Raw genomic sequence first — 288358 nt, forward strand, 5'->3', positions numbered from 1 at the left:
TTGTAGTCGCCTGCTCTTAAAAAACTGTAGAAGCAAGCAAACAAACTGATGAAATTAATTTGCTCCAGCACCAAACTTTGATTTGTCTCCTCTTGAAAGAGCGTGTTTATTAACGCATCTTTCTTGGTCCATTTATTTCCGACAGAAATTCTCACTAGATGATTGGTAATGTCCTCAACCTTATAATCAGTTATCATTTTCCATTGATGCTGTATAATTCCATGTCTTTACCCAAAAGTAAAAAGTCATGTATTGTCGCTATAGATATAGCACGTTATGAAAACCTTATAAATAGTACATTCTGAAGTCTTGAATCTCATTTCTGCTTTGTGTTTCTTTGTTTTGCTGTCCTCTTAAACGTTCTTGTTGTAACAATCATTACAAACTATGGGGTCGGGGAGGAACCTGACGCGCAAACTCCCAATACTTGATCATTGAGTACGCACACCATTTAATACTAACATTGAGTGCAACCAAAATGCAAGCACACTCGCAGGCACGTGTTCATATAAACGCGGGAAAAAGCCACTACTATAAGCGTTATAGTAGAGAAACGTGGTCTCTACTCTTCTTCCAGGTGAGTTGACAATTTCTTTTTTCACAGTCGTGTGTGCACAACGGCAGACATTGATCGACACGTTAAAAGATACTCTTTCTGTTTGACAGTTATTAGAGGTATGTTTACACGGCCGCGTTGTGATTGACCAAACTCAGTCAGCATTCAATGAACACAGTCCGAACAATAATTGAAAGCCATTTTGAGTTTGCCACATCACACGCGTACCACACACGGCTTCGGTTCGTCCGCGTCTCAAACACGGTATCGACTCGCAGTGACAGTTTACTCGGACAAATTGCACATACCTATCAGTGATCTGATGCTTTTGTTGGGATGTCAAAGTAGTCGAAATAAACTTGACTCACTGAGATAAACTACAGGTAAGCATTGATGAGTGTGTGTTTCATACCTTGCATTTGTTCATTGAAACGGGTTTAATATAGTTGAACGAAAGTTGTTCGTATGAAGAAAGTCTGATCTAACGCAAACGTTAACAACAAACAAATTGAATTGCATTGCCTGTGTTCTTGAAAGTGTCGTGGCCGAGCGGTTAAAAGCAGCAAATTCAAACTCTGACGTTTTTGATCAGCAGAGTGTGGGTTCGAGTCCCCCGCAGACGTGACACTTGTGTCCACAGGAACGACCATTGCGCCATCCTTCGGATGGGACGTAAAGCCGTTTGCGTGTGTGTTGTGTATGCATGTAAACGAATCCAGTACACTTATCGAAAGGAGAAGGGGTTCGCCCGGTGTTCCTGGCTCTGGCTGCTGTATGCGCTTTAGCACCTTGTAAACCATACGTAATTGGGTCTCATAATTCATAACATCAGTAACCTATCTTTCTGTAGTAAAAAAAACGTACTAAGCGCCTCGATTACCTTGTTGGTAGATACGTGCGCTATTTAAGACTTAGATAGCATTCCTCTCGTTGCACTATAATGTGTGCCAGTAGTTTACCGATCGTCTATTAGTAAAATGTATTATCAATCTCTCCTAGGAATGATAGAATTATAACGCTCACGTAAATTACGTTTGCAGTGTTTTTGTCCTGTCCTTTTATTTTATACTTGCGTATTAAGCCTCATGTTGTATACTCTATGCTGAACGTAGTAATCTAAAGAGATGTAGATTTTAGATTTGTTATGATCAAGGCACACTGATGGAACTTCTCATCATGTGAACATCCGGGTCTCATTCCACAACAGGATTCAGTTTAGGAGTTACCATTATTGCCATGGTGATTTGTGTTGTGACGTCACACTTTGCTTAGCCAATACATTGATACGCATCTTAAGATCAATCTTAGCTCTCCAGAGGCATCGACCCCAGGCATTTAAAGAAAATATTTTCATTTCACAATAATAGGGTATATAGCCACGGTCAAAAAATGTATTAATTTTTCATACTTCCATTTGGTGGACTTTTTCCCTACCTTATTATTTATTATTTTTTGAGTATATAGTGAAATATGCCTGAGGCCGCGTACCATTACACATCATAAATAGAGAAATGTTTTCTGTAGATTGATAGAGGTTGTCTTCAATGTGTAAATTGAGATAAGAATTGGTTAACCCATTACCTTCAAATAAGAGTGTTTCTAAACATATTCAATTTACGAAAATAAGCAATATTTCGCCAGTTCCAATTTCAAAATCGACCACATTGTTTAAATGAGACATTGGTATTCTGGACAATAAGAGAAAAAAGGGGAAAACATTGCTGGAAATAATAATTTATTATTTGCCGTATTTCCAAATATTTCTCCATTTTCCAAATTTCATACAGTGCCCCCACCTCCGATTTTAATGAAGCTACGATTAATGTTAATTTTACCAAAGTCTATGGTATTAGAAGAACAAAATGACAATAAATGATTTTTTTTGCAAAATTGTTTATTTTGATATAGCCAAAAAAATAAATAAATAAATAAATAAATAAATAAACAAATAAACAAACCAAAACATAACAAGAAATGTCATAAATTAATTTCTATTAACCCCTATTACCCCTAGCCATAACAAGCTATCTTTACAAGGATATTATATACGAAGGAATTATTCCCCGAAACATAAACAATACCTTTAAATATACAATCATTTAAAAATAAAATTACTGGCCGTAGTAATGTTCATTTGCCCCGAATGCCGTGAAAGTAAAATCGTCTGTATTCACAGATGCCTTGTTGATTTTAGTTTTACAAAAATAAACGAACTGGTATGTAGATCGATATTTTCGACCTCATGTATGTTTTCGCTTGGTACCAGCTGCAAATATTGGTGACGATTTGAAAATAAATTTAGCATGTCTTTCAGTTCATAATCACATCAGTTATATGCCGGCAGCCATTTGTTTTAATGTTGTTTGCCAGACAGCGATAGAAAAGTGCCCAGTAACTTCACTTGGCATTTAAAAAAAATGTATCCGGGAACGTTTTTATAATAATTTGTTTAAGTATTTTGTGTGTATTTATTTTGTGTTATCGTCGTTTATGGGAATCAATCATTTATAATGTAACTTCAAAATAACCGGTTCACTTGTTGTTGTGGGTCTATAGACTTATCTATACGATAAGCCATACCCGTAAACTGTTACGATAATGATAAAATTGCTGTTTTTGTTTAAAAAAATGTTTTACAGTGACTCGGGAAGATCTAGAACATGAATGTTTATGCCATATGCATGTATTGTGCGTTGGCCTATACTGTCATAAATTCCTATCAAGAATAATTGCTTTATCGGAAATATAGGCTCTACTTGTAGTTTGCGAAGGCAGGAATAAACTGACTTGAAAGCCTATGGGTTTTTGTACTCGTTAAACAACGTAATAACACGTCATTATCGGCGCCGGTACACGTTATATACCCAATGTTGAACTGAAAACTTGAATCTAAAACAAGACATCAAATTGATTCTCAGTACCAAACACCGAACCAGTGGCATTTCGTAACCAGGTAACCGCTGCTTGTAATGAGTGCTACCCAATTGAATGATGGGATGCAGCGATACTGTCTTTCCTCTAAAAATCCCCCTTTATAATATTCAATTGTGACCTAAAGTCGTATCTAATTTGATTGATATCGAAGCTGTGCTTGCTCCCTCAGGGTACATTTTCCCAATATCCTCATTCTATGTTTCTGGAATAAATTAAGAGTAGGTATTATTGTGTGCGTCCTGTATGTATATACTGCTGACCTGGGTATAGCGTCCATCAAATTTAATTAACGTCATGTCCATAGGCCTTAGCCAACTGTAATGTTGCTATCACAACGTGATGTGTAGTAAAGCCACAATTAGTTTTGACATTCAAGATGATTGTTAATTTATTCATTATGAATATTAACATATTATTTATGATGATTATTAATAAATTCAGTTGACGTACTGTTAAAGACAAACAAATGTATGTTATAAGTTGGTACAATTTCAAAATATTCCGTCATGAATATTCATACGGTAGGTCTACAAACTGTCCTCGGTTGGATGACAAGTGGTAGACGACAGAGTGAGATGTGTGAGCCGGAAACCAGACCAATCACATTGTAATTAACGAACCCTCTTCCACTAGGATGAACACCTTCTGTGACCTTTTCATTATTGATCCCAACTAGTGCTTTTAATTATATACTACAAAACCCAGAAGCACCATAACTGTATCTGTGTATACACCACAACTTTGTAGCTGAGGTGAGGTAATAATGTAAAAGTTCATTGCGTGGACTGTTGGGTGAAAGTTTTAGAAAAGTGGATTTTGCGTTGAAGGTGGTCTTAACTTATGGAAAGATAAGTAGGATTTGATTCTTTGCATGGTGGAAAAACGATAACAGAAAGGTTTGCGATAACACCTTCTAATAACTATCTAACTGAATTGGGTGGTTCTGAAAAGAACCGATTGGTTTCAACTAGACGTTTTGATGTTTATGCTCTGATCGTCTTCTGGAGAGAGCAACATGCAGCATCAGAATCCAGCTATCTCCAGAAGACGATCAGAGCATTCTGATCGAAACGTCGAGTTGCAACCTATCGGTTCTTTTCAGAACCACCCAGCGACTCCAACGGCTACAAAACTGGGCTGCTAAACTTGTCTGTCGTGCCCCAAAGCATGACTACGCCACACCATACCTACAAGATCTTCACTGGCTGCCGATTAGGGAGAGGATAACCTTCAAGATCTTGGTTTATGTGTATAAATGCCTTAACAACACAGCTCCTGGCTATTTATCCTCTTGCCTGTCTCTCCATCGGCCTGGGCGCTCAAGTCTACGCTCAGCATCCGACACTACTCGCCTCATGGTACCTAACTCAATCAAGCTTCTTAAGTCGGCCTCAAGTCGCACATTCTCACATTTTGCTCCACACACCTGGAATGCACTCTCCCCCTCAATCAGGAAATCCGACTCTCTTCGAACATTTAAGAAGTGTATCAAACATTCTCTATATCCTATCTAATGCGCTGCGTTCTTGACGTAGTGGCGCTATATAAATGCCCGATATGTATGTATGTATGTATGTATGTAAATCAGTAAAAAATAGTCAATACATGGTGTTCCTGCAAACCTTTCCATACCATGGAAACAAGGTGTTTCTTCCAGATGAACATGTAAGCCATCAACGAGTAGCCTTATTAACTGCAACGATAGCTTAAATCGTTTTGAAATCAGCAATATTATCCTTGACAAATATGCCATTTCTGTATCTTTTGCAACGGGCACACGAACAATCTTTTCTATATCTTCACCGTCGTACCTGTACATAGCTACATAGACCGACCTCTCTAGTTCTGCTGATAAAATGAATTTAATTAGTCAGGGCCCAATAGCATAGCTGCTTTAGCACAAAAGAGAATGTTTACAAAAGAAGAGATACCATCCCAAAAACAATCAACATTGTCGTTATTTCTGTGCTAGCCTTGTAAGCATAGAATGCCTAGTAACGCGGAGTACGCACGCGCAGAAGCCAAAATTCACCGATAGCCCGTGAAATACGCTTGCCGTAAGCACAGAATTTCCTGCTTTTCTTAAGCGCCGATTCTGTGCTTACGGTAAGCAGACCAATGAAATTGGGCCCTGGGCCCAACTTCATGGCTCTGGCCCAATTTCAATGGTCTGCTTACCGTAAGCACAGAATCGGCGCTTACGGAAGCAGGGAATTCTGTGCTTACGGCAAGCGTATTTCACGGTTTAGCGGCGAACTTTGGCTTCTGCGCGTGCGTACTCCGCGTTACTAGGCATTCTACGCTTTTAAGGCTAGCGCAGAAACTCGGCGCTTGCTAAGCGGGGAATCGTGATCGTAAGCGCATAGTTCGGCGGTAAACAGAGCCATGAAATTGGGCCCAGGTCTTTGACAATTACCAAAGGTGTCAATTGTCTTTAATTATTTTTTAATGACATTTTAATCCGGCCTTGCTTATGTATTCGAAATAAGTGTTATTACATAATACAATGATAGACAAAGCACCAAAGCAACAGTTCAAACGTGACTGTTTAATTGATTCACGGAATTAATGATGATCACACAGTCTCAAAGAGCTGGTGAGTTTGATTCATGTCTCAGGACTAGATTGTTGGAGTTGTTTTTACTCATACTCTTCAAACAATCATCTACATGGTTTTTCATGGACGGGCGGTAGCGAATCTGCCTCATCCCAAGTGATCGAGATAATAAAAAAGCAAAAACGAATGATTTGATAAATTAAAGTGCCCCCTTAAACCAAGTCGTTGTCTCCGCTTGCCCCTCCCCCTCGTTTAACAGTAGATCCAGTATAACCGTGATTTTGCCACAACGCTCAGCTTGGTTTTACCCAATAAGGATTCACGCTGTCATGGCTGTAGCCGCCCATCGTAAACCCGAGAAGAGACGAGTGTGACAAAAAGATCAGTGAGTAAGAGCTAGGGAGTAAAAGCCATTAGTCCAAACCCACGTATCATCAGGTTGCGAATTACAAGCCCAAAATCCCTCATCCTAAGTCTCCAATTCAATTGGGATTGCATACAAGCAGTTCCTTAAAGGTTAAAGGTGAAGAAAGCGCCACTGGCCGTGCTCCTGCGCACCGAATCCTCAAAGCAATCTGAAGAATCTAAAAGTGACAATGTATGTTGTTTTTTAAGCCCTTCTATATTCATCTAGGTCAGGGACTCAATATTGGCGTGAATGATGTCAAAACATTATCCTCCAAGGTACACGAAATTCTCAAATCATGAGCGTTTCAAGACATTCACAGCGCATGCGTAAGACTTAATGAATGAGCAGCCGAAATTACAAATGTACATGAGAAACTGAAGGAGTTAAAGGAATTTGTTGCCTTGGATCGGAAGAGTTGGTCTATAAAAAGCGTTTTGTAACCGTTTTCTATAAAATGCATATGATTGGAACGAAGTTTTAAAAGTAGAATACAATGATCCACACAAATTTGCCTCGAAATTGCGTGGTTTTCCTTTTACTGTGCGAACTAACACGGTCGGCCATTTATGGGAGTCAAACATTAATTTGACTCCCATAAATGGCCGACCGTGTTAGTCGACGAGATACAAGGAAAACCGTGCAATTTCGAGGCAGGTTTGTGTGGATCATTGTATTCTACTTTTACAACATCTTTCTACCCATGTTTTTTTTATAACAAACGCTTTTCAAAGACCAACTCGACCGATCCAAGACAACGTGTTCCTTTATATCAGAATATGCAGAGTTTTTTCTTCAAAATAAATAACGAAAAAGAATGAAGATAATGTAAAACAAAGTAGTTGTTAATGGCTGGAAATTTAAACGCTATAATAGGCTCAAGAGCAAGATTCTAGGGGCGAAACGTCAGCCATTTTCCATGTTTCGCCTCTTTTGGTTGGTAAAGCAGTTTATAACATGCAGAAAACGCTAATTCTATTTTCTCATTAATTTAATGTTATGTATGGTGGAGTGTAGGTGTCGTCCTCGATGTAAATACAGTTAATAGATCAGAGAATATAAAAAGAATCCTCACTAATTTCATGTGGTTTCTTGGAACGAACCAACAAGTCTTAAATTAAATCAGGGTCAGTCTTAGAAAGTGGACAGACTGCGAAAGTTTCATTTTTAGGCGGTCAATAAACTTGTCCACTCTCGATCTGCGGAGTTGCTTCTCATCAGCCCAGCGCACGCACCTGACGCGCAATGGTCCATGGTATTAGAGCACGCACTATATATTATGCCCCAGAGCGCAAGACTAGCTGTACTCAGTCTTTCGCGTCTTTATGTCAAACGGTCGGTGGAGATTGCAAAGTCGACGGAACCTTTTTCCCCGGTGTTTCCACGGAGTAGTGATTGTGTGCTTCGCTATGAAGTGTATCGGGACTACTGTACAATCATCGGAACTGGACTAATGTATTACGATTTACGAATGATGAATACAAACGGAATGTAAATTTGTTGTACTCAAGCAAACTCCTATACAATTGTAAGTACACGTTCTCTTACATAAGTAGGCAACATAGCTGCATCGGGTAGGCCTAAGATGTTTTGTTATAAGCAAATGCACAGGGGTATACAACAGACTACGTACAACACTTTTCTAAAGATGGATGTTTTTTATAATTCTCAATTTGTTATTAACTGGTTAACTTCCTTTATTTCATTTCATTTCATTGTGATTAATATGTTTTTACTAATTACTTTACTTTTTACATTCAAACAATTCAACTCGATATTTTGACTATATTTTACAGGATCGGTTGAGCTGACAAATCAGTCGCAAACAGTGTATATTTTTTGTGTGATCAAGCATATTATAGGCCCTACATGAAATAACAAACCTGTGAACATTTGGGCTTACGCGTAATCCGTTGTGCTAGTCAGGAGACAATAGTGAAAACAATGCATGATTTCCAGCAATGGCCGCCATGTAAAACACTTTGTCCATTATTTTGGTTGAAGTCAGCTGTTGCGTTTTCAGGTTTTGAAAACACATTTTCTCGAAAACGATTTCATTAAAACGTGGTTCTAGTATAAGGATTCGTATATACATTATTTGTGCAGATCATGCGAGCTGTTAGTGCAAACGATTTGTGGGTTTTCTAGTCAAATTCACACGAGTCGTTATGATTGGTAAAGATAAAATCAGCATTGTTTATTTTAAGTCGGTGATGATATTTTTTTCTTTTTCATGTTTCCCTCTGAAATCAATTTATATCCAAAACTGTATCGGAAAGTGACCCTTAAATCAACGCAACTGCTGACTTTGGTTTTAAGGACAAAGTGTTGTACATGCTAAAATTTGTGCATGGTTTTTCACTTTTTCTCCTGACTTGCACAACGAACTGAGCCAAAATTCACACAGGTTTGTTATTTCTCACATTATGGTTGAATCACACAAAACATGAACACTTTCTTCGACTAGGCCTACTTTGTCATCATACTAATCCGGAATAATTATAAAAACCTTTATACAGCCAACGTGAAAAGACTGTTCATCTCGGTGTTTGGTTAATACAAATAACGGGGTTTCTGCTGTTACGGTTCGCCATTACACAAAACGAAAGTACGAGAAAAATACTGCGTTCGTCGACTACTACGACATTATGAACCCAGTGAGTAAAACATTTCGATTAATTACAAATGACAAGTCGTATGGCATCGCGTTATGAGCAGTCGTTTAACGTTGTTATAACGTTGTTACTAATTGAATACACGAACGAGCGGGGGCTCAAGCTTGGCTACTGTAGTAATCTATGATGATGATACACACACACACGGGGCCATTAAGCCCTGTTGATAGTATGGGTTACCATGGTACTGTGGGGGCAATTGTTTGGATGGCGATTTTGTTATGGAATTAAAGATGACGGCGGACCGGTGGTAAAGATATTTAATATGGGGAAGTATATACATACAGGCAATCAACTGAACGGAATACGGCGTTTAGAACTCACTTTGGCTTGAAGGCAAACTGAACTGTTGCTTTTTAATTTTGTTTGTTCGGGAATCATCGGCTCTGACAAACATGTGATGCTGATTCGGGTTCTTTAATCTTCCTGATCCGGACAGTCCTCTCAATCTATGTTTTTGTATAATAATATTCAAATTTACAAACGTAATAGTCCTGTATTTCAAAATAAATAAATAAAAACTTTCTGAACAGGCGACTTCGCATTCTAAACATATCCCACATGTTTTATGCCGCAATTCTTTTTAAACAGACACACGTCTTATCACATTAAGTATTAATTACCGAAATAAGACAAGAGATCCAACATGCAGGCCCTGAAGTCTTCTTCAAACCTTTCAGCGCCTTTACCTTTGTGTGTATGCAGTCTCTGGTGGCGAGAACTATAGTGACTTTATCTTTCATCCGACACTCACATAGAAATTGTCGTGCAGTTCTTGGGAGTTTTGTCCTGTTTACAGCCAGTGGCGTATCTAGACATGCTCTATACTCCCCTGCCCCCTGCCCCTGTTTACAGCCAGTGGCGTATCTAGACATGCTCTATACTCCCCTGCCCCCTGCCCCTGTTTACAGCCAGTGGCGTATCTAGACATGTTCTATACTCCACTGCCCCCTGCCCCTGTTTACAGCCAGTGGCGTATCTAGACATGTTCTATACTCCACTGCCCCCTGCCCCTGTTTACAGCCAGTGGCGTATCTAGACATGCTCTATACTCCCCTGCCCCCTGCCCCTGTTTACAGCCAGTGGCGTATCTAGACATGTTCTATACTCCCCTGCCCCCTGCCCCTGTTTACAGCCAGTGGCGTATCTAGACATGCTCTATACTCCCCTGCCCCCTGCCCCTGTTTACAGCCAGTGGCGTATCTAGACATGCTCTATATACTCCCCTGCCCCCCTGCCCCTGTTTACAGCCAGTGGCGTATCTAGACATGCTCTATATTCCCCTGCCCCCTGCCCCTGTTTACAGCCAGTGGCGTATCTAGACATGCTCTATATACTCCCCTGCCCCCTGCCCCTGTTTACAGCCAGTGGCGTATCTAGACATGCTCTATATACTCCCCTGCCCCCTGCCCCTGTTTACAGCCAGTGGCGTATCTAGACATGCTCTATATACTCCCCTGCCCCCTGCCCCTGTTTACAGCCAGTGGCGTATCTAGACATGCTATATATACTCCCCTGCCCCCCTGCCCCTGTTTACAGCCAGTGGCGTATCTAGACATGTTCTATACTCCACTGCCCCCTGCCCCTGTTTACAGCCAGTGGCGTATCTAGACATGCTCTATATACTCCCCTGCCCCCTGCCCCTGTTTACAGCCAGTGGCGTATCTAGACATGCTCTATATACTCCCCTGCCCCCCTGCCCCTGTTTACAGCCAGTGGCGTATCTAGACATGCTCTATACTCCCCTGCCCCCTGCCCCTGTTCCCCAACCCCCTGATTAGGTATTACACCCACAATGTTACGGATTTTGTAATGGTTGTATTTGACAAGTTTAAAGGAACGTTACAGAATTGGTACGAAACACAAATCACGAAGAACTCTTTAAATAAACCTAACATGGTCCAATGATTTTCATCCCTTTAGATAGTTCTGTCTGAAATGGCATAACATTTGATGAGAAGTAGTCGAATTTCGCGTTTGGAGTTTATCACTCAGTGAGCATTTTATCCATTTTTGTTTTTTGCATCGATGTAACGCAAATTGTGTTATCGGTTTTTCACTATTTTCTCATGACCCAGATCGCCGACCGATTTCAAATTTCTACAGGTTTGTCAGTTTATGTATAAGGTGGACTTATAACAATATATTTAGTGCTTAGCAACTGTTTTAATAGCCAAAAAAAATTCCGCAATGTTCCTTTAAAAGTCTAATGTCAATGCTTGATGTTGTGCGATCTGTACAAATTATCATTATTTGTCTTTTTCAAATTATAGACAATTTGTTTTTTGTCCATGTCTAAACTATTCATTATACAAACCCTGCGTTTTGCACATCGATCGACAGTACATTATGAGGTTAGGGGGGGGGGTGGTTCGGACCTTCTCGACGCAAATCTCACTCACCACTACTTCAACCACAACTGTTTTCCACGAAGAGAAACGTCAGTAACGAAAAACTTTCCCTATCGTATTGTGGTTGTATGTGTACTCGAGTACCGTAGTTCGTGTAAACCCCTACTTTTGTTTGTTTGATGGTTTATCCAATGAAACTCATACTTCATGCTTTTATTCATCTTTTTTATCTCGCTGAGATAAGTGTTATACGAATTTTTAATTCATATTGGTGTAACGTCGCAGGATACCATGACGAAGTGAAATATTGACTATTCCATTTCACGCGGTGAATTATGAAGCCGAGTGAAAGAAAGACTACGACAATGCACGAACGAACAATATCTGGGTTTTTTTTAACTCACACATAAGCCTAGATCCTTGTCACTTGATTTTTGTATACCAAGGCACGAACATAATAATAAAACCACTCTCATTTATAAACGTTATTGGCGACCCATTCAAAAGAGATTAACTTAAAACTATTGTTACTATATCATCAATAAATCTCTCTTTTTCTCGTCGTAGTTTACGATCTAAGAGCCGTTTTTTTTAAGCAAAATATTCGTCAATCTGTTAGAAATAATTTGTAACTTCTACACAAAGACCTTGCATTTGGAAATCTTAGTCATTTTTTTTTTAATCTAGACGTAAAACATGTTTTAAATAAAAATGCTCTTAATATTTGAGTTTCTGTTGATGTTAAAGGGATATGCTTTGATAATGACCCAAACAAATAAAATTGTTCATAATATAAGTCCTAATTGTTTTGAAAATGGTAGTAACCATTAGGAGAAATGATTTCGTCTGAACTAAAACCCGCTGATGAATGAAAGCATATCAAATAATTGTAATCCCCAAAACTCACCTCAGGTCAAGTTTTGGGGATTTCAATTTCATTGGTGTCCTTTTGTGAATGCTTCAGCAACGATTCGACGTTCTTAATGGTGAAAATAATGGTTTTGTGCACTGTATCAGCCGGAAAAATACCCCCCCCCCAAAAAAAAAGGGTTCCCTACTGTTCATTCAAAAGAGAAAACAAAATGAGCTGTTGCAATCTGCTTATCAACCGAATGGACCTATGGTGTCGATGCAAAACAAAAGTCAATTGCCTGACGTTTCGACCCATCTTCATCGAAGAAGCACGCACAAGAAGCGTTTCTATGATGGCCGTATTGATCCACATTCAAAACCCAAATGATAGATAAACCTGCAGGACATCATTCACCATAATCACTCCATTTCTGACATGATTGTACTGGACATTGGAACCACATGCACTATTCGTCTTGGTAGGGAGAAACTGTGGATGAGGCGCCTCAAGACCTCTAAATAGTGTCTGGCTATACCGGTTATTTTTGTTTCATCAATTTAATTATGCACCCAGCAAGAGATGTTGTGACGAATAACTCTCCTAATAGTCGTATGTGTTTTGCACAGTGTTGCTGATGATGGGGTTGTCACATGAAAGAGCACAGACTTTGTCACGAGGCGTCGTCACGTTCGTTATGGAATGACGTAACAGACCAGTTTACGTTACTATAAAGTATGGGTCTCTAGGACAGAATTGAAGAATAATTTGCACAGATACCTCAGACCAAAAGTGAGCAGTGCTCACCCAAGCATAAAGTATTTTCGGACTTTTTGGCGTTATATAAAAGTCGAGTCCATAAGCTACCCATACATATAAACCTTTTCCCCCAGAATCATATATTTTTTTATTCGGCAGCCATTTAAAAAGTGTATCGTTTTTTTTTTGAGACACACAGTAATAAAGTACACTCAGGTTGTTTCAGACAGGTGGAAATTACATCGATTGAATATTTGGTGTTTGAGCAGTGACCAGACTTTCCGGTATGAAAGCTTCAATTCACGTCTATTTCACAGTTTTTAACCGATAAGGTCTCCAGGCATGACATTTTGCTCTTTCCTTTTAGTAAAGGGCACATCGATGCAGGAATGTACAAGTATGCACTGTGGGACATTTCAAGTGGAAATCAGGGCTGATCTTACAGCTCAGACGAGACTGCCTTGGATGAAGTTTATTAGATTAGGTTCACGATCCGATTATTGATTCGTTCGGGCGCCATTAGATGTTACAGTTTTCTTAAAACCTCATGAATCACACACAATTCTTATTCAGACGGAACTGCGCTCCACCAATAGAGGTTTCGCCTTGTGATTCACCAAGCATTAAAACGCTATCGAGAGTTGTCATCATTCGTCACATGTAAATTCAAATACAAAAGCCATCTCCATCAAATATCACTTTTTATTATGTGTTATTTAAGAATGCTGCAGATCCTGACACCTTGTTTGTAATAATCCCATCATCGACAGTTTAATTTATTCCATTTACGCTAATGGAACTGTATTAGTCGCGTGCAGCGGTCATAACTAAAACAAAATAGTGTCATGCATATATGTTTAAGTACTAATTACTTTTCTTGATCTGCTTACAGATGGTAAGCTGAAAGTGTGATACAGCACTCAATATGACAATGGCGCTGTCAGCACATGTGTGGAATACTAGACCTGTGTGCCCCGTAACATCGCAGTTAAACAGTTTATTGAACGAGCTCGTCAAGACAAGATTGGTCGGCACGATGTATTGATCTACTGACGAGCAACGAATGAGCTTTCATCGGTCATCATTTTCAAGCTCATCAATTTACTTCAAGTTTGGTGAGTTGAGCTTTGACGAGATCTCAGCCTGAAAGCATGGCTGATCCCACCGCTGCCACTACTGACAACATGACTGCTCTAGATGGCGACGTGTCGTACGTGTATCCCGTGCCATATGTCGTCATACTCTCGATTGTTTTGGTAACGGAAATGATAGCCGGTATCCTCAGCAACACGGCAGTTCTATTCAGTTACCATGTAAACAGGAAGTTTATCCGCTCTGTCAGTGATGTCTTCATAATCAACATGAATATTGTTGACATCATCATCTGTGTAGTCTCCATCCCAGCCACGCTGGTGGCAGTCCTGTCTTATCCGGGGATACCTCTCTTTTGCTTCTTCCACGAGGCAACCGTGTCATTTGCCGGTGTCGCGTCCGCGGTCAACGTCGTCGTCATATCAATCGATCGTTACGATAAGATATCTCACCCGCTCGTCAGGCGATTCAACATGAGGAACGTTCGCTGGATCCTGCCGATCACCTGGGTGTTGTCCCTCCTGGGATTCTGTTCTCCGTTCATCGGGATCAACCTAAACAAGTTCAAAGAAGTACAGAACCTCTTTAATGTAGAGCAACACTTGTGTTTCCACTGGTTCTTCAGATCAAGAGACAACCATTTCTATGAGTTGTACTACATTCCCATATTCTTTGTGGCGACTATTGTAATGATCCGTGCATACTATGGAATTATAAGGATAACACGTGTTAAGACCATCCACACGGCCTTGGTGAAAGCCACCGTTACTGTTAAATTGCAGGACAACAGACGGGTGATAGCTGCAGCGAATAACCTGAGAGATCCAGAGAAACGGGTGTCTCGAACCACAACCATAATCATTCTGACGTTTATTATATGCTGGGGACCTCATGCTCTCATCAGTATTGTCATACTGGCCAGGGGATATGCAAATAGTGGTGATGTGGCCGTGGAAATGGTAGAGAGGTGGTTGGTAGCCCTTGGTTACACCACCACGCTAATGCATCCTATACTCTACGTATTCATGAGACGCAATTTCAGGCGCGCTTTCTTCAACAGTTGGATAGCGCGTTGTCTGGCCAGGCAGGGTGTGTTCAGGGCAAACACTCCTTCTCAAAGCCACGACCGTACGCCGAGGGTGGTGGGTCACAGACAGACAGAAAGAAGACAATCACAGACGAGGAGATTCAGTAGGCCGGTTAATAAAGTCCAAGTCGAGTCGAATGTGCCGCAGACTTCTGGCATAAAAGTAACAGCTCGCACTCACGTTACCACAGACGAGGAACGTGTCGAGAAAAAGCCGATGTTGAAAAGAGGGGAGGACGCTTTACTGCTCAGAGCAGATGACGTGGAAAACAATGAGCCAATCATAGACATGTGTAATGACGTCACGGGAACGCCTGCGACTGTAAAGGAGTCTGACGATTCCGTTTTTGTTTTCAGGGAAGAAGACGTTAAACTAAGGCTAAGTGGTATGATTGCTGGTAAAACACAAAGTAACAATAATCTACCGAGTGTGGATTAATACCTGAACATTGCTTGTTCTGAGTCAAGGTTTGCTGTTTAGAATCGGGCTCCGTTTCGATTTGTATACACGCATTTTCGGCGTGAGACATTATATTTTTATCAATCTCTAAAATACCCCAAATCTATTTACCGTAAAAATTTACCCTTTGGAGCACTATGTGCGTACTTCTGACGATTTTATAACTCTCAGTAAAATAATAAGTTTTTTTTTTTTGCAAACTGACTGGTTATTGTGATTATTTCAATTGCATTACTCTTGCTCATTAGCAAGGGGAGACTATATTATGTAGCTGTAAAGGTCACTGCTTGTAGTTAAATCACTAAATCACGAGAGTAGTGGTAGACTTTAAACAAGGCGCGCATTGCATGCTTGGTGATGTTGGTGAACTTTGCCACTTTGCGTTGAGTGTTACGTGCGCCTTGACTAAAGGTTACCGTACTGTAAATACTACAAATTCTTTAATTTTAGGTGCCAAAAATAGTGAATGGCCTGACGTTTGACTAAGCATAGAAATACATGACGAGGGTCGACACGTCAGGCCAGTTACTAATTAGATGGCAACAATTTCCAACAGATTATTGTATTTTCTCAATTACAATTTTAGTCTCTACTAATAGGTGCCTTTATGCGGCCGCAAAAACACGTCTGATATCTAAAGTTCATTTTTAATTAGGTGTAGGACGTTGCAGACACCCTTTGATCAGACTGTCATCTCAAGTTGCTATGTCGTATAACGATTAAACAAATTGTCAAGTTCAGTGGCAAACTTCATTGTATGCAAACTTCCCTATATAATAGGGAGGTTTCGCATGCGAACGGATACGGTTAGTGAGAAGGATAAGTCATCATTATGACGTCATACGCCACTCGCTATATCTGCTATACGTCGTGCAGACGACACTGATATCCTGCTTGCTATACGCAGGTTACGGATAGCTAAACGTATGTGTATGCGTATCCTTTCGCCTGCGAAACCTCCCTATGCAGTGTCATTCCTAACTTAAGGGTGTTTATATAGTTTTTCTTTCAGTGAAAGACAGATCTAAGTATTTTTTTATAATTATATTTAAGGAATTTCGTAAGATAATAATTTGTGGTTTGCCTGTCTTTTTGTGGATTGGGTGTGGGTACGAGGTAAATAGGAAGTTACCTAACATGACGCCAGATCAAGCTCTGTGCCTAAATTCATAGAGCTACTTAAGCACATAAAGCAGCCAAGCACAACAAACTTATGCTTACTAAAATAAGGATACCAGCTAAGACTACCGTCGTGTCACATGTACAATTTATGATCAGGTTCTTGCTAATTTCGGCTAAGTAGAAGATTTTTAAACAAAATTGCCTGCTTAACACTGGACACTATTGGTAAATTTTAAAGAACAGTCTTATTGGTGTATCTCAACATATGCATAAAATAACAAACCTGTGAAAATTTGAGCTCAATTGGTCGTCGAAGTTGCGAGATAATAATGAAAGAAAAAACACCCTTGTGACACGAAGTTGTGTCCTTTCAGATGCTTGATTTCGAGACCTCAAATTCTAAATCTGAGGTCTCGAAATCATATACGTATAAAATTACTTCTTTCTCAAAAAACTACATTACTTCAGAGGGAGCCGTTTCTCACAAAGTTTTATACTATCAACAGCTCGCCATTAATCGGTACCAAGAAAGGTTTTATGCTAATAGTTATTTTGAGTAATTACCAATAGTGTCCACTGCCTTCAAGCAGCTCTATGAAATTGGGCCCTTGACTGAACTCGCTTAAGCGGAGCCCTTGATTGGAGCTTACTGACGAACGAATGCAGCCTAAACTTGGCCTATAGAGCCGGTACCCGCCAGAGCCAGAGCCGCAGACTTGAGAAGCATCTAGGCCTATAAGTCGCGCTTAACACTGGTGCATATAATGGCTAACTCTGAATGAAGAGTCTAAGTCTGCTTATAGGCGTAGCTCAAGCCGCATCATGAAGTCATATGTGTTTTAATGGTAGAATGGAAAGGTTTGAGGTAACACCATGTAATTACTCTCTTTAAATGAGTTGGGGGTGGTTCTGAAAAGAACCGCTGGTTTCAACTCGACGTTTCGATCAGTATGCTCTGATCGTCTTCTGGAAAAAGTAAGAAATATACTGTAGGCCTATATGCTTGGTAATGCAGTGGAAAAAAAAAAGACCTTGGAAATTATTTTCGAGAAGCCTACTTTAAACAAGCTATAGGTTTCAGGCCTACCAATTGTCCTGAGTGAAACTTCCCCGTCTGAATTTCAAACAAACTCGAGAAACTTACCCTCTTCTCCAAGTTTTTAATTTCGACTTGGCAGATACGAACGAAATGTAACCCTGACCAATCGTTAATAACATTATCGGTACCGGTCCCCCAGTGCAAGTCTCTCGCGTATTCAGTCGGTCCCAACCATATGGTTTTACCTGTGCGAGATCACATTTCACCAATCACTTTAGTTTAAAGTAGCTTATGGCTATTTAAAAATTATATTTTATTGTTGGGAAAGTGAAATGTATCCGCGAAATAATATGAAAGTAAACCTTATGTAACAAATTTACATGGACCATTTCCCGATATACTTGTGTATAAACAAATTAGGCATATTGCCCAGAACTGATGTTCATGTATCAATAAACCTATATGGCCGCTTACGAACACGCTTCTTGAAATGCATATAGTTGGAAAGATGTTTTAAAAGTACAATATAATGATCCACAGAAACATGTCTCAATGCGTGGTTTTCCTTTTACTTTACGAACTAACACGGTCGGCCATTTTGTTGAGTCAAAAACTTGACTCCTCAAAATGGCATGCCGTAGTTCACGACGTATAGGGAAAACCGTGCAATTCCGAGGCATATTTGAGTGGATAATCATATTCTACTTTTAAAACATCTTTCCAACTATTTGCATTTTATAACAAACCGTTTCGAACGCTTTTCTTAAAGACCAACTCGACCAATCCAAGGCAATGTGTCCCTTTAAGCTTGCAGTAATTTATAAAATCGTGCGCTTTCCTTACAGGGCTTCAATAGGTGGACCGGACGGAGCCTAGCCCAAACTAATTCCGTGGTTCCGAAAAGGGTCTAAATGGCTCACAGAGTCAAGCCTTATGTTTCTAAAACATAGCATCCTCTTCCCAATTTAAGTTTGTTTCAGGGTTAAGTTTTTACTAAACAAACATTAAAACTGTATTTATAACAAAATGGGTTTTGTGTTTTAGGAATTTTATATTTTTAAAGAATTTTGTTTAAAGGGAAGGTACACGTTTGGTGATTACTCAACACAAATACTAACTTAAAAACTTACCTGGTAACGAGCAATGAACAGCTGTGGACAGTAAAACATTGTGAGAAACGGCTCCCTCTGAAGTAGTATAGATTTTGAGAAAGAGGTAAGTTCTCACTAAAACGTTGCACACAAATTCGTCAAACAAGGGTGTTTAATCTTTCATCATTTTCTCGCAACTTCGATGACCAGTTGAGCCCAAATTTGCACTGCCTGTTATTTTATGCTTATAATGTGATACACCCAGTGAGAAAACTGGTCTTTGGCAATTACCAAACGTGTACAGTGCTTTTAAATTGAAATTTAAAAGAATATTTGGTTTCATAGAAAATGTTGTCTTCGTTTGGGTTGTTGCTCGTTTTTCTATAGACCTGCATAGTCCATTGGTTAGGCACTGTGACGTTATTCCATCAAATGATTAAAAAAAATTCAAGTTTGGTTTTATATTTAAAGGCATTTATCATTAACTATAGAGGGTATGGATATCCGGAAAAAAAAAAATATTGAGTCATGTATACTCAATAATTGGCAACTGGCAACTTGTTCAATAACTGTGGACTTTGACATGCGTGCGTTATTGTTTACCTTGCCAATAATTGTTGAGTTAATTTACAAACAAAACAAACACACCAATATTATCTTGCCCCAGTCCTTTTTAATAAAGGCAATTTTAAAAACAACCAAAATAGGCAAGCCAAGAGCGCTCAATATCTTATACGTTCCATTTCATAAGTGACACACTGTCCATATGGAAACTCTCAAATTGAATCTGCATTTTCATCTTGATTCTTTGCAATGTTGACGGGGGTTGCAGGAAGGGAATTGACAGTTCTTGCAAACGTTTACTTTCTATTTGAAATTACATTACACAATGCATTGGTTTTTGGGGATGTTTGTTTACCAAGCCTATATACTACATAAGTATATTTACGAGTCCGTAAGTATGTATAATATTATTATTGTGGATACATCGGAAGTGCTTGATGAGCAATCTTTATCATCTTTATTACAATTAATGAAATCTGGGCCGGAAAATCGTACTTCCAATTATTTTTTGATAAAATGTTGGACCAAATTTGATCTTGTATGGCTTTCCTGTTTCCAAAATTTGTACAGAATAAAATATGTCTTAATAAATAAGCATAATGTTGCCATCTGCAGGTTTTGATTTTAAAACCTACAAAGTTATTTGTTGTGCTTTGCTTCAGCATCTTCTCCGTATTTAAGGGTTTGAATAATAATAAAATGTTAAATTGTCACTTGTTTAGTTGCTGCCAATTGAACGCATATAAAGAGTATCTCAAACCTAAAAACAAATCGTCATTTGACAAATTCCTTCAATATCAGTTGCTGTTATATACTTTTGAGAGGGCAAATGGTTTTCAATTATGGCACATTTGATATTAATTACCAAAAATAAGTATTATTCATTGCTGCTCAGTGCAGTATGTGACTGCAGTTTTGAATATACCACTGTAGAACAGACGGGGCCTGCACTTCAAAATCTCCCGCGGTAAATCGACCCGGATTATGGGTCCCATGGGAACTGACCCTTTTTCTGGGTCAGGCTGACCGTGGAAATGGTTGAAATTAATCCAGAATCAAAGTCATTTTGACACAGATGCCGGGTCATCGAACCCAGAAATGAATCGGGCCCAGCATGGGATCCGGAAGGGTTTAGAGTGTGCAGAACAAATTCCATAAAGGCACTGGAAACCTTTGGTAATTGTCTAAGACCAGTCTTCTCACTTGGTGAAAATTTCAACTCATTTGGTCGTCGAAGTTGCGAGATAATAATGTAAGAAAAACACCATAGTCGCAAAAGATGTGTGCTTTCAGATGCTTGATTTCGAGACCTTACCTGAGGTCTCGCATTCAATCAAAAAAATTAGTGATAAATTACTTCTTTCTCGAAAACTACGTTTAGACTTCAGAGGGAGCCGTTTCTCACAATGTTTTAAACTATCAACAGCTTTCCATTGCTCGTTACCAATTCATTTTTATGCTAATAATTATTTTGAGTGATTACCAATAGTGTCCAGTGCCTTTAAGACAAATGATATACTCTAAAACGCCCGGGTTAGAGTTAAACTCGATTCACTGTCCCATGAGGCCTCACTCATTGCTGGGTCTAGCCCCTGAACTTTGCTTTAACAATCGGGGATTTAGACTCAAGGTTGACACATTTGCGGGTCAGCCTGACAGAGAGTCTGTATTATTCTGACCCATTATGGGTCAAGCTCCCGTCATAATCCGGGTTAAATTTGACCCGGAAATGTAGGACTACAGCATTGGACCATAGATGCAGTTCCTCAGAAATGCCTGAAAAATGTGTACTAAAGACACTGGACCCTATTGGTAATTACTCAAAATAGTTATTATCATAAAACCTTTCTTGATTACGAGTAATGGGGAGAGTTTGATAGTATATAACATTGTGAGAAACAGCTCCCTCTGAAGTGACGTAGTTTTCGAGAAAGAGGTAATTTTCCTCGAATTTGATTTCGAGACCTCAGATTTAGAATTTGAGGTCTCAAAATCAAGCATCTGAAAGCACACAATTTCGTGTGACCATGGTGCGACACGTCTGTTTTTTCTTTCATTAAGATCTTGCAACTTCGACGACCGATTGAGCTCAAATTTTCACAGGTTTGTTTTTTTATGCATAGGTTGAGATACACCAACAGTGAAGACTAGTCTTTGATAATAGTGTCCATGTCTTTAAGTTACAGTTGCCTTAAAAGTACGATCAGGCAAAAGATGGAGTTCCGCTGCCTTACAATATCTAAACACTTTAGTCATTTTAATGACAACCTTCCGTATTCTCAGCGGACCACTCACGTATTGCTCCATGGTCACACTAACAGTTGAGTTGATGTCAATGTGATTAATATCACGTGGAGTCTTTCAACTTCAACGGTTTGCTTTTATATAAAAAAATGACACATAGCTTTCCCAACGATAATGAAACACAGTTTGGAAGATAACATCTCATCAATACACGCTAGAAACGGGAATATATAAGTGAAATTGCCGGTAAATTGATTCACTAAAAGTGATGTTTGTTGGTTCAACCTCGTTCCCTGGGCAGTATTTGTTTTTGAACATCGACGTTGTGGGAGCCCTGTGTCATAGGGAATGTGTTACCACAAAATTGTACACAGAAACACGATTCCTATTTACATCGGGTAAAAGATCTTGCCTGCTTTCTCTGTACATATGCCAAAACACAGGATTCGAACTGCCTCTGGCTACCGGGCAATCTCGGTAGTCTAGTTGGTAAGACACTGCTCTAGAATTGCAAGGGTCGTGGGTTCGAATCTCACCCGAGTAATATGTCTGTGATATTTGTTCACAGGACTCGGGAAAGTACTGAGTATACAGTGCTAACACACATCGGTGTCTGGGTAAAACCCCTAATTAATATTCTGTCCATCTTGTTCTTTCTTCTTGTTGTGTCCGAACTACCAGCACTGATCCGCCTGATCGGAGGGCAGTTGCCCCCCCCCCCCCCAACCACAAGGTTTGAAGTTTATTAAACGAATTACATGCACGAGGTTCGCTCTCAATGTGAGAGCTGAGACACGCTTTTTAGGTAGTTTAAATCAATTTCTCAAAAAGAATATTATACAAATTGCATTTCAATATTGATGAGATCTACGTCGCTCGCATGACGGTGTCTCAAACCATATGTGATGGTATTTTACTTATAATTATTTAAATGCAGACGAATTGAAAGAAGTAATCTCTGCAGTTTCTATTCGACCCTCTCCGTTAAACCGGACGTCTTGGTAATTCACTCTCCACCCACAAATCCACAAGGACTTGTTAGCGAAGTCACCGGCCTTTGGGAAGAAGTTGCGTTGCCAAACGAGTGTTATTCACCTTTTGGAAAGCATCTGCTAATAGGAAAGTTCACTGTAGTAACGACGTGTGTGTTAAGTGAAGCTGAAGGGAAAACATCATTGGTTTTAAAAATACAATTATCATTCCTTTGTATGATTGTGTATGAGCATGAATGTGATGCCACCATGCATGCTCGTAGATACTGTGAACCCTTCAGACTAGCTTGGGTTGTGTTAATTGTAAAGGTAAGGGATTTGCTTGTGGTTAGAGTCAGCTTTTAGGTTTGATCGGGAAAATATTTACTTCATTTACTTGTTAGTGCACATAAACAACCTTTCTTCAAACAAGTATTGTGTTGTTATCCACAATCGTTGGTAAAGTTAACACTGTGTCGGTGTTTAATAGTGTTTTCTAAATATAAAGAGAACCAAGTTAACAACGTGTTTCCAGTGTAATCATTAGAGACACTCGACACCTTTGGTGATTGTCAAAGGCCAGTCTTTTCACGTGTGTCTCAACTTATGCATAACATAACAAACCGGTGAAAATTTGAGCTGAATTGGTCGCCTTGAAGTATGCGAGACAACAATGAAAGAAAAAACACCCTTGTCACACCAAGTTGTGTGCTTTCAGATGCTAATCTTATTATGATGTCTCGAAATCAAATTCGTGGAAAATTACTTCTTTCTTGAAAACTGTGTTACTTCAGAGGGAGGCGTTTATCACAATGTTTTATACTATAAACAGCTACCCATCACTGCACTCGTTACCAGTTAAGGTTTTATGCCAAATTTGAGTAATTACCAATAGTGTCCACTGCCTTTAACGATACATTAGAATGCAACATAAACTAAAGCAAGGTTGAGGTTTATGAAAAGGCATATTTGGGTTGGGCAATTAGTGTTGAGTTGTGGTTATGGCCTCAAATGTTATTACACGGGGTTTTCCCTGAGAGGGAATGACGAATGTCTTGTCTAAATTTGTGAATTCGCAGTGAATTATGTTTTGGCTTATCCAAATACACATTATTTGAAGGATTATACATAGTGCGAATGTAATATTATTAAACATCATCTGAACTATTTTCGACAAATGACAAAACACCAATGTTTGCGAGGGTATGCAAATATCAGGGAATTCAGAATTTAGCCCAGAAATGCACAATAAAACAAACTCAGAATAATCGTGCTCCAGAAAAAAAGAAAATTGTACCATCCCGCCGTCCCCTTCATCGACAGTGGACACTATTGGTAATTACTCAAAATAATTATTAGCATGAAACCTTTCTTGGTGACGAGTAATGGGGAGAGGTTGATGTTATAAAACATTGTGAGAAACGGCACCCTCTCAAGTGCCATAGTTTTCGAGAAAGAAGTAATTTTCTACGAATTTGATTTCGAGACCTCAGATTTAGAACTTGAGGTCTCGAAATCAACCATCTAAACGCACACAACCTCGTGTGACAAGGGTGTTTTTGTTTCTTTCATTATTATCTCGCAAGCTCGATGACCGATTGAGCTCAATTTTTCACGGGTTTGTTATTTTATGCATATGTTGAGATACACCAACTGTCAAGGCTAGTCTTTGACCATTATTACAAAGAGTGTCCACTGCCTTTAAGTGGAAATGAAATTGCCATTGTATATACGTTTCCTCGAGTAACCTGTACATCAAAATCTCACCTCTTTTTATGTTTTGTCTTTTATTCCTTTAAATGGAAATAGCCCTCTATCTCTGTTTCTTTACGTTAGTTTTCTTTGCCGTACCGTATGATCGGAAATAGGGCGAGGTAATAACACTCAAATAGGCATCTTGCTGTCACCAAAACGCACTCACTCGATCAAGATGCAACGGTATTTTATCCGTCGTTGTCATCTCTAGAATTTGCAAAGCCCGTTGTCATGGAAACTTATGCAATCCATCCACAGTCTCAGCATAATCAGACATGTACATGCATTTGGTGTAGGTAGGAGAAGACACTTGTGGCTGACACACGGGGTCAAGTGTTGAGGCATCGCTTTGAGACATCACTGAAACGAAATAACCAGAAGACGAGCAAGTTGTTTATGCACTCGAACGTTTTGCACTCTTAAAAACAATCATTTTATGTTATTGCTTGTTTTGGGCCTGGCAATTCACCGATAATTTGTATGCATTTTGCTACTTTGCAAATTGTGAGCAATTATAAAAAGATAACACAAAGTCTCGCGAGAGCTGTCTATAACGTGAAATCTGACAAAATGCTCATGTCAAGTTAATAGCTTGAATAATCAAATTTTAATTATTTTAGGAAATAGCTAAACAAAAATTACCAAATATGAAGATTTTAAACTGTAATTTTGTTTTAATCAGACTTTAATTGTCTCAATTGGCTCGTATTTTTATGAAGACTGAGGAATATTAAAACATAAAAAGGAAAACAAAAGGGTCACCATTAAGACGGGGTGAAGACTGAGGACATTTAAAACATAAGAAGGAAAACAAAGGGTCACCATTAAGACGGGGTGCTCCACAAGGAATATTGTGTACAAAGTATATGGACGACAAGGGAAAGAACAAAGATGTCCCCAACGGGATGTAAACAATAGGATGGTGTGTTTTTACTGATTGGCAGTGGTCCTTCCATTATACGCAATCTATATAACCCATTGTCACCGTATATGAAATTGGAACCTCGTTTTAAATGGATACGTTGCCTTGGATCGGACGAGTTGGTCTATAAAAAGCGTCTGTAACCGCTTGTTATAAAATGCAAATGGTTAGAAAGATGTTTTAAAAGTAGAATATAATGATCCACACAAATTTGCCTCGAAATTGCGTGGTTTTCCTTTTACTTTGCGAACTAGTAACACGGTCGGCCATTTGTGGGAGTCAAAGATTTGACTCCAATAAATGGCCGACTGTGTTAGTCGACGAGGTAAAAAGAAAACCGTGCAATTTCAAGGCATATTTGTGTAGATCATTGTATTCTACTTTTACAACATATTTCTGCCCAATGCATTTTATAACAAACGGTTACAAACGCTTTTCAAAGACCAACTCAACCGATCCAAGACAACGTGTTCCTTTAATGCAAAGATGCAATACATTTTGGAAGTTTCCTCGGTGCCCCGGTGAAACATTTCGAGTCATGATATGGCGGCAAGAGGGAAATTTACAAACGACTCTGACCGGCGGCTTATACGGCATTAAATTAAATGAGGACGAGGTTGAATAAACACTGTCATCGAAATAATGCATTTTTCTTGAAGCTATATTTAAAGGGCTAAATGAAATTGGGAAGGCACAAGCAAATTCATATTTTGCTCGCTGACACCGAAAGTGAATTAAATAATGGTTCCCGACCGCAGCGTGTTCAGAGCGAGGCCAGGTGAGAAACCTTCTCCCCAGCAAGGCGCTCTGATTCATCCTGAAGGGCAGTGATAATGGATGACAGTTTTTCTTTAAATTCTTGTTTGCCATTCTCCTTTTATCCTGATGAGAATTCCTTCAAGGAGATCTCCCGAATGCAGGAGGTCAAAACGTTGACCTGCCACTGAATGGAGTTCAGCCAACAACCATAGCCGTAGACAACTGTAATAGCCGTAGACAACTGGCATGCTGTCATAGCTTAGCCAACTGTATAGCCGTAGCCAACTGTCCTAGCGTAGCCCATAGCCGTAGCCAACTACCAAAGCTTAGCCAGCAGCCGTAGACGCGGCAAACTCTTATAGCCGTGGCCAACTGTTATAGCTATAGCCAGCTGTATTCATAGCTTAGCCAACTGCCATAGCCGTAGCCAACTGCCATAGGTTAGCTAACTGTCATAACCGTAGCCAACTGTTTAAGCTTAGCCAGATGTCACAGCCGTAGCCATTTGTTATAGCTTAGCCAGATGTCACAGCTGTAGCCAATATAGCATAGCCAACTGCCATAACCGTAGCCAACTGTTATAGCTTAGCCAGATGTCATAGCCGTAGCCAACTGTTTTAGCTTAGCCAGATGTCACAGCTGTAGCCAAAAATATAGCTTAGCCAACTGCCATAACCGTAGCCAACTGTTATAGCTTAGCCAGATGTCACAGCCGTGGCCAACTGTTATAGCTTAGCCAGGTGTCACAGCCGTAGCCAACCGCCATAGCTTAGCTAGCTGTCTTAGCCGTAGCCAACTGTCATAGCTTAGCCAACTGCCATAGCCGTGGCCAACTGTTTTAGCTTAGCCAGATGTCATAGTAGCCAAAACTGTCAAAGCTTATAGCCAGCTGCCATTGCCGTAGCGAATTGGAAAGACGTCTGTCCACGATATTTTTCCTGGACATGATATTTTATCTTGGAAAGACGTCTTTCCATGATCTTGTCTTGGAAAGACGTCTTTCCCTGATATTATATTTCGGAAAGACGCCTTCGTACGATATTTTATCTTAGAAAGACGTCTTTCCACGATATTTTATCTTAGAAAGACGTCTTTCCACGATATTTTATCTTGGAAAGACGTCTTTCCATGATCATGTCTTGGAAAGACGTCTTTCCCTGACATCTTATCTTGGAAAGACGTCTTTCCACGATCTTATCATATAGAAAGACGTCTGTCCTTGATATGTTATCTCGGAAAGACGTCTTTCCCTGACGTTTAATCTTGGAAAGACGTCTTTCCATGATATTTTATCTTGCTGGAAAGACGTCTTTCCATGATCTTGTCTTGGAAAGACGTCTTTCCATGATCTTATATTGGAAAGACGTCTTTCTACGAAAGCTTCAAGTGACCATCCGCGTTTCCGAGTTTCTGAGATAGTTATTTCGGAAAGACATGTTTCCCTAATAATAAGACGTCTTTCCGTGACATTTTATCTTGGAAAGACGTATTTCCCTGATATCTTATCTTGGAAAGACATCTTTCTCTGATAATTATATTATCTTAGAAAGACGTCTTTCCCTGATATCTTATCTCGGAAAGACGTCTTTCCCTGATATATTATCTCGGAAAAACGTTCTTCCCTGATACATTATCTTGGAAAGACGTCTTTCCCTGATACCTTATCTTGGAAAGACGTTCTTCCCTGATACATTATCTTGGAAAGACGTCTTTCCTTGATATCTTATCTCGGAAAGATGTCTTTCCCTGACATATTGTCTTGGAAAGACATCTTTCCCTGATATCTTATCTCGGCAAGACGTCTTTCCGAGTAACAGTTTGAAGGCACGCCATCAGGCTCCTGGATTTACAGGACCCCAACCCCCTCCCACACACATCCACATCCACAGCTTTATCATTAATACCCCCCCCCCCTCCCATTATGCAATAACCTATGTTGGTGGTTACGTTACCCCCAGCTCATCTCTGTGGTATTTTTCAGCAGTTATACAAAAAACATCCACAGACTGCCCCCACGGAGCCCCAACTCCGACTAATAATAATAAATAATAAATCGGAAGAGCTAATAATAATAATAATAATAAGACTTGTAATGCGCACATATCCACCCTGCTGGGTGTTCAAGGCGCAGACTAAGAGCATTAACTTCCTGCAGGCAGGTGTGATTCCGTAATATAACAACGATCTTGCAATAAAGATATCCGAAGGACAGTCCCATTTCAACTAAGCCAATTTTTTGCGAAAGCACGTCCGTGTGTGCGATGGCATTGCGTTTTAAGGATCACCGTCCTTCCCGCCCATTTACGAGTGATACAGATTAACCACAGTCTCACACTTCAGCCGCTACTGATAACTTCGTCCGTTAACCTTATTTCTCACAATAAATCCTGCATTGACAATTGTAAGGGACAGGTCACAACTTCAGCCCCGAGGAAACGAACCTAAACAATTGCAACGATCATTGCAGTGCAAGGCTGCAGACTTGCTCAGGTTGTCTGGGAAGCGTTTCATCACAAGATTCTCCGAACTTCAGCGGAAACTATTATAAGATTTGTTTTATTTCACCTTGGGCCTGTAGCTCCTTCATTTTGGTTGGGTCAATTTGAATAGTTCACCAGCTGAGCGATGATCAGTGATGCACGTATATATGACAAGAACATATCGACCGTTGCTTTTAAAGACAGTGGCCACTATACCAGTCTTCTCACTTGGTGTATCTCAACATTATGCATAAAATAACAAACCTGTGAAAATTTCAGCTCGATTGGTCGTCGGAGTTGCGATATAACTATGAAAGAAAAAAACCACCATTGTCACACAAAGTTATGTGCTTTCAGATGCTTGATTTCGAGACCTAAAATTCTAAACTTGAGGTCTCGAAATCAAATTCGTGGAAAATTACTTCTTTCTCGAAAGCTACGTCACTTCAGAGGGAGCCGTTTCTCATACTATCAACCTCTCCCCATTACTCGTTACCAAGTAAGGTTTTATGCTGACAATTATTTTGAGTAATTACTAATAGTGTCCATATAGGGTATTAATTTGTGTAAAAATCATAATAGGCCTACAGTGTTGTAATATAACGAGCAGGATGTCATTTACAAATGGGAAATGACACGGTAGTGGTCCCCGGTAAAAAGCATTGTTGTCTTTATCTATCTCGTGCGTATCTCTATGAAAATGTACACTGATAATGGCAGGGCAAATTGAAAACGAAAATTACAATTACTGATGCAAGAGTTGGACCGACAGGTTGAGTGTCTCATAATCAAGCGAGGTGGATTCTTTGTTTGAATAAGGGGTTAATTAAATCCATTGTTTGAGCCATCATTAAAGTGGTGTGATGCATTTTTGTAGCTACTGCGTGTGTGTGCCGGGGTGTTGACTCTATACACTCAGAAAAAGAATGGTAAAAAAAAGTTATGTTAAATGTGTTAAGTGAAAAAATACTTAACATAAGTAAAAATTAATGAAAAATTTAAACAAAATGTTTGTGTAAATAAAAAACTACTCAAATAGTTAGTAAAACTAATAGTTTACATAACTTAGCAACTTTAAACACATATTATGCAAATTTTACTGAACTGGTTGTAAAAGTTTACATGGTGTTTAGTAAACCACGATATTTTACTCAAGTATTGTGCAAAATACGCAGCGTGTGACTTGTCTGCTGGGGTCGCGCTCTGCAGTACCACAGTGTAACCACACACAACGTAACGAAATGGATCTCATGAAAAAAAAACCTTCTTGAGTGGAACTTCCCTCATTTAGTTGAGACGTTTGAAGGTAAGTACTATAACATATTTCTGTATTGATGTTATTATCTGTAGTGATAGACTATACACGACTCGTTAGCACGAGTTAGCACAGATAGAGGGACAGTTGAACGTCATATTTTGACTGACAACACTTTTGAACAGTGACTTGAATATCACAAATACATACGTAGGTCTGATCAATGGTCCCCGTATTGTGCACATAGTACACGTACAGCATGCATCGTTGAAGACCATTGTACACATGTACATCGCCACTGTGTTAAAGCACCACCACTGCATACAGCCACGGTGCATCAGGCCAATGATTGGGCTAACTTTAATCTCTCATTTGTTCAGAAGAACAATCAAATAACTTTTCAACATTTTGTCTTTACAAGATACTGACAAATGATACAACTGACTTAAAATGCAAATTCTGGGAGAGGGGAATCGCACAAACACATCTACCCTTTGTTTATTTTAACCTGTTAAAGGAATTATTCAAGAAATCTCACCCCCCCCCCCCACACAAAAAAAAAGGACGAAAGAAAAAGAACAAAAAGAAAAATCAGATAAAGATCAAGAAAAATCAAAGTTTTCAGGTAGCCTACTGTTATGTGGGATTGCATATATAGCACCAAAATTATCTCTCCTCCTGGGATCCTATCACCTTATTCCAGAACTGCAAGTCTCCATCATTGAACCTTTTGTTGATTTGTTTATTTTTTAAGCCCCTATGTATTTGTTTATTTATTTTATTTTATTTCAATTTGTATTTGTACTTTTTTAAATTTATGTGCATGTACATCATGTACAAATTGTATTGCACATACATTGCAGTACTGGAACGTTGTCTCTATTGATCTATAAGTGTTGTAATATGATAATTAAACCACTATTGATATAAAATAATGGTTTAATCTGACATTGTGTGTACCCCATCCTTAAGACAATCAGATTAAATCATTATTTTACAGCAAAATTGGTTTAATTGTAATATTACAATACTTTAAGTTCATTACAGACAATATACACGTGTCATACAATTTGTACTGCACCCCCATTGAAATTTAACCTATTGTGTTTAATATTATTCCCCTTTATGCAGGAAAACACAAGTTTGGACCAGTATTTGAAAGACATCAACAGGGACACCAGATCGCAACCATGCTGATATTAGGTGGGTCTGCACTGGCTCCACAGCAAGTGTTCGTAATTTTTGAGCAAATGCATTTGAACAGTCATCCCTTGTGAAAGCACTGGATGTGTGTTTCAAAACACATTTTGTCTTCGACTTGAGCTACCAGGAGGAGTGTTCTGGCGTTTGGGAGTTCATTGAATTGGTTGTGTTTGAATACAAATTTGAATTTGACCTTTGAGTTCCTATTTAAACTGTAAGGTTGTTCCATAAATCCAAACTATCACAACTATCACATCTCTTATGATTTTGATACGTATTTGCAAACATTTTGTGCAAGAACTTTCACTGCACCACCCGAGTTTCTGAAAACCAATTTTTCAAGATTCTTGCAGTAAATAACTGGAATCGTAGTTCAATTTTTAAAAGATAGCTTAATATTTATGCAAAATTTTTTACCCTTTCGGTAATGTTTGTATAAAAGTACAAGCTCCCATTGGGAACAATAATCGGCTCTCGAATATTTTTTTGGAAGGATAAAATGGACACAATAGCTTTTCAAGGCTTTAATCTGACTCAATGCTCAAACTAATTAAATGCGAAGGCGTTAGTTTTCGACAATATCAATATTAATGATGAATAAATACAGTTTCCTTTGTGTTTACTAATTGGTATGAGCTAAATTATTTCATCGTCATTAGCTTCGATGAAATAATTTAGCTCATACTAATTAGTAAGCACAAAGGAAACTGTATTTATTCATCATTAATGATTGATGATATTGTCGAAAACTAACGCCTTCGCATTTAATTAGTATGAGCATTGAGCCAGATAAAAGCCTTGAAAAGCTATTGTGTCCATTTTATCCTTACAAAAAAATATTTGAGAGCTGATTATTGTTCCCAATGGGAGCTTGTACTTTTATACAAACATTACCAAAAGGGTAAAAAATTGTGCATAAATATTAAGCTATCTGTTAAAAATTGAACTACGATTCCAGTTGTTTACTGCAAGAATCTTGAAAAATTGGTTTTCAGAAACTCGGGTGGTGCAGTGAAAGTTCTTGCACAAAATGTTTGCAAATACGTATCAAAATCATAAGAGATGTGATAGTTGTGATAGTTTGGATTTATGGAACAACCTTACAGTTTAAATAGGAACTCAAAGGTCAAATTCAAATTTGTATTCAATACCCTTCCAGTTTTTGTCAAATTTGTCAAAATGTCAAATTCAACACCGTTTTGATTGCTTAGCGACAATTAGGATAAACCAATAATTCCCCATACAAATTGTTCAAACCCAAAATTGAATTTGACCTTGGAGTTCTTCTTTAAGCTGTGTTAGCCTGGAAGTATTTATTCTGACCTTGCCAATTAATGTAATTTGACCATTCCAGAAGCATTGTAGTTAAAGAAGTTCTTGCACAAATTGTTTGCAATAAAGTATCAAAATCATAAGAGATGTGATAGTTGTGATAGTTTTGATTTATGGAACAACCTTACAGTTTAAACTGTGTTAGCCTGGAAGTATTTATTCTGACCTTGCCAATTAGGTAGATTTTTTGTAATTTTTTAAATTCACTGAAATTGTTGACTGATTATGAAACATACAGAAAACCCCATTTTGCACATGTGATGTTTTGGATTGTTAATATTATTACCATTAAATTTTTATTAAAAAGTTGTTATCTTGAAATTCATGTTGTAGTCGCCAAGTCTCAGTATTTATGATGTGTCCATTTATTACAGCCCTAAACTCCATGAAATAACACTTTGCTAGTATTCAACACAAGCATTGTGTATATTATTACCAGTTTTAAAGGCACACAGTTTACATTAAAAATCGGTAAAATCTATACTTCAAAATTGAGTAATTATTTTACATGAGTGGATTTATACCCAGCAATTCAGTAAAAAAAAATACCCAATATTGATGTAAAGTTTAACACAACTATTTACATTGTAAAGCGGTAAAGTCTTACGTCACAATTAAGTAATATTTTACATGAGTGGGTTTACCCAACAATTCAGTAAAGAAAACTACCCAATATTTATGTAAACTTTTACACAGCTATTAAGCAATATATTACCCAACGCCTGTTGGGTAAAGTTTTACCTAATAGTTATGGTGTTCGCCCACTACATCTAAAACAGGTAATATTTAACACAAGTTGTGTAATCTTTCCTCTGTGTGTACCTATATTAGTGGGATAGGCTACTCAATGCGGGGGAATTAGTCTCGGGATTCATCTTTGACAGAATTCGTACTCATAGATTTTTAACATTGAGACAGCTCGAATTAAAGGCAGTGGACACTATTGGTAATTACTGAAAATAATTATAACATAAAAAATACTTGGTAACAAGCAATGGAGAGCTGTTGGTAATATTAAACATTGAGAGAAACAGCTCCCTCTGAATTTACGTAGTTTTCGAGAAAGAAGTACATTTCCAGTAAACCAATATTTGAACTTGATTTCGAAACCTCAGAATTAGATTTTGAGGTCCCGAATTCAAGCATCTGATGAAAAGGGTGTTTTTCGTCTAATACTATCTCTCAACTCGACGACCAATTGGACACTTTTGGTAATAATAATTGTCAAAGACCAGTCTTCTCACTTGGTGTATCTAAAAATGCACAAAACAATAATTAAATTTTGAACTAAATTGGTCGTCATAAAGATATTTAAAGACACTGGACACTGTTGGTAATTGTCAAAGACCAGTCTCCCCACTTGGTGTAGGCCTATCTCAACATCTACATCAAATAACAAACCTGTCAAAATTTGAGCTCTGCCAATCGGTCGTCGAAGTTGCGAGATATTAATGAAAGAAAAAACACCCTTGTTATACGAAGATGTGTGCTTTCTGATGTTTGATTTCGAGACCCCATAATAATTCTAAATTTGAGGTCTCGAAATCGAATTCGTGGAAAATTACTTCTTTCTCGAAACTATACATTACTTCAGAAGGAGCCGTTTCTCACATTGTTTTATACTACCAACCTCTCCCCATTACTTGTCACCAAGAAATGTTTCATGCTAATAATTATTTTGAGTAATTACCAATAGTGTCCACTGTCGATGAAGGGGACGGCGGGATGGTACAATTTTCTTTTTTATTGGAGCACGATTATTCTGAGTTTGTTTTATTGTGCATTTCTGGGCTAAATTCTGAATTCCCTGATATTTGCATACCCTCGCAAACATTGGTATTTTGTCATTTGTCGAAAATAGTTCAGATGATGTTTAATAATATTACATTCGTACTATGTATAATCCTTCAAATAATGTGTATAAAGCTGCTTAGCATTTTAATTTATTCCTCCTCGATAAAAACAGTACCAACCAAATTTTCATTTGTTGCATATTGCGTGTTAGTGTTTTTCAATTGTGTTTCCTACTAAATCCTGAAAATCACGTGGACATTTTGGTTGGTAATCCTGTTTTTATTAAGGAAAAAGTTTCATGTTTCAGCAAATTTTTGTGCTTAGCAGCTCTATGAAATTGGGCCCTGGTTTGATCAAGCGACTTCGTCCTCTGTCCCACACATGGGCTAAAACGAGGATTAGATGCAGAGGGCGCCATGGGCAGAAGAAGTGTGTTGTTCCACAAAATCTGTGGATTCCAGTTTGTGTTATACAAATAATTATTGACTGCTTCGAGTGATATGACTACGACTCCCGAGGTGATCCCCGGAGCGTTATAAAATGGAACGTTCCGGGGATCACCGAGGGAGTCGTAGTTTTAACTATATCACGAGTTAAAGCAGTCAATAATTTGTTTTATAACACGCCCAACATACTATTAATTTTATCATCTTCGTACACGTAACGTTCCTACGCGCGTTTCAGATACACAGATGCACAACTGATTGGGTTCCAGTGGGTAAAAAGACGTCTGGATACTGCACGCCGTGTGATAGTCGTCGGACTATCACACGGCAACCGATGCACTATCACACGGACGCCGTCTAGGAAAATTACACTATTTAGAGGGAAAACTCCCTCGAAGGTGTGAAACAGGAAAAATCCTCCCCCCCCCCAAAAAAAAAAAAAAAACAAAAAAACACCAAACAAACGCTGAACTAGAGTGCAAACTCCTTTTGATATTGAATCGGCCTCCTTCAACCCAAGTTAGTTTCCCAGAAGACAGAATCTCTCAGGGCAGAACCTCCGAGGGAGCAATTAAATTTCTACCTAGCCTCATTGAGGGACAGAATCTTCGGGAACAGATTTTCCTAGGACACACTGTGACTCGGGGAACCCTTAATAATATTGAGCAAATGATACAAGTTCAAGAGAGTCAATTTTGATAATGATGTTTCCCTTTGAACTGCAGCTGCAAGAGTTCTAAATTCTTATAGTATTTTTGAATTTTAGTATTTTGCACTGTGTACGCAGTTTGTTTAGAGGGGTGCACCCATTGTTTTGTTGACGGGTGCTCTTTTACGGTCATCGACCTTATCACAAACGTGGAACGATCGTGCATGTTGGTTTAGCTAGCGATTTTTCTAGTGCCTGCCAATTAATATATTTTTGAACCTATAGCAGTCTTGGTATCTCCACTACAGGAGGGTTGCACCTCCTCTAGATGTTACCTCCATTAAATTTATTGTGTACCTTATTTATTACTCTTTATTTTTTATTTTTTTTTACTTTTATAACTTTTGAGATTTTATGTATGTTTCAAGTTAAACCAATCATACAAACGAACAAGCAAACAAACCCCCCCCCCCCCCCAACACGTTCAACAGTTTGCGCTTGCGTATTGGGTTTTTGCGAAAAATATGTCATTATGAACAGCACGCCCTCAAGAGCTAGTTTCCTCTCATTTTCGAGTTTTTATTGTGTATCGGTACATGTGTGAGTCGACAAAATGAAGGATATTTCGGGATTTGTAAACGAGCAACAGAGGCAAAGTAGCCCAGAAATCGCTACAGAATGGACGGAAATGGAAGAAATGTACAACAAAAAGTAAGTTTGTAAATGATGGTCATTGTTGCTGGTTTTTGGAGATGATTTTGTAAACATTTCGAAAGGGCTGCCGTCTGCGTCTGGGTCGTGAGTCAGCAAACCAGCCATTGTGTGTTGCGGCGCATGTTGCCTAGATTCCGGACAGTTAAATCACCAACAAATTATCATAACCTTCAAACCAAGCAAGCTTGTCCAGAGTATTTGTCATTGTTTAAAAGTGCTAAAATTCTATCAATTGTGTTGTTATTTTGGCATTTTTGCTGGCTTTCTTTATAATTATAAAGTTTATATAAATAATATAGATTAGATTTATAGTAGGCCGGTCAACCACTCACACAAACAAAACCTGGATACGGACTATCGGCAACACAGATAGCCGTTTTAGAATTGCTGTAATTTTGTTGTTGTTTGAGCTCTGCCAATCGGTCGTCGAAGTTGCGAGATATTAATGAAAGAAAAAACACCCTTGTTATACGAAGATGTGTGCTTTCTGATGTTTGATTTCGAGACCCCATAATAATTCTAAATCTGAGGTCTCGAAATCGAATTCGTGGAAAATTACTTCTTTCTCGAAACTATACATTACTTCAGAAGGAGCCGTTTCTCACATTGTTTTATACTACCAACCTCTCCCCATTACTTGTCACCAAGAAATGTTTCATGCTAATAATTATTTTGAGTAATTACCAATAGTGTCCACTGTCGATGAAGGGGACGGCGGGATGGTACAATTTTCTTTTTTATTGGAGCACGATTATTCTGAGTTTGTTTTATTGTGCATTTCTGGGCTAAATTCTGAATTCCCTGATATTTGCATACCCTCGCAAACATTGGTATTTTGTCATTTGTCGAAAATAGTTCAGATGATGTTTAATAATATTACATTCGCACTATGTATAATCCTTCAAATAATGTGTATAAAGCTGCTTAGCATTTTAATTTATTCCTCCTTGATAAAAACAGTACCAACCAAATTTTCATTTGTTGCATATTGCGTGTTAGTGTTTTTCAATTGTGTTTCCTACTAAATCCTGAAAATCACGTGGACATTTTGGTTGGTAATCCTGTTTTTATTAAGGAAAAAGTTTCATGTTTCAGCAAATTTTTGTGCTTGGCAGCTCTATGAAATTGGGCCCTGGTTTGATCAAGCGACTTCGTCCTCTGTCCCACACATGGGCTAAAACGAGGATTAGATGCAGAGGGCGCCATGGGCAGAAGAAGTGTGTTGTTCCACAAAATCTGTGGATTCCAGTTTGTGTTATACAAATAATTATTGACTGCTTCGAGTGATATGACTACGACTCCCGAGGTGATCCCCGGAGCGTTATAAAATGGAACGTTCCGGGGATCACCGAGGGAGTCGTAGTTTTAACTATATCACGAGTTAAAGCAGTCAATAATTTGTTTTATAACACGCCCAACATACTATTAATTTTATCATCTTCGTACACGTAACGTTCCTACGCGCGTTTCAGATACACAGATGCACAACTGATTGGGTTCCAGTGGGTAAAAAGACGTCTGGATACTGCACGCCGTGTGATAGTCGTCGGACTATCACACGGCAACCGATGCACTATCACACGGACGCCGTCTAGGAAAATTACACTATTTAGAGGGAAAACTCCCTCGAAGGTGTGAAACAGGAAAAATCCTCCCCCCCCCCAAAAAAAAAAAAAAAAAAAAAAAACACCAAACAAACGCTGAACTAGAGTGCAAACTCCTTTTGATATTGAATCGGCCTCCTTCAACCCAAGTTAGTTTCCCAGAAGACAGAATCTCTCAGGGCAGAACCTCCGAGGGAGCAATTAAATTTCTACCTAGCCTCATTGAGGGACAGAATCTTCGGGAACAGATTTTCCTAGGACACACTGTGACTCGGGGAACCCTTAATAATATTGAGCAAATGATACAAGTTCAAGAGAGTCAATTTTGATAATGATGTTTCCCTTTGAACTGCAGCTGCAAGAGTTCTAAATTCTTATAGTATTTTTGAATTTTAGTATTTTGCACTGTGTACGCAGTTTGTTTAGAGGGGTGCACCCATTGTTTTGTTGACGGGTGCTCTTTTACGGTCATCGACCTTATCACAAACGTGGAACGATCGTGCATGTTGGTTTAGCTAGCGATTTTTCTAGTGCCTGCCAATTAATATATTTTTGAACCTATAGCAGTCTTGGTATCTCCACTACAGGAGGGTTGCACCTCCTCTAGATGTTACCTCCATTAAATTTATTGTGTACCTTATTTATTACTCTTTATTTTTTATTTTTTTTTACTTTTATAACTTTTGAGATTTTATGTATGTTTCAAGTTAAACCAATCATACAAACGAACAAGCAAACAAACCCCCCCCCCCAACACGTTCAACAGTTTGCGCTTGCGTATTGGGTTTTTGCGAAAAATATGTCATTATGAACAGCACGCCCTCAAGAGCTAGTTTCCTCTCATTTTCGAGTTTTTATTGTGTATCGGTACATGTGTGAGTCGACAAAATGAAGGATATTTCGGGATTTGTAAACGAGCAACAGAGGCAAAGTAGCCCAGAAATCGCTACAGAATGGACGGAAATGGAAGAAATGTACAACAAAAAGTAAGTTTGTAAATGATGGTCATTGTTGCTGGTTTTTGGAGATGATTTTGTAAACATTTCGAAAGGGCTGCCGTCTGCGTCTGGGTCGTGAGTCAGCAAACCAGCCATTGTGTGTTGCGGCGCATGTTGCCTAGATTCCGGACAGTTAAATCACCAACAAATTATCATAACCTTCAAACCAAGCAAGCTTGTCCAGAGTATTTGTCATTGTTTAAAAGTGCTAAAATTCTATCAATTGTGTTGTTATTTTGGCATTTTTGCTGGCTTTCTTTATAATTATAAAGTTTATATAAATAATATAGATTAGATTTATAGTAGGCCGGTCAACCACTCACACAAACAAAACCTGGATACGGACTATCGGCAACACAGATAGCCGTTTTAGAATTGCTGTAATTTTGTTGTTGTTTGAGCTATGACTGTGAATTTTTGGGAAGTAAAATAAACTTATATGTTGCATATGTTGTGAAAGTTTCGTTATTTTTGTGTATTTGATATAAATTTTATAGCATTCTGAACTTGAGTATACGCAGCGTGAAGCTCAGCTTCACGAAACCGTAGCCGACAAAAATTGTTACAGTGAATTTTCGATCGCAAGAATTCCGGTGATGCCATTGTCCAATCTCACCGCAAGAGGTCTCATTCGAAAGCTTAGATCCTCAGCTTTCATTTGGCGCATGCGCTGTTGGGGGGTTAAGCTCAACCAAAAAGTTATAACGTTCAGAAGAAAGTTCACTTGCGATCTCTAAGAAAAGGGTGAGTAATTTCCTAAGCGCAACCGCAAATGGGTAGTCGAGTATTTCTCCTTCCATAAAAACTAACCTTTTGTACAGTTTTAGTGCTCATTCACGATGAAAACAGCATCTGAAAATTGTATCTCCAATGAAATGTGAACGTTTTTGAGTGAGTGACATGAGTCCAGTAGTAACGATCGGCCTATTGTGTGTACGTCCGTGTGTGTGGATTTCACGTGCATTGAGCATGCATACGGCCGCCTGGCCGCATGTGTGTAGTAGTCCTACGTGTACGTGCACATTCTGTTGTGCAACAGTATGGCATGTTTTGTGGGGCTATACCATTTTTGGGAGGGGTGTGCGCTTTGTGATGTTATAAAAATATATCATTTTGTATAGGGAACTAAGGATAATTAATTAATTAAAACCATGATTTTAATCACAATAACCATTTAGAGAACTGAGATGACAATACCTTTTTCCAAACAAAGAAATTAGCTGTCAAAAAATGTATGTTCTATTTTTTAGCACCCCTAAATTTTGGAATATCCAAAAATGATGCATTATTCATTTCCTTATTTACAAACGTAAAATTCGGCTGATTCTCAGGGTTTTTATGAACAAGTACTTCATTATTTTTTATCTTGTAAATTAGATTAGTGCTTTGAAGTATAGAAATAAAATGTAAATGGTGAACAATAGTTAAGCTGGCACACACGATTTACTTTATTTTGTAATTTTTTTGTAAAAACCTTCAGAATAAGAATTAATGAAAATAAAATTAAGCTGCTTCCTCTCGAGACCTCCGACAACTTGCCAAAAGTCTGGGCATTTATTATTATTATATTTCCACACTCATAATAACAAAAGCAGAATCAATTTATTAAACAGCACTTTAATTTATGTCACCATAATAACCATTTTAAAACACAAATGAGTACCAAATTGCAAGAAAATACGTAGTGCCGTTCTGACATTACACAGTTTTTGCATATTAATTAGCTAATTTGCATACGAAAAATGTAATTTGCCAATCAATAGGATTACCAAAGGTAAAGGCCCAATTTAATTAATGTCATCTTAATAAGCATCTTAAAACACCACTGTGTACCAATTTGCAAGGAATTACATAATGTAGTTTTGTTGTTACACAGTTTTTGCATATTAAGTAGCTTCGAAATCCTCAAAACGCATGAATTCAGAGACTTATTTCATTTTTTGGTGATTCATAACGATTGTGATGAATAAGTAATACATACCAAATGTGAAGAGATGAAAATAGAGACACACCTCTACCCAAAGCCTGCAGAACAAGTAGCATGCACCATGTTAACCCAGAATTATTTTGCCTTCAAAAACACACTTTTTGGGTAAATTCCTTGTTTTTGAACGACTAAAGTAGGTTTGATGGCATAAATTGTAATTTTCAAGACCCTCTATTTTACAGTGTGTGTATTTTGGTATGTCTTTTCTTTTTTTGGGTAACATATGGGATGTTTGCTTCAGGAAAAAGCTGCTTTTAGTTTGTTAAATTGTATTAATATGAAATTATAGCCTTGTAAAAACAGTATTTTGACACTTTTTGTCAAAACGATGAGTTTTGGTATGACAAAACGACGTTTTCCAGACATTTTAAATCACCATAACTCGAAAACCGTATGTCCTAGAGATACAAGGTAAAAAAAATTGGAATCGCCTCGGAGAGATCTTTCTAATGGTAACACTTTTAGCTATATATTATGAATTTTGTAATTTCTGTTGACCGGCCTATTTATAGATAGTGCCTATCTATTCTTCTATTCTAAATCTAAATCTAAACTAATTCTAAGTTCGTTCGACTGTGTTGACTGTTGCCGTTTTGGTTTGGTCTTTGGATAATTTTACGCATTTCGCCACAAATGTATCCGCCCTTATTTAAATCCAATTTCAGTGCTTGGCCTTGGTGACCAAAAAATAAAGCGTTCAACATATTTATTAGGAGGTCAAAAAACGTGCAATGAGACACAAAAACAATGTTCAATAAGTAAAGTACCGAGTAGAAAATTGCATTTTTGGTCATTGTTTTTTAATGTTCCTCAACCTCAACAAAAAAGAAATGCAATTGCAAGCATTATGAGTGTATAATTATTGAGTGTGTGAGGAAAGTTTTGGTTGTGTAGTACTACAAAGGAAACTTCAGTTATTGATGGCTAACGGTCGTAAAACTTTCACCTATCAACGCCGATTTTCAAAACGCATCTATTGTGTTTAGACCCCTATAAGGCTCACTGGGGAGCCTCGTTATAGTTTCAAGAAGTATTGATTTGTATGCCATATTTATATTGACAATGTTGCACCTTTCAGTCAACTCGAAAGCGGGTTTATACGGTAACGCGGACGTACATGTACAATGGTCGAGTTGGCGTAAAATAAATGCTCTTGCAGTTTAAAGCGGACGCTTTTGTAGAGCGCCGGCACGTTAATCCGGAGTTCGTTGGTTCGAATCCCACTCTAGTCAATTTTTGTTCAACCCCAAAAATCATTTCAAAATTTAACCAGTCAGTTTCCCTTGTGGTTTATACTGATGTCAAGTTTTATTCACGATTTTTCTTTGTTATTTTGTTTATTTGATTGTACTTTTTTAAGGTTTTGTTAATTGAAAGTCAAACATTGCCAACAATGGTAGTCACTGTTAAAATCAACTGCCTTTTTTCTCTTTTGTTTTTTGTTGTTGTTGTAATTAATAAAGTAAAACACTTTAATTGAATGGCCTAACACTCAAAAACATTCCTCAATGTAAATTTTCTGCCACCATTCAAAGGTAATAATGGTACATAATTATGCTGTTCGTTGGACAGGCTGATGACATCAAACCAAAGACAAATTTAAGTGCAAAATTAAACAAATGAGTTAATGTTGTCAATGTCAAACAATAATTGAGCCAAGCAAGTAGTATCTGAAATATCAAGAGCTGTGTCATAGCCTTGTAAACAATGAACCAACGGACTACTTTCTCATACAGACTCTGGCATCAACTAACAGTGAAGCTTCTCACATTCGTAAAGGACTCATCATTTGCAGAAGGGGATGGTTTAATCAAGGTAAGTTCATATAATCTTTAAGGTTTTCTCTGACATAGAAATCAGGGCTGGATTGTAGAAACATCTTAAGTTGTGTATTGCTAATGTTACTATGGCAATATTGATAACTCACCATACATGTACATGCCGATGAATCTCACTGCTTTGTGAAAACTAGCCCTAGAACACAATTTTGACACTGTCATGAAATTTTTTGTACAATAAAAAATTACTAGTAATGGGTAGAAAAAGAAATTAATATTGAACTTGTAAATTACAGTAAAATGACTTGTGTATAAATGTGTGGAAACCTTGATAAATTGTACACAGTCTGGGCGATTTCAGAAACTTTCCTGCCTCCAGAAAGGTCCATGGGAACACAGGGCACTAAGGTCTGGGTAAGACCATAGATGCCCTCGCCTTTCTAAAATTATAAGAATTTTGTAGAAAATAAATAATAATTTGGGATTAATACAAAATAAAATTACAGTGAACTTTCAAGTACAACCAACGTATAAAACTCTTTTGGAAACAATGTTGGCTCTGAGAAGAACTAATGTAATTTCCGGTTCCTCTCAGACCCAATACTTCCCCCCAAAAAAGTTTAACACATGTTTGTCTTCAGTAAACATAGTTTACTGAAGACAAACACCATGCAAAGCTTCAAACATTATATGGAGTACATTTCTCAAGCCCAGTATTATTTCACACTCAAGTTTGTCTTTTACTCCACAGCTGTATGAGAATTTCCTAAGTGATTTTGAGCATCGGATCAACCCTCTCTCACTCACAGAAATGGCCATCATTATTGTTAAACAGATCAAAGGTAAAAGTGATGTCTCCACCTTATTTATATCAAATCCACTTAACTCAAGCACTGGTTGAGTCTGAGTTACATAGTCTGTTTGTCTTGTCAACTTACTGGCAGGGGCTTCTTCTGACATTAAATTTCAATTACTGCATTGTCCAGCTTCCTTATCTGGCACACATAGTTTGTGTTTTCCCTGTTTTGATCATTTGGTCATTAACCAGCTCAACAAGAAAGTTCATCTAGTCACTGGTCTGATAGAATTTGTCCCTGGTCAACAGTTTTCTTTTCAGTAACACTCCTCACTAATGATGTACATTTTGCTCAAAATACCAGGTTGTAAGACAAATATTCCACCACATCATCAACATGCCAAACTGCACTACTAAGTACATGTAAAGTCAGTACATGCGAGTAGATATGAAACATTGGACATGTGCGTACGTCAGTGAAGTTTGACCAGTGGTCTGAGATCCAAATACTAAGCTGTTTTTTTTTATAGCTTTAGTGAGGAGTGCTAGAGATTGTTTTTGGTGAACAATCTGAGGTTTAAAGTGCAGCTTTTTGGAGCAAAAGTTGTAGCTGGCTAGGCCAATAGGAGACTTTCTGTGACGGTAGGTGGCAGCAGACTTACCGGGTAAAGCCATTGTTCTCAGAATTATGCGCATGTTCAGAACTACGTAAACAATGGAAATTTACCCGGTAAGTCTGCTGCCACCTAGCTTTGGAAAGTGTCCCATTCAGCAGAAGTCTAATGTGTTATTGTTTTGCCACAAAAGCCCACAACTAAATAGTATAGGGGCCTACTGTAGAGTCACCCAAACTATGGTTAGGATTGGCCAAATTATTATTGGAATTAGCCCAACTGTAGTTTTGGTTTGCCAAACTTTAGTCCAACTTATTTGGGACTGGCCTAACTTAGGAATGGTTCAACTTTATTTGGGATAGTTGGGATTGTCCCAACTTTAGTTGAGATCAGCCCAACTATAATTGGAGTGGTTGATAGTTGAGGTGCAAAACCACTTGCATTAGACCAGCTGACCATTGTTAAAAGAGAACATTTTGAATTGTTTCTGTATTCCTCCCCCAGAATACCCAGAAGCGCTAGCTTACTTGGATAAAATCAGAGAAAAGGTGAAGGGTAATGAAGAAGCCGTAATCCTGTGTATGACCTGCTCAGCTATGATGAAACTAGGGGTCAATGACCTGGAAGGTACCAAGGTGAGTTTAAAAGCTCCCAAGCTGTTGACTGTCCAGACCACAAAGTTGGCAGTTTAAAAGCTCCCAAGCTGCTGACTGTTCAGACCACAAAGTTGGCAGTGCACGCAATAGACCATTATGAAACTAGGGGTCAATGACCTGGAAGGTACCAAGGTGAGTTTAAAAGCTCCCAAGCTGTTGACTGTCCAGACCACAAAGTTGGCAGTTTAAAAGCTCCCAAGCTGTTGACTGTCCAGACCACAAAGTTGGCAGTGCACGCAGTAGACCAAGCTCCCAAGCTGTTGACTGTCCAGACCACAAAGTTGGCAGTGCACGCAGTAGACCAAGCTCCCGAGCTGTTGACTGTCCAGACCACAAAGTTGGCAGTGCACGCAGTAGACCAAGCTCCCAAGCTGTTGACTGTCCAGACCACAAAGTTGGCAGTGCACGCAGTAGACCAAGCTCCCAAGCTGTTGACTGTCCAGACCAAAAAGTTGGCAGTGCACGCAATAGACCAAGCTCCCAAGCTGTTGACTGTCCAGACCAAAAAGTTGGCAGTGCACGCAATAGACCAAGCTCCCAAGCTGTTGACTGTCCAGACCACAAAGTTGGCAGTGCACGCAATAGACCAAGCTCCCAAGCTGTTGACTGTCCAGACCACAAAGTTGGCAGTGCACGCAATAGACCAAGCTCCCAAGCTGTTGACTGTCCAGACCAAAAAGTTGGCAGTGCACGCAATAGACCAAGCTCCCCAGCTGTTGACTGTCCAGACCACAAAGTTGGCAGTGCACGCAATAGACCAAGCTCCCAAGCTGTTGACTGTCCAGACCACAAAGTTGGCAGTGCACGCAATAGACCAAGCTCCCAAGCTGTTGACTGTCCAGACCACAAAGCTCCCAAGCTGTTGACTGTCCAGACCACAAAGTTGGCAGTGCACGCAGTAGACCAAGCTCCCAAGCTGTTGACTGTCCAGACCACAAAGTTGGCAGTGCACGCAGTAGACCAAGCTCCCGAGCTGTTGACTGTCCAGACCACAAAGTTGGCAGTGCACGCAGTAGACCAAGCTCCCAAGCTGTTGACTGTCCAGACCGCAAAGTTGGCAGTGCACGCAGTAGACCAAGCTCCCAAGCTGTTGACTGTCCAGACCAAAAAGTTGGCAGTGCACGCAATAGACCAAGCTCCCAAGCTGTTGACTGTCCAGACCAAAAAGTTGGCAGTGCACGCAATAGACCAAGCTCCCAAGCTGTTGACTGTCCAGACCACAAAGTTGGCAGTGCACGCAATAGACCAAGCTCCCAAGCTGTTGACTGTCCAGACCACAAAGTTGGCAGTGCACGCAATAGACCAAGCTCCCAAGCTGTTGACTGTCCAGACCAAAAAGTTGGCAGTGCACGCAATAGACCAAGCTCCCCAGCTGTTGACTGTCCAGACCACAAAGTTGGCAGTGCACGCAATAGACCAAGCTCCCAAGCTGTTGACTGTCCAGACCACAAAGTTGGCAGTGCACGCAATAGACCAAGCTCCCAAGCTGTTGACTGTCCAGACCACAAAGCTCCCAAGCTGTTGACTGTCCAGACCACAAAGTTGGCAGTGCACGCAATAGACCAAGCTCCCAAGCTGTTGATTGTCCAGACCAAAAAGTTGGCAGTGCACGCAATAGACCAAGCTCCCAAGCTGTTGACTGTCCAGACCACAAAGTTGGCAGTGCACGCAATAGACCAAGCTCCCAAGCTGTTGACTGTCCAGACCACAAAGTTGGCAGTGCACGCAATAGACCATTATCATGCTGCCCCCATCTCTGTCATGTTCCTCATATCGAATAACAATAATGAATGCTAATAATCATTTTGAAAATAGGAACCAGACTATTTTGCTCTTCCAGCCTTGGTTTGGTAACATTGGGTGCGTTCGTTTAGCTTCCCTGCGTCGACCCCGGTGTGTGACGGTTTGTTTTCCCAGGACGAACGTGTGCAGATAATTACCCATGTTCGTCCTGGAAGAAAAAAACGCCACACACCGGGGTCGACCCAGGGAAGCTAAACGAACACACCCATTGATATCAATGGGAGAATTTCTAGATGGCTGCACCATAATAAAGGTCTATAGTGACATCATGACTGGACTACTGCAACAGCCTCTTGACCGGTAGAAACAAGAACCTGTAAATGAGGCTCCAAAATCATCCATTTAGGACTGCAGCAAGAGAACAGTGCAAATATAACTCCATCACATCTGATCTCTGCCTTCAATCTTTCACTGAATGTTCACAGCACACCATAAACTAGCCCCTAAATTCATTAAAGAGAGAACTTTGTTCCTCTGTTGCTTCTTCTCTTTTTGTTGAGCCAAGAACTCACTGTTCTACTTGTATGCAAATACATGTAGATCAGTCTCTTTCTATGCCCAAGATGTGGATTAAGCTTTCTGCATGAATCAGAAATGCCAGTTCATTCCACACCTCAAGAAACTCCTTAAAGCTTACCTTTTCCAGAAGGCTTAGTAACTATTGAACTGTGCCTAAGCGCCTGAGTGCTATATAAATGACTTGTGATTGGTTGATTGATTGATTGATAGTGATGACTTACAAATGGCATTCTTTGTTTCAATAAAAGGAAGGAAGGTAAAAACAACAGTAAATAATACAAACGATCTCAAAATATGATAATATTGAATTTTACCATTACACTGATGTGTGTTAGCACTTAGCACTGTGTACTCGGTACTTTCCTGAGTCCTGTGAAAAAAACACAGGCGTATTACTCAGGTTAAACCAAAATTATCATTCTTTATCCCCGATGCAACTATTACATCTTTTAAGATCTGAAAATACTCCAAATTCAACAACAAATCACCTTAATCCAAACATATTTATCAAATGAATGATGTTTCATTTTCTAGTCGGATATCAAGGTGCTCAAAACCCTCAAGAGTGATTCTATGACAATTAAACTAAAGAGTACTTCTTGTTCTTTTTCTTGCAGACTTTAGTGGAAGAAGCTCAAGAAAAGCTAGATAACCAAGATGGTATCACCACAGTCCATGGTCGCTTCTACAACCTGTCTAGTAATTACTACAAACTCATGGGAGATTACGCCAAGTATTACCGGGACGCACTCAGGTTTCTGGGAGTAACCAAGCTGGAAGAACTAGGTGGTAAGTTTGGGGGATCTTAAAGACACTGTCACACAAAGTTGTGTGCTTTCAGATGCTTGATTTCAAGACCTCAAATTCTAATTCTGAGGTCTCGAAACAAATTCGTGGAAAATTACTTCTTTCTCGAAAACTATGTTACTTCAGAGGAAGCCGTTTCTCACAATGTTTTATACTATCAACAGCTCCCCATTCCTTGTTACCAAGTAAGGTTTTATGCTAATAATTATTTTGAGTAATTACCAATAGGGGCCACTGCATTTAAAGCATCTCCTCATTGGCTTTGAACAAAGAGTATCAATTCATGCCACATGCATGTATTGCAAACTTATAGATTAACCAACAGGAAACCTAAAATTGTGACCCGCTCTGACGGAATGAGGAATGTCTAGTAAAGTTTCATTTCGTGTAATTTGACACCGAACATAATCATAACAAACAATTAATGAAAATTATTGAATTTTTTAATTTTTTTATTACTACACTTTTAGGTTGCCTAAATCTTGATTAAACTTACAATGGTCTTACCTTTTCGTCAAAAGATTACTAAAGATGTAAAAACAGACGATTTCTGAGCCATGTTCTTGACGTAATTATCCAAAAATGTTCCAAATCCCACGGGACAGACAGCGAACATTCATTGAAAACACCAAATTTGGCGAGCGTCGCAAAACTTTTCACACAACTTGCATAGCGCCACCAAGAGTACCATTGGAAAGCCAAAGATTAGAGGTGTCTAAATATAGCCACCAAAAACATGTGTCAACACTGAAAGGGGTTCAAAGGTCACCAAAGGCAAACCCTGTTTTATCAGCGATGACATCTCCCATTCATAAATCCGCGTCGCGAGATTTAGTATGGCTCACAGACCGAGGCGTTGTTTATCCATGCAGCGTGAGAGTCCGATCACCCGACCCGGTCTTGTTGCCATAGCTAGTTGCAGCGCTGGTAATACGACAATGTACACACGAAGACTGCGCGGGTACCATGCACAAACTTTGCTACACGTACGACGTATGGAACAGTGGAATGTTTATCGAACGTTGGGAAAACAGTGTCTAATTTCCATCATTGTTTTGTGGTTTTTCAAGGTTGAATTGTTCCAAACCAAAATAATTCTGAATGTTAAAGGAATAATCTTTCAGTTAAACTTCATGCTGGGTAAGAAATTTCGCTAAAATCATGAGAAACATGCACGGGGAAATTGCGAATGTTCCCGGGTCTTCAAGCCGAGTATACCCGTGGGGATTGATGCTATGCGCTGAGTGACAGCTGTCTTTACAATGTTTTGACTTGACGGAACAAAACTCGCATTTCAAGTTGGAAATATCAACGCAAATTGCTCTAAAATTTCAGGTAAACATTGTCAAACTTATTGGTGAAATTGTCTACACATTATAATCTAACTTCTCGTTGAGTTGTTTGTTCATTTTGGTAATTTTGTTTGCCTGACTACGGGGGGTTAAAAATTGATGTTTTCATTATCGTAAACAAAAATATTAATATTATTTTAATGAGTGTGTGAGACGTCGCGTTTTTTCAAATTAATTTTTATGGAGTTTGTGTTTTCCAAAACGGGTCGTAAAATTAAGCGTCAAGGGCGTCGAAAATTCCACATTGGTTCAGACAGGAAGGTCGTATGATCTTGATTTTTATTTCATTTAAAATATTAAGATTTGCTTGTTTGGAATATTATGAAATATGCAAATGTGAAATTCACTAGACATTCCTCATTTCGTTAGAGCGGGTCACAATTTGCCAAACAGCTAAAGTGGCAGTATGCATGAAAAGCCTACAAGCAGATATGAACAGATAACTCCACACACACAGCATTCTCAAAGTTTTATTTCCATTTGGTGTTCCTTGTGTGGCATGGTATAGCTCTCCTCCCCTCTCCCATACATGCCATAAGCCTTTTTGAGATATGGCGGGCGCAATGTTACAACACTATAAGGTTTGGGTAAATTTGTGTGTATTCACCCAAACCAAACAGTACACTCCTATCACGTCTGCCATACCTCAAAAAGGCTTATTGTATCTTCATTGTGGTCTGGGAATCTCTGGGATTCTTCAGAGGATTTCAGTGGGGGGGGGTGATTATTTTGTTCAAGGGGGGCAGAGTGTATTAAAAGCATGGGAATATTAAGGAGGGGGGGGGGCATTGTCTCCGCCACTTGTCAGAGATTACAGGGGTTTTTCTTTATTCATTTGGAAAAGAGGTTTTTAGTGAACAGACAATTGATATGTAGGGTAAACCCCTAAGCGAGCTTGCTTTACTTTGCCTTTGTGGAGATAAGTGATAAATATTTATATATTATTATTTTTTCAGAGGGTGAGAAGAAAGAGCGCGCCTTCAACCTCTCTTTAGCTGCGTTACTTGGAGAAGGCATCTACAACTTTGGTGAACTGGTGAGTTGGCAAATCAAAATCGATCAATCACCAGAATTCTAATAAAACTCCTCCTATTGGTACCACAGACTTCAGGATAGTACCATACCTTCCAGGCTAGTATTCAATGTTCATGAGACAGGGTGCGTGGGTTTCTTCCATCCATCTGTCTTGTCTTGTATGGCATTCCCAAGTCAAGCAACTGCTTCTTGGGACATACCTACATTTCAACATTTTTCATGCATTTACCATTATTTATGACCTTATTTTTAAACTATTAAATCTTACCTGGCAAAGGGAGTGGACACTATTGGTAATTATCAAAATAATTATTAGCAAAGAACCTTACTTGGTAACGAGTAATGGGGGGAGGTTGGTAGTATAAAATATTGTGAGAAACAAGCATCTGAAAAGCACACAACTTCGTGTGACAAGGGTGTTTTTTTCTTTCATTATTATCTCGCAACTCCGACGACCTAATGAGCTCAAATTTTCACAGGTTTGTTATTTTATGCATACGATGAATTACCAATAGTTTTCAGTGTCTTCAATTACCTTATTTTTAAACTGAACTATTTGTGACCCGCTCTGTAAAAATGAGTCAGATCTTGAAAAAAAAAAAAAAAAAAAGAGTTATATGCATGGCTGGAAAGAACACACCAGCAGCAGTTATTTTGTATATACGTCTAAGCTTTTGGGTGCATCGCGTTGCTGAGTTACTCCCATTTGAAATTAGCAAGTATATAATTTTCTGTTAAAAACGAATTACAAGTAAAGTGATGTTCTAAACTACCATTTCATGCAAAAGGATACAATTTAGACTGAAGTGAGATCCAAAAATTGTTGTATGCATAGCTTTATTGCCTAAAAATAAGTGTTCTAAAGGTTTACCATGCAAATATAAATCTTAAAAAGAAAAAAAAGAAAAAAAATGTTTAAAAAAATATTCTCCACATTAAACTGTTCATTACTCAGTAATGCATTGGGCGACATCTGACTAATTTTCACAGAGAGATTCACATTTCATCTTACCTGTAAAATGTAACCCTCGAGCTGTAAAATGGAAATCACTGTTGAGACAACTTAATTTAGGGGTGTAAGTAGACATGATTTCAAAGTGGGAAGGGTTGATACTAAAAATGTTGTTCTGTTTCTCAGCTGGCACATCCCATCTTGGAGTACCTAAAGACATCTGAGAAGAAATGGTTGGTGGATCTACTCTATGCATTCAACAGCGGCAATCTGGATCAATTTGAGTCTACCTCAGCTGTCTGGAAGCAACAGGTACAATGAAGAAGGATCGAATTGATCCATTTAAAACTCAGAACAGTAATCCTCAACTGGCTTGATATATTTCTTAGAGCAGTACTTCCAGAGTGCTTTGGCAATCGTTAGAGCCAGTTTGTTTGTGAAGTGAGAATGGGTTTACAGTGGAACTTACACCATATTCACAATTCCTGAATTGGTAGTTTCTACTATTAAGATGTCCTTCAATACAACAGTGTCAGACTCTGTAATATCTTGAGCCATATTTAGATATCTTTTTCCACCATCTTTTAACATTTGTCTCTGGTCTGTACCTTTACAGAACATTCAAGGAGATCGATCACCTTAAGATCGCATCATTTCGTTGTCCTGTTTTTACTACTTAGGATTCCCTTGAATACGAGGGTTACACATTTTCACATTTTGTGTATACTGCCCCATCATCTTTCATGGGGGTGTTGTGGCCGAGCGGATAAGAGGACCGAACTCAAGCTCTGGTGTTTCTGTTCAGCAGAGTGTGGGGTTGAATCCCGGTCGTGACAATTGTGTCCTTGAGCAAGACACTTAACCATAAGCTTCTCTCCACCCAGGGGTAAATGGGTACCTGTGAGGGCAGAGTTGGTTCTAGTGATTAATTAGCTTAGTGAGCTACATATTAGGCGGCACAGGCTGTATACTCCCCAGCTGAGATGGTTTAAGGAATGATTTAAGACCCAGTGACCAGGGGTAATAATGGTGAAGTGCCATGAGCTTGACACTATATAACAAGCCACTATTATTACTATTGTTGTTTCACAATTCTTTCCTCTTCTCTTTCCTCCATGCAGCCAGATCTTGCTGTCAGTGAGTTGCCACTGAGACAAAAGATTTCCCTCCTTTGCTTGATGGAGATGACCTTCAAACGACCGGCAGACAATCGCAGCATCTCGTTCGAGGAGATTGCCCGGGAAGCCAAACTGCCTCTCAACGAAGTATGACATTTTCTTTGCCCCCCCCCCCTTCTGTCCTACATTCAAATGTATGCAACTATATTGAGACTGGTGTGAAAATAGTCTGGTACCATTTGACTGTACACAAATCAGCACTTGGATGTCGTAAAGTTGCTGCTTTTTAAACCAAGTATGAGATGAGACATTACAGATATTTAGTTTTAGTTTAGTTTTATTAGACTTTACACGGGCATAAAAGTATACAAATCGATACATAAAGATACAAAGAAGCAAAATAGCTAAAAATACCAAGCCAGTGAGTGGCGAGGAGGAACAGGTGACCAGCACCTCTACAAAGCCATCCTGCCACAAAGAATTTCCCCTAATACCCACCCACAGTTAAAAACCACCCATCCCACTGTTTAAACAAAAAAAAGGCGGGGGGACGCTTGAAGGCGGGACTGGCAACAATGTGGCACCCAATTGCACACATTCATTTATCTGAATTCAGACTCTGTTATGTCTACTTTGGGAATAACAGGTGTCATTCTTCTTCAGATGTAAAGAAAGTCTTCTCTAGCACCTTCTCCTAACAAACTAGTCCCAAAATCTACAACTCTTCAGGTTACTAAAAGGTGAAAAAGGTGTCATTTTATACCACTATGTCAGCAATGACCACAGCCCCTCATAGTCACCTACACTATTACCCCCTCGGGGCATATTAATGCGGCAGAGTGGATGGGGATGTAAAGTAGGTAGAATAACAAACCATCAGCTCCTTAGGAGTATGCAGCCCCTGCTGAAATATGTTCAATTCGAGGTGACGAGAAACAATGTAGTCATGTGTCTCACTGTTGAGAATCTTATCCTGATAATAACCTATCATGTTTTCTGATGATCTTTGTGTTCTCAGGTTGAGATACTGGTGATGAAGGCTTTATCACTGGGTCTGGTGAAAGGATCTATAGACCAGGTTGAGCAGAAAGTGCACATGACATGGGTACAACCAAGAGTGCTGGACCTACAACAGGTGCGTCAAGAAACAATGCATTATTCAACAAATGTTACTTAATAATAATATTAATGCAGAAGTGTTTTGTACTTTATCTTTGAGTTTCTCAAAGCACTCGTTATATTTATACAACAGGTATGCAGTGTAAGTTTGAGTGATAAATTACCTTAACAATTTACATGTCGCTGTGGTAAGAATGTGCCAGAAAACATTGACTGGGTTTCCTGCAGACACACGTGTACTCCCGGGTGAAGAAAAGCAATTCCAGTACCATGACCATGATTAATGAGAGGTTTTGATTTCACAAAGAGTTGGGAACTAGTCCTAGGAGATATTAAAAACATGGCAAGTCCTAAGTTAGGTTACTCATCCTAAAGCCCGGTTCATACTTCATGCAAATGCGATTGCAAAGCGAATTTGAGGTGAATTTGACGTCACAAGTGAGTCGAGCAGAGTTCAACTGCTGCGAATTATTACTGACGAATTTGTGATGTCAACATTCGCTTCGCATTCGCAGGAAGTATGAACCGGGCTTAACTCGAGATAAAACTAGTCTGAACTCTTTGTGAAATCCACCCCTGGTGTACTTAATGACTAACTACCAACAAATCCTTCAGAAATTTTCAACGGGATTGGCTTGTCCCTCAGCACCTTGTTCATATTTCTCCAAATACAATTTCCTGTAAAGATAAGTATCTTCTGCCAGCCAGGCTTGTCAACTCCAGATTTAGTTTGTTAATGTGTTCACCTTTTCTTTTGCACAGATATCAACAATGCAAGGTAAACTACAGCACTGGTGTCTGGATGTCAAGAATATGCAGATTCTCCTGGAAGACAAAGCACATGACATCATTGATAGAATGTAGATAACGAGATAGGTAGTTCATTTACTTTAGTTATGAGTATTACAGTCACTTCAAAATGGGGAGGCCCAAACATGTGTCGTGAAATCGCTTGTAACTGCATCCATACTTCCAGATTATCAGAGGAAATGTTACTTTATTTTAAGATACTGGACACCATTAGTAATTGTCGAAGACCAGTCTTCTCGCGTGGTGTATCCCAACATATGTCGAAATAACAAACCTGTGAAAATGTGAACTCAATCGGTTGTCGTTGTCAAACGTGCCAGATAATAACGGAAGAAAAAACACCATTGTCACCAAAATTGTGTGCTTTCAAATGCTTGGTTTCGAGACCTCAAAATGAAATTCTGAGGTCTCAAAATCAAATTAAAATGTTTTGGTGGAAAATTACTTCTTTCTCCAAAACTACGTTACTTCAGAGGGAGATGTTTCCAACAATGTTTTATACTATAAACAGCTCTCTGATTGTTAACAAGTACGTTTTTATGCCAACAGTGATTACCAATAGTGTCCAATGCCTTTAAGGCCTACATGTAATGATGGCTTTGCATTTCAGACTCGGCAGGTTGTTTAAAATAGACAGATAGACACAAGAACCAAGCAAAAAAAAAATACATCAAAAGCAAAAGGATGTCTGTTCTTAAAGGTATGGAAGAAGAGGGTGCAAAATGCAGAGTTAGATTCTGGGTTGTGGGATGCGACAAAAGTATATTTCAGGCAGTAAGGTGCACAATTTATCTTGTGGGTAGTCATACCTCCTGTTTATTCACTGTGTCATTTGAACCTTGTTGGTTTAAAAACATCACTTATCTATTAAGTAAGAATTGCTTGTACTGAATTGTGTTACTGTTGTTCACTTTGGTGTAAATAACCTGTGAAATTGAACTTTCCTCCATCATCACCTGGCCTGGATCTTCAACAGGCAAGGCCATTTCATTTTGCAATGGGTATTTCCATCTGGGAACGGGCATTTTCGCTGGACAAACTAGGAATCCTGAAGGATTAATGTGGAGTGACAGAAAAGACCAAGGGCAATGGCAGCCATGGCCTCCTATGCGGCAATTGCCTTTATATTACTTCAGGCTTATCTTTCTAATTAATATAGGTTGCAGCGCATTATGCTACATTAACATAACAAGTTCGATTATACTGTAATCACAGCACTGTATAGCATGGAACCTTGGCCCAATGTCATTAAGCTGTAAAAGATGACGGTATCACTAAAACTGTGTAGGGTACTGCTTGCAATAGTGTAAACTTGATAGCAGTTTGGCCCTTAAACGTGGGCCCAATTTCATAGAGCTGCCTTTAAAGACACTGGACACTATTGGTAATTGTCAAAGACCAGTCTTCTCACTTGGTGTATCTCAACATATGCATAAAATAACAAACCTGTGAAAATTTGAGCTCAATTGGTCGTCGAAGTTGCGAGCCTCAAAATTCTAAATCTGAGGTCTCAAAACCAAATTCGTGGAAAATAACTTCTTTCTCGAAAACTATGTCACTTCAGAGGGACCTCTCCCCATTACTCGCCACCAAGTAAGGTTTTATGCTAATAATTATTTTGAGTAATTACCAATAGTGTCCACTGCCTTTTAGCAGAACATATTGAAAGATGTTATTTCAAGCATATCCCTCCATTCATAGTAACTAGGGCTACATGTTGTAATATTAGATCAATAAGATGTGCTTACAAGTACAAGGTGCTTCTTTGGCATGAATTTGCTTCCACAAAAGTATAAATTTCTTCATCTTTTTTTTCTTCAACATGGAGTATGGATGCATTGTGTAAGTTTTTTGTTTCAGATACAAATATGAGCACAAGCTTTTTTCACCATTTGAATTGTAATTGTGGTAAATGTTTCCATGTACAAAAACTAATAAAAGGAAGATTTCACTATTTATTGGTCTTGTTTTTATAACTGTTACATTAAATAGACCTTATGCACATGACGGTTTTCAGTGGTCAATACTGTGCGCCGTGCGTACAAATCTGTGCGTTTTGATTGTTTCGTCAACGTTTTTCCTCTAAGATGGCGGCTGGATGACATCAATGCATAAGGTCTATTGTCCAAAACAAAGGCAATGTTGATCTCCATATGCATAATACATGCAACAGAACCATTGCAATCGGGCACCCATACTTTCGGGTGGGGTGGGGGCGGTTGAGTTGAGTATCAAGGTTTTCAAGTTTGTAATATTTTGCCCAGTGGCACCATGGAGCTATCCTTCTTGCACCTACTTACGGGTGGGTGGGGCAAGGGATGGCAGTTGCTGCCCCCTGCGTCGTCATTCTACTACTTGACAATATACTTATTTTATGGCCCTTCTCCATTTGAAAATCAATCCCGGGTCCGTTCCATCAGTTTTATTTGCAATGAACGGGTGGGGGTCGGGACAGAACATGGACATAAACAATTATCAGTCACAAAGCTTTGGTAATACATGCCCTTGGTTCAAATATAAATTGTTTCCCTGATGTGATACATTTTCAGGATGAAAACCCCCAAAAATGATTGTTCCTTGTGCATAGCGCACATGTGAAATTTGTATTTGAAATTGGCACCACGAGACTGGGCCCCTGTCTTTAACCGCAAGGATATGACGTCAGACGTTCAGGCTATTACAAAGCTTATGTTTGCATGTGCAAGAATCCACCAATAGAGGGCGTCTCAAAGATTTTGGAAGTTGACCTTGGCCAAAAATGTCGGATTTACTTCATAATTTGATTTATATTGATGGACCTTAGCCCAAAACCAACAAACAAAAACAAAAAGCAAACCTTATTGCCATGGCAACATTTGATTAGCCATTTCCGGGTGGTTTGGGCCTTCTTCTCTTTTTATTTTGGAATACTAGGGCCCAGTATAGGCCTAGTAGTGAAATCCTCAAGGCCGCTGTTAACATTTAACATTGAAAATTGCTTTCTTTAAAAGTTATGGATAGGTGGATCCTTCTAGAGGCTGAATGTACAAGCCCGTAGGAAGCTCAAAAACATTGGACAGGCCCGTTTTGAGAAGCGAGGTTGAGTGCGCGCAAGGCTCAGAGCCAACAGGCCTAGTTGGGTCCCGCTTCGAGGGCGCGGATTTGTTTCAATCCTAGATACTCTGTGGTGCAATATATTACGTATTTACCGGCCTATTTTCATACAAAAATAACCATATCCAAATGACTTATATACCTCTCACAAATTGGAAGGCAAATTTTTATCCCTTTTAGAAATGTGAACTGTGCTCACCCAATGTCGGACAGTTTGATGTCATGAAAGTTGAGTCCATCATAACTATCCATACAAAGTACATGGTATATAAACCTTTTGTCCAAGAATCAAATGTTTTGTATTCGGCAGCCATTTCAAAGTGTATAAATATGTATATCTATATTTGTTTTTTGAGACTAATAATAACGGGTATAGGCCTCGGCCCTTATGTTAGTATTACGAAGTTTACTAGGTTACAACTGAACGATTCGGTCAAAACTCAGTCGCCTACTCTTCTAATAATTTCAGTATTTCCACGAATAGAAGTTAGACATTATCAATAACATGATTTAATTTTATCACTTGGGTGCAAGTTGACGATTTACGGTGCTAGACCTAAATTGAATTGAAGGAGTAGCCTTTGCAAAAAAACATTGACAACATAATGATGAGTTTGAGCCCCCTCAATATAATGCATTCTTTCGCGTTTGAGCCAATTGCACCCGAAAAATTCATGTTTAGTACGTCGTTTGGAGGGTAACTTACCCCCCTACTTCGGGCCTACATACACCGTAGGTCAAATCGATTTTCACGGTTTCGTGATCAAGTGACCTGCGCGCCCTTTCTTTTTAAAACACGCAATAGAGAAATCTTTACTGCAGCAGTATCAAGCGTCTCACTACTTTGGCAGACTTTCAAAACACGGAGGTGGGTAGGCAGTGGACACTATTTGAAAATTACTCAAAATAATTATCAGCATAAAACCTTTCTTTGTAACGAGTAATGGAGAGAGGTTGATGGTATATACAACATTGTGATAAACGGCTCCCTCCGAAGTGACGTAGTGTACGAGAAAGAAGTAATTTTCGCGACCTCAAGTTTAGAATTTCACAGGTTTGTTATTTTATGCGTATGTTGAGATACACCAAGTGAAAAGACTTGTCTTCTTGACAATTACCAATACCAATATTAATAGTCTCTCCATGAAAATTATGAGTAAATCGGGCAGTTCCTCTTTGCGTAAATAAAACTAACCGTTTGATAAAAACTCAGCAGAGGATGGGCCTGCTTTTTCTCTGGAGTGTTGCCAGACTACAAAAATTGAATTCGTCAAGTTGTCTGTTCATGCATCCTCCATGGTTCATGGAATAACACCTAAAAACAGTCAAGCCGTTTTAACATCTTTAAAAGGCTAGGCCCGTTGGGACTGGGGATCACACTAATGTGCGCACTTTGAACTTGCGTGAACCATGCGTGAACATCATTATTTCATATTTTTTTTAGCCAATAGGCCACCAAGAAAGTGGCGAGTGTAGCCTCATGATCATTTGTTTGTGTGGGGTTTTGATTGATGGCAATCTGCACTTGTCATGTCATAGTTTGAAAAATTCACGCACAGGCCACACACACACACACGATCGACACACGGATTTTTTAGCTCGCTGGTACCTGTCTTATTTCCACTAATTGAGTGAATTGATATCTATGATGGAGTGTTTGCCAGCGTAAACGGCCAATGAATTAATTTCCCGGCATACACTGCGCACATATTTTGTTTTTGCAAGATGGCGGCGAGCATGACTGACGCCGTCGGGCCAGAAACGGACGAGAAAACGAATGAAAACACGTTGAAAATTATTTGCCTCGGTGATTCAGCTGTGGGAAAGTCAAAGTAAGTCCTTGTTTATTAAAGCGTTAGACGTTGTTATTTACTTTGTCATGCAATTATGCTGTTCACTTCGAATTCGTGACCAGGCCATATTCGTCGTTGCGTACGGCCGTACGGTATTTTATTATGAAATCAGCCGGGGCGGCTCTGCTCTGACAGTGACACCGTGACTCCGCTTGGTTTGGGCGATAATCTGACAGTGACAGTGACTCGTTTTGAGTGAGATAACCCACCATCCTGTGCCCACCCCATCACACATCCTATTCCTACCGACATTACCACTGCGACAGTCGCAGACGGATCCTCCCGCCCGGGGAGTCTCGAGCTCCCGGGACCCGGATTTGACTAGTGTCACACTGTCAACAGTCAACCAAGTTAACTGTCATGACTGTCATTGTCAACAAGTTCTGGTCTCCCAAATCAGCAGATGAGAAACTCACTCAGTTTTTTAAATCTTGCTCTACAGGCCTGGCCTATATGGTTTCAAGAATCATTAAAAATAACAAACCCAAAGTAATCTTGTTCATCAACCATGTCATGTCATTGTCTAGCCCTGGTGTAGGACGTGGATAACTTTCCGTATGGCGCCACCACTTTTTCACTCATTTTTACAAAAAGGGATATATCAATCAGGTAAATTAGATACTATATTATTTTATTGCGAATGAAAAAGTGGTGGCGCCATACGGAAACTTTTCCTAGGACGTCAGTCAGTGCCACTGCACTGATGTCCTGGGTATAATTTATAAAGGTTCTTTACAATGCGAACACAAGTTTGACTACAATTTTCTTTATTTTTTACCTGATTTGAGCAGCTGAAATTCCGTTCATATATTCATGGTGTCCCTAACATTCTCAACGAGTTCACAGCTAACAAATATATCCATGGAAGAAATTATATCCGAAAATATGTCGAAGTTCTGCGCTGGCGATGTTGATCATCGTGTACCACTTGATATTGTGAGCCCAAGTGCGCATGGCTTTGAGTACAGTGCATTATCTTGCCGCTATTCGCCGTCAAAACAGGGTAGGTGCCGTTAACTCGCCTTCAACTCCTCCAATATACATTTTAAAATCCAGGAGGCATAGAATATTCCAGCTCAAATAGAATTTTTATAAATTTCAGGTTGAATTTCGGTTACAAATATCAATTTTTTTTTCTTGTAAAAAAAATAATAATCCAAGCGTGCAGCAAAAAATCGTCTGCCGTGCGCTGTCTTGCTTTTTCACAGTGCTTCTTGTACATGTGCGGACAACAGAGGGCGCTTTCCTGTGCGCGTATATTTTTTTTCTTGGGACGGTTAGCATGCGCTAATTTATGGTAAAAGGTGGCCTCATTTGTCCTAGGAAAAAAATACGCTTCCGGCTCATGGAGTCTTGGCACAAGACGTCAATGCTCGGTATCGCATAGTTATGCGCTTTGTGAAAATTGCTCACCGACTATTATCCATCTGCTTAGTGTTTGACAGCGATTTGGCTGCAAATAGTAGGCCGCCAGTGATTAGTGCAAGAAACTGTTTACACGGAAGTTAGTGCACGATGTGGGATCGGAACACGCTAAATTCAATTTTCTTTTCACAAAATATTTACACCAAGGGAGAAAATTCAACAATTTTAAATAATGCGAACTTTGAGTTCCAACTACAAGGAACATGTGAGTAAACGTTCAGACTCCCAACGTAGGTAGAAATATTTTGAACAAATTTGTGAAAAATTTTCGCAATGGTACGGGACCTTTATGGACTCTGTCGCGTTGCCTGCAACGGAGGAGTCCAACCTGGGCTAGTCATTGTCAAGCTAATTCATAAAATAAAAATGCAATTTTTTTAATGCTTTGTAAACTGACCGTACTGTGACTGTGTACACACTTTCACTGACACATGGGCAACTTTGCACTTCTATTGTTTGATGCTCGTTTTTGTATTTTTTTCTTCAAAATATGTGTAGCAAATGTTCTTACAGTGTTTTTGTAAGGCCAAATAAATAAATAAAAACAGTTGATCGTCCCGCCCGCATCCTTTTTTGGGGCCGCATCGTTTTTTAAACTATTTCATGGAATAATATTTCAAGAGAAGTCTTTCACCATTACCTTCTGTAAACCCTGTAAATTCTTTGTAAATCTGTGAACTTTTTTTTTTCTGTACCGAAAGTGTCCAATGGCTTTAAACTTACAGGGTTTGAAGATAATGATAGTGGAAAGCTTCCCTTCAAATATTATTAACTAAGGTTGTAAAGTTTTTGAGAAACAAGTCCCAAAAAATGTTTGGTCTCATGAGATCAAAATTATTTTCGCATGTAAAATCCCCTTAACCAGTTATGATAACCAAAACCATAGCATAACTGGTTACGTTTTTACATGCTAAAACTGAGACGAAAATTATTACTTTTACTCATTTCTCAAAAACTACAGCACCTCAGTAAGTATAATTTCAAGGGAAGCTTTCTACTATCATAATCTTCAAACTGTGTAAGTTTAATGTAAATCTGTGGACATTGTGTTTTTTGTTAGAAAAAAGTACATAATTATACCCTTTAAAGCGAACACAAATTTGACTAAAATTTTCTTAATTTTTTACCTGATTTGAGAAGTTGAAATTCTGTTCATACATTTAATACACTTTCAATGAGTTCACAAGTAACAAATATATTCATGGATGAAATTATTTCCAGAAATCAGTCGAAGTTCTACACTGGCTATTTGATCATCATGTACCAATTGATAGTGTGAGCTCATGTGCGCATGGCTTTGAGTCAAATGCCGCAATTGGAATTATGTTAGAATCTTTGAATACTATGTCTCTTTTTATCTTGCGCAAGCCAATCGTGCTTTAAAAAAAAGCAAGCAGTAAACTAAGGGTGCGCCGTAACAAAATTGACGTTTGCGGGAAAAAAAGGGCTGTCACATCTCCGTCTGCACTAGAAAGTGTTAAGTAAGCAAGTAAGATCAGGATGTGGCTATGGGAGATGTAATTTCAATTTTATTTTCATAAAATATTGTCATCAAAGGATCATAATTAACAATTTTCACCTCACCATTCAAATAGTTCCAGCTACAAGGAATATGTCAGTAAAATTTCAGTATCAATAAGATAAAAATATGAAAAATCTACGCTGTAATTTTGTTTGCAATGGTAGGGGACCTTTATACCCTGGACTCTGTCGCATCAACGAACCTGGGCTAGATCCATCATATAGACACACATGATGACACAGAAGCTTGAAAAAGTCACATAAAAAGTAAGTCAGGAGAACCCTGTGCCATCAAAATCGTCTACATAAAAAGCACTCCATACAACATTAGGGCCTAAATATAACACAATAATCTTGCCTTTTAAGAAAGTTTCTACCCTTGGTAAAAATCTGCCCTGATCGCTGACTGGTCCTCTACCAATTCCTGAACTTAAAAGTCTGTGCTGATGTTGATTCACAAGGAATAGGGGGATTTAGGGGAAATGATAAACACTCTATTTACTGCGATCCCAACTTCAATTGAGCATGTTGGGAACCAACTGTAACACTCAAGTTGGGGACCAACTGTAGTTGGGGCGATTGCCAAGTTTATGCAAAACATGAACATGTTTATCTCTAGCCCCCCCCCCAAAAAAAAAAAATAAATAAATAAAAAAAAATAATTGCTATTAATTTTTTGTAATTACCCATGTGTGTGTCAGCCCTGTAGGAGTACTTACCGGAGCTCTGTGAAATATGTAAACAAGAAAATCCAAAGAAATTATTCTTTTTCATCCCCACAAATTTCTGTTTATTTAAAGGCAGTGGACACTATTGGTAATTACTCAAAATAATTACATGTATTAGCATAAACCTTACTTGGTAACGAGTAATGGGAGAGGCTGGTGATAGTATAAAACAGTGTGAGAATCGGCTCCCTTTAAAGTGACGTACATGTACATGTAGTTTTCGAGAAAGAAGTAATTTTCCACTAATTTGATTTCAAGACCTCAGAATTAGATTTTGAGGTCTCAAAATCAAGCATCTGAAAGCACACAAATTCGTGTGACAAGAATGTTTTTCGCACTTCGACGCTAAATTGAGTAAAAATTTTCTCAGATTTGTTCTTTTGTGCATATGTTCAGATACATGTACACCAGGTGAGAAGGCTGGTCTTTGACAATTACCAATAGTGTCCAGAGTCTTTAAATGAGTTCTGGTTAACTCGTATGAATGCCAACTCGCACTACACATCAACTCGTACTTCATGTATGCATAGTACTAGGCAGACATGTCTGTGCTTGCTGTGTAAGCATACACTGTAGAATGCTAAAGTGTGAAGAACACATGCGTCTGCCATGCGTACAAGCCAAAATTCCCTGCTTATCCATGAAAAACACTTGACGTAAGCACAGAATTCCCTGCTTCCGCAAGCACTGATTCTTTGCTTACAGTAAGCATAAAATTGGGCCCAACTCGCACACCTACTACTATAATAATAATAATGCATTCATAATGCGCCATCTATCTAGTGTACAAGCCCCTTTTCCGAGGCGCAGAACAAAAAAACAATACATACAACAAAAAAGAAATGTAGAACATAATAAAAAATTATACAATGAATAATCTACAGTCAAGAAATGTAACGAGCTAAGTGTAAGAGGATTTAAATAAATCAGTTTTAAGCAAGTTTTTAAACAATGGAAGAGAACTACAGCATCTGATATTATTAGGTAAAGCGTTCCAAAGTATACACTATACACTTAGAAGGTTTTGGGACACTATCAGTTTGTATGAGGATGAGATTTAGAAGGACTTGGGATAATATGTTCATTTACAATAAGGAAGAATATAGAAGGATTTGGAAACTTCAGGTTTACGTCAAGTTCAAACTGAAGGATATTGACGGATTTGGGTAGAACGTTTCCGAAGGGTTTGGTCTGTTAGGGTTAATTAAAATTAAATTTTTGTTTGGAAATTTGTGAAATCTTTAAGTTTTTGATGACACATTGTACATTATGTAGGCCTATTAAGTTTTTTTCAGGATAAAATTGTTTGTTCACATAATATTTGACCAATCAGGGATGAGTAGGCAGGTGTACAAGTGAGCACAAATTGACCTGTTTCCTGTTAAGTACCAGTCTTGTCTTAGTAGAATGCATCAGACGTCTCTTCAGAGAAAAATGTTCTTGGTGATGATATACAATGTAACCCTGCCCTGAAGTATAAATAGGTGTGAGACTTACACAGTCTAAAATGTACATGTACATGTGTTTAGCCATGTGGACACCCTTGATCCTAACTGGATGTCTGGGTGTGTTATGGGGAACCTGTTTTTGATTTGGAAACCTTTTTTAAAAATAATTCAAAGTAAACTGGAAGTTAAGTTGAGCACCTTGTTAGAATGAACTTTTGGCAGAGACACCCGTTCTCTAGAGGTATTCTCTAGATGTTAAATTTTCAGCAAATGTTGACACTTCTGGTCCAGAACCTAGGCTATACCTGGTAGTTTCAGGATGCTTCGGCCTCACATAAGACTCTCATCATGACATCCTGAAATGCCCAAACTTCACATATTATACCACCATAAAGACCGTTACTGAATTCTAATCTTCCAGCATCATGTCCAGTTTTCAACCAAAAACATGTTGATTTAAGCTCTTAGCATAGTTTGTATAAATAGGCCTACCAATTAAACCACAAAACAGGCCATAAACTTTTGATGTACATGTATCTTCGACCATGGAGTTACAAATGTACGTTCCATTTAATTTAAAGGAAGGGGGAGTGGATGTGCACTGTCCAAACCTTGTTTTAATTTGTCTTCAAACTCGTTGCAATTTACAAAATACTTTTGAATGACATGAAAGCAGGTTTTATTTTATTTGGCAAGTAATATTACAAAAGTTATAATTGCATTTCTAAAAGCAGCACATCTAGAGCAAGTATATTCAACAAAAAAACAAGAAAATGAAATAGAAAACACAGAAGAATTTGTAACAGCATGCAGGTGGGAAACACTTTAGAGTATAAAATGAGTCTGATAAAATGACACACTAATACAAAAAAAACATAAAAAAGCCATAATTTAGGACTACAAGAACGCTGTTGTCTAATATTAAAACTATTATATTAACAGCACAGAGTAATACACACGTATACAAATATTGTTTGAAAGGTCATTTCAGAGTGGCGATCCAGCTTACTGCTTATTCATGTTATTTGTCAATATTGTGCTACAGCACTGGTAAATTTGTTGGGCTTCAAATTAGTGATAAGTGTGCAATAAGTGAAATTAAAGTAGGCCAAACATTAATGAAATGATCCAGACAACATAACTGCGTTTGCTAACATACAATGTAACAGCATAAATGCATAAACACTGACAAAATTAGACAGAACTTGGTTGGCGTCATTTCTTGCTGAATTTAAGATGATTTTTGTATCAAGGCAGGTATTTAAATATGTATCACAAGTACATGTACAACAATATCCACAATGACTAAAAAGTGACTGCAACTTCTAAAGGACTAACATGTACATGTACTAAGTTGAGTTCTCAATTCAGTTAAAAAGACCTTTTGGTATTGCAGTTTAAATTATCTAAACATCCACTACACAAATGTTGCACTACAATGTACATTCTGAAATCATGTTCTTGTACATTACAGTACATAATGTAAGTTGATCCTGCTGAAGAAACATTGTGCAGTGTGCTTCATGCCTGGAGACAAGGCGTACAATGTAGCCATCTTAACCATTACTTGTTTATAAAACAGAGTCAAAAATTTTAATATAGTTATTTATTAATAAATGTGCATGATGTTATTCCATCTACATTGTACACAGTAATGTATTATGCAAACATGTGACAAAATGTGATAAGAGTGCAGTTTTCTCTGACAGCCATAAGTTCACAGTACACCATACATCTTTCTTTTTTAAAGTCACATCAAATGAGCATTACATCTGAGGAACATAAGTTCCTCCAACCTTCTGTTTGAAAGTAGGCTTCTGTCTGGGCGAACTGCCTTTCCTGTTGTGGGTAGAAGACGCTCCACAGCTGCAGAGAATGCTGGCATGGCTAGGTAGTTGGTAGCCAAGGCAGTAAGTTCTGGTAGATCAGACTGCTTCACCTTCCAGAAAAGTAAAGGATCCTCCTCCTCCATTAGAGACGGTTGAGATAAGTACGCAGCAACTTGAGTTTCTGCCGCAGAGTTATACGTCACAGAAGAGCTTCCAGAAGCAGATTCCATAAATCGGAAGAGTTTGCATTTCTTCTTCTGAGGTGGTGCAAGTTCTTGAGATACCTTGGTTGAAGCTGCCGCCGGGGACAATGCTGAAACCTTGTCACGGAGAAGTTTAGCAACAGTTTTGGCTTCGTCGGTGTCCTGCTTACACCAATCAAGCTTCCAGCGTGGGTCCAGGACTGCTGCCAGCTGAAATGCTTCATCCTCCTCATACTTTGTCAGATGCTTGTCAAATGATGCCTCAAGGAAAGTCACCATCTTGGAGGACTTGTTGTTTGAAGGCAGGTCCTTTAGCTCCTCTCTAAGTCCCCGGATACATGGGATGACAAGACTGGCGGTGACAACATTCTGGCCACGACACTGGTCAGTAGCAGCCTCAAATGGGGACAGAATATCTATGATCTCCCTGATCACTTGCATCTCGGAGTCGGACAATTTTTGAGGATAGTCTACCATCTCCATCCTTGCAGGGTCAGCTGTAACAAGAGATTTCAGCATTTTGTTAGTACGGATCCACTTGATGTCTTCCATGGACTTGTGATCTTCCCCTAAAATATAAAAGGCAATATTTGAATGTTGGAGAAAGTTCACAAGTTTGAATGCTTTGGCAATGATGGTAGATGCGTCTTGAATATCTTTGAGGCAGTCCTTTACTACAAGTTGTAAGGAGTGAATGAAGCAAGAAACTTGGCCCGGTAAATCCTCAGGTATATCAAGAGGCGGCTGGTCATCCCTCTCACAATGATAATCATATCTACGTTCACCGTTATCTACATCATCATCATCATCACAGTCTGCATCCAGTGCTGCAACCCCAGGAAATCTAAACGATTCAATCATATTAGAAGCATTGTCAATTATGACTGTGCTCACTTTGCATCCAAGATTGTAGCTGGCAATAATCTGGTGATAGGCATTAATAATGGTATCTGAGCTGAGGGTTCCATCCAAATGCCTGTAGGCAAGCATAGCACTGTTGATTCTGAAGTCCTCCACAAAGTGTGCAGTGACTTCGATAAAGCCCTGCTGAGTCTTGCTGTTGTTCCAAATGTCCACTGCTACTGTAATGGTAGACACTTGATTTAAAAGGCTAATAATGCTGCTGTGAAGTTGTTCAGTTTTCTCGGGAAGTATCTTCTTGCTCAGACACATGGAACTTGGCAGATGGTATAATGGTTGGGCCTTGTGGAGTAGAGAATGGAAGGCAGGATCTTCCACTATGGATAGGGGTTGGAGAGAGCTGGAAATGAAGCTGAGTACGTGTTCGGTGAGCTGGATCTGTCGTAGGTCATTATTGCCCCACAAGGGTTGCCTCAAAGGTGCAATGCTTGTTGTGGGTCTCTGGGCAGGAGTAGATAGATGAGGTCCAGAAATTGGTACAATAGGCGGAAGAGAACTACTTGAACTTGGAGAAGTAGATGCAGTTGTGGAACTTGAGGAGTAAGTGACTGATGACGACGAAGTGGAATGAAGAAGCAAAGGAGGTGCTGTTTTAATGAGGACCTCAAGATGCCACCTCTGAAAATAAATTAACAAAAAGAAATTGTACGTTTAAAACCCTTTTGTTTACCGTATATTTCAGAACTTGAATATGAAAAAAAGAGAAAGGTCCAGAGTAGCCAGTAGCAATGACAGAGATTTCTTATGAAAAAAAAAACCTAATTCCCAGCACTCTAGCAATTTAAAGATGCGTCCAAAATGGCTGCCAAAAATGGGTTATTCCAACAATGTAAATCTTTTGTAAAAACAATCATTGGCAAATGAGGTTTAAAAAAATGCATGCTTCTTGTTTTCATTTTGCTACAATGTTAGTTTAACAAATTGGGCCCTACTTGTTGTTATAACAAAAATAGCTTAAATTTGTGGGTATTTTTATTTTTAAGAATTGTGTATGTGCAAGTCTCGCACGGATTTGAACTTCCGAGACCATTGTGATCCCAACCTTTTTTCGTCCATTACTTTAGTTTAATGTAGTTTATGACCATAAAAATGACATATGTTGTTAAAAATGTATTACTAATTAACATCATAGTATATAAAAGTAAAAATAAAGTCAACATAATAACGAAGAAAAACTGATATTTAAACTTGACCTCAGGTCAGGTTACTTGGTAAAAATTAAGAATTTGTGCCCATCTCCGATCACGGAACTTACACAGACGCTTGTTTTGGTCGCGCGGGGTGAAAAGCCTTTCATTGGTCGGTTAGGCGTCGGCTTCCTCTTTAAACTGCGTTACGCGTTTATCTAACACCCTTGCAAGTAGTTTCACATTCGGGCGTAGATTTACAAAAGGGGTTTCAAAAAATTTAAGATCAAACAAACATCCTTGTCCCAGAGTTTTACTTTTGTCTATACTTAGACTTTAACCGATAATTGTGTATTTGGTTAAAAAGCTAAAACTAATTTAAACAAGGTCTATAGGGTATTTTTGTTGTTCAGATTCGGCATTAAGAATAAATTAAAGCAAAGATTTTATTCATAAAAAAATTAAGTTCTTCGTTTGTCGTGTTTTCTCGCTCCGGTGCGCGCGAGACTTGCAGTCTATAGAATTTATAAAGAATATCTTTGTAAGCCTTGTTTTCTCGTTTTTTATATGCACAAGACTTGCTCAGTCTATTCTCAAAGTCTATTGATAACACGTCACACCTAATACAAGTCATATCAGCATAGTGTGGGTAAAACCAATTGAATCATTTTTATCCCCAATATAATTTTTGTTTAATTGTTGCGGTACCCGCTGTTAAAAATTAAGTAAAGGATTAGAACTACCTCTAGCTACCGATCTCAGTGGTCTAGTGGGAAGACATCTGTTTAGAATGGCTAAAGTCGTGGGTTCGAATCCCACCCAAGTAATGTGCCTGTTTTTGTTTTACAGGGCTTAGATAAAGTTTGGAGTATAGTGCTTTCATAATCAGTGTGTTGTCTAATTCAAATACATGATCTATGTTACTGTAGTACCAGTCAGGTTGAAAACGAGTGCAGAAAGAGCAAAATGCAGTCAGAAGGAGAAATCTAGAATGAGAAGGGGGGGGGGGTACGTAGGCTTGGTTTGAATGAGTTGTCGGGGGCTTTTTATACATGTAGGCACTGAACACATTTGGTTATTGTCAAGGAACAGTATTATCACTTTTGTATCATTGTATGCATATGACATAATAAATCTGTGAACATTTTGACCCAATTGGTCAGTAAAGTAGCAAGAGAATGCTGAAAGAAAAAACACCCTTTTTGCACAAATCTCCCCTTGTAACTTCAAATTCCTGAGTGGTGGCTTAGTTACTTACAAGAGAAGAAAGAAAAAAATAGCAGCTAAACCCCCCCCCCCAAAAAAAAAAAAATAAAAAAATAAAAATACAACTCAGCTCCTAGAAATTAACCCTACAGTATAATGGTATCTTCCAGGTTTGTCGAAAGACAACATGGCGGATGTACTGTTCGTAACTAAATTTGGGGTAAAACAGTTTGAAAGTGATTTAGATGCATTATGACTCTTCTGCATGTATATATTTAACGGTTGACTTAATAAATGTTCAAATTTTCTTTTAAAGTGCATTTATCGTGAGTTGTCGTGAGGGGACGAGAGTTGTCGGTATTTAGTGCGACCCTCATTGTGTGACTGTTTGTTCAGCAATTGAAAATGTAAAGGGAATTTTAATGTACACAGACATTAACACAAGTACAGTTGTAAAAACACTTAAAATTGAAGGTAAATTTATGCAGGCATGTGGTTACAATGTAGTTTAAATACCATTAAAAACGATTCTATACCTTGCCTTTGATGGTGTATATTTAATTCCACTTTTAAAATTAACCATGGAGGAAGAAAACAATAGTTACAGCTGAACTGATGTTGTATTTTGTTCAAAATCCAGTATATGTTATATATTACAAGGTCGCAATTACTTCTTCATACGTATACATTTACAGGAAAGACAGGTTAAGGACGGGAAACAAAGAAACAAAGTATAAAATGAGATTTGGGACTTAACAATGTATTCACATTTGTAAGCACAACCTCTTTATCATATCACTATCAGTGAACGCCTCATAATGAGGGTTGAGTGTATTATGGTATTACACATGAACATGGAGTCTTTGTGTTTGGAGCTTCACTGTAGACTAGACTAGTTCTGGTAGTACATGTGCTAGTATGTGTATGTACTCTAGTACAATTACATTATCAATGTACTGTACATTACTACACCTGCAGTAATGTATTTCTGTTTTACTCAACACCTTTCTTTAAAACACATGTGACATCTTCTGTGAAATGAATCATAGTAGTAGTACACAGTATATCTTTTTACCTTCATGTGAGTATGGAAGTTGGAGTTAGCCGAATAAGAACCAGACACCAGCTTTCCACAGTACTTGCACTGTAGCTTCAATTGACCAGGGGTTGTGGTGGACATACACTTAAGTGCATGGTAGTGTTGAAATATCGGTGGAGCCATTGTGTGATCACTCCTACTGCTGTATCTTCAGTAAATGGTAGTGTAGAATGTCCTAATCAAAATGGCTTGCACCCATAAGTCACCCTCTACATGCGTAGTTCACCAATCCCAAGCTCCAATCCAGTATCATGCAAATGCTATTTAAATTGGCATGCACATTGTAATTGGATTGAAACTCCAGTTCACTGCTTGTGGTGAAAGGGGGAGTAGGTACCCCTGCAGAAAGCAATTATATTTCCAATTACAGCTGCAACCCTCAGGGGTTGAAAACAAACATCGATGAGACCTTCAATGGCCCAGCTATGACTCACCAGAGTTGAAATTACAATTCTCAATTTAGTGTTGCTGAGCAGCAGTGTAGGGGTCATGTAGGGGTCAGTAATGCAATTACAATTGTAATTGCTGCAGTCTGGATGGCGCTGTGTAGGTTCCACATTAGCATAATCAGCCACAGTATGCTGTGTTATATTCTTTCAATATTAAAATAGACCCAGTGGAGTATTATTTTACTCTGCCATTGTATAGAAACAGAATTCTTTTTTTAGATGCTCTCACACAAATGATTTAGTACTGTATTGCAATTATGATTATATTTTTCCGATTGAGTTGTTCAACTTGGGTTTATCTTTAGTTGAGCAAGAGGCTGAAGACAACCTCTCGCTCAACCATGGATGAAGAATTAGATGGCTCAACTGACTTACATGTAAACTGAGAGTCCTTCATTTTTAAAGAAAAACAACCCTTTTTGGAGAGTTGTAAACTACGTACTATCCTTGAATTATCTTTACATTACATGTAGTCTAAAAAATGAAATTAAAATAATATTATTTTCAAATCCGAGTGTTCATTGATTTTTAAATATGAATTATGATAATATTTACAAAACGGATTGCAGGATTTAATAGGCAGATTTTTGGTTTTGTTACAAGATCAAAGAAAAATAAGCATCACATCTGCAATGTCATGGATGTGAAGAGAAAGGAACAAATAAGTGTATTCTTTTCTATTTAAATCTATATTTTAACTTTTAAGTAGCATTATTTCTTGCAACCCCGTAATTAGATGAGAATGGCCCTCCTTCTCTTTTTTAATCAAAAGGTATATGTTTTACTTTACCTAATACTATGTATTTGGAGCTTGGATTTCAGATAGGCAGACATTTGAAGGACATTCATTGTCATTGCACACATCTGGATACTGTTTAGGCTACATTGTACTTGCAAGGCACTCAGTCCAATTTGCAGACATTTTTGCAGCCACATAATAGCCTTGACATTCTTCTGATTAAGCTGGTTGCCAAGGAACCAACAAAGACATTGGCAGTATGATGAGTTGTGCTTTGTGTGTTTTACTAAATTACATAAATTGAAGGCTTCTATATTTTCATGTTTAGTGTTTACCACTGTGCAATCCTTTGTTTTCTTTAAATAGTTTTGTATTCATGACTAGCATACGTTTGTACTGTAATTAATCGACATTGTTATGAATAGTGTGCACATGCTTTGAAAATAAGAACAGAAGAATTAGTCAAATATGATCCATAATTAACAGTAATAGTATGCAGAATTTGTAATTAAGAACGAAATGAAATGAGTTTTACTCCTTTCATACTCCTTACTGACAAATCTTGGAATGTGGTTACATTTCAGAAAAAATAGGCATATGTTTTTCTACTCATTTAATTGAATTTTGTTTATGTCTGTTTTGTCTTTACAGATTGGTGGAAAGATTTCTTATGGATGGATAGTATCCTTTGAATCAGTCTTTGATCGACTGATTGATATTTGATAATTGATTGATTAATTTATTGTAATTTATTTTTTTGGACAGTTGATTTGTTTTTTTTCACTATTGATTCACCAGTCTTATTAGTGCCTGCACAACTGGTCAATTATGGGCACCTTAATTTGATAAATATAATCTGATAAATATACATTTTATTAAAATAATTTCTTTCAACCAAAAAACATCAGTGGTACAAATTGTCTGATGACATTTGAATATGATTTTGGTTTTACCCCCAGACCGCTGTGTAATAATGAGTGTACACAACGTGCTTTCCAAGTCTTTGATGGATCCCGGGCCCTCAAAGACACTGGACACTTTTGGTAATTGTCAAAGGCCAATCTTCTCACTTTGTGTATCTCAACATATGCACGAAATTAGAAACCTGGGAAAATTGGAACTCAGTTGGTCGTCGAAGTTGCGAGTAATGGAAGAAAAAACACCCTTGTGTGCTCAGATGATTGATTTTGGTACCTCAAAATCTAATTCTGAAGTCTCTAAATCAAATTCAAACATTTTTATAGTGTAAAATTACTTCTTCCTCGAAAACTACGTTACTTCTGAGGGAGCCATTTCTCACAATGTTTTATACTATGAACAGCTCTTCATTGCTTGTTAACAAGTAAGTTTTTATGCTAACACTAGTAACAATTATTTTGAGTAATTACCAGTAGTGTCCACTGCCGTTAAGCGCAATAAAAATAAGCTTACCAGACGGTTACCAGCCAAAATACCATTTCATATTACCCTCTCTGAAATTGTTTAAAGCATTATTTAGTGCTTTTAAAAGCAGGAAATTAAGCCCTGCATTTTTCATTTTGTATTACCTTTCCTTAACTTACACTACAGCCAACCACAACAACTATCAACATTTGCACTGACGCTTTTTAGGTACAACACTAAAGTTGGCGGTAAAGAAGTCTCTGTTGGTAAGTATTGGATGTATTGTATTGTAATATCCTGCCTCCTGCCCACGCACAAGTACAGTGTAGTAACTTAGGCTTCTTTGCAGACTTGAATCTATTAAAATAAGACTAAAGCAAGGAGTGGATCGAGGAAGGTGTGGAACATATTTCGTGAAGGATTGAAGTAATGACCATCTAGATAAAGTTTCACTTCATTATCCCTGACCATTCCCAACCCATTTAAATCCAACTGCATGTTTTGTTTTATTCTGTTGGATTGAGGAGTGAACTTAGTGAACTGTTCATGCTACATTTGATTCAAGTCACAGGGGATTCTGTTCCCCCGGTGTTCATGAGCTGAGGGCAGTTGAGTCAAACGAGGGCGCTATCAATGCTATTTCTACACAAGTTGATGAAGTGGGACACAATCTGTCTATGGCCCTTTTTGAAACCTTGGCTCCGGATTCGGCTCTGCTAGCTTGGGCCTGCGGTTGTTTTGACCTTTGTGCGTGTTTCGCGTACTCGCTGAGTGTTTCAGACGAGAAAAGGAAGCCAAAGCTGAAGCCGTGGTTTTGAAGAGGGCCAACACCACCACTTTGTCTTCTCCGATAAATGCTGCGAAACACTATCATTTACCGACTCAATTTACAAACAATTATTCAGTTTTGTCTGTACTGTGTAAACCATTGATGTCTGCTGTAGATTGATTAAACATGTTACATGTGAATTAAATTTAAAAAATAAGTTCTGATAATTATTTTATGATCTTGTGGCGTGTCATGGCCTGGCGGTTAAGAGCACCGGATTCAAGCTCAGCAGAGTGTGGGTTCGAATCCCGGTCGTGACACTTGCTACTGTAAAATTGGGGAGGTAGTGCGTTCTGCTCTACCGGCCAGGCTTCGGACTGATGATACCCAAGCCTACATCCGTATGGACTGTAAAAGGGTAAACCTTGTTTCAGCCCTAGGAGTAGGTAGCAACAGCCTTTGGAAATAACAATTGTAGCCCACACCTTGAAGTGGCCTTCAGGCCTTGTGTGTCTGGCAACTTGAAATAAAAAAAATAAATTAAAAAAAGAAGTGAAGCTCATTATTTCTCAGTTTTAGATTTGTGAGATATGTACATTGTATGCCTTTATGTATTCATGGGGTAAATTTGATCGCTTAGTATCAATTCTGATTTTTTTAATTTCTGAGATGATAATTGAATATTCATGAAGGCAAGTTAATTATTCATGATTATTTCTTTTTTTCAAGATTTCTGGGATACGGCAGGGCAAGAGAGGTTTAGTAGCATGCACCCTTCATATTACCATCAAGCCCATGCATGCATCATGGTAAGTTACTCTTTCATTTTCTATTTGTAACTTTGAGAGCTGAGTGCTAAAGTAAAACAAAATTTATTATTATTTTTTGGGGGTAATTTTCCACCGTAGTCATGAGATCAACCCTAGGCCACTGAGGCAAAATCACAGCAACTTCATGGTATCGGCTTCTTTCTGCTTCTCCGAGTCCTGTGAAAAAATATCACAGGCATATTACTAGGGTTGGATTTGAACCCACGACCCTTGCAATTTTAGAGCAGTGTTTTACCAACTAGACTACAGAGATTGCCCGGTAGCTAGAGGCAGTTCGAATCCTACGTTTTGGCAGATTTAAACCTGCTGCTAAGCAGTTACCAGATGTTGATACTGTTGCGATGTTAAAAAGGGAAAGTTTGTGCTTTTTGTTGAAGTTGCGATCAAATGCGTTGTTATGGAAGTGGCCTGAACCAGGGTCAGGATAGTGAGTGACTTTGGGAGGAATCAACATCAAATATGATGGCGAATATAAATTAAACAATATTTTTTCTTCTTTGATGGTGTGTAGGTTTTCGATGTAACTAGGAAAGTAACGTACAAGAATCTACCGCAATGGTACAAAGAGCTCAGGAACTACAGACCTGAGATTCCATGTTTACTTGCAGCTAATAAGATAGATGGTAAGCAAGGGATCAATTCAATTTTTTTTTTTTTGCTCAGCAAAAATGAGCATCGAACCAGCCACAAGTATAAGCTTTGCTTTGTGTTATGGCTGGTAACCCACTTCTGCCAAATGGTTTGTTTTCTGTTCTCAACAGCTTTATGAAATTGGAGCCTGAAACTTTTCAACTTTGATACTTTGTAATATTATGGTGGAAAAGGGTAAATTAATTCTGTTAATTTTGCTCAAAATTATGACGGAACAAAACAGGAAAAAAATATTGAATTGTACAATGAGACGGTGCGAAGTAAAAGCAGTCGGTACATTTTTTAGTTTTCTCTTCAACCAACATCCCAAAACGTTTGCTCGGAGACTGAGACTGAGTCTTCAAATCGAGACCTGGAAACAATTGAGACCTCAACAAATGAGGCCTTGAGACCAGTCTCAATAGTGAGACCAGTCTTCAGACCCACAACACAGTTAAATACACTTGTGCATGCTGTCAAGGATTGATAATGTACCAGCAGCCGATTTCATGACACGCTAGGATTAATCCTATCTCGAGGTAGGACAAGTTAGGATGGGTTCACTGCATCCTAACGTGTATGGATATGGAATTTAACTCGTCCTAAGTCCTAAGATTAATCCTAAGTTAGGAAGAGTTTGCTGAAATGGATGGCAGGCTTCACACAAATAAAAGGTGGTTTACATGTACCTGTGCAACACAACAATTTAGAAACCCAGGCAGAGCAGATGATAGATTTTGGAATACTGTAGTGGGCCTATTTGCCCATTGCTCTGATGCTTTTGTTATGTCACCATTTTGGAGATGTCAGATTTACATATTTAAGTCTTCTCTTTTCCTTCAGTTGACTACAAGATAACCCAGAAGAACTTCAACTTTGCCAACAAGCATAATCTACCGTTTTACTACGTCTCGGCAGCAGATGGCACAAATGTAGTCAAGGTAACCAATAATTCAGAGTTTTATTATTATTATATATTTCTTGTAATGAAACCAAGGATGCCTGATAAGTGAACTTAATCACTGAAGCTCGTAAGCCAGAGGAAACATCTGTTCAAGGGTGCTTGCTAATGTGAACCAGAAACACTGGGGGCACTGGGGTTAACCCCTACATTCAAGACAGTGGACACTATTGGTAATTGTCAAAGACTAGCCTTCACAGTTGGTGTATCTCAACATATGCATCAAATAACAAACCTGTGAAAATTTGAGCTCAATCGGTCATCGAACTTGCGAGATAATAATGAAAGAAAAAAACGCCCTTGTCACACCAAGTTGTGTGCGTTTAGATGGTTGGTTTTGAGACCTCAAGTTCTAAATCTGAGGTCTCGAAATCAAATTCGTGGAAAATTACTTCTTTCTCAAAAACTGTGGCACTTCAGAGGGAGCCGTTTCTCACAATGTTTTATACCACCAACCTCTCCCCATTACTCGTCACCAAGAAAGGTTTTATGCTGAAAATTATTATGAGTAATTACCAATAGTGTCCACTGCCTTTAAGTTTTCTTGGTTATTTTACATTAACAATCAATTCTAGTACAGGAAAATGTCCCATTCAAAATAATCACATATAAATGTGCAGCAAATCCATTCAAAACATCAATCAATTCATTGTTTTCACTCAAATTGAATTGACCACCTTAATTGATGAAATGTTTCACTGGTTGATTGTCTGTTAGTGAAAACCAGTCAATAGAGATGAAACCACATGTACATGTGTACCCATCCAGAAATTAATGTTGCAATATTAACTTTAAATCCTCAGCTTTTCCGAGAAGCGATCAAGTCTGCAGCATCTTACAAGGAAAACTCCACTGACTTCATGGATGAAGTGATGCGAGAGTTAGAGGTATGTGAAATCAAACAAGAAGGTCCTTTTTGTCTAAGGAAGTCAACCTTTAACCAGTAGTTTTATACAATGGCTTTGAACAAGTTAGACTGTGCTTTCATGATTGACAAGTTTCTGGTTTCAACTAACCAACATGCAAACCAGGGGTCATTTTCATTGTGACTCTACAACAGTTCACGCCCTGGTTCTTCTCAGACCCAACACTTCTTGTCCACACTTTGCTTTTATGTTTTCTTCCATTGAGCTGTGTGCAAATTGTGCTTGCAGGAAGACCAGGCTCTGTTGCTCTTTTGCAAACCAGCCTACCTTGAATTGCCTTTTCAGGCCTTGCAAGGCTTTCAATGGGTAACCTTCCCCTCCACAAAACTTTGCACATTTTTATTAAAGGGACACAATGCCTTGGATCGGTCGAGTTGGTCTATGAAAAGCGTTTGAAACCGTTTGTTATAAAATGCATATGGTTATGATATGTTTTAAAAGTAGAATTTTATGATCCACACACATTTGATTGAAATCGCAGGATTTTCCTTTTACTTTGTGAACTAACACGGTCGGCCATTTTATGGAGTCAAAAACTTGATTCCACAAAATGGCATGTCATGTTAGTTCACAACATGCAAGGAAAACCATGCAATTTCGAGGCATGTTTGTGTGGATCAGTATATTCTACTTTTAAAACATTGTTCTAACTATATGCATTTCATAACAAATGGTTTTAAACGCTTTTTATGGACCAACTTGACTGCTCCAAGGCAATGTGTCCTTTTAACCATTGCTCCCTTCAGATGTGCCCTTTATAGCGCTAGAAGTTGACATAAATCAGAGACACATTTCTTCAAAGGGATCAACAATTCTTCCCAAGCAAGATTTCACCTTAACAAATATTGTTTCTCTCTCCCAAACCAGAATTTTGATGATTTGAAGTTATCACCAGACAGTGGGCTCGACTCGGCCAACAACTCAGAGGGAAAAGAAGGTGAGAAAGACACTAGCCAAACATCAACACCAGAGGGCGCCACAGGATCATCATGACAACAGTCACATCTCTTAGGACCGGGCTAACTATTGTACAAAGTGTTATTTAAGTGGGATTAGTTATGACAGTCAGATAGCTTCTTTTTTGAGCCGTCTGTCTGAGGTGTGGATGAAGATTCCAAAGCTTTCATCAATGATTTAGAACAGTACAGTTTTTCTCACCGGTTGACAAACTTATCAAAACGTCACTTGTAAGCAATGGTTGGTATCTAATTCAAAATTAACACACCAACCTGGAGAATTAATTTATTGTAAGTACCATCCTCATGTACATCCCTACAATAGGCTATTAATACTTAGTAGGAAACCAGCTTTCATGTCACCAGTTATCACTGAAGGTAGGTAGGCTTGGTACGTCACATTCTAATAGGTATTAGAAAACAATTACAGCACTAACACAAGAATTAATTGCGAAGCTTGTGATGAAGGAGACACCATCTTAATGATGGACCGTGTTGGACCTGAGTGGTTGTATAAATCTTGGCAATAAATTAAAAACTCTTCTGAATGCTTGCATAGGCAATACACTTATACCGCTGTTTATTTTATCAGAACATAAATGCTGCTTTTAAAGCTCAGTTTTGTGTTTCTGTTCAATGTTATGTATTGCAAGCACATGTTTATAAGAACCCGGTGAGGATGATGCCAAGTTGTTGTTGGTGGGTTTTTTGGGGGGTTGGGGGGGGGGGGGGGTTTCGGTAGTGGCCCAAAACAGTAAAAAATATGGACCATTACTTCAATGGGCCAATTGCTAGTAATAAGAACAGGTACCATGATCAATGCCAGCTGATTGCCGTATTGTTATTGTCAAGGTACCTGACTGCACTTATCAAGCATTCCAAAACAAAGGTTGCCAATTTTAAAATTGCTTGGAGCCTGTGACCAAATTGTTGGTGGCTAGAATCAATTGTAATCATTATTGTAGATAGCCTAAATAGGTATAGTCACTCGTGTCACTATCACTCTTCTGCCCATTCTCTATTTTAGTAGCTTTAATGCTTAGCAAGGTTAAAATGTAGGAAATATTTAAAGACAGTGGACACTATTGGTAATTACTCAAAATAATAATTGGCATAAAACCTTACTAGGTAACGAGTAAGGGGGAGAGGTTGATAGTATACAAATGTTGACTGCTTCGAGTGCTTCGGTTAAAACTATGACTCCCGAGGTGATCCCCGGAGCGTTCTATTTTCCCGAGGCGAAGCCAAGGGAAAATAGACTGCTCCGGGGATCACCGAGGGAGTCGTAGTTTAAACCATAGCACTCGAAGCAGTCAACATTTGTTTTATAACACCCCAAACATTTCTAAATAATGTACAGACTTTACAGACCTGAATGCTACAATCCACGGACGACGCGAATACAGATTGCGAAAACTCTTACTGTGCTCTGCATGCAGTGTCATGTAATCTGAAATGGTTACAGACTATTAATTTATCATCCTCGTACACGCAACTGATGTCTGGGTACTGCACGCCATGTGCTAGTCTTTCGGACTAGCGCACGGCAAACCGATGCGCTATCACATGGCCGTCGTCTAGCAAAACTAAGACATATCATGTGACGCGCTCTAAACCAATGAAAAGGCAGAATATTGGTAAGGGGTGTTATAATATAAAACATTGTGAGAAATGGCTCCCTCTGAAGTGACGTAGTTTTGGAGAAAGAAGTAATTTTCAACGAATTTGATTTCGAGACCTCAAGTTTAGAACTTGAGGTCTCGAAATCAAGCGTCTGAAAGCACACAACTTCGTGTGACAAAGGTGTTTTTTTCTTTCATAGTTATCTCGCAACTCCGACGACCGATCACGCTCAAATTTGCACAGGTTTGTTATTTTATGCATATGTTGAAATACACCAAGTGAGAGGACTGGTCTTTGACAATTACCAAAAGTGTCCAGTGTCTTTAAGTGGAAGGGAAATTATTTGGGAGCTGTGCACAACTAGTTGCCAATACAGCATGTGGAAATGGCTTCAAATGCATTTATGTCAACGATTCACGGCGAGGTGTTAGACTATTTTTCCCTTCCAGCCTTGATTTTGTTCACTTGAGACAAATCACTTCTTGCATCTGAATCAGAATTTTGAAGCGGGTTAATTCTTTGTTGCCTAAAATGTGCACAACACTGTAAAACACACAGGGACATTGACTCCCAACTAAATTGAGTAACCAAGATCATTGTGATGATGAGGTCAGGTGAATTAGATCAATACTAAAATACTTTGACTTTAAAGATGCCCTTTTTCATTTATTTTGAAATTCAAACTGGAAATTTAGTTTGTTTCCTTTTCAAGCAGTTCTATGTCAATTATGATAATGGGCTGGGTTTATGTTGATGTGATTGGGATCGGTGCCTACGATTTTATAAAATGTAAATAAGGAAAGTTTTAGAAGAGCGTGCGTGATGTGTTTCATGTCCAAATTGTGTAAGTAGTTAATGAGTATTCAAATTTAATATGACCAGATGTTTAGTACACAGTCGCACATGAGTCTGTCACCTCTTTCAAGATTGCCTGTTACAGCTCATGTGTTAGTTTAAAATAATGAAAGGTTAATTTTGGAAGTTTGGGGTTTACAAAATGTATCTTAGTGTGTCTGGTTCTTACCAGCTTCTCTTGCTTTTTTTTGTGATTTGAGTGTAATATTTTTAAGGCATTTTCTTACATATCAAACAATAATTTTTCACTGAACTATGTGGTCTGCCATTTTGGGAGTCGAAATGCATGTAGGTGTGCGGTCTAAACTGCATGTGCGTTGCGCATTGCATAGGGACACACACACAATTTGCTTCCCAAAGTGATGCACGCAACATTTATTGTGGGTGATGACATGAGGTGATTTGGGTCAATAGCAAGCTGCACCGAGGCAGTCAAAGTTTTAAATTCTTCATTTCAGTTACTGTGTACATTGTGAATAGCAAAGCCGGTTTGAACAAAATATACATGTCAGCTTTAGATCAGCCTTAATTACCAAAAGTTCCCCATGTGTTGTAGTAGAACAAGGGACACACGATCTCCAGTCAGTAGACTTTAGAAACAAATGTTTCTTGCATCTGAATCAAATCATTTATGGATGGGGAAAAAAACAGCACAAACAGCTCGACTTAAGGCCCCAGTTTATGTTTAATTTCAAGTAAACTGTAAATGTGTGTGCTAAGTTTTTACCACCTTGTTAGAGTCTATGACGTGTTTACTTTTTGGGTTAACACAGTTTCAAAGTTAAAGGAACACGTTGCCTTGGATCGGTCGAGTTGGTCTATGAAAAGCGTTAGTAACCGTTTGTTATAAAACGCATATGGTTGGAAAGATGTTTTTAAAGTAGAATACAATGATCCACACAAATTTGCCTCGAAATTGCGTGGTTTTCCTTTTGCTTTGGGAACTAACACGGTCGGCCATTTATGGGAGTAAAAAAATTGACTCCCATAAATGGCCGACTGTGTTAGTTGACGAGGTAAAAGTAAAACCACACAATTTCGAGGCATATTTGTGTTGATCATTGTATTCTACTTTTAAAACATCTTTCCAACCATATGCATTTTATAACAAACGGTTACAATTGTTTTCAAAGACTAACTCGACCGATCCAAGGCAATGTGTTCCTTTAAAGTTGCCCACTCCCCCTGACAAAATTTAGTGCATCAATTACTTTGACCTGTGACATGTTCTGTAGATATCTGCATAAAGTAGCCGACCCTTGCAAATGATCATGTGCAACCAAAAGACCTTTTTGTACTAGTGTTGACGTCATCTCGCCCCCAGCTTGGAAGTAAAACGCTAATGAAACAATGGAAACGCACAACAATATACGCTCGGGGATTAGGAGTGGACAAATCAAGATGATATCTGATGTGTACAGGCGTAAGGTCTATTGAGAGGTTCAAGCACAATGCTGATTTGCTTTATAATTTTAAAGCCAAAACAGATGAAAAATATATGATTTAAAATGGCAACTTTTTAAGGACACCACACCAAAATAGCACGTTGTAGTGTAATGAAGCTGTGAGTTAACAAAATGTAAATAGAATAAAAATACCTTAAATGTCAAAAATAATTTTTACTTAACACAGAAATGAGATCACATCTACTTGAGTTATAATTGTTCACTAAGTGCACCTAAATTTTATAACAAAAATGTCAACATTTTTGTCTTGCTGCTATTCTTGGACATCTTGCCGCTGTCCTACAGTATTGTCATCAAAATAATAATGTAAAAATAAGCTGTGTGAATTGTAAACTCTGTACAAGATTGTGTTTACAACTTGTCTATGCACTGTTACAGTAAATAACTAGATGTTTTTCAGTAAAATCTAAACAGTAGTAGCGAGTGGCGCACTCATGGTGGGCGGGGTGTCTCAGAGGGACTCAAGACAACCCGAAACCTTTCCCTAGGAGGGCCTGTCGATAGTGGGAAATTAGGAATGGGAACACTGATACCAAAAGGAGCATTTCGCAGGCATTGTAAGGGGATGGTAGCCATTTGCCTAACCATACCCCCCCCCCACCACCAATAAAGGAGTCGGTTTTACCTGGGTGTAATACCAGTAGTAGTAGTACAGTGGATGGTACATCATTGATAACAGATTTAAAATAATTTCTTGAGTCCAAAATCGACTAATGATTTAACTTTCCTTGAAAAGTGATATTTTCTGTTCGGAAATAACAGCTGAAAATTACAAGTTGTTGCTTGCTTAGCTAAATATATGAGGGGGTAATAACTTATGAAGATTTAACCGAAACAAAATTGATCGGCGGAGCTGTTTCTAAAAAACCTATGGTGAAATTTCATGTAAATTCCCTCTTTGCTGTTTAGATTTTATTGTCTTTGTTAGGTTTTACAATGTTTCTGTCAAACTATGAATGGATTGGAATTTACCTCACAGGCTAATGTTGTATCATCCATTTGTTTATTGAATTGTGTACATTTCTCCTAAAAGGTCCTTAATGTGTGGTTTGTTATTGTAAAAACATTTGTAAAAGCTCAATAAGGGGAACTTTGTTAATGGTTTCCATTTGATGTTTTTGATGGCCAAAGTAGAGACTAGCATACTCAGAAGTTAAAAAATATTGTGGGTAATACAATTTGAACTAAGTTTAAGTTTAACTATATAGGTTTTCTCGGTCAAATTCGGCAAATGAGCAGCCAATTTCATTTTTATGCGTTTGAATTAAAGCTGTTTTGCCTCTCTAGTTGTTGCTGCGTTTCAAATTCAGAATTCGGCCATTCAATTTCGTTTTGAGTCGAGTCAAATTCCTTTAGCACTATGTTCAATTTAGTGTATCGTCATTCTTTTTCGAGACACACCTCAAGAAGCGACTGCGAATTTTGATGAATTGTTAAATTGAATGATTATTTTGTTAAATCGAATGACGCAACATTACATTTGACTAATCATCAAACGAAATCGAATGACCCTTTTCAGTAGCATTCGATTTCGCGCGAAATAGAATAGCTTGACGGTTAAATTGGCTGCTCTTTTTCCGAAATTGGCCGAGAAAACCTATGTTAAAATCTTTTATTTCTTTTGTCAGTTAAAAGCCTCATGATAACTTAACTTTCCTACTTATATCTCAAATGCTTGTAATAAGATAGTTACACAGTTGGCATAACCAGATTTTTATTTGCGTGGGAGGGGAGCAGATGGGGGGGGGGGGGCGGGGGTTGCGCTTTATACTTAAGAGAAACTATTTGCAGGAAGGGTTGATGTACTGAATTATAGGCAGTGGACACTATTGGTAATTACTCAAAATAATTATTAGCATAAAACCTTACTTGGTGACGAGTAATGGGGCGAGGTTGATAGTATGAAACATTGTGAGAAACGGCTACCTCTGAAGTAATGTAGTTTTCGAGAAAGAAGTAATTATCCACGAATTTGATTTCAAGACCTCCAAATTAGATTTTGATGTCCTGAAATCAAGCATCTGAAAGCACACAACTTCGTTTGACAATGGTGTTTATTCTTTCATAATTATACGACCAATTGAGCTCAAATTTTCACAGGTTTCTTATTTTATGCATATGTTGAGATACACCAAGTGGGAAGACTGGTCTTTGACAATTACCAAAAGTGTCTAGTGCCTTTAAGCAATTAAAGGTAGAGTCAAAGATTGGTAACTTCTTCAAAAGTTAATGACCCCAAGTTACTTGATTGTGAAACAGCCCAGGTTGTAATTGGGTAGACTATTTTGAGAAAGGATCCCCTTAGAACTAATATGGTTTGGATATTGATTCTGAAAAGTGATTCATGCATGAATTGTTTCTCCTATTTCTGAGGGCTGGTGTATGTTTGTGAATGCTGCAGCCGGAAATGCGTTGGTCACCTCACTAAACAATGGATTTATTCAATGTTTTTGTGAAAATACCAGTGAGTTTTTACTGTTTCTCAGCAAGCAATCACTGTAATCAGCTGAGACTTTTACTGATGACCTTTACTGTACCTTTCTTAATAAATATGCATATTAAGTCAGTATAACATCATGTACATTGACAAAACCCAATCTATGACCCGACCTTTAAAAGCACTGGACACTATAGGTAATCACTCAAAATAGTTGTTAGCATAAAAACTTACTTTGAGCTGTTTGTAGTATAAAACATTATGAGAAACGACTCCCTCTGAAGTAACGTAATTTTGCGAGAAAGAAGTAATTTTCTACTAAAATATTCGAATTTGGTTTCAAGACCTTAGAATTAGATTTTGAGGTCCTGAAATAAAGCATCTGAAAGCACACAACTTCATGTGACAAGGTTTTTTTTTTTCACTTAATATCTCACCACTTTGACGACCAATTACGTTCCAATTTTCACAGGTTTGTTATTTTGTGCATATGTTGAGATACACCAAGTGAGAAGACTGGTCATTGACAATTACCAAACGTGTACAGTGTCTTTTATCATTTCTCAAACAGTCTTTCCCAAACTTAGTATGCCGGTTATGCACAAAAGGTGCTTTAATTTAAAATATATAATTTTTTATTTGTTTCTTTATTAATTTGTCCTTTATTTAATTTATTATTATGTTTCAGTTTATATATTCTTTTTGGTGGTGTGTTGGTGTGATGGGGGGGGGGGGAGGGTAGACTCCCTTCCCCTCCCTCCACTAGCTGGTTACGCCACTGGAAACATAAAAAGAAATAACGGGAAATTATGTGCTAACTTGTTAAAATAATTACTTGAGTCTATCTGGGCCCATTATGCATGGCTTTGCTTTTGCTTACCGCCTAAATCTGCATTCGCGATCAACATTCTCCGTTTGCGCTAGTTGTGTAAGCGTAGGGCTAGCAATGTGGGGTGCGAGTGCGCACAGCAAAAATTCCCTGCTAACCAATGAAATATGCGTGATGTTTGTGCAGAATTCCCTGCTTCTGCAAGCGCCAATTATTTGCTTTTGGTAAGCAGAGCCATGAATCGGCCCCTGTTGTAGTCAATATTTTGTTCCGTCCACCAATTGGTTCATGCTACATAACAACAAATTTTGTGCTTTTTTGTGAATACTTATTTTACAATTTGTTATTCTTTTTTATTAAGTTATATTCCTTGTAACTTATTTGCTGTGGTACCCCTTGTACACGCCTTGAAAAAGACGTGAATCTAGTTTTTCCGCAATTAGGGTTGCTGCAAATCAATGTCTATAGTTGTGAATGAGTTGTCGCACTGAAATCGTTCGATCCTTACTCTGGTTTACATCTTATTCTTTTTTTTTAGTACATTTAGTAATTTATATTAGCCTGGTTCTTCCTGTCTGCTGCTGAAAAACCAACCAATGTTGTACATTTTTAATTGTAGCACTGACAGGTGACCAGGCTAGCAGTCATATTTTTCAAGTATTTTCTAAATTATCTCTAATCCTTGAAAATTGAGGAGTAAATAATAAAAAAATATATGAAAAACAAATTATATGTCTCGTTTATTAACAAGTCTTTGGTTTTTATTTTTCAGTATTGCTTTAGGCAGCTGTAGTGAATGACTTCAAAGAAATGTATTGCATAAGTAGAGGCTAACGTGTGATACAAAACTTGACTACTTGAAATAAAACAGTAGATATAAATGAATTTTAACTGTAACTTGTAGTCATGCAAATGAGTGATGCAGCAAACACTTGTTGTGTAAAGGCAGGTTGTTCTTTTGGTAACTGTAAAATACCAGCACCATGCATGCATAAAATAACCTGAAGCCTCTCTCAGATTTAAATTTGTGGGTGAAAAAATTGTCCCTTTCTTTAAAACTACACTGTTTTATAATATTAACAGCTCTCCAATGCTCTTTACCAAAATATGTTTTTTATGATCATTAACTTTTGCCTTTGAGAATTATTCAGTGGGTTTTTATTTATCTAGCTTTCATTAAAAAAAAAAAAGGGTTCACCAAGTTTAATGGGAAACAAAAAGTTTTTCAGTGCACAAAAGACTCTTGGGGGGTTAAGCCGACCCCCGCCCCGTCGTCGGAGCGCGCCATCCAAACTCCCAAACTATCCTATCTTTGTCGTTGAGGGCAGTCTCTTCATTGTAATGATTTTGCAAATAAAGTGGAGATTGTTTCCTGCGTTCTGGTGAACGTCTGCTCCATTTTACTGCATTACTTCGAAACCTTTGCGAAGAATGGAGTTTCTGATCGGTATACAGGGAGATGGGTTCGTTTTGGTCGCTTCAGATATGACTGCTGGGCGCAGTGTTTTTCTTTTCAAGCATGGTAAGAGCTAAAAATGGTATAAATAAATCCTCATGTCATCAGTAAAGTGGTGGAGCTGTGACCGTATAGTCGTCTATTTCCGACATAGAATGTCTTTTAAATAAAACCTAATCACATTTCCGCGGCATTGGATATAACTTGTTTATTTTGAAAAGTTAATTATTGTTGAATGAAAGAACACCTAAGACGTGCTGAGATCATCGAGCATGAATTGTTTGGCTTTGCTTTTTGAATTTTGGATTTGTTTGAATTTGGTTTGGACTGTTGTTGTGTTGTTTGTTTTGTTTTTCTCAACAATGTTTGTTTGTGTGTGTTTGGACTTGGAGAGTTAACATTAGTTGCGATAACGTAACCCTCCTCCCGACGGCCGCCAGGTCGGAGGGTTACGAGATTCCTTTGAGCGGAAACGGTTGATCTTGATCTGGTCCAACACGTACTATTTCGACAGCTAGTCACCAGATTTGCCCCATTTTTACCACTTTCAAAAATCATGACACAAATTCTGAGGGTACAAACTTAATCCGTAATGTCTAATGCAGCCTGCCATAATACTCAAAACACCATTTAGAAAATAATTCGAGGAAAAATGGACAAAAACTTACCAGATTCCAGAGCGAAATCCCAGGTTCATATTTTGAACCTGTCGCATCGCTTTGTAAACGCATTATTTTGTTGTTGGGCTAAACCATTCTGTTACAATGTTGCAGTGCTACAGTGCGTGCGCGCCATTATGAGTGAACGGCGTGCAATGCAAACGGACAGCACGCACACGCACTGCAACATTGTAACACCCCTATTACAGAAAGGTTTAGCCCAACAACAAAATAATACGTTCAAAATAAGTTAACATATGCAAAGCTTGATATATTACTGCAAAAGAATTATTTTTACGCCTCAGTCAAACCTACCTCCATGGTCAAACTATAGTCAAACTCCAGAGCATCCTTACCTAACCTTGCTCTATCATGTATTGTATGGTCAAAAAGGACAAAGCAGGGCTGTTCAGTCAATGGATCAATTAATTGCATTTTTTGTTAAATTCTATTTTATAGCATGTTTAGTAGATTCATGTGGTCACACTAAAAAAGCTGACCAGTGATGATGACAACTGCCAAAGTCACCTGGAAGTGGTATTTTTTAAAAATAAAGCTTTTGTCACTAATTTGATGAGTGGAATGTGAAAAAACAGTTAACTAAGGTTTTAAAAAATCAGGTCCTATGTTATTTACAAATTAGTAGACCCCGACCCGAGAGAGCGCTGTTCGTGATGTCAATCGAGGCAGGCTTTGCCTGTAATGCGTAGAGTAAACACAATTGCAAAGTACATGTACGGACCAAGTCGTGAGTTTGTACTTTTCAACAACAAAAAAATGTTTTTTTTCCCGGCAATGCCGACCAGGTGTATTGCTGCTGAATGCAGAAAAACACTTTTTGAAATGTACCAACTCACGACTTGGACGACATGTACTTTGCACGTGTGTTTACTATACGCATTGCAGGCAAAGTCTGCCTCGATTGACGTCACAAAAGGGGTAGGCGGAGTCAGCCCCCCAAACAATGTTATATATTTTGTAAACATATAAATCGTGACAAACAATTACTAGAAAAATTGTTTTATTGTTCGTAAGCATATACTCTTATGTTTGAAAGAAAAAAAATTCTATTTCCAGGTGACTTTAAATGCACTTTCAAACAATATTTGAACAAAAATAAACAGTATGTGTAAGAGTAATAATAAAATATGTATCCAAATTACCTTCAATCTATTGAAAAAGTTTTATTTTTAACTGTAAAAAAAAGGGTTTTTATTTAATATTACCACGATTTAGTAACAAAAAGAAGCGTTTGCCATGATGCTACTACTGGAACGCACTTGGACAATACCATATGAATTGAGTTGGTTCAAGGGCTAATACATTTTTTTTTACTGCTGTTTTTGTTGGTATAGAGCAAGACAACTTACTGATCTTAATATACACTTTATTGATACAAAAAGTTCAGTAACGAGTGGATGATCCGAAGGCGTTGATGACAGCCTGGCACTTTCTTCTCATGCTGCACACAAGTCTTGTGATGCGCTGATGATGAGGGATGGCGTTCCATTCTTCATTAAGGAACCTGGTTAGGTCAGCCACAGTTGATGTGTTGGTGGTTCTGGCACGGACAGCGAGGCCAAGCTGGTCCCACAGATGTTCCATCGGATTCAGGTCTGGACTGTTAGCGGGCCAAACCATCCGGTGCACCCCAACATTTTTCAGGTAGTCAGTCACCAGTCGGGCTCGATTGGGGCGAGCGGTGTCATCTTGAAAGATTGCATTTGGTCCAAAGTCTGCAAGTATGGGACTGCATTCGGCTGTAGAATATCGTCTTGCAAATACCCATCAAACAAGGTGTTTTTCATGAGATGAGGGTAAATTATTGTGTCCGATGAGCTCACTGGTGCAATTCATTGTGTAAACCATTAATGGTTCTGAAAAGCTTGATCGGTTTGATTAATGAGCATTACCTATTGACCATTCACAGACAACGGTAATTTTGGCACATTTGGTTTGTGACTTTGCCTCATTGTTATGCATGTAGCCAAGTTCAGCAACATGTAATCATTGCAAATGTGATATAATTTTAAAGAGGAACAGTTCAGTTTTGCATTGATATATACCATATACACAGAGAGTATTAAATAATAACAAATATACTGGATTGAAAAAAGTTTCCTTACTTTTTGTGAGCAGTTTATATAAAAAATGTTGGGGTGCACCAGATGGATTGGCCTGCTAACAGTTCAGACCTGAATCCCATGGAACATCTGTGGGACCAGCTTGGCCTCGCTGTCCGCGCCAGAACCACCAACACATCAACTATGGCTGACCTAACCAGGTTCCTTAATAAAGAATGGAACGCCATCCCTCATCATAAGCGCATCACAAGACTTGTGTGCAGCATGAGAAGAAGGTGCCAGGCTGTCATCAACGCCTTCGGATCATTCACTTGTTACTGAACTTTTTGTATCAATAAAGTGTATTAAGATCAGTAAGTTGTCTTGCTCTATACCAAACTTCTTGTCTCAATAAAGTGGATTAAGATTCAGTAAGTTGTCTTGCTTGTTTGAATTACAGTGTCAATTTGATTGTTCACACAGTAACACAAAATTGCTAATTTTGGCACATTTGATTTGTGACTTTGTCTCATTCTCATTAACGTGGTCAAGTCCAGCAACATGTAATCATTGCAACTGTGGTATCATTTTAAAGAGGAACAGTTCAGCTTTGCATTGATATATACCATATACAAAGAGAGTATTAAATAATGACAAATATACTGGATTGAAAAAAGTTTCCTTACTTTTTGTGAGCAGTTTATAACACTAAAGTTTTTAACACTCGGGTAATTGTCTTCATTTACTGTAGATCAGGAAAAGATGTTTAAGCTTAGTGACAAACTACTGATGCTGTGCGCTGGTGAGACAGGAGACACTGTGCAGTTTGCTGAATATATACAGAAGAACATCCAGCTATACAAGATGAGAAATGGTAAGATCATATGTAGACACCTTCCAGTGTCAAGTGACAACAGTGAAAATAAGTTTGTTAACTATGCATATCTGTTCAGGCATGTCCTCCCAAAACACTGAATTTAAGTACAGAACAATTATTTTACAATGTAGTAAACAGTGGAGTGGCCAAGTGGTCTACTGGCACTGCAATGAAAATGATTCCAGGTCTTGTCAGAGTGTGGGTTTGGGTTCTGCCGTCGGTTACACCAAACTCTTCCTAACTTAGGATGGTGCTTGTCTAACTGGAGGTCTGTATTGTTGTGAATAATTTTGTGCTATGTAACTAGCCGCTGAACTTGACGTCGCGAGTGTTTGAAGTTGGAGTTCACCCAACACGGCAGTTACTGAGCTTATAGTCATGCATAATAAATAGTGCAGCTCGGCATTGGATGGCTGTGACTTTCCTGATGTGTGTGTAGATCCCAGACTGGACTGCAGTATTCAATGTTTGGACGAACTAAACTCTAGTAGGCCTGGATTTTGACTTTGCGGGGGGGGGGGGGGGGGGGGGGGGGGATGACTCCAAGCATCCCATTAGCGGTAAGATTCAAGATGAGTTGTCATTATTACCATCTAGTGATTTGTATTGTGACATCATAAATTGTATCTTAAATTCACAGGGTATGAGCTGTCCCCACATGCAGCAGCAAACTTCACAAGAAAAAATCTGGCAGACTTTCTCAGGAGCAGGGTGAGTCTTTTAAGAGATTACTTATAAATCCAGATGAATCTGTCAATTAGGCGAAGAAACAAATAATGGAAAATTTGTTTTGTATAAGTCCACAACAAGAAGCTAAGTGAACAATAGGTTGTATAGTAGAAAAACATGCAGTCAATCAGGAAATGTTTGAAATTAGCAGTTTTTGTTTATCAGTTTAGTTACAAGAAATAGAAATGTTTTTGTTTGATTTTGTTTTGTTTTGACCTTATATAATACTAGAGCTGTGATTCGGTAACTTTCTGATTTCTATCTCAATAAACTGTATTATTTTAACTGCACAACTATTCAACATTACTGAGGGGGTACTTGTCAGAGTTACAGGGCAGTACCAAAAACTATTTCCAAATACCATTGTCTAAACCTTATCTCTTCTAACTATTGTTTTCAGACACCATATTCCGTCAATATGTTAATAGCAGGCCACGATGACCAGGACGGCCCGTCATTATATTTTATGGACTACCTGGCATCCCTCAACAAGGTCCCTTATGGAGCACATGGCTACGGTGCAATGTTCTCACTCAGTATCATGGACAGACATTATAGGAGAGGTGAGGAACCAGACTACATTGGCTTGGACTATCATCATCTTTTACAGTACAGAAACGAATTTGAGAAAAAAAATATCTCAGTGCAAAGATTTATAATTGTGTCTATTCTATCTGCACGATGAGAAAAATTATTAATAATGATTATAATCCAGTATTTGACCATTCGGCACCAGTGTGATTTAAACACTGTTGACTGGTGGAGTGCCAAGGCGGAGCTGTGTAGTGCACTAGACTTAGGTTTTTTTGGTAAATTTCAGGGTCTGGGTTTGATGCCTGGTCAAGGCACTTGTGTCCTTAAACAAGACTCTTTACTCGCCTGTGATCACGGATGTGATATTAACTATGTCCTATTCTAGAGCAGAGTTCTTGTAAGCGTTTTTAGTGACAAGATGCCAGAGTAAAATGCCTGTGGATGTGTTTCCTCTGGATTCAGGGACAGCACTGAGCACACGGTGCTTCTCACTCATTGGTGTCAGGTCAAATCCAAAATAATAACTTCTTGTTTTTTCCATCCATGTCTCAGACTTGATTCCTTTTTTAATTAATACTCCTTTATGACCCTTTTTGTTGTTCACATTGGCAGATATCAACCAAGAGGAAGCGATGGATATTCTGAAGAAATGTTTAGTGGAGGTAAGTTGACAGTTTTATTGGGAGGGGGGAGGGGACTAAAGATGTGAGTGGGCGTGCTCTTAATATACAGGAATAAGCACAGAGTTTAAAACAATGGTAAACTTGTTGCTGTGCTCATGAAAAATATTGTCCCTAACCCTAGCAGTGTCAGTGTTCCTGTGCCGATAATACCAGATCAAACTTGTTGACTGTGTGTTGGCGAGGTCGATTGAATAAGACATTTGTATTGGTTTAAACTTGCCATGTGCGGATGACCTTTGTGAAAATTCAAGTTTTAGAAATCAGTTATGAACTTGGCAGTCATTGTTTCTTGAATTGTTCTGTGGGATTTCTGTAAGAAAGGGGGCAATTTACAGATTAAAATGCATGCCATTACCCATATACATAGAGAGCATTACATTTAGCAATTTATGGTTAAGCAGCAATATGGTTAAAAGTATAGTCATGTATTTATAGGAGAATGTATACAGAAAGATATAATAAAAGTCACTTGGATAGTTTCAGCTAAATTCAGTGATATACGTACTTGTTGAGAAAACAGTAAACTGTCACGGTATTTTCACAGGAATTTTTAATACATTTACCAACCGCATCTCTGGCTGCAGCATTCCCGAATGAACACCAGCCATCAGAAACCCTGAAAAACGATTGAATAAATCGTTTTTTTTATTCAAATGTTTTGGGGTAAATTTTTTTAGCAATTAGTTATCTTTACAAGGTTTCAGTCCAGCAGATATGAAGTACTTCTGTTTTTCAGCAGATATGAAGTCCAGCAGATATGAAGTACTTCTGTTTTTCATTAATAACAAAACGGAACGACAATAAAAAGCATAAATGTTGTGAATTAAATAGGTTTAAGTATTTAATTTAAAAGTGACGTTGAATCTGTACTGATCTACTTTTTATGTTTCACTTCTGTAAAGGTACAAAAGCGATTTTTGATCAACCTGCCTGCATTCCAAGTCAAAGTTGTAGATAAGGATGGTATTCACTCCCTACCAGTCATCGACGCAAAAACTCTCTGAAGTCTGATGGATTAGCTTATTCAAAATAAAAATGCAGACCATTATTTGTGACCAGCTATCTTGATTGTACCTAAAACAATCCATGGCATGCAGAGTAGCGATCTTCCCTAGAATTGGGGGGGGGGGGAGGTGCCTTTCCAAGTGTTTTTTATAAACAGCTAGGGTTTTGAATTGCAATCTAGGAGCCATGGTAATTGTAAGATGAAACCTGTTGTATTTGAGATTTAAAATGTACTGTAAACAAAGAAATGTTGTCTCCAATTCACTTGTGATCTTGTCAGGGTGAATGAAGTTAACTATTGACTTTGAATTTTATGCATTTGGATGAACCACCCGTCTTCAGCGCATGTAATGTTACCTGATGTTAACTAATGTTAGGAAGGACACCATTTTGATTTGGGCGGGAACGTACATACTTGTACCTTTATTGTAGTCCATAAGTTAAAAAAAAACAATCGTAAATCATAGGTGTTGTTTTTCCTCGCAAAGCTGGCATTTCTGGCAATACTACAATGTATATTGCTTTGTTTTGACTTAGGCAGGGGATATTAAAAATGTATAAATAATTTACTTTTGGAATTTTGCAGTAGAACCCTTGCAAAGTACATTAATACAAATTGTATCAGTTGCTTCTAAAAAATCACCATTTTCTAGTGTTCACAAAAATATGTTCAAGTCTAAAAACTGAAGTCCTTTTTCTTTAGAGTTGCTGACAAAGCTGAACACTTCAGTGTGTATGACAGTTTTTTTTATGAGTTTCCAGAACTTATTTCTATTTCCGAGCAAGTTCTAAGCCTCAATTTTGAAAAGGTTTCCAGTGAAATTAACATAAGAATTAAATTCAAGAAAGTGTGACTAAAATGTTCTCAAACTTTCAAGCATCCAACTAAAGCGTCTGTAAGAGATGTTTTGTACTTCTATGAAATGGTTCAAATAAAACAGGAGTGTTTTCTTTTCTCAATCGTTATCGTGTGGTTCTACTTCTGTCAGATTTGTGTGCATTTCCTTTGTAGTTTTTCTTCTGTTTCGTTGTCTTTTGCTTTGTTTTTAAAGGCACTGGACACTGTTAATTACTCAAAACAATTGTAAGCATAAAAACTTACTTGGTAACAAGCAATGGAGAGCTGTTGATAGTATAAAACATTGCCCCCCCCCTGAAATAGCGTACAATATAGTTTTTGAGGAAGCTAAAATAATATTTGAATTGATTTTGAGACCTCAGACGAGGTCTCGAATTCAAGCATCCGAAAGCACACAACCTGTGCGACAAGGGTGTGTTTTCTTCCTTTGTTCTCTTGCAACCTCGACGACCAATTGAGTCGAAATTTTTCACAGATATGTTATTTTTTGCACGAAATGCACCAAGTGAGAAGACTGGTCTTTGACAATTACCAAAGGGATACATTGTGGTATTACTTATAAATCAAAGAAAGCATTAAACAGGAGGCCGGTATGGTCAACAATAATGGATTAATGGAAGTTTATTTTGCTTGACAAACTCCTGCGCATATACATAAGATTCTTAAAGATCATTTGGAATGGTATGTGTTGAGTGCGGACAAAATCTCATCTAATCATTTGCACCCCTTCAATTGGTGTATTTTTGTCTTTTTGGAATTTCAGACAAATCTATGCTTGTCTCTTATGCCTCATCATTATGAAGATCTTTTCTGACAACATTTTACTTTACTTCAGCTAGCCTGAGCCAGTCTGCTTCTAGCATTGATCTCCATACTGAAGATCAATAGATGGGTTTTTTTAGCTGTCAAAAATGCAAGGCTAGTCGGCGTCAAAAAAAGCCACAGTGATCAAGTGAAGCACGCCCTCTAGTGGTCTACAATAGTTTGGCTTGTAAAGGCAAAACAGCTAGCTGATCGATCATCACATCACATTACACAACATATCGTTCACGATCACACGTTCGACACGAAGATTGAATCTTGAACAAATAAATCACTAGTAAAGAGAGGTGAAGATGGTGATACAACTTCGTGTTTTAACTTTAAATTGCTGGTAAGTTTATTCCAAATTTATATGCTGTTTACTCACGGTCTGTATTTTCGTTAGGCTTTATCATGCTGAGAATAAAGTTTCCTGTCGAAGGTTATGCTCAAACATTTAGTAGAGTAGACCATGGACTCTGGAGGTGTAGACCCAGTTACTGGGGCGCTGTACTCCTTTTTTTCGAAATTTTGACATGTTTATATAATGTCAAAATTTCGAAAAAAAGGAGTACAGCGCCCCAGTTACTGGGTCAGCGGAGGAGAGTCCAAACTGGGCAAATGCAAGGCCTGCAAACTTCTAGAAACTATTTTAAGGCTCCGGGGGAGCCTTATTTATAGTTTCTAGAAGTACGCAGTCGCAGGGCCCCCAACCAAGGGAACCTTAAAATGTGCACCACTCCAGAGATGCCAAGTTCAGGGGCCAGCTATGCGTGAGATTTTACAACCCCCCCCCCTTTGTGAAGTAGTGCACTTCCCATTTTTTCCCCCCGTTGCTCATTATTTGTTTGTCCCATCCATTCCCATAATGGTTCTTTACCAGTCCCGTTTATATCCCATTCACCATTTATTTTTCGTACAAGCAAATGCAATCATACAGAAAACAAAAACTTAAAAAAAAGTACTACCACATGGAGTTGAGGCGGCAGGTAAAAAGCAGAGCTTGTCGAGTACGGACCCCCTATCTAACAAAGAAAGCAATGTAAGCAATTCTATCGGGTGGTTAAATCTTAAGAAAATGTTGCGGCAAAAATTAGTTTAGGGCGACTTGCACACTTCTTGATATAAAAAAGCTCAAGTAAGCGGGGTTGCTCAGAAACGATTTCAACAACCTCCACTATGGGAGTTTTGTGCACAGAGCTGTCGGAGAGAAAAACAAAATGTACAATGGGTAATTTCGATCCCAGTATCATCAATCTTCAAAATGTTACCACCACAGGATTGCCATGTTCAAGGGCTTTCCTCTCGTACAAAACTTAATGCTCTGACTATTTCTAAGGCGGGGCTAGATTCGACGGAGTGAGCAGGCACCCATTAGAAATTGACGTACACTGTGCGTGTATACTATGTAAATTACAAGAAGAACAAACGTAAAATGATTTTTTCCCTAATACAGTGAGAAATGAATTTAAATGAAATAGATTTAAACAAAATACCTAACAGTACATGTAATAGAATAAAAGGTGTGTTATAAGAATAGTACTAGGGAAACATGGGCCCCACAGTGCTGAAAAAACCTTGTCATCCATTAGAGGCGTTTTGTCGTCACTCAGGTTGGGGAGCAAGGAAACTTGTAAAAACACACGGAAATCCCAGAGCTGCCAGGACACATCATGTTATGCATCAACAAATCTTTATATTATATTATATGGATATTCTTTTGAATATTTTATTTGTGCATCTAGATTCATGGTTGGTTGAATATAAGTGGGTGGTTGTTGCAAACTTTGATCCTTTTGATCATCATCAGGGCATGTAACTTCAAGGGCTGATGGTTGCACGTTTGGTATTGTCACTATTAAATTGGGTTCCATTGTGTGCTGTCTGTTACCTTTCATACTCCCCACTACGGACCGACAAAATTATCTTTGGATAACGACATCCTAACTGCAAATAATTCGACAAACCGAGATAATTATGTAGGGCCTTCTTAATTACACTTGGCACCATTTTTTATTTTCTTAGATACAAAATTCATAGTCAGTTGACCATGGCATTTCAATCCATGAAGAAATTTTGCTTGCACTCATAAGTGGGCTTTGTGTCAAACAGCAGTGCGCAGTGACAGGGTGGATGAAGATTCTACGCCCTGCAGCATATCATTCCAAGCTGCTGGACACAATCTTCCAGAGAAACACTTTCCCTTAGTATTTTCTATCCTCACTTCTGTAGACAATTTTTACCCCACTAAAATTGCTCTAGCAAACAAAATTTGTTGACTAATGTTTCAATAAGTAGGATTTGAAACTTTTCATGGTGGAAATACGATATAGAAAGGTTTGCGGTAACACCATGTAATGACTATCTCTAATGAGTTGGGGTGGTTCTGAAAAGAACCATTGGTTTCAACTCGATGTTTCGATCAGTGTACTCTGATCGTCTTCTGGAGACTGCTTTCTCCAGAAGACGATCACAGCATACTGATCGAAACGCCGATTGAAACCAACGGTTCTTTTTAGAACCACCCCAACTCATTAGAGATAATCATTACATGGTGTTAACGCAAACCTTTCTACATCGTTTCAAAGATACTTTCAAAGTTTGAAGGCCTACTTACAAAATGTTTTGTTTTTTTACACGGTAGAAAATGCCTTGGTGCCCTACGCCTTCAAGAATGAAGCATCAGGCATGCATTGACTAACACTTGACTAAAATCAGTGGGGAATTAGAAGTAGGCGTACGAGCCAAGACATTGGATTCTTTTTATTAAAATCTGACGAAATGATTTCCTATTGATTTATACACACAGGGGACTCAAGTACGTCAGTAAACATCGAGAGGAGCGGATAAGATGCATCGGAGAAGAGCTCGCTAGAGGGCGCTATGATGTTGTTACTCTACAAGAGGTACATTCAGTTTGCCAAAGGGGGGAGGGGGGGGGGACACGGTGGTGTCAGTATTTGAATGTAATTATAATTATAATACTGTATGTAAAAATATTTCACAATGTATGAACGTTGAGGGTCCATCGAGTTAGTCCTAATAACTTATGGAAACAACTAAATGGCCATTGCCTAGGTGCCCCTAAAATGGCTCAAAAAGAAATTTAAATCATTCTCATAGAGGTGCCCTTGGTATTAACATGCCCTGACGAGAATGGAATATCAGGCTTGAATCTCTGTAGACGTGTACACTATATTTTCCGGTTTCCACAAGAACACAAGTTTGGGTTTGGAACAAACATTATAACCAGCTGACTACATGTGTGTAAAAAAAAGAATGTTAGGTGATAATAAACTTAATGAAGTCAATTAGTACAATTTGTAAAATTTTAGTGTTTCTTTTTTATGCCATACAATTTCATTAGGTCTGGGTTGAGAAAGATTATGAATCAATCTGTGACAAGGTGAAGAATGTCCTGCCACATCATCATTATTTCCACAGGTAAATTATATATTTGTTTTTTCATAGAGGCATCTTATTCGTAAGTCAGCTATTATGATGTTTGTGAGCGCCATCTTGGCTTGTAGACCCTGTTGATCTTAACAGTTTCAAATAGACCCCTTGGGTCACCATGGTTGAGGTCAAACAATGCACAACTCTTGGCCAATGATGATAGGTCTTCCTTTGACCTCAGTTAAGCCGGCCTCAGGTCGACCTTGCGTCAACAAAAAATAGTCGGCAACTGACTTTTCAGGATCACATTGCGCCTGAGCTAAGACTATGGGGAACTTTTCCGTCGGCGATTATTTACGACCTGATCGTAACTGCGATGATTTTAAGACAATCTGAAACAATTGCCGCTCGAAAAAAATTAACAGTCTCAAGAGTTGAACAGTTTCAACTTGTACGACATGATCCCGACATTCAGGAACCAATCGCAGGTGCACGATTTCTCAGTTTCATGCTCCTTCGCTTCGCTCATCCGCATGAAAAACAGTTTCATTCTAAGAACAGCCTCAATGATTACACTATACGACAAAATGATTCAATTTCTGAATTATTTTAATGACAACTTTGGATAAGGGCCAGGATTCAGATGCCCTTTGAGATAAGGGCCAGGATTCAGATGCCGATTACCCTGGAGTAATTCATAACAATAATATTATTTCTTTAAAAACATTCAGATTAAATTATAAGCAAAATACTGTTTTGACAACTCATTAAATATGAAACTAATAATCCATAATTTTTCATGATACATTTCAATTGAAAATCTATTTGAAAAGAAATTACATAATTCAATATCACCAATAATTCCACCGAGGAATTTTAGCCCTTACGGCTCTTCGGATTATCTGTCCGGCCAAAAAACTCATTAATAACAAAGAATTCACCTCTCTCAAGTTCCAATCATGAAACTTTGGCCCTTGAGGCTCTACTGAACTTTGTCCTCAGTCCATTTCTCTTCACCGAACATTTTTTTTTTTTTTTTTTTTTTTTTTTTTTTTTTTTTTTTTTTTTTGACCAATCAATTCTAACTCCTTTACTTTTCGCACAGAGACCTCGATAAGGCCAAGCGAGTTTCTATATCCCGCTTAATGTACCTGTTTTTGGCTTGTTGGGTTTTCCACCTACCATGCTGCATGATTAACTCTTCCGATATACCCTTATTGGCCAAATGAGTAGCGCCTCCAGAACGCATGCTATGTAAACCAAAAGACTGCGGACGCTCTATGCCAATTTGTTTCATTGCATCTAAAAAGATTTCCCTGCATCTGGTATAACTAAGAGGTTTGTGCTTTACCGGTTTGTAAGATTTTGTGCTCGAATGAAATGATAAGGCTGTAAATACATACACATCTTCGCCACATTGTATATCACATTGATGCATATATCTACGTAACATTGTTACTGGACAGTAAGTATTCTGTGTGCACGACAAAAAAGTAGTGTTGCCATCTCTAAAAATGTCCGTTTTAGAACGGGGAATAAAAATTCTCAACCCGGCTTGATTTTCTAATTCAGTGATGTGGCATGCTTTTAGTTGTGCCATCTCATCGTGTCTGAACAGAAGAGAAAACATTAACGTCACATAACAAGCCGTCCTTAATTGTATGAGACTACTTTCTTGATTAGCGAATTTATCAGCTATAGATCTCACATGATCAATTGTTAAAGGTTCCTTCTGCTCTGGGGGTTTATGCAGTGATTTTCTTTGGCTGATTACAATCTGTTTCAGTAGTGGAGAGTCTACTGGGTTTGACTCGATATTCAGGAGAGAATGAAGCCATTTAATTGCAGCGGAAATCGTAATTATTGAACTTTCAGATTGCGACAAATTACTCTTATCGATGATAAAAGCAGCAACAACAGTGTCTTGAACTGGGAATCGGAGAGGAATTTTATGAGCAACCAACCAAGCGAAAAAATCTCTGCATTTATAAAGATAACTGTTTAGAGTACTCTCTGCTTTGGCTAACAAAATATCCTGAAAAATTTGTTCCTTGAATGCGTCTATACTGTTGGGAAAGCTTGACCAAAAATCTTGACTGCGAATGACCTATACAGCAATTAAGAGAAAATTAATTAAGAATAAATAATCAACTCATGTAACTTAATCAAATCTCAGTACAATCAATATATATGGCACATACTGGACTAGTAAACGTATCTGAGCCCAAATAAGAATTCTTGTTATTCCCCAACTCTAAGATGTCTGAACCTTCAAGAGTTATCATTCCCGTAATCCATGTTCTGTAACAAGACCATAACAAAGGCCAAAAGGGGGAGGAGGGCCACCAGGGGAAAACAAGGGCTCCTCTGCCTTTACATAAGTACAAATGTCTTAGAACACTAGGGATCAAAAGTACAGGGGGCACTAACAAACAATTCTCTTTTGACCAATCCTGTGCTAAGGCATCTACGCCGGCTGTATTTGGATTCCAAAATCTGGAAAAGAAGCGGGACACTTTAGCATTATAATAACTTGCAAAACAGTCAACTGAGAAAGGACCCCATGTATCATTGATTATGCTGAAGAATTTGTCTGAAATCATCCAATCATCTAAATCGATCAATCTACTGACAAAGTCTGCTTTGTCATTCATGGTTCTTGGTATCCATTCTACTTCTAGACGCACATTGTTATTAATACAAATATTGAAAATATCAATTGCCAAACTATGTAAATCCACCTTCATGCTTCCTACTTCCACTATACGAGCTGCTGACTGACTATCTGTGAAGATTTTGAGTTGTGAATTGGATACTATTGGCAGGAATGATGAAATTGCAAATAATATTGTATCCAATTCTCGCCAAGTGGAACTTCTTTTTGCCTCAACTTCAGTCCAATTTTTGTGAGCTGTATGGATATCATTACATAATATAGCACCAGATCCCACTGCACTTGCATCCCCACATACTATCTTGTTCACTCTGGTGGAAACAAATAGATAACGCACATTTCTTTTTGAAGCATTACTCTTCCAAAATTCAATTTCTGACAAGCACAAATTATCAAGTTTGATAATATCGTCTTCATGATGAGCCTGTGATATTTTCACTTGGCAGTTCCTAGTGGATAGTCTAGTTAAATTACCAACAACAGGGCCCAGAGATATGATCTGGCCTACAAAAGAATGTAGCTTGCGAATTGTGACAACGTCTGCAGAAGTCAACTCATTGATAGTGCGCAGAATTTTATCAACGCGCCTCTGGGAAACTCGCAAAGTGCCCTCTACGGAGTCCCAATGCATGCCAAGCCAAACAATTTGGTTAACAGGATTCCAGCAAGATTTGTCCATGTTATAAACTAAACCAGATCTTATCAAATCAACTTTTACATGTTGGGAGATTTTACTTGCAATGTGAAAATCATTTGTGTTATTATCACATGAAGCAGGTACCACCACAAAACCATCATCTAAGTACAGGGCAATGAGAATGCCACACGATCTCCAGTGGGTCACGAGTGGTTTCATCATCTTGGTGAATAATAATGGTGCGGAAGACAACCCAAATGGAAGAACAGTAAACTCAAAATATCTGCGAACATTGTTTATGATCCAAGAAAAACCCAAGTATTTCTGATAGTCGGAAGAGATATCAATGTGGTGATACCCTGATTTCAAATCAAATGAAAACAAGTAAGCATTCTTTGAAAGAAATTGAAGACCTACTTTCCAGTCATCTAATTTAAAATGCATCTTTGGGACATACTCATTTACGTTAATCAAATCCAAAATCAACCTTCTTTTACCAGATGCCTGATATGCAACAGAAAGGGGATTGACAACAAATGAAGGGTTTAATTTTTCTTCTATTCTACCAGAGCTTAATAACTCTGAAATTGTCTCCGTCACAAAGGAATCTTCCTTAATTGCCGACTTGTTATTTTTGAAAAACATGGATGGTGGTGATGTAATGAAAGGAATGCGGTAACCCTCATTGATAACAGACAAAACCATGGATGATGCCCCTATATGAAACCAAAATTGTGAGTGAGCTCGTAACCTGCCTTTCACATTGACTTTATCAGAAATTAAATTCTTAATACTGCTATCCTGATAATCACATCGTACCTCCAACACGTCAGCAAACTTATGTGACAGGCTTGCCACCTTAAGAGACGCTTGAGCCTGACGTTGATGGCGCTGCAATTGACTCTGCGGGCTTGAATGAGCCTGTGGGCGTGGTTCCCGCAATTGCTGGTAGGAAGTTGTACCCTGTTCGATGAAAGGCGGGAGCTTGCCATGGAACCGACACACCTCTGGAGTGGAAAGTGTTGTATCCAAGGGGAAGAGCCGTCTGAGCTCGGGATCGGACTCGGTGTGACAGTGGGGGGCCTGTTGCGTAGGGACACTCCCGGGCCCAGTGGCCAGGCATTCTGCAGCTGAAACACACATCATTTGGCATGCCTAAAATGTATAATGAGAAAAAATACAAACAGCGAGAAAAACTGGAACTTCATATAAGGAAAACACGAACAATATGGGTAACCAGCAGTGAACGACCTGAAAGAACTCACTGGTCACTACCGTAGCTTTATATATCCGAATGCTTTAATGCTTCGGTGAGTTTACATCAATTCTAGGCGTGGCTCCCTTGAACCATGACCAACACTTTGCATTGAACGGGGGGCACACTCCCATCATTGATGCTATCCCAACGAATGAAACTAAATTTTCATGCTCCTTCGCTTCGCTCATCCGCATGAAAAACAGTTTCATTCTAAGAACAGCCTCAATGATTACACTATACGACAAAATGATTCAATTTCTGAATTATTTTAATGACAACTTTGGATAAGGGCCAGGATTCAGATGCCCTTTGAAACAACCAAAGACAAAAGGGGGAATTTAACGTTTTACCTCGAAAAAGACTACGGTCACCAAAATTCTTGAAAACCACCCCATCTTGCTGTCGTCTATCCGAAGTCTTTTGTTTCTTTCTTCCTTCCAATTCTTTGAGAGCAGCGTCCTCAGCTATCTGCACCTTCTTCTGATCTTCGGAAGACTGGTCTCTCTTGCCGCCCTTCTCTAACTGTTGAATGGTGATCCAACCTGCTCTACTGCTATCAGCGATCTTGATCTTTTGCTTTCTATCCGCTAAAAGGTCCTCAGCCTCGTGAATAGCTTCGACGACCTTGTCTGTATCACCCTTCTGCAAAAAGGCGACTTTTATTTTATCTAGAATAATCTCTAGCTGTCCACAAAACAGCAATTGGGCAGAATTACCGGGCTTGGTCAACTCCTTCGCTTCCAATTTTATTTTGAGTTCCTTCACCGCTGTTTCATCTGTGATAGTGGAGTTAGCCAACTTGTCGAATTTCTTGTCGAAATAACTCTGAAACTTTTCAAACAAAAGCTCAGTGCTTAAAGCAGAACCGTGCTCCTCTGCATTAGCCATAACACTATCAGAACTTCATATAAGGAAAACACGAACAATATGGGTAACCAGCAGTGAACGACCTGAAAGAACTCACTGGTCACTACCGTAGCTTTATATATCCGAATGCTTTAATGCTTCGGTGAGTTTACATCAATTCTAGGCGTGGCTCCCTTGAACCATGACCAACACTTTGCATTGAACGGGGGGCACACTCCCATCATTGATGCTATCCCAACGAATGAAACTAAATTTGTTGTGACCTGAGCATATTTTGTCTGTGCATTGTCGACGGTTAGTTGCGGGCGCAAGAAAATCGTAGGTCTACCTGAGGCCGGCTTAAGAGTACTGTAAGGATTTGTGACATCATACATGTCACAAATGTAAGGGTTTTGTATTTTTTGGAACATTCGATTGTTTATTTCACCTCCATGGTAACCTTGTTGTCAGTGGGGTACGATCTTGCTGTACCATTACTTAACAGAATACCTTGCTCAATCATAGCTCCTTGGTGGATTTTGAAATTTCAAAATATATTGGCTGATTGGGTATTTTATTAGTGCTGGGGTATGATCCGTAATGCAGTTTAGGGTCAGTTTAGGATGACGTTATAAATCATATTTGAAGTGATTTTGGCACATGCATTCTAAGCCCCTTACATTCAAGCACCCTACCAAGCATTTGAATGTTTTTAACAAGCTTGCGCGCAGAGCAGTCACTTTAAACCAATCCGCATTGTTTTTTTCACCACATCTCTTCCAGATTGATCGGGAGAGCTGCCTCCCTGGATCCTGGTTTAAATCCTACCAGGGGTAGAACTAAACTAAAAGTCTTAGGTTTAGACTCTACATTGGTCCTTGAGTCTTGTGGGTTTTTAGACCGTCTCGCATTACTGATATTTCCTCCCACATCTGCAAAACATTGTAATAATAACTAGACATTAGGTGTGTGTGAACAAACACAAAGCTGTTCCGTGTTCTTTTGCTTTGATTATGTGTTAACATTACCAAGGAGTCTATAACTGAATGTTTGAAAAATACTGTACAGTGTCTTGAGTTACGGTGCCACTTCATGGGGTCACGGTAACCTAAGGCTAATCTCTAACGCCCAAGGAGTCTGTAACTGAAAAAAAGTTAGAAAATCGGTTGTGTAGTTCTTGAGATATGGTGCCACTTCTGGTTGACCCGGAAGTAGAGGTCAACTTGGGGTCATGGATTTTCAAAGTTTATTTTTTATGCCTTAGGAGGATAAAACTGAACAAACAGGATTGAAAATCGGTTGTATAGTACTTGGCGTATGGTCCCACTTCCGGTTCACCCGGACGTAGAGGCCAACATGGGGTCACGAGTTTTCACAGTCAATATTAATGTCAAGGAGTCTGTAAGTGAAAACAAATTGAAAATCGGTTGAGTAGTTCTTGAGATATGGTCCCACTTCCGGTTGACCCGGAAGTAGAGGTCAAATTGAGGTCACGGTTTTTCCAAATTTTTCTCCTATCCCCAAGGAGTCTTATAACTACAAACAGTCGACATTCTTAAAGAAGAATGTCGTCTTCCTGTGATAATTTATCTCGGAATGTCGACATCCTAAAAGTAGGATGTCGTCTTCCTGTGATAATTTATCTCGGGAAGTTGACATCCCGAAAGTAGGATTTCTTTTGTTGAAAGGATTTTTCTTGTATACGTTTTGTTAACTAGTATTACATTTCCAACAATATTTATAATATTCATGGTCATAAACTACGTTAAACTAAAATAATGGACGAAACAAAATGTCCCACTCCATAAGGTTTGGAACATAATGGTCCCGCAAGTTCAAATACGCGCGAGACTTGCTTAGTCTACACAGAAGGTAATAAATCATTTATTACAAGCAAATGCAATCGTACAATAATAGAAAACAAAAACTAAAAATCAATGCAAAACACATGTAGGGGATGGAGGGGCCCATAAAAAGCAAACCTTAACGAGTACGGACCCCCCCCCCTTTTTTTCTAACGAAGAAAGCAATGTAAGCAATTCTATTTAGTGGGTGTAATCTTATGTAGCGGCAAAACATTTCAAATTTACAGGAAGAACAAACACAAAAACAGTTAGCGTAAAATAAAACTTAACCATATATTTAAATGAAACAGAAAAACAAAATACCAAAAATAAATACTAGATAAATTGGGCCCCACAACTCTTGCTGGGAAAAAAACCATGTCGAAATATACCATTGTTATCCATTAGAGACGTTTTGTAGTCACTTTGGTTGGGGAGCGAGGAATCTAGCAAAAACACACGAAAATCCAATGGCTGGGACATCAGTTTATACACCAGACAAATCTATTATATGGATATTCTTTTGAATATTTTATTTTGTGCATATGGTCCGTGATTCATGGTCCGTTAAATATAAGTGGGCGGTTGTATCGACAACAGACTTTTATCCTTTTGATCACCATCAGCCCCATGTATAATAAACTTCAACGGCTGACGATTGCACTTTTGGTATTGTCAATGTTAAACTCCGGTTCCATTGTGTGCTGTATGTTACCCTCCACGCATAGATTTTCATGTGAATAGTAGCTGTGTATGATTCATGGTTCGCTGAATAATGTGGCGATAACAAACTTTTATCCTTTTGATCACCATCAGCCCCATGTATAATAAACTTCAACGGCTGACGATTGCACTTTTGGTATTGTCATTGTTAAACTCCGGTTCCATTGTGTGCTGTCTGTTACCCTCCACACATAGATTTTCTTGTGAATAGTAGCTGTGTATGATTCATGGTTCGCTGAATAACGTGGCAATAACAAACTTTTATCATTTTGAACTGAATGCTTGATTTATTATCTAGAGGTAAATGCTTGAGGCCAGTAAGAGTATTGTGCACGTACACCATGTAGTTTTTGTTGGAAACCGTTCGCTAACAGCCATTTATGTTACCCTGTGAAATAAAATCAGAAAATTTATAAGTTTGCTTGTTGCATAAAATTAAATTGAAGATGATGCCTGAATTGATTTTTACGATCAGACTTGGACTCTAGACTGACGTGTTGGACTCCTTGAACACTCCAAGTGGTTCAATAGGTAGTGCAATTCCAATACTTATGCTGATGTTCTCATGATGTCAGCATCAACAGGAAGTTCCAACAACTTTGTCCCCTTGTACAATTAAATATGCAAATATGGGTCACGTGGTTAATTAATTACGATTTAAAAAAAAAATTTGGGTCGGTGGTTTGATGTTTGATCTAGTACAAGTTGATTTCACAGAACCATTTTTCGCTTACTGTGTTTTTAAACATCATCGTGTCATGCATGCACACAGGTTATGTTGGGCTAACATTTGAGAAAAAGAAAAGGCAACACTATCGATATAAAGATAAGAATCAAACTTAAATATTACAAAAAGAAATATATTTTTAGTTTTGGGGATACAAAAATATTGATTTCGGACGGAGATTCGAACTCGCAATTCTCAGATGTGTAGTCGCGACTGATGACCACTAGGCTAGAAGGGCACGATGTAAAAATGGTGGGTTTTTACATGTGTGCATCAACAGAGGGGATTATGATCCGGCGAAATAGTTCTCGTTTCATGATTTTGCGACCATTGTCACTAAATATGAACTGCTAACGCCTATAACTATTAAGTAGGGTTGAAATGTAGTATTAGATGCCTTAAGGGGGTTTTTAATGACGACGTCGATGTCGTCAAAAACCCTAATTTAAAATAAAAATCTAATTACGCACGTTCGTTTTAACGAAACCCATGCACAGTAATTGGTCCAGAACGCGGTTAGAAAAACAAGGACAAATTTAACGCACGTTCTAACGAAAATCCCAACCCTCCATACTTTGTACGTGTACAGAGTAATGTGTCCAGAACGCGGGTAGAAAACCAAATAGTATAGACTCCTCTCAAGAAGTCAACAACTCATTGAGGTACATACTGTGTTGTATTACCAAAGAGAATGTTTCACAATAACATGAAAGTGACTGCATCAAGTTTACAAATTAAAAATTCAAATGAAGACCACGTGGTTAATTAATTAAGAATTTTAACACTTTTTTGTTAGAATAAAGCTTATGTTCTAAGCTTCAATTTGATATATGATTTAACTCTTTTATCCTCATACTTTAGGAGACGGGGCCTGAACAAAAACGCTGTACAAACGCTATGGGGTTTTAGGCGGAAACAAAGAATAATAATAATAATAAAAATAATAAAAATCTCGACGAAAACAACACCTGTTCCGACGGTAGGTCGGAACAGCTAATAATAATAGAAAAAATGTATACAGCACCATAGGTCTATCCATTGAAAACAATGCCCCATGGTGCTAATACAGAGAAACATTTAAAATATAGATAAACAGAAAAAACAACAAGGTATACAAATAAGTTCAAAATCGGCAAAAAATTCAAGCGAACAATGACGAGCATATTTAGCAATTATAGAAATAAACAACATACAATGGAAAATATACAATACAAGTATGCAAAATATTAAAATGCAAAATGCAATTAGGGATTGTAAAAACAGACATGACAGACCAGCTGTGACCACAATAAAATTGTAAAAAGAGACACACCAAAACAAATTAATTAAAGAACGGAAAATAAGTGCTAAGAGAGGCTTATAAACATTTTGTTGATAACATGTTTTCATCTAAGGATAACAAAAAACGTTTTTGGTCCTTTGTTCGTAGTAGAAAACAATCACCTACCCCATTGTCGTTTAAACATGGTGCCCAAACACAAGTCAACCCACATGAAATAGCTTGTGCATTTAATACTTATTTTGCTTCAGTCTTTTCTGCTGATGTCCCTGTTTGTCAAGACCCTCCCACATGTGATTTTCCCATTCCAGCTCTGTCTAGTATTAACTTCTCAGTTGATGATATTCAGCGTACCTTATCTTCCTTACCTCTGGGGAAGGCTCCTGGGCCAGATGGAATCAACGCTAAATTCTTGCGTGACACAGTTTCTACAATCTCTCCGGTTCTCTGTAGAATCTTCAATGATTCCATTGCCTGTGGACGCCTTCCCCGTGGTTGGAAGCTTGCCAACATCACCCCTGTGTTTAAATCTGGTGACCGTTCCCTTCTTAGTAACTATAGGCCTATTGCTCTCACTTCTCTTGTTAGCAAGATCATGGAGAGACTGTTATCTGATGTTGTTAAAGATCATTTAAATTCTAATTGTTTATTGTCTGATAAGCAGCATCGTTTTGTTCCTCACAAATCTTGTGTCACCAAACTTTTGAATGTGTATCATTCATGGGCTACAACTTTAGATAAACGTAGTCCCCCAAGGATTGATGCAGTTTTCTTGGATATGAGCAAAGCTTTTGATCGTATGCCCCATCATATACTTGTTCGTAAACTTGCTAGTAACTTTAACATTCGTGGATCTCTCTGGAGCTGGATAAAAGATTTTCTGGTTGATCGTCAACAAAGAGTCACATTTGTTGGTATGAACTCCTCATGGTCCGTAGTTAGCTCTGGTGTTCCTCAAGGAAGTGTTATTGGGCCTCTGTTATTCAATTTATTCATCAATGATATATCTAACAACCTCAGTTCTAATTGTGTTCTTTTCGCTGATTATGTATTAATTTATCGTCCAATCCGTTTCTGTTTAGATGTAATTTCCCTCCAGCATGACCTTGATGAGCTGAGCACTTGGAGTGTTTCCAATGGTATGACGTTCAACCCTACAAAGTCCAAAATTATGCATATTTCCCGTAAACACTCTCTCAACCCCCCTGTTTACACTCTTTCAGGTTTTCCTGTGCAACCCACATCCTCTGTCAAATACCTTGGAGTCACTCTGAATGCTCAGCTCTCTTGGAATAACCATGTTAAAAATGTTGTTTCAAGTGCCAATAGAACATTGGGCCTCATTAAGACCATTGCTTTCAATTCTTCTGTTTCAGCTAAGTTCTGTCTTTATAAATCCCTAGTTCTCCCTATTTTAGAATATGGCATGCCAGCATGGCTTCCTCATACATCTCTCCAGACTCAGGCCCTTGAACGGGTACAAAAACGTGCTACTCGATTTATTCTCGGGCAGAGGATGGGTGAGATGTCTTACCCCGATAGACTTAAGTCCCTCAACTGGTCGTCTCTGTCAATTCGTCGCAATTTTTCTGTTTTGTATTTCATCATTAAGTGTAAGTTTAACCTTATTCATTGTGATGTGGCAGACATCATTTCTGTCAACCATAGATATCCTAATGTTCTCACCTTCAAACACCTGTATGGTAGAACCGATGCTTTGCATTTATCTGCTCCTCATCTTTTCCCCAGACTTTGGTCTAGTTTGCCAGAAAACATTTGCAATTCACTACTACTGCTCTTGCCCTTCCACAGCTTTCTTAAATCACTTAGATTTTCTGTCTGCCAAGCTCATGCATCTATTGTCATGTATAGTACCTTTAGCTGAATTACTTGTTCAATATTTTAAGTTGTTTAATTTATCTACAAGTTTACTTTTTATTTATTTATTTATTTCCTTTTGTTGTTTATCCTTACCTTATCATTATATCTACTTATTTACTTTAAATTTATTTTGTATTCTTATTATATATTTATTATTTGCTATTGGTTGTATAATTATCTGTTTTTTAATGCTTTGTGTACTACATGTATATTATGTTAATCTATATTAATTTTATTGTGTACCCCAGATGTGGGGCAACAGATCTACGGATCATAGTATGTATTTGCTTTTGTTGTCCCTTGCCCATCTCGGGGTATATTGTCAATGTATTATGTTTTATATTGTTATGCCAAATAAAATAATAATAATAATAATAATTACCTTAAGTGATAGTAAAAATCACACAACAACTACAAAAACACTATACAAACATGCCTTTCGGAACAAATAAGTTTTTAGCCCGGATTTAAAAACATCAATTACTCTCTGTTTCCCTGACGCACAAATTCAGCTGGTTCCACAATTTAGGGACAATGGCGGAAAAAACTCTATCCCCAAATGTGCATAATCTGGTGTTACAGGGCTGTAGTCTGGTTTTATCACATGACAACCGTGTGTTTCTACTAGTAGTATGCAGTAATTTACAGAGATAGTCAGGGGCTAGACAATTTAAACATTTATAAACTAAAAGAAACATTGTATACATGATTTTATAATTCACTTCAAGCCAATGGAGCTTCGTAAGTACAGGGATTATGCTCGAATTTTCTGGTTCCTGTGAGAATCCTGGCAGCAGAATGTTGTACTCGTTGTTATGGTGCAAGTGTGGACTTGGGTAAACCTGCAAACAAGGCATTGCAATAATCTATCTTGGACATGACTAGCATTGTTATAACTTGCTCAGTGACAGAATAATTCAAGTATTTCTTGATCTTACTGATATTATGCAGATGGCAATATGCATTGCGAGATACCTCACAAATATGACTTTGCATGTTAAAAGTTACAATCAAAAGATGACCCCAAGATGTTTGGATGATGTAATGCAATATGGCCTCCAATATCAATGTCTACAGCGGAAACTTTGTAGTCGTGCCAACAACAAAAACATCAGTCTTATCAGTGTTTAGTTTAATGAAGCTGTAGGTCATCCACGATTTTATATCGGTACAGCACTTCTCAATGACATTGACATTGGCTGCAGTGTCATCAGATGTTGATGATGTTGAGATGTAACGCATGATCAGGCCATGCTTGCGCAGCATGTACACATTGAACAACAGTGGTCCCAATACCGAACCTTGTGGGACACCGTACTGAAGCTGATAAGTTGACGAGGCGGAGCCTGTTTTGTTGTTTTTGCATATTCTGACAGTTTGGGATCTGTCAGAGAGGTAGGATCTAACCAGCGCAGAGTGTCCTCCGACAAACCGAGATGCGACCATCTGCTGAACCACATGGATGTAGACAAGTTTTATTTTTACAACCAAGTGGGTTGTCTAGCACTTTAAACATGCAAGTTACGCCACCTCGGCTGACACTGATGAGGCCTCTGAAGTAACTGCATTTGGCTGCTCTGAGAAGTCCAATGACCTTGTTCTGTTGATTTTTGTACAAGTCTCTGTCAATTGTAAGTTTCGTTGAGTGCTATCTGCTCTCTGGTCTCTTTTTCTTCACTTTATTACTGGGCAGATCACCAGAGTACCAGGATGTATTGAGACGAAGAGTGCAAGTTTTTGTCACTAGTGGAGCATGTTTATCTAGAAGATTGCCCAACACTGTATTGTAAGTATCAGCATGAACATCAGAGTCGGTGTCTCTCGTAGCTATGTCAACAAATGGTGATCCTGTGACATCCTGAGCAAAACGAGTAACATCAATGTTCTTGATCTTTCGATAAGCCAGAGATGTCCGTTTGTGTGTGTGTTTGTGGACATCGAGTGTGCATGTAACCAGAAAATGATCAGATATTGTAAGATCAAATACTTCAACATATTTGATGATGTCGAGTGATGAATGAGTGATTATCAGATCTAAAACATGTCCTCGGTTACATGTATGTGTCTGTTTCTGCACATGCTGCTTGAGACCGCAAGATTCCAGGAAGTTTGTGAAAGCCATGGTGTCGTGATTATCTGGTCGATCACAATGTATGTTAAAATCACCCATGATTATAAGCTCCATCGGGGAGGTGAGCATATCCTCCAAAAGATGACCAAACTCAGTGAGAAATATGTTCATACTGGAAGCATTTAAAGCAGGATCCAGTGAGGCAGCTCTCCCGATCAATCTGGAAGAGATGTGGTGAAAAAACAATGCGGATTGGTTTAAAGTGACTGCTCTGCGCGCAAGCTTGTTAAAAACATTTGAGTGCTTGTAGGGTGCTTGATTGTAAGGAGCATGGTACTGTTTTAATCTTGTAAGTTTTTTTTTAAATCCACTCTTAAACTATTTAGGCCTAATTTTGTAATGTGTCTTGCAATTGATTTATGTCACACTTACAAACTGGATTTGATTGTGGTTGTCCTTCTTACAGCGGATGCATTGGAAGTGGCTTGTGCATTCTGTCAAAGTGGCCCATCGTGAATAACTTCATGCATCGTTTTGCACTGAACAGTTTTGCCTACCATGTCTTTGAGGGAGACTGGTTTGCTGGCAAAGGGGTGGGGTTATGTGAACTGGAAGTGGAGGATATGACTGTGAACGTCTACACATTACATGTGAGTTTAGGTTTTTGACCATGTACTCTTTGTTTACATGGTCCCAATTGCATAAAGCTGCTAACCTGGCTAAGCACAACAATTTGCTTAGCTTGAAATCCTTGATAAAAACAGGATTACCAAAAACAAATTCTATTTGTTGCATATTGCTTGATACTGGTATTCAGCTGTTGTTTGCTCGTCCTGAAAATCACAGGGAATTTTGGTTGGTAATCTTGTTTTTATCAGGTAAAAAATTTCATGCTAATCAAATTTTTGTTTTTTAGCAGGTCTATGAGATTGGGCCCTGCCCTTTATTAAAATTTGTCTGCCAGTGTGCGTTCACTGTCAAAGTTCACTCAAAAGAATAAGGCTGTGCCCTAACTAACTGGTTCAGCAATGGCTATTGATAGATCAATGGAAAGTCCTAATCTTTAACATTACTGCAGTAGCCAATAGCCATAGCTGTAGCCAAAGTCAACTGATTCAGACATGGCATTTAGTTCACTGTGATGGATTATGAAAGGGTATAGCTTAATTCCCATCATTAAACCTAACTTGTCCAGCAGTTAATTTTTCAATGTTATTGTTTGTGGATCAGGGTTATGGTTTTCTTTCCTTGCCTTTCACCTGTATGGACCCTGGTTTGAGTTCCACCTCATACCGAGCCTATGCATGTAAATCGGGTTTTCACATAGAGTTATATTTAAGAACTAGAGGGCGCACAGATGATACTTCTTGCACAAACGCGACGGGAACGCAAGGAGACAAGCACGCGCCATCCTGTCTGCCCGTTGAATAAGAAACACACGCTGGAGTTTGTGTTTATTGAACGCTACGCGATGCTGTTTTTTCAACTTACAAAATGGCCGCACAAACACACGCTGTGAGATAGCTGTTTCGCGCATGCCGGGGTGCGTATATAGGCCAGTGCGCCCTCTAGTTCTTATATATAACTCTAGCGGTTTTCAGTTCCTGCCTGATTTTTTACATGCACCTGTATATGGGCGTTCCTCCCACATTTGAGAATTCCTTTGTTTTTGTTACCAGTTTCGGCTGACTTAATTTGTGATCTAATTTTTTGCCTGTAGAACGTTGCCCTTTATGCACCGTCCGGCATCATCTCTGCAGACAAGTTATTTACGCATCGCCTTCTTCAAAACTATGAAGTGAGTGAGTTCGTGAGAGTAACGGGGGCTAGCAGTGATGTGAATATAGTGGCTGGTGATTTCAACACGGAGGACTTCTCGTTGGGATACGAGGTTGCATTGGTAAATGCGGGCCTTAAGGACGCATGGAAGAAATGCATCAATCAGGACACCAAGGTATGTAAAAGGGGTAAATTAAATCATTGGAGTGGTAGGAGACCAATTTAAGTGGTAGGCTCTAAGTTCAAATTTGTTGAAGTCCATCATGGGAGCGGTTCACGACTTGTGTCAACGAGGGCTCTCCCCAAGGGCCTCTGGTTTAGGTGTGTGTGTAAAGATGTGGAGGCATAATTCCCAGGTTCAAAAACATTTCATTATAGGTGCTATCAACATGCAATAGTTGAATTGCCTTTGGACTGTGTTCTTTCTCTGTGATATTTGGTACTCCTTTTATATCAACTTCAGAACCGTGAACTTGATGTTAGCAATTCAGTAAGCTGGTCTGGATACATCATATTGGCAACACATTAAGCAGATCTTTGACCTCTAATCACTGTACGTAAAAACAACCCAAAAAAACTTATTGCTTAAATGTCAAAGCTCAATAGACTTGTGATTTATGTCACAGTGTTGATTGTGAACATTGTCATTTCACATCTCTAAACAAATATTTTCTACAAGTTGAAGAGTTCTTCTGATAAGGGTTTCAATGTCCTCTTGATAAATGTCATTCTGAAAAGCTTTTTTTTATTTTTTAAAGTGAATACAGTTTTTGTGTGTGTTATGGAGTAATATTCATTGTTGTTTGACTGGCCTTCAGAAACATTTTACTTATTTCAAGACTATTTCACCCAGGAGGATAAATCCCTTCACCAATAGACCGATCCATAAGGCTCCACCCACAACACGCGTGTGAGCAAGAACACGTGAGCCTCTCCAACACTCTTCTGCACAACTCTGCCGCGCGCGCAAAGCATACGCACACGCCATGTCGGATCTTTGTCGGACCTTCGTTGAGTTGTGATTGGTCAATACGCAATGGGGCGGAGCTTAATGGATCGGTCTTTTATCAGTCCCACTCTATCCTGAGCTGTCTGTTGCCAAGCAATGCCCCTTCTTAGTTCATCTCTCCATTTTCTGGATAGGTTAATCTTGGAGACCACTTGGTTGTTTTGCATTATCATGTGCTATCATACATGTACATGTACCTCCATGCTAGGTGACATCGGGTGGATTTCAAAAAGAGTTAGGACTAGTCCAAATTTACCTAGGAGATATTAAAAACTTAAGGCTTGTATCAATTCATATCAAGTCACTTGCTGCTCACAGAATCCTAACCATGGAAATGCAGAAATCCCAATTTCTACTTATGTTTCAATTTCAGGACCAGCCTTGCAATACCGTTGAGACTGCAGACAATTGCTACGCGCAAATGCAAACCAAGTACTACACGGATTACTCCGGTATGCGCATTGATTTCATCTTGTATGGGAGCAACCCCTGCTACAGTGTGACATGTCAAGAACGTAGCCTGGCCATGGAGAAGATCCCAGGCACTGACATGCATTACTCGGACCACAAGGGGGTGGAGGTTCTCTTTGAGATGCACAAGGTCAAAGGTCAGTATTTTGCACTGTAAAGGACTTGGATTCGGTCATTCAAAGTGAAAGAACATTGTTGTTTTTCGGAAGAGCAAATAACTGTGAAAATCTCATAATCGAGCGGTCATGTTGTACTGAAAAAAAAAAAAAAAAAGTGTGTGTTGTCATGATTGTTCTCATCCAGCTTCCGATTGTGCTTGTTGAAATAATCAACAAAATTGTTGATTATTGGTAAACAATTTTGTTTTAGGGAATCTTCAGATGGAAATAGTATCATTTTATGAATGGTATATCAATGAGCTTTCAGTATGCACAAACTAATTTTTTTTTTTTTAAACTTAATAATGGCCGATACTGTTCTTTTTAAAATTTATTTTAGTCTAGTCGTGTGAAGTCGGACATATACAAGTTTTGTAAAAACTTGTAAAAAAGTAATGTACAGTTCATGGAGCCTGAAAATGTAGGGTCAAAAAGAGCAACATACTTTTGTAATGAGATGTAAAATCAAACTGTTGTGGGTTTTCTTTTATTTCAAATTAAATTGTAGAAAGGAAATCATTTTGAATTGTAATTCAAAGAAAAGGGATCTCTTATAGATAATTAATTTCTCTGTTTATTAAACTGGGAATATTAAAGAACAATTCAAGGAGCTTTAAGCATTGTTCTTAAAGTGGTTTATATATATTTTCTTTTTTTTCTGAGATGAATGTGCCCCAAGAAAATCCTTGAACAATGCTGAAGAGCGTCTCTCCATCCTCCTTCAAATACTCCCGTTCATCCAGAGCTCCATCCGAGATGTCAAAGAGCAAAGGTTCTCCTACCTCTTGAAGTCCCTCATCATTTTCCTCTTCCTTATCTTCATCTGGATGGGAGGTTTGTTTCATTGGATGACAAGCTGGAGTAGTCTAGGTGCCCTAGGGGTGTTCGTGGCTGTGGTGGTGTTAGGGATTACAGCATTCTGTATAGGAGGGTTCGTGAAGAGGACAGAGTTGAATCAACTAGTGGGGAAGAAAAGGGAGATCACCATGCAAGTCAGCAGGCTTGAATCCTTGCTGAGGCACAGTTAAAGGTTTGGTTATAGATTGGTAAAAACTCCAATACTTAATGACCAATCAAAACGTAATTGGTGAGAAGTATGCAGCTGGTATTATAAACTAATTTGAGATGTAACTTGTTTTGAATAATTTGTCACCCCAAAACATTTGAATCTGAGAAACCATTCATGCATGAATCATTTATCTGATTTCTAAAGCTTGATGTTTGTTTGCGAACGCTTTGGCCAGAGATGCATTTTTTTTTTTCAGCTGGAACTTTCACAGTTATCTTCATTGATAATTGACAAAAACCAATCTATGACCATACCTTTAAAATTCTCAGTGAAACCCTGAAGCAGATTAAAGGCCGAGTTATAGTCGGTCGCGAGATGGTCGAGCAATGGAAATCTTGCACACGATCAAAAAAAGACACAGTTTTCAGGCCTCAACGATATAAACTATAAACTGTGTCGCGTGTCAAAATTTCCATCACGCGACCGACTATATACCGGCCTTAAGACATTAAGTTGGAGATTGTTATTTGCTAAATGGGTTGAATTCCCATTTGCTCACAGAGGTGCCCTTTAAAGGGCAATGATACCAGGGTGTTTCTCTTTGGTAAAGCCTTTACCAAAGAGAAATACACTGGTGTCCTTGCCCTTTTAAAAGAATGCATCCGGGCTGCAAAAGGACCCTCAAAAGAGTCTATTATTATTACTATTGGTTTATTAAAAAAACAATCAAACTTGGCAGCCAGAGGCTGAATTGTGTTTAAAATTACAGGGCATAAGAAATTATATATATACTATTTTTAAAATTACAGAAAAACATTACGAAATATAAAAATATTTATTTAAGTACAATTACAAAATACAAGATATTCAAAGACTAAAATACAAAAATTCTTTCCGCTAGGGAGGCATAACACACTTCTGGCTACAAACTCTGTTAAGTGCTACAATTAATTTTATATTTTAAAATATCATCAACAGAAGCACGAAAGAGCACTACGAGAGCATGCAGCAAGAGGCAAGTTAAAAATAAATAGCGATTGCACCAGAAACATGTACATGTACATACAGCAAGGTAAAACAAAAAAGAACTAGCACAGTGACCTGTAGCCCTGAAGATAGCTGTGTTGAGAAAATTATGTTGATGATCAGGTTTAGATGGGGGAGGAAAGCCCAAAATATGGCAAATCCACACAAATTAGGTAGAGACTGAAAACCCAATTGTTGTGCAAGGCTCCGTTCCGAAGTGGTATTGGACCGTCATGTACGTGTAGATTCGAGGCAGGGAAACCACTGACCTTACTTGTTGTGAATTCCTGAACAATCCTATGGAAACAACAGCCTGACCTGGCCTTGATACCAATGTGGGATATGATGTCTTAAAGACACTGGACACTGTTGGTAATTGTCAAAGACCAGTCTTCTCACTTGGTTTATCTCAACATATGCACAAAATAACAAACCTGTAAAAAGTTTGAACTCAATTGGTCGTCGAAGTTGCGAGATAATAATGGAAGAAAAAACGCCCTTGTCACACAAAATTGTGTGTTTTAAGATGCTTGATTTTGAGACCTCAAATCTAATTCTGAGATCTCTTAATCAAATTCGTGGAAAATTCGTTCTTTCTCAAAAACTAAGTTACTTCAGAGGGAGCCGTTTCTCACAATGTTTTATGCTATCAACAGCTCTCCATTGCTTGTGACCAAGTAAGTTTTTATGCTAACAATTTTGTTGAGTAATTACCAAACAGCTCTCCATTGCTTGTGACCAAGTAAGTTTTTATGCCAACAATTTTGTTGAGTAATTACCAATAGTGTCCATTGTATGTTGTGTAGTTGTACTTTTTAAGTGCAACTGCATATTATTTCAAGTTGAACAGATTTTATTCTCTTTATTTGAAAAGCAAGCAAACCAAGTTTTGAGTTTGGCAGTGAGTGCCAGGTTTTGACCTGTCACATTTTGTTGTGTAAATTTGTGTACAAAGTTGATATTAAGCAGACGATTTTGTGACAATGGCCCCTAAATCATGAAGATGCACAATGAGGGCGGTTCAAAATTGGGGGGGGGGAGTGTGCCACCCTCTGGTAACACTGCTTATCTAAGGTTGACTGTGTCCACACTTTTTGTCCCATTTTAACACAATTGTGTCTGATAACAGTAAAATTCTCCTATCTGAATATATTTTTTTACATAATTCATCATAATATTAACACTTTTTTCAACTCGATATTGATATTTTCTAAATTGATAATAGTATCATGGTATATGGCCGTTTTTGCTGTTTAAACTTGAATTTGTCAATTGTCTGTAATCTTATTCTTGCTGCAATATTATATTTATCAATATGAAATTCATGAATAAATTTGACTATTGAATATAAAAAAGACAAATTAGACAATGATTTGAAGTTATTTAGGTCAATGCAAAACTTAAAGGCACTGAACACATTTGGTAATTGTCAAAGACCAGTATTCTCACTTGGTGTATCCCAACATATGCATAAAATAACAAGCCTGTGAAAATTGGACTCATGATAAAAGACAAAACATCCTTGTTGTACAAAATAGTGTGCTTTCAGATTGGAATAAAAGGCTTCTGGCCGGAAGTATTTTATTATTTTAGTGGTATTAAACTTCTTTCTCAAAAACTTTGTTTCTTCAGAGGGAGTAAGTAAGGTTTTATGCTATTATAAATATTTTGAGTAATTACCAATTGTGTGCAGTGCCTTTAACTGAGTGGGGGGGGGGGCTGTTCGCCCCTTCAAACATAAAACTATAACCATTCAATTACAACACCGGGTAAACCCCCTTTTGTTTTGCTTTCTCTGTCTATTTCTACTTTTTGTCCTTGGGAGCAAATTTCTTTTGGGTTGGGTACAATTGTTTTGTCTGTAAAATAGAATTGCCGTTCTCACAAATTTTCCTTATTTTCTTTAACTTAAGGATTCACTTTTTAAATCGATTGGGAAGAAGACAAAAAGCATAACGACAGTGGCAATTTTGATGTACCAAGGTGTGTATAGGAAATAAATTGCGGGTGAGGACTTTTTTTCTCTGTCGATTCTGAGGTTGTAGCGCCATCTATTGACCTAAGTTTTTAGTCTATAAATCCAAAATGGCGCGCTCCATGAAAGAAGGAAAACCATCTTCATCTGTCATAAACTCACCGTCCGTTGTTTGAAGCTTTAATTTCTTGTTGGTTGATAGATTCCCGTTTTTTACACTGAAAACTAACGATTCGTTTACGTTTCTCAATTTTTATATATTTACACGGTAAATTTGACACGATGAATGAAAACATGAAGCCGAAGGGAACATCGTTTACTTTCCCATGTAAAGACGTTGTCACGTGTGTAGAGTTCTGCCCGTACGAAGCTGCATCTCAACTCATTGCATTTGGTGGTCAGTTAAGAATCAATGTTGGTGCCTGCAGATTTCAGGTAACGATCAAGCTTTATACTTTGAGACAATTCCAAGCACATTTTTCCTTATATAATTATAAAATATAAGTTAAAATATAGGCCTATTGACTATTTTTTTTAAATAACTTGTTTTTTCCCCCATGTTTTGTTGGGGGTTTAATTTTTCAATTCTTTTATTAAAATAAATTAATGGCAAAGTTAGTAGTTACCGTCTTTTTCATTTGATATGATTATGAACTACAATTTACCTCAACTCAATGACATATCCCTTTTTTTTGGTAAAAATGAGTGAAAAAGTGGTGGCGCCTTACGTTACGGAAAGTTATTCAAATGAATAACTAAAACAAATTGAATAATTGTATATGTTGCTATATTAGTTGCGATAACATAACCCGGCCTCTACCGTCGCGTCGGCAGGAGGGTTACGTTATCGCAACTATTGCTTTGTCTGCTTAGTTGAGCAACTTGTGATCAAAGTCAACAAACAATGACTTAGGTCCTTAGGACAAGTAATAGTAGTAGTAGTAGTAGAATGAGCATGGAGCAACTCCTCCATGGTATGAGAAAGGAGTTATGATCACATTTTCCAGATTGATGTGCTGACTGCTGGAGCTCTTGTTGTAGAGTCTTATCTGGGAGAGTGTAGCCATCATAAAGAAGGGGATAAAGAATATTAAATTTTGTTTTTTTACTCGTACACTGATGAGTGTTGGCACTGTATAAAAATATCACAGGCATATTACTCGGGTGGGAATCGAACCCATGACCCTTGCAATTCTAGAGCAGTGTCTTACCAACTAGACTTCTGAGATTGCCCTGTAGCTAGAGGCAGTTAATGTTTAATGCTTCTTGCTTGAAAGTTATGGCAGTCGGTCAGTAAATGAAGTAATGTCAGCAGGGAATTGGTTTCATTCGGTTACAACTGGATTCATATAAAAAATATCATTTAATTGTTTGTTTCTTTGATTGCAGGAAGAAGACAAAACAGTTGAAGGATTTGACTACAAACACCTGAGAGATTTTCATCATGATACTCAGGTTGTTGCAATCTCATGGAGTCCAGAAACATCCCTAGAAGTCTTGCCAAGATGCATCAGGTACCTTATTCCTTATTCTTTACTTTAGACTATTGTTAAAGACACTGGACACTATTGGTAATTGTCAAAGACTGGTCTTCTCACTTGGTGTATCTCAACAAACTCATTAGGTCGTTGAAGTTGCAAGATAAAAATGTAAAGGAAAAACAACCTTGTCACACGAAGTTGCAAGCATGCCTTCAGATGCTTGATTTCGGGACCTCAAAATCTAATTATGAGGTCTCAAAATCAAATTCATGGAAATTATGGTTTTTTTTTATTACTACGCTACTTCAGAGGGAGCCGCTTCTCAAAATGTTATATAGGGGGCCTAATACAAGCTCTCCAAGTAAGTTTTTATGCTAACAATTATTTTGAGTTATTACCAATAGTGCCTAGATCCTTTAAACTTTGGATGTTCTTTTGAAGAACTAGTGTAACAAATTGTCAAAGATTGAGAAATTAGTAAAAATATTTATTGTTATATGAATATTTTCTTACAGATTCTGCACTGCTGGAGCAGATTACAAAATCCGACTGTTTTCCTCTGATATGAAAGAACAAGACGTCATGGAGGTAGGGTACTGGACTGGACATGGTTGGAGAAAATTATTATCTCATTATTTTCTGTTTGCAGCAGTCGATCTGTTATGATTTACTATTCAAAGAGGCTTGACATTTTCTATAGCATAAGAAAGACAGCCAGACTCCAATTTGAAGTTCTCCGAATTTAAGATGAAACATTAGCAACATTGTCAGCTGCCGCAATGCTAGCATCCCAAAGTTTTGTTTTAAAATCACAATATCCAGAATATTTATTGTAAAATGTGGAAGTTATTTACAGCTTAAAATGCATGGACTTACATGGTGTTTAACAGACCTTGCGCATAGGCTATCATCACTGAGTTCAAAGAATAGAAACATTCATGCGTGTACGCACCACACACAGCTCTCAGCCAATGATAGATTTCCATTGACCACAGTGAGGGTGTTGTTTGAGCATGTGATGTAATATGCAAGAGATCGTTGGGTGCGTTCGATTAGCTTCCCTGGGTCGGGTGATCTCCTGACAAGAGCTAATCGAACGATCACACTCGCCCTCTCGTGGTGACGGCATGCACCTCAGGTCACCCCCAAGTGACCCACTCCACAAGCAGGGCACTGGGGGCTGGCCCGGGTGAGCCCTGTCAAAGCTATTCAATCGTACCGTGGCAGACCGGGGTCGACCCAGGGAAGCTAAAGGAACGCACCCTATAAAAGGCACTGCTCATAACATGACATCATCATATCATTAAGTTTGTATACAAATTTGTTCCCAGTTATTTGAAGGTCATTCTGATCACATCAATGATGTAGCCTTTGAGCCGACTGAAGGGCAGCTGATAGCCAGTGTAAGCGATGACCATACATGCCGTGTATGGGACATGGAGGGTACACAGAAGATCTGTTTTGCATTGAAAGCCGCCGGTATGTCAGCATGTTGGAACTCTCAGGACCCCATGAAGGTTTGTGTCATGTTCATGTGATCTTGAGTTGAATCTTCCAAGGGGCAGGGCCAGTTTTAGTTTGCAAAGGGCACGTGGCGAATTGTGGTTGAGCGGTCTAGTACATTGGACTTGAAGGCACGTGGCATGTCATGGCTGTGGGGTCAAGGGGTATAGTGTATCAGACTTGAGTTCTGATGGCTGAATCATCAGAGTGGGGGTTCGATTCTCAGTCATCATGACACTTGTGTCATTGAGCAAGGCACTTTACCCAGGTGTATAAATTGGAGCCAGAGGGGGCTTAGATCAGTATATTGTGTTGGATTGACAGCCCCCTCTCTTGACTTGAACCGTGAACAAACTACAAAATTCCTTTTTCTGTTCTTATTTGACAGTTACAGTCCGAGCTGTGTTATAAAACACATATTGACTGGCACAATTTGGTAACTAGTGTACGTCTATTCCCCCTCGGGCCTGTGAGTGACCAGAAGAGGGGCCTATTTCCCGAGGCCGAAGGAAGTAGGTCGCTCTTCTGGTCACTCAATGTCCCTCGTGGGAATAGACGTATGCTAGTTACCTCGTTGCCAGTCAATATGTGTATACTAATACAACAGATCGCTGTTGCATTGCCACAAGTTCTTGTTTTGATCATTGTATATGTATATCATGTTTTATAGAGGGCTTCAAATATTATGTGATTGTTGACAGCAGTTTTAGTTGCTCTTACTACAAGATGACACCCCCACTCATGATCTATTTCTGCGTTATGTTTCATTAGTGTTCACCAACCAGTACATGAATGTATAAAAGTATAAAAACAAACAAACAAATAAATAAACAAACAAACAAACAAACAAATGAATGATCAGCTTGCTGGATCGGTCACCTCAAAAATAAGAATGAATTGATACAAAAATAATTACTTTGGTTATCCAATCAAAATGACTGACATGAAGATTTTGTTCACTGCAGGCTTTCAAATTGTGTACCTACTGTTACATAAGTCAACAGGAAAACCTTTTTTACACTTTCCCTGGCAAAGTGTCAAGTTACTGTTTTCTTACTCTCTTAATGTTGCTTTCTGATCATAGTTAATGGTTGCTGAGAAGCGTGGCACCATTCGGTTCTACGATCTTGTGAACCAACAACCAATCATGTCACTGGATGCTGGCCATGTGATGTTGAAGTCTGCCGATTGGTGCCCGTGTGACCCTACCAGGGTCGGAGCAGCTGTGGAGGGGGAATGGATGATTTGGGATATCACAAGATCAAGGTTAGGTAACGGAAAGAGCGCAATTTAACAAAAGATGACATATCATATCAAGGCACAATTACTCATTGCTTTCTTTAATAAGGTTACCAGCCATGATACTACCATGTCATTTGTTTTGTTGTGGCTGTTCCAAAATAGTTCTACTCCAAGAAACTACATGTAGTTGCTTAAATAACACCACATTTGGGGTGGGGGATGGGATTTTTTCTGTAGTCGTAATTGTATGGAAAGTTTTTGATGCAAGCAGTATTTGTTTACTTGTTCGTTTCATCAAGGTTCCATTTCAATAAATCTAAATATTACTCTATTTGTTTACAATCACATCTTGATGTTTTTACAGTCGCTCGGAAGACCATCAGCAGGCTCACACAGAAGGTGCAAGACAGTTCCGCTGGTCTCGCGTTAACGAGAACTTATTTGCGACGACTGGTCGTCCTGGCAACCAGGTGAAAATATTCCACATGGGACACCATCAGGTATGGACGATTAACAGCTTTTAACTGATATTTGTTCAGTTTTTGTGATATTGCTGATTTGAGATTTTGAGGTTGTATCCAAATAAGTGAATGTGACTTGATTTTCAAATTGTTATTGTTTTATTAATTGGTTTATTGCTTAAATCACATTGCAGCCAAAGGTTGAGTTACATTAAATTTACAATATTCAAAAATACAGTATTAAAACCCAGAACAAGAAAAGAAAATATGCAGAAATACATGTATGACAATCAGTCCGTAATATGTAAATAATTTAAATTTGCAAACTTATTTGAACAAACTTGTGAACAAGCTTTTAAAGCATAGGATGCCTGTAAAGCCCTCTCACACTTAGCATCAGTCACAGTGTAGTGACCACAAGCTCATTCTTACCTGGGCTGTGCATTTTGGTGCACAACTTTGGGTATGGTGTGTGTATACGTAGCCCCCTTGCATCTACTGTGTTCCATCTTCATTGTGTGCTTAGAGTCAAAGGAATTCCTTAAAGGCCTTTTTTGTTTGCGTTCTTTTTTTTGAGGGGGGGGGGGGGGGGGAGTTGGGGTGGGTGGGGGTACCTTCATGGACAGAAGACTACTGGGGTACCCTTTGACCCCATACGGGCATGGTATGATATGTGGGAGTTTATTTTTTAAGTTATCTCTAAAAAATTTAAGGATTCAGAGGAGGCCTTGTAATTTCACTTCCACTCTCTCACTGAGCCCTTCTTTGTCTTTTACCCCTCCCCAGGTCCCAGTGAGCAGTGATCTACAAGTGCTGGGTGGGTTGACATGGCATGCATTCCTTCCTGTTTGTGCTGTTGGAAGCAACAGAAAAATACATCTCTGGATTGCAGAGGCATGAACAACTTAGTATTTTTATGGAATATTTTTGTGAAACACAGTGCGCCCTGTACAGTTTGCTTAGGATACCATTTTCGCAGTTCAGGTCTACAGGTTTGTAGTTCTCCTGCAGGGCCAGCTGCATGACCCTGATTGTTCATGGCGTGACACCCTCTTAGACCCGGTCCTCAAAGAAGCTCGGTGTTTCTCCGGTTTGGAATTCCACTGGTTGTGGCTTCGGTCACTGAAGCATATCGCTTATATGAGGCCTGTGGTTTCTGGCTCGTGGGTCACACAAAAGACAGCTTAAAGGGAAGGTACACTATTAGTAATTACTCAAAATATTAACGTAAAAACTGAGCATTGGAGAGCTGTTGATAGTAAATAACATTATGGGAAACGACTCCCTGTGAAGTAAGGTAGTTTTTGAGAAAGAGATAATTTCTCACTCTTTTATTCCTATCTGAAAGCACACAATTAGTCCAACAAGGGTGTTTTTTCTTTCATATTCTTCTCGCAACTTTGATAACCGATTGAAACCAAATTTTCATAGACTTGTTATTTTATGCTTATGATGGGAACACCAAGTGAGAACACTGGTCTTTGACAATTGCCAAACGTGTACAGTGCCTTTAAGCCCCGACTTCATCATTGCTCCTACGGTAAGATTTGAAGTACTCGTCGGTTTAGAATACCGAGTAAAGACCGATTAAGCAAACGGGCTTGACTAAAAAAGGGTTCCTAAAAGGATGTCCTGCCTAAGTTGAATCGTGGTTTGCAAAGCAGCAAGTTGAAGATAGTATTCTTTTGTGAGGCTATTGATTGTTTGTTTTTTCACATTCATGTCATCCATGTAAAGGTCCAAAATAGCCTGTGCAATGCCATGGTGTGATTGTATGTATTTGACTTTTTCGGATAAAAAAAGGCCTCTCAAGGCCGTGGTAAACTGCTGAGTGCGCTCTTTAATATGAACCCCCCGTACTCTACAGATGAGTCCGGCTTGTTTCTGGGATGTCACTATCCTCACATCGCACTCGGTATAATGTTGCAGAATTTGGTCAAAGACGCCGATTACCTTAATTATTTAATGTTGGGCAAAGAACATGGAAAGGTCCCACTCCAGTAATGGCAAATATCCAAACAGCTTGGGTTGTCTGTACTCTATCTTTTGTGTGAGTGTTGGGCTCTGAGAAGAGCCGGCTTTGTCTTGACATCTTGAACAGTACACTCTGCTCTTCAGGAGAAGAATCATGTCCTGCGGAAAGTATTCTTGGATCGTTTCTTTAGAATCATCAAAATTAATAAGATCTTTTTTTTTGGGGGGGGGGTGGTAATAAAAGATAGGGAGACATGTGTTTCCCACAAACATATTGTACATGGTTTGTTGGGTTTCATCCTTGTAACAAAATAAATATTGATGAAATTATAAGAGATTGTCACTGTATTTATTTTATATTTATTTGTTTTTTTCTGGTTAATTGCTACAATTTATGAAATTGCCTGGACCATATCATCACTGTTTTCATGAAGAGGCAACTTGGCCCATGCAGCCAAACTTTCATGTTTGGGGAAAACCGCATTGAAGTTAAAAACCTACTGTTTAAGTCAGTGATTCAGTCACTATTTACCAATAACCAATTATATTTTCCAAGCATGTTATTCTAATCACTATAAATGAGTAATTTCTAATCACTGTAAATGAGTAATTAACTGTTCAACTTAAGTTTCTCTTCATGAAAACTGCGCTACGAGGTGTATGTGCAGTACGTCAGGTAAAAACCAATGTGTAATGACACAATTCTGTTTGTAAAAACAAAAATTGATCTAGGTCACAATTTGCCTCTTTGTGAAAACTCAAAAACGCTGAGTTCATGTACACATTGTCTTTTTGGCCCTGTGCTAGCCTATGTACTTCAATGTAAAAAATTGCAAATCTAAATGTGGCTGTTCGTGAAAACGCATAACTGAGGTTTTGGTAAAATGGTCCTTGTGCTAATGGAAACTTTGAGAAAAGTAACATCCGAAGTGTGTAAAAACACCAATATGCCAAAATGTGTGATTTTTTGAAGAGATGACTTCATGAAAACAGTGACGATAAATGTGAACTTCGTCTTTTCAAGTGATTACTTTCTCAACATGTTAAATTACTCCTGGCAGGGAAGAAAGTGATTGCGAAATACAGATTCAAAATTAGATTTTTTCTTCTTTATTTGCATAAAATGTACATACCTATCAAAAACAACCCAATAACACAGCTTAGCACTTATTCAAAGAGCTGCTTAATGCACAACAAAATACTTGTGCTTACTGGGATATGTGCTTACTGGGATATGATTACCAGCCAATAGACAATGTCATGTGTACCATCTTTGACTGGTATCCTGCGTATTTTTGCTAAGCAATATTTCCTTAATCAAAATTATCTGCTCGAGCGGCTCAATGAAACTAGGGCCAGTTGTAATTCATATTTTTCTCCGATGATGAAGTTCTCAAACTTCAACAGCTTTCCTTTTCTGTACCACTGGTTGCACCAGGGCCCAGCTTAGCATGAAATTTCTTCCTTGATAAAAACAGGAACCAACAATATTATTATTGGTTGTATATTGCTTGTTACTGGTATTCAGCTGTTGTTGGTAATCCTCGTTTATCAAGGCAACAATTTCATGCTAAGCAAATGTGAGGGCCCTTTTTGCGCGTGTGACGTCACATGCAAGAGGTCTATTCAATTCATGTTATAACAATCCATCTGGTTTCAAAGAACATTTCTCTCTCTTGAATACATTCAAGTATAAACAACTTTGTTTTAAAATACTGTTCCTTTCTATTACTGCACACAGATAATCATGAAGTTAATGTCTAAAAAAACACAGCCTTGATCCGGCACAAAGATCTCATCAGTCCATGGCGTTCTAGCCATCAAATCGTTTCCTTTCCAGCCAAACTGCATCCTTGATTGTTTTACAACTGCGTAACACCCTGAACACTGTTCATCAAGTAGCTGATTCCAACAGTCACATGTATCTACAGGTGGGGGTGGGTGGGGGTCATAGCCCAAACCACAACGGCACACCGCCTCGTTCTCTCAGGAGATTGTCTTTTACTTTCTGCTTAGCTTTGACTTCTTCTATCATGTCCTCTTCATCTTCGTCTGTTTCTTTCTTGAACAAATTATCAGGGAACTCGAACGTCTGGTTGTCCGGCTACAAGAAAAATGATGTTGACAATTTATTACCCGAAACATAGATTTAACATTGGTTGATTTAACACAATCCCTCAATAGAAGGAAGGACTTTGGCTTGAAACCAAAATGAACACAAATAATCCTTGTGGAAGTTTAACACCCAACTCTTTGGGCAAGTTCTGGTCAATTCAAATATTTTACTGAGAAAATACTCCTTTCTCAATGTTGTCTACTATCAAAAGCTCTCCGTTGCTCGCTACCAAGTAAGTTTTTATGCTAACAAAGAGTAATTACCAATAGTGTCCAATGCCTTTAAAGGGTTTGTGTACTTTTTGTAAAACTCAATATACAAACGTGCACAGATTTACACTAACCTTACATACAATATAAAGGCACAATTCTGTGGTTAAAAAGGCGCATGAGTTTTTGGGCTTGTTCCATCTCAGACCACAAAAGTCTCAGTCGTAGATCTTGATTTCAGACCTTGAGGCATCAGGGCCCAATTACATGGCTCTGCTTACCGCCAAAATCTGCGCTTACGATCACGATTCCTTGCTTACGTGCAAGCGCACAATTTTTGCGCTAGCCTTGTAAGCGTAGAATGCCTAGTAACGTGGAGTATGCACGCGCAAAAGCCAAAATTTGCAGCTAACCTGTGAAATACGCTTGCCAAAAGCACAGAACTACCTGCTTCTGTAAGCGCCGATTCGGTGCTGAAGGTAAGCAGAGGCATGAAATTGGGCCCAGCTGTGACGTTTACTGAATGTCAATTAACATCAAACTTACCAATGTGACATGTGCCAACTTGAAGTCATCTTTAGGCTTGAATCTTCTATTCCTGTGGTCACGCTTGAATGCCACATACACTATCTGTGTATTTACCTTGGCCACAGGAACGTTGTATAATCTGTCCAGGTAGTTCTTCACATCAAACTTTGTCATTCTGATAAAAAATAATAATAAACCACACAAAAAATTACAATCAGTGGTACATTTTCCACAAGTCTTCTTACTTTACTAGGCATAATGCTTACATAGAGTTAGTGTTTTAACGAGGATTACCACATTTCATCCTATACCATAATCCCTATGCATGTACTACAGAAACATCATATTCCAAAGCCACTGAATCTTACCAATATTATGAAAACATGCATGTTTACCCATATACAGCACCCCCCTGACTTTGTGCATAGTGAAACCTTGTCTGCAAGGTACAAATAGTTTCCTGAAAGGGTCTGGGTACTTTTTGGAAAACAAAACACAATATCAACAAATTTAAATTAAACAGTTTGAAGATAATGATAGTAGAAAGATTACCTTAAAAATATTACTTGCTGTGGTGCTGTAGTTTTTATGAGAAATGAGTTATGGCACGCTTTAAGTTTACATGCTAAAATAATTTTCGTTTCACCGAGACAAAACTTATTTTCGTTTCACCGAGACAAAACTGACTTTCGTGACTTGTTTTACTCATATCTCAAAAACTACAGCACCTCGATAAAGTAATATTTCAAGGGAAGCTTTCTACCATCATTCTTCAAACCGTGTAAGGTTAAAGTAAATCTGTGGACATGGTGTTTTGTGTCCTACAAAAAGTACCCGACCCTTTAAAGGAACACGTTGCCTTGGATCGGTCGAGTTGGTCTTTGAAAAGCGTTTGTTATAAAATGCATATTGGTAGAAAGATGCTGTAAAAGTAGAATACAATGATCCACACAAACATGCCTCGAAATTGCACGGTTTTCCTTTTACCTCGTCGACTAACACGGTCGGCCATTTATGGGAGTCGTTAGTTCGCACAGTAAAAGGAAAACCACGTAATTTCGAGGCAAACTTGTGTGGATCATTGTATTCTACTTTGAAATTATCTTTCCAACCATATGCATTTTATGACAAACGGTTACAAACGCTTTTTTATAGACCAACTCGTCCGATCCAAGGCAACATGTTCCTTTAAGCAAGGTCATCTTGCAAATTAGATATGTGTACGGTTAGTAATTAGTATACAAAGCACTCATAGAGTTAGCGCATGCCTCCTCTAACAAGCTTCTAACTTACTGTACAGGACATTCAAAAGTGACGACATTTGGGGGTCTTTCCTTGTCAGATTTCACCAGTTTCATATAGAAGTCTGTGAAGAAGACCCGACATTGAGGGTTGCCTTTTACATACAGCGGATATCTGTAAGTGTAAGGGTAAAAACATTGGAAAATTAAATAAAATATTACGACAGTTATTAGTTAAGTCTCAGTGCAGCTCTTTTCTGTATTTTTTACTGCCAGATTGAGTCAAATCTCCCAAAGCACAATTTCATGGCTGTCGCATTGTCTCAATCGTTGGGTTGTCTGAACCGTCGCATTGTCTCAACCGTTGGGTGGGTAGTCTCAACCGCTGAGTTGTCTACACCATTGAGTTGTCCGAACTGTTGAGTAGTGTCAACCGTAGAGTTGATCGAACCATTAAGTTGTCCGAACCGATGAGTTCTCCGAACCGATGAGTTCTACGAACCGTTGTTCTCCGAACCGTTGAGTTGTCTGAACTGTCGAGTTGTCTCAACCAGCGAGTTGTACGAACCGTCGAATCTTCTGAACGATTGAGTTGTCCGAACCGATGAGTTGACCAAGTGATAACTCCGGCAAAATAATGCATGGCCCTCTTCAGATAGACCAGAATTGGTAACTTTGTGTATTTTGGGACAATTTGCGAGAATTGCTATGCATGTATGCTGGCATTACGAACGTTGGATCCTATCCCAGATTTCAGAGCTAGTTCCTATTTGGGCTTGTAAATGTAAACGGGTCCATGGACTACTTCAACGAGAGGGACTATATTGTCCTAGATTTGATTGGCACTATCATTTAGTTACTGTACACTTGCAGGAATCCCAGAAGTGGAACCACACACAGGGAAAAGAACATAATATTACAATACAATCATCGTATGACCCGAGTTAAGTTTTCGTGCTACATTAATGTGCAACTGCACACTATAAAGCGTACACAAAAAATATTACATTTATTTATTTGTTATTGTTAAAAAGAAAAATTAATAAATATTTATTAAATTATTATTTATTTACTGCCTGCTGATTTTAAACCTTGATTTTATTAGCATGTTTTAGGCGTAGGGTGTTAATTGTGATCTACATATCACATTCAAGTCTTGTATTGTCTTAGTTATATTGTCTTGTTTACACATTTCTCATCTTGGAGTTATAAAAGCGAACCTACCTTACAAATCGAGACATACTTGTTCGTATTCTCTCCACACAAATTCCAGTAAAAAACACATGTACTGGCTGCTCTCTGTGGGGGAAGACGAACTAGACATACACAGCGCCCTCTACCTTTAAAGTTGAGATACAAGCTTATTTTTTTTTTTGACGGCTGATTTATTTTTCCATAAAACCCCCCAGATATTTTTGGCATTTCAGATCATAGGTTAGATTTGTCAGATTCAATGTGCATTATTTTGCGCATAAATGATGCCATTATTCTGCATTTTTGTCCTTTATGAACAAAATGTCAGAACAGTCAGACTATTGTTTATTCAGATAAAACATGAAACAGTCATGTACAAATTCTACATTTATTTTTTGGTGATACTTCTAGGAGGGCCAGGGGGCGCCCTTCCGTAAAACCACGACTAACACCGAAACAACTACTAATTCTGCAACGCCTATTAAACGTGCGAGTAAAAATTGTTACTGCCGATTAAAAATAAAACACATTTCATTCACTGCCCACCGCCCGAATGATGAAAAGTTATTCTATATTTAAAACTAAATGGAAGTGAACAGTTTAGTTAAACACATTTGAGGCAGAGCTTGTTGAAAGCCGACGACCGACCGGAGCAGTTTGTGTTCTTTAAATACTTTATTTTGGCGCAGTTCTGAGTTTGCTTGTAATTACTAATGTGTTCGTAGGAACGCTCCCGTTCACACAGTCACAGAAGCAAGCAGCATCGGCTCATCTCAGTCGGACTTGTTTGTTTTGCTCAGTTGTAAAAAATTGTATGGCAGACTGCATACAGTGACACCGAAGAGAGAGAGTTTGCAGCCGTTTTCAAGTTGACTCAGGTATGTTTCCCATCTTTCTTGTTCATACTTTTACTTTAGAATTAGCAAGGAAAGTCTTGTAAACACAATACAAAGTAAAGTGTTTTTGATTTCATTAAAATTAATTATTGAAATTGAAAGTCGTTAGCCGACTCTAAAAATTAAAGTTCAAGCACAGTACATCATCAATCATTACAAATTGTTACATTTTTGTCGCAATCTGATACTTATTATACTTATCTTGTGTTTAATAAATTTGTATTGTACCAAGAGACCATCTGTAACACTGCCATCATTTGTTTTGTGAGGGTTACAAAGTAACAAACACGAGACAGTCACAGTCACACACAGTGGACAAATTCCTAAAAAAAGTACATATTTTTTATTATTTTTGGTTCATTTACCAAAGTGTGATCCCATGTTATGGCAGTTGTGTCATCCATCGGACTGACTGCCAACAAAAGCGGAGATATTGGGGTACATTCAACATTTCCAATATTGACCCCTTGCACACGCGTCACACGTGGCGACTGATGCCATGCTCACCATAGTTGGTGGGCTTATGAGTCAACTCAGTTTCAAGTCAACTCGGTCCCAAGTCAACTCGGTCCCTCGGTCCCAAGTCAACTCGGTCCGTATGGTTGACGGGAAGTAATTGTATGGTTTCTTTTAATTGGAAAACAAATATGTCTTTTGACTTTGTACATGAAACGGGATGTGTGCATAGATGTTCAGGTATAATAATATTTGATTCCTTCAATAGCGACCCATTTGTTTCTATATTCAACATTGAAAATTACCGATTGAAAATTACCGATTGTGTTGGCCAATAAATTTCAATACAAAAAAATGTCTTCAAATGTCTCTTTGCTTTTAACCAGAGTATTGTTTTCTGTATGGCTCTCAACCATTCATTAATTGATAAACATTAATAATTGAATCCTCTTTAATTTCTTTTCCAGTAACTTACATTAAAAATTAAATTGTATAAAAACAGTACAAATACATATTATTAAAAAATAAAGAAAGGAAATTAATGTTTGGTTAAATTATGAAGAAATCTTTCAAACCAACTTACAAAGAAAAATACAGAGTTTCAAAAATCAACTAATTAAAAAACTAAAACTATGAGGGAAATTAATGTTTGGTCGATAATAAAAAACAAACATAATATTGTTCAAATAACTTTGGTTGCGGTCCCCCGCCTTCGGGCCTGTGCAAGCTTCCTGTCTTGGGACCGAGTTGACTTGGGACCGAGTTGACTTGGGACCGTGTTGACTTGGGACCGAGTTGACTTGGGACCGAGTTGGCTTGGGATCGAGTTGACCGGTACCCGTTGGTATTAACGCTACGTCGCCTAAAATGTGCACTTCACTGCATAACGCACAGCATACCATAGAGTTATAAAAACCCACAGTGAAATTGTCCACTTATGATTATGGCCCATTCAAGTTTTTCTCTGCTGATGACGTCAGGTGAATTGGGTCAATATACAACCTCCAGGAACATACAATGTACTATGTATTTAGATGGGTTGTCTACCAACTGGGATTACTAGTATTTAAGTCGCTTACGGTCTCAGAATTTGAGTCTGATATGGCCATGACACGCCATGCATGGTGTTTCTGAACGGTTATATTTGTTACTTAGTTTAGATATTCTGAAAAAGGGTTAAGTTGTCAGTTTGTGTAATTACTATAGGGAATCAGAGTGTGGTGAAGAGGTTTTCAACTAGTGGTTTAATCCCAATGAGGCCTGGTTCTTGATAATTTTACCGAGACGAAGTCGAGGTAAATTATCAAGAACCAGGAAAAAGAACACTGAACAACAACAATGGTTAAAATGCAATAACAACAAAGGCGTTTAGATCCAGAATGATACAACAACTCATCGTTCAAGCTGGCCAATCGCAGCGGGAACAAGCGAGCTGCCATACCCCGGGTTCTGATGGCTCTTTGAAAAAAACCCTGATTGCTTCTTAGGCTTTAATTGGAATTTCAAGTGAAGTTGATGAGAGCTGTCGAAACTAACTACTTTACATTTGATTTTATACAATGAACATGTCCCATTATATGGTCCACTAAACATGTACCATTTAATAGAAAGGGAATTGGGCTCACCAGATCAATTATACATTATTTAATTACATTCAGAAAAAAACACAGGAAACGCCTATTAAATCAAAACTTGTGTTTCTGAAAATCAAGCATTTTGTCGCTTTCAAAATTGTGTACCGGTAGTGGTCCTTTTTCACTTTTAACTAAGCTCTCCAGCCACCACTGTCTCCAGCTCAAACAAAGTTAGTTCAACACCCAAACCCTCAGACTCTTGTCTAATAATAAATGATTTGAATACATGTGTGTACTAATCAAAACCTTGTACCACACACTTCAAAAGGTCTTTAAAATGTGGGAAACCCCTCAACACCAGGACATTTGCATCATATACCCACTTCAATTTGAACCATGATGTGTACAATTTGATAACTATTATTATCATGCGGCCAGCGTTATCGTAATTGTGTGCGGAATTGTAATACTGTATGATTGATAACAAGGGAATTGTTGACACTTTTGCATACGTCAGCGGCAACGGCAATGGCAGCTTGATATTCCAAGTAAAGTTGCTTGTCATAGTCATTGATCAGTAAGGATTTTCAAAGAAACTAGGGCTCTCATATTCACTGTATAATTTTTGCTTTTTAAAACACATGCATGTATTACATGACATCCGGTTGAGAAGTGCGGCATCAGCAGGCAGATAACACATTGTTCATTTGTACTGTCTGCAACACAGTAGGTGTACTTAGAATACTTTGTAAATTGTTATCTGAAATTGACATACATTTTGTACAATCTACATCTAGCTGTGTTGACAATGACATCATAGATTCCGGGTGTGAATATGAAACTGGACAAATTGGAATGTGATAATTTAAATACACGTATGTAGGGTTCAAAAATCCAGAATATATTTTACAGTACGTAGGTAAAACGGCTCTGTTTGCAGATCGTTGCATTCTGTCTGGGGTCCATAATACGTGTACACTACACCTAAACATTTTCAAGTGAACAGATGAGTTAAGACATCATAGTCATTTTAACCCAATTGTCATACGTACCTCAGTAAGTATCCAGCACTGTTGTTGCAAAGGGTAAGTTGGAACAATTCAAATTGCCTGTGCACTAATTTTTGTCTTCACTAATTAACACGTTGCTGTTTTTTTGTCATTTTTTGACACTGATATAACAGGCATAATATTCTTTTTAATCCGATTCTTTGTCCGATTTCTTTTATTTTTAAAAACATTACATGTGTAAAAACCTCTATATTAGTGATTGAACAATAAGAATATGATACTTTGTAATTTGAGAGCGTCATGCTATGCTCTCATATAATGTGTGTGCTGAATATTCAATACGGTTCAGTACAAGTATAGTAGGCCTAACCCTCTCGCATTACCAAATTGTTTTTACAAAAACAACTGCATTGATCGCATTGCTTGACTACGCAAGCATGTAGAACATTTTCTTACACAATAACATGTATGGATTTGCAGGGTGGCAAACTTTATAAACTTCTACATTAAAGGAACACGTTGCCTCGGATCGGTCGAGTTGGTCTTTGAAAAGCGTTTGTAACCGTTTGTTATAAAATGCATGGGTAGAAAGATGTTGTAAAAGTAGAATACAATGATCCGCACAAACATGCCTCTAAATTGCCTGGTTTTCCTTTTACCTTGTCAACTAACACGGTCGGCCATTTATGGGAGTCAAATTTTTCCATAAATGGCCGACCGTGTTAGTTCGCACAGTTAAAGGAAAACCACGAAATTTTGAGGCAAATTTGTGTGGATCATTGTATTCTACTTTTTAAACATCTTTCCAATCGTGCATTTTATAAAAAACGGTTGCAAACGCTTTTTATAAACCAACTCGTCTGATCCAAGGCAACGTGTTCCTTTAATTGTACGATCCTGGGTCGTTGTAATCTTTTGTGTACACGTACACCAAGTATTTGGGATAAATGATTTGGGTTATTTGGATCTTTCCACTGTCCATTTCCAAAGGATTGTGACGACATATTTTACTTTGGAAAGATTCTCTTCCCATCACTTTATTAAGGAAGCTGAACTTGAACAATGTGCAGCTTAAAAAAAAGAATTCATAATAATAATGCCTATAGATGATGTTTTTAAAATTTGGTTTCACTTGTCTAGAACATGGTCTAACTAATTTGTGTCAAAAGTGGAATGCACTCATAACATTCCATGTTCAATTTTCGAGTGCTTTATGTACACGTACACAAAAGCCTATCCCTTGCACTTATAAGCACAATGTATACAAATGAAATTCAAATGCCATTAAATTGTTATAATAAATGAAGGTGGATGGGGAAAAGACAATTTTGTACTGTCCACTAAACAAACCAAATTATGCACTCGAAACTGGTATAACCACAGCATACATGTACTACATTTGTGTGTAAGTTATACAGTCTTGTCCATCGGTACCCAGCCTGTCCTAGAAACATGAAATGACATTTGCGGCCAATGTAATTGCATGATAATGAAAATGGGATGTGCGTATGTTGAAGAGTAGCATTCTTTGTAAATTGGCAATCTGACCCCTGAAGAAATCTAATGATAATGCCTGCAGTGACACTGTTCTGTATCATCAGCGGCCTGAAATGTTTGTGAATGATGAAGACAGAAATGTGCACTTACATGTATTTGTTTTTCTTGCCTGCTGTATTTTTCAGTTTTGTTTGTGCTAGGGTTGCACCAGGCTGTGGTGTTAACTTTCTGTACAAGGCAAAACATTGTCCCTTTTCACAAATTTTAATGACATTGCAACATTAGTTAACATGATTACCGTTTTATGCCCAAGTGTTTTTAAAGAGTTTAAAGTTACAAAACAGGTAGGCCTACAGTTTTTGTTTACATGTTCATAATGTAGTAAAAGAAACCTTGTAGGCAAAGTGCACAATAATTTATGTGCGGTACCGTGCAGTTCACATCATAAAGGGGAAGATTCAAGTTCAACATCAGTGTTTTGTAATCAGAGCTCATTATTAAATGACAATTTGTCAGTTTCCAAGAAGATATTATCATGTGTTCGCGAGGAAACCTGCTTAATGCATTATTTTGACTACAGTTGAAATGTGGACCTACGTGCAGTACACTTTTCCTTGCATACTTACTCAACATAATTAAAAGGTTTTTATCAGACTCTTAACCTTTGAACACAATGTGACATGACCTTGACTCGTTTGCACAAACAAATGGGCGGAGAATGATTAGTAGAGGCGGCTGTATCCAAAGGACTCCTAGATACATGTATGTCATGGTATTAAATTTTGGAGCATCGTAGCAGTACATAATGGCAAAGTACCAGATGACATGCGATCCACTTCCACCAATCAAATGAAAGGTTCTGCATTAGCGATCGTATTCTGTATGAAGCTATGAGGCCTTGTTCGAAACATTAAAAAAATGTTCATACAAGAGGGCACGTTAACAAATATAAAGGATATTGCAGCAGGTACCAATAATACCAGGGGCATGGTGGCAAGGGTAAGATCATGGGAAAGCACCAAGGTATTGGATGTGTGCTTCAATTTTACAAGGGCAAGGGCAAGGGCAACAAAGGCATTGAGTGACCAGGGGGCATAGAGGCAATTGCCTTATATTGCCTCCGTGAAGCATCACGCTTGGGCATCATCATCCTTTGTCTCAGTGAAGTTTCAAGGCTTAAATATTGAACACTGACTTTTGGAGATAATTTTGCAATTTGTTACAGCACTGAGGCTCCAAGTGTCTGGTCTACACAGGGAATTTAACAAAGTTCCTGCCCGTCTGCCCCCCCCCCTTCAATCTGTAATAAAGTTGAATGTGTGCATTGCTTTCATGCATGTGATGCATTTCAGTATAATTTGAAACATTCTGCTGATATATTTGTACCGAATCCAGACAGTATGTCTCCGTGCCTGTCTTGTCTGATCTGGGCGGCAGTGGTAATGAGATTGCGGATACTCTTGCAGCAATTGAGAAATGGAGTATAATGGATGGTTTTAATCATGGGCTATAGGACAGGGGTGAGCACTAATGGTGTCTGGAGTTAACATAAATCAAATTTTAAAGTCGACTTTGATCACACACAAAAAAGAAGAAAAAAAGAGCATGCATTGCATGTACCGCGGTTGGTTATTGGGGCGTGATACATTATTGCATCAAGAGACAGTCAAGTTCTTGTTGGGCCCTGGGATGGGTGGAGATGTACATTATGACCTGTTTGTGGATATTGTTTGTTTATTGAATTGATGTCATCCTTTGCTGTATTGAATTGCTGTTTGGGGAATGGGGGCTTTTGGTGTGACATCTTTTAATTTGAATGGGTAGCATTTCAATAAAAAAAGAAGAGTTTTGTCAAGCTGGTTCCCCATGCACATGAGGATTCTTTTTGCCAAAGAACAATCAGCGAGACAAACTTACAGATCCTGTAGTTTTAAGTAATAAATATGGATTTAGGTCTTGTAGATTTAGACATGGGAATGTTGGATAGACATATATAAATGGTGAGAAATGGTCCCTGTGAGGAATATTTCCAGGCAAAACCAGGACAACTCAAGAAACTACAGAAACATATCTTTAAGGTAGTGTTTGTAACAGGGACAGATGGACTTGAAACAAAAATTCATACTTTCTTAAAAACCTCAAGTTTTTCTTTGTTTTGACCGATAATCAGAAAAAGGGGCAATTGGTCTAACCTAATTTACTTTTATGAAAACTCAATTTCTAGTCAATCCCAATACAATTTCTTTTGGGAGATAAATAAAGTTTTCTCGTGTCATGAGGCAGCATACATGAGTCATTGAAATGTCACTCATACATGTTGGAAATTTATTGGAAGCTGCACAGCAGGAAAATAAAAAACAGAAGAGTAATTTCTGAATCGGTATAATTCATCAAATGATTTTTGGCATAGGTTTAAGGCTGCCTGATGTCTTTTATTTCAAAGAGAGAATAGTGGAAAAAAAAAACCTTGTCGCAAAAGTTGTGTGCTTTCAGATGCTTTATTTCGAGACCTTACAAATTCTGAGGTCTCAAAATCAAATTCAAATGTTATAGTGAGAAATTCCTTCTTTCTCAAAATATAAGTTACTTAAGAGGGAGCCGTTTCTCATGAATGTTTATACTATCAACAACTATCAACAGCTGTCCATTGACCATTAACAAGTAAGTTTTTATTCTCGTGTCCAGTGATTTTAACTGCTGATGAAAAAATAGCATTGCCCCTTCAGGTACATGGGGTTGAAGGACACAATAGAATTCACAGAGTACATGTTTGTGTCACAATGCCAGAATGTTATATTAGGGTGTCACTGTCAGAACATCTCTCCCTGCTGAAATGAAAGTCAGACCATCTTCAGGGTCAGACCAGACAGTCACACCGGTCATACCCTGCAGGGGGCCCCATGTACTCTGTAATTTGCGACTTAATAATCAATAGAATATTCTAAATTTAGCCTCCCACGTACCATTTGCATTTTGCCAAGTGCAGTGGGATGGGGGTCAACAACTGGAAGAGTCCAGTTTAAGTTTCGGATCATATTTCTGTTATTTGCTTTTTTATCAAAATTTGATCTGAAGGCATGACATTAAAGATTGCAATCGAAGATTGATTTTGAAGAGCAGCTGGAAACTAGATAGCCTGTAAATGATGAAAACAATACTGAAGACAGAGATTATACCGTATTATAAAGATAAGACCCAGAAAAGCCAGAATGTTCATTTTGGAAGGAATTGCATTTTGCTTCCTTTAAATCTAACTCCCTTGAGTAATTTACTTGACCAACGTTCAGGTCCAACCCTGATTTATGAAATTAGGAACATGATCTAATGCACACTTGAATGGAACATCCATATGAAAATCTTGAAGTCTACAGGGTAGACGGAAACTTTTGAAGGCCAAGACCTGTTAGTTGATTTCACAAATTGAGTAAATATTGGTAAGCTGTCATTAACATTCTTTGTTGCTAAGACGAGTGTGATGTCATAACACAAATCACTATGGCGATATTGACAACCCATCTTAAAGATGAATCTAAGTGTTTGTGAAAATCCAGCGCAGGTCAATCGAGGCCATGACCTCCAAGCCTTTTTTTACCATGCGTGACAAAGTTTTTAATCAGTTCATTGAAATGATTTGACAAGTCATAGTAACTTACAAATTCTCTGAAACTCTGCATGTTGCAGTGACTCCTACCTAGATGCAGATAATTTCACTCTGTATTTGGTCATACATGTACCTAATTTGAATGATGCTGAGTTTGAGGTTAATATCCCATCGTTACATGAACAAAGATGAAGTGCTTTTTCTTTAAAGGGAAAATTATTGGTTTCAGGTGGGTCCCCATCCTGTTGTTTTCAATAGGCACACTGTGGCTGTGATGCTTCTAAACTAGCCTGTTCTTACCAATTATTTAAAGGCAGTGGACACTATTGGTAATTACTCAAAGTAATTATTGGCATAAAATCTTTCTTGGTGACGAGTAATAGGGAGAGGTTGATGGTATAAAACATTGTGAGAAACGGCTCCCTCTGAAGTGCCATCGTTTTTGAGAAAGAAGTAATTTTCCACGAATTTGATTTCGAGACCTCAGATTTAGAACTTGAGGTCTCGAAATCAACCATCTAAACGCACACAATTTCGTGTGACAAGGGTTATTTTTCTTTCATTATTATCTCGTAACTTTGATAACCAAATGAGCTCAAATTTTCACAGGTTTGTTATTTTATGCATATTGAGATACACCAACTGTGAAGGCTAGTCTTTGACAATTACCAATAGTGTCCACTGCCTTTAAGTACATTTAACTAATCATAATGTTTGTCATATTTAGTTACATGTGTGTACATTTGGGGGACTGGGGTCGTACATGTGTAGACTTGAGATCAAGGATCCTGCATTGTTTTTTTTTAAATGAACACCAGAATTAGAGTCCAATAGTTTGGGTGTTGAGTCTCATGGTGTAGGATTTGTTTCTATTCGTCTCTACTCGATCATTGTAAAACACTGAATGATTAGAATGCTATGTTGTCCATCTACGCATAACTTGTACAATGTGCAGTGTAAATGGTGGCTGAAAAAAAAAAACCCAAAAAAAAACCACCCCATTTTAAATGGGGTGTCATTTTAAATGGGGTGTTTTTTTCTTCTTTTAATTGATTGATTCAAATTGGAAAAGAAGGTAAAAAATGGCCATTCAAAGAGCCAACATTTCCTGAGAAGATGATAAGTTCTAAAGAATTGTGTGTGTTCACTGAAAGGCCTATTGCCGTGCTCTCTAGAAATTATTGAAATGTCTTTTACATAACAATAAAGTTTCCAGAAAAATTCATCTATGCTTGGCCCTAAGTGCAACCACAGTTCATTCACACGTATGTTAAACAGTGCATCTATTATCAAGAATTAGGAAGAAGATTATTGATCTGTTCCTGAGACGCTTTTGACATGTGTGATTTGTTTCCAAGAATAAAGGAGATGGGTTCACTCCAAGGTTAGGAAACAGAATTGAACCTACAGAGTTTAGTCATCATTTATGTGGTTGTTGAACTGTGGACTTGGTGGGACAGCCTATGCGCGTGGCCCACCTTTTGTGTTATTATTATAGATTGATGTGGGCGGCTACATTCTGTGTTGTGTTTACTTTCAAACACTGATACACCCAATGCAGAGGTCGGGAAATAGAAACAGTGTGTGTTGATGTGACACATCCATACAATTACAGACAGAGGGTGGCAGTTGGATGAATTTACCATTTAACTTGAAGAGCTTAGACAAGATGGATTGAATATTTTGACTGATCTGAAAAGTGCCTGTTGATTTTATACAGCAAGGAGTTGACACACAAATGTGAGTATCTTTTTCAAAAACAATATTTAAATGTACAAAAGAAAAGGAAGTGGAATGTTTCAGACTTTGAAGTTAAATTTAATACCACGTGTTCTACCAAAGAGCTAATGTACATATGTACAGTGTACATGTATGATGAGGTTCAGTATTGTTCATCGGCCTGCCAACTTGTTACCCCAAATTTGTTTATCTAATATCCAGGGTTTGAATTTGGGGACAACATGATTTGTAGTTCGAAATTTTTATATCCTGAATAATTTTGTTGTTTGGAAAACCCAGAATCAAAATGATTAAAACAACTTTATAGACAGGTTTACAATTTACTCAAAGATTTATCTCATTTGACAATGGGTAGGCCTTGGTATCCTTTAATACTGAAAATTGAAAATTGAAAATTGAAGGTTATTTATTAGACTAAAAGTAAACATTTGAAAAACATAAAACCACCAAACTTGTTGGTCGATTTCACTGGCCTACAGTGAAATTACTCGTCTGCAGTTTGTCTCCATGGCCAGTGTTAATTTCAAGCCCTCTTGTTATGAGATTGCCGTTGCTAACAGTTTTATGCGTGGTTACCTGAAATTCCACTGAATAAGTTGACAATACAACATTGCATAGCCTGTAATTAACTATTTTTTAGCATTCACCAATTTGTTTAACCAGCATGTACAGTACATGGGCCTATTGTGAACAATAAGTGTACGATTTGTGTTCTGTAGAGGCCATGCGTGTTTGTTCCATCACCATGTAAATGATTGCGCTTGGTGGTGACATAATGGGCTGATGAAAGCACACAGTCATGACAGTGCAGCCAGCCCATATTGTGCACACACATGGAGACAGTACAGTCTATGCTTGCCCTGTAGGCTGATACCCAACCCATGCAAGTAGGCCAACATCGCCCTGGCATTTGACTACATGAAAGCTACTTAGAATTCACTCAGAAGATCCCCATGTACTCTGGCATGCTTAATTTGACTGCAGGCCAATCTGACACTTGATCGCTGGACGGGTGGTTTGCCAGCAACATTACTTTATGTGATTTATTCTCAGTCCACATGGTTAGAATAGAGAGGCAGGAATATGTTTGCTGGGTGTATTTTGTCTGATTCTGGGTAAGTCCATCTGGCAATTTTGAAATAGAGAAATTTTAATTAAGCAATGTTAAAGGTTGGCCTTATTATTGAGGTTTGATGTAGACACTTTTATGTTGAGCAATTTCATTGCATTCCACTCGCGCTGAAGCTTGCCTCAAACTGTTAGACTCTGTTGTGTTAGTGCGGTTAGTGTTAGTGCTACATTTCTAAGTGCAGGAAAAGACTCACAGTGCAATTATGGAATCCAGATATTTTGTTTAATTTTAACATTGCTGGTAGGTTCTCAGGCCTGGCAGTATGCCATTCATTTTATTTGTTTATTATTTATTAATTAATCTGGTTGTTAGGCCAAGTATTCTTAGAAAAGCGTGTGAAAAGACAATAATTTTTGTACTGTCCAGGGGCCCTTGTAAAATCTTGTCACTACATTTTGTCGGATTTCCGGACCTACAAAAAAACACATGGATGTTTTTACCAAGGTTGTTGTGAAATCATTGTGTTGAGGGAATTTTAAAGACGTTCTGATGTGACACTAAAGGCATCACAGCATATTGTAAGAATTGTCGCCCTGGGAATTTGTTCCTCCATTTATGATTTATACTGATGGGCTAACAACAGTGTAATGTGATTTATCAGGATTTTCTCCCTCATTAAATCTTTTCCGCGGAGTCACTTGCAGTTTTCAAGAAACATCTCAAAACTTTCCTGTTCAATGACTGATTGCTTTGACTGTTTACCCATTATCAGTGCCATTATTTATTTGCTTATTGTTTAGTTTCTTGTAAAGCGCTGTGGTACCTTGTGTAAGAGCACTATATAAATGTCTCTTTTATTTACTATATTATTTCAGGATTTTCTCAATATCTTCTCCTTGAGCCTTCACATTTTCTTCAAAGCAGTAAAGTAGTCATGGCATTAAAATAATATTTTCTTGATAACATTGTGTGATCCGTTGAAGTAGGGTCTAGAATACACAATGTTATGTAGATGACCCAGTAGTTTAGGATCTGTGGTCTCAAACAAACTTAGGTTCAAAAGAAGAAATATCTACTCCACAAACTGTTTACTAACCAAAATGACTGATGGAATAAATGCACAAAAGTTGCTCGAATGCATGATCACAGTTTTTAGCCGTCCTTCGTTGCTGTCATTATTCATGTATGTATCTAGGCTAAACATTAGGACCGTAATTTTGGATGCTCCTCTTTTTACACTGGTGGGCCTACATCATCATGTTAACTGTGAACAGTTACAATGTTAACTGTGAACAGTTACAATGTTAACTGTGAACAGTTACTGTACACACTAATTAAATGAACAGTATCAAAGGTAATCTGTCTGTTGCTTCATAAAAGGTAATCTGTCTGTTGCTTTAGCAGCCCCCCCCACCCCCCATTGGTTATATCATGCCTTGTAAATCAATCATGGCTGGTGCAATAAATTAGTGAGCTAGGTTTTGCATCACAATAGGGACTAGGTCATTAACCTACATGTAATGTTTTGAATTACATAATGTGTGTATGCCGTATGTCATGTACACATGTAGCATGGTCAATATGTAACAATGCAGCCACTTTATAAAGATTAATAATAGATATTTAATTCATGGAATCCCACCTGAGTTGTATTTTCTTTGCGCTGGACTCTGAAAGTAATATAGGTATCCATGCTTAAATGTGGACCTTGCTCTAAGGGTGAAATGGTAATACCAAGTAATAGTATTACAACAAATTTATCAACAGCTTTTGTAAAATTATGTATTATATTATATTGTACACAGTAGCCTACTGTGTGCAGCCAAAATTATACATATTATATTCCTAATGAGGATTTAAACAGTAATAGTAGCATGCTGCAAAAAAAAAATTATGTTCAAATTTCATGTTTCTTTTTATTTTCTACATTATCAAAACAGTGATGACAATATCATTATCAATCATAACTCGTTGATAAAAAAATACATCTTTTTGTTTAAAATTTCAAGAAGTAGATGTTGACAAATATGACACTGCAGATGGATTTACTTTAGAAGCGGAACTTGTTGTCCCTTATATGACTCAATGTTATTGTTATAATGTGTTTGGTTTACATGTGGCCCTATTCTGTTTATTCTGTCAAGCACAATTCAAACTGTTTTCAAACTTCTCGCTTATGATTAATAAATGCTTATCATGTGTGAATAACCCGGATACATATTTTTCCCGTGAGTGGAATGCGTGAAATGGTTTGTCAAGTTACTATTATGTGAACATATTTCTGCTGTAAATTGTCCCTTTTTTCAAGTTGGCCCCCCATAAAAAGCATGTTGTGGATCGATGCATCAGTTCTTTTTGTTACAACACATCATTCATATTCACAACTCCGTCCTCGCCATAGTCCTATTTTGGGATGAATGCTGTTTGCAGAGAATGCATACATGGGCCAGTGATGTGACGTGTGCAATAAGTCGCACAGAGCTGTTGGACATGTTTGTACACAGTGTGCATCCTGGGCTGATGGGCATGAATCACTGATGATGTCATGATAATCTGGGTTGGTGGGTGCCTTTGTAAGCCCACTGACGTATGACGTGGACCGGGGCTATCTTCATTTCAGGTCTGCTTTTTCAAGTAAAGTGGGAAATCCCCCATATTTTTGTAAACCCTTAAATTAGAACTGATTGTAATTCCCCATGGGCAAGCTGCCAACATTTAGGTGGTCTATTTTATATAAATTAAGTACTGTTTAGTGCCGTGCATGTTGGTGGAGTGATAAGTTCATTTCAGTAGCAGAAGTTTGACAGTAAGCAACTGTTGGCAGTGGTGTTTTTAACAGAATTATCAAGGAGTGACAAATATTGTGAACTTTTGTAAGTAGATTTTTGTTGTTGACAAAAACAATCTCTCTAACTTTTTTGTTCCTAACATTTCATAAAAATGCCACTTAAATAAATCAGTGAGCGTGCCCATTACTTGTGGGCTGAACTCGTCTTGGAGAAATGATTAATGATAGGAAAAACAGCAGGCCTGGAATTTCATCTTTGAAAGGGCAAGGCCATTTTCTCTGCAAAGGGCACTTCCATTGTAAAATCTTAAAGTCTATGGGACACTTTTGAAGGGGCACCAAGGCCAAGACCAGGGGCAATGGAAGCCATAGCCTTCGTGACCAGTGTGTAATTCAAGGCCTAAAACAGTAAAAAAATCCCGTCCATAAAAACACTAGGAAAATACAGGCCTACATGTTAAAAGCATTGTCAGTGTTCTCCACATGTTTTTTAAAACTGGGGCATTGAGAACCCAATTTTGTTAAGTTTGGCGAAACAAAGTTCTTGGAATTATGTTGTACTCAGTGTATATCTTCTGGCAAGTTTGATCTGAAGGAAGAAAAACAAACAAACAAACAGAACAATGAAAGCATTTAATTTGTTATTTATTTAGTGATTAATTAAATTATTTATTTATTTATTTACTTTTAATTTTCAATTTACATGTATTTTATTTAATTTTTTAATTTTGTATTATTGTTTATTTATTTTTAGTGGGGGGAGGGTATCAGCCGCAATTGGTGCACATTGTTCCGATTTGCAAGCTTGTGGGGATTTAGAGAACCCCGATAAGTGAATCAGTGATCTTCAAAATTTAAGGGAATCACTTCATCTATTTTGTTGATGAAACATGAAACCAATTAAATTATTCCCAGCAACTACACTGTAACCCCTCGAGCACTACCTTACTGAACACATGTTTTTGTTCACTGGTAATGCAATACTAAAGTCAATTAAATGAAATAGAATGACATCATTGGTGTTTATAGCCTTTGGCAAGCATTAGGGTACATGTAGATGTGACAACTTATAATCCCCAAAGCTTCTTAATGTCCAGACCCTTGGTGTACACATGATGCAGTCTGCAGTTAAAACTGAATCAATTAACAAATCAGCCATACCCAACCAACCAGGGTAACTATCTGTTGTTATGTAAATTATTGGCTGGGGATGTTGACACCAAGTCAGGACCAGTGCATTGTGTGCAAATGAGGCTGGTGTTTCTCCCAACCACAACGCTCTAAAATTCCCCAGTTATGAATCACAATATCTGCACCTGCATTGAGCTGGGTTTGTAAGGAATCATTTAAACATGAGGAAAACAAAGAGTTTAAACATCCAAACAACTTGCAGGGGCTCGCCCATGTATGGTCTTCCTAGACCATTGGTTGAAATGTGGTTCACCAGTGACTCATCACTTGAACTTTAAATGGTCTATAAAAGGTTATATTAAATGTTGATTCTTTGTTGTTTGCACTATAAATTATGTCACATCGGAAATGAAATGTTGCTGGTACTCGTACATATGTAAAAATGGTACGGATAATGAAAAGAGTGATTAATATTTTTGATCAAAATTGAATCCTCGATTATGATTGGTCCATCCATATGGCAATCAAGTTTGCTTAAATATGAATTTGCTTGAAAGTCTGCATCCCATTTCCAACTTTTCATCTACATTGGATATAGGATGCCAAAGCGCTACATTTCTCTGTATTACACTTGGGCTAGTGTGACAAAACTAAATTAGGAAGAATTTAATAATTCATCATTCAATGAACACCAATTAACCATGGAGGTAGAAATACCAACCTGTCAATCACAAACATGTAGGAGGTGATATTTTTGGGACTCCAACACCCACTCTGATTATGAACAAACAGGTTTAATCCCTTAACTTTTTTTTTCTCTGTCTACTGAGGCTGTGGAAGGGCATGTAGTCTGTAGCCATCATGTTGATAAGATCTTCGGAAGTCTAAGGTAGCATGTGGTATCGATGATGTGTGTACAGTAATATGACTTGGATGGTTGAGACTGAATTTCTCATCAGAGTGGACTGTATTTGTAAACACATTGACCCCTTCAATTGTGGACTGGCCCTTCTTTGTTAAACTCTTTTGTCATGAGAAATGTGGACTCCATTGTTTTCTATTGTGTTGGCATCATAAACCTAAGTGTGTTGTCCCTTTTAGTTCTCACTGGAATATCAATCAGTGGATGGAGGAATTACATGTAGGCCCTATGTAGGACTCCTAAATGATGTATTTTTATAGCCATGATGGCTGCTACAGTGCTAGCATTATCCAGGGGTTGGTGATTTGTGAGGTTTTCAAGCTACAAATTTCCTTCCCATTTCCTTAGTTTTTTGTTACCCAGAAGTTCAGATGGAAATATTTCTCAGGAGAATCGGTACCAATATTAACATTGAGCAAGTAGATTGAAACTTTCCATTTACTTATAATGTACTTGTTCTTATATCAGATTGAAATTAACAGAATGTTTTTGTTCATATTCTTTCTTCACAATTACTCTCCCTTTTTTTTTTTCACACCTTTTTCTTTTCTCTTTTGTTGTTCATTGTCCAGAGATTTTTCTTCCACACCCATTTGGTATTGTTTACCAATGGAGGTAGCATGATTTACCCATGGTTTACCTGAGCCATGGATCACTTAGTTATGACCTTCAACACAAGCATACACAGGTCTGGTTTATAATTACATTAACAGAGACTAGTGGTCATCCCATGAAGACAATTAATAGTCCCCTGATGAGGGTTTGCATAATTCATGATTTCTCGGAACTCCAGAAAATGTAGACCTATGTAATCATTGTATACAGGTTGGTAGGGGGACTTTTGTGAAAAAAATTAACATTTTGTAATTTTTTTCCCTCACTTGAAACGTGTTTTTTTCCGCACACTTGAAACAACATTGAATGTGTGTGTGTTACTAGGGCTTGAGTTGGGGATGAGACACCTTGCGAAAAGGGCATGCATTAAGGATTTCTTAATGGAAATACCCTTTGCGAAATGAAAAATAGCGTGTTCCCATCAAAGATGAATACGTGTAGCAGACCTGTGTGCATGACATACATGTACATAGTATCCAAATAGCCTGGCCTGGCTTGATACATAATTCTTGTACACTGTCGTAAGGGTAAGGGTCAAAACTTAAAAGACACATCAATGAATGAGGAAAATTGTGCTGTAACGTTTTCAGGGGCACCAAGGCAATGATGACCAGGGGCATGGTGGCTGGCAATTGCCTCTTTGAAGTGTCAGCCCTGCATGGTTCTTAGAAATAATGTCAAGACATGTTATACACATTTTCGTCAGTGGCAGTACATGTAGGCCCTACTGTACTGTAACAATAGGTGATGTGCATTGTGTGGTGTAACCCACGATGAACTGCTACATATTATGCCTTTGCACTTTTTGTGGAGTATTCCATTGTGTTGACTTGTATCAGTTGCAAAGCATTACTTGGTAATTCAATGGACAGTTAGGTCATTGAACCTCCACAAGTGTGAACCATCCATTATGAGAGCATGGAGGTAGTGACCTCAGATTTAGAATTTGAGGTCTCGAAATCAAGCATCTGAAAGATGAGAGTCACCGCATCATCCCATATCTTTTGGATGTGATTCAGAGTGTTAAACTGCGTGTCTGTAGAATAGATGTATGGTTTTACTACGAAGTCCTTCTGGCACTGACAGCACTTCTTGGTAACTTCTACTTATCAAGCGATTGTTATTACCCATTGGCAATAAAACACTCCAAAAGCTTATTGTCCATTTCACCTTGATGTGTCCCTGCATTGTGCTAATAGGAGGAAATGAACAATGACAACAAAGGATTACAAAGGATGATCAGATAGTTACATTTTCAAAGGGCATGTCATCTTCAAACCTGAATTTGTTCCAAACAAATTGATGTAATGTTTGCTACAGTATCTATTATTTCATTTTTGTTTTAGGGATGAGGAATATCAGACCCTGGTCTGAATGAGTACTGTGTACATGTATGTCTGTCTGGTTAAAAAACGGCTACATTATTGATATGTAAAGAATTCAAGCTCTGTGTATGTACTTCTTTCCTGAGGATACTCTACAACAACCCATGGAGTTCCCCAAAAGTTGAAATGCCACCATTTCAAGGTCCTGCTTATAGACCCCCCTTTTCAGCACCTTTTGCACACTCCTTCGTTTTAAAATAAATAGTACATCTACAGCATAATGGAATACTTTGCATCTTTATCATAGGGCTATTTTTGTTAATATTTTATAATGTAGCATCTTGTTTTTGAAGGCACTGTATCCCATCATTAGAAGCATAAAATAACAAGCCTGTGAAAATTTGGGCTCAATCGGTCATTGAAGTTGCGAGAAAATGATGAAAGAAAAAACACCCTTGTTGGACGAATTAGCTAGGGGTGTGTTTTACCATTGCATCTGCACATTTTTGCCATGCAGTTTTTGAAATAGAAGTCTTTGTTTTTGGATAGCTTGTTTGCCTGTGTGGCATTTTGACTACACTAATTTGTTATGGTAGAACTCTTACCATCTCTGTTCTATGTTAAACATACATGTAAACCTTACATGAATCATTCTTTAGTTTGATCTTCTCATAAATCTTCATGCTCAGATACATTTCACACAATACTGCTTTGCGTGAAACCAAATCTGAATAAGTTGTGTCTTTAAATTTTTGTTTGCATATAACTTCAGTGGAAGTGTTCAACTATTAATGTGAATAATTTATTATCTCTCAAAATCAACCATTTTCTGAGAATTCCAGTTTTCTATCAAATATTAACCTTAAGAATGTCTGATGTTAATTGCTAAAAGCACGATGGTAAACCACAGCCCCTCTCTCCCCACACAAACAACATCCACTCACTGCACAGGACTAAACTATTTTTAGTTCTCAAATGTCAGTGATGCATAAACACTGCACACAGAGAGGGAGAGATAGAGAGCGAGGGCCGGGCTGAACGTCAGCGACTAGTCAAGGCTTATCTAGAGGAGATTGCCCCAGCTGATCATCAACGATGACTCATCCCTTCTCCTCCTATCTCTTCAGGATGCGGGGCCTGTGGAGTGTCTTTTTTCCTCTTTCTCGATAAGACGTAAGATCCTGGAGTGCATGCACTGTGTACAAGTTGTTCATGTAGAGTGTGCAGTGGCATCTGGGACGGGGTAATCCATTCCGGTGAAACAGGATCCTTGGAGGAATCGTTGAATGTTCAGTTGTTGGACATACATGTACTACATGTAATCTACATAGCTATCTATATCTGAAACACAATTTACTGATTATTGGAGAGTGATGGAGAGCGAAACATTAACCTTTGTTTAGAGAGGATGTATTCAACCTTGGCTGTGAGGATTTCATATTCTACAATTATGTGCGTCAGTGGTGTATGTATATATGTAATGTCAACTGTGGGATTAAGAATAATTGCTCCATGAACCAGTGAGTGAAGACCAACAGCGCATTCATGTTTATACCAATGTGTAAACAATTATGTGCGTGCACAGTTTGTATTACATTTAGGTTAGGCATGGAAGAATTCCTAATGGTTAACATATTGTGGATGTGTTTTTGTTTGTTTTTAGACATGGTTTAGAATGTACGGTAGGCCTGTGCATTTTACCTACATGGTTTGTTACTTGCCAAAACCATTAGCAAATTGTACCAGGATTATTATAGTAATGTTTTACATTGTACCATGAGTCCTCTTACTCTATGGTATGATTGAATGTAGTGTATTTTGGTAAATTTTGTCAACGTTTCATGTGCGCATCTGATGACTGATTTGGAGAAATCAATGAAAAAACTATTACCAGTAAACTTGTATTTAACTGTTTTAGAAGTATAGATCTGTGAAGAGCAAGCATGGTTGTAATGTTTTGAATTTCTTCTGATGAGGAGCAGAGTACAACATACTTTTCAAAATGTCGAGAGATCACACCTGTCAATCATTGTCAATCAATGTCAATCGCTGTTAGAAACTTCATAGTGCTATAAAAAGTTCCTGCAATGTACTGTACACAGTTATTAACTTCCCTAGTGTCAATTATTTAGATAACTTGCAAATACTTAAAACACTATGTAATTGTTTGAATTGACATAGTAAATACACACTAAATACACATCTTTGCAGTTCAGTGGGCAAAATGTGAAATGTTTACTGTAGAAATTAAAACATGCAGGTACAAGGAAAATGTGGAGGCTATGGTACAGATTTATGTACAATACAGTAGACAGGTTTGAAAGTACCATTAAAACATGTACTTGTATAAAGCTGTCAACCAAGAGCTCAATTCATAACTATTTTCAGTTTTGCTCCATTTTTAATTTGTGTTCTTTTTCCTCCTTACAGATTGATTTAAAGTGAACTGGAGTCAAACTGAAGTCAGAATATTGTCTATAGATGGATTGATACAACATCATGGAAACATCAAATTCTAATCACCACACACCACCAGTCACAATGAACTCCACATCTCAAGAGATGGAGTCCCCAATGGAGATTCCTTACATGGATGAGGAAGTCCCTGTCCCGTCTCCCCCGTCCTCCAGGTCGGGGACGCTAAAGGCACGTAAGAACTCCAAGGGGAGAAGTCCTAAATGCTCCCCCTTGATGATGAATAAGGAGAGCAGCATCCCCATCGTCAGGCGAGAGGCGGAGAAGGTCATGGACATGTTCTTGAAAAGAAGAAGCATGAGCATGAACGACGCAATACTACAGAAGGAATTCTTCGCCCAGGAAAGACGAAAGAAGAAAGATCGCGCACCACGCAATAATACAGTGTCGATATGCTCCACATTGAGCACTGACTCAAGCGAATGTCGTAACAGTGGTGATTTTGAAGAGGCAACACTCCAGAGGAGTAAGGGCAGTTTTAGTCGTGCATTGGAGCATTCAGTCCTCCCGGACGATATCAAACGGGAACAGTCTTCAGCTGATGATGAACTGTCATCGTCAGATCATGAGATGGACAAAGAGAAGTCCCGATCTGCACCGTCCACACTACGGATGCAGGTCGGACCACTTACTGAAGAGGACCGTGAGAAGTTGAGATTTTCAGGTAACGGCTATGCCCACCATGATAAAGAAGGTGTTAAGAAAGACCACAAGAAAAGAGATATACCAAAGAGGCGGAAGAGCTTGCTGGACAAGGCAAAGCAGATTATGCGCTCCCCCAGCATGCAGAGGAAAAACGAACATTCAGAGAAGGACAAAGAGGGCCCAGTAGGTCCTGAAGAAACATCAGCCAGTCGCTCAATCGTTCACCAAGAGATGAAGCATACTGGTTTCGCTAATAGACTCAAAAGGACTTTCAAACGGGACTCGCGTAAAAGTTCTCTAAAAGGCAACGATGCTGACACAAACAATGCTCTTGGTTCTTCAGACTCTAAGGAGTCAACCAAAACAAGGCGATGGCCAAGCTTCCTATCAAAAAGGAAACCACACAAGAGTGCGTCGACTCCTACAGACGACAGCCTAGCTGGTGCAACCCCCTCGGATACTGCCTCAAATGCTGACTGGGCTTCGTCGATGAGTGACTACGACCACACAAAATCATTGACTGAGTTTGACAGACAGAAGCTGCTCAGTGAAATCCACAATGGTGTTCGGCTTCGTCAGGCAACCATCGCAACAGGGAGTGATTCCCAACTCAATACCAAGAAGTCTCCCCTTGCAAAGAGCCCCCATCTACCTAATGAGCCAAGCGGGCTCGTTAGCGGGCTCGGGTCCACTGGAACACAGACTCCATCCTCGGTTCTGTCTAGCTCACAGGAGTCAGGATTGTCCTCTGATTGGTCCTCCAGCTCAGGGAAAGGAGGAGGTAAACAACGACCCAGAAGTCTCAACCTCACAAGGTCAAAACGACATGAGAGGGCAAAACAGGGATTGAATGGTTAGTAAATAGTAAGAGTGTTAACCTGCCATTAACCGCCCAACAATCTAGACAACATTTACTTTTTTTGAATAAAGAAACTAATGGTGATTTAAAAGGACGCCAGTTTACAAATACACAAACAAAACCTCAAATTCGTGCCCGGGCATTTTATCCAAAGATGGTAACCATAATGTCTCAACTAGAGAACAAATCTAATCAAAATTTGCATGATGCACTCAGCATTGTCCATAACAATCATTGGTAGAGCATTGATACTTCGTTCTTGTTAGGCGTCTTTTCCTTATTAACGGGTACACCTCTATAAATTTGAAAAATATGCACTTGGATTATAATCAAAGTACACCAAAGCAATGATCAGGGGGCATGGTTGCAAATTCGTAAAGTATCAGGCTTTATCATGTGTCACCAGTAAATTCCCATTGTTTCATCAGCAACACTGTATGCAGTACACTAAAAATAACCTTGATGAATTAACATGTACTTTGTGTATTTGAGCAGTGGACTGCACTTTTGAAGTGGTCTGGCTTTGTGGCAGTGTTGCCGGTGCTTGGGATTTCCCAACTAATCCATGTAAAAAGAATTGTTTTGATTTAAGGAAAATCATTGTTATGATTGTCTGTTTCTTGAGCCAGGGGTTGAACAAAAGGGTTGTTAAATTTGTAAACCCAATCCAGAGCTGCATAGATGAAGTACCCTTACATCCAACATTGTGTTTTGAGAGATAAAAGCTCCTTTATCTGCAAAAAGCCTTTTTAAAGTTGCAAACACATGTCTGTGATAATCGCGCCATTGTGGTAATAGGTAATTCGTATATTGTTCTTTTTATAAAAATTTAGCGCAGTAGAGAAAATTTAACTTAGCCTTCGAGGAAGACCCTGCTAAGGTTGAAATGTCTGGCTACTGATCATTGTTTGTATTTATACCATACAGTAGGTCCTTTTGGTTTGAATGCAGTTTGCAACAGCTAAACATGTCTGTTTTCTAAAAAATTTAATGTGTATAAAAAACTCAAAGATCTACGATCAGTGTGACGTACTGTACACATGGAAAAGCTGGTTCAGACTAAAATATGAGTACTACATGAAAGGGATTTTTTTCACACATAATTGTGCTTCTTTCCCATTGTGGCAATAAGAAATTAGCTTCACTTTCCATAATTCTTCATTTTAAATGAAACAGGTTTTAATCTCTCTGGAAAAGTTCCAAGCATTAAATGAAATCTGAAAATCAATTGTTCTGAATGAACTTTTTTTCTCTTTAAATCAGACGTCTTCAAACTTGATAGAATTACTCCTGGTCATGTCCGTCGAGACACAGATACGAGGAAACCAGTCATGCCGACTGCGTCCAGGCATGTCGACAATGACCTGGAGGCTGATGGCGTAGATGAAGATGGAGAAATCTCAGATGAGTTGAGATATGGTAAGGATATAATGATTCCCCTGTGGGATTCTGATCTTATTTCCCTTCTACACAAGGCAACATGTTGGTCTTCGGTTCCATTTTGTTGAGATTAATGTGAGCACCTGTGAATTTTTTTTTCTTATAAATTTAAGACGTTAATTTTAGAACATGTAGGATGAATTTACATTCCCTGCTTCAAGAATTTGCCATAATTTGATCTCATCACTTTTGGTATACTGCCATAACCTACTGGCACTGCCACAATCGCCTTGTGTGTACTGTGTCCATAATACACAATCCATGTGGTTTCCACATAATACCAGCTACACAAAATGAAGAAACCTGTGGACACAATGCTGACCTGAAAGATATGGTACTTGCCTGTGGCAGGCTATGGTACCAGTGTTAATGAGTTAAATGTTCCCACTGGTGAACATCTTGGAAGATATTTAAAAATCTGTATACAAAATGATATTGTTTTCAATCACAACCATTCCCTGGCAGGTCAAGAAACGGACGAGGATGCAACGTTACAAAGACCATCTAAGAGGGAGCGGGAAGAGTTCTACAAACGTATCGCCGACCGCCTGGCACAGATTGGTGACCGATTTGTAACAGACTACCAAGAAGGCGGCAATGGAGGGGAACCTGGTGGCCCTGTTGTAAGTGAAAAGGTCAAGGAATTGGCAGCATCAGCAGCGGTTGTTGAAATGAGTACAAGAGGTGGCGCCACAGGATCAGGTAATGGCCTACTGCAACCTGTCAAGTCTAGGTTTTTGTAAAGCTATTGAGCAAAACTAATATTGCTTCTCAACCAACAGTTTGCAACCTATGGTTTGCAACCCAAAAGTGGCCCATGAAAAAAATCTGGAAAATTGTTAGAAGCTCTACAATTTATTGCCACAGTTTTGGTTATGCTGACAACAACAGTGAATGTCTCTCAATCAATCTATCACCAAAAACAGAATGTTGTTTCTTAACTTGTATCACTTCTATGTTAAATAAAAAGAAATACCATACTTCATAAAAAAGTTGGTTTTAATATATTTTTTTTAAAGGGAAGATTTGTGCTAACCAAGTTATGCATTTTGTGATACAAAATGGTAGTCAGTTTTTGTAAACAAAATAAAGGTTTGTATAGCATAACCAGGCTGCTGTCTAGATGCCATGTTTTATATACAAAATAAAGGTTTGTATAGCATAACCAGGCTGCTGTCTAGATGCCATGTTTTATATACAAAATAAAGGTTTGTATAGCATAACCAGGCTGCTGTCTAGATGCCATGTTTTATATACAAAATAAAGGTTTGTATAGCATAACCAGGCTGCTGTCTAGATGCCATGTTTTATTTACTGCTCAGGACTTGTTTATGTACATGTACACCTACATGTAGTTCAATTTCTCAGAACAACAATATTGTGAAGTTGCAGTTTTTGTCAAAAAACTGCAATACAAAGTTTTGAAAGTTTTAAAAGAGGCTTTAAGAAAATAGTTAGAAAAAGAACAATATTATGCTATTTGACACATAAACCTGATATGTGATTATTGGTTTTATGCACATTGCTTTTGCTGCTGTGCTCTAGATTGCTCAATTTAAAATTCTTGTTGAGAGCTTAAGGGTTTTACACGGCAGTTTCTACGATTGTTTTTGTAAGAATGGAAGCACACAGTCATATGGCTGACAATATTAGACCCATTCTTCATTTTTCCAGTAAAGGGTCTAGGACACAAAACACAATGTCCACAGATTTACATTAAACTACAGTTTGAAAATAATGATGGAAGAAAGCGTGACATTGTTTTACTCATTTCTCAAAAACTACAGCACCTCAGCTAGTAGTATTTTAAGGGAAGCTTTCTACCACCATTATCTTTAAATGGCGTAAGTTTAGTGTAAATCTGTGGACATTGTGTTTTGTGTTACTAAAAGTTCCCACACACTTTAAAACGGAATTATTTACATGCTCTCTGTTTTATAAATGTTGCTGAAATAACATTTGTTTTGATTTGTTAGAATCTGAGGAGAGACTGTATGAAGCCATAGGTGGACGGATAACTGACCATGTGGATGGCTACAGAATGGTAAGAATATACAGATGTAGATCGTAAAGAATTCAGTCTCTAAGCATTAATGCAAAATAACCTCAATGTTAAAGGCAGTGGACACTATTGGTAATTACTCAAAATAATTATTAGCACAAAACCTTACTTGGTAACGAGTAATTGGGCTAGGTTGGTAGTATAAAACATTGTGAGAAACGGCCCCCTCTGAAGTGGAGTAGTTTTCGAGAAAGAAGTAATTTTCCACGAATTTTATTTCGAGACCTTAGATTTAGAACTTGAGGTCTCGAAATCAAGCATCTAAAAGCACACAACTCCGTGTGACAAGGGTGTTTTTTCTTTCATTATTATCTCGCAACCTCGACGACCAATTGAGCTCATTTTTTCACAGGTTTGATATTTTATGCATATAATGTTGAGATACAGCAAGTGGGAAGACTGGTCTTTGAGAATTACCAGTAGTGTCCAGTGTCTTTAAGCATTAATGCAAAATAACCTCAATGTAAATCAAGAAAAGCTTGTGCCATGCCTTCTCTTGAAAAGATTTCCAACCAGTGCACTATCATCTACTTTTCCATGGCCATTTTCAACCATACTTCAAAAATGCCTGCAATGGCACTTGTATCTTTGTTGGTGCTCAGTCAGTGTGTCACTTTCATGACTGTATTCCAAGTAGGTAAGATTTTAAGCTTATAATGTGCAGGTCTAGCTTTACTTATGTTTGTAAGTTCTTGCTAATGTTGGTCTTTACATCATACATGTACTTTTTTTTTGGGAGGGGGGGGGGTGGTGGCAAGAGTGTGTTCAGAAGTTAGATAGTTTTAGGACTAGTCTGTGTTTTTTGTTGGATTGAGAAGAACAGTCTTCTTCTAAATCTGTAAACAAAGTACTGGATTGGTGACTTGAAAAAGGAAAGAATAGATAGTTTTTAGAGACCTCACAAATCACTGTTGGCTTAGTTTGATTGCCACAATCAGAATGAAGCTTAAATAGTCTTTTGTAAAATAATTGAAAGTTTTGGTCATAAAAGTGGTTGATTGTAATGTGTATAATATGTCGAAAATGGGGGAATGAAGATCTTTGTCAAGTTTGATGTACTTTTCATGTAAACAATTCACTAAAAAGGGAAATATTTGACTGTAGTTTTCTTTCAAAACTACGACCACCAAAATGTTAATTTTTTTGTTTATTCTGGAGGATCATAATAATGTGTTCCTCCAACATATCAGTGACCCTTTAAAGCTTTACATGTAAGATGTAAGGTCCCTTTAAATCTGACTGAAATGAGAATGTGTGTCTGTGAATACTTGTCTTAATGTAATCTATAGCATGGGCTGTTCAGGGTTTCATTTGATCCTCTGATTCGTCCCCGGCCTGTCTCGTCAATTGCATAAATCAACCGATGGGGGATGAATAATTGAACAAGTTGGACATCCTCTGTAATTACATTATGGGAGAGAACAGAATTAAGTGTACAGATTGTCCCTATAGGTGCCATCTTTACAGGCAACTTGGGGTTTGGCTTTCCTGTGCTGCTTCAAGTCTTCAAACTTTTCTATGCAGCCAAGTGGTTCAACGACCAATCATTCAAGGATCAATCACCATCATGCCATATAACGTTACGCATAAAGCACATTTGTCTGTTCAATTTTTTTATTTTATTTTTCATAACTAACTGACTGTACACTGTTTGATGCCAAATTGGAACTATATATATTGAGGTATTTATTTTGTATGATTCGCGCCAAGTCCTTTTTTAAACCATGGCTTCAGCTCAAGCTCTGGCTTAGATGGATCTATTGCTCCAGGAGTTATTTTGAAAATGAGAGCTTTTGGTATGGGGTATTAAATAGGGGGCGGAGTCTAAGTAGGAGTCAGAGTCCAAGCAGTGATTTCAAGAGTTAAGACAGTAAGAGTAAAATACAAAGTACAGGCTCGCTTCGTAATCATTTAACAAATTGTTGTTTCAATCAGAAATATCCCACAATTGATTATAAAGTTCATGCCTGTATCCATTTTCCAAAGAAATATTTCAATCTGAAATAATTGTGGTTATTGTGCTTGAACTGTAAATTTGGGGTTATTTTGATTGCTTCATTTCATTTCATTTCATTTCATTTCATTTATTAATTTCACAGGCAAAAATTCAAGCACAGACAATAAGAACAGTAAGAAAACAAAAACAAGAACATACAATACAATAACAACAAAAGCAGCACCCCTGAAGGATTTTAAAAAAGTAATCTAAATTACTATCGAGTTAATCTCCTGATGCCACAATTTACGAAGAGACAAAAAGGGACATTACAGAAGGACATTATTAAAACATGGCATACAGTATAAAAATATAGAACTATACAAGCAGTTAAAACTATAAAAGCACTATGGGCATTAAAAATACAAAATCGTTAAAAGAGAGATTCTAGTTAATTATGCAAAAGGCACTATAAATTTGAGAAATAAAAAACAGCAGCAAGGTATTTGAATGGGTAAGGCAACTAGAAAGTTAAACTGTTTTGGTTAAGGGGACCTCCTCGCTGCTTCAATGAATGATCTGTGACAATACATAAAGTAAAGGTTTTTCAACTAAATCAGAAATGTTGTTATCTTCAAGTCCGTTTTGATTTAAATTGATTTGATTTTCTGTTGACCCCCTTGTGTTTTTGTTGATAGAATGACCTGATTGATTTAGAGCTACAAATGCTAGGTGTCGTGTTACCTTCACCTCAATCACCCAATATTAGTGTCTCAATGGTATGTTCAATCTATCTGACATTAAATTCTAGCATATGCAGTTCTGGCGTCTACACTCGTCTACACTCGCCCAACGCTTACATGGTTCAGACATTTTGAACTTTCTAAAAGACGAGCTCAAAGATCAAATTCAGTGTTTGTGTTTGCGCTCATGTTTAACTTCCAGTCAATATGATGCAACCAGTAGATAGAGTCCTATTATCAAACGTTCAACATGTCTCTAACCTCACAATAAAATAGATCAATATTATTTTAATTTATGCTCTTTCAGAGCAAAAATTGAAACGTGACATCATTTGAGATCAATAACAAACATTGGTTATTACACTTCAGACTGGAATGTGTACACCAGTTAAAAGGTCAAATTCAATATGTTTTTTATTGAATATCATGGAAGCTTGGGACTCAAATGTACAGATCCATGTTCAAAAAGCACTTTAAACCATTTTAACTTGAGGATAGAGACTTGTAATAATTATTTGTTCAACTCTTGTATGGACTCTATATGTAAGCCATTTTATCATGACTATGAAACTATTAGGTTTAGGTAAGTTTGTCTGTATATACACAAACCAAACAGTGCACTCCTATAGTGTGTGTCCACCATTATCTCAAAAAAGCTAATTGGAAAATGAGTGAATCACAAAACTGAATTTGACCTTTGAGCCCCTCGTCAAACCACTCTGCTTCCATTTCTCAGTGTGATTTTAACTACTAATTTTGTTCACTCATGTTTTTTGGGAGTACTAGAGACTGGATTTAATGATGCACAAATATTTGTAGATTAATGGTAGTGGGATCATTGACACTGAATGGCACAGATTGGGTGGGGGTGGGGGTACTTCCCCCTGAAAAAGCTTGAAAGTTCTTCCATGTACTGACGTACCAGAAAAACTGTGGTCTGTAGTGAGGATAGGTATAATTGAGTTGGGGTATTTTAAGTATACAAATATAAATAGGCAGTTTTTAAGGGAGAACAAATGAATGTTTGTTGAGCTGAGAACATTTCTTCATGATGCTAAAACTCAGTAGGATACCAGTTGCAACAATGTTAACTTGAGGCATTTTTGCTGGTAACCTGTGTTTGCTAAGCATGATTTCTCTGTGCTTAGCAAGTTTTGTGTGTTCACCTTGCAGGCTAAATGAAATAAGGCCCTGATGATACATGTACATGTACATGTAGATAAAGAAATCTATGCAAAGCAAAATATGACCTCAGAATATGCAAGTCTAAACATTCATGTATTAAGATGAATCGTAGCACTTTGTGAAATCTGCCAAGATATAGCAAAATACTGGGGAAAAAGCGAGGGATTACTTGTAAACCCTTTTACAGCAATTGGCATTTTTTTTGCAAAGTGTGTGTCTCCGATACAGTTTCCTAGCTGTCAATAGGAGACTTTCCAACGCTAGGTGGCAGCAGACATACCGGGTAAATTTCCATTATTTACGTAGTTCTGAACATGCGCATAATTCTGAGAGCAATGGATTTACCCGGTAAGTCTGCTGCCCTCTATCGTCCCAGAAAGTCTCCCATTGGAAGAACCCTCTCTTTTTGGGGAATGAGTGAACGAGAGCTCATTGTGCACTGTTCCCAAGATTGGATTTATGCTGATTTTAAATGGCAGTTCAAGAATATTAACATTTAACAAGGAAGGTTTTCAATGACGTCAGAAATGGAAAAAAGTTATAGTGCTCCTGTTGAACCCTTGCTCTTTGGAAAGCACTCAGATGGCAATTACAGGGTACAGTTTGGTAGGGTAGAGTTTGAAGAATGGACGCCTGATTGATGACTAACTTGGGCTTAACCTTTACTGCTCATTAGAATTTAGCATACAGCTTTCATATAGTAGTCAAAACAGCAGAGTGGAACACAGACAGTTAAAGACACTGGAAACTATTGGTAGTCACGCAAAATAATTGTTTACTTGGTTACGAGCAATAGAGAGCTTTTGATAGTAATAAACAGTGTGAGAAATGGCTCCCTCTGAAGTAACGTAGTTTTTTAGAAGTAATTTCTCACTAAAATATTTGAATTGAATTCGAGACCTCAGCTGAGGTCTTGAGTTCAAGCATCCATAAGCACACCACTTGTGCGACAAGGTTTTTTGTACCATTATTCGCTTGAAACTTTGATGACCAATTGAGCCCAAATTTTCACATGTTTGTTATTTTATGCATACAGACTATGTTTGGATACACCAAGTGAGAATACCAGTCTTGACAATTAACAAAGGTGTCCAGTGCCTTTAATATGATATTATAATGGGCCTTTCATCATATTCCGTGTCTAGTTTCCTATGTGCATTAGCATATTAGCAATCATGAATGTATACAATGAACTAAAGGGGGTCAGACTGTTTCACACTTGCAGCCTCTGTTTGAAATTGATTTTGAGTGGGTGACATATAAGATGGCTGCCCTGTGAGAAGGGTGTACAAGGTTGGCTTCAACGTGCCATCTTTATTTATATTAACTGATCCCTGGAATCTGATCCCTTCATTGATCTACATGTATGGGTGACATTCAAACACCAGATGTCAGCCGACATACATTATCAAAGAATGAAACTGCTACACAAAATGTTTCAGTTGGTGCTTAACAATCATTGTTTGTTACTTAGTAATAATAGCATTCAGTGTGCACAAAACATGTTTCATGTAAATGATTGCTGTGCAAAAATTGCTGGATGAAAATGTTCCCTTCATATTCACCCTTTGCACCCACATTACATGTGTCACGTGCCATGCTCACCATTTTGGGGTCAAAATGTGAAATTTGCTGTGTTTAAAATTCACACTTCAGAGTATCATGTATTTAAAAAACACAGTGACATGGTAGACTCCCCGAATGGTGCAACCAAGATTATTTTCAATGACGACAGGTGAATTGGGTCAATACCTGGCAATGTTAAAATGGTTATGAGCCCGTGAACATTTCTGAGAATATCGGATTTACCCGTCAAGTCTGCTGCCACCAAGTGTCCACAAAAGTATCTCATTAAAGTAGACTTAAATTAATTAGTTAACCCTTTAGAAACCAACGTGGCCAAAAACGGCCTGTACCAAAATGCCGCAAATCGCTGCAAGATCTCACTTCCACTCATGACCGGGTCATGACCTCATATTTTCATGTAATATTTCTAAAACAAAACAAAATTTTTGTTTCATTATTATTTTTCCAGAAAACAAATGTTTCGAAATTTCAACAATATTAGTCATGTCTGGGCGTATGGTGATGATTGTTCAGAAAAGAATGGTCTTTGAAGGGTTAAGAAACAAATCAATATACTACAGCAGCCGATTTCATGAAACTTGACTTAATTGCGCCATAAACTTTGCGCAAGTGGATTTACACAGGTTGCGCAAAGATTCGTGAAATTGACTGGTGGTTTTATAGTTTACATGGTTTAGTTCGCAATCTTGGGGTTTGTTAATAATTTATCCATTTCTATACTAGAGTTAAATCTTGTATAGGATTTAATTAACTTTTTTTCTTTTTTTTTCCAATTTTAATGATATTGACACAAGTACTGGATGGTCATTCTATGTTGGAAGGACCTCATTTCCCCAAATGTTTAAATTCCTCCTCCCCTTCTTGTGAAAAACTTTCAGAGAAAGCAAATTTTTGCTGCAAATTATTTGCATACATGTATTCGGGGCACTGGTGAAATAATTCATCCATGCTTATTGTGCATATGACAATGTTGCCCTCTGTTGTCTGGTTATGACCAGGCTAAGAGTTATTCAGATGTCTCACCACAGTCAGAGATCTCATAAAGGGAATCGCAAGAGTGTGTGTTTATGACCGGAATATAAAACAACAAACTTCCAACATGTTTGACAGACCCTTCAGAATTCTGTTTTCTAACTATCTGACATGTCTTTGAAGACAACCAGGCAGCTTCGAAGGCTTGTTGCCAAGCAGCAAATATTCATATTTGTTCAAGTTATTTTTGTTTTGGGGGATTCGTGTTTGTTTGTTAAAAAGGCCTCATGTTCAAGAGGTTAAGAGCTGGTACATTATCATAATGCACACAGCTCATTGGAAAAGAACAGATTTACACTTTCTGGAAAATGGAGTGTGCTTTTTATCAACCTTTGAACGCGGCAGAATTCAGAATTTGTTCAGCTGTTATTTGTTTGTTTGTATTTTAATAATATTTCTCACAACGACTTTAGATTTATGCTGAAATAACAGATTTATGTTGAAATAACAATGCATAATATAAAACTTCATATCTTGCCTGCCATAAATGCCTTGGAAAGCACACATTGTAGCTTTTTGTGCAAACAAGACATGACATAGTCTGTTACTGGAAAACGTTACTGTGTGGGCAAACCTCAACCATGCCCAACAAACATCAAACATTTGGCACTTAATTACTCTGCAGAACATTCTATAACTGACCCCCTTGACCCACCATTCCTGTGCTTGATCAACATGATACATATTAACACAACTCTTTCCCATTTTTCTCTCCATTTCTATCCCCTTTATAACCACCTGCGGTATTTTCTTTCTCCTTAATTTGTTTTGTTATAATTTGCAAATCTTCACATAATCCCATAAAAACGTGTAATTATTATTTTACTTCATCCTTCCACCCTTTTCAATCCTCTTTATGTTCTACTGTTATTTTTTATATTTTTAAAACTACTATTTTTTAAATTATTTTTATTATTTATTTATTCGAATATTAACCACGACCACCTAATCCTGGCACCTCCTTTTCTTTTCATGACTTTGTTGTTGTTTTCTTTATTTGTGCATTATTTTCTTAAATACCAAACCGTCTCCTTCCAATGGCTTCCCAATCCTATTATATTCACTTACCTGCACCTCACCCCTCCACATAATGTTTTAAAACAATATAGCGCCACAACCAACAAATCCACCCCTTTTCGCCGCAGTCCCTTCTGTCGGTGGTTCGAGACCACACCTACACCGTCTTTCGGGACACCATGCAGTCCCTGATTGGCCAGGACAATGGCATGGAGCAGCTGGCCTTGGTCTTCAAGTTCACTAAGCTTGCGATGAAGATCGCGCAGCACTATGGGTCGAGGGCGACAGACATCAAGGAGAACAGTTTGCGTTACATCGGGGACCGCTTTGCTGCCTGGTTGGACAGCCAAGGAGGATGGGTAAGACCCGATAATTATCAACAAATCTTAATCTACTTGGTTCTTGCGTTTACTCTCTTCAGAATACAGTATTTTATCCAACATTCTGGAAAAACCAACATTTCAGCAAGCACAGCTTGAAGATAAAGAGTTCAATTTTATACAGTTCCCATCAGCTTACGATAACAACAAAAGGTTATTGTCACGATAGATGTTGGTTCCCCATGGTCTTAAGGTTTCATAGCAAATAGTTGACATTACAACAGAAATTGATGAAAGGTTTTAATTTTCAAAAACTGTATATTGTCCTCTATGGACAGGATTTAATATAAGCACAAATTTGAAATCAGGAAGTTCTGATAATTTGTAATGCAATTGTACATCATGATGTTCAATGATAAAACCTTGACACTTAATGTGCATTATTGTTTAACTTATTTTACTTATAAACTTATAAAGTTGCAGGCTACTGAGCAAGTAATTTTGAATAAATGCATGTATTTATGAATTTTTATCTTGACTATCTATTTGTAGAACATCTGTATCTTGAATTTTTCCTTTGAAATATACACATGGTGTCAAAAATATTTTTGAATATTATAAGGCTGTATTTCAGGCAGTCGGGTTGGGGGATCTTGATGAATATTATAAGGCTGTATTTCAGGCAGTCGGGTTGGGGGATCTTGATGAATATTATAAGGCTGTATTTCAGGCAGTCGGGTTGGGGGATCTTGATGAATATTATAAGGCTGTATTTCAGGCAGTCGGGTTGGGGGATCTTGATGAATATTATAAGGCTGTATTTCAGGCAGTCGGGTTGGGGGATCTTGATGAATATTATAAGGCTGTATTTCAGGCAGTCGGGTTGGGGGATCTTGATGAATATTATAAGGCTGTATTTCAGGCAGTCGGGTTGGGGGATCGGGGGATCTTGGTGAGGTACTAGGTTTTATCTGTCCTACATCTTGATAGTCGTGGGATAAGTTGCTAAGATGAAGTGTTCAAATTGCTCTACTGGCCTGAAAAGTGTTCTTACTTTTATTTATTTCATTTTATGAAGAATTAGCTGTTCTACACATCTTAAAAATCTTCTTTTTTTTGCCAAAATGTCATTAGTTGACCCTTTTTAATTTGATCAAAAACATTTTATTTATTTACCTACTTATATTGATATAAAACTGTATCAAGTATATAATTTGTGAAAACAAAATGATTTTCTTCAATTGTTAACATGAATGAAACAGTGGGGAAACATTGTTTTCAATTAAGCATGTTTTGACAGCATGTTAAAAATGTTCAACTTAGAAAAGTAAAATTTAATAAATCTGGGGAAAAAACAAGGATGAGAGGGCGAACCAGTTATGAATTGTCAATATTTATATTTTTTAAAATAATGTGAACAATTGTTCTCAATTTGGTTTATGGCACTTGTGACCATGGAAATGTTTTTAAATAAATCAGTTGACTTAGAATTAATTTCAAAAGTAAAAAGTAGTTAGCATGTATTTTTGTTTGTATATTTCTTTTTCTTTTCTTTTCTCTAAAGCGGGGTAAAAAAAAATAAAATCTGAAGGAACATTTTCCGTTTAAAAGTTCAAACCAAAAATTTTCTATTCTTATAATAAGGGCAAGAAGATTCCATGGTAAAGGGCACCTCTACGTGGATTCTAATTGAATTTCAATTTGTGTTATTCAAAGAGAATTAATGCAATTATGAGCATGGAGGGGGGGGGGGGGCATTTACTTCAGCCGATTTCACGTAACACGAGTCGAGTTAGGACGAGTAACCCGTACTAACTTAGGATGGGTTCAATGTCCCTAACTCGTCATAAGTCTTAAGATTAATCCTAAGGTAGGAAGATTTTGGTGAAATCGAGGGCTGCACAAAGATATAATTGACTATTTCATCCACAACAATACCCAACAGTGTGGAAAATGCTGGTCTGTGCCTCCAGAAAAGGATCCCCCCCCCCCAAATAAAAAGTATCTCTTGACTTTTCTGGAAACAAAGCATATTTTTCAGTTCGACTTCAGTCCCAGCATCCCTTACAAAATAATTGTTGTTGCCGTGAATGTTAAAATGAACTGTGAAGTATTCAAGTGACACGGGATGTCGTAGTGAAAATGATGCCACCAGTTATGTTCGCATGTAAGTTTCAAAGCGTTTGTTGCTAAAGATAAATAGATTTTATAAGGAACTTTGGGACCTTTGTTTTTTTCAGCAGATATACCAGGTAATTGTCCATTGTTTATGTAGCTTGGAGCATTTGCAGAAGTTACAAGAATAGTGGATTTATGTGGTGAATCTTTAGCCTCAAATTGTCCCCAAAAGTCTCCCATTGAAAACATCATTTTGAAATGAAACTGCTTTGTACCAGAATGTATTCAGCTATCACCGATCCAAGGCAGCGTGTTCCTTTAATTGTTGTTCATTTGGGTCAGGTAAAAAGTAATATTGAGCACTGGTCAGTGGGAATGAATTAAACAACTCCCTTTGGTATCAGGGCCCAATTTCATGGCTGTGCTTAGAGTAGACTGAAAGCCGAAAATCAGGTTAGCAGAAAATTGTTTGTATTACATTGGTTTCACTAGTGGATTTGTAGCGGAAACCAGACTTTCTGCTTCCTCTCACCCATACACTCTTGATTTGTTGAGGTGTATAGAACAAGGAGTCATTCCAACAACTTTATTCCACGTACAGTACTGCATCTCTTTGGAACTCCTTGCCTGGTGGATGTTTCCCCCCATCCTACAATCTGGACTGTATTAAGAGGAATTTCAATTCCTGTCGAATCATTTTCTTCTTGTAGCTGCCTATAGTTTGGAACGAACTTGCATAAAAAATGAAAACAAAGTAGCATAGAATTTGTTTTTGTACAGTGCTAAGCATTCTTCACTTGCACAGCCAGTATATAGATATGAAATGAACACAGAGAATGGTAGCTGTAACTTGTAAGTCTCATACAAAGCCATGAAAGGGGACCTAGAGGTGCTTTGTTAGTTTTGTCTTCCATATAATTTTTAAAATGTGTTATTTTTCTTCCCTATAACCTATTATAGAGCGCGGTTGTGTACACCAGCGATTCGGAAGAGGAAGATAAACACGATGAGTCTGAAATTGACTGATGACGGGACCAACGTAAGATTCCTTACAATTTATCACTAATGAGCAGAGAAGATCTGCATTTTGCAATTTGTTGTTTGTTTTGTACTTAAGATGCTATTATCTTTCATCAGGAATTTGTTTTTAATGATAATTAAGAAACTATTTTGAAGTGATATCTTGAAAGATACAGTTTGTTTGGTACTATCTGTTTTCTAATGATTTCAATTAAATTGTCAAAAGTATCGTCACATTACTTGGATAAAAATGGCCTAAGAAAGAACAACAAGGTTGTTTACATTGTTAGTACTAATCCTATTCCCTACATATCCTGTATTCATGTTGACCCAAGTGTGACCTTCCATCTTTGACCTTTGTCCTGTTCCAGTAAACAGAGTAAAGTCAAAACTTGATCTATAGGCAGCTTTGGATTGATACTCAAAGTTCAAGTGATCACGTAAGGAGAATTGGAACGATGACTAAATAAGTAAATGTAAGCAGGATACAATGTGAAAGGGGCTGTTTAATTTAAAGGATTGGGCTGTTTTTTGTAACACAAAACACAGCTCCACAGATTTACATTAAACTTTCACCGTTTGAAGATAATGAACGTAGACAGCTTACCTTAAAATATTAGTTGCTGAGGTGCTGTAGATTTTAATTACAACTTCTTAATTAATTACAACCAGTTGATTTTCTCAATTTGTACCATGTCAGTAAATGGCTAGACTCACTGATAAGGTTGTTAATTTGTACAAACAAATCATTGTGAATTAGGGTGCCAGCCGTCCATCGTATCACACATCATTCAGCCATTTCATACATGAAAATTGTGCATGTTGATTGGCCAAAAATGCAGTTGTGTGCGAGAACCTGAAGTGTTTAAGGTATTTAACTGCTAACTTCAATTACTTATTGTCAGTTTGGGAAGCGAGTCAAAAACAACAACAAACAAACAAACAAACAAACAATTGCTGACTTTACTCTTTAAGTGTGGAAGCAAATCATGTACATTTGTGACTAAGTCAAGTACTGAGTTTGTCCTTTGTATATATGCTAAATATTTTGAAAACTATGATCTAATCTGTTTCGCTTTGTCACCAAATTGCATCTGTTATATATACTGTAATGTACTTGTAATGTACTGTCTTGTAATATAAAATGTAATGTTAGTGTACAGAAATGGTCCGCTGCAACCTTAAGATATTGTACATTGTTCCTGTTAATGTCAACTGTATGTAAGAGGTTATATTAATAGTATTTATTAGTACATACAAGTATGTTTACCTCTTGCAGTTACATCTCTCTTTTTGTTTTTTGGGGGTTTGTTTCAGATGGGGGGGGGGGCAGGTACATCTAGATGTTTTGCTTGCCAAATCTCATGCTTGATTCATAGTTTAACACATTTCTAACTGTTTCTTGTCCTAACTGTTTACCTGTGGATGACTTTAAGTTATTCTGAACTTGTTACGCTGAATCTATACTGTTGACATAAATTCACAAGTATTGCTTTTAGAACGTAGTGTTGTTAAGTTGCCATGACTCAATCAGCCCAAAGTTGATGGTTTCACTGCATACTGGCAAACCTGGCAGCTTGCCAATGTTCATAACCAGACATAATATTACTACATCTAAGTTACAGTTGGTCACATAGGGCAATTGTCAGGCAACTAGTTCTCAGCAATGTGCATGGAGGCAAAATAGTCATATTTCTATCTCTATGTAAGACACTGTTTCAAACAAAATGTCCCTCTTACTATCAAAATAGTTTTATTTATAAATACAAGCATTGCAGTTTCTATAAATTGCAGGATATAAACTGTCTTTTGTGACAAGGCCTTAAGAATGGTGCTGAGGAGGTGCTCATACTTTTCTTAAAAAACATCTTAACAGCCTTATAATGTTTCAAAAGAAATTTTAAAACAGGAATGGAACATAACATTTACATCCTTCCTTTGGCATTGTCTCCAATCTTCCATGTTCTTTATGCAGGCACCCAATGCTGTTGTGGTCTCTGCCCCAGCAACTCTCCTCTCCTTTACATTAATTAAAGGAACAGTTGCCTTGAAACGGATGAGTTAGTCTATAAAAAGCATTTGAAACCGTTTGTTATAAAATGTATCTGGTTAGGAAGATGTTTTAAAAGTAGAATATAGTGATCCACACAAGTATCACTCAAATTGCACGGTCGGCCATTTATACATGCCTTAAATGGCAGACCGTGTTAGTCGACAAGGTAAAAAGAAAACCATGTAATTTCGAGGCATATTTGTGTGGATCATTGTATTCTACTTTTACAACATCTTTCTAACCATATCGATTTTATATCAAACGGTTACAGAATGCTTTTCAAAGACCAACTCGACGGATCCAAGGCAACATGTTTCATACATCCAGCATGCACTCAGTTCCACACCCTAGCCCCTCTCCATCCCCCATTTCACATGCCAGGCCGCAGTAGTGCAGTCAGTAAGCATAAAACTGTTCACTCATTTTCGCGCGAGTACATTATAAGTGAATTTTGACTCCATGTCATAGATCAGAGTACTGAGCTTCTATTTTTAGCATTAGTTAGTGCCGAGTGCTTCACTTTTGGAATAAATGTTCAGTAAAATGTTATTAACCGTGCAAGAACATAAGCGTGGACTTTAATGGACAGCAATATTAAAGTGCATGTGAGAGATGCATGATCTGTTACATGACTGATTGATACCAGTCATTGAACACTTACAACTGTACAATAACCAAAGTGTTTTTCCTCAACATCACTTTGGTACATACTTCATAATCAACATTACCAACTTGGTCTTCTATAGTTCCTGGTGTGTAAAATTTCCTTGGTATAGCGAAACAAGATGCCGCGTAACATGTCTTTGTTGCTACTTGAGATTTGGATTCAGTGTGCACAAAACATGACGAGTCTCAATAGTTTACAATATGTAAAATTGCTAGATGAAGTCATTCTGTGTATTGTAATCATGACTGGAGTCCACAATCTTTCTGCAAACTCTTAATTTTTTACTTTCTGTCGCTTTTTTTATTTATAAATATAGCATCTGAAGAAAATTTGTTGTCATTAAATGACTTGTGTTGTACTGTATCACCACGATGTTCAGTTCAATGTTTTATACTGTGTAAGGTTTTTTTTTTACATATTTTTAAGTTATCAATTTCTTCCACTATTTTATGCAAGTGTGCTTTGTCTATCTACAGTGTAATAGTTTTCTCAATTTTAAGGATTTTTTAAAAGACATTTTAGTGCCTTTTAAAAGAAAAGTTGGTTGAATTTTGAGTAGTTTTTATTATCATTTTTGTTAAGTTATTGTGTTTACATCCATTTGGAGACAAAATGAAATTAATTTGTGAGTTTGGCTATAGTCTCTCACAATTTCATATAACTGCCTAAGCAGAAAGGATTAACAACTACCTGCTTAACCACAATGAGCAGGGTGCCTACCACAGATGATTGGTATGACATGTATTCTGGCTAATAACCTTATCTGGTAAGCAAAAAGTTGTTGTGCGTAGCTACTTGTGCTTAAGCAGTGTTATGAAATAGGGCCAAGGAGGCAAGCTCAGTGGTCTGACAATTAAGAAACATTCTCTGAATGTATGTTGTTCTGGTAGTGTTCAATTCCAACCTTCGGTGCCAGTGAAATTTTAAAAAATCTTTATTGATGACTCGGAAGACACCGGGTCCATTTTCATAGAGCTGCTTTGGCAGAAAATAGGCTTTGCAATTTTATGCTGGGCAGAAATGAGCAGGACACCAGTCATAAAATGTATATTGGTGTTGTATTCTGGCAACTCATGGGAAAATAATGTATCTTAGCCCTTGATGTTATAATTTAGAGTATAGCATCGAACGTGACAACGATTATAAGCTTGACTCAATAAATGTGGATTGTTTCGGGCTGCCTTAAAACCAGTGCATGTTTTCTTTCGCACAAGAATATTCAATAAAAATTAACTGCAGTGAAAAGAAGAAGTTTTAAAAAGTTTGTTCATTACTTGAGATTTAAAAGACATAGTGCTAATTTGTGTCTACATTGTGAAAAGTTTACAAAAGAAATATTGGATTTCATCACTGCTGGTTTTAAAATGATTTTGAGCATGAGTTAGATGTATACTGTTGTTGCAATATGATCATGACAATGAAGAGTGATTGCAAAAGACACAAGACGCATATTGAGCCAATCCCTATAAAAAATTATCTCCACATTCGCAATAAATTTGCAAAATAAAATCTTCCCGTTATAATCTCCAAATCCCCTTTCCTCCCTTCATTTTTTCATGAAAGTGATCTTGGTACATGCATTCAATAAGGGACACTGCATTGGCCAGTTCCGGAAATGATAACAAAGTTCCCCCTTGAATCTGTCAAATATTTGTAATGGTTTCAAATTCTTTTTTTTTTGCGTGAATGTGATCACCAAAATGGTAGCTTTAAAAGCGTATGTGCAATCTATGACGTATATGCAAAAGGTCTATAAACACTTAGAGCAGAGGCCAGTTTTATATTGCTCACAGAGTGCCCAGAGTAGAATTCTAGTTTGGTAAGTTGTGTGTACTGTCTGCAAAGCAAAGGTTAGCCGGCAGTTCTGGTCTGCAGATGAGTACACAGCTTTATGACATGGGTTAATGTCACTTAAAGGGTATGTGTGCATCATGAATTTGCAAATTGGTATGTTGTCCTTCTCAAATTGTTTGGTGTTTGGGTCATTCATAGACACCATTCTCTTTTTTCTCTAAATAACAACCAAAGGACAACCAAAGACGATTTCATTTTTTTTTTTCCCTCGCTATAAAGTTGCAGTAAGCCCGGTTGATATTTCCTGTGAATGCGAATGGGAATGCGATGCGAATTTGGCGTGAATTTGACGTCAAAACTCTATTTTCATTGCAATATTTGTAAGAGAGTTGAACACATTTCAACTGATGCAAATTATTTGTTGCGAATTTGTGACGTCAACAGTCATATCGCATTTGCATCCGCAGGAAGTATGAACCGGGCTTAATTTCAGTACTTTAATGGCTATCCCATCAATCTGTTCCTGACGATTTGGTTTGTGCAGCGAACACAACTGTTTGACTAACAAAGCAAAGTTCTGTTCAGAGCAAGTGCTGTACAATGTTAATGTTAACTTAGGTTAGCTCTATGCTAGTGATAAAAAGCCTGAAATGCTGGGCATTCAGAGCCTTGCTGAATAGTTTAAAATTTTATACAAAAAAGGAAATATGCAATTGTTTCTTACTCAAGACTATACTTTAAAGCCTTTTTTGGAGTAGGTTAGACAGTGATTTATTTTCAATTTCAATATTCACTTCTTCACCAGTGAAAGGTGAAGATTAAGATAAAAAAAAAAATCAAATGCATTATTTGATTGATTCTATAACTCAAGTTAAAATTGTAATTAATACACTTCTCCCTTTAACAGTACATGTAAAACACAATGTCATTTTAAACTTTTAATTTAAAGATTATTTAAACTGATTTTTGAATGCTGCATATACATGTACATGTTTGTACAGTGTCTTATTCTTTGGGATGTTTGTTAGTGTTATTATTTGAAGGAGAATATTCCTCAGTAATGACTAATCAAAACTAAACTAAAGTACTTAAAGGCAGTGGACACTATTGGTAATTATTCAAAATAATTATTAGCACAAAACCTTACTTGGTGACAAGTAATGGGGAGCTGTAGATACATGTAGTATAAAACATTGTGAGAAACGGCTCCCCCTGAAGTGACATAGTTTTCCACGAATTTGATTTCGAGACCTCAGATTTAGAATTTGAGGTCTCGAAATCAACCATTCAAAAGCACACAATTTCGTGTGACAAGGGTGTTTTTTCTTTCATTATTATCTCGCAACTTTGACGACCAATTGAGTTCAAATTTTCACAGGTTTGTTATTCAATGCATATGTTGAGATAGACCGACTGTGAAGGCTAGTCTTTGAGAATTACCAATATTGTCCAGTGTCTTTAAGTATCTTTCTTGTACCTGTTTGCGAGCTGTTTTACCAACACAAAAATTGTGCCATTGTTAGAGTTTTTTTAGGAGTACTTGTTTAAAGCACTTGGACAACAATCTCTAATAATAGCCAAAACCAGCATCCGTACGCTAAGTGACCCAAACATACACATGAAATGAGAAAACATGAAAGTTTGACTTCAATTGGTCACCAGAGTCGCAAGGAATAATTGAGAAAAAAAAAACCTGCGATGAGTTTTTACGGTTTTCAATCAACATGTTTTAGACTTGTAAGATCAAAGCTAGTTCAGTATTGTAATAGTCATACAAATGTTTACTTGCATTATCTTGCAAGTGAGTTGATTAAATCATAACTTAAGAAAGAAATTAATAATAACACAAGTCAAAGACAGACACATTTATTAGTACCTAGCCCTAAACCTTCAGATGAATATTCATTTTCAGTTTGTTAACCATTGAAATTGCCTTTAACCCCTAAACCGGGGTCTTTTAAGGACAAGGCAGTTTTTTTATTGTTAAAGTGCCCCAAGTAGGGAAATGTGAATTTCTAGTGAATCATTTAAACAATGGCGAACAAACAATAAACAAGTACAGGGTAGATGATCATCTCCATTTCATTAAAACTGTTAAGCAGAAGTGTTGCTTTACAAGTTATATTACCAGTTAACAATTAAGGGAACCAGTCTTAAGCAATGATCATGAAACAATATTGGCTGGTAGCCCATTTTTGCTAAGCATGATCTTTCTTATGCAATGGAGCAATGACCTACCTACTAACAAACAGTTAAATCAAATGAGTAGCACTTGGAGTGCTAAGCACTCAATCCTGTATTCAGTATTGTACTAGGTGTGTATAAGTTATTGCTGTCTAATTGTTCCTGTGGCAACAACATTAATGATTATGATTGGTCACATTTAAGAATGTTACCTTAAATAATAAAATCAAATTTGATGATCTAATTGAAGTTTTGTTACACAGTGTGGTTTCTTTCTCGTTAAAGGCACTGGACACTGTTAGTTAATATAAAAACTTACTTGGTTACGAGCAATGGCAAGCTGTTGATAGAATAAAACATTGAGAGAAACCGCTCCCTCTGAAGTAACATAGTTTTTCAAAAAGAGGTAATTTCTCACTAAAATATTTGAATTGAACTCGAGACCTCAGCTGAGGTTTTGAAATCATCTGAAAGCACACAACTTGTGGGACAAGGGTGTTTTTTTCTCATTATTATCTCACAACTTCGACAACTGATTGAGCTAAAATTTTCACAGGTTTGTTAATTTATACATATGTTAAGATACACCAAGTGAGAAGACTGGTCTTTGACAATTACCTAAGGTGTCCAGTACGTTTAATTTATTGTAACACTGTACAGAAAGACTGAACATCAAGGGCCTCATTTCTTGAAGCACAAGACTGGCTTATAGTATAGAAATATCTTGCTTTAACAGGTATCAATTGCTGTTTATTTTGCAAAGAAACTGGCTATGAAAACAGTTTCGACCAACTTCATGAAAATTGATCCCCAGGTCAAGTTTGTTTGCTGTGTTCAATCATGTATAAACGCTACCCCAAGAAGTTGATCTATTTTAATAGAGGTGGTGGCTATAAAAAGAACTGGTTGGTTGGTTCTCAACAAAAGTTTTCAACAAGGTTTTTCTAGTTCCAAAACTGTTCTAATTTGTTCAATGTGTGTCGCCCACTCACGCTATTCATCCAGTATGAATTTTGGGAAATGTTTAAGCTCAGTGTTGTGGTTGCATTGGTGTTGCTAACAGCAACAGTTGTACTTAACTGTTACAGAGCCAAACTGAAAAGTAATGTGATTTTATTTGCACAGCATTGTTTACCATGCAAAACGTAAACAAAATGTTTGTTCCAGTTCCCTAACAACCAGGGGTGCATATGTCGTTGTCAAAACAACACAAAACTGTTGTTGCTACCTGAATTGGCATGCTGTGGGTGATAAAAGAAATATGAAATACAAATGGTTTTATAGAATATTATCAAGGACCTTGTGTGCATTCAATATGTGTGTATTGCTTGCCTGCTTTGTGAAGTTCAACTCGATTGAATGGCGCTTTGGTGATATTTCCATAGCAATGGCCTCAAACAATCTAGTGCAACACTAGGCCTGTGTGTGGTTCCCATACAATGTCTGACTGTATAATTATTTGAGAAAATAGAATTAGCTGTTGCAAACAACTTACCAACCAAATGGACCGAGAGTATAAATGCAAAAAATAGTTAATGGCCTGACGTTTCGACCCTACCAAGTCTTTCTCGAAAGCTAAATGACAACACAACAAACATGAACAGGTAACTAAGTGAAACATAAGCAGTGAAGTGGAAATACATGAATGGGGTTAGAAAGCATACATAAAAAAGCAGGGGGTAAACAATGAATAGGGGGACAAAAAGGGGGGGGGGTGAAGGGAAGGGGCTGGCTTGACCACAAGCAAGAATATGGAAACACAAAGGACAACATCGAGGGTGGTGAGGTTGGGTAAAAAGTAATTTATATTAGTGAATGAGGCTCAGGCTAAAAGGCTATGGGGAAAAAAGGAGACGGCAAAACAAAAGGTTTATTACACCAACATTCCCCAAGATGAAGGGATTGCTGCCTGCTCTTCAGCTCTGGCTAAGAGTGGTCACACATCACCGCCCATTTCAGACATTGTATCCCTCATGCAACATGTTCTAACAAAAAACAACTTTTCTTTCATGGGTAAGAATTTCCTACAGGTACAGGGTACTGCAATGGGCACACGTATGGCACCATCAATGGCGTGCCTTTTCATGAGCCATCTTGAACAGCGCATGTTGGCATCAGCCCCTTGTCGTCCCTGGGTCTGGTGTTTCACTTAGTTACCTGTTCATGTTTGTTGTGTTGTATAATTATTTACAAGCAAGTGTGTATTGGCAGCTCTCCATACACCTAGGCAGAGTATTTGTTGATAGTTACCATTATCTACACAGGTGTTCGGAAATGCAGTGTGAGAGTATTATGAGCTGGGCTTTTTCTGGACACTATCTGCTCACTGATGGTGACCATCAGATAGAATCTTAAAGATCTCACTCAACACATTGCTTACAATAACTACCCCTTTTTGTTAAAGCTGTACTTTTGTCCATGCTCGTTCCTCCATAGTAAAGCTTGAAAGGTTATAGTTGAAAGAGAAAGATCAGCCTTCTTTTTTGGACAGGCACTTTGCATTTGGCAATCTTGCTGCTTCACCAGAGAACTTCTCATCAGAATATCCTTTTAAAAGATGGGAAGCGGTTCCAGCACTAAAGCACCTGTCGTTGTCGTAGTGAGATCTGGAAATCAACCCGGCTCGGGTGATATCGGTCGTCGAACAGTCCGCCACATCACAGTTCCTGAGGTTTGTAGACCAAGATCTCCAACGCCTCTTCCAGATGGGACTCAGTTGAAGATCCTCAGCCTGGACTTGAAGAAAGATGTGAATGCAAAGGAGCATCACACCGATGAGATTGATGGAATAAAAGGTCTAGTGATAAGGAGAGGGCAAGCATTTACCTTCTTGTTAAAACTCAATCGGAGTTACGATGACAGTACTGACCAAATCACATTTGATTTTAAGATAGGTAAGTGAAACATTTTTAAAAACTCTTTCTTGTAGGTCTTCTAAATCTGAATCATAAAGGCCGGTTTATAACCGTGTCTTTTTATGATCGCCCGTCTAGATTTCCGACGCCCGACCATCGCGCGACCGACTATAACTCGGCCTTTAGAGTAGACAAAAACAACCCTAACCATTCTAAATGCAACAATACGCACAAAATGGAACTAAATGTTGTAATCTGTTGCATTCGGCAGTCAACTCGGGTGTCATTTTTTGACTGAGTGAATTTGTTGCAATCAGACTAAGTGACTTCATATTGGTGTTGCATATTGTTGAACTTGGCAGTCCACTTTGGTGCATTTGGCAGAGTTCATGGTCCATACATACAAGCAAAGTCACCAATACACTTATGTGCATACTGTTGCATTGCATATAGCAGGGCAAAGACCCTTAATCACAGTCCCGACACAAACAACATGGCTGCACAAAGTAACAACAATCCCTTGTTGCATTCTGATGTATTTGGCAGGGTATGTAGAGAGTCCCTATGGGTTGTGACCTGCTTCTAAAACTGCCCCTAAAAACGTGCCAGAAAACACTGTGCAAAATCTCTCTGTTAATCATCAAGTGTACTTGATTTTTGTGCCCACATGACTTGGGCACGGATGGAATTGGATACAAAGTGACTGACATACTTTTATTTTACAAGTCTGAAACTTGATACATACATTATATAAGGCTTTTTGTCTAACTTTTTATGGTGGATTGAGCTCAAACATTCACAGGTTTTATTTTTCACTTGTTCACATAAAGTGTGGATACTGGTCTTTCCCTTTAACCAATGTGTGTCAACGTGCCTTAAGATCCCCATTTTGTAGACACAAGTAGATAAATTGGCATAAATTAACCATTTGATTATTTATTATCCTCTCTAACCTTTAAGATTCACAACCCCAGCATCTATTTATTAAATGATCTTCATGTTTAAGAAGTTTGTCTTGTTTTGTCTTCAAGGGTCCAATCCGGTGATTCAGAAGAGAACGCGCGTCTATGCATCGACCGGTGGTCCCTCTTCAGGAGGCAAACAGTGGGAGGTTAAGATATTGGACAAGACAGAAGACACGTTGACTGTGTCTATAACTTCAGATCCTGATGCCCTGGTTGGAGAGTACTCACTCGCTGTGCACGCTAAGGTTGCAGGTAAACCAATATTTGCATCGAGAATTTTCGTTCCATCACTTATAAGACAGTGGACACTATTGGTAATTACTCAAAATAATTATAAGCATAAAACCTTACTTGGTAACGAGTAATGGGGAGAGGTTGATGGTATAAAACATTGTGAGAAACGGCTCCCTCTGAAGTTACGTAGTTTTCAAGAAAGAAGTAATTTTCCACGATTTTTGATTTTGAGACCTCAGAATTAGATTTTGAGGTCTCGAAATCAAGCATCTGAAAGCACACAACTTCGTGTGACAAGGGTGTTTTTTCTTTTATGATTATCCTGCATCTTTGACGACCAATTGAGCTCAAATTTTCACTGTTTTTAAATTTTATGCTTGTGTTGAGATACACCAAGTGAGAAGACTGGTCTTTGACAATTACCAAAGGTGTCCAGTGTCTTTAAAATGTTGGTTATATTTTCACCTAGATGGTTTGACTCTTTCAGCATCAGATATTGTGCTGATCATTAACATGTATGAACAGGGCAGACATGGTCATCTCGTGAACCTAGTAATTTTTTATTTGAAAACTAGATCATGTGCCTGATGCAAAACTCAGTTAACAGTTTGCCAGCCTACTGCTAATGGTCTGAGGGTTAAGACACCTGTTCTAGAATGCAGGTCATGGGTGCTAAAATGCTGTCTTGCGCCATCCCTTTGCCGGATAGTCCTTGCGCGCCATCAGTAATTTTTCAGACACTGTCCCAGTTCCATGCATGAAGTATATGTAGGATGATACACATGCAACATTAAAAGTGAGTCTATCCCATAGAGTTATATATAAGAACTAGAGAGCGCACTTGCCTATATACGCGCCCCGGCATGCGCACAGGGGGCCATTTTCTAAGTTGACAAAACTGGCATCTCACAGCGTGTGTTTGTGCGGCCATTTTGTAAGTTGAACAAACAGCATCGCGTGAGCGTTCAATAAAAAAAAAACTCAAACGTGTACTTATATTCAACGCGCGTGCAGAGTAATGCGCTTGTCATCTTGCGGTCCCGTGGCGTTTGTGCACGAAGGATCACCAGTGCGCCCTCTAGTTCTTATATATAATTTATGGTCTATCCACATGGAGTCTGTAAGATAGACTCTATACCAGGAATCAGTGTACTGCATGTGTGAGAACAGGCTTGCACCAATCAGGGCTAATTCAAATTCTACCAGAGGTGCTAATCGTTTTTTGTATGCAGCACTCTGCATTCTTTCCAATCAAGGTTTGGTATATGTAAAACCACTACACATAGAATTCGATTTGCCTTTAGCCACCAGACAATCTCTGAGTGGTCTAGATGGTATGACACTGCTCTGTATTTCATATTTGTATGTATTTTGTTGCATTATGGAATAAAAAAATAAAATAAAAAAATAATTGCAAAGGTCGTGGGTTCTAATCCCACCTGAGTATTAAGCCTGTGATTTTTTTTCTTCACAGAACTCGGGTAAATAAGAAATTGTTAGAGTATCCAGTGCTGACACAAATCGAATCGGTGTTCATTGGTAAAAATCCAAAATGAATATTCTTTACCCCCGATGCAAACTTTACACCTATTAAATCGTTTATTAATTTTTTATATTTTTTTAAATTTTTTTTTCAATTTGGATCATCAGCTAGCGTTGCCAATTATGTGGAGCTTCAATCCATCTATCTCTTATTCAATCCTTGGTGTGAGGAGGATCAAGTGTATCTTCAGGATGATAAGGAACTGGAAGAGTACGTCTTGAATGAGCAGGGACTGATCTGGTACGGAAACTCGGCCCAGCCGGCTAGTCGACCCTGGGGTTTTAACCAATTTGAGGAGAAGGTCTTCGAAGCTGTGATGTACCTCTTGAAGAAACATGTAAGGTTGTTTGGAATTGGAAGACCTAGAGATACTTGCTGAGCAGACATACTGGGTAAAATCTGTTGATTCTCAGAAATATGAGCATGCCCTTTAACAAATTAACTTACCTATGTTAAAGTGCTGCATGCTAGCTACTGTCCTAGCCCTATAAAGGACTCTTCCTCTGTGCTGTACACAGATACAGGGTCTTAATATTAGGGCCCATTTCTGGGGCGGAAAATTTTCAAAGCTTTGTAACTCTTATTTGTAAATCTTATTTGCAAGAAGCCATTAATTTCAACAGATTCACATTCCATGGCAGCTTACATTTTTCTGCGGTAGGTTTTGGTCATTATATATTCCTCACATGTCCGTCATTTTCGTGAAATAATGCAGCTCCCAACGTGAACAAATTTCCATTGTGATTGTATTCTCACAGTGTTGTCTGCTGCCATGCATACACGTATACATTTGCGTGCAAGACGCAAGACATAAGTTAATGTAACTCTTGCTGGTCACCTTATCTTGACTGCATGTACAGTGGTAACGCGCAAATGCAACGCAAGCTATGCGCGTTATTCGTCTTGTGTACGCACGGCAGACTCTGAGAAAACGATAAAAAACGGGAACTTCTTTTTGTTGGGAGCTGCATTATTCACAAAAATTACAGATTTGTTAAGAATACATGTATATGAAACCATAACCCACCGCAGAAAAATGTATGCTGCCATGTGGAACGTGAATCTGTTGAAATTAGTGGCTTCTTGCCAGTAAGATTCAGGTTATGAAGGTTTATGGACCCTGATATCCAGGACGTCACTGTAGTATAAAATGAAATGTAAGGTCGCCAGGGCTAGCTACTGTCCCATAATCTTCTGTTTTCAATTGAAAGATCCCCATTTGATTGCAACAGTAATTCGTTTTCAAATTCTTTTGAAGGATGTATTAGTCTTTGTAAATCCTTTATGTAGAAAGTAATTGTTGAACTATTCTTTATTTTGTCTGGATTTGTTATTCTTTGTTTCAGGTGAAAGAAGGTGCTTTAGGAAGCCCTGTCCTTGTTGCTCGTACCATGTCAGCAGCTGTTAATTCCCAAGATGACAATGGAGTATTGTCAGGCAAATGGGGTGGGGACTATTCACCCCATACCAGACCCACAAAATGGACTGGAAGCCAAGCCATTCTTGAGGTAAAGCATGATTCTCAAAGTTCTGTTTTGGGTTTAGCCTTTTATTTGTGGAAGTGTCGTGACCATGCAGCAGTTAAGATCACCGAATACTCTGGTGTTTATGATCAGCATAGTGTGGGTTCGAATCCCCCAGCCGTGACGCTTGTGTCCTTAAGCAAGACACTTGACCATTGCTTCGTCCTTCGGATGGGACGTAAAGCCGTTCTTCCCATGTGTTGTGTAACGCAAGAACCTCATAATTCATAACTTCAATAACCCATCTTTCTGTATAATGTATAGTATACTAAGCGCAGATACTTTGCAATAGACTTTGATATTAATATTACTATTCTTCAATACAAACTCTTATCTTTGGCCTGCTGTGTAAGATCTTTTTAATCACATCACTAAACGTTGCTGGTAGAGATGACCGACATTGGTTACTTACAACTCCAATAAAAAAATAATGAGGTATAATTTGATTCAATTTTAAGAATTTTATGAATTTGATTCAATTCCGCTAAACTATTGTAAAAACCAAAATCAAAACGTCGCAGTATATTGCATACTACAAATATCAAAAAATTTAGTAATAAAAATGTGGTATTAAGGAACACAACTATAAAAAAAAATACAAATTACTGAACAATTTTAAAGATTGCTTTTGGGATCTCAAACTTTTGGATCCTAAGGTAAAATTGCTATTTCTCTGATGATGTCATCAAATACCAAAACTTATTGTTGAATTTGCAGAAGCACTTAGAAAGTAAAGCTCCAGTTCGCTACGGGCAATGCTGGGTGTTTTCTGGAGTCTTGACAACTGTCTTGAGATGTCTTGGCATTCCTTCCAGGAGTGTAACCAACTACTCATCAGCTCATGACACCGATAGCAGCCTGACCATTGTGAGTTTTTCCCCAGTTCTTTCATTTACATGTACACTGCATCAAATTTCTTGAATCTCCTTTGTAGCTATCAGCTGATTTGTTTCTCAATTTTGCTTTCTCACAAGTGCCAGTTAAAAAACTGAACAATTTAAAGCGCAATACAAACTCTTTTGTACCTGTCACTTTAAAATGTTCCAATCAGACAAGTACAAATTTCATACTAATTAAAGGATCTTTCTTTGCTTTCTCTATTCATATGTTTTTCTTGTCTATTTTATTTATTCTTTCAGACTTTAAAAACATCAATAACACACAGCAACAGTAACAGATAATGAAGGATTTAAAACAATGAGAGACATTGTAGGGCTTGCCCCAAAGTGTACCAAATCACTATCCAAATGGATTTTTGTGCTCTGCCCAAATGAGGGAGGGAAGACTTTTTGGTCATGTCTATGACATGTATAGTGAGGAGCTACGTCATAGGTTTGGGGCTTTGGACATTTAGACAACTCATTTTTATTTCACTCTTCTCTTCATTCTCGCCTTTAGGACAAACATTTTTCACCTGATGGAACTCCAGCAGATTTCTACAACAACGATTCTGTGTGGAACTTTCATGTGTGGAATGAGTGTTGGATGACTCGACCGGATCTTCCAGCAGGGTTTGGGGGCTGGCAAGCAGTGGATGCAACACCACAAGAGACAAGCGAGGGTAAGAAGACATCAGAGCCTTTGTTAAATTTAAGCTGTACAGGTTTTATTTCAGTTCACTCCGTAAGAATGGGGATAGAGCCACTATAAGCGGGGCCCGCGCAAAACTAGAAAATATTAGAACAGGTATAAACGAGACTGGGAAAGAACCATTAGGGGCCCCCCCCCCCCCCCCCCCCCTGAAGCTGGAAAACATGCGTTATGGGCGAACAGTGGCAAGCAACGCACAATGCCAACGCACGGGATAGTGGGGACGGGATGAGGCAAGGAGGCGCGTGATTATGGGACGGGGAGAGAGAGGGGTACACGCTTCGCGCAGCATCCCGCTAGTAGTAATTGTTTTGCTTCACTAAACTATAAAACTTTCGTTTTGTTTCTGGACAGGTATTTTCTGCACTGGGCCCTGCTCAGTTAAGGCAATCAAAGATGGCCACGTCTACTACCCATATGATGCAAAGTTTGTCTTTGCTGAAGTCAACGGGGACATTGTCAATTGGGAGGCAAGTACAAAAGGGAACCTGGGGTCGATTTCACGAAGAGTTAGGACTCTACAATAGGCCTAATAACTTAGGACTAGTTCAAGGAGATATTAAAAACTTAAGGGTAGTCCTAAGTTAGGACGAGTAACTCATCCTAACGCGAGATTTGACAAGTCTTAACTCTTTGTGAAATCCACCCCTGCCTTCTTTAAGATATACTTTTCCATTCTGGCCCCAGCTGCTGGAGCAGAAAATGTTGCTTCACAATTAATTGCTAAGCAAAAATCAGCCAGCAGGATACCTGTTACAGACATTTGATATGTTATTTTGGCTGGTAGTCTTATTCTGGTAAGCATTATTATTTTATGCTTAGCTACTTTGTGCAGAGCATATGTAATTGTTGATTGATTTTCTTAGTCATATTTGTCATCGTCTGTTTATTCTGAAATTTCAAATGGAACAATCAAGAAAGCAGATTTCTAACAAAAATCCTTGTCAACATTCTTGAAGCTGACAATATTGCTAATGTTATGTGCGGAATTAAAACCCACACCCTGATAACTTCACCACTTACTTGCAGGTGAAAAGCAGTGTTGAATTGCTTGATGATTTTATACGTTTGCGTGTCAAAAATCATGTAGTCGGCAGGAACATCAGTACAAAAGAAGTTGGGAAGAAAGATCGAAGAGACCTGACACTGGATTACAAGTACAAAGATGGTAGGCAGTTTTGTGAAAACGGGGAAAACTTTCTTGAGAAATCTTTCAGAAGTTGCTATGGTTGGAATCAGAAATTGGTCACTTTCTGCATTTAGCTGACATTGAATGAAAGTACTCATCCATTGTTTAAATACATTATGCTTAAATACATCAGGCAAGAAAACTGTTAAACAATGATTGAAAACATTTCAGCTATGAAGCTGTTCGGGCCTTGGAGATGTTCAAATATATTTCCAACAAAGGATTTGAGTCGTATAAAAACACTTTGAAAGTGTTCTACATAGTTTTTTTTATCGAGAGTAGGCCTAATGCATTTTATCAAGGTGATTATGGCATTCTTGAATATTGTTCATTCTTCAAACATTGATGCCTAGATGGTCTGAAAAGAAATACAACACCCTGTTTTCTCTCACACAGCCGTTCAGCAGCTTTTCAAATGTTGTACATAAAGGAATGCTGTCTGCAAAATGATCATTTTTGTATATGTTTTGCAGACACAGTTTCTCTATTTCAATCACTGCCGATGTTGAACTAGCTTCTTTTTTTTTTCACGACTAAGGTTCTGATGAGGAACGAGCCGCCGTGAAGTTAGCAGCTGGATATGGAAGCAAGCCCTTTGTATATGACGTGCCTAATACCACAGACGATGTTGACATGAGTGTGGAAGTCACCCCAAATGTGTACATTGGCGCAGATTTTGAAATCCCCATCCTAGTGGAAAACAAAAGTTCAGAGCAAAGAACTATTTCAATCAACTTTGCTCTGCATTCATGTTACTATACAGGTATGCAATTTTTCTTTTCTGGTTCTCTGGCTACTTTATGAGTTTTTTGGGGTAGGGTTGGGACGTTGTTGAACTGATTTGCATGCAGTCACAACCAGACAACACTCAAGTGTTGATACTGATTTTTTAGTCTTGTATGATGAAAACTTACAGATGACTTGAGATTGGAGTAAAGATGACTTGGTTTAAGGGATAATTGCTTTATTTGAAGAAAGACTGCTTGAGGAAAAATTTTACGAGTAACATGGAAATGAAGATGTAGGATGAAAGATCTGTGTAATTGATTAAGACTATATTATTGAGGTGTCTCCTTTATCGTGTCTCCTCAGGATGGCTAGTACAATTTAAAAAAACCACGAGTCAGTTTGTGAAGTTAAAGACAATTGAACATGTTGAATGTTTTCTTCAATTGTCATGACAAATGAAAGGTTTTTTTAAATAAGAAAACAAAACTCAACTTGGCACATGGAAACTCTTTTGTAGGGGGGACAGAGAGGAATTTTGCACAAAAATCGACACAAATTTCAATTTCTGAAAGTGGGTAAAAAGTCTGTTTTGCTTTCTCTGTCTAGTTTTCTCTCTCTCTCCTTGCTCTGTCCCAATTTCCCCCACTATTTTTACGGATTTGGGATAGCAGTTGCTCCCCTGTTCCCCCGGGTCTAACAATGCAGCAGCCAAATTCACGGAACACTAGGATTTATCCAATTCTTAGGTATGGTTGAATGCGTCCTATTGCTATGGATATGGAACTTAACTTGACCCAAGTCCTAAGATCCTAAGTTAGGAAGAGTTTGGTGAAATCGACGGCTGGGCACTCACCTTTGCCCAGTGAATATTATGCCCCAGAGTGGGAAAAAATTACATAAGATCAATGAAATTATGGTTTGTTTCTCTTTTTATTTTTATCTTTCCAGGTGTCATCGCTAAGCAGATCAAGACAGAACCAACAAGACAATTTATTCTTGGACCCAATGAATCAAAACGAGTAATATACCATGTGGATTCTGACGAGTACTTGGACAAATTGGTGGATCAGACAGGTTTGAAAATGACTGTTGTCGGCCATGTTGAGGTAAATTGCTCTTTGTAAACTTTTCATGTAAAAAGATTCATTCAAAAAAGAAAGAACAAAATGAATTAAAATCGATTCTCCTTCCTTCTTTTCAATCCTAGGGGCAGAGGGACAACTGCCCTCCTGAATTTGGGCAAAAAAGAGGGGAAATGTAAGGAACAGCGAGAAGGAAGAACCAAATTTACAGAAAATCTTACTTGTGTAAAATTTCTTGCAAATCAACCCCTCTTCTGCCGTGTCTGCCAACCTTAACCAAAGAGCTACCTATACAGGTTCTAATCCGTGACACTTGCTTCCTAGAGCAAGAGACTTATTATACTGCTTGTCATTTTCTATTGGGTGACTGCAAGAATAGAATAAGTTGCATCTGAATGAATAGCATACCTGAGCACACATTTTCCTGCCGTTGCACATAAAAGCACATAAAGAAAATAGTACCTATATAGAACAAGAGAGAAGAGAACAGACAAGAGAGAAGAGGGAACAGTAAGATGAAGGGAAAGAAAAGATAAAAAAGACTACTAAAAAACTGTTTGAAACAAATGTCATAGTAATAATATCAAAGTCTTATACAGCGCATGTATCTACCAACAAGGTACTCAAGGCGCTGTCTTTAAAGACACTGGACACCTTTGGTAACTGTCAAAGACCAGTCTTCTCACTTGGAGTATCTCATAATATTACAAAATAGCAGACCTGTGAAAATTTGAACTCAATTGGTCATCAAGGTTTCGAGATAATAATGGAAGAAAAAACACCCTTGTCACACGAAGTTGTTAGCTGTCAAATGCTTGATCTGAAAATCCAATTCTGAGGTCTCAAATATCAAATTCAAATATTTTAGAGGAAAATTACTTCTTTCTCTACGTTACTTTGGAGGGTGCCGTTTCTCACAATGTTTTATACTATATACCATTAAAGGTAGTGGACACTATTGGTAATTGCCAAAGACTAGCCTTCACAGTTGGTGTATCTCAACTCATGCATAAGATAGCAACCCTGTGAAAACTTGAGCTCAATCGGTCATCGAAGTTGCGAGATAATAATGAAAGAAAAATAACCCTTGTCACAAGAACTTGTGTGCGTTTAGATGGTTGATTTCGAGACCTCAAGTTCTAAATCTGAGGTCTCGAGATCAAATTCGTGGAAAATCACTTATTCCTTGAAAAACTATGGCACTTCAGAGGGAGCTGTTTCTCACAATGTTTTAAACCATCAACCTCTCCCCATTACTCGTCACCAAGAAAGGTTGTATGCAAACAATTATTTTGAGTAATAACCAATAGTGTCCAGTGCCTTAAAATATGTCCATAGTGCCACTATCCTGAATGTGTGAGGGTAACTGATTCCAAAGGAACGGTCTAGTGTAATCATAATTATTACGTAATATGCCTATTTCTTTAATCTTGATAGGAAACAGGCCAGGACTTTGGGGATGAAGAAGATTTTCGCCTACGTACACCTGACCTTGAGGTCAAGCTGATCAATCCAGATGAAGCCATACAGTTTGGACGTAAAATAGAAGTAGAGATCAGTTTTACCAGTCCACTGGAGAAGAAACTCACCCACTGTGAGTTTGACATTGAAGGACGCGGTTTGCTGGCTCCTACAAATATCCAACATGGGTGAGATTATTTTGTTTGGAAAGTAACAATTGTGTGTATTGCTTCCACACACTGCTATTAGTAGTATAGCCTACTGCCAACGGGTCCTTTGTTTGCTCTGCAGCCAAACGCAGGCAGAAAACAAACCAACTCAAATTCCGTTCGATGTGAAACACACTGATTTATTTATTCTTCAAGAAAAAAGCATGACCATTTAATGCACTCACTGAACTCAGCAACTTTTTTGTGTAACACAACTTATAACCTTGCACAAAAAAAAATGCAAAGAGTCAGTTATCTTGCCTCCAGGCCAACATTTTCCAGCTGACGTGAGCGCAACGCAACAGTCTATACTTTCGGTCCAATCTCTCTCTCTCTCTCTCTCTCGAGCGTTCTCACGCCGGCTGTTGCAATGGCAGTTATCCAGGGGGTAGCAATTTCTGTCACAGTAGTTTACCAAGTTCAAATTTTAACTCTCCATTTTTAGCTCAAAATACTGAAATGTTCAATAGAGCCAAGCTCTGGAACTTGTTTCCTCCTCAACACAAACTTCCACAAGTCTCTCCACTTTCAAAAGATTATTTAAATCTATCCTATTTCAAACTTACTTGCTGATAGCTTGCTTTTCATGTAGTATTTATTTACCCTTCTGACCTGATAAGTGATCTGTAGTGTTTTTCCTTTGTATGTATATTTTTGCATTGTGTTTAGGCATGGACCTCCATGGTTTAGGTAAGTTCTTCTGTATAATATGTTGAATACAGCTTGCTGATTGAGCCCCCGCCTCATGCCATGTATTTTGCCCTCAAAATTACTTTGTTCTCTTATGGCTCTTGTGCTCAAAGAGCAAGCCTGTTGGGGGACCATGCTTAAAATATCTGCTTCTCAGTGGGCTCAGCTGCAGTAGCTTTGTAAATTGAGTTTGAATAACTACGTTCTATTTGTAGATTGTAAATGTATCAGACTGATCTTGATACTTGGGACAAACAAATAAACTTGAAACCTGAAACCTAATTAGTACAGTGACTAGAGACAAACTAGAGGATTGATATAGCAAATGGAAAAGCACTGTATTTGTTTTGTCTTTACTTTTGAAGAAGTTTCTAGTAGACAGGGTTTTTTAAAGGAATTTGTAAATGACTGTTATGTCACAAAACAGAGAGTTTTATTACAATTTGTAAATTATTCTTTGTTTTCTTTTCTTGTCTGAATTTTATTTTGACTACAGGGTGATTGAAGCAAAAGACACAACCAGCAGAACGGTTAGTGTGTATCCAGTCAAAGCAGGGAAGAGGACTCTGGTCATCACATTCGAATCAGATCAACTCTCACAGGTCACTGGTGAGTTGGAGTTGGATATTCAGAGATAAAAGAGTTGAACGCTAAGCAGAGGAAGTCATCAAAGTGAAGCCGAGAATTGTGACTTCTCCTTTAAGGTCTACTTCAGTAATGGCTATTTGCTTACTTAAAAGTGCTTACAAACACCTGTTTCAGCTTACAGGGTTACCTCTGAACTTCTGTACTAGCCGTGAAATCAAAGAATGCTAAGTAATGTGAAGTATGCATGTGTACATTTTCTGCTACAGTACATGCTTATTACTTGCTTATGGTATGACTCATTCCTCCATGTTCACAGTAAGCAGAGCTATGAAAATGGGGGCTCTTGTCGTGGAGAATTAAGGCCATGTCACACAGGCGAGTTACAGGCAACCAGGCCCAGGCAATCTCCAAGAAGAACAAACATTCACATGTCAATTTCCACGTGTCTTTCTTGGAGACAGTAAAATAGTGTGGACAAATCTGTTGTTCTCTTTGCGTGCAGTGCAGTTGGTTGCCTCCAAGTTGCCTGTAAAAATTGCCCTGTGTAACAAGGCCTTTAGAGTTATAGATACACAGACTAGTTAGAATTACCGTTAGACGTCTGTAAGGCAGTAACTGTTGGTTTGTTCCAATTCTGAAGGACAAAGGTGGCTACCTGTTAGGACAGCTTTGATTAGATAATCATAAGAATTAGTATCAGGTGTTTAAAAGGGAAGGTAGCTTTTACACTGTTATTTAATTTAAAACCAGGGAGGAAGATGGCGTCTACTCCTTTGGTTCAAAGTTTCCCCTAAAAAAGGCAAAAACTAAAACCCTCTCTGCAATGAAAATTTCACAAAATTCAATGCCCACTTAAAGGGACACGTTGCCTTGGATCGGGTGAGTTGGTCTATGAAAAGTGTTTGAACCTGTTTGTTATCAAATTTATAGGATCAGAAAGATGATTTTAATGTAGAATATGATGATCCACACGAACCAACACTGTTGACCATTTTGTGGAGTCAAAAACTTACTCCATAAAATGGCGTGCCGTGTTCATGATGTAAAAGAAAAACCGTGCAATTTTGAGGCGTGTCTGTGTGGATCATTATATGTTCTACATTTAATACATCTTTCTGATCATATAAGTTTTATAACAGGTTCAAACACTTTTCATAGACCAACTCGCCCGATCCAAGGCAATGTGTCCCTTTAAGCTCTTAAAATCAAAACTGTTTCCATCATTCCACCGTTGTGCTGATTCAATTTGCTGAATTATGGAAAGAAAATGAAAACTTCTATAAGACAACCAACTTGTTTCACTCGACATCACTGATAAATTTGAAGTGAAAACACCATCAACTGTTATTACTATGTGTGAGATTTAGATCATGTTTATACTTGTCTAGTTTTGAATGCTGCAACCAAAATAAGCAAGAATGATTAGAAGGGTCTTCATATGATATTTCCTTGACTTTTGGACAGTGTCTCAGTCAAAATGTTTCTCTAGAGGACTAGTACTGTTGTGAACTTAATAATCAATGAGCATTCAGATTCTAACTAATCAATTTTGTTTTAACTTACCAATTCTGAACAAAAATTAGAAAAAAGGGGTGGGAAAATTTGAGAATCTTTTTGAGATTGTATAGAGAGAGGAGCATGTGTTATTACTGAAACTGAAGTGCCAAAATGTCAATAGGCAAACTTCACCATTGTTAATACTTTGGTCAAGTACAGAACAGGTAGTCTGCTGCCCCCAATGTATCATATTTTTTTAATGAAATAACTGTTTGTATATTATTTGAGTAGTTGTATCTGAATTTTGGTTTCATATTTTGCACTCAAAGGGGATGTAAAAAATGCTTTGTTTATAAGCTACCCCAGGCGGCAAAATGAATTTGGTACACTGCTGCCCCCATTGTATCATATCTTTATAAGATCTTTAATAACCTATAATCTAAGGCCCTTTTCGAAATAACGGCTTCGGCTTTGGATTCGGGCTTCAGGCTCCGTCCTGTCGTCTGAAGCCCTGAGCGCTAAGGCAAATGTATGGCAGTTGTCAAAACAACCGCGGGCCAAGCTAGCTTGAGCCAAATCCAAAGCCGAAGCCGTGGTTTCGAAAAGGGCCTAAATGGCAATATTATGTTTCTTTTACTTTTATGTAAGCTACCACAGACAGACAATAAGCCATGTTGAGATCCCTTATAAAAATGTACCATTCGGTACCATATAAATTACCATTGTTATTACCATTGTATGGTATTAAATGGTGTTATCTTAATGGTAATCTGAATGGTTTTCAGTAGCCTTCAATTACCATTCAACCAATGGTGTTATCGGACATTTATATGGTAAAATAAATGGTATTAGGTGGTAATTATTATTCGGTTGGTAACCATTAGGAGGGTAAACTAAATGGTATCTTGAATGGTATTAGAACTAGATGGGAAGATTAAACGCAATGGTAAACCAAATGGTATTTAGGAAGGACTGAATGGTATTTGGAAGAGTAATCCGAATGGTAGTCTGGACTCTGAATGGTATTTAGAAGAGCAATCCGAATGGTATACGGAACATTAATCTGAATGGTATTTGGAAGAGTAAACCGAATGGTACCATTGATTGTACCATTGATTGTACCATTGGTTGTACTGTTGACCGTACCATTGGCTGTACCATTGGTTGTACCATTGGCTGTACCATTGGCTGTACCATTGGCTGTACCATTGGCTGTACCATGGCTGTACCGTTGACTGGTACCATTGGCTGTACCGTTGGCTGTACCGTTGGCTGTACCATTGATTGTACCATTGGCTGTACCATGGCTGTACCATTGGCTGTAACGTTGACTGTACCATTGGTTGTACCATTGGCTGTACCATTGGCTTTTTATGAAGGTAAATAACAGAGAATAATTTACACCTTAGAGAATAACATTTTCCCAAATCACAATTGAGTACACTACAGAACAGAACAGGGGGTTCAATCTCTTTTTGGAGTAATTAGCTTAAATGAGGGTCTTGTCACTGTGCTTCACCATGCTGCTGGCCTTCCGTTAAAGATGGTAATGAAGATCTGACAGCAACCCTTGAGAAGAATCAGATAAGTTGTTTGAACTGTTGAAGAAAGCGAAAAAAGAAAACAAAATCATTTTAATCATTAAGATCAATTCCAATCTGTAAGCAATTTGGTTCTAGTTTCCAGACGCCACTGCATTTCAAGTTTTAAACTTTTTTAATCTTCGTCCACTTATACTATCAACCTCTCCCCATTACTTGTTACCAAGTAAGGTTTTATGCTTATAATTATTTTTAGTATACCAAAAGTGTCCACTGCTTTTAATTTTAAGATTTTTTATTATATTAGATTAGCCGGCAACTGCAGACGACATGGTTTTTCAGTGCATATTATAATAACTCTTAATTTCAAACGTGTTGACCTTTGTTGGCCTCATCATTTGTTGTGATCGATTCCTGTAACTGCATTGGTATAATTTTGGGGGGATGTGTATCTTCAACAAACATTGAATTATCAAGAAGGATCAACAACTTTTTTCCTCCACAAAATTTCCGAAAAAAAAAATAATAATAAAAAAAAAATAAACAAATAATTCAAAAGTTAGTACAAGATACTTACCACAGAATCCTACACAGTGCTAACGCATAGGGCCAGAAGCCTACACAGTGCTAATATAAAGCATAGGGCCAGAATCCTACACAGTGCTGAAGCATAGGGGGAAGAATCCTACACAGTGCTAAAGCATAGGGCCAGAATCCTACACAATGCTGAAGCATAGGGCCAGAATCCTCATTGATATCAACATCCAAATAATATAAAAATGGTCTAGTAGCATGGAAACTGTTTCATGTAACATACATTATAGTATAATGGACTATCATTATTTAAAGGCAGTGGACACTATTGGTAATTGTCGAAGACTAGCCTTCACAGTTGGTGTATCTCAACATATGCATAAAATAACAAACCTGTGAAAATTTGAGCTTAATTGGTAATCAAACTTGCAAGATAGTAATGAAAGAAAAAAACATCCCTGTCACACTAAATCTGAGGTCTCGAAAACTATGGCAACTTCAGAGGGAGTCGTTTCTCACAATGTTTTATACTATCAACCTCTCCCCATTACTCGTCACCAAGAAATGTTTTATGCTAATAATTATTTTGAGTAATTACCAATAGTGTCCACTGCCTTTAACTATTGTGATTTAACCTTATACATTTCTGATCAAGCCAAATGTGTTATATTGTACTATTCCAATAAACAAAATCACAAAACATTGATAAAAAATGCTTGACTTATGCCTTGTGATTTTATTTATTTGTATTATTTGACCACATTTTTGAAGTTCGAATCATTCCGCGAGATCTTGCGGGAGCCAGTTTGCCCCTTTGATCTTGGACAGGCACCGGTGATTGGAACCAGCTAAAGCAACCGACAGGTACCCGATTTCCACGCTACGCGAAATAAACATCAACAGAGATAGTAGAGGTCTGGGTACTCGACGGCTTGATACCGTGACTCGATATTCAAAATGGCCACCAGCCATGCTTTATTTTGTCAACACCGTGAATATACTTACGATGATTTGATGTGATTTAATGTCTTTATGGGTAAGCTTTATCGTGTAGTTTATTCAAGTTCATAATGTAGAATAGGATGAAGGCCTCGTAGAAGGCGTGTAACCACCTAGTTTGCCATAAAACGGGCAATTCTTGTCGCAATTTTATTCCACCTTCATGCTCAACATAAACAACGGCAATCCGGAAGTAGCTGTAACGTTAGAGCATAGGTCATTGCATTGTCATTGCCAATTTGCCGTCAATCAGATACTGGATGAAGAATTCCTCCATGATCTGATGAAACAATCGACTTTTCTGTGTAGTTCTTAAATAGATTATCTACTTCAATTTGTGTCGGCCACTCCTACGTGTTTCTATGTCAGTTTTTGTTTACATGTTATGAAACACTGAGCTGTCGTAAACTGTTTACCAACCAAAATGACCGGTGCTCTGACATTCGGAGTCGTAGGCCTACCATCCAAAAGAATTGATACATCATGTTTAAGCCTTTGCAGATTGCCTTTCTCATATCAAGTTGTAAATCTAAAACTGGTTTGCCACCTATACTGCCAAATGATAGTGTAAATTTTTAAAGTCTGAACATGGTCTGATTAAAACTGGCGGGTTTTTTATTTTTAGTTTTTTAATCGTCTGAAATTTCATCCAGATGTGTAATGAAGGACGAGGTGCACAGAAAAACCTTGGTCTGAGTAGTAGGCAACTTTTTGAGATATTGTCTAGTTTTCGATGCCCCCAAATCAAGATTAAAATTAATATTAATTTGAGGCCCTTCCAATTGTTCCAGAAATCTGTAATCCGTAGAGCCTCTTTTGCACATAAAGAACTTTCTTTGGTTAAATTTTTAGGCAAATCCGAGATAATTTTTTTTTTTGAGGGTGAAAAAACGTCAAGTTATACCCCACGCCGTTTTCTCAAAAATCTGCCGAAAAAAATTGTGTTTTTCAAAATCGCCTGAAAACTTGGGTTCAGTCGTCTACCTTAGTAACTTTTTGATGTAATTGTTTTTATTGCCTGATTTTCGATATAACAATGTCTCAAATAGTCGGCGAGTACCCACCAAGAACACTGGTGGAAATTCAAAGAAGTATATTCCCGCCGTCATGTTGATCCCAGCTAGCCTACTAAAGACTCAGCCACCCAACCCCAGTGTACCCCGCTACCCTTTCCACAGCGACCGACAATCCCCAATTCCCATCGAAATGCCAGACCAACTTCCCCTGTGAACTAATTTTCTATACCTACATCGTGTGCCTTCGACTCAAATAATTATTTTGTAAGTCCCCTATTATGCCTATGTTTCCTTGTAAACCAATGCGCCATACTTACAGCGTGTGCCTTCCATCCACTCACCAATTTTTTAAATCGCAACCAAAGAGTCCCCTGTCTACCCGTCAGTAAAGCGTATGCCTTCCACTCTCAAATTATTTACCTAGTACAAAGCAAGGATTTCCCTATGCCATTGTACCATGCGTACCATTTCCCCATTAATTAAACTAACTGTCTATCTTTATGCCTACAGCGTGTGCCTTCAACTCGTCGAATACTTTGTAAGTCCGAACACAAGAGTCCCCTATCTACTATCAATACCCGTCAGTAAAAGCGTATTATGCCTTCCACTCGCAAATTATTTACCAAGTCCAAAGCAAGGATTTCCCTATGCCATAGTACCATGCGTACCCCTTTTCCCATTTTAAACTTTACAGTGTGTATATTTTAACTCAAATATGTTTTAAGTCCGAACCAATGAGTTTCCCATGCCTATGTAACCAGCCCACAACTTGTGCATTTCACTCGAAATTACTAAGTATAAAGCACTGATTTTACTATGCCATAGCATCATGTGGAAAGTGTTCCCCTCGCAAATTATATACCAAGTATAAAGTAAAGTATAAAGCATTGATATTCCCATACCATAGTATCCTATGAAAAGTATTCAACTCGCAAATTATACACTAAGTTTAAAGCATTGATATTCCCATACCATAGTATCCTATGATGAGTATTCAATTATATACTAAGTATAAAGCACTGAAATCCCATGCCATAGCTCTCTGTGTAAAGTATGAACCGAAGGTTTATCAGGTCTAAAATGCGAATTATCCTGGGGGGACCCAAGTGGGTGTCGTGGGTAGGTGTCGGCCTCCCAAGCAAAGGGTCCCCGGTTCGAACCCCGGTGGTGGCAGCGCGGTTGCCGTCCGAGAAGTCTCGACTCACCAGACAGTGGCACACACCGCGCAGTGGCACTCACCGCTAGCACTCGCTGAGGAAAGAAACTTTAAACTTAAAACTTAAAACGAACCTATGCTCTTTTTTATATAAGTTTCAAAAAAATAAAAAATAAAACATTTTTAAAACGTCTCCAATTTTTCTGGAGCTGGATTCGATCCCGGGACCCTCCGGTCCAGAGACCAGAGCCCTTCCACTGGGCCACTGCTCCTTCTTACTAATATGCGTTCGAGTTTTATTTTAAACCTTCGTATGAACAACTTTAAATCAAAACGTAGTAAAATAACACCCGGGAATCGAACCCCGTACCATTTGGTGTAGAGTCCGGAGCCCTTCCATTGAGCCACGTCTCCTCTTACTTTTATGGCGTTCGAGTTTAATTTTAAACCTTGGTATGAACAACTTTAAATCAAAACGTAGTAAAAGAACACCCCGGGAATCGAACTCCGTACCATTGGGTGTAGAGCCTGGAGCCCTTCCATTAGGCCACTACTACTCTTACTTCATTTGCGTTCGAGTTTAATGTTATACCCTAGAATGAACAACTTTAAATCAAAACGTAGTAAAAGAACACACGGGAATCGAACCCCGTACCATTGGGTGTAGAGCCCGGAGCCCTTCCATTGGGCCACTACTCATCTTACTTCATTTGCGTTCGAGTTTAATGTTATACCTTAGAATGAACAACTTTAAATCAAAACGTATTATAGCTTATGCCTTCCACTCGCAAATTATTTACAAGTGTAAAGCAAGGATTTCCCTATGCCATAGGATACCGCGCAAACCAATGTTCTCAAGCCTACTAAAAGAACACAGATCGGGAATCGAACCCCGTACCATTGGGTGTAGAGCCCGGAGCCCTTCCATTGGGCCACTACTACTCTTTCTTCATTTGCGTTCGAGTTTAATGTTATACCCTAGGATGAACAATTTTAAATCAAAACGTATTATAGCTTATGCCTTCCACTCGCAAATTATTTATTAAGTGTAAAGCAAGGATTTCCCTATGCCATAGGGTACCGCGCAAACCAATGTTCTCAAGCATACTAAAAGAACACAGATCGGGAATCGAACCCCGTACCACTGGGTGTAGAGCCCGGAGCCCTTCCATTGGGCCAATACTACTCTTACTTCATTTGCGTTCGAGTTTAATGTTATACCCTAGAATGAATAATTTTAAATCAAAACGTATTATAGCTTATGCCTTCCACTCGCAAATTATTTATTAAGTGTAAAGCAAGGATTTCCCTATGCCTCAGGGTACCGCGCAAACCAAAGTTCTCAAGCATACTAAAAGAACACAGATCGGGAATCGAACCCCGTACCATCGGGTGTAGAGCCCGGAGCCCTTACATTGGGCCACTACTCATCTTACTTCATTTGCGTTCGAGTTTAATGTTATACCTTAGAATGAACAACTTTAAATCAAAACGTATTATAGCTTATGCCTTCCACTCGCAAATTATTTACAAGTGTAAAGCAAGGATTTCCCTATGTCATAGGATACCGCGCAAACCAATGTTCTCAAGCATACTAAAAGAACACAGATCGGGAATCGAACCCCGTACCATTGGGTGTAGAGCCCGGAGCCCTTCCATTGGGCCACTACTACTCTTTCTTCATTTGCGTTCGAGTTTAATGTTATACCCTAGGATGAACAATTTTAAATCAAAACGTATTATAGCTTATGCCTTCCACTCGCAAATTATTTATTAAGTGTAAAGCAAGGATTTCCCTATGCCATAGGGTACCGCGCAAACCAATGTTCTCAAGCATACTAAAAGAACACAGATCGGGAACCGAACCCCGTACCACTGGGTGTAGAGCCCGGAGCCCTTCCATTGGGCCACTACTACTCTTACTTCATTTGCGTTCGAGTTTAATGTTATACCCTAGAATGAATAATTTTAAATCAAAACGTATTATAGCTTATGCCTTCCACTCGCAAATTATTTATTAAGTGTAAAGCAAGGATTTCCCTATGCCATAGGGAACCGCGCAAACCAATGTTCTCAAGCGTAGAAAAAGAACCCAGACCGGGGTTCGAACCCTGTACCATTGGGTGTAGAGCCCGGAGCCCTTCCATTGGGCCACTACTACTCTTACTTCATTTGCGTTCGAGTTTAATTTTATACCCTAGAGTGAACAACTTTATATCAAAACATATTGTAACTTATGCCTCCCACTCGCATTAATTATTGATTAGGGGGTTAAGCAAGGATTTCCCTATGCCGTAGGGTACCGCGTAAACCAATGTTCTTCAACGCAGAAAAAGAACACACACCGGGGTTCGAACCCAGCACCTTTGGCTTCAGAGTCCAGAGCCCTACCACTGTGCCACTGTCCTTCTTCATAACAAAAGGTTCGAGTTTAAATATAAACCTTAGAATGAATTCAACTTTAAATCAAAACGTAATAGCGGGTGCTTCCACTCGCATGTTATTTATTAGGTATAAAGCAAGGTTCCGCTTAAACCAATGTTCTTACGAGTAGAAAAAGACACGCGCCGTGGCTCGAACTCAGTACCTTTGCGCTCAGAATCCGGAGCTCTACCACTGGGCCACCGCTCTTCTTATGAACAATGGGTTCGAGTTTAATTATAAACCTTAGAGTGGACAACTTTAAATCAAAACGTATATAGCGAGTGCCTTCCACTCGCGTGTTTTACAAAGATTGGGACTGGGTACAACAGAGTTGAAGCATGCACAAATTCGACGGTGTTTGACACAATTAAAATGCACGGGACTAAAACGGGTCTATCTAACTGAGAAAATATCAGCGATTGAAAAAGTCTCTAGAAGCCGGGCAAATCGGGCGAATCAGGCGAATGGGGGGGGGGGGGCATATTCAAACAGGGGGCGTAACATTGTGACCAACAAAACCATTTATTATTATATGTAATAAATATTTGATAGTCTAAGGAAATTGAACTCTAAATAAGACACGGGACGGAGTATTCTTTATGTTTTAATTCAATATTTTGTTTAATGTTTGAGTTTCTACATTTCACACTATGACTGCTCTTTAAATCAATATAAAAAGAATTCAGACAATAATTGACATACACATTCAAATTTATTTTAAGCAGCAATTTTTTATTTATTTTTATTTATTTAAATAATTAAAATCATTTAACTTAAAATTTAAACGTCAAGTGTTTGTGCATCGTAAAAGAATTTTGTTTTTCTCCTAAGGCGATCAGAGAATACTGACCGAAACGTCAATTGAAACCAACGGTTATTTTCAGAACCACCCCATATTTAGAGATGATAGTCCTTGCATGGTGTTACCGCAAACCTGTCCATATCGTATTTCCACCATGCAAAGTTTTAAATCCAGGGTACAACATCAAAGCAATGCCATAGATAGGCTGTACAATTGTATGCAGTGAATAATTAGATTGGAACAATTTTACGACCTCACCACCAATTTCTGGCCGTTTTGTTTTAATCTCCGAATAATCAACGGGAAAACAGCAACCTACAGGCCTACTAACTATAACATAGAATTATATATTGAGCAATAACACACCATACCCATTAATTATAAACCTTAGAGTGGAAAACTTTAAATCAAAACGTATATAGCGAGTGCCTTCCACTCGCGTGTTTTACAAGGATTTCCCGATGCCATAGTTATGAGGGGCCGTTTATGACTAAATGAGCAATATAGAGGGCGCTGTTAAATATATTTGTGTTTATCTTTTATATTTGAGTTTTTTATCCTTTATATTTATTTTTGCATCTATTATATATTTGCCGTTGATCTTTATATATATTTTCGGTGGTCTTTTATATAAATTGTTTGCTCCTATATATATATGGTTTTGCTCTTATATATATGGTTTTGCTCTTATATATATGGTTTTGCTAGTTTGCTCCTATATATATGGTTTTGCTCCTACTTGTTGATATAGCAGTGCCTCCAAAAAGAGAGGTTAAAATGAATATTTGAGACCCATCCTATTGTTCCAGCAACCTGTAACTTGGAGGCTGTCTTTTACACATGACGAACTTCCTTTGGGTAAATTTTGAGGCAATTCGGAGAGAAAATGTTTCCGAGGCTGAAAAAACGTCAAGCTTACCCCCTTGTCGTTTTTTCAAAAATCGGCCGAAACTTTTGTCTTCCAAATCGCCTGAAATTTCATACCTAGGTGTAATTGGGGGCGAGGAGCAAGAAAATCTTGGTTTTAGTCGTCTACGATGGCTACTTTTTGAGATAATGCCTCATTTCGGATAGTACGACGGTTTAAAATCCAGATTAAAATGAACATTTGAGACCCATCCTATTGTTCCAGCAACATGTAACTTGGAGACTGTCTTTTACACATGACGAACTTCCTTTGGTTAAATTTTGAGGCAATTCGGAGAGAAAATGTTTCCTTGTCGTTTTTTCAAAAATCGGCCGAAATTTGTGTCTTCCACATCGCCTGAAATTTCATACCTGGGTGTATTAGAGGGCGAGGAGCAGGAAAATCTTGGTTTTAGTCGTCTACGATGGCTACTTTTTGAGATAATGCCTCATTTCGGATAGTACGACGGTTTAAAATCAAGGTTAAAATGAGTGTTTGAGACCCATTCTATTGTTCCAGCAACCTGTAACTTGGAGACTGTCTTTTACACATGACGAAGCTACCACAAACAGACAATAAGCCATGTTGAGATATGGTGGACACTCTGTGGACCCTGGGCCGAATCCCGACTCAGACCAGAGCCTTCTATCTGGGGATGGGTTTTCAGTCTCTACCCGATTGCCTGGGTTTCCCCCATTGGGGGTAGGGGTGGTGTTCCCACACAGTTCTCTGTCCCATGCCATCATGAACACATCCAGTATAGTGCTATCAAAAATAGGAAAAACATGTCCCCTTCCCTCCCTACTGACAGCAATGCCCTGCCCCCTCCCCAGTGAACAAATCTTGATATGCTGCTGCACTGATTACACAATAAGAAATACTTCAGCCATTATAATTAATTTCATCAGCACTTTATTCAGTGTAGCACTGTTATTTCCACATCAAGTTTTGGTGCGTTTGTATTTTCTTCTGATAGAAAACTACATTCATTACTTGCTTATTTAAATTAACGATAGTTCAAAAACAATGTTTTAGGCCAGTCCTTTGTTTTATAAGGAGGGTTTATTAAAGCTGTTCTTTTTATTAAGTAAAAAAGAACGTTAATATGGATTCAAAGTTGAATTTTTACACGTTTCTGTTTCTTTCCTACTTGTTGGTAATCAAATCACACAAACAACATTGGTAATAATTGTCAGTGACCAAATTCCATACTTTGTGTGACCAATGAACTAACAAAAAAGGTGAAACGTTAAGCTCAATCGGTCAGCAGAGTCACACGAAAATAGTATAAGGAATTAGAATCATGTTTTCAAAAACAAGATTTGGACTTGAGATCAACGTTTCACTCATTTCTCAAAAACTCATTCACTTCAGGCATAAGTACTTTATTGGAATGTTTTCCCACCATGGCCTTTTTTATTCCATGTGAAGTATATATCTGTGATTTAAATCTTTAACAATGTTGTAAAGAGAGGAAAGGAAACAATTTGTAGAACTAGTCTCCTGACTTCAATTCTTGTAAGCAGATTGAGTGACACTTTTGCTTATTTACTGTCTGCTATTTGCACAAACATTTTGCTTACCATAGGCTATACAGCTTTCTAACTTGTAGGCCCTGTGCATTATGTGAATGTTTAATCAAGACTTCCATTTTGTGATGTTATATTTTTGTGATTTAAAGGGTAATTATTATCTCGACTGGACACAGTTTTTAATTTTTATATATTTTTTATTACATAGTTTAATCATATTGTAATTACACGTTTCTTTGTATTTTTCAATTAACACAAAAAAAATTGATGTATAAATACCGTGGTACAAACGTCTATTGTTTTTTTTTTAAGTTACAATTAATTACATATTTTAGTCTCTCATTATAGTGTATTAAAAAAAAAAACAGGTTGCCCTGACGTTGCTGTAGCATACACTTTGTACAATACATGGATATTCACAATTTATTTTCTGTTAATTTTGTATATACAATAATATATAATTTGCTTTTTACATTTTGGTCTTGTTGGAGACATTTACTAATTAATAGCCAAGTGGAATATTGCACTGAAGAAGGGGACTCTACATTTTGTTTATTTCATTGTGGTCACAGTGTGTTTGTTTCCATGATTTGCACATTTTAAAGGGACTGGACACTATTGCTCAACATAATTGTTGGCATAAAAACTTACTTGGTAACTGTTATATAAAACATTGTGAGAAACGGCTCCCTCTGAAGTAAAGTAGTTTTCGACAAAGAAGTAATTTTCCCACTCAAGTGTTTGAATTTGATTTCGAGATCTCAGGTTTAGAATTTGAGGTCCCGAAACCAAGCATCTGAAAGCACACAACTTAGTGTGACAAGGGTGTTACTTCTTCCATTATTTATCTCGCCCCAAATTTTCACTGGTTTGTTATTTTATGCATATGTTGAAATACACCAAGTGAGAAGACTGGTCTTTGACAATTACCAATAGTGTCCAGTGTCTTTAAGAGAAAGGGATTTTTTAAACCTTCAAGATAGCATCTTCAGGTTTGCATGCAGGGGAAGAGATTTGTATCATTTCCCATTAGGTGGCATTAGTGGCTGGATAAACCATTTGTAACGCAAAGGTACATCTGTGAACCACTCCGATGAAATGTAAAAAACCTTTTAAAACCACAATATAACATCAGCAATTACCTGATTACGGAATAACAAGACTTAATATCACAATCTATTCATTGTGAAAGGAATGTAAGCAGACTTGCCATTGTCAACCCAACATTCTGTTAGGGACAACCAATGTCATCATTTTAGAAAGGGGATTCCAATGCGGCAGTTGGGGACAAACCATAATTGCTATTTTTGACATATTCTGTGCAGTGTTGTGAGTGTGACATTGTCTACTTGTAGATTATGGGTGCGTTCGTTTAGCTTCCCTGGGTCTACCCCGCAGTGCTCACTCGGGTGAGCCCCTGACAAGAGCTAAACGAACGATCACTAACTGCTCTCGTAGTGACGCCATGCACCTGTGACCCCCAAGTGACCCACTCCACAAGCAGGGCACTGGGGGCTGACCCAGGTGAGCCCGTGGAATGACGTCAAAGCTATTCGAACGTACACCAGGGGCAGACCGGGGTCGACCCAGGGAAGCTAAACGACCGCACCCATTGAAGCCTACCCCAAGTGGCTTCTTTAAAATTCTTCAGTCTCTGTACGCGTCATTGACTGCCATCCTTGATGTATTAAAAGTGCACGCGTGTACGCGCTTCGCGTGACTCTCATGCACTTTTCCAGTGTTAATACATCAAAGATGGCGGTCAATGACGCATATTGCAACCCATCCATAGTGGCAACCAGCTGAGATATTCAGCATTTTAGCCGAAAATTACATGTACATACGCTTTGTAAACATCATTTTGTAAAATAAGCTATTCTTTTTGTTGAAATGATCTTGTTAATGACTTTAGATGTCAGAACATCCAAGAAAACAAATATAACCTGCCTGGCAAGTTGTCAGTGTCATCCAAGTAATCGAAGGGTTTGTGGACAAACCACAAACCCTCAATCCACAATCCACAATCGTTTGTGGACTAAAGTTGAATCACTATTTGCAAATTGATCCTATAGGGATGTCTGTTGACATGGAGTGGTTTTGGTAACATACATGTACATCCCTATTGAGTATCCCCCATCTCTGGTGTGTTGTTTTATTAAAGACTACGTGGAATAAATGCAGAATGCTACCATGTGTCATCTGCTGATGAATTCTTTCAAACACATTAAAGGGACACGATGCTTTCGATCGGTCAAGTTGGTCTATAAAAAACGTTTAAAACCGTTTGGTATAAAATGCATGATGGTTAGAAAGATGTTTAAAAAGTAGAATACAATCCGACAAATATGCCTCGAAATTGCACAGTTTTCTTTCCCCTGAACCAACACTTACACGGTCTGCCATTTTGTGGAGTCAAATTTTTGACTTTACAATAGTTAAATAAAAGGAAAACAACGCAATTTCAATTTCGCCGGATCCAAGGCAACGTGTCCCTAGGTTTGAGTAAATTGTGATATTCACGGCTCTGCCAGACTTTCCAAAATTTCTTTGAAGAAAGAATCACTGCAACCTGCTACCCACAAATCCGTTCTTGTTTTTTGATATTATTTTAATTCTAAAGACACTGATGAAGGCTAACCCATTAATGCCATAAAGCCACTAGAACCCCTTAACTGCTAAAAGGTGTGGATGCCTAGTTAATCATACAGAAATGAAAGTTATGTCCAATCATACACCAAGGACCTCGTTCGTTAACTTTAAACCACACCTCTGATAAAATTAAGTGGCATTCGAAAGGAGTTCCTTAATTATTACCATAATACATATAATCCCACAGGGCGTTATATCTTGGTAGAAGAATTTGGTACGTATCATGTAATTAATCATTGTGTGAACCAGGAATGAGGTGAGAGTAATGACACAAGATCTGAAACTTGATCCAGATCTTAGGAGTTACATGTGTGATGAAATGGTGGCTTTTTACTAACCCCTTCATAGTATTCACGGCACTAGAGAAGTATATGAAAAAATTAACAGCAATTTTTGTATTCATCAAGCAGACATAAGAAATCTGAAATCAAATGAAAGTTTTAAATCTCCCATCGCTGGTGAACACCTTAAATAATGTACATATTATTGTAAATCAGAAATGAAACAAAGCACACGAGATTTGTGTTTTGACATTTAAATGCAGCCAAGCAGTTTTTGACATTCGAACACAGGCAAGCAAAGAAACTTTCCACAAGTTATTTTGGATATCTCATGAACGAAATCATCTCTGTTTATATCCTATGTCAAGCCAGCATTTAAGTAACTTGCGATTATGCATCTTATACAAGTGGTTTCTTGTGGTTGAGGTTAGTGTTTTGTGCAACATTATTCGTAGGTATTACAACACACTGTCCCAATTCTGCAACACAACTCATGTCTATTTACACACTTGTTCTCCCAAACCATAGTTTCTTGGAATCAATAAATATACATAAATCCATCATTTTCTTTTAGGAGGAATGTCTTTGGCAGGTGGTTGTATACTAAGGTAGTCTTTTGATGGCAAACTCTAATTTGTATATATTCCATTTAGGCCTACATTTTTAATAATTTATGCAGGGGTTTAAGTTGTACCATTACTGCGTGTGTGAATTCCAATTACTTGGTAACTCTCTTAATACAAATATGTACATTTTATATATAAGTATTTCACAGTGGTGTCTCTGTCCTAATGGTGGATGTTATACAAGCTTATGTACATCAATCAAGGCATTTTATAAACAGCTTAGATAACCTAGCAATTGTCATGATTTCATAAAAGTATACTTAACAGTTTATTCGTTTTATCATTACTTAACACATAGCACCAGTAAACCTACATATGGCTATATTCTGTGGTACATTGGGTGGAAAGTTATTTTTAAGGGTGTTTTTTGGATCGGGTAAACTTTTCTACAGCGAACAGTTTTCAAAGACTTTTAAAACTAATTCAGAAAGTTGCAGACAATGGAAAAACTCAAAATGAGACGCATGAACAAGCTTTGATAAATGTGAGACAGTCGGTTTACAAACTGTTGGTTTGTTTAAATTGTTTGTTTGTTTGTTTAGATGATCTGTCTCACAAGGGTACTCGGCAAAACTCCCTCACTAATAAACTCCCTCATAAATGCCTAGTTGTCATCAGCCAATTTCTCTCTCTCATGTTTTGTGTCTATGATAATGAATTGCACACATAAACACGTCGTGATTCAGTATCGCCAGATCACAATACTATAATAGTCATAGTGAAATCAGTAGCTGGGCTGGATTCGAACCCACAACATAGTGATTGCATGCCCTACAGTCTTACCAGTTAACTGGTGACACCTTTAAAATATTACTGAACTTGTCCTCCAAACATGAACACTTCTGTTCCTAGTGAGACCAACGCTGAAATAAACTAACTCAACAACATTTTGCTCACCATTTTTGTAAAGGCCTATAGTGTCCTTGATGAATGTTATACTGTTTGAACATTTGCATCCAAAAGAGGGGAGTGGTAGGATCTTGAAGTTAGTACTCTAAACGAATAAACTTTGTAATTGTTTTGCAGACACTCAACAGATAATTATAAACGTTATTAAGACACTGTGCTGGCTAAAAAGGCCTATCTGTACTTGAGTGACGTACAAGCCAATGAATACAAAGTTGTGACTTTTGAAAGAACAAAGTAATAGTAATACAGTCTTTTGTTAGAATCTCTACATAAACTGTGACTATTTAAAGAGCTCAAGATTTATGATTTCACATGTGCGTATAGTATGGCCTACGGCAAGAATGAATATTTGCGAACTTTATACCAACATAATTATAACTCGTGCACCATCAAAATAATCATTAGGCCTATAGTAAAATCTGCTGCTAGTGCATTGTGTGAGTGTAAAAGTCGCATTTTCGCCCGATCATTCCGTACACATGTCCGGACTTTTGGAAGAGCGTTCGGTGTCTTACTATGTAGCACAGGTTTTTTCCTCCCCGCCCTTTTCCTCCTCTCTACCATCCCCCATCCTGTTTTACTAATCAAGCTATCGGAGATGAAAACACAGGGTTTACAATGTTCTTCATTGGTGTCCTATTTTCGCTGTGGATGGAGCTGCGTCTCAGTGACAATGAGGTTCCCCAAGGCTCTATGCTTGGTCCCCTCATTACATTTGGACCGGTCATTCTACAGACTGCTGTGGTGTCATACACCCCTTCATCGTGGATGAAATGGAGGCTGCACTGAGGGAAGGCGTGGACTCTTGGAGCTGGTACCAGTGGGCAATCTGCTTCCTGGGTGAACCCAGCATTTCCTCCCAGTGATCTTTACCCTGACCGAGGGAGTTGGGACCAACCTCACACACACCTATAAGCTCACTGTGTCCAACCCTGCATTGTAGAGAAAACACAAAAATCAAATTGTATCCAAAATTTAAACCTCTTGAAATCCATGCTAAGACAGAAGTGATGAGTACTCCTAACACAAGTTTTCTCAACCAGATTTTAACTCTCAGTTCTGACACTCAACTAGTAATGAAGCACATGTTTTCCTGACTTATCAGACAGGCAGTTTACCTTCATGTTTCCATTACATTTGGCGTAATAGAACCAGTAAAAAATAATAGGAACTATTGCCTCAGCTCAACTGTCGGAAATGTAGTCTAGTTAAAGCACAAACCGTGACATCATCAGTACAGGGGCCGGGTCTACTCTATGGGTGTATCATAAAGTTATAATATGGCAGGTAGGTGATAGAATTGAGAAAGGTAGGCCTATTTGGTTATAGGGTCCTTGCAGATTTTGTTAAAGGAACACGTTGCCTTGGATCGGTCGAGTTGGTCTATAAAAAGGGTTTGTAACCGTTTGTTATAGAATGCATATGGTTAGAAAGATGCTTTAAAAGTAGAATACAATGATCCACACAAATATGCCTTGAAATTGTGTGGTTTTCCTTTTATATTGCGAACTAACACGGTCGACCATTTATGGGAGTAAATAATTTGACTCCCATAAATGGCCGACCGTGTTACTCGATGAGGTAAAAGAAAAAACACGCAATTTCGAGGTATATTTGTGTAGATCATTGTATTCTACTTTTACAACATCTTTCTAACCATATGCATTTTAACGCAAACAGTTACAAACGCTTTTCAAAGACCAACCCGACCATCCAAGGCAACGTGTTCCTTCAAGTTAGAATTTTGAAAATTAAAAAAATTGCCTGCTACCTACTATTCTGCGATGGCTCATTTTTTAAAAGCCGAATAACTTTTTCATGACATTTCCCTATCTTTAAGACACTAAAACAAAAAAAGGTCCTTAAAATGAGACATACCAATCGTAATCTACGACTGCAACCACAAACAAGATGTTGTCCATACTCTCCGGCACAATGTCGAATACCATGGCTTCGTTGTAGACTGGATTGAGGGTGTTCTTCTTGACTGTGGTTTTCTTCTTTTTGACCCTCTTGCCCTGACAGACCATCGATACCTTTACGTACGGATCTGTCGAGAAAATAAAAACATTCATACAGAAAACTATTTACACAAAAACATGTCCAGAATTAGTATCAGTACTATCTGTATGTAAAAGAGTGAAAATTTCACTCTCTTGTCCGAGCAGTGGCATTTTTGCTCTTTTGAGAGTGAAAGTCAATCTGTGTCACTCTTTTTTTTGAGTGTAGTTGAAGGGAGCTTCACTCTAAATCGAGTTGAAAGCAGGCCTACCTGTCTTTCACTATAACAATAGTTGTCTGCCATATGGCTCTTTGAAGGGTGGTGTGGCGGACAAAACGAGTGTTTTTTTTCACTCTTTTACATTAAGAGAGTATGATCAGAAGAAAAAAGGGGAAAAAAGGAGAACAAAACAGATTTCAATAGTTCTCCAGATCTGTGAAACAAGTATAACCATCGCAACTTGAGAGCTGACTGATTATTAAGTTCAAAGCTTAGTTCAAACCCAATCCTTCAGAGAAAATAGTTATATCTGAAACATTGTCAAAGTCAAGAAAAAAACATTTGAAGACCACCCAAAACCACAATTTCAATACCTCCAAACCACTGTGGCAATCGAAATAAGGTCCTAGCAAAGCAGTCTGACCACCGTGGTGTAATGAAAATGTTACAAATTGACAGTACCTTTATGTGGCATCCATCTAGTGCACTCCCATTTTAATCAAGAGTTACAATAATATGTGAGGCTGGAACTACACAGTCTGGCTCATGGATACATTATTTGAATCACACACTGCACACACAGGGGACTCGAAAAAGGTGGCGCCAGTCTGACAAAGGTCGGTTGGAAACTATAGATGTGGAGTACCAAATGATGCATTCTATCCAAATGCATTATACAAGTAAGCCAATCAGATCTTGCGAGGAGGGGTGAGAATCATTGCTGACAAAGGAGCCTGAAGCTGGGATCTAGAGGTACGCTGAGCTCCACCTTTTGATAAACCCTGGATTTATATGAGCTTTTGGGAACAATAACATTCTCAGCTAGAAAAGTATGATCAAAGAGCATGACTTGTTTGAAGAAAATACAGCATTTTTTTGTTCACCAGTCTGACTCTAAAAATCTTATAGCACCTTCTTTGATCCATAAAGAGAGCTGTTGCTATTTAACATTCAGAGATCTTTGACCACTGCGGAATAGCTCAGTTAATGCCTCTATCATCTCTGAATCTCCTACCTCCTTTTTTTCTTCATTTTTCTTTTTTTTCTTCATCCCAAGTTATCAAAAACATTCTTCTTTTATTTTTTTAATTAGTTTACTCCTACATTTAAATGGATTTCTGGCTCTATAGGATTTCTGTTTATAAAGATCATCTAACTTTACTTTTTCTTCACAAGGAAGTAGTAGTGCAGACTTATAGTAAAAACTGTGCCGGCTATGCTACCACAGCCGTACGACCCGAGGAGGGGAGAGGGACTGTGAGCCGAGGAGGGGGAGAGAACTGCCCTCCCAAATTTGGGTAAAACAGTGAGGAAATTCAGACACATTAAGAAGGGGGGAAATGCAACATTAAAAAAGATAGGGATTTGGTACTTTGTCTTTCAACCTGCAGTATTATAATGTCAACTTGGTTGGCCTATCTCCAAGAGTCTACTTTTGCAAATCAATTCCATCTGCCTCCTCAACCAAGAGTCTGCCCCCATATGCCCACTATACACCAATCCTGAATCCGTACAAGAAAAACAATATTCACCTGTCCCTCAAAACTACACTAGTCTGAGTGATGGGACACAAAATCCAAGTGATTCCTTCATTTCTTCCTTCAAAAACCTCCATGCTTCAAGTGCAGACTTCACTGAATGAATAGTTTAACCACTCACTTGGGGGTTCCATAAATGCCCGAGACTATTAACATTAAGAGCATGTCATGTCAAGAGCCATGCTCCATACAGAGAGATTTACCTGTAACGGTCCTGTTTCTCTGTCGAAAGCTGGACGGAAAATGAGAGGTCGCAGATACAAATTTTAAGTTTGTATAACTTAATAGTGATAAAAGTTGCATCAGGCCCCAGAACTCTGAGGGCGCACTTGGTAGCCATAATGTTTGAATGAGGCATACAAAAATCATACCATGTTAATGATATCTGCCTTAGAAATTGTAGACCTATGTTTTAGTAGATTTTCCCGAAAACATTCATGAAAGCATAAGTTAAGTATACATGTTCAGCTTTTTGCACGAATGCCCGAAATACTTCATAACTGTGGTCGCCAGAGGCCCACTAAATTATATTGCAGTTATCAGGTCAGTTGGCTCTTTTAAAACATGTCTGTATTTCGGTCAAGCATTTGGTACAATTTGCGGGGCGGGGCCTCAACACTATGGTCCTTTTCGAACGGCTTTAGCTTTGGATTCGGCTTCGGGTTCCGTTCTCTCGTCTGAAGCCCTGAGCGCGTACGCAAAGTACGCACAGGATGTCAAAACAACCGCGGGGCCAAGCTAGTCTAAGGTGAATCCAAAGCCGAAGCCGTGGTTTCGAAAAGGGCCTGTATGATCGACGCTATAACTCCACGAACTGGCGTGCCGTGGTTTACGACGTAGGGCATATGAAAAACCGTGCAATTTTGAGGCATTATAATTTGTGTGGATGCATTTTATACCGGACAGTTATACAAACGCTTTTCATAAACCAACTCGCCCGATCCAAGGCAACGTGTCCCTTTAATTCAGTGGGATACAAAACAAACGTGTGTGGAGCTTTAAATTGCCATGGCAACCCATCTCACTGTAATTTTGCAGACGGCGAATGCTAATGAAGTTTTCGTGGAAAGCTGCATAAGTTCACAGCGGCTATTCCCCCAAGCAGGATGCTATGCAAAGTATATTGCTTTATATTCTTGTGGCAAACATTCAAATCTTCTTCAAATGCAGAAAGTGTGAACTCTATAAATAATATAAGCCGTGCATAAGTCGTTGTGGCACCCAACCCTAATCATATCCCTTTTACCGTACCGTTCCATGCACAAATCTCAGCCCAAGGATTGTAACTAAAATCTGATACAACATTGGACACTATTGGTAATTGTCAAAGACTAGCCTTCACAGTTGGTGTATCTCAACATATGCATACATTAACAAACCTGTGAAAACTTGAGATCAATCGGTCGTTGTCGAAGTTGCGAGATAATAATAAAAAAAAACACCCTTGCCACATGAAGTTGTGTGCTTTCAGATGCTTGATTTCGAGACCTCAAATTCTAAATCTAAGGTCTCGTAATCAAACTCGTGGAAAATTACTTCTTTCTCGGAAACTGCATCACTTCAGAGGGAGTCGTTTCTCACAATGTTTTATACTATCAACAGCTCCCCATTACTTGTTACCAAGTAAGGTTTTATGCTAACAATTATTTTGGGTGACTACCAATCGTGTCCACTGCCTTTAACCCACACGTTACACGAACTGCAGCCATACAAATTAAAAACTCAACTGTTATACTAATCATGTTGTATGCAGTTTGTATTGTACATTTCATTTAAAACGTGTACCATTTTATTCGTTATTGCCTTTGCAAATAAAAACCCCATAATTTGGGGTAGATCATTATAGACCCTTACAATGATGAGAATATCACGGTCAACAACAGCTTTAAAGCTCCTTCAAATTTCATGACTATAGTACCCAACCTTGCTGCCATAAAAAAACATAGTTACTTGCAACATGCCTTGATGCCAATGACACTCTTTTCACTAACATAGGGAACTGTTTTACTTGTCATTGGAGAGTAGTAGCACCGTCAACCCCCCCCCCCCCCCCCCCCCCCCACCACCACCTATGATGACTTGGTTCACTGTCGCATCGTGTTTGTCAGATGAATGTTTTGATTTCATTATTATGGCTGATAAATGCTTGTGTTTTGCTCTTCATTTTATTCTTTCTTTGCCACATCAACAATTGGAATGGATTGACAAAAGTTCAAACTGCCAACTAAATTTGGATTGAAATGCCTGCAGGGATCGATTGATGTATGATTACTGAAAGGTAGCTACAATTATACTGCCTGAGCTGTCGAACGGTTGGCTGACACGTGTAATTTGTTAAAAGAAAATGTATAGGAACTGATAATCGTGAAGGGAAAATTGATTATTTCACCTGAGAGCTCACCGACCACACAAGGTTCAACCCTCCAGAGAAAATATATGTCAGAGTGAGAAAACAGCATCTCACAAGCTAGCCATACAACATACAAGCAGCACCTTGAAATCAAAGTTAAAGCCATCGAACACGATTGGTAATTGCCAGTATTCTCACTTAGGGTGTGTCCCCACATATATGCATCAAATAACGAACCTGTGAAACTTGGGCTCAATAGGTTAGTGAAGTTGCAAGAAAAACAGTCACCCTTGTTGTACAAATTAGTGTGCTTTCAGATAGGTATAAATGGCTTTTGGCCAGAAGTCTTTTACTATTTTAGTGAGAAATTACCTCTTTTTATCAGAGGGAGTCGTTTCTCGCAACGTTTTATAATATCAAAAACTATCCGCTCCTCGTTACCAAGATGTTACAAAGTAATGTTTGATGCTTACATTATATATTTTGTGTAATTACCCAAATAGTGTACAGTGCCTTTAAAAGCTAACTTGGTGCAAGTTCATTTTAGGTTTCCCTTGATGTCTCACGAGGAGGGGCGGGGGGGGGGGTGTCGAGAGTGAGAAAATGGAAGAAAAAACCTGCACAATGCAGTCAAAACAATAGTACGGAACCCAAAGAAGGAGAATCACGTTCCACTATGGAAACTATATAGTCTACCTGAAGCCCTCGTGGGTATTGACACTGCGTTGCCTTTCAGTGAGGTTTGCAACAAAAGTGGGAACCCGATCCCCAGCACATGCTATCCAATTTATATCCTCTTTCTGCGAATTTTCATTTGGAAATTACACTGCTCCGGGCGCAGAAAACTAAATACCCTCACCTCCCCGTCACACTATCTCACTCATTCACTCTGGTTGCTACATGACAAGTTTCGGATATCACTTCGGTTATTCCTCGCAATTCAAACATTCTATACACAAAGAATAACATGTCTTGGTTGACACAAGCGGACATCGCAATCACTTCACAACCCTGTCGTTCCAGGTTCTCCCCGTTCTGGCATGTATTGCTTTAATTTATAATACCCAGGGATGTGATGTTTATTCAAGGGGTACGGCGGGAAGCAGTGTACGAGGGTGTCCCGTGCTACACGCCGCGGCCGTGGTTTATTAGGCGCTTGGACTTTTTGGTTAATTGAAAACAAAACAATATCAATCATGTATGCAAAGAACTAAAGCTATGGGTATATTCATTTCATGACGCTCAAGATACTTTTAAAAGAGATTGGATACGCTCGATCGAGTAAAACCACGAAAAGGGCGGGAAATGCAAATGTGACGACACGACGGTGAATGATCTATAATCCGAGTCCGAAACTCCCACGTTCCGACATTCCTGTCCCGAAAAACCTTTCGTGATGTACACGGGGTTAGGCCATAGGTTAGGGATGGGGTTGGGATTAGGAAAGCCGACTAGTTTTTTTCCACATACATGTGAAACCGCTGCATGACTACACACGTGTTTTAAAAACCATTAAAGGAACACGTTGCCTTGGATCGGTCGAGTTGGTCTATAAAAAGGGTTTGTAACCGTTTGTTATAAAATGCATATGGTTAGAAAGATGTTTTAAAAGTAGAATACAATGATCCACACAAATATGCCTTGAAATTGCGTGGTTTTCCTTTTATATTGCGAACTAACACGGTCGGCCATTTATGGCAGTAAAATATTTGACTCCCATAAATGGCCGACCGTGTTACTTGATGAGGTAAAAGGAAAACCACGCAATTTCGAGGTATATTTGTGTAGATCATTGTATTCAACTTTTACAACATCTTTCTAACCATATCCATTTTAACACAAACAGTTACAAACGCTTTTCAAAGACCAACTCGACCATCAAAGGCAGGGTGTTCCTTCAAGTTAGAATTTTGAAAAGCGTTTGTAACCGTTTGCTATAAAATGCATACGGTTGGAAAGATGTTTTAAAAGTAATATACAATGATCCACACACACGTATACCTCGCAATTGAGTGGTTTTTCCTTTTACCTCGTCGGCCATTATGGGAATCAAATTTTTGACTCTCATAAATTAATGGCCGACCGTTAGTTCGCAAAGCAAAAGGAAAACCACGCAATTTCGAGGCAAATTTGTGTGGATCATTGGATACAAAAACATCTTTCCAACAATATGCTTTTTATACTGCCAACTCGTCTGATCCAAGGCATCGTGTCTCTTTAACGTCAAGATCACGAACAATGCAGTAAGTGATGCATCATGCCTATATTGATATAAAGAACAAGGGAAGTAACACTTTTAGATGAGGGATTGTTTTACCTGATGCCCCTGTTATATCCATTGCTTTCAGATTCCTTGCTTTGATGACAGTGAGAGTCAACCGACAAGCGGTCGGTAGATAGCACAGGGAGAACATCACTTCACCTAGGTCAGCTTTTTCCTGTAGAATAAAAACGAAAAACGCATGCATAGTTTGACTTTCCATTGAAAACTAACCACGGTTGACAGTAAGAAGGACGAGATCTGTCCCCATAGTTAGTGTCAATATTTCCATTGATTAGAACGGTTTCAGTAACGGTAAAAGCAATTGGTGATAAAAGCTTCCGTGATGATTAATTTAAGATGGTGGCAAAATGAAGTTCGGAATATAATGGTGGGCTGGATTAGATTAGCAGTGAAGAAATTGCAGGATTATTTTGTAATGGTTTAACAACAACTATAGCTTGACCGTGGCTAAGGCGGTGACTAAATTAAAATGGCAATAACAATGCCGCCATTAGTTTAAGCGTGTTCCCTGATGTGTATACAAATAAAATAGTGACGCATTTTTTATGCTTATTTGTTATTGTGAGGGGGAATTGGTTCAGAGAAAGTGGCGGACGCTTGCACCCCAACTTGCCAGTCTTTCAATAAGAAGAAAAAACCCAAACAGTACCAATACGGTTTACCAAACATCTTAGAACCTTGGGAATTGACGAGAAAGTGATGACAGTCGATGGGGTCAGCCGAGGTAGGCCTATATACCACTAGACGCAGTTTACCCAGTGGAACGTAATATCCGTCGTATCCGTCACCCACTCTGTTTAATTTCCGCGGATGCACGATTTAAGAGACAATCTTTATCAAAAATATAGGATAAAGCCTCGATGGTACAAATGCTTTTAAACCGTTGGCTTATATCTAAACACCCACGACCTTTTACATTCCGTCCTATTGTAAAGATTCGTTTTTATTTCTGTTAATAGAAGAGATGTTTTTGAAAACATGTTTTTCACAAATGTTTTAGAATAAAAAAATGTGTTGGATTGGTGAACTACTTTTTGTTGATTTCGTTAAAATCATTAGTTGTGATTTCAAAACACAAACATTATTATGCTCAAATATCGCCGTTCACCTTGTTTTTACGAAATTTTGGTGAACGGCAATATCGTCATCGCGCCAACAGAGGGCAGAATAGGCCTTTTGGGGAGCTGAGGGATTTATTTAGAAGAACATTGTATTTTCGAAATGACGGGATCGGCCTTAGGCATCGTGTCGCAATTGAAGCCATATTCCAGCCATGAACCTGTGTGTAGTACACACAGTCGTAGCCTATAGAAAGTTTCGAAAGTTTTACAAGTGCGACCTCTGTTGACAAATGATAGCCAACGTCAATGAAACCAAGTTGTAATAAAAGACGCCCTTCAAAACCGACTAAAAACCGAAACCTATTTGTAATTGTGGCCAAGAAAAAGGAGCTGGCTGAAATACAAAACGATACAGTAAATAAACAGGTCAACTAAGATTACGCGAAACCACAAACTACAGATTGCTCTGCCCACGAACTAAAGTAGTCCGAGCAAAAATCATTTCATATTGTAAGCCCCTAATAAAACCTGTCATGATTTGTTCCACAAATATTACATCTGCAATCAAATTCCGTCCACCAAAAGACGATAAAGTTTGTCAGTCCCGTCTGATCTGGAGATAAGCTTCGGCCTTACAGGAAAAAGTCGAAGATGCTTTCAGGGCACGACCCCGAAAACAAAACCAGAAGCACCGCAGTTAGTCAATACGCAGAGCAGAGCGGGACAGGCCGTCGCTTTTACCGTCCAATTATGACTCCGTGTTGACTCCCAGGGCCAGGACCGTGTTTTTCGATCCCCGTGAGGCGGGCTTGAGTACACGGTAAGTCCCAGAGGAATTGCGAGTAATAACTTCCCATCACGACCCCACTTTCACGTCTTCAAGTCAAGGGTTATTTACCTCTCGTGCATGCATCCCGGGAAAGGAGATAAAAGCCTTGCACGCCATCAGAATCCAGATTTAGATAAAGGCGGCAAAAGTAGTGCCATAAACACTTTGCGGCGTATTCAAAACACGGTGCTCCCGAATGGACACGGGGTTCGAATCCCAACAGAGTAATGCACAATACCGTGGATCAAGAAGTCATCACCTCGGGTATGTACCCATCTAGATTCCCCCACCCACACGTAAACCTTCTCAAGCAATATAATCGTCTTCAATTATCTTGGTAGATTTTTCGGGCTGAAGTATTTTAGAAGTCTGACATTTAAGGGGGAGATAGCGATTGCCTTCCCTTGAGCCCAATGGAGATAACGTTTAATAACTGACAAGTCATGATCATCTAATGGACGATTGACCTTTATTTGAAGACAAAACCCAGGAGCTACGCTCACGATATTACAAATAATAATTGTACTTGGGTGATATCGCTGTTAGAAAGTCAGGTTGGGTTACGTTTATTAAAGGCGAGAATATTGGATTGTTTCGGTTGCCTCATACGCCGTGCCCATATTCAGGGTTTGTTAGAATGTGGGTTAGAGAGCAAAATATGGCTACCGTACTGCATCCGTGAAGGGCAACACAAAATCGAATTGTTCTTTTATATCCCCGATTTAAAAAATAAAAAAAATGCATCCGTAAAATTAGTCTCCTTTGTTGAACAAAGTGTTCATTGCACTATTGCTCCCATGACGCTCTCATGACGCAAGAGTTACGTCAAACGTCTTGTTAGTCAATAACAAAAGTTGAACAATATGCTGAACAACCTTGCCACATCAGTGATGAAACAAACCCAGCCATTTAGACATTTTCCAACGAAGCATTTTTTGTATTATCATTAAACGTGGGGCATGTTACTATTAGTTTGCTTTATTGCGCATAAACCTTCCGGCCTGTCCCTCAACAAGGTTACAAAATGACCAGCGGTCAGTGACTCCTGATAGATGGTCAGGCACCGGGGTCCAAATGCTCTTCTTACCGCCCAATTCGGCGCTTAAACGTGAAACGTGTGATTAAATGGGCGGCGAGTTGCAGAAATAATGGCTATGGGCCTGATTTCATATTTGTTAAAGACAGTGGACACTATTGGTAATTCTCAAAGACTAGTCTTCACAGTTGGTGTATCTCAACATATGCATAAAATAACAAACCTGTGAAAATTTGAGCTCAATCGGTCGTCGAATTTGCGAGATAATAATGAAAGAAGAAAAAACCCTTGTGTCACGAAGTTGTGTGCTTTCTGATGCTTGATTTCGAGACCACAAATTCTAAACTTGAGGTCTCGAAATCAAATTCGTGGAAAATTACTTCTTTCTCGATAATTACGTCACTTCAGAGGGAGCTGTTTCTCACAATGTTTTATACCATCAACCTTTCCCCATTACTCGTAATCAAGTAAGGTTTTATGATGATAATTATTTTGAGTAATTACCAATAGTGTCCACTGCCTTTAAAAGCAGAAATAACTGCTTGACAAAGTTGCTTTGTGAAGCAATGAGTGGGGCGGCAGTCAGAACAGGGCAGTGAACACTATTGGTAATTACTCAAAGTAATTATTATCATAAAACATTTCTTGAATACGAGTAATGGTGAGAATTTGATAGTATAAAGCATTGTGAGAAACAGCTCCCTCTGAAGTGACGTAGTTTTCGAGAAAGAAGTAATTTTCCACTAATTAGATTTCGACACCTCAGATTTAGAATTTGAGGTCTCGAAATCAAGCATCAGAAAGCACACAACTTCGTGAGACCATGGTGCGACCATTTTTCTTTCATTAATATCTCGCAACTTCGACGACCGATTAAGCTCAAATTTTCACAGGTTTGTTATTTTGTGCATGATACACCAACTGTGAAGACTAGACAATTACCAATAGTGTCCAGTGTCTTTAACATAATTTGTGCCGGTAACCTGTCGTGATGAACACAACCACCAAACTGTTAAGATCGCTGTTTGTTTTAAAATTCATTTTTACTGCATTTTAATCTGCGATTTAAAAGGTAACAACGGTGTCTGACTCACCTGAGTTGAGCACTTGACGACATCTTCCTCAAAGCGCTCCCCTTTAACAAGATCCCGGTCATTTCCCAACAAGTTCGTTATCATGACCTCTCCAATGAGATCATGCCTCGAGAAACGATCGAAATCATACACTGTGAACTTCAGCGTTTTCTCTTGTAGTTCGTTGTATGGCACGGTGAAAGTGAATTTCTCATCGAAATCCGGATCGCAGTTCTTTCGGTGGACTTTAGTTTGGTATTTTTTCTTCCGGTCTGCCGGGAATAAGTGAATTTTTACGTAAGGATCGGAAGTTCCGGAAAAGTCTTTCGCGGGTAGACCGGTTGCTCGATCGATATGGACGTTAAGGGACTCCGTAGGATGGTCGTATTGAAGTGAGAAATAGAGTTTACCACATCTGTCTGAGTCCTTTCCGCGGTCCTGGGAGCTGTCCCGATACAGCTCGGGTCTAAGGGCGCCGAGTTTAGGCTGTTCTTTTCGGTGGACATTCTTGACTGAGAACTCGACATTGGCAAGGTTGAGTTGTAATGAAAGCTGCCGTTGCCTCTTGAATGCCTCCTGACGAACCCTTTGAGGTAGTAGCGGAACCGTGGCCTGCCGTGGCAACAGTTTAACCGGGGATGTATTGGGGCTGTCCCGTGCCGCGGGGATCCCCGCATCATCCTTGACTCCGTGGCTCATTCCGCTCTCGTTCTCAGAGTCAGAGTCGGCCTCGTAGCAGACTTTCCGCTGGATTGTGTAAGTCTCCGTCTGCGCAACTCGGTTCTTGAACCTGCGTGCGCAGACCACGGCGATGAAGGCGATGACTAGTATGAGTGACGTCAGTGACACTGGAATGGCGATCGTCTCCAATGGGATTCCACTACTGCTTCCTGTAAAGAAAGAAACAAAAAATTAGTTTGTCTTCAAGTTCATTTACCTCCGACCTTTCCTCAAACACTGCCACTAGCACTATTATCCCATGAAGACTGAGTGGATAGTATAAAGCTGGTAAAGAACGTGGGAGGATACCCAGTGGTTCGAGAAACCCACGTAATCGGGTAAAAGGCTGAAAGCCCAAGTCAGAAGAAAGCTACTCCATGAGGTGGTCCGAGTGGAATTTCAGACCCACGGCTCGTCCGCAGAGACCACTCTTCACGAGAAAACCCAGGAGTCTCGACATCTTTCTGTGAAGATATTGCTCTGAAAACGTGGGCGTAACCGGGGAGGGTGGTAGCAGGGTAGAGATCTCCCTGGGATCAGAACCCTTGGGATCGAGCAAGTGCACGATAGTCCTACGCATAAAAAAAAACCACAGCAAAAACAAACTTCTTTGACGCCACTGCTAAATACACCGGTATACAATCTTAGTGTAGGCCAACGCAGCACTGTAAATTGCACAAAAGACAATAAGGTTCCAATTTGATTGATTCCGAATTTCCAACACAAGTTACTGGCTTGTTCTATAGCTCCATGCTTGTAAAAAGGCTGTATGCTATTATATCAGGGTCTATACGTGGGCGCTGCTTAGCACATATTCAGAGCTTCGGGCGCCCTGTTGCGCTGTGATGGGTTGTAGGAGCAGAATTATGCGGTAAACAGGGCCATACAAATGGACCCTGTTCAAACTGCCATGTGCAATCAAAAGACATTTATTATAGGGCCTCTTTTCTCATGGTGAGCTCAAAACTTTGCTTAGCAATGAACAAACCTTGCTTAGCATAAAAAGGCTACCCGTCCAAAAGGTCATGGTATTCACATCTTATTCAATCGAATCAATTTGTTAAGGTCGTGTCTCATGGTGACAATTTTATTGGCTACTAATGTACACTAGAACTGTGCTGTTTATAGTCAGATAAAAGTTTTATAATTAGACACGACCTGTAGTCTGTCTGTACCCACCCCCTCATTTTGCAATCTCGGGGAAAAGGCCCCAATGGAAAAGAGGTCGAGTGCTAGCAATGATATTATCTTACAACCCAACAGTGTTGGGAGCAAGCCGATCTATCGAATCGACCATACCCCACGGCAAAATGTCTCTCACGTTTGTGAAAGAAAGACAAGAAGAAGAAGAAGAAAACAAAATTCAAGTAAAATCGTCTCCAAATTAGTTTCTGAATGTTAAGTTCAAGCGTCCCTGGTGTCAATTCTTTCTTGGGCACTCTTTAGTGACCTACTTATTTATACTTATGCATAATTACTGAAGGATGGTCAACAATTCACGAGGGGTAAACGTTTAACAATGGGCCAGTCAGTTTACTTAAAGACACTGGACACCTTTGATAAATGTCAAAGACCAGTCTTCTCATGTGGTGTATCTCAACATATGCATAAAATAACTAACCTGTGAATGTTTGAGCTCAATTTGGTCATCGAAATTGCGAGAGAATAATGAAAGAAAGAACACCCTTATCGCACCAGTTGTGTGCTTTCAGATGCTTGAATTCGAGACCTCAGCTGAGGGATCGAATTCAATTCAAGCGAGAAATAACTTCTTTCTAAAAAAAACTACGTTACTCACAATGTTGTATACCAACAACAGTCCTCCATTGCTCGTTACCAAGTAAGTACTTATTCTTACAATTATTATCATGAGTTATTACCAATAGTGTCAAGCGCCTTTAATGTCATATTCGAAACAAGAATTTTGATTTTGACATAGCAAATACATGAACACTAATCAATCACCCACCCATAACACTAATCACCCATTCACATCAGCGTTATAAAGTCGTTACTTTTAAGGTGAACCGGAAACAGACCTACTAAGGAAAACAAGATGTCAGCCACAAAATATATGACAACAAAACTAGTGCTGTACCAGGGATGGATTTAACAAAGAGTTAAGATTAGTCTTATCTCGAGTTTGGACGGGTAACTCGTCCTAACTTGTTAGCACTAGCCTTGAGTTTTCAATGTATCCTAGGACTAGTCCTAAGTAAAGACTAGTCCCAGCTCTTTGGAATGGAACCCAGGTTCTTCATCCCAAGTGTCTATACGTTTGCTGTCAAAACACGCATCTTTTGTTGCCACAATAAATGATACAAATATCCATTACATTTTTTATCAATATCACTTTCAGTGATGTATGGTTTTTTCCTCCGTGGTAGGATGAGATTTCATGAGGTGGTAAAACAAAACGAAAATCTCAGGTCTCAGGCAGATCGCTTTACCCGCATGGAAATAGTTGAATAACCGTTTTGATGTGAAAATGAGAGAGATGGAAATAATTTGTGGTACCTCTTTTTCTCTCTTTCTGAAGCCCAAAAAGGAAGTCAACGAACGATACACTTACAAGTTTTTGCATTAGTATCCAATTTTTCTTTAGAATAGATGGAGGGGGATTTGCAAAGCTAGGATTATGCAGGATCGGTTTCAGTGGGATTCCAGGAGGAATTGCTTTCGTGCTCTTAAGGTTATTGAGAGCGTGCGAAATCATTCCTTATTCCAGGCCCGGGGAGAAATCAAGGAAGTACGAAGTTGTATCACTGACGACTGTGCGGGTACTAACAACGCGTTTGAATCGACAGGTTTCCATGGGATTTACACAAGGGAATACAAATGGAAAGAATATGCAAAAAGCATAATATTTCTGAGAGGTGGGTACAGAGGAAAACGGCGAGACAGACGTTGGTCAGGCTTCAATAGAATTGGTTTTAGCGGCATTTCTCATCATTTTGCACAATAGTGTAGTGGAAATTTAGCCAGACTCATTGGTTTAAGCACACTCACGCCTTCGCCTTCGTCCGGTAACTTGACACATATCCTCTAAGACATGCACGTATATAGCAGCAGCAAGTCAAAGCTGTGCATTATATTAATTCCTAGCGAACATGCATACCCAGTAACATCCAAGGTGTAACGTGACACTACCTTTAAACTATCACTAGTTTGGTCAATTCTAATACCAGCATCAACAGCCAAAGTATAACATGACAGTACCTTTAAACTATCACTAGTTTGGTTAATTCTAACTCCTAGCGAGCATGCAAACCCAGCAACAGCCAAAACTAAACATGACACTATACCTTTATAAACTATACACTAGTTTGGTTAATTCTAACTCCTAGCGAGCATGCAAACCCAGCAACAGCCAAAAACTAAACATGACACTATACCTTTAAACTATACACTAGTTTGGTTAATTCTAACTCCTAGCGAGCATGCAAACCCAGCAACAGCCAAAAACTAAACATGACACTATACCTTTAAACTATACACTAGTTTGGTTAATTCTAACTCCTAGCGAGCATGCAAACCCAGCAACAGCCAAAAACTAAACATGACACTATACCTTTAAACTATACACTAGTTTGGTTAATTCTAACTCCTAGCGAGCATGCAAACCCAGCAACAGCCAAAACTAAACATGACACTATACCTTTAAACTATACACTAGTTTGGTTAATTCTAACTCCTAGCGAGCATGCAAACCCAGCAACAGCCAAAACTAAACATGACACTATACCTTTAAACTATACACTAGTTTGGTTAATTCTAACTCCTAGCGAGCATGCAAACCCAGCAACAGCCAAAAACTAAACATGACACTATACCTTTAAACTATACACTAGTTTGGTTAATTCTAACTCCTAGCGAGCATGCAAACCCAGCAACAGCCAAAACTAAACATGACACTATACCTTTAAACTATACACTAGTTTGGTTAATTCTAACTCCTAGCGAGCATGCAAACCCAGCAACAGCCAAAACTAAACATGACACTATACCTTTAAACTATACACTAGTTTGGTTAATTCTAACTCCTAGCGAGCATGCAAACCCAGCAACAGCCAAAACTAAACATGACACTATACCTTTAAACTATACACTAGTTTGGTTAATTCTAACTCCTAGCGAGCATGCAAACCCAGCAACAGCCAAAACTAAACATGACACTATACCTTTAAACTATACACTAGTTTGGTTAATTCTAACTCCTAGCGAGCATGCAAACCCAGCAACAGCCAAAACTAAACATGACACTATACCTTTAAACTATACACTAGTTTGGTTAATTCCAACTCCTAGCGAGCATGCAAACCCAGCAACAGCCAAAACTAAACATGACACTATACCTTTAACTATACACTAGTTTGGTTAATTCTAACTCCTAGCGAGCATGCAAACCCAGCAACAGCCAAAACTAAACATGACACTATACCTTTAAACTATACACTAATTTGGTTAATTCTAACTCCTAGCGAGCATGCAAACCCAGCAACAGCCAAAACTAAACATGACACTATACCTTTAAACTATACACTAATTTGGTTAATTCTAACTCCTAGCGAGCATGCAAACCCAGCAACAGCCAAAACTAAACATGACACTATACCTTTAACTATACACTAATTTGGTTAATTCTAACTCCTAGCGAGCATGCAAACCCAGCAACAGCCAAAACTAAACATGACACTATACCTTTAAACTATCACTAGTTTGGTTAATTCTAACTCCTAGCGAGCATGCAAACCCAGCAACAGCCAAAACTAAACATGACACTATACCTTTAAACTATCACTAGTTTGGTTAATTCTAACTCCTAGCGAGCATGCAAACCCAGCAACAGCCAAAACTAAACATGACACTATACCTTTAAACTATACACTAGTTTGGTTAATTCTAACTCCTAGCGAGCATGCAAACCCAGCAACAGCCAAAAACTAAACATGACACTATACCTTTAAACTATACACTAGTTTGGTTAATTCTAACTCCTAGCGAGCATGCAAACCCAGCAACAGCCAAAAACTAAACATGACACTATACCTTTAAACTATACACTAGTTTGGTTAATTCTAACTCCTAGCGAGCATGCAAACCCAGCAACAGCCAAAAACTAAACATGACACTATACCTTTAAACTATACACTAGTTTGGTTAATTCTAACTCCTAGCGAGCATGCAAACCCAGCAACAGCCAAAACTAAACATGACACTATACCTTTAAACTATACACTAGTTTGGTTAATTCTAACTCCTAGCGAGCATGCAAACCCAGCAACAGCCAAAACTAAACATGACACTATACCTTTAAACTATACACTAGTTTGGTTAATTCTAACTCCTAGCGAGCATGCAAACCCAGCAACAGCCAAAAACTCTTCCTTTTGACATTTCAAAGCCAGCCATCTTGAAAATCACGAGAAATGTACCGAATACAAACATCTTCCTCAATATTTAAGGTTCATGATATTTGCCACAGGGCCTTTTCACGGTTCAAGAAGCAAGATTTTCACGCCCTGACAATATCTTGTCAGAGACGTGCATAACAATTAAATAAATTTTGATGCGTAGGCGGGAAAATGCTGAAAGCAAGTACATTTCAAGAATAAAAAAGCAAATCCTTTTCAGAACTACCCTCTATGCATTGTGTTAAATTTATGATCTGATACAAAAAATGTAGTTATGACAATCGTTTCTATGAAGGTCACTGAAAACATGCTTTCATCCCTTAGTTTAACATTCCAGTTAATACATCGTCAGGGTATTTAGTGCTGAAAGGACGTGGTGTAAATAAGTTGTTTGCGGGCTCGTAGTGTACAACCAACTGTCACTAGAAAATTCAACTTAAAAGCAAAGCGCCCTCTGTCGTCAATATTCTAATATGAAACTTCGATGAGCGAAGTACAAACAGTCTTTTATTATTTTCATGAACAAGAATCAACAGAAAGAGCAGCAGTTCTCGCACACTGGTTCCGTTTCGAGACCCCACACTGATTCGTATGAGGCTGTTGACAATGGAGTTCTTTCGGGTTTCTGACGTCCAAACCGATATCTCACGATGCCCATTGTGGATTTCCAATTCGTCAGAATAAACTTGCGAGTGTTTGATGCGGACGATAGTCATCATGAACAAAATAATTGCAGCAAGTTTGAAAACTACACCAAAACGTATTGACCGAAGTTCAATTGTGATCCCATGGTCATGGGAACCGTTTACATTTCTATTTCTACCACCATGGTTTACAACACAGTCATGACGTCATGATATCCCACGGTATTTTTCCTACACTACAGCACGGGAAACTAGTACAGGTATAAAACTTACTGACAACGCTGTTAATGTAGATACGAAGCAAAACGAAAGAATGGCGCCATGGAAAGATTGTGTCGTTGGCGACCTCAATCAGCATCCGATTCTTCTGAGACGTCATATTTATTCCACAATTTTTTTAATTGACTCATATTGTTGATATGATTTCACAGTGTACTAATTTATATTGAAGCATAAATGCTGTCACAGCAAATCAACTTGGGCACACGACCATTGTTGTAAACTAAGAAGTATTTTGGATGAATGGTTTTACCTGCGGTGGGAGCTCTAGTACTTTGAAGTGGGTGAGACAGTCACTTTCTTTAACCCAAGTAGCGCATAAACCTTTCAAGACAGGGAAGTATATTTCAGCAACCCCCATCCATGCATCAAACATCCCAGAACCCTTGAAACTCACTGTGGATGGAGTTGTCCTTGTTATTTTAGATAAAAAGCAACCCTTCCCGCCAAATTCACTGCACTACTGCGGTACTCGTACAGAATCGCAATAGTATTTGCTTCAGCGAGAGAGTGTCTGGATCCAGACCAATTGACTGTAATAAATGACGGCTTGTTTAAGAGGCTAGCTGTCGAGACCGGAGGACTATATACAATGTCGTTTATTACACAGGAAAAGGGCGACATACTAAAACATGATTCGACAGCGGGCTGTTTCGTTCTGCCCTACAGACGGAAGGGCCGGTGCAACACTAACATCTTTATACAATTTATATACAAACATGAAAGTCAAGTCTACGACACTATGTACATGTGTGAATGAATACACAAGACAGGGTTGACTTATCAGCAGATTAATTCTGAAATCGCATAGGCTTGACATTAATCAACAAATTGTTTGCAATTTAATCAATCTAAAAGTGCAAGAAACGTTTTTATCGAAGAGAAGCTTTTCAATTTCATTGAATAATACAACAGTATTTGAGCGAAATAGTGGGCGTACTACGTGGGCGTTTTGTGAACATTGCGAACAGCTATTGCCTAGACCTCTCGTTTTGAATGTCTCCACAAAGGATATGACAAGAATGGATGACAATCAAAAGAAGAGTTCAAAAGCAATAAATCAAAAGACGCAAACAAAGGCGTTCCCATGGAGACGTGTATGATGAACGATGGGGCGGGGGGGGGGGGTGTAGGGGTGTGTGGGCGAAATGACAAATACAGGGCTTGTTTCGTCTCCTTCTTGTGGGTTTTGGGGATGGCCAGTTGCGTGTGATTTCTTGTCAGAAACTTAAATTTAATCTAGAGTGACTTAAAATATATTCTTTTGAGAAGTCTGTCAATAATTATTCAAATTTTATTTTAAAGGTAACTAACACAGAGTGACGTGATTATATTATAGAGTTACTGTTATGATATAGAGCCGAAAGCACATACCCCCTAGAATATACGTCTAGGTTCTGACCTGCCATTCAAAATCAATGACGCGTAACCGAGACTGTTATGTTCAGAGTTCAGTTACCAATTATCATGAATTAACTTTTATAGTTACTACGTTAATCGGACAACTTTGTGACACATACAAATTAATTGAGGGAATCAATCCATTAACTTAACTTAATACACAACATAAATAATATTCATAGCTGATACAATCTTCATGATGTAACATACTGTGAAAATAGAGTATAGATTGACACTAGGAAAACTCGTCCCAGTTTCACCCCCTGCGATAAACTATAGAGGATATGAAATGAAGATGCTCATTGAACAATCCTAAATACAAGACATTGATACCCTGTGTTGAACATGTCGAGTATTCCGCTATTGTATTCCCAGGAGGGTTCGGAATTGTCGAGGGCAAAAATGTTACCGTGAATGGCAAGCTTGTTTGTCTTTCTCCCATGGTGCAAGGGGTTACACTTGATGTACCAAATAAGACAGTTAAAGTGAGGAAAGGAGAGGGGGAGGGGTGGTAACAAAAAGTGGGTTTAATGGTTCTTAACAGTTCACGCCCACACAGTTGCAGTGAAAAAATGTTATCGAGGAGTCGTCGAATTTGTTTTTCCCTGAAAAGACTTCGATACGTTCAAACAAGCACGACGGCTATTTTGTGTATGTTTCTGTCACTTGAGAGATTGGGGTGGAGGGGTTGATTTCACAAAGAACTTAGGACTAGTCCTAGGAGATATACAGATTGCATGGATAGTTAGGACGAGTAACTGGTCCTAACTCGAGATAAGACTAGTCCTAACTCACCATTAAGCGATTTTATTGTAAGGTAAGTTTGTTTTGTGACTTTTCTGTTATTGTTCTTTTGATTACACGAATCTTGTTTGGGTGTTGTGTGGATGCACGTTGTTCATCCCCAAACAAAGCTTTCGATACTATACAGAATGTATAATTAATTCTACTAGAAACCATTAATGCGATAGTTTCTTATGTTTTTTATGAAACTGAGGACGAAAGGGAGATGGGTCAAAGAGTAATGGTAATTTAATTGTTGCTTATTTCGTTTATTGTTGTCAGAATATGACAAAAGTAAACTACCTGTTCCACATTATTTATTAGGAAAAAACACCAACCGAGTGTTCTGACAATAATTATAACTACAATCTTCGAGTACGATGATCTTACTTGTCGTTTAAAGGCACTGGACACTATTCATATTACTCAAAATAATTGTTAGCATAAAAACTTACTTTTGACGAGCTGTTGATAGTTTAAAACATTGTAGGAAACGGTTCCCTCTATAGAGTAACGTAGTTTTTGAGAAAGAAGCAATTTTTCACTAAAATATTTTAATTGAATTCGATACCACAGCTGACGTCCCGAATTCTAGCATCTGAAAGCAGACAAATTCCAGCGACGAGGTTGTTTTTCTTCCATTATTCTCTCGCAACTTCCACGACCAATAATGAGTTCAAATGTTCACAGGTTTGTTATTTTATGCATGAGATACACCGAGTGATAAGACTGGTCTTTGACAATTAACAAAGGTGTTCAGTGGTTTAAAGGTGAACAGATTTGATGTTTTTACTTTGATGTAATTCAAATGTACCTTTACCAATGTATACCTCAACAAAGGGAAGGAATACCACTTTATCGACTCAACTCGAGGGAGCCGGGAAGATTTTCTTCTGATACGTGTAACAGCAGCCGAGTCCGAAACAAGGAAGTTGTGTAGAGGAGAGCCTTTCTAACGAAACAAACTGCCATGTCCGCCTGCCCGCCCACACACTCAGTCACAAAGCGTAATGCTAAACTTCAACTCTTTAGATCGATCGCAGGATGAACCCGAAATTGAGATATGCCAAACGTAGCATCGATCCCGTTTAGACGGCTAGGCTTGAAAGTGAGAAAAGAACGATTACAGGGATCACTGATGATGACACCCTCCCCGTTAACTTGCTAACGGTTGACCGTCTATATACAGCCTGACGGTTGGTAAAGCTGCTGGAGCACCTGCTGAACACTGTGCAATCCAAGAAGCAAAATGTAGGCTTCTCTTTTTACAATGTACATCTAGGTACATTAGGCTCTCTTTGTGTGATGTGCCGTAGATAGCTCGACATAATGTGGCTGGTGGCTGGAGGGTTCCATCAGCCATTCGGCTGGTGGTGGGTTCTAAAGTAAACATAGCCTCCACTTGAACTTTTTTCAAGGTTTAAGTTTTTTACTTCTCTGTTTAGCTTGGCATAAAAACTGTGTGGCTCTTGGATCAGACGTCTATGCCCGTGTAAATTTAAGAAGCAATATGCTCTGGTTTGTTAACATTGTCAAAATAATTACCGTAATCCAGATTTGCGAGGCTGTATTGTTTCGGCCTTTCCATGACTTAATACCTGGGTTAGCAGGCACCACTGGCCTTATTACTTCCTGTTTGGACATAATTGATCCGTATTTTCGGCGATATCTAGCAATTGTAAACGCGACCACCCTATGAAATGAAATGTTCACAGGATAGTTTTATTGTATTCTATATTTATGTAGGATTGCAAAAAGCAAACAGTTCCAAAAAAACAAATGCTACCTTTCCTTTAAGAGGGGATATCACGCGTAAGGTAAAACCTCAACTCGATACCAAACCGACTCCCGCTATTTGCCTATACATGTTTTGTAGTCACCGTGCACGACTCCTACACCACGTTTAGACGATTAAGGCACACCATACATGGTTTCTTCAGTGCAGTTATACCCATGTGAGTTTTTAATTTAAATGTGTTGGTTTAAAATCTCATAAGTTCACACCGCGAGACCAAACTGAAACTGACACATTAACCCCGCAGTTGATGTGCTTAAGTTCACTGTCTCGAGTCCTTTCGATTAATAATTGGTTGATTCCTCCTTCATCAAACACACCCACGACAGAGTTTGAAGATGAACAATTACCATTGTGTGTCACGTCGTGATCTTAATATGATACCTCCCCCTTGTACCCTCGCCTGGCAAGATCATAGAATTCCCCTCCCGCACTTTGAAGATTGGTGCGTCTGCCCATGGTCTGCCCACGCCGTTGATACAAACATTATTATCGTAAACTATGCCGCATTGTGTGCGTTTTGGCGGATCGGCCAATGTTCGCATCTTGGTGTCTGTCCAACAGATTTGACACCTTTGACATCTGGTTATTTTCAATTACCATGACCTGGCTGAGAATTCAATCTTGTCTCAAGCACGGAGCGCAGCTGAGCATTTGAATACGATCTCCTTTAAGATCGAGTAACTGTCTGATTGGAACTTGTTTATAAAAATCCGATTAATTCCGCTTTGGCTTTTGAGAAACACTAAAAAAGAGACATTTCCTGCTCGCCTTTGCATAACACACCAACCGCAGAATTTCCAATGAATTGCAGTGCTTTTAAAGACTAGCTGCATGATGTAAAAAGCAAATGCATTTTTTATCAGATTGTGCTTGCAGATGACTTAGCAATGACACATAAAACACAATCTCAGCTTCCCGCCCAAAAAACTAATTCCGAGGTCACACAGCCTTTGTTATGAACGAGCTCCTGGTTCGAGATATTAATAAAGAAATATTAATGGAGGTTTTGTACTTTTGATAGCCACCTGATGGCAACTCACTGTGTAAGACGAGCTTCTCGCTACAAATTAAAATGGTGACCCGTGAGGCCTGTACGTAATTACAATGCCCTTACTTTGCCGTAGGGTCGTGATGTAATGGCACGGAGGCTACATCAGGCTATACAATGGAAACAGTGCTCTCTCTCATGGCTCTCTCATCACCTCAGAACCCGAGGATCTTCAAGACATCTTACACCGAGAGAAAGAAACCAAATTGTATAGGAAGTAAACAAACACGTCTTATAATTTAGGACAGGCAAAATGAACAACATAACAACAAAATGTGAAGAAGATCCGTTGTGAATAGAGGTTGTGTCTTTTCTGATTGTGATGCCGAGGGTTGTCTTACTGAGTACTATAATAGGATTGAATAGGGGGAGGAAGATGACAAGCTGCCTCCGAGAAGAAAGGAGAGAGTGGAGATCGGGGGAGAGGTGGAGGAGAAAGGGATGTGGGGAATAAGCTGAACGGGAAATTCAATCGCTCTATATGATAGAGAACGGTGACATTTGTGATTCAAGATGGCATGTTTGAAAGAAGATTTATTTGTCTAAAACCCGCGATAAATATTTTTTATGTAGAAGCATTTTGCGTGATTCTGTTACTATTGTTTACGTTTTCGAAGGTTTCAATAAAGAAATCTGAGCCAACATTTGACTAAGATTTCTACTCATATCTTTAAAGATTCCAAGTGTGTCACCTCAAGGTTTAGTGTTTGGTCCACACAGATTGACATTAATGTACTGTGTCGAGCCTGGTTGATATGAGGACATGTGGCCCGTGGGGCACACACAAGATTACTCTTGTGACTAACTCGCACGCTGTGTGTCTACGGGTAAACTCTGTATCAATGATTGCCCTCGTCCCCTTTCTCTAACTCTTGTTGCCTGAACTGCAGCTAGCTAAAGGCCTAGCCCACTGATATAAACACGACATGACAACGCTCTATCGATCGGACAGTTGATTTGGTTGAAGACTGCCCAGGGAGCCATCATGACGATTATGAAGAGGAGGGTTTGTAGGGGAGTCAGGATGATCGGGCAAGATGCTCTTGATGAAGCAGAATGGGTCGAGTTACTCCAAAGTACTTCTATGTGTACGTGGTGGGAGTGATATCTAAGTGGCGATGGTCAGGGCTGGCAGGTGAGGGTGTACTTAACTTCACCAAAGAGACTTTTGAGTTCATACTTCCATATCAACACAAACACGAAATATAAACATTAGAACCATGTAAGCGCTTTGTCTTTTCAACTCATTTCAACCTTTCACACTACTCTTGTCGAAATAAAACATGTGACCTGCTATGACAGAATGAACATTTTACAACATTATTGTACAAACTTCACAGATGAGATATATTAAAAGTATGGTAAATGAATGGGATGCATAAATAAAAGGAGTATTAGGCATTCAGATTTAGCCACATAAACGGCGGTAAATGCCGTGTTGAGACTGCATAAACATAGCCTCGAACACACCACAATGTTGACGTTGACTGACAGGAACATATAACACATACTAAAAATGTTTGGTTAATGTCACACGAGGCCAAATACAGACTGTCAGTTTTAGGCAATCTCCAATAACTGTTAAATTTTCACATCCTCCCCCATGGTTCGGGTACAGGAAGACAACCAGGAACAATTTTCGCCACGCAAACCACGTGTTCATTTCAATTTCTGTTGTATCTTAAAGGGACACACCGGCTTCGTTGGGCTTTTGGGGCTACAAAACAACTAAGATATGACAAAGGTCTTCCAGGAATGGAGAGGAACATTCAATAAAAACAAATCATACAGTTTTAATAAAATTGTCTCATTATGACAGAACCTATATATTTATTACAGTATCCACCAAAACAACAAGAGCGTTAGTATCAAACAACTCAACCACAACCTCATACCCGGATGTTGCCTCTTCATAATGATGATAACGTTATGGTATATAGTACACTGGCGATAACCCCATAAATAAGTCATTGCAAAATGACACCCTGGATGTAGGTCATTGGAGTTGCTCCGCTGGACACTTCATGTAGACTGCCCTTTCTTCCAGAAGAGGACTAATCATTTATTCATTTTCTTTTGGAACATTTCATGGGCACAATTATAAAACAGAAGCTTCAGCGATTATGCCGTCTATACGAGGGATCGTGAGAGCGAAGGACGAGGGGTCGTTGTAGACGGGGGGAGAGGTGTGGGCAGGGTGAACGACGGCAGTGTTGTGACACCGTTCAGTCGGTGTTTAATAAGGGTTTCCAACAGCTTTAAAGGACACCATACTTGATGAGTTACAGTCTGAGAAAGCTCACTGATGAAAATGTCACACTGGTACAAATACGGGTCAATATACCTCTATCATGCTGCCTCCATCTTGGTCATGTTCCTTGTATCGAATAACAATAAAGTCATCTGTCAAAATAAAGCTTTTGTCACTAAAATAATGTGTTTTGATGAATTTAAACAAATTAGTTTCCATGCTATTTACAAATTTGAAATTAAGCCCGACCCGAGAGGGCGCTGTTCTTGACGTCATTCGAGGCGCGATGGATCGCATGCAGTGCCAACACAAGGTAGTGACGCTTGGCGCAAGCTAAATACATGCCCTCAAAGTTGAAAAAATACCTGTTTTTTTTCACGTTAGGCATAATTATGCTCCTTTAGGTTTGCTACGTCTTTCAGGTACCTTCTTCGACTTCCCCACTAGCTGGGAAATTGTTGGGATGGTGTCATGTTTTAAAAAAGAACTTTTCTCTTCATGTCAAAATGTATAGTGTTACGTATTTCGGATTCTCGAAGCACGACGGCTCGAAAGACTTGCAAACTGACCCCATCTTAAGTTGTTTTGCTGCATCAAGCAGCAATACACCTGGTGGATATCGCCGGAAAAATGCAAGAAAAAAACTTTTTTTGAAACGTACAAACTCACGACTAGGACTTGAATGTACTTGCACGTACGTTTGTTCGATGTTCGAAGTCTGCCTCGATTGACGACACAAAAGGGGTAGGCGGAGTCAGCCCAACACAACTTTATTCTTTTTATTTATTATCTAAATCTTTAAAAACAATTACTCAACAAAATATTTTATTGTTCAGAAACATATACTCTAATGTTTGAAGGAAAACAAATTATATTTCCAGGTGACTTAATGAATGCTAATAATAATTTTGAAAAAAGGAACCAGACTATTTTGTTTTTCCAGCCTCGGTTTGGTAACATTTATATCAATGGGAGAAATTCAAGATGGCTGCACATGATAAAGATCTATTCGGACCCCTGTTTTAGAGCGACTCTCTGTATTTGCAAATTGGGCGTTTGGCATAATTCTTTATAATGACAAGAATTCACTAACCTTGTTGTCTGCATGTTTTGTCACAATTAAGTGGAAAAATACACTGGTGTGAAGAGTACTGTGGCACAAAACCTCTTGTTTTCAGTAAAAACAGTTCACGCAACCAAAAAACCAACCTGAGTGAACATTGTATTCAAGTAGCGATAATTTATTGTGTACGTACACTATTAATTTAAACATATCATGTACGTACATACTAAAACCAAACTTATCGTGTACACGTCGTACACGATAAATCTAGCCCTATATGACTCTTCCTCTGTGCTTATTTTGAGTTGTATAACACGAAAGTGTAAGGTCGCCAGGGCGAACGATAAAGCTAACTTATTGTGTAGACACATAATAAGTTCTCGTGTATAGTATACATACACGATAACTTATCGTGTAAGTTATCGTGGAAGTTTGGATTCTTCTCCTTCCTTTCTAGTACACCTCCTTAGCTAAGCATGAATTTCTTCTTTAAAAACAGGATTACCACCAAATTTCCACGTGATTTTCAGGACAGGCAACCAACAGCTGAATACCAGTAACAAGAAATATGCAATAAATAGAAATTTGGTTGGCAATCCTGTTTCTATAAATGAGGAAATTTCATGCTAAGCAGATTTGTGTGCTTAGCAGCTCTATGAAATTAGGCCCAGGTTGTGTGTAAGTTGGGAAGTATGTCTGGGAGATGTTTTTTTTCAAATCCCGTTCTCCTAACCGAAGTCCACATTACAGCCTTCAATGACATTTACATCAGTCAAGGTTTCAAAACAGAAACAAATAGAACTTTATCATGGTGCAGCCATCTTGAATTTCTTGCATTGATATCACTGTACCACACCGAGGCTGGAAGAACAAAATAGTCTGGTTCCTTTTTGCAAAATGATTATTAGCACCCATTATTGTTATTCGATACGAGGAGCAAGAACAAGATAAAAAGTATGATATAATATCAATCAAAACAGCTCCGTTGCGTTAAAGCCGGCTCAATATTACAAATCAATTTTCTGTCACACCAAAACGACCAAAATTGTTTCTGTCATATCGCGAGCAATTTATTTTCGCAATCGTGGGCGTTCCTTTACCTGTCATAAATCCTTCAGATTGTTGCTGCACTTGAACTTCAAAATAAATAAAAAACTGAAAAAGGGAAGACGGAAAAATTAATACTCACAAGAAAAAAGATTGCTCGTAAAACCGAAGGCCATATTTTGTTGATTTGGCCTCGCTGTCAACCAGTGCATCTATTTACAGTGACTTACAAATCGGTCTAGGTCACGGCGAGCTAAATCTGCCATAAGAACCTGTGTGCGTGGGTGTTTACATGCAATTTATCAATGCTCTATATTTGTTTACGCACAGCGTTCGAGGATCGGAATAATGAGGTCGTATAACAACGCTACGAAACTGTGGCTCTCTTGGTCTGTACACAGATCCATGTTATGAGAACTCTGATTTGTGTATGTGTGCGCTGGCAAAATTCCCACGAGCATTTACACACGTTTTTACACACGTTTCTGTAGCAACCATTAATATTATGCATTCTTATTCTTAAAGCCATTGGACACTTTCGGTAAACAGTGTTGTCCAAAGGCCCACACTTCGTGTATCACAACTTATATATAAAATAACAAACCTGAACAATTTAGGCTCAATCGGTCATCGGAGTCGGGAGAAAACAACGGGAAAATCCACCCTTGTTTCCGCGCGTTTCGCCGAGTCATGACATGTGTTTAAAATAAATCCGTAATTCTCGATATCGAGAATTGATAATTGTTTTTATGTTTTCTCAAAAAGTAAAGCATTTCATGGAATAATATTTCAAGAGAAGTCTTTCACCATTACCTTCTGTAAACCCTGTAAACTATTTGTAAATCTGTGAACTTTTATTTTTTTGTCTGTTCCGAAAGTGTATAATGGCTTTAAAGGGGGGTCTGACCTTTCCCACGCCCACACCCACACCCCTGCGCCGTTCAATCCGAGCATCCACCAAAACTGAAACAAAAAACAATGTCACTTCGCTGCCGGCGATCCGTTATTAAAAACAAGAATTCTGGAGCAACTTATAAGACTCGTATTGTTATTGTACAAATGTTCATTTTTACTCAATCATGTGCAAATCCAGACCTCAGGCTCGTGCCATCCACCCACGTAATTCTCCTGATTCTTGTCTCTTCGAAAAGGCAAATATAAAATATTAACTCTTGGATGTCACGAGATGGTAGGAAAAGACAATTAAAAAAAAAAATATATAGGGGCAGCAATTCTTTTGCTTAAATAAGAGTGTCCGTGTGAAACGTGAACTTGTGGGCACCTCAATAATTATACAAACATTCAATGTTGAAACTTTCAAGAAACGAATCTGCCTCTTTCGCAAACTAAAAATATCTATGAAAGTATACTCTACGCCCACATTACAAAATCTACATATTAATTTGTATTATTGAACATTCTTTTTTTCATTCTGGCCCTCGAAAACGGACATCAAAAACGTAACAATTAAATATCAACCTGAGTATCCGATGCAATGAAACTTTCAAAATGTCCGCTAGAGGCGGGGCTGGGTGGGGTGTTAGCAAGAAAATCCAAAGGGCGTCTAAGGACTACACAACTAGTTGAAGAACTATTTTGTAATAAAAGGAAGCCTTACTATAGTCCTGAGCCTTAGTGGTGAATGTTAATTTTTTAATTTAATGACGTCAAAGCAGATTTTTGTACAGATCAAACACGTGACAAATGAAAAGGGCAAAACGCTGTCCTTGTTCAGCATGCTACAGACCGGACTGCAATTTTTTTTTCGTACCACACGCTGGCTACGGGGTCAACAGTGAAGGGATCAGGGAAAGCGCACATACATATATGCGTGTGGGTATTGCTCTTGTGTGGTACGGGACAAAATTGCGACCAGACTAGCTAGCTGTTCTACACGTTTTCTTTCATTGCAAAATGGCCCACGCAACCAATAAATGCTCAGAAAACCCACGGTCGTAATTTACGTGTATTCATTAGATGGCTAACATTTTATGTGGCGCTGCATGCAGTTAACAAGCAAGGATATATTTTTGAACCACAAGGCAATTTACATCAAGGACATTGTAAAAATGGGTCCTTTTGTAAGATGTGTTAGGACTAAGCTTGGAGACTCATGGACTTAGCAACAACATGGTCTAAATTAGTCCAGCAATATCGCAGATATAGGTAACAAGAAAGGTATAATATTACCTTAAAGCGGGATGTATGCTAACTATAATATGACATCAGTACACGACGACAACTCTGACAAAAAATGCACACACAGGAAATCCAATAGCATCCTTGATGTGTACTCCCAGGGATGAATCTTCACGAGGCACGTACACCCATGGAATATTAAACAAATCAAACCCAAATTTGTTCGGCGCCCGCCGATTCCTGTAACATGTGTTTAATAATGGATTGGTTGTACCCGATAGTCGAAATGATACCCCGGTAAAAGTAGAGACGAGGTACCTTCCAAAATCCATACCGACAGTGAAGCATGAGTTTCAGTCTTACAATTACCAATTCTTCGGTCGTTTTCCATTTAGAATTACAGCTCTTTTGGGATTTTGTTGAGGTGGGGAGGAGACCCTGGGATGGGAGTCTAGACTTCTATATACGGGAGTTGTCGAGCTGGCAATTTGAGGGGAGATCTTCCAAGTCTCGTTGGCTCAAGTTACGAGGCCGGGTTCTTATGAGTACTGGTGGAATCGATCAGCATCGCGTGGCCGGGAACTGATTGCCGAATTTACCGGCTAGATTTACCGGTATACCCTCATACATGAGTGTAGTCGCAATGCAAAGCTTGCTAACTTGCATTTTGTCGACGGCTGTTTTGTGTATGAGATAAGGTGACGGTACGAGCGTCTTTCTCAATGGTACGAGGAATCAACCCCAGACGCTATAGTCATCCAGCTTCATTTCTGATTCCACTTACTTAATGATGTGAACGGTCGCCGGGTGCATGTGAATAAATCTATCTTGAAGTCAGAGTCCCACTGGGCAATGTCGTCTCAAAGACATCTCGAATCAGACACCGCAGGCAAGTTTTCAAATCCCAGGGTAGTACAGTAGCAGATGAAGAGTCCCCTACTAGATTTAAAGACATTGGACACTAAGGGTAGTTGTCAAAGACCAGTCTTCTCACTTGCTATATCTCAACATAAGCATAAAATACTAAACCTGTGAGAATTTGAGCTCAATTGGTCGTCGAAGTTGCGAGATAACTATGAAAGAAAAAACACCCTTGTCACACGAAGTTGTGTGATGCTTGATTACAAGACCCCAAAATCTAATTCTGAGGTCTTGAAATCAAATTCGTGGAAAATTACTTTTGTTCGTGAAAACTACGTCACTTCAGATGTAGCCGTTTCTCACAATGGTTTATACTATCAACAACTCTCCATTACTCGTCACCAAGTAAGGTTTTATGCTAAAAAATATTTTGAGTAATTACCAATAGTGTCCACTGCCTTTAAGAACACTCGTCTATACATGCTGGTCTGTTCAGCTAATGGAATTGAGTTTTAAAATTTCACTCCATTTTAGAAGAGAGATGCAATCTAACATTTCGATCCCTTCAAGCCATTGAACACTTTCTGAACAGAACAAAAATTAAAAGTTCACAGATTTACAAAAAACTTACAGGGTTTACAGAAGGTAATGGCGAAAGACTTCCCTTGGAATATTATTTCATGAAATATATTACTTTTTGTGAAAACATTAAAACAATTATCAATTCTCGATATCGAAAATAACGGATTTATTTTAAACACGTCATGACACGGCGAAACGTGCGGAAACAAGGGTGGGTTTTCCCGTTATTTTCTCCCGACTCCGATGACCGATTGAGCCTAAATTTTCACAGGTTTGTTATATGTTATATATAAGTTGTGAAACATGAAGTGGACAATACTGATACCGATGTTGTGCGATTGCTTTAACAGCCATGCACATGAAATGCCCCTAAAAGATTCAGCTTGCTGGTCGCCATCATCAAACATAGCAGAAGGGGAAATATCCTTGATGTTAACGCCGTTCAATCAAAACGTTCAGCTAAAGAACACACACTCTCAACTATTTGTTTATTTTGGAGAAAGGAGCCGGAAGAGGGTGAACGTCAACCACATTGAGAGAGCAAGGAAATGGACAAATTAATGCCGAACTAGGGAGGACGGGCCCCTCAATCACGTGTGACAATAAAAACACCTGGCTTTAAATAATTTTTATAGAAAGGGGGAGTCATTATTGAAATGAAAAGGAAATCTCTCTTTACTTTCTGTCACATCTTGTGTATATGTACACATGGTGTGTTTCACTATGTATGTACACATTACTAATGTATGTGCACGTGTATCATTATCAATGGAAGACACTCGCTTACAGCAAATACTCGTCAAGTGCAAAGTCAATACGCCTGCTTAAAAAGAAAGAAGACATCGTCCTGTTAATCAACATTATATATGGAATGTCACACCAGTTATCTCTCGTACCCACAAACGATCAATTTATTCTCCTAATACAAAAAAAATAATTGGATTATCCCATTTCACCGAAGCAGGCAATCACATTCCACTTTAAGTTTTAAAATCATCACCAATGAGAAAATCAACTTCATCATTCTGCGCAGCGGAAATGATAACTGTACTTTTTATAAATCTTGACATCAATGCAAAAATTCCCGGGGCTTGTGGTATGGCCCGGGGTGAATGGGATGGGTTGGGACATGGGGATTTGGTATTTTGCTTTACCTGTCGGCGTATGATTGGGTGAGCAGGACGGTAATTACTTCCACCGCCGGGGTGGGGGGGGGGGGGGGGGGGGGGTGGGGGCATTTAGTTACAAAATACCCCATGGCTAAACAGAGCACAGTCCAATATTAAAATGAAGAGTTTGCACGTCGTACTTTCAACTTCATAAGAACAAATTGTCGACATCTGGAATCTCTTTGCGAAAATTATTGAGATACTTTATGAGACAAGAGACATGCAAAGTCTAATGTTTTTGTTATTATGTAAGTACGTCATTTCGTCTATAAATATTTTCAAGATGTTATAAAAGGATACCGACATCGATGATCGAGGTTTTTGTTGTTGTTGTTGTTGTTGTTGTCGTCTTGGTTCAATTTGTGCATCTTGATTACCAGACGTCGACTAATTCTTCATTTTCGATTATAGTTGTTTTATTTGAGTTGTCTCAGCAGTATAGGCGACAGCTCAGTGTTGTGTTGTGTTTTTTGTAGCAGCATAAAACAAATTTTGGACGAAACTGAAGCAGGATAACTTCATTCAGGAAACCATAAACATTATGCCATATATCTTTAATATGTTTAATATATACATTAACAAATCAAACATTTCATGATGTGTGTTGAAACCAACACCTGAGCCATCTTCAATATGTTTGAATGGCTTACAGTTAACTTTAAAGGGCATCATAACTTTAGCGGGTTTACTTAAATGGCCGAAGGGGATCTATAACAATATTCATACACATCAATTGTTTAAAGGTTAAATGCTTTTTCTGCCATTTATTCATCTGTTAATGAACGAAGCTCCAAGAACAGCCGAAAAATCACAAAATGATGAGAGCAACGGGAAAATGCCTGCCAAGAACGTGACAATAAATACATTTTAAATGTCAATCATTACCACACTTGACTTCGGAGAAAAAAAACACCCACGTAAATCCACAAGTCCGTGAAATTGAGGACAATTTGCTGCGTGTTGCAGACAAGCGGTGGATTTGTAAGGCTTTTCAGACCAGCAGGAAAGTGTGGGTGTTTTTTTCATCGAGACAAACGTATCATAATTATTGTTACGCCACGGGTGTGTTTGAGTACTATTTTTTATTCTTTCTTTTTTTTAGAGGGGGGGGGGATGTGCGTCTGGAAGTATTTAGCAAACAAGATTAATACTGGTCAGGAGATACTGAATGAACTTCTGGAATGATAATAGATCGTAACTGGTTATAAATCAGGCGCTGATGAGAACGAACATGAATGGTCGAGATTAAGAAACGATTGGAAACATCTTTTAAGAATTGAATCCGTCCGAAAACACGGGAACATCTGAGCAGGAGGAGCTTCTCCTATACATTTCAAATTAACTCATTGGTGAGGTTCAATTCATGTTGAATTGTTTGTGATTGTCCTTTTGTTGAACTGTTTGCTGTGGATCTTCACCAGCAGTCTGTTCGATCCACGCTTGAAACTCGGCGTCCATTGGCCCTTTTCGAAACGACGGATTCGGCTTTGGATTCGGCTTCACGCTCCGTCCTCTTGTCTGAATCCCTGATCGCGTACGCAAAACACGCGCAATTGTCAAAACATCCGCGGGGCCATGCCAGCCTGAATCGAATTCAGACCGAAGCCGTGGTCTCGAAAAGGGCCATTGAGAGGGATTGTTTTGAATAGACGATGAGGAAACGTAGTCATCGATTGTAACACGAGGTGTCGATGTCGGGCCAGACCAAAAGGTGCCTGGGATGGAGTCGATTTGGTCTCCATGCTGGAACCTGAATATCGCTTTAATATTATCAGCATTTATGAGGCAGTCTTTAGTGCCATATTATATAATAAAAGTGTTTTTGTTCACGCGTGTAACGCTTTATACTATACAAAGCCTACTTCAATCCATGATGGCTTCGGTTTGAAAGCCGTAATAACCACGGCTTTGGCATCAATATAAAAAGAACTATACAGCACAAAATTCGCCAAAAAGGGCAATTTTGGTTTGAAATAAAGCCGGAGTCTCCAATGCTTGACATAACACCGGAGCTAAATAAATATTACAGCAATGACAACAGACTTATATTACTATAAAAATATCAAATTAAAAACTGACAATAATACTAGTTAATCGAGATGGAAACCTTCCACTCTTAACACCACAAATAAATTAAGGACAACAAGTCATGTAGAAAGCCCCACTAAAACCTGGACCTGCAAGTTGCACTAAAAAATAAAAGAAAGTAAAAGAGTGGAAAAGCCCCAAAGGGCAATGCACAGAATAGTGGAAATTTAAAGTACCCCATTCCCACCAAGAACATGCCGCCCCCCCAAAAAAAAAAATACCTTGTGGTTTATTATTTGATATATATATATAGGCCTACATTGATATTTTAAATATATTTAAATGACAAGAAGTTATTTTCTATAGTACTGGCTTCGCTTTTGGCTGTTTAAAATAATGACGCTTCATCCGTTGTTTCTAAAAAAGATGACTGAGAAGCAGCACAAAGCGTTTGTTTGCACTTAGCACTGATCATAACCTGCCACCTAAACAAAATGACACATGACATCAATTTTTTTTACTACTTGCAAATATATGTATTTACGAACGGAAGATTCATTATAGTGATTAATCGATAAACTTGATCCACAATGACTCACATAAGAAAGGAAATTCAATTATGGAGCCTTTTTGATATCGCCTTATGATTAACGTGCCATTGGGGACCCATTATGCCGTCCAGCAGTGTACAATTTACTTTCCTCAATGCTATGGTACTCCTGTAATGGCTACAATGGAAAGCATGAGACCTTTGTGTGTTGTAACAAGACAAAGTAGCCAGGCATCCATAATGAACTCATCGTACAAAGGAACCTGGATGCTAATTGTCTCTTAACGGAAGTATATCAACTAAGTCATAAAACTTGTCGACTTCAAAGTCTAATTTATATAATTGCTCGGCCTTTAGTGTTATGGCAATCATAATTTATACATTGCTCGCTTTTGCATTTCTATAGAAAGTACATTGACAAGAATTAGTGTGGTCTAAGCAAACACGGAAGCAGGGATTTAATTACATAAAAAGAGCAAACAAGAAGTAATTTCTTCTTTGTAGGTTCCGTACTTTTAATTATGTGATACTATAGGTAACAACGGTTTGGAGATGTTAAATGGCAATGTTTTGTAATAAAACAAACTATTGTTATTTTTTTAACAGGCATCTATACGGCTGCCCAATGGATCGAAACAAATTGTTTCCTTAATGCTGTCAAAGGAAATTCTTCCACCAGCGTGTGAAAACACACACGTATAGTTTTTCAAAGAACTGAATATTACGTTAACTTAAGGCTCGAAGAGAGTATAAACATGTTTTGGTTTACTAAAGACAAACAATATTGTACAATGGACAGAAAAACTAATGTATAAGTCCATCCTCAAGCTCGATTGCAGTGAAATCACAGTGAAATCACTGCTTATATCATTCAAGAGAAGGTTATCTAGCAAAACGGTTTGACATTTATTTGAACTTCGCTTTTCAAGTCTCTTTATCCCCCCTACAAGATTTATTATCCATCTTCGCCGAATACAAATAATCTTTCGTTTCAGAGGGAACATTTATGTGTGTAGGTTTTGAAACACGATACGCGAGCAAAAACGTGAACGTGAACGTGAACGTGAACGTCAGCAAATTATTGTGTCGTTTCTAAATGGTGACTTCAAGTATGCCTTTGCTTAAAGGCAGTGGACACTATTGGTAATTGTCAAAGACCAGTCTTCTCCCTTGGTGTATCTCAACATATGCATAAAATAACTAACCTGTGAAAATTTGAGCTCAATCGGTCATCGAAGTTGCGAGATAACAATGAAAGAAAAAACACCCTTGTCACACGAAGTTGTGTGCATTTAGATGGTTGATTTCGAGACCTCAAGTCCTAAATCTGAGGTCTCGAAATCAAATTCGTGGAAAATTACTTCTTTCTCGAAAACTATGGCACTTCAGAGGGAGCCGTTTCTCACAACGGTTTATACCATCAACCTCTCTCCATTACTCGTCACCAAGAAAGGTTTTATGCTAATAATTATTTTGAGTAATTACCAATAGTGTCCACTGCCTTTAACACGTGAGATACTTACATCAACATTTGTTGAAGTTCACGTTCACGTTTTTGCTCGCGTAACGTGCAGCTAAACCTCCCCAATAATGTACTATTCAGTGCTTCGTTAGTATATCAAGATGAATGTTCACGATATTGACAATGACATGAAAAGTTGCCAGGCTCTAGATTAAAAAAAGACCAACAGTTCCAGAGCCCATTCCCGAGGCAGGATATCACGGGTCGAGCGAATTAAACGGTCAAGTAAGATGAACGAGATATGGAGCCAGGCCACAGTACGGGGACGTGAAAGATCAGCGCCTTGGAACCAACATGTCTGTCCGCATGATTAGAATGGTGAGCTTTGATGATTGTTTACAACGGATCAAAATTGAGCTAGCTCCATATTTCTTATCCACGTCATTCTTTACAGTTGATGAGTTTAAGAATGACGCTTTCTATTGGTTGAATTGCTCCACTCAGAATACGCACACGCTCATTCAACCAATAGAATGCGTTCTCTTTGCGTCATAATGATTATCGTTTTCGTTTTCGTTATCGCTGCAGTGTGACTCTGCCTTTTTTTAATCGTTCTAGTTTTCGTTCTCGTTATTGGGGGCCTGTGTGACCAGTGCAGTTACACTCCATTAGTTCCTTTGGTTGGGCCTGTACGAGTGTGCGAAAGTTCCCTTAGTGCAAGATGGGTGTTGTCATCAGCAGCAGAGTGTGGGTTAAAAGCAATATTTTTGGCTCGAACAGCTCCTGTTGGCTGCCGAACATTTCCATTGTTTTCATTCAAAAGACACAACCCATCAATCTTAGTGACTATGTTGACATGAGGGATGTAGGGGCAGGGAATTGGCTGCGGTCTTAGATATCAATGCAATAAAGTACCCCGGAGGATTTCTTACATTTACAAATCCACATGATTGAAGTGTCAATACTAAAGGTACGGTAAAGAAGCCGTTTGGTTATAAGGAGAGACTTAATACTAATACCTTTGCCCCGGGAGGATGTAATAATCGCCAGATATCAGAATGTACCAGTACTTTTTCCAAGAATCTTTTAAGAGCTGCAGCACAATATTGATTTGACTTTTGAATCAAGAAGCTTTGCTGCTCCCAGACCTGAGTCTAATGCGGCATTCAAAACATAAGTTAGGAACGCCCCCTTAATCTCATCAACATGTTTTACAAAAAGTTGCGTGAACCTAGCACTTAAGGAGCACTGGGTGTGACAAGTGAAAGTCTTTGCCGAGGTAAACACAAAACAGGAGTAGAAAAGGGTGGAAGGAAGATCTACACTTTGTCTCCTCTCGAGCCGAAAATCCAACAAATACAAAGCAAAACGTCTGTCCCAAGCCAATGTTTCTCGATCTCCAGCCCGGTGCTATATCCTGTTTCGGGCCGGTTTCGTCACTTGTAAAACGATTGAGAATTGAAAGGATGCCAGTCCAGGACGCCGGTAACTATTTTTCATACTGGGCGAAGAGAAGTGTCTTGGACGCAAGTTTCTCGACTGACCAGGGCCCAATTTCTTCCTTGATAAAAACAGGATTACCAACCAAATTTCCACGTGAATTTCAGGATAACAACAGCTGAATATCAGTAACGAGCAATAAGCAGCAAATGGAAATTTGGTTGGTAATCCTGTTTTTATTACGGAAGAAATTTCATGCTAAGCAAATTTTCGTGCTTAGCACCTCTATGAAGTTGGGTCCTGGCCAGGATTTGAACCCACATTCTGCATAAAACACAAACGTCCTTCGCCCTAGACCGGGGGCCAAGACACAACACATCATGAGATTCGACGAAGATTATCATTAATCATACTAAAAAAGCCATGTTCTTTGTGCAAGACACGTTCATGATTTCCGTTTGCCGACTTGCAATTAGTCCAGGAAACATTTGTGTTCTAACACTATTGTGCACATGTCAAATATGGTAGAAATAAGTATAAAAGTCCACCCCTTTGGGACTAAAACAGGATGGCTGAGACAGTAATTAGTACCGATTCCATTAACGTTAAAAAGATTCCGACTATATTTAAGTCCTACCCAGCCTAGATTAAAAATGATTGAAAATTGGCTGGAAATAATTTTTTTTTAAATAACACCCCAGGTCGATGTACCTTTGATAAAGATTCTTCAACCCTGATATGTGTTATTTTAACCCGGGTTGAGTTCAGTGTGCACAGTGCACGGAGTGCCAAAGCTATACACACGGCACCAGAGAGGGTGAAATAGAAATGCAGCACGACTAGCCCTGTATAAGACTCTTCCTCTGTAGTATAATACGAAAGTGTAGGCCGCCAGGGCTGCAGCACGACCTACTTTGAGAGTTGTTCTGGCCGCATAACAATAATTTTGAGGTGATTTTTTTACTCGTGGACAACAGCCTCAAGATGACGAGCAGATTGCCCTGTCAAGTGAGCCTCGATCTCAAGTACTATTTACGGTACAGGGCCAAGAGCTTCGTGATCATACTTTCAATTTCAAGAAACGATTGAAGATAAAGCACACCAGTTGGCCTTTTAAATATTGTTTTCCTGTAGATTCTAAAATAAACACTGAAATGAAAGATATGTATCTACGGAAGTGCATTTGTCAGAACAAATTGTCAGTTTGGGGGAAAATTAGGAGTAAAGAAACATTCAATCTAAAATTGATGACAATTAATGGTAAAAAATGTCCTAACAAAATGCAAAATTTACTAGATTTTGTACCTCACGTTATTGCTTCCTATCGGAAGGAAGCCTTTCTTGACTTGCAATTAATTATCAACGTTTCGATCGTGTGTTTTGTCTTCAGAGACCGACGGGAAACAACGCCTTGATATTTTCGGAATTCATTCTGAAATTGATGCTCAGATACTATTGGGAGATATTGTGTGAACTTATTATGCGTTCTCAATCTGATCAACATAGAATCTTTAACTTTCAGTTAATGAGGATTTCATGTTTATGTTTTGTTTCTGTTAATGTGTTTCTCGAAAAGATCATAGGGCCACAACAAAATGTGTCTCAGAGGCAGGTTACGTTGAGCATTGCCGATATGCCTACATCATGAGCACACAAACCTCGTAGTTATGTCAACCCCGGTTCCAATTTTGTACCAAACTGTTACGGCTATAGATAGCACAATAATTCTCAAGAACAGCGCAATTGAGCGAAGGGTTTCTGAAAACCCGTATACACAATACAGTTTGACATCTAAATTTGATATGCTTTGCAATGCTAGTGTCACACCACATTCCCATTTCCTCTCAATTTCAAGGCACAACGACTGCCGTCTATGAGCACTTCAGGGGGCAATAGTTCAATTAAGCAATCGTTATACCCCACAAACCCCAACACCACCCTTTAATTGGAAGTTAGGAAATTATGTTTCTCGTACAGTCACTCGGAGATGATGACTTAAATCGATTGAGGGTTGCCGTTATTGCGAGTGAAAACACACGCTTAAACCGATGTGGATATGGATTTTTGTATCAGTTACTAGTGGCCGGTCTTATTATCATCTTGGGGTCTCGACTGACGCTGGATCGCGCAGGAATCTCAATCGAAACGGCTCCACTCTTTGACAGTTGAATGATTTAAGACGTAGATGCTCTGCATGCTTGGAGATCAGGCTGTATTATTTAAGAGCTGGAAGTTTTTGCGGATTTGTTGAGACCTGGTAATGTGGGCTCCTATGTTAAAGGCACTGAACACTATTGGCAATTACTCAAAATAATTGTTAGCATATAAACTTACTTGGTGACAAGCAAGGGAGAGCTGTTGATAGTATAAAACATTGTGAGAAACGCCTCCCTCTCGGTTTTCGAGAAAGACTTAACTTCCACTAAAATATTTGAATTTGATTTCGAGACCACAGAATTAGGTTTTGAAGTTCCGAAATCAAGCATCATTCTGAAGCACACAACTTCGTGTGACAAGGGTGTTTTTTCTTCCATTATTATCTCGCAGAATTATGCGCATGTTCAGAACTACGTAAACAATGGAAATTTACCCGGTATGTCTGCTGCCACCTAGCGTTGGAAAGTCTCCTATTGAGTTAAAATACTCACAGGTTTATTATTTGATGCATATTATGTTGGGATACACCACGTGAGAAGACTTGTCTTGGACAATTACCAAAGGTGTTCAGTGTCTTTAAGAGAAAATCAGCGGTAGATACAAAAATCAGATGAAGTAAGGGAAGAGATTGGTTTGAATATTAATTCACTCGGAATGTCCTTGGCTTTATCTATTTATGAAAAGAGTGCAGAGTCAACCAATCAACAATCTGCGCCTATGTATATAAGTGATGATAGTGCGAAAAAGGCGCAAGAGAAAAGCACCTTGTGTTGAACAACATTGCCTTACTGTGGCTTCATTATGAATAGGATTTGAAGCTTCACTTAATGGATTCGGGTACTTTTTCAAAATGTCCACCCAGATTTACATTAAACTTACAGGGTTTGAAGATAATGATAGTGGAAAGCTTCTCTTCAAATGTTACTAACTAAGGTTGTGTAGTTTTTGAGAAATGAGTAAAACAAGTCACAAAATAATTTTCGTCTCATGAGACCAAAATGATTTTAGCATGTAAAATCCCCTTAACCAGTTTTGATATTATACCAAAACCATTAACTGGTTAATACGTTTTTACATGCTAAAACTGAGACGAAAATTATTACTTTTACTCATTTCTCAAAAACTACAGCACCTCAGTAGGTAAAATTTCAAGGGAAGCTTTCTACTATCATAATCTTCAAACTGTGTAAGTGTAATGTAAATCTGTGGACATTGTGTTTTTTGTTAGGAAAAAGTACATATTATACCCTTTAATGGCGTAGGAAATAATAAGAAACCACCTTTCATCAAATGAGATATATATGTATTCAAAGGTTGCAACCTTAAACAATAAGCAAGTGTGTGAGTTTTCTCGAATCAAATTTGTCCTTAAAGGCGCAATTCTGCCAATGAATCCAGTGCAAATTACAAAACAAGCCCAAATTACAGATAATAATCGTCATTTGTAACTCTACGGGAGAGAAATGTCAAAAAAATTAAGGCATCCCAACTGAATTTATAAAAAGCAAATCATACAGCATTATCTTCCCCCATCAGCAGCTGAACCATGACAGGACTGCACCTCATCTCCCCTCCATCAAATAATCACATGTTGGTGGGCGAGCTACGATGTCGAGCAATCAGAAATTATACCGTAGCATGCAACAACTAATTAAATTCTCTTCGGTGATGAGATGGCGGGGCCGACAAGGGGAGACGGGGTAGCCAACGTGTAATATCGCAGAACACACTGATTCGATTTATTAACTTGTCTTGTCAACGCTGCTCGGTTTAACAAACGAGAGTTGTTCTGTTCCCTCGTGATACTGCGATAAATGCATAAGCTGTACACACATTATTACTTTAACTGCAAGATTCGATGATATCCTAATGCATTTACGGAATGTTTTTGTGTGGGAGGTTTCTATTTGCAGCGGTTTAGAAACGCCATGATTATCACAATAGACCTTTATCATGGTGCAGCCCTCTTGAATTGTTAAGATATAAGATAAAAACTGTATTATCCCACACTGTTCCCATTGATATCAATGTAAACAAAAAGAGGCTGGAAGAAAACATACTCTGGTTCCTATTTGCAAAATGATTATAGCATTCATTATTGCTAATCGATACAAGAAACATGATCAAAATTGAGACATCATGATAAAGGTCTGTATTAGAGCCAGAATCCAGTTCAGTTGAAACCCTATAGTTTTAGTTGTTGTAAACAGGTAAATACATTGGACAAATGTGAATTCCGTAAAGCCTCATGTAACACTATTGAATACACCAAAAACAATAGCGCAATGGAGAGACTTGTTTACGTTACACCAACTCACTATTTGCTGTATACACAGATAGTGTGTGACTTTACTTTCGAGGTAAAGGGTGGTTAATCATGTTTCAAAAAAACAAATAGCGGGTTTTGTGAATATATCCACGTCCTTATCTCCCGGGCACGATCTCATTTTCCGCCATGTGGATTGTTAACGAAGGTCTTAACTAATGTTTGAAAAATACGATCCTAAAACTCGTTAAACTGTTTGCATTCGACTGCATTTTATGCTCCATGTTGAAAGGTATAAGTATCGCTCGTATTCGAACTCTCTGCAGCAAGTTGGTCCCAACCATACTTCATTTCATTTCATTTCATTTCATTTTATTGGAATCACATTTCGTGGCCCACAGGCCAAATTGCACATGATTTACAATAATAGTAAATAGTAAAAACATTATTATTATTATTGATATTATAATTATTATTAATATAAAAAGATATTAAAAAATCACACAAGAACAGGACTAGTGGAATACAAACAATGATGAACTGCAATAATACAAAAAAGCACAATAAAAACATAAAACAAATAGAAGGCAGGATAAAAACACGCTATCAAAAACACACGGAAATAGGACTGGATGAGGAAAACAATCAATAAGACTAGCAAAAAACAACGATAGCATTAAAAACATGGAATACAATAAAAAATGCAACCAGAGAAAGAGAAAAAACCCTAAATCATTGGGTGTTAAGCAAATTAATGAAATAAGGAATTGGGCTATTTTTATGTGTGTGCTGCCCCTAAATGTAGCCCGAGTTTGTGCGGCACCATAATGTAGCCCGAGCCCTTAATGTAGCCCGAACCTAAATGTAGCCCCAACATTTAGGTACATGTTTGGGGCTACATTTAGGTCCGGGCTACATTTAGGTACATGTTTGGGGCTACATTTAGGTCCGGGATACATCTAGGTACATGTTTGGGGCTACATTTAGGTCAGGGCTACATTTAGGTACATGTTTGGGGCTACATTAAGGTCTGGGCTACATCTAGGTACATGTTTAGGGCTACATTTAGGTCCGGGCTACATTTAGGTACATGTTTGGGGCTACCTTTAGATCAGGCTACATTTAGGTACATGTTTGGGGCTACATTTAGGTCCGTGCTACATTCAGGTACATGTTTGGGGCTATATTTAGGTCCGGGCTACATTTAGGGCTTGGGCTACCGCACAGGTGACACTTAGGGCTCGGGCTACTTTTAGGGGCCGAACATACGTGTGCCATACAGTTTCTTCAGATATTTTAGTTCAAAGGAGTTCATGGCTTTAACAACTATTACTGGGAAAGTAAAGTTAAGCCATGCCATTTACAAAGTTAAGTAAAAGTTAACAAATCAACAAAGACAAAAACAAGACTTGACCCCTGTGTCTGGGATGTTTTACAACTAACTTTAAATATTTGGTAATATTGTCAAAGACCATTCTTCTCACTTTGTGTATCTCCTGTGCATAAAATAACATACCTGTGAAATAATGAACTCAATTGGTCGTCGAAGTTGCGAGAGAAAAAAAAAACACCCTTTGGCACAAAGTGTGTGATTTTAGATAATTGAATTCGGAAAAGTCAGCTGAGGTCTCGAATTCAATTCATTTAGTGAGAACTTACTTCTTCAAACAACGTTACTTAAAGGGTCTATGTACGTTTTGTAGGACAAAAAACACAATGTCCACAGATTTACACTAAACTTACTCAGCTTGAAGATAGTGATAGTAGAAAGCTTCCCTGAAACTATTACTTACTGAGGTGCTGTAGTTTTTTGGAAATGAGTAAAACAATGTCACAAAAATAATTTTCGTATCATGAGACGAAAATTATTCTAACAATTTACAAACGTATTTTCACGACATTGTTTTACTCATTTCTCAAAAACTACCGCACCTCAGTAAGTAATATTTGAAGAGAAGCTTTCCACTATCATTATCTTCAAACCCTGTTTAATGTAAATCTATGGACATTTTGAAAAGGTACCCAAATCCTTTAAGAGGGACCCGTTTCTCACAATGTTTTATACTATCAACCATCAAGTAGGTTTTTATGCTAACAACTATTTTAATAAACTACCATTAGTGTCCATCGCTTTAAAGGGTGTGGTTGACAAATTAACTGAAGACAAAAACTGTGTCAATGTATGGATTAGCTTGTCTGCTGCGACACATCTTACTAAGATTGATCGGCTTACGTGCGGCTACACTTTCTGACCCAGCAAAGCGGGGGTTAATTATGTACACAACCTTTCCTGATGCGTAGTACACGCTTACACGGTGATATCAATGTCTGCCGTAAATAATGTAAGGCACTGATGTTACAGGAAAGGTGTTAACTCAGTATCAAAACAACTTAGCATAGATCCGTCCTTTAAATAATCATACGATCATCGTCTCAGCCACGGCTAACACTGCTATTGTATAGTGGGGTACATAATAGATTTCAGTCAGGTACTTTCAAAAAACAATTAAAAGCCCTCATCTTCCTTAGTTCCTAAGTTAATCGGTTTGTTGTTTAAGTTCAGACTATTTTTGATCTGTCTCTCAAATACGCCAGGAGTATCAAGTCTGACAGACATGGCGAGTTATAAAATTTTCAATATTATTATTATACCTACTAATGGGCCACGTGCAAGCCTCGGTTTGACCTGCATTGATGAACGTCAAAACAAATAGATATCCCAACTTTGTTTATTATTAATAAGTTACTACAGCATAGACACTTCATGAGATGGAATCGATGAGTCAGAATTATGTCATTTTATAAATTGCAAATGCCTTTTAGGATAAATTTTATAGCCCACACAAACCTATGTTACCAAGTCATAGTGTCGTCTCAGTTGCAGATGGCGTGAAGTTTCTCACGAGTACCTAACGATTTACCTTGGTCGACCTTTCATTGTTACGAAAGCTTCACGTGATCTGGACTATAATTATGAGACACAAACATCGTGTGAATGAATGTTTTTGTGTAAGGGTCACAACGGTTATCGCACATTCTCGAAAGATGGTAGGCTTGAACAAGCACCAAAGTATCTTAAGAAATATTTGCACCCGAAACTCGCCCGTCATGCATACAAAAGTCATAGAAAAAACTGACAACCAGCAGACAACTTTTATACAAAAGAATACGAAATACAGAAAAAGGGGGAAAATTATTATAAATGAGAGCCTATTTTGATTGATGTTTTGTTTCATAATAGAAAAAACACCTTATTAATTATACCATTTAACGATTTTTTAAAGACATTTCCAAAAGAGCATTGGCGTAACGTAACCACTCCCACAAAAACCACCACAACCACAACGACATTATAATCGGAGTTCGCAGAATTTAACCACTAATGAAACTCACGTTATTATTACTTTTTTACAGCACAATTAAATGTTTTGACTTTGACAATACAAGCCTAATCCAATATAAATTGTTTAAATCGCATCGGCTCGTCTGGATGAATGGTTCCGCATTCTATACACACCGTAATCGTGCACATTATTCATGCGTCGCGCCAATGTATTCAATTCGTATACAATTATAAATTGCTGTTTGTGTACACACAGACTGTCGTTTCAAACACGCAATAAATAATGTACAAGTGTAACATTTGACTGTTTGCTCTTGTAATGGGAACATCTACACAGGAACAAGATAAATGAATTAATATAACAAATGACATCTTGAGCCTGTGGACACTGTAGCCGAGACTATCAGATGGATTATACATGCAATCCTACGTCAATATTTATTTATTAAAAAATGTGATTTTTTTCTCTTGGTTTAAAGCGATTGGACACTTTCGGTACAGAACAAAAATTTAAAGTTCACAGATTAACAAATAACTCAAGGCCGGTTTATAGTCGGTCGCGCGATGGTCGCGAAGTGAGAAGACTGGTCTCTGACAATTACCAATAGGGTACCTACCCTCTAAAGCCATTATACACTTTCGGTACAGAAAAAGAAAAGAAAAAAAGTTCACAGATTTACAAATAATTTACAGGGTTTACAGAAGGTAATACTGAAAGACTTCTCTTGAAATATTGTTCCATCAATGCTTTGCTTTTTGAGAAAGCATTAAATCAATATAAATTCTCGATATCGAGAATTACGGATTAATTTTAAACATAATATGTCATGACACGGCGAAACGTGCGGAAACAAGGGTGGGTTTTCCCGTTATTTTCTCCCGACTCCGATGACCGATTGAGCCTAAATTTTCACAGGTTTGTTATTTTATATATCAGTTGTGATACACGAAGTATGGGCCTTTGGACAATACTGTTTACCGAAAGTGTCCAATGGTTTTAACGCAAATGTAATCAAAACGAGGATGGCGTTGATAAAATAGTCTGCTTCCTATCGGTATCGGTTATTGCCATATCAAGCAGGGAACACGACAGTGAATCACTCCCCATCTCCCCAATGTAAGCAGAATGAGTTTGCAGGGAGAAATAGTATGGCCTCTTATAATACTGTGAATCTGTATTAAGATTGTTATTGCAGAATAGGGAACACGACAACTACGGTGTCAGCATGGGGAAACTCTATGCAACTCTATCACTGTCAGAATGAGGCTGACATGGATAAATAGTCTGGCCCCTTTTGAAATGTGAAGTAATCCTAATGATTAATGTTGCAGAACTGGGAATACGACATTAATGTCAGCAGCATGGTGAAACATGCTCTACATCTTTACTATTTCAAGTCTTCGTCCAGCCTAGACTTCCCCTCAGATCGCAATCCCCCCAATCTAAACGTTCACCGACTATACCCTTCATACCAGTGCCACTTCTACAATAACATTACAGTCCGAAATATTATGAAAGCCGAAAAAATATCACAGAAAGAGCGCTCGTTCACATTGCTCGAGGATGAACGTGCATGAAAACTCATAAAATCACGAACCGTTTTTCGGTGCCTCCACTCAAGAACACACAATGCACCTTGGATGTAACCCTTACAGGTTGCGTGTGTGTTATTATGTTTATTGTAAACATAAAGCCCTTTCACACAAGAGTAATTTAGCAATGGTCCCTTGCTAAATTGTAGCATGTTTGTAGCATTTTACAAAATGTACCTCATGTGAAAGGACAACAATTTCGTCTACTGTCCAGGTTCTCTTGCCAAATCTTATTAAAACATTGCTACATTTTACAAACATGCTAAAGTTAAGCAAGGGAACAAAGTTAAATTGCTGTCGTGTGAATAGCGATTAAGAGGATTAAAAAAAAAATATTCCTAAATACCTCAAAAATCAACGCTGTCGCTCCCCTTTAAGTGACGAAAAGCTAATGTGATAAATTATACATTATCATGGTGGATAGTGATTATAGTGATTGAGCAAGGGGGAGTATGGTACTCTTATATAGCATCAGTACAGAAAGATATGGAGTCACTCGGGACGCTTCTTGATCGGGGAGGAATCCTTATTGATGACGGGGGTGATAGATCAGCTCAGGGGGGGGGGGGGAGTGGGGGAGGGGTGTCTTTAAGATATCTTATAATCTCAAGAATTCTCCGGTGTTGAATTATAAATGTTGACCGATTTCAGGGTTAGCTGTAGCAATGAATAAATCAGGATCAGGCAACCGAGATGGAAGGAAGGCCGGAAGTGATCGGACGAAGAAAATTTGTATACAACGAAAAATAAAAATCGGATTTAGACTTATCTATAGTAATCCTGGATATCAAACGTAGACAAAAATAATTACAATTTGTTTTCCGTCCGTTTTAAAACTACTTTAAATTGGACAGACATGTGTTTTTTTTATTGATCTTTAATAGTTTTGTATTTCTGTATATAAGTAGGCCTACGCCCTTTCTCGGCGTAACTCTCTTGTTTTAAGGTTTGTGCGTGTTTGTTTATTCTGGGATTTTGGAGATCTATGCCTTTTTATAACAATATTCAGTAATAAACATGAAAAACAATCTTTAAAATAAATAACCTTTTTTTTGGGGGGGGGGAGAGGGAAAAGGGAGGACGAAAAATAAAATAAAATAAGAAATGAAAACCCTGAATGGTGTAATAATTATGTTATGTGATTAGATCACTGTACTTCTACCTCCAGGGTTATACTTCAACACGAACATTATGCAAAGTATTTTAGACATTCACAAAAATGAAAAGAGACTTCTATACTGACTTGTCTAACGGCATTACAGCATGATTAAAAGACGAATTAACATTGTGGAGAAGACATGGTGCTTTTCGAAATGTTTCAATCTAATAAAACATAACACAGGCCCCCATGATGTAATGCAACCTAAGTACTTAGTCATCCATCCGCGCGAACTGACGAAGGCATAATACGCCATTTGCAATTACGACTTATCAGATGGAAACCTTTGAAGTGCACTACAACCATCTTGACGGGAAGTGAGTTCAGCGGAATCGCAGTTATGGTTCTTGTCTTGAACAATCCTTAAAGGCACCGGCGTCCACGTGCTGTAAGGTTCTAGGGAAAGTAAGTTATGTCACTATAATGGCAAATATGATAAGACCACTCAGCTTAAAAGACACTGGACACCATCGGTAATTTATAAAGACCAGTCTTCTCACTTGGTGTATCTCAACATATTATGCACAAAGTAACAAACCCGTGCAAGTTTGAGCACAATAATTGGTCGTCGAAGTTGAAAATTACTTCTTTCGTTGAAAATTACTTCTTTCTCGAAAACTACGTTTATTCAGGGAGAGCCGTTTCTTACAATGTTTTATATATCAACCTCTCCCCATTACATAAGAAAGGTGTTATTCTAATACTTATTTTGAGTAATTACCATAGGTGTCCACTGCCCTGTTTGACAACATCTTACAGTCTAAGCTATTAATTAAGAACTTGGGTGACCAGGTTTGCTTAATAGCGGTAATTTACCCTGTCTTACACCTCTGTTGACCCGGTACGAATCCCGGATCGAGCATTGCAGTTGACTTGTATTAAAAAATAAATAAAAATAGAATCATGTTTGGTTCCTGTTGCAGTAGGCAGGTAGCTGCATCTGTGCCATTACCAATGCTATACCCTCTTGAGTCTAAAGAGTTGCCGTATAGCAGAGGTTATAATTTGGGGGCATCACTTGAAGACACTATTAATCTCTTAAAGTGTATACTTAGACTCTTGCCCTGAGTCATGATTTCTAAAATTAGACAGCTCCCTCACCCATCCAGGGTAAGCTACATCGATCTACATCATGTGACAATCTAAGGGACATATATTAATAAATTATGGTGACGTAGATAGGAAAGACATACACCCACAGTTCGACGTGTCGACTTGGTTTAACAGAAGAAGCAAGAATTTTGATGTGAGGGTGTTTGAGTGATGAATTATAAATTATAGGAAACCTTTTCTACGATACAAATGCATTATTTGCAATTCTACAATTTACACAACATGATTTTTGTTCACGAACACTTAATTTGTTAGAATGTAAGTTGATTTTATTTTTCACATGTCAAAATATTCATTTTGTAATAAAATAAATGCTAATAAAATCCCAGAATGTTTCTTCACCGCTTAAATATTTAATAGGCCTACTCCATTTCATGGAATTGACACGAAGCGGAATTTTACACAAGCATTCGCTATGAATTAATTTCTCAACATCAACTCTGTAAACGATTGTATTTAAAGGCATTTAACACAATTGGTAATTGTCAAAGACCAATGTTCTCACTTAGTGTATCCCAACATAAGCATAACATAACAAGCCTGTGAAAATTTGGGCTCAATTGGTCATCAAAGTTGCGAGAAAATGATGAAAGAAAAAACACCCTAATTGGACGAATTTTGTGTGATTTCAGATAGTAATAAAAGACTTTAGTGATAAATTACCCCTTTCTCAAAAACTACGTTACTTTAGAGGGAGTCGCTTCCCACAATGTTTTATACCATCAAAAGCTCTCAAATGCTCGATACCAAGTCAGTTTTGAACTTAATATTAATTGTTTTGAGTAATTGCCAAACGTGTACAAACTTCCATTTAAATGCTTGATACATCCCGATTCATTAAACATAATCGCTCTTTCTACAATCCAGAGCAAAATGTGCTTAAAAGACAACCAAGCATTGTCATCAACTATTAAAATACATTTTTACCCATGCCATGTCTTATTGTACAGGCTTCCATACATGCTTCAAGCAAATCAAAGTACCACAACAGAGTGGTTCATTTATTTCTCTATGGGGGAAGATGCAATGCATTATTTCCGCATCAGAGAAAACATTGCACAGAAACTGTCATTGCTGCTGTATCATCAAAGCATATACATTCAATTCACGTCGGTGCATTTTTTTTGTTTGTTAATTCCTTGCACACTCAGAGTTTTTGCGTCTGTACATGTCACCTGAACTTTGGGGGAGTTGCCATAAACGCTGATCGAGTATGATCCAGACAAGAGCGAGGGTTTTGCTCTCGTACTAACACACTTCTGGGTGTACTGCACTGTCGCTTTACCACAATTGTGGGGTACTATTTCATTATGGGGTAGAAAACATGTACCCCACAAAAGAAAACATCTACTAGACAGACTGATTTTGCACTTGGAAGTAAATAGTTAAAGGTATGGCATGTTATGTCAGGATTTTTGATGGAATATGATAGGGCTACATTTCAAGATGTTACGAATGAACGATGCAATAAACCTTTATCATGGTGCAGCCATCTTGAATTTCTCGCATTGTTATCAATGTTACCAAATCGAGGCTGGAAGAACAAAATAGTCTGGCTCCTATTTGCAAAATGATTATTAACATTCATTACTTTTGTTCGATACGAGGTTCAAGATTATTCCTAAGTTAGGAAGAGTTTAGTGAAATCGACAGCAAGCGGGTTAGTGCACTCAAGGTTCGGGTTCAAATCTCAGGCATGACACTATCATTGAGCAAGACGTTAAACTGCCCTAACCTAGGATTAAAATATGCCAGTATTGTAAGGGCATGCATAGATGGTTCTTGTGATTGATTTATTTTGATGCACTACTTGGCAGCGCAAGCTGTTAAGGCTGTAATCCCCAAGGAGCTGAGACGGTTTAAGGAATGAAATAAATGACCAGTGACCGTGATAATAATGTTCATGTGCCATGAGCGTCAAAACTGGCAAATATATGAGTGTCAATTACGGTGTGTTCCTTCAGAATTACCATCAAATTCAGCAGCAAACTAAACATTGGTTGCGCGATGTTGGGAATCATAATGTCCCCGTGTGACAGTGGCAGTGCGCAACTTAGGCGACGCGCGCACAGTTACCCACCTTCACATTAATTAGGCCCATGTTTTGGCTCCGTCTGCCTATCTGAACTCCCGTATCGAAAGTGCACGTTTTGATCTCAAGCCGACGTAAAAGTTGAAAAATTTGGCCCAATTTCATAAAGCTGTTAAGCAGAAATTCTGCGTAGCAAATTTCTTGGCTACAGCAAGACATTGGCAGGGATACCAGTCGCAGCAATGGCAACTGTATGGTGTTCTGGCTGGTAACCTATTTTTGCTAAGCAAAAGTTGTTTGTGCTGAGCAAGTGATGTTAGCTGACAGGCTTTATGAAATTTGGCCATGGTTTCAAAATGGCCGTTACCGAGTGTTTGACTTACTAAATGGCAGATCATGACAATGGAGTATAGACACGTGTGACGTTAGAGCAAGGGGGGGGGGAGGCTGGGGTGGTTTTTTATAGTCTCTCTGCGTGCATGTATTTATTGGATTCGTGCTGCGTTATATATAGAAGACTGTTTTCATTCCAGACATATTTAAATCCCGAGGCATGATTTCAACGACAAGTTAAACGAGGCTTCAAAGCGATGCTCATTAGTTGTGTCTGTGCATGCATGAAATCACGCTCTCTATACTGATGCACAGGCAACCTATGCCTACTCACTTAAAGTAGTTGTGTATTTTTTATAAGACGTCCTCATACATAAAATTAACACAGTTTGAAGGATAGTAGAAAGCTTTACCTTAAAATTGTATTTGCTGAGGTGCTGTAGATTTTGAGAAATTAGTAAAACAATGTCCGGACGCATGTAAAATGATTCATCATGGACCACTGGTAAACACATTTAACATGACAAAATTTACGTGACTTGTTGTACTCATTTCTCAAGAGCTACAGCACCTCGGCAAGTAATATTTTAAGAGTAGCCTTCTACAATCATTATCTTCGAACCGTGTAAATTGAATAATAATATGGAGGACATTGTGTTTTGTGTCCTACAAAAAGTACACAAACCCTAAAGGATGATACATTTCATTCTTTTAGTAATACATTTCTACCCATCCCCTAGCCGGAAAAAACCCCACACCCCATCCAGCAAACCTTGGAAAATGTCTTGAAGATGCTGTTTCATTCAGGTGAAGTTAACAAAAATGATGGCATATTATATCACATCCATCCAATGTTTCGTTTGACGTAGCCCAGTGATTAAGCGTGCAACGTAATATCTCCGTCAAATGACATTTCAGCCATTAAGAATAGCCCAATCAATCCTTCAATGATTACACCTCAAGTAGCTATGCCAAAACGCCACAACGTGATGTTATACGTGTTGTTTTACGGGTAACTTTGGACTTACATGTAAATCATTGCATCATGAAATCTGCCCCTTGATTGCCCTTGACGAAGCATCGTGACACTGACTGACAGTTATCAACAGAACGGTCGGGTCACGTTGACCCACAGACACGGACTAATCAATGTGTTTACACTTTCATACGTGAAATAGCAGTTCCATATATTAATTTACTGGGGAAAAGTCGTGACGTACGAACGGCCTGTAGGACAAGGTCACCGATCTTAAAGGTGCAGTCTGATACGCCTGAAATAATAAATGCCAGGCGCTTTTTCGCGCCTTAAGTGTGTTAAAAAAGCAACAACCAGAACCGACTGCCAGTAACATCTCTGCGCGTGGTGTTTTTGATTAACACGAAAACGTGGACATGAAATCTAACTTTCGATCGGTGAGGATTGTGTTATATACGAAGCTCAACGAAGTTGTTAGAAACCTTAAAATCTAACTTTGATGTATCGAAACCAAATTCGTGGAAAAACTACGTTACTTCAGATTGAGCCGTTTCTCACACTGTTGTATACTATCAACCTCTCCCCATTACTTGTTACCAAGTGAGCTTTTTTTTGCAAATAATTATTTTGTGTAATTATCAATAGTGTCTACTGCCTTTAATAAAAACATTAATTAAAATAAATTGTAAAACGTTTATGCAAAATTGTAGGTCCTACTTTTCCTTTAACGCTTGCCTCTATTGTGTGATGAATAATGGCCCCTGCATGTATGGAGGCTTTTACAAGCCCGGACTAGGGCACCAAAAGGGAGCCTGCGTGTTCAAAATATTATTGAATAAAACCTATTGTTAATCCCATGAGAAAGAAAAATCCATATCAACGGGGTTACATTGGCGAAAGGCAAGTTATTAGGATGTCAAACATGCATCTTTGTACGTCCACACGATGAATAGTTTTATCATAACAATGCAATCACTTAAGATTTTAGATTGTAACGAAAATGGGTGACAGTGCCAAAAAAAAACAGACTAGGAGAAATATTTGCACTGACTTGTTCATGTTTTTGATATCTTGGCTAAAAATTTATCATAATTATTAACAAAATATTCTTCACTGTCAATGCTTATACCAACTTTGGATGAATTATCTATTTTTAAAGATTAAAATCTTTAAATTAAGAGTGTAGCATTTGAAGACACCTAAAATCACCATTGGTTGTTTCGATTGAAACAATCTGAAGTTACATGTGAGATGTTCCAAAAAAGACCCACATGACAAAAGATATGCTGTTAATGTTTTTTCAGTTTGTTTTATCATTCAGGAGTAATCAGAGATTTGGTGATGGATGCGTTTATTAAAACTTAAAGATGTAAATGATTTTATTAAAAAAAAAAAAAGTACATTCATTCGGCACTTTATCCTCCTCTCATGGTATCAGACATGTCAGAGTTTGTAACCGTTTGTTATAAAATGCATATGATTAGAAAGATGTTGTAAAAGTAGAATACAATGATCTACACAAATATCCATCGAAATTGCGTGGTTTTCCTTTTACATCGTCGACTAACACGGTCGGCCATTTATGGGAGTCAAATTTTCCATAAATGGCCAACCGTGTTTCTTCGCGACGTAAAAGGAAAACAGTGACGTTCCGAGGCATGTTTGTGTGGATCATAATTCTACTGTATAATTATCTATCTAACCATATGCAATCATAACAAACGGCTTCAAACGCTTTTCAAAGACCAACTCGACCGATCCAGGGCACTTTAAAGGAAGAAGAAGAAGTCAACGTGCTCTTTCATTACAATAATAATGACGTCTTCTATAGCGCTGGTATCCACAAACAAGTGCTCATGGCGCTTGCTACAATAACAACAAATCTCTCTTGGTTGTCCTCCATCGATGCAAAGATCAAGAAAAGTTTAACACTCCAATTATAGGAATAAACTGTTGAAACTTGATCAAGAAACCTTGCTTAAAAACAACCCATAAAGAAACTAATTTTGAGCTAAATTGGCAGCAGCTTTACAGCGCCCAATGCAACCTTGATGTGACCAATGACGATGACAATGACAATGACAAGGACAATGACGATGACGCTACATAACGATAACAAAGATGCAATGACAATGGGACTTTATTTACCTACACGGCCTCTACTGAGGCAAAAGAAGAATAAAACAAAGTGTTCACTGATACCAAAGTAACAGCAACAATACAATAGGCACATTTGCACTGTTCACGTAGTTCTGGGCATGCGCACATTTCAGATAACAATGAAGTAATGTAGCAAGTCTGCTGCCACCTAGCGATCCCCAAAGTCCTACATTCTTGAAGTAAAAGCTGGATTTCATAGACTCCGTGGTTCTAACATCTTGTTTATGGAATTTCACCTCATTATTGGTAGTCTCCACATACTATGGATGCCCTGAACCTATATATTCAAGTTATGAACCGTTCCCCAAACATTGTCTACTCCAGGCATCTTGGCATAGATCGGAAGATTTCAACATCGTCGATGCTTAACTATTTTTGATAGCTGTCTGGGGTTGATGCGCTCCTGGCCCCGGGACAAGTCATGTTATACTAATGGTCATCTTTCGCGCCATCATCTAATCTAGAAAAACATGATGTCTGTCAAACAAAATACAATAATATGATGAAGTCAGACAGGATAGCGTCAACGACCGTCCTTCAAAGGCATAGTGTGGTATTTCTTGTGCAAAACATGGTGGATGGTTGAATCCAATGCAGCTAATTGATCTGGTTCGTTAAAGGCACTGGACACTTTTGGTAATTAATCAAAAAAAATTGTTAGCATAAAAACTTATTTTTTTGTAACGAGCAATGGAGAGCTGTTGATAGTATAAAACATTGTGAGAAACGGCTCCCTCTGAAAACATAGTTTTCGAGAAAGAAGTAATTTTCCACTAAAATATTTGAATTTGATTTCGAGACCTCAGAACTAGATTTTGAGGTCCCGGACCGCAATCAAGCATCTAAAAGCACACAGCTTAGTGTGACAAGGGTGTTTTTTCCTTCCATTATTATCTCGCAACTTCGACAATCAATTGAGTTCAAATTTTCACAGGTTTGTTAGTTTATGCATGATTGTGTTAAGACACACCAACGTGAGATAACTGGTCTTTGACAATTATCAAAGGTATCCAGTGTCTTTGGCTTTACGTACATGAACAGTTGAAAGGATTTGACATTGTGAAACAAAGCACGTCCATTTAAAGTTTGTTTTTGAAGTCGCCATGCATCGTCATGCTGGGTGTCTATATAGTCAAACCCGTAACATGAATTTATGTTAATTGGTGTATAGTATGCACACAAGAAAGTATCTGAACTAAGATTAAAAGGCAGATTAAATCGGCAGATACATGTAGCAGACAGAGCAGCAGATATTTCGGGCCTGGATAAAGTTTCCATTGTTTAATAGTAATTATTGGCATGAACAACAGCTTTTTCCTGAAATGAAGTCTTCTGCCCCATAAACAGATTCAAAAAATTGCTAATTAATTGATCAAAAGGCAGATTAAATTAGGTAGGTACATGTACTAGACAGAGATGCATTTATTATAGGCTCAGGTAAATTTTGTAAAAAAGCAAGTTCCAAGCATCGTTGCATATCAAAATGCCATTATATAAGTGCTTAGTCAATAATATTGTTTCCGACTCTATTCATCAACATTTATTTTCAGATACACAGATTAAAGTATACAACTTGATTGGTCAACAGAGGTAGTCTGCATTGTGGAGGTTTACCCACAAGCTTGTATAGACCTTTATCACGTTGCCACCATCTTGGTCATGTTTCCTGTTCACATAGCAGTAATGAATGCTAACATGCATTGCGCACCAGACTATTATTTCGTCCAGTCACAGTTTGGTTACAGTGTATAGTTGTATGTTATGTCATGACAAAACTAACCACGTGGCCTGACCTTTTTCTAAGTGTACGATTATTGCCTGAGTGGGCGTGTCTTAAGCTGGTACTATGGGGTCCCATAAGACCTTGTAAAATTACGCTTTAGGAACACTAGGCCTATAATACCCGTAGAAATGTTTACTATCTGCTCAGACATGCTACATGTGCCACGCAGATCGCTAAAAGGTTTCAAAGGTCTAAGATATGCTCGCGGGAGAATAAGTATCCCCGGTGATATTACACACAGGAAATCTGCATCATACGAACTCTGAAAAAGAGGAAGATAGTTTTGTTAGGTAGAAGCTGCAGATTCTTGTTTTTTTGTTTAATTTGACTTCTCTCGGTTCTTGGCAACAGACCAAGAAGAGTTATGTAAAAAAGTTTTGTCAGGTTGAAGCATTGACTCAAATGGCACGTTTTTCAGAAACCCATACCCTTCTGTATACATTTTAACGCATTTAAAATTTAATCGCATTACAATTGAATCTGCATACTTTTGATGTTTTTGGTTATGCTCTTTTGAAAGATGCATTATGTAAATGGATACTTCATCTTCTAGAAACAACCCTGGGGGACCAACTGACTGTTTGCATGTTTTGATAAGTTGTGAAACATCAAGCCAGCATATATTGGTTCAGAACGTGAAGTTGACGCCATCGAAGGCGTTAAACCAACATCAAACTACTGTTGATATTTTAGCACGTATAACCAACACATTCATGAGAGTATCTTTATACGTGTCGTTATTATCATACCCTGGTTTACTTTCAAGATCAAAAATGCAGAATTAATATCATTATAATCATGTATTAGTTTTCCGTCAAGGGTCGTCACATTTGATTAATAAAGCAACACAAACCAATCAAATAGTAAATTGACTCAATTAGTGTTCACGCCATGGAAGAGGGTACACCATACTTCAGAAACAATTCTCAATTGTCTTACAACAGCACTCACGGGTGCATTAAAGGGTCTATGAACTTTTTGTGGGACAAAAACACACATTGTCCTCAAATTTACATGAAACTTACACAGTTTAAAGATAGTGATAGCAGAAAGCTTCCCTGTAAATATTGCATGCTGAGGTAGTGTGGTTTTTTTGAGAAACGAGTAAAACAATGTCATGAAAATATTATTCGTCTCAGTGATTATGTGACGAAAATGATTTGAGCATGTAAAAACTTATTTTCATGACAAAATCCTATAACTCCAATCGATGAAAAAAGAAATTAAAGCAACGGTGTTTCATTGAAGTAGAAAAGGTACTCTAAACATTAGAAAAAAAAATCACACAATCTTACTCCCAAAAAGCGGAACCCTCAGATTTTCCAATAACTTTAAACAAACCACAAATTTATTGTAAAATGCATCGATCAATACGCTTTGTGTTCACAAGTAAATTCTAATACGAACTGTGCATGATGGTGACATTTTAAAGTGATGTGCATAAAGCACGAATAAACAAAACAACATGTAAATTGCAGTCACATAACTATAGCCTTGCAACTAACTATTGCTTCGGTTACTAATTTTATTTTCTCTTTACTATAATAACAACCAATATTATCTATGATATTCTTTAAAGACACTGGACACTATTGGTAATGGTCAAAGACCAGTCTTTTTACTTGCTGTATCTCAACATGTGCAGTAAATAACAAACCTGTGAAAATTTCAGCTCAATCGGTCATCGAAGTTGCGAGATAATAATGAAAGAAAAACACCCTTGGCACACGGAGTTGTGTGCTTTCAGATGCTTGATTTCGAGACCTCAAATTCTAAATCTAAGGTCTCGAAATCAAATTCGTGGAAATTACTTCTTACTCGAAAACTACTTCACTTCAGAGGGAGCCGTTTCTCACAATGTTTTATACTATCAACCTCTCCCCATTACTCGTTACCAAGTAAGGTTTTATGCTAATAATTATTTTGAGTAATTACAAATAGTGTCCACTATCTTTAACCTTAAGTCCAGACAGTATTGTTGATTTGGGAATACTAAACACTAAAATTTACTCTTTGTTTCATCCAATCGAATTATTCAAACTGGAGGCATTTTGAAACACAGCGGTTTCCGGGAAAGTTCTGATACAATACAACACAAATTAAGTTTTGAACTGAATTGAAATCCTCCAACGTTCTCTTTTCAATGCAGTACAAAACATCTCAATCATGCAGTTTGGAAATTTTCAGCGATAACAAAAGTAGAACCAATTTTGAACTAGTAGCAACATAAAAGCTTTTCTGTATAAATGGCAAGTGGAAAGACACGCATATATTATGATAAACACACGTCAAGAGCTCCCTTCTCGTCTGTCTTTATAACTGGAGGGAATCCGAAGGACTAATGATCTGATGACACGCGGGCTCTGATGGGTAATAATTGCATACTACGAAGCCCGCTGTCGTCTCCACAAGCCCGCTATCATCTCTACAGTTAATAAACCCGCTCTATGGACCTTTACGATACACATTGTAGTTGGACCTGTCGATTGGCATCAGTGATTAGAGCGGACTTGAGATAGGTGGGTTTTAGAGAGCTCTGCTGATTTTGTTCCCGGGTCCTTCATGTTGGAAGGCTGACCTGTCAGCAATGATATCCATGAATCGAGAAGGGCTGTCTTTGTGGAGTGGGGAGAAATGAATGATCTATAGTCTAGAAGACTATAGACCCATCGACATGCATTTCAGTCAAGAAGGCCTGTTGTGTTGAGAGATAGGGAAGTATGTGTCAGGGGGGGGGGGGGGGGGCTCGTAGAATATATCTCATCCCATTTGATCACGAAGTGGAACGGGGTCATTATTTCGGATTATGGCATGTTTATGGCGTCCGAGACAGTCAAAAATGGAGACAGCCCCCTTAATTATGAAATTCGAACCTGTTTAAACTGAGTGTCCTTCAAATGGCCAGAACTCAACAATGTGAAGTGTGCATTGTGAAAGTGGGATTGAGGCCTTAGGGTTCAATGCGATGAGGACACTGCTCATCATGGGGTAGTTGGTGGACCGCGGATGTAGACCCGTTAATACGGTCAAAAGTCATGTCAGAGTCATCTTTATAGATAGGAAAGTGACATGTCCCCCTTTCTTAAAGACTCGGGAGACTCTCGTATAATATTGTCAAAGACCAGTCTTCCCACTTGGTGTATATCAACATATGCATAAAATAACAAACCTGTAAACAGTTGAGCTCAATCGGTCGTCGAAGTTGCGAGATCATAATGAAAGAAAAAACGCCGTTGTCACACTAAGTTGTGTGCTTTCAGATAATTCTAAACTTAAGGTCTCGAAATCAAATTCGTGGAAAATTACTTCTTACTAGAAAACTACGTTACTTCTGAGGGAGCCGTTTCTCACAATGTTTTGTATTATCAACAGCTCCCTATTACTCTTTACCAAAGTAAGATTTTATGCTAATGATTGTTTTGAGTAATCACCAACAGTGTCCAGTGCCTGTAAGGCGCATCTTAACACTATAGTTTAGCAATGGTTTGAACCTCTGAATGCCTATCCTCGTTCACCGTTGCTATTACGGGTTTGATAATCTTGTGTACGGTAATGTCGGCTCGCAACTTATGTGGGACAGAGGTTGTGCTTTGTATTATACACGTTGTATATGGACCTGTCAACTTGCATCAGTGTGCCAAGAAGGCAATATCGGAAAGCCATAATGAATTCATGATTTTATTAGGAAAATGTTCTATAACGATTAGATGCAAACCTGTCAGCTCGTATTATAGCGTCTAATGAAATGCACAATAGGTAGGGGAGGGAAACTGCTGCAGTATAAAGCAAAGCACCACGGGCAATAGCTGTTGAGAAGGCCCAGTCCTCTCATCTATGACTCAAGTGGGCATTAGTCAGGAGGAGATGGTGATTGTTAAAAACCACAGCAGTCCATTAACATTTCCCTTTAGAACCTTTTGTCGGTCATAAAAAAATCGGGCATTATCAAAGTGAATCACAGACAGAGAGATCGGAGTTTAGATCAAAGACAACCTCGATGCTTCATCCCTTTTCTGTTTCAAAAGCTGTGGTGGTGCATTTACAAGTGCAATTGAACTTCGCTCAGAATCACTTAAACGAATAGTTAGGAGTATATATAGACGGCGTGCGTTAGAAATCTGATCACAGATGAGAAACTGATGGAAAGCACATCTGTAACATGTGTTTAACAACTTAATGAACACAAATCTTTCCATTCATTAATTCCTCTGGATGAGAGAAAGATGCAGCATGACGGAGTGCGGATAACACTTTTCTTGCTATACTTATGATTATCGATAGTGAGTCACAACGATTTTTGAAGGAATACTCGAAACATCCATTCTTACTAGAGTGCATTGTGGGCAGGTTATTGGTTTGTTATTGGTTTACCATTCCAATGTCACTCGTTATAAATAAGTGTTGTTTCATCCCACAGTGTTTAGGACCCCCCCCCCCAAGATATACGCCGCAAAGCCAAATGTTTGAATAAAAAAACACCATGAAACCATCTAGTTATTATTAAAAAAAAAAAAAAACAATTTTTTGGCAAATTATTGTTTTCAGTTGTCGACATTATTTTACGCTCTTCGCAAGACATTAAATCTAAGTACAGAATTAAGGCACAGTTCTTTGTATCAGCAAGTCGACTGATACCATTAACATGTTCTTTCTGATACAGAATTAATTGTCACCCGATTTACATATAAAGGGTCAACATTTGAAGCCATTTACATTTTGTTTGTTTGTTTAATGGCTTATTATGATTTTACTAGAAATAAGCAAAACATGTACGGTATCCTTTGGGCCACCGTTTCATCAAAAGTCTCTTTGGTACACACTACTAGATCCAACACACTGAACTTTGTCTTTAAATGGTATCGAAGGCAACCACTTTGACGCAGAGATCCTGACGGGAAACCCACCCAAATAAAGCCCGCTACTAAGAGGTGCAAAGATCAAGCACCAACACGGCAAATCAAACGCCGCAACAAGGGTCAAGAATATCACATGCCAGTGTGGGAGGAATAAAAATGCTCTTCAAATTCCGATGCATCTAAAATGCATGCAACCATCCATCTTCAACTTGCAAATCCCCGTCTGAATCAGCCTCAGACCACTTCTGCTTTCTAATCAGCAAAATGCCCATACATTATTAATAGAAATACTGAGTGTTCATTATGTAAAACCACATTAGGCAACACAGATAGATGTGTATTTATGGAACATTCAACTTAATTATACACAACGTAAGCCAAACAAAGTATGAGAAAAGTGGATGGTTTAATAAGATTATGTTCTCCGTCTCCGAGAAAGAAAACATCCGCATGCCTCGGTTCCTCTCGAAGGAGAATCACATTACAAAAGAGCAATCATGCCAGCTGAAATCAATTAATATTTCATCCACCATGTAAATTTAATTAAGCTTAAACAATTAGCGCTTATTGCTTCGAAACAATGCCACGAAACTCACTGCTGAGGCCATCGACAGTAAAAAAAACACGAGATAAGAACATGTTTGAAATTTGTCAACTAATTATCATGCACTATAAAATCAAATAACTTTAGGCACATTTATAGATCCTACTTACAAGTTTTTGAAGTCGTTCTTCGCTTCGGGATTTAAAGCACATGTAACCCTTCGCTGAGCGGAACTCAGGCCCCGTGGTGCTGCTATCTACGGTAGATAGCACGCTGATTCCGTCCAACGTATAAATCACCGAGACTACGTGTGTACATCAGCCCAACGTGCAGACCCTATAAGTAGTGTAGGACTGAATAATACTGTGGGGGCATCAAACCACGCTTTAATTTCTGCTCACGCGCACTTCGTCTACATTATGTGACAACCGCGCAATGCTGCGCATGCAGTAGTGGTACAATATTATATGGAACGCTGTCCGTTCAAATTATATAACGGAGCCTGGCGTGTACGTTTTAGTTGATATTCTGAGTGGTGCATTTAAGCAACATCTTTTCAGATACAATCTTACATATAGGGCTAGATAGCTCAGTTGGTCCGGATGTCGTTGGTTCGAATCCCACTCTAGTCAATTCTTTGTTCAACCCCAAAAATCATTTCAAAATTTACCCATTCAGTTTCCCTTGTGGTTTTTATTGATACAATCTTACATACTATGATCATCAGATAAGAAATCATGAATATTATTAAAATTGACCATAATGGGATATTTCACGTTCGAGCACGTTTGAGTCTCATGAATATCATTAAATGTCTCGTTTAAAAAAACAAAATAGATATTTTTCCTGAAATCTTATTTTGGTGAGGGAAAAAGCGTATATGTTAATGTGTGATTGTCACTAACCATGCATGAAATGAATGAGTTTGCCACACTGTGCTTGATCGTGGCAAGTCGTGTCCAGAGATATCTCTGCGCAGCGGAGTGTAACGGTTAAATCGTGTTTCAGATCGTTTGAATAATCCTCGAATCGCTGCATTCAGATTAATATTTCTTTCTATATGAATTAATTTTTCTTTGAAGGAATTATGGTGACAGATACTTCCCTCTTTGTGGCATTAAATATAGGCCATGGATAGAGGTTCGAGAACACGAATAGATGGACTTGAAATCCTTTTAAATGTGTAACTTTGCCATGCATGACTCGACAATTACGATCCACAAGCACATTATAAATAATTGCGAAACCAATTTGACGAAAAAAAACAACGTTTGGCAATGACGACCTTGCATCTTTTTATGCCACATTTCCATAGAAACAGTTGAAAGAAAACGGAATAGGTATTAATTTTAAAATGATTGTGAGTTTTGTTCAACCGGAAACAGTATGAGAGTTACTATTATATATATTCTTTGTGGGAGAAAGTGGGGCTTTGTTTTTGTGCTAAGCCCGGGCCTTGTAAATTTTTCACCGATAGTAGCTAAACAATATGATGTGCAAGATGTGAACAAATTTAGTTCAGTTGATGGACAATGCATTAAAATGATCTCATCGGAGTAATGTGTTTGTTCCCATGAACACAATCTAAAGGGACATAAATTATAACTTGAAATTGTCTTAGTTTCAATCTGAAGGCTTTTCTAAACACAAGAAACTAACTCTCCACATTAAATATCCATCTGAAGTTGTCAAAGTCAACAAAGTAGCATACAATATGTCCCCAAACCACCAACACTAATTTTAATTGATTTAATCAAAATGAACATGCAGCAATTCCCTCATAAAAAAAAACCGAAATGTAAATTATGTTTTAAAGTATTTTTTTATACCCAAATGGGACAACGGAATTTGATTATGTTTTCACAGGTAAGTTTGATGGTTTGTAAATTGAAACCTACCGGCTTATGAAAATGAGATGATAGTTCATTTACTCTTCTACACACTAAGGAATTGTACTTTCCCCTTGATATTTCAAATGGATATTGTCAGAGGGACAACCATTATTAGTCACAGCAGAACGGGTTATTTACACCATCAAACGCAAAATTACAGACTACAAGGTTATTTTTGAGAAAAGAGCAAAACAATAATGTGAAAAAGTTAATAATATTAATCGAGGGAAATATTGGCGAAAACAACCTGGTCTCGTACATGGGGTGTTCTTTCACATGAACACCATTACAATCGTGTGCAACTTTTTCCTAGAAAAACAAATGCTAAAGCTATTAGTGATGAAACAAAGTCACGAGCATTATCTTTAACAATCCAAAGCAATCATGTATTTATTTATTTATTAAACATTTCAAGAATACCCAGGTTAGCCCAAAACCAGTACAACTGGTTTCGATTAGAGACCTTTTTTATTTTATAGAACACCATCCATTTATTATTTACCCCTTTTGCATAACTTAGAATTAAATTGAGCTTCAACTGAACTCTTAATAAGCTGAACCATAGATTGCCATTGCCGTGAACTCTGAACAACCCGTCTGTACTTCTCTAACAAACAACAAATCCATCCATAATCCGGATATTGATTCCCAGCACTTTTGACCGACAGCCTTTAGGCATTTTTATATCAAAATAATTTCACAAACCAAACCATTATTGCTTCACGGGTCGACTCTGTAGTAGGCGATCTTCTCCGGCCACTTATAAGGGTCGTTTTATAAAAAGAGCTTCGCCGTTGCTCAAATTGATTTTCTTTTTTTTCCAATAATAGAGGAATATGCATCTTTGATAAGACCTCGTCTGTTTTGTGCACACTGACGCCTTATAGCCAGATTTACCTGACCTCCAACCAATGTACCCTAACTTGTTTTTTTAGACGTCGTCTTTATTCTATCAGTTTTATTTATTCTGCGTTTTATAAATTGATTGGACAGAAAAATGTGTTCTAAAATATTGTTCCTGAATAAGGCAGATTTACATTCTTAAAGCCATTGGACACTTCCGGTAAACAGTATTGTCCAAGGCCCACACTTCGTGTATCACAACTTATATATAAAACAACAAACCTGTGAAAATTTAGGCTCAATCGGTCATCGGAGTCGGGAGAAAATAACGGGAAAACCCACCCTTGTTTCCGCACGCTTCGCCGTGTCATGACATGTGTTTAAAATAAATTTGTTATTCTCGATATCGAGAATTTATATTCTTTTAATGTTTTCTCAAAAAGTAAAGCATTTCATGGAACAATAATATTTCAAGAGAAGTCTTTCACTATTACCTTCTGTAACCCTGTAATTTATTTGTAAATCTGTGAACCTTTTTTTTGTACCGAAAGTGTATAATGGCTTTAAGCCATTGCAACGCAACCCATTGTAGTCTGGTGTGTTGTTATTGTTGGTAATTTAATTAAGTGCGCAGTTAAATTAATCGGGGTCTTTGATTGGGACTTGGGGCGGTGTTTGAAGTACCATTGTGTTCCATTATTCAAGTTCTATTCAGACATAGCATTACTCGCTGAAATTGTTCAGTGTTTTTACATCGTGGTTGAATAGCAATGGTCAAGTCGGCGTTCGCTGAATTCATGATCGCATTAATGATGGTAACATTGGGACTGCTGTATAATGATTCACTGTGATTGTTTTGACATGTTTTTTTGTTAACTAACGGACTGAAAAAAAGAAGAATACAAAATCCACATCGTTTTATAGTTTGAATACAGGTCAGTGGTAATGCAAATCAAGTCTCGTAGTATCTCATACAATTTTAATTAACATCGACGAGGAAATTTTGCGCATCATTCTGAGTTTTTATTTTTGTTTTCACCAGGAACAAAAAAAAGACAGCATAGTTTAGACATAAGGCTGTTGAAATATGACTTATTGCAAAAATCCAATAATGAGATGTACAAATGTCTCAAGTGCGGTTTGGCTTACCATAAAGCAATGCCATTATTTTGATCAATTTGTTTTGTAAAGGTTGAAAACAATCAGTAATAATGTTAATTTAACGTTCAGTACAGAGTATTGCACAGCCATCCTGTCCAGGTGCCGCTACATCTTATTCAACTTCGTCTCCATTTGAAGTCTAACGACCCCCAGGGCACCCGACCATACAATCACTCGCTCGTCCCCTCATCGGTTGTGGCGGTCCATCGCTCTCAGGTCTGCCTAATAAACACAAACCGTGGAAACTCGATCCCACAGTTTCTGAAAAACTATTTGCCTCACCTGTCCCATCGACTTTTACGGCGGTAATGATAATTGGTAACACCGGGACAGCTGTAAACGGCACAGCCGGAGAAAATGCAAAAACAACTCCCTCGCCTATCTCCCTCCGCGAGCGACACTCCTCGTACCCATCGGGAATTTTTAAAGAGATCAACTCGAGGGGCACTTGTGCAAAATTAAAGGTTTTTGTCTTGCTTGTTGCTGCCACTTGTGATTTGGCGAATGCGCGATGTCGTTCTCTTAAAGACACTGGACACTATTGGTAATTGTCAAAGACCAGCCTTCTCACTTGGTGTATCTCAGCACATGCATAACATAACAAATCGGTGAAAATTTGAGCTCAATTGATCGTCGAAGTTGCAAGATAATAATGAAAGAAAAAACACCATTGTCACACAAAGTTGTGTGCTTTCGGATGCTTGGGGTCTCGAAATCAAATCCGTTGAAAATTACTTCTTTCCGGTAGACTACTCCACTTCAGAGGGAGCCGTTTCTCACAGTGTTTTATACTACCCTATTACTCGTTACCAAGTAAGGTTTTGTGCTGATTTTTATTTGAAGTAATCACCAATAGTGTCCACTGCCTTTAACAACTTTTTGCTCCATATTCAATTGGTGGGTCAATTTAATTCAACTTATACGAAGGGATTCTTCCCAAAAGCACTCAGAATAAACACAAAGTAGTAACAACCTGCACTGAAGTTATGGGCTGAATAATTACCAACTCAACTCTGAAAGAAGAAAGAATACAGGTGTGATTCATCAATCTGGGAGGTTGTGACACATGTTCCATAGCGGACTTAATTAGATATCACCCAGTGTTGTTAACGAAAGGGTACTTTTACCTGGTACGAGGTTAATCAAACTAGACCAAGACATGTTCAAAATGGCTTCCAGAAGGCTGTTGTCATTAAAACCCAATGGCCAATAGTTACCATAAAGGGTCTGGATACGTTCGATAATGACTCTAAAAATAATTGTCAGTAAACAATTACTCGGTAAGAAGTACACCAGCTTAGGATAGGGGATAATAATAATAAATAAATAATAATAATTAATTTATATTCCGCCCATTCCATAAAAATGTACACTAGCGCAAAAAAATAAAATAAAAATAAAAATAAAAAAATAAACATTGCAAAACATTAAGACATAGTAATTATAGGAACGGTCTTCGAAGTGCTGCGGTTACTGAACAAGATATCTTTTTATCCCCCAAAATTTGAATATGATATGCGCTACTGGCAGCTACATTCTCAGATTATGTATTCTAGTAGCAGATTACTATTCTTCCTGCGTAGATATAACTGCTCCCGATTATTGGTAGTATCTAAAAAAAAAAATTTACAAAACTCGATTTTTTTTTCACAAATTAGTTTACATGTTAATTATACGCAACACTATGATTGAAACAAACACCGGTTCCAAATGAACACTTGAGCCCTTTAAACCTTCCCCAACTTAGACTTAATGGAATTAAAAACGTATAGACCATGTAATCCAACGTGGCCCGAAGACAACGCTACGAGATGTGTATCCATGTCTAACACCGCACCCTCAACCATAATGTTAACCAATTTTGTATGCATTTTTTTTTACCTTAATCCTGTATACACCTACGCATTAATTGTAGCATGAGTGAGGGGTTCATATTAAATCGAATTCTGATACGGTTCCAAGAATTATCAGTCGAAGCGTTGAAGTTTGAACCTTTACTGACATTAACTTGGAGGCCCCTTGAAGCACCCTTGCTCTATGCTTGAAGTAATACGCTGCTCACATTCTACCCATAACGCGACCTATCAAAACTCTATACGGACCGTCAAATCGGGAGAAATGTGCAGTAAAACAGTGACTATCGATCATAAACGACTAACTATGACAGACACGTGTGTGTAGGCGTCGTGTATCGTTACTTAAATCCAGCCATCAGATCGTAATGAAGGAAGTACAACCTAAATCTGTACAATTTCTTTAGGAAGTCTGCCTGACCTATTTTATGTTGCTGACATTAAAAGCGGTAAGACTCCAGATCACTAAAAACAGAACAGTTTTGTGGATGTGTTTGAGGACTTTATGTAGTAGCCTATAGACCGATGCCCGAGTGAGAGGTAGTTTAAACCCCAAAACGGTGTCTGTACAATTGCCTTCAGGTTGGTTTTAATTTGAAGTAGTATGAATTATGCTTGCAATAACTCACTGATCAGAAAAAATGTTCCTTATGTCATTGGAAACTGCTCGCACGTAGCTGTGTTAAAACACAAGAGGGCGCCCTGTATTTTTCTTTCTTTCGGAAAGCACTTTTGGTGGAATATCAAGATTTAAACCTCCATCTACATTTATACGACCTATGGCCAAAGGTAAACTTCATTTAAGTTGAATTGGCCTCTAAACTTAACATGTCCTTGCTCTATGACTTAACCCACCATTATAGCCTACCTTTGTATGACTCAAACTGGCAGACCTTTAATTCTTGGTATACTGCTGGCGTAGAGCGCAGCAGATAGGCGAGGGAAACCTGCTACCATTAAGAGATTGCGCCCTCTTTTGTTGCCTCTATTATAGCACGTTCCTCGTGGGAACCGTTTTAATCTTGTCACCGATCACCTGTCGTTTGACGGATCAGATCTGTTTCCTCTATACCGTCAAATCAAGAAAGATTAATGAAATCTTTAAGACGAAGATAAAATAATAAGAAACAATCGCTCCTGTTGAGTGATGACTGCTGTCAATTTGATATCATGATAGTTCCGTGCTGATGAGCTGCTGTGCTTCAATAAATTACTAGAAGACATTGGGCATGTGACAACCGTGACTAATTAATTGGATGAGTGTCATTGATATAATAAGAAGATGTTCTGACACGACTCATCGGACGTGTTGTTATAACAAGATCTACTCTTGGTGTACAAGCTTACACGAACCTCAAAATCAATTGAGGAAAAAAAAGAACGAGTAATTATTTACTCTGATTGACGCTAGATCCGATTTGTGACAAATGTTACCATAATTACAGACTTGAGTTGATTTTTTTTATATAGATTTCTTGACAAAAATGTACGCTTTCATGTAAGGTATTGCACAAAACATTCCAGACTTTAACCAATTGAAGGTATACACAATTGGCGCCCTCTTGTTGATGGCTGAATACTAAGCAAACATTATGCCGTTGTAAAAAGCCGTACGTTGCTTTTATGTATTGTGCTTTTCATTTCCCCGATACATGTGTTTTATTATCGAGTTACAATTTCTTCATTCGTGGCTACTCGTTAATGTGTTGTTGTTTTTTTGCTGAAAAAATGTATTGTAATGACTTGCAACCTCGACTCTGGAATCTCTCGAATCTATGTTGTCCCTCTATCTTGATCTGGATCAATCTCCGGTCTCTTGCAACTTTTTGACAAGTGCACTGACTGAGACGCAATAGCTTCTACAGTCGGCAGGGAAACGTATGCAAAGACACCTCCCGCTAGCCCATCCATACTGCCGATTAATTTCCTCTCATCAATCGTTTTACAATCACCAACATCGTTAGCGTTTTCCTCTCATGGTTATATGAATATAAAGAGAGAAGGCAAGTGTAGTCTATCCCACACTCAGATGAACTTGCAATATTATTATTGTTGATCAACAAGACTACCTTACCGGAGCATAATGTTACAGGGCGCCCTCTATTCGAAGTTTGTTTTCAAACCAGAACATCCCAGTCACGATGTAGACTAGCCCCATGTCTTTATCCGCAAGATGATTTTTTCCCCATACGGCAAACTGTGTTCAAACTTCTTCTGATGTCGCCCTCTTTAAAATCCTCCTCCTCCAGCCTATGTTAATAATTTCCCATACGGGTAACAGAATTTACGTGGGACTCTCTAGGGCAACGATGTCATAGGGAAAAGAGGGAACGATTCAAAAGAGGGCGCTATCAGCAGAGGTTTGTACACAGTTTGCTATGGGGGGGGGGGCACACCAAAGTTCCGGGAAACAGAATCTCCTGCCGCACCAATGTGCCAGGAGTGTGGCAAGGGATCTTTTCCCCCGTATTATTATTCTGTCTCCCGTGTTGGCCTAAAGTGCACACACTTCTTCTGTTAGCGTCCTCCTTCATTCCATTTTAATTTCCTGGGGAGGGGGAATCTACAAGGGGACAGAATCTCTGGGGTTTCCCCCCGGGACACTGGTGACGGCAGCCCGAAATTCTGACCTCATAAATAGAGGTTTGTGGATGACACCAGATACCGGCTTAAAACTTCGGCTGGTTCCTGCCAGATTAACCTTTGACCCCATGACATACAGCCTACACACTCCTGTATATTAGCATCCGCCAGGCGTCCCGTTGCCTGCTTATGTATAGGCCTCATCCAATCAAACCTATGCGTTTATAAGACCAGCGATTTACAACGACAGTACATCCCCCTGTACGGGTGCGTTTTTCGCGGTCGTAACCAATGACTGTTTCGGTTAAACTTGCCATTGGTCATTGACCGAAACACGTTATTGGTTACAGTGGCGAAAACGCAACAAGGGGTTAGTGACGAGAGGCGTCAAGGGTTGCGTTCGGGCGGTGCGTTCTTGGCCCAAGTTCACTGTTCTCACACCCGAACTATCAGAACACTACCCGAGAACACACTTGGAACAACTTGAGTTCACACACACCTTTCGTCGGGAGTTTCGAAACTACCCTTTATTTACAAAATGGCAGCAGCATCTCAAGAGAATTAGTAATTAGATGCAAAATGACTCAAAAATATATGGTTATAGTTACATTTGATAAGTTGAAAGTTTAAATTAGACTAATAGTCATCCAAGAGAAATAGGTCGAAAGTTATGTATCTTTCTACCGCCAGGCTTCCGACGTTTAAAACAACAGCCTATATACTTGACTGAACTACGTGTTGTCACACCAGTGCTGAATCACCTTTCTTGGCGCTATATCACATCGTCATTTGAGCGGATGAAACAAGAACAGCGATCTTACATGTTCTCCACTATCCAAAATAAACTGCCCGAACTCGGCACTACAGACAAGCACACAAATGCTATAGGGCGCCCTTTGTTGAAAGATCATTCGCCACAACTACATTGTTACTAAATTATGTTTAATGCATGTTGATATCACGGCTGGGGGAAATGAATAAGTGCCATACAACCCACAACAGATAAACTTGAAGCTGAAGCTTACACCATCGACTACACTAACAAAACGGTTCTTAAAGTTGAGAGCGCCCTCTTCTGAAAGCTCAATACCAATTTTTGCCGTGAACAGGACGCCATAATTATATGATCCTTCTGTACAAGTTTTATACAGCGAATCGCTGGATTTCTGAATTGCAACTCGCTCTGCTCCCTTATAATTACACATCACGCCTGTCCTAAGGCATAATCGAAGGGTCTCTGTCAAGCAGTCATCCCAACAGCATACAGAAATGACAACCTTCTATTACTGTAAAGACCACCTGCAATATTAATCTACATAGCAGGGGTTATTTTGGGGGTGAGAACTTTTACAAGACAGTTTGAACACTGTAGTTTCCTCAAACTAAAATATACCAAAGTCTTCTTTATACAATAATGTGAATATTAGCTGCTAATCAAGTGGGCACTAAATGCACTGATTAAACGAATTATACAGTTTGTCTCCTAGTTGATTTATCCAAATGGCATACTCAGGGCAGTTGGGTTGGCGGTTTTATTACTATGATGCAGGAGGAGTTTCACCCAGCATGACAATATTTAAATTTCCTTTCATCATCATTAAACCTAACCCGGAATGTGTTATATTAAGTAGGTATAACAAAAGAGGACAAGAGTTCACAGTTCGAGAAAGGTACACAGTTGGAAAACATGTACAAAACCAATGGAAGCTGTTGCCAAAAAGTTGTTGGATGTTGGAGGTTCTTAATTGCAGGTAGACGTATACAAATTTGTGACATTTATTGTCTTTATAGCAATTATTTCCACAGTTGTGTTCATTAAAAGTAAAGTTATGCAAAGCGTCTTACTCTGGAATACAACCAACGGGATACGGTGCCGAAAAAGAACCCTACAGAACAACACAAGTACTGCAGCACTAGGCCTATTCCATCATTTAACAACTCAGTTAATATTGGTACTTTTGAACCTATAATAAATAAAGGTTATGAACCAGTGGGTTTGGATTAATAACGAGAGACTCATAACAAGTCTAATTCAGGACGCAGTGAAGCGTTCCGCCCATGTCAGTGGAAAGGCTTGCTGTATGTAAAGAGCGCCCCCACGCGCCCATTGAAAGGCTCACTGCAGTGAAAGTATGGGTGAAAACACATCTAGTATGCTGGCTTAAAAACAACATTAAAGAAGAACTTTCTAAGTCGATCCTTTGAACTGATTTGTAATGCCATGCTTATCTATAAGGATGCGAAAAGACGATTTTGTTCAGAGAGTTATTCACTATTTAGGGGTTTAGCGAATGCAGCTGCATGCACCACGCGAGTTTCCCCGGATTTTTTTTTCATCTCCAATTTAAATCAAATGCATTGCTCTTCAAAGTCAAGAAGTTTTTGAGTGCTTTTCCCGGGATTCATCAGAATCGTTAACAACCGACAAAACTCGAACAGCACAACACTCAGTAGTCAGCTTATCATTAAAACCAAATATTAGATGAATTCAATTTATTATAACGGTTACAATCAGGTATATATCCATGAGCTTTTTCGTAATATCTGATCAATTAATCATTCTTTTGAAATACGGAAACATTTCAAGCCAGTCTGTTTCAAGCACTACTATAACTCACGAAAATTAAATGAACATAAACATGCTTATGTTTCACTTAGTTACCTGTTCATGTTTGTTGTGTTGTCATTTAGCCTTCGAGAAAGACTATGCTAGGGTCAAAACGTCAGGCCATTAACTATTTTTTGCATTTACACTCTCGGTTCATTTGGTTGGTAAGTTGTGTGCAACAGCTAATTTTATTTTCCCGAACATAAACATTATCAGATACCTTGTTTTTTTTCAATCCTAAAAATTTATCTTTGAATCTTTTAAGTTTTCCCCCCAGAATGGGGTACGTTGACGAAACTTGGGTGACCATTCTCCGGCTGTCGTCGTCGTTTTTATAAGACACAGAAACTCCTCATTTCAAACAAAATATAGGTCAAACCTGTTAACTCCAAGATGAATTTGAGAATGCACATACTCTCGCAACACACTAATGAGCTATATTATGTGAACAGTGTCGTCAGCGCTAGTAAGAGTAGTAGATCAAAGTACATGATGTGAACAAACGAAAATAGCCATCTTTTCACATCAGGAGGCTGACATAAAAAAGTCTGAAATTTCTCATCCTGGAGAAACTCTCTATCCATAAATTTCGGCAACACCAACTACTGAACCGAAAGACACTCTGCAGCAGAAGCTAAACACTATACATCTAACAACGAAGATCACTTCACCTCACCAGAATACTGGATGAATATGTCGGCAGAGTTTGACGATCATGTCCAAACAAACGCCGGAAAATTCACTCATAAATCACACACAAATACACCAAATAAACGGCATCTCAACCGACTGAGTTGACATACCGAGACAGGCAGGCACAGGGCCTCAAGAGTGAGAGAGCATTTCCCTTCCATGTCCCAACCATTGAGATTTTACGGTATCCTGGTCACAGCAAAATAAGAGGAACATACGTCACGGGCATGCAATCCAAAACATTAAGTGACAACGCATGAGGACTGCGGTGGGCTTCGAAGGACAAGACGACTGTTTCATTGCGACTGTTCATGAAGCTGCAGACAATATAGGAATCATGCAACAGCCGTCTATGAAAACGATGGTGCAATTTATTGTGTCGGTTATGTATTAATTTTTTAATTGTTAGAACGAACTGGGGAACTATTGGCAGTCGAACACTCTGTTATTACATTCGCGTATTGTAATGTTTATCTGGGGATTTTTTTAATCCAAAATAAAGCGCCACCAAGTGTTTTATTCCCGAGAGGTCATTTCAAAAAGGCGTTCAACACAATGAGAACGTTGACATTCACTCGTGACACAAATAAATCGATACACCTTTTGGAGACTGTGATAAATCCACTTAAACCTTGTTAATTTTGCAACGAAAAGAAAAGCGTGACCAATTAAAACATAGCTCGACCCCCCCCCCCCCAAGCTAAACTAACTAAATTCACTGAGGAAGGCTTACCAACACATCTGCTGCACAAATAAGCGATTTAGAACACAGTGGTACCCATAAACCAAAGGGGATTTCTAAATAAATATTTTAACTTTCAAGTAACAGCACTTCAATTGAAAATAAATCTAGAGTCTAATGATATACGGAATCTACGCACTTTGCATTATAAATATTAAACGTCGCCGTTTTTTCACCTGCGCTGTCTATATATAGGCTATCGAATAATTTGGTTGAACACTTGTGGACGTCGAGACGAACACAGGAGTTTAAGGCAAGCATTGCCTCTAACTTTACTTCTTTACACAAACACATTTCGACTCGATGGGTGTTGAGAGTTAACTAATGAGTGTACCAAAGGGGGCCCCTTTAGCCTTAAAGCCATTCGTGTGTCCCCCTTCACATATTCGTAGCTCTCAACAATATAATTCGTAGTTTTGGGATGGTCTAAAACTTTTGAGGAAATCAATACGTGTAGGCCTAGTGCACATATTGTGCCGTCGAAACAAAAACACAACACAAATGTCAGACGAAGGGAATGTCTGCAGCTCCCGGTCAAACACACGCAAGAATAGATTTGCGATGTTAACCACGGCTTCATTTGTTCTTTATGGTGTACCAAACGGCCTTAAAGGGGGATGACGTCAAATGCAACCAAATTCCACCTCCGTAATAATTGTGCAGTTGGGGTGCGGACATTTCAATGTCGATTGGCCCTGTCAGACATGCAGACATTGGTATTAACGTCAGTTTAATTGCTACGATTGAGAGCGATCGTTTCAAACACTTGACAAAGAACATTACTAATGACGGTTGAACCGTCATTGCCACAGTCTTTCTACAAGTCGTTATCTGTTCATGTCAACGCTGGCTTAACATGGAAGCATATCGTCAACTTGGGGAACAACTAAAGTCATTACGTGACAGGTGACGAAAAACGGGGACTCCCCTTTCGAACACATTCTTTTTTAATTCAAAAGCCAGATGAGACAGCAAACTAAATAACTGAATTCGATAGCCGATAGTCGATTCTATCTTTCAAACAAATCGAAGATTGCCCATTTGTTGAGCAGGGTCACACTAAACATGACGTCGAATGCTAGATAGCAAAACATGCAGTCAAGTCCTGATATCATTTATCAAATTTTCTCATTTCAATTTCACTGGCATAATGTTGTACGCGCTATACTCATAATAATCTTAGTATGGTTTATATTCAAAAATAAACAAATACAATATTGCCTCATGAAGCTGGCATGACATGAGTGCGCGTTATAATAATTGCCGCGTGTATGTGAGGCTCTAAAATGCATACAAATTCAGGTACGGATAGTGTGCAAGATACATTTCAAAATACACTTCCTCAATATATATATATATATATAAAACCACCTCCCCCAAACTCCCCCACCTAAAAAAATCTAACAACCCACAGATTTAGTTGATTTATCTTTTTCATTCGAATGAACACGTTTAGAAATAAGACACACCTTTTATAAAGTGGATATAGAAATAATGAGTCTTTCGTCAGATTCACGTTCAGTCTCCTCAAACAGCGGGTTTCATGAGGAGATTGGTGCATCCTTAAAAGTCCTTAATATGTTATTTATTAACAATAATGTGACATTATTCGATCTCCTGAACAACCGTGTACACAACATATGTTCATTATACCTCTTGAAGGCAATGGACACCTTTGGTAATTGTCGAAGACCAGTCTTCTCACTTGGTGTATCTCAACATGTGCATAAATAAGCAAACCTGTGAAAATTTGAACTCAATCGTTTGTCGAAGTTGTGAGAGAATAATGGAAGGAAAAACACCCTTGTCGCACAAGTTGTGTGCTTTTAGATGCTTGAATTCTAGACCTCAGCCGTTTCTGACAATGTTTTTTACTATCAACAGCTCTCCATTGCTCGTTACCAAGTAAGTTTTTATGCCAACTTATTTTGAGTTATTACCAATAGTGTCCGATGCCTTTAAAAACGACTTAAGCTTTGATCCTTGCACCGATAACACTAGACTTGACAAAAGTCCCAATCCCGTGCCATCGCCAGAAAACTACATTCCCCAACCTGATCGGGACCATAGGTAACTTCATTTTTGACTGCGTGCATGCTTAGGGACCTCTCGCACAAGATACGTGCTTGAATCAAGTCTACGATAACACACGATATCAAACTTCACTACAGAGCCTTCGGATGCCAAGGCTAAAGCTGAAGTCATTGTTTCACAAAGATGCATCTTGTACCAATGTCCTAATCTATCACTCCATGTCATGCTGTTTTCTAAACTGAACCTTGATTGAAAGTACCCGTTTGTAACTCCGATGCCATCAGCTTTCAATCTAAATACTTTATCAAGTTGTCAATTTACAAATAAAATAAAAGGGAAAACATCAAGATGAGGCCATTCGTCATTTAAAAAATAATATAATTATTTCTGTTGTACATCTTCATTATAAAAACAGCATTCTCTTCCACCATACAATGGACAAGATAAGTGTTCGTTTTGATTTTCAGTGTCACTTCGTATTGTGTCAACATTTGTACCTCAGACAGACTAATAAGAAAGCTAAAAATAAATCTCCTTCTCCATTTTGAAGAAGTGAACTTACCATGTCTTCCTGGATTGGACTTCGTGACGTGATCCCTGATAGCTCGTTTGGCGTGTTCGACAGTCATTGTTGAGCCGTACTTGTGTGCCATCGGCCCACCCGTAACTATAGGAGAAATGGTTCAACCAATAAAAGAAATCGTCCATTATTGTTGGGTAAGTTGCCCTTATGTCACTTTGCTTTGGGGATAAAGTCACATTGTCGATCTTTCGTGTAATATGGAGATTAGCTGCACGTTACGCGAGCGTAAAACGTAAACGTGAACGTGAACGTGAACATGAACGTGAACGTCAGACAAATTGTGTCGTTTCTAGGTGACGTCACCATTTTGGGCTTATTGCATGCTCATGTATGGCGTCTGCACGTACGTAAACCTGACGTAACTTCATGTATGTTTAAAACGGGAGATTTTCACAACAATATTCTCGCACGTTCACCTTCACTTTTTTTGCTCACGTAACGTGCAGCTTAACCTCCCTAACCTAGTACTAATTTCAGGTTAAAGACTAATCACTTTTGGTGAAGTGCTACCCTTGTCTTTATCACTTTGTTTTGGGTTGGTTCTTATTGCCAACCTTGGGAGTACAGTGTACGCTTATGTTATCCCATATCTTAACTCACGTCACGTCACTTAGGTCTTGTGTCACTCTTATTAAAGCCGCATTGCATTGTTTAGGTTTGGTGTCAATTTTTAAATTGCGGTTCAAATTCAGCTAGACTTGGTCATTTTGTCTACGTCTTCTGTAGGTTCAGTTTCAAGTGGCGATGTTATGTTGTGTGTCAAAGCTTAAGTATCTATCGAACTCAAACAACGGTTACATTTATAACTTGTTAGAAGTTTTTAACAATGTAACATTTTAAATTTCTACGAAGCACATGTGTTTCTTTTGCTCTGTAGTCATTTTGTTCGCAACGGAAAAAACTTGTCTTTGTTTTCGACATATTTATTGTTCTGTTTTTGCCTAAAAGTGCATTGACAACCAATTATTAAATACACCTGGCAGTATTTTGAAAAAATTGTGTTCAAGTTTTGGTGAAGGGAAAATGTAAACACTCAGTATATCTCGGTGCATTATTACTTCACAATATTACTTCCTTTAAGGGAATACACGAAAACACACATACACATGAATGACAGAAAACTGCACATGTGGTTCTCAAGCAATTTAAGTTGCCTGTGTGTTTGTGTTTGATCTTTGATATCAAACACGAGCAAAGTTCAGCCCCTCTCAAAGGTACAGTTCGACCAAAGCAAAAAGTGCGATCGGTTAATACGGAGTTATTTACCGGGAAATAGCGCGATCTTGACGGGGAAGATAAAATGGCACGACTCAGTCGACTCTGTGTGTGATTTAGCGTCCGGATATTGGACCCGAGGGACCAAGTGGCCACATAGGCCCACTCAGTGTAGTACTCTGAATACTTCTATTGGTATTGTCTTATTGAGTGGGTGGGAAACTTTGGTCTCTGCAAAGCTCTCCTTCGTATTCACCAAAATTAATCAGTTGCTCACATTTATTTGTTAAAACTCTAACATTTGTGTTTATTAACGGAGCGACTGTGCACTTATCTGTTTAGGCCAATATTATTGGTTGATGGGGACGAATTTAAGTGCATATACAAAATTGAAAAGAGCCACCCTACACAATAAGTGATGTATTATGGACTTAGAAAGTATTATGGAAAAGAGATCTAAAAAGTAATTAAATTTGAAGAATTTGCATCTTTATATGGAAGAGATTGACAATTCTTATGCAAACAGTCGCGATAACTACATTTCACATATTTACGTTATAACAAAAGCGAGTAAAAATATTTTTTATCACTGGTAAGTGGGAGAGAAATTAATTTGCCGAAGGTTGGTAGTGTCTTAATAAATGTCGTTGGTAGTGGGTACGGCTTGGACGCCAATAATCTTAACAATTTATGTAATTACAGTCAACGGTCATAGCTGTAGTTGAAGTTAATGGGATACTTTGGAACGCTAGGTGGCAGCAGACTTGCAAATGAATTTCCATTGTTTACGTAGTTCTGAGCGTATGCCCCATTGATGTCTTTTATACTGATCTCATAATCATAAAGATCACTGATATGCACTCTACCTAGAACAACTGATTCACCTGGAAGTCTGCTGCCACCTCTTGATTCGAACGTGGCTGTATTTATGTGTATTTTCCGCTCTAATAAAGTGATTACGCTCTCGCTGCACCCTGGGGCGCTGTTACTTGGCTCCCAAAATCCCTGACACCAGGTGTTACAGTGCTTATGGGTACTTCAGTTAACCGCTATAGATCGAATTTAAATTGCAGAAATTGAGGATCGAGTAAATGCAGTTGAAGGGCGATCTTCAGGTACAGATTACACAGGCGGGCATTGAAATGAATTGTCACTGTGTTAGTTGACAATCTTTTTGATGAAGTAATTTTTTAGAAAAGCCAACGACAAGGGTAAAGATTTGAATCACATATTGGTCAGCCGCTCTGTCTGGTTGCTGGTTAGGCCAATGGAACCAGCTAAGAACGACAACGCTTGCTGGGCACCCCATAAATAAGGTCAAGTCTTTCGGAAATAAAATTTAATGTCCATTCATGACAAGGTGTTGGCCATCCCCATAGGTGATCCAAGCCAAATATTGTTGCCCAAACCTTTTACGTGAACGACCTTAAACTAATGAAACAATAACAACAGTTTGGTTGGTTTCATTTTTGTAAAATAATAAATAACTCTTGTAAAATATACTTGGCATTACTTTTATCAAGATATATCAAATATTATTCAACGTTTCACAACATTAATTTTGGGTAATGATATTGATAAGTATGTGTGCTTATTCTTACTCACATGTATGCCTTTAAAATGATTACAAATAAATGAAAGATTGTCCATGCATTATTTGTCTGTTGATTACCGTTGATGGCATTTAGGGAATGCCCCAATGGTTTGCTATCGGGTGCTGACGTGTGCTCCGATGAATTATGTGGTTACTTTTATTATTGAGTCCTTATTT

The 288358-nt window shown here is 38.4% G+C and overlaps 11 protein-coding genes across 21 annotated transcripts; 8 read left to right on the top strand and 3 right to left on the bottom strand.

Annotated features, from left to right (window-relative positions):
- Window positions 1-7805: 7805 nt before the first annotated feature.
- Window positions 7806-17088, top strand: LOC117291151 (G-protein coupled receptor 22-like). The gene is made up of 2 exons (XM_033772702.1): window positions 7806-7981; window positions 13981-17088. The coding sequence occupies exon 2, from the start codon at window positions 14240-14242 to the stop codon at window positions 15704-15706; it is 1467 nt and encodes a 488-aa protein (XP_033628593.1). The 5' UTR covers window positions 7806-7981; window positions 13981-14239; the 3' UTR covers window positions 15707-17088.
- Window positions 17089-35927: 18839 nt separating this feature from the next.
- On the top strand, window positions 35928-54301 carry LOC117291813 (26S proteasome non-ATPase regulatory subunit 13-like). 2 transcript variants are annotated; one of them, XM_033773731.1, is made up of 10 exons: window positions 35928-36064; window positions 42393-42471; window positions 43186-43276; window positions 44349-44479; window positions 47440-47611; window positions 49938-50017; window positions 51155-51280; window positions 52090-52233; window positions 53105-53221; window positions 53968-54301. In XM_033773731.1, exons 1-10 carry the CDS (start codon window positions 35967-35969, stop codon window positions 54067-54069), a joined length of 1140 nt encoding a protein of 379 aa, XP_033629622.1. In that variant the 5' UTR covers window positions 35928-35966; the 3' UTR covers window positions 54070-54301. The 2 variants fall into 2 exon arrangements, with proteins under 2 accessions (XP_033629622.1, XP_033629621.1); XM_033773730.1 differs by lacking the exon at window positions 35928-36064 and adding an exon at window positions 38528-38657.
- Window positions 54302-58842: 4541 nt separating this feature from the next.
- LOC117291517 (rab-like protein 2A) lies at window positions 58843-79246 on the top strand. Its single transcript, XM_033773286.1, has 8 exons — window positions 58843-58940; window positions 72308-72337; window positions 73226-73305; window positions 74538-74617; window positions 75150-75261; window positions 76112-76209; window positions 77033-77116; window positions 78023-79246. Exons 1-8 carry the CDS (start codon window positions 58846-58848, stop codon window positions 78146-78148), a joined length of 705 nt encoding a protein of 234 aa, XP_033629177.1. The 5' UTR covers window positions 58843-58845; the 3' UTR covers window positions 78149-79246.
- A 7400-nt stretch (window positions 79247-86646) lies between these two features.
- On the top strand, window positions 86647-94287 carry LOC117291885 (proteasome subunit beta type-2-like). Its single transcript, XM_033773880.1, has 6 exons — window positions 86647-86843; window positions 90251-90373; window positions 91017-91087; window positions 91506-91668; window positions 92252-92301; window positions 93225-94287. The coding sequence occupies exons 1-6, from the start codon at window positions 86753-86755 to the stop codon at window positions 93324-93326; spliced, it is 600 nt and encodes a 199-aa protein (XP_033629771.1). The 5' UTR covers window positions 86647-86752; the 3' UTR covers window positions 93327-94287.
- A 945-nt stretch (window positions 94288-95232) lies between these two features.
- On the top strand, window positions 95233-118192 carry LOC117291345 (putative neutral sphingomyelinase). Of its 2 annotated transcripts, XM_033772990.1 has the most exons (7): window positions 95233-95339; window positions 97797-97893; window positions 98355-98431; window positions 112790-112973; window positions 114044-114277; window positions 115485-115719; window positions 116404-118192. In XM_033772990.1, exons 1-7 carry the CDS (start codon window positions 95302-95304, stop codon window positions 116766-116768), a joined length of 1230 nt encoding a protein of 409 aa, XP_033628881.1. In that variant the 5' UTR covers window positions 95233-95301; the 3' UTR covers window positions 116769-118192. The 2 variants fall into 2 exon arrangements, with proteins under 2 accessions (XP_033628881.1, XP_033628882.1); XM_033772991.1 differs by lacking the exon at window positions 98355-98431 and having other exon boundaries at window positions 95253-95339.
- On the bottom strand, window positions 99407-104017 carry LOC117291347. 4 transcript variants are annotated; one of them, XM_033772995.1, is made up of 3 exons: window positions 103303-104017; window positions 102514-102849; window positions 99407-100490 (listed from the first exon to the last, which is right to left on the bottom strand). In XM_033772995.1, the coding sequence occupies exons 1-2, from the start codon at window positions 103838-103840 to the stop codon at window positions 102554-102556; spliced, it is 834 nt and encodes a 277-aa protein (XP_033628886.1). In that variant the 5' UTR covers window positions 103841-104017; the 3' UTR covers window positions 99407-100490; window positions 102514-102553. The 4 variants fall into 4 exon arrangements, with proteins under 4 accessions (XP_033628886.1, XP_033628885.1, XP_033628884.1 ...); XM_033772994.1 differs by having other exon boundaries at window positions 99407-101368; XM_033772993.1 differs by having other exon boundaries at window positions 99407-102849.
- A 1677-nt stretch (window positions 118193-119869) lies between the features above and the next one.
- LOC117291676 (nucleoporin Nup37-like) lies at window positions 119870-125693 on the top strand. Its single transcript, XM_033773523.1, has 7 exons — window positions 119870-120185; window positions 121140-121264; window positions 121747-121819; window positions 122563-122748; window positions 123819-124000; window positions 124341-124476; window positions 125224-125693. Exons 1-7 carry the CDS (start codon window positions 120033-120035, stop codon window positions 125335-125337), a joined length of 969 nt encoding a protein of 322 aa, XP_033629414.1. The 5' UTR covers window positions 119870-120032; the 3' UTR covers window positions 125338-125693.
- Window positions 125694-127953: 2260 nt separating this feature from the next.
- On the bottom strand, window positions 127954-132068 carry LOC117291948 (39S ribosomal protein L23, mitochondrial-like). Its single transcript, XM_033773969.1, has 4 exons — window positions 131730-132068; window positions 130558-130680; window positions 129283-129439; window positions 127954-128515 (listed from the first exon to the last, which is right to left on the bottom strand). The coding sequence occupies exons 1-4, from the start codon at window positions 131744-131746 to the stop codon at window positions 128360-128362; spliced, it is 453 nt and encodes a 150-aa protein (XP_033629860.1). The 5' UTR covers window positions 131747-132068; the 3' UTR covers window positions 127954-128359.
- A 100-nt stretch (window positions 132069-132168) lies between these two features.
- LOC117291536 (protein IWS1 homolog A-like) lies at window positions 132169-170870 on the top strand. 6 transcript variants are annotated; one of them, XM_033773316.1, is made up of 8 exons: window positions 132169-132577; window positions 152757-154299; window positions 155569-155724; window positions 156211-156447; window positions 157722-157789; window positions 160442-160522; window positions 165436-165666; window positions 168706-170870. In XM_033773316.1, the coding sequence occupies exons 2-8, from the start codon at window positions 152826-152828 to the stop codon at window positions 168769-168771; spliced, it is 2313 nt and encodes a 770-aa protein (XP_033629207.1). In that variant the 5' UTR covers window positions 132169-132577; window positions 152757-152825; the 3' UTR covers window positions 168772-170870. The 6 variants fall into 6 exon arrangements, with proteins under 6 accessions (XP_033629207.1, XP_033629211.1, XP_033629212.1 ...); XM_033773317.1 differs by lacking the exon at window positions 132169-132577 and adding an exon at window positions 143382-143588; XM_033773319.1 differs by lacking the exon at window positions 132169-132577 and adding an exon at window positions 146365-146418.
- A 6477-nt stretch (window positions 170871-177347) lies between these two features.
- Window positions 177348-192128, top strand: LOC117291187 (protein-glutamine gamma-glutamyltransferase K-like). Its single transcript, XM_033772773.1, has 12 exons — window positions 177348-178357; window positions 179350-179535; window positions 181168-181397; window positions 182407-182568; window positions 183301-183450; window positions 183982-184144; window positions 184528-184643; window positions 185203-185341; window positions 185901-186125; window positions 187040-187197; window positions 188611-188822; window positions 190030-192128. The coding sequence occupies exons 1-12, from the start codon at window positions 178021-178023 to the stop codon at window positions 190169-190171; spliced, it is 2220 nt and encodes a 739-aa protein (XP_033628664.1). The 5' UTR covers window positions 177348-178020; the 3' UTR covers window positions 190172-192128.
- Window positions 192129-207078: 14950 nt separating this feature from the next.
- Window positions 207079-226543, bottom strand: LOC117291389 (synaptotagmin-6-like). Its single transcript, XM_033773041.1, has 5 exons — window positions 226438-226543; window positions 219408-220276; window positions 215421-215541; window positions 208873-209044; window positions 207079-207926 (listed from the first exon to the last, which is right to left on the bottom strand). The coding sequence occupies exons 1-5, from the start codon at window positions 226541-226543 to the stop codon at window positions 207719-207721; spliced, it is 1476 nt and encodes a 491-aa protein (XP_033628932.1). The 3' UTR covers window positions 207079-207718.
- Between the last annotated feature and the right edge of the window lie 61815 nt (window positions 226544-288358).

This window comes from Asterias rubens, chromosome 6, assembly GCF_902459465.1.
Source record: "Asterias rubens chromosome 6, eAstRub1.3, whole genome shotgun sequence".
NCBI lineage: Eukaryota > Metazoa > Echinodermata > Asteroidea > Forcipulatida > Asteriidae > Asterias > Asterias rubens.

Coding starts and splice junctions, on each gene's coding strand:
- LOC117291151 (XM_033772702.1), top strand. CDS start 14,240: ATGGCTGATCCCACCGCTGCCACTACTGACAACATGACTGCTCTAGAT.
- LOC117291813 (XM_033773731.1), top strand. CDS start 35,967: ATGAAGGATATTTCGGGATTTGTAAACGAGCAACAGAGGCAAAGTAGC. Junction 42,472..43,185: donor AAGGGGATGGTTTAATCAAG/GTAAGTTCATAT, acceptor TTTACTCCACAG/CTGTATGAGAATTTCCTAAG. Junction 50,018..51,154: donor TCTACAACTTTGGTGAACTG/GTGAGTTGGCAA, acceptor TCTGTTTCTCAG/CTGGCACATCCCATCTTGGA.
- LOC117291517 (XM_033773286.1), top strand. CDS start 58,846: ATGACTGACGCCGTCGGGCCAGAAACGGACGAGAAAACGAATGAAAAC. Junction 72,338..73,225: donor AGATTTCTTATGGATGGATA/GTATCCTTTGAA, acceptor CTTACACTACAG/CCAACCACAACAACTATCAA. Junction 73,306..74,537: donor CGGTAAAGAAGTCTCTGTTG/GTAAGTATTGGA, acceptor CTTTTTTTCAAG/ATTTCTGGGATACGGCAGGG.
- LOC117291885 (XM_033773880.1), top strand. CDS start 86,753: ATGGAGTTTCTGATCGGTATACAGGGAGATGGGTTCGTTTTGGTCGCT. Junction 90,374..91,016: donor GCTATACAAGATGAGAAATG/GTAAGATCATAT, acceptor TTAAATTCACAG/GGTATGAGCTGTCCCCACAT. Junction 92,302..93,224: donor TGAAGAAATGTTTAGTGGAG/GTAAGTTGACAG, acceptor ACTTCTGTAAAG/GTACAAAAGCGATTTTTGAT.
- LOC117291345 (XM_033772990.1), top strand. CDS start 95,302: ATGGTGATACAACTTCGTGTTTTAACTTTAAATTGCTG. Junction 97,894..98,354: donor ATGTTGTTACTCTACAAGAG/GTACATTCAGTT, acceptor CAATTTCATTAG/GTCTGGGTTGAGAAAGATTA. Junction 114,278..115,484: donor GCATCAATCAGGACACCAAG/GTATGTAAAAGG, acceptor TTTCAATTTCAG/GACCAGCCTTGCAATACCGT.
- LOC117291347 (XM_033772992.1), bottom strand. CDS start 102,686: ATGGCAAGCTCCCGCCTTTCATCGAACAGGGTACAACTTCCTACCAGC. Junction 101,369..102,513: donor AGTTTGCTGACGTGTTGGAG/GTACGATGTGAT, acceptor TGTTTCCACCAG/AGTGAACAAGATAGTATGTG.
- LOC117291676 (XM_033773523.1), top strand. CDS start 120,033: ATGAATGAAAACATGAAGCCGAAGGGAACATCGTTTACTTTCCCATGT. Junction 120,186..121,139: donor TTGGTGCCTGCAGATTTCAG/GTAACGATCAAG, acceptor CTTTGATTGCAG/GAAGAAGACAAAACAGTTGA. Junction 121,820..122,562: donor AAGAACAAGACGTCATGGAG/GTAGGGTACTGG, acceptor ATTTGTTCCCAG/TTATTTGAAGGTCATTCTGA.
- LOC117291948 (XM_033773969.1), bottom strand. Junction 129,440..130,557: donor ACTTTTGAATGTCCTGTACA/GTAAGTTAGAAG, acceptor ATTTTTTATCAG/AATGACAAAGTTTGATGTGA. Junction 128,516..129,282: donor AGTTGGCACATGTCACATTG/GTAAGTTTGATG, acceptor TTTTTCTTGTAG/CCGGACAACCAGACGTTCGA.
- LOC117291536 (XM_033773316.1), top strand. CDS start 152,826: ATGGAAACATCAAATTCTAATCACCACACACCACCAGTCACAATGAAC. Junction 157,790..160,441: donor ATGTGGATGGCTACAGAATG/GTAAGAATATAC, acceptor TTTTGTTGATAG/AATGACCTGATTGATTTAGA. Junction 165,667..168,705: donor TGGACAGCCAAGGAGGATGG/GTAAGACCCGAT, acceptor AACCTATTATAG/AGCGCGGTTGTGTACACCAG.
- LOC117291187 (XM_033772773.1), top strand. CDS start 178,021: ATGGGAAGCGGTTCCAGCACTAAAGCACCTGTCGTTGTCGTAGTGAGA. Junction 185,342..185,900: donor GGATTACAAGTACAAAGATG/GTAGGCAGTTTT, acceptor TTCACGACTAAG/GTTCTGATGAGGAACGAGCC. Junction 188,823..190,029: donor CCTACAAATATCCAACATGG/GTGAGATTATTT, acceptor TTTTGACTACAG/GGTGATTGAAGCAAAAGACA.
- LOC117291389 (XM_033773041.1), bottom strand. CDS start 226,543: ATGACGTCTCAGAAGAATCGGATGCTGATTGAGGTCGCCAACGACACA. Junction 209,045..215,420: donor GGATATAACAGGGGCATCAG/GTAAAACAATCC, acceptor TTTTCTCGACAG/ATCCGTACGTAAAGGTATCG. Junction 207,927..208,872: donor GCAGTCGTAGATTACGATTG/GTATGTCTCATT, acceptor TCTACAATGCAG/GGTTGGACACAGTGAGCTTA.